The 288,358-nt window shown below is 36.1% G+C and overlaps 2 protein-coding genes and 2 non-coding genes across 25 annotated transcripts; 1 reads left to right on the forward strand and 3 right to left on the reverse strand.

Moving 5' to 3' along the window:
- Nucleotides 1-34,099: 34,099 nt before the first annotated feature.
- On the forward strand, nucleotides 34,100-242,190 carry MBNL1 (muscleblind like splicing regulator 1). 22 transcript variants are annotated; one of them, XM_004478814.4, is made up of 11 exons: nucleotides 34,100-34,202; nucleotides 96,267-97,263; nucleotides 200,634-200,804; nucleotides 211,365-211,565; nucleotides 222,011-222,268; nucleotides 223,422-223,475; nucleotides 224,356-224,509; nucleotides 232,496-232,531; nucleotides 233,218-233,312; nucleotides 236,302-236,376; nucleotides 238,773-242,190. In XM_004478814.4, exons 2-10 carry the CDS (start codon nucleotides 97,090-97,092, stop codon nucleotides 236,356-236,358), a joined length of 1,200 nt encoding a protein of 399 aa, XP_004478871.1. In that variant the 5' UTR covers nucleotides 34,100-34,202; nucleotides 96,267-97,089; the 3' UTR covers nucleotides 236,359-236,376; nucleotides 238,773-242,190. The 22 variants fall into 22 exon arrangements, with proteins under 22 accessions (XP_004478871.1, XP_058151149.1, XP_058151151.1 ...); XM_004478812.4 differs by lacking the exon at nucleotides 34,100-34,202 and adding an exon at nucleotides 65,952-66,496; XM_004478813.5 differs by lacking the exon at nucleotides 34,100-34,202 and adding an exon at nucleotides 95,639-96,113.
- LOC131278185 (uncharacterized) lies at nucleotides 65,995-67,116 on the reverse strand. Its single transcript, XM_058295175.2, has 2 exons — nucleotides 66,837-67,116; nucleotides 65,995-66,477 (listed from the first exon to the last, which is right to left on the reverse strand). Exons 1-2 carry the CDS (start codon nucleotides 66,996-66,998, stop codon nucleotides 65,995-65,997), a joined length of 645 nt encoding a protein of 214 aa, XP_058151158.1. The 5' UTR covers nucleotides 66,999-67,116.
- On the reverse strand, nucleotides 102,230-102,333 carry LOC111760619 (U6 spliceosomal RNA). The gene has a single exon (XR_002794257.1). It is a non-coding gene; the product is annotated as a U6 spliceosomal RNA (small nuclear RNA).
- Nucleotides 242,191-281,865: 39,675 nt separating the features above from the next.
- On the reverse strand, nucleotides 281,866-282,029 carry LOC111760617 (U1 spliceosomal RNA). Its single transcript, XR_002794255.2, has one exon. It is a non-coding gene; the product is annotated as a U1 spliceosomal RNA (small nuclear RNA).
- Between the last annotated feature and the right edge of the window lie 6,329 nt (nucleotides 282,030-288,358).

A 288,358-nucleotide genomic window follows, 5' to 3' on the forward strand; every position in this document is an offset into this window, starting at 1 on the left:
TATGGTTATGAACTCCAAAAATAGATATTGGATTATGTTTGTAATCTGGTCTGTACATGGGCATGATTAAGTTATGATTAGGGCTTTGATTGGGCCACATCATTAGGGCGTTGAGTCCCCACCCTTGGTGGGCAGGGACTCACAGATAAAAGGCATGGCAAGGACAGAGTCGGGGGTTTTTCGAGGTTGAAGTTTTGATGTTGGAGTTTGATGCTGAAGCCTTAAACTGGAGCCCCAGGGAGTATGCACACAGAGGAAAGAGATGCAAGACCCTGGAAGGGACGTATCCGGGAAGCCTGAACCCTCGCAGACATCAGCAGCCATCTTGCTCCAACAAGTAAAAATAGACTTTGGTGCGGGAAGTAACTCATGCTTCATGGCCTGGTATCTGTAAGCTCCTACCCCAAATAAATACCCTTTATAAAAACCAACCAATTTCTGGTATTTTGCATCAGCACCCTTTTGGCTGACTAATATACCTACCCATAAGAATCTTATACTCTCCTGGAGAGAAAGGGAGAATGAGTATTATGGAAGTAACCAGTGGCTCCTACCACAATGTCCCTTCTCCCCTTTATTCATAACGGAAGGAGTATAGTAATTTGATGAAGAACACTGAGTTTGAGTTTTGAATCCCAGGTTCATTAGCTGGGTGACTTTAGACAAGGTACCTGGGCCTCTGGGTTAGTTGGAACAGATGAAGAATGTTAAGGCTGTGCTCTAAAAAACTTGACTAGGTATTTGTATGGGAAGTAGTGGGGAAGAATCTTGGATCTTCTCATTGTTGTTCTCTTGTTTCAACTGCACATTTCTATTGAGTTTTTGTTTTTTAAGGTTCCCCCATTAAATGCCATTTGAAAACAGATCTACAGATTAAAATATCACACCAAAATCTTTAAGTTTCATTCTAATCTAACAAATAAGAGTTACAATTAAATAAATGCAACTCAAGATGTACTGTGATCTCCAAGATGGCCTGGTGGGACCCACTGGGACTGGTGGCTTAAGAAACTGATCTCCAAATAAGCTGGCTTCCTCAGAAGTATCCAAGTATCGAAATGAAATTGCCCTAAGTGGAGTTTAAAATATAAACTTGATTTATATTAATATATGTGTGTAGGGAACTGCAGCAGGAGTTTACAGACAGCGCTGGGTTGTGGTGTCATGGGTTAAAACTATTATTTAGTTTGGTTTGAGATTGCTCAAAGTAATTCTCTCTCCCTTCACCTGAAGTGGAAGATGCTCCTGATGTACCACCACTGCCTGATCAGATTGCCTCAGGAACAGAGGGGTTAATCTTAATAAATAAGTCTTTGTTATCAGGGATGAGTTTGGCTAAGACAGGTAAGGTCTGACACTAAGACCACATGATCTTTTTATTGCATGAGATCCTTTGCCCACTGAAGATGCTTAATAAAAAACCATTAAAAAAATAAATCCTCTGTAATACAGCAGTTCAAAAATTGAGCCCAAAGGTCAGCGCAGTACTGAATGTAAAAATATCAAATCCATGTTCTAAAGGAGATATTCTCCTAAGATATGGGTTTGTTAAAGTTCAAGAGGTTATTTCCCCCTGGAAGGAAATCCTTGTTTTTCCAGTTGTAAGAATAGTTCTGGAGAAAGACTTTAACAGGAGAATTTGTATACGGTGTTTTAGATCATCTTACCATACAATATTCTTTTTTTTAAATTGGGCTACATGAAAAGACCTCCACAAGGAGAAAAAGGCCATTTTTATCTTAATATGGTGAAATATAATACATGTAGAGTCTATTAATGGAACTGACTCTGTCATTGACCTAAATTAAGTCTCTGTTGAAATTTGACCATTCTGCTTTTTGCATATTACTCCATTTATTATATAATAGCTTTAAGGGAGATGGTTTTGCTCAAAAGGGTATCAAGATATGGTTTAAAATCAATTCATAATTTAAAAGCTGTAGCACCAGAGGGAATAAGAGCACAGCTTTTTTTTTTTTTCTTTCAGTTTGTAGGATATGATTTCAGGGCCTGAGTCAGAATACTTGCTAGTTGTGTGACCTTGGTTGTGTGACAAGTTATTTAATATCTGTAAGTCTCAATTCCCTGACCTGTAAAGCAGGGATAATAGTGCCTATTGCCTGAAAGGTACTTATGAGAAATTGCATGTAGAATGGTGGACCAAGTACCTGACATACAGTGAGAGTTCAATAAGTGTTATTTAGGTATTACAGTTTTTCTGTTTTGAAACAAAGTGATGGCTCATTTTAAATAGGTACAAATTGCCTCTCATTTTTCAAAAGTAAATGAAATCAGTAAGTCAATAGTGGTTACAATGATCTTGTATCTACATAGTTTCTTGTTTGTACATGAAATATATTACCTTGATATCGTAGTCTAAAAAGTCTCTGCTCCGTCTTCCGGGAAATGTTCTCACAAATGAAAAAAGTCATACGCCAGACCAATCAGTGAAATATCAGGAAAATCTGTATGAAGGACGAGAGGTGGGCACAAGACAGGCAGGGAGGCAGGGAGGAGGGGGAGAAGAGAACAGCAGGCAGAGTGAGCTACTACTTGGTTTTGTAAACAGTTTAGGACAAAAGGCTTCTGGGTAACTGGAACTGAAAGACCTGCACTGCGGCTGATAAACAGTTGTACCTCTGCTGCCTGATCCCCAGAGACCGCACACACCAGGCATTACTGCCATTTGGGCTTTTTTCTTCAGGGTAGTACCCTCGGGGTTCACATGAGGTGCTTTCAAACTACCTGGAGGTTAATAAATTGCAGCTACTGTTCTTTTACTACTTTTAATTTAGAAATTCAAACTCTATAGGATCACAATGATGGAAGAAATGTGGGGGAGAGGGGCAGTGAAAGTTAAGATAGTAAGCTTAGGAACCATCAAAGTGAAAATTTCACTCAATAACCTAAGGATAAATTTTGCATTACTAAGTACGGTGGGATGAGGCAACAGTTTTTAGCTAGAGTGAAAGAGCTCAAAGCCAGGACAGAAAGCAGGAAATTTGCCAACCAGAAGAAAGTAAAAGCAGGACTGGCATGTAGAATAGAGGGTATCTTGTTGTATTAGTGAAGAGACAATAATTTTCTTAAGGATACTCACATTTTTGTCTTTCACTTATGCTGAGAGGCAGGACAGGACATAAATTGGAAGTCTGAATCTATCATATATTTTAAGAGAATTTGGATCAATACCTCTAATTCATTCTACTATGACAGGAAGTTTGTCTCTGGTTAACTTACCTTGCTGTTGAATTAAGAATAACGTAGTTGCTCACAAATCTATTTTGAGCTAATATTTAACTATGTCTTTTGTTTTTTTCTCTTCATTCTGATTCTGTCAGAAGCAGCACAGGTTTTAAGTTCATGTCTATAATAAGGATATCACATTTCTGTATTTCTCTCTTTTTGTTTTTCCTTTGCTGTCACTTGTTTTGGTGGAAGCTCTTTATCTCAGCTAGAAAGGCATTTTTCAGTCCAAGTAGGTGTTTTTTCTTTAGAAACCCTCAAGCAACAGACACTAGAAAGTCTTGAGCAATGACATCCAGCGCTTCTTGCATGAAGAATTCCAGTGCATGCCATTCTTATTATTATTATTTTCTCTATTTCCATATTGAGTGATAATGTGATGAACTAGTAAGAATCTTAACTTTTAGACCACTCAGAGCCATATTCGAATCCTGACTCTCACACTTACTCTCATTGTAATCTTGAGCAAATAATATGACCCCTTGTAGTATCAATTTTTTATTCTATAAAAGTGAGATGATGCCCATTTTAGAAAACTGTTAGAGATGAAAAAATAGATGTAAAGATTTAGCATGCGATAGGCACTCAAATTATTGTTGTTTTCATTATCCGTGTTATCACTAAATTTATTTTCTCATATTGTCAAATCATTCCAAAATATTGAGGATTTTACATATGGCTTATGAAATTATCATTTATAGAATTTATATTGTGGTGGTAGTGGTTATTTCACTTGCAGAAAACTTGGTGTTCAATTCCATTCTTTAAAAGTTTAATTGTTTAATAAGTGCAAAGTAAGACACAGTCCCTGCCTTAATGGGTGCTGTCAAAATGATACAAAGTAAAGAGATGGTTGAGCAGGTGAATCAGCAAAGCCTCTGATGGTCCTAGAAAGATTTAACATGGGGACATGGGAATACGATGAAGAGAAGGGAATTTCTAGTAGAGAAACTAGCATAATAGTAGATACAGGCAAATGTGGGCATGTTTGTTAAAAAAGGATTTAGTTTTACCAAAAAATACCTCACATGGAGAGTGATTAAAGATAAAACTGCAGATATGGTATAGAACAAATTTTGTTAAACTCATTTAGTAATTTTTTTTTTCCAAGTAAAATTTTATTCAGGACCCTTATATGGAAAAGATTGCAAAGTAATAATTAGTTAGAATATATTTTTCATGTAAGTTCAAATTTAGAAAAGTTACTTCTTTAATGTTCTGATCTAATGGCATCTAAATATTTGAACCCAGGATAATATATGACAGTTACCTTCGCAGTATCCATTTCAATTGAGCCAAAATTTCCTGGAACTCCTGAAGCATCTCTTTGGATCATTAGGATTCTAGAGCATTCATTTGAGAAAGTCCTGGGGTAGAGGACTTTGAAGTGAAGCCTGATAGGTGTGTCCTTAACACAATTAAAAATAGGGGCCTTTGAAGGTTTCTTAGTGTGGCAATGGCATTGGATAAGACTGCTCTAGAAAGAATAATCTCATAAAATGAACAGGATGAACTGGAAGAAATAAAGGTTACAGATAAGAACTGTTTGCTAGAAGGCTGTTGAAATAGTGCAAAACGAGCTGAATCAGGGCCTAAAATTAGGGTGGAGTAGGAATGAGGTATTCATTAACTTTCTAGCTTAACTTGAAGCTTTATTTTCTAATAAGAGACCTCTGTTTTAACTTCTGAGTCTTAATAGTGCTAATGTTATTGCTTCTACATTTAACATATATAAATTTTGCTGTTGTTTTGTTTTTTTTAATTTAAGTTCTTTGAGAATTAACTTACATAATCTATGGAAACTTCTGTGATTATTTTGGAAGGTTAATATATGGGATTGTATTTGGTTGGAATTACTAATCTGAATAGGATTTTTTTTTTCTGTAGAGTTTTAGTTCTTTACCTGTTACTTCTGTAATGTTCTGATCTAATGGCATCTAAATATTTGAACCCAGGATAATATATGGCAGTTACCTCATTCAGGATAATATATGACAGTTATCTCATTCTTTCCAGTATGAGAAAAATTAGATATAAATCACAGGTTACTCTGTAAATGTAAAAAAAATTTAGCAATTTGATTTATTAGTCCAGACCCATTAATTTATATTTCTATTTTTCCTTACATGAACTTATAAGACAAAATCATATTCTTCACCAAATCTTTCCTAAAATGTAGGTTTTTCATTTGTTATTGAAATCAGAGTTTAGAGAGAAAAGCTTAGAATAGCTTTCGTTCAAGGGTCTAGAAATCAGAGGAAAATATTTTAAGCCATAAATAGTTACAGCTAAAGGTTTTGTAGCACTTCATTTATAAATCATCATCCAAAAAAAGTGGTATTCCATGTAAGTTGAAAATTTCAAATACTGGGTGCTTATCACTTTAGATGCCTTTTATTTTTTCCATTTCAGTCACTTTGAAGGAAGCCTTCTAAACTACATTCCATGTTGCCTTGTTTTTGGAACAACATTATTAACAAAATTTTCTTAATACTTTTTTTCCAAATTCTGATTCCTTCCTGGCTTAGATATGGTTACTTCTATTTTCAAAGTGTCTAGTTGCTTAAGATCTCTCATTTGCTACCATTACTCAATCTTTATGGCACCTTAAAAAAAAAAAAAACTAAAAAATTTTTAAAATGTTAAAATTTTGTCTAAAGGAAAAGTCAAAAGTGAATGATGATCTTAAAGACAATTTTGTGACTGCTGTGTAGCAATTCAGATATCTGTGTCCTTCATATTGAATACGAATAGCTAAAGATAGTAGATAATGATCTCTGATTAAGTGGCATATTACTGCAGTGCTCTGGGACAGTTGTAACTTAAATACTTAAATTTAATCCTTAGGAATTTATGTTAAAAACTACCGTAGGAAGGACATAGGAAAGATCCCAATAAATTAGCCCATTGTTTTAGGAGGCCTGGCTGGAAGGAAAGACATCTGCTCAAGGCAAGGAGTTTAGTAGCTGTCACAGGGGAAGTTTACTTCTCTGATCAGACATCCCTGATCCCACTGCACCCTGCTCTTCCCCATATCATGGTTCTTCTGTTTTCTTATAAATTTCTTGTTTAAAATCTTTCTGCCCCTCTAAACTAAAAAACATTTTAAAGGCAAGGAGAGGCCTGTTTTAGGGGCAAAAGAAAGTAGGTACCCAAAGTGCCTTCTTTCTGGTTGTAATTGAAAAGAATATATAAGGTCAGTATACAAGTAGGCAAGGAACTGAAGCACCATGAGGAAGAGCTCATTTTCTCTGGGTCAAACGCTTGAGGGGATCAGCAAGATCACACATAAACGCTTTTGCCAAGTCCTATATTCTAGCTCAATCCTAACATTTCAGTCTCCTTTTCCAACACTTCTCTATAATGGTTCTCTGCTCCATACAGCTCTCTTCCATACCTTTCAAATCTTCTGGAGTCTCACCTGTGTCTGACAGGCTTTCTCTAGTACTTGGGACAGAGAGGAGAGAGCATAGAATATGTCCATCATTTTGTTTCGAAACCAATTGTATAAGTCAGCCAAAGGGGTGCTGATGCAAAATACCAGAAATTGGTTGGCTGTCATAACAGATATTTATTTGGGGTAGGAGCTTACAGATACCAAGCCATAAACATGAGTTACTTCCCTCACCGAAGTCTATTTTCACATGTTGGAGCAAGATGGCTGCCAATGCCTGCAAGGATTCAGGCTTCCTGGGTTACTCTCTTCCAGGGTCTTGCTTCTCTCTGGGTTCAGGATTCCTCTCTTCCCAGGGCTGGCTTCTTCCTGGGCTCAGGTTTTCTCTCTTCCTGGGGCTTGCTTCCGTTTCCTCTGTGAGCTTACTTCCTGTGGCTCCAGGGTAAGGCTTCAGCATCAAACTCCAACATCAAAAACCCTCAACTCTGTCCTTTTTCATACCTTTTATCTGTGAGTCCCCACCCACCAAGGGATGGGGACTCAATGCCCTAATGACATGGCCCAATCAAAGCCCTAATCATAACTTAATCACACCTAGGTACAGACTAGATTACAAACATAATCCAATAACTATTTTGGAATTATTACCATATCAAACTGTTACACCAATGTTTATGAACCTTGCAACTGATAAAGAAGCAGCAAGAAATCTCAATAATAATACCCTTTTATCATTTCCCAATATGTGTTCAGTACAGAGCTGGGTCTTCTGTATACATTCTTTATTATCCTGATAATAAGTTACTTTTAGACCCATTTTATTTTATTTTATTAAGATTTATTTATTTATCTCCCTTTCCCCCCCACCCTGGTTGTCTGTTCTCTGTGTCTATTTGCTGCGTCTTTTTTGTGCACTTCTGTTGTTGTCAGCGGCACAGGAATTTGTGTTTCTTTTTGTTGTGTCATCTTGTGTCAGCTCTCCGTGTGTGCAGCACCATTCCTGGGCAGGCTGCACCTTCTTTCGCGCTGGGCGGCTCTCCTTACGGGGCACACTCTTTGCGCGTGGGGCTCCCCTATAATGGGACACCCCTGTGTGGCACGGCACTCCTTGCATGCATCAGCCCTGCACCTGGGCCAGCTCCACATGGGTCAAGGAGGCCCGGGGTTTGAACTGCGGACCTCCCATGTGGTAGACAGACGCACTAACCACTGGGCCAAGTCCCCCGCCACTTTTAGACCCATTTTAAAGACACAAAACTGAAATTCAGGGAAACAGACTTGGCCCAGTGGTTAGGGCGTCCGTCTACCACATGGGAGGTCCGCGGTTCAAATCCCGGGCCTCCTTGACCCGTGTGGAGCTGGACCAGGCGCAGTGCTGATGCGCACAAGGAGTGCCCTGCCACGCAGGGGTGCCCCCCACTAGGGGAGCCCCATGCACAAAGAGTGCGCCCCGTAAGGAGAGCCGCCCAGCGCGAAAGAAAGTGCAGCCTGCCCAGGAATGGCGCCGCCCACACTTCCCGTGCCGCTGACGACAACAGATGCGGACAAAGAAACAAGACGCAGCAGATAGACACAGAGAACAGACAACCGGGGAGGGGGGGAATTAAATAAATAAATAAATCTTTAAAAAAAAAAAAAAACTGAAATTCATAGAGGTTAAATAAAATGTCCAAGGGCATAAAAGAGAAAGTTGAAGATTTGTTCTGAGGGTTTCTGATGTTGGAGTTTCGATATTGGAATTTGATGCTGAAGACTTAAGCTGGAGCCCTGGCAAGTAAGCTCACAGAGGAAAGATAAGCCAGCCCCAGGAAGAAAGGAAACTTGAACCCAGTGAAAAGCAAGCCCCAGGAATGTAGGAACCCAGGAAGCCTGAAACCTAGCAGATGTTGGCAACCATCTTGCTCCAAATAGACTTTGGTGAGAAAAGCGACTTATGCTTTATGGCCTGGTATCTGTAAGCTCCTACCCCAAATAAATACCCTTTATAAAAACAAAAGCAAAAACAAAAAAGCCAGATTTATTCTATCCCATGGTGCTGTGTATTAGAGCAAACAGCATCCTCATATTTCCTGGTCTCACTTTTCATTGCAAGAACTATCCATTTTCAGAAGCAAGGTGGAAATTTCATGAAAGCTTCCCTGTCCTCCCTAGTTAACAAACTCTTCCTTTCAGCTCGGTAAGCCAACAAGTGTTTACCTGTTAAGTTGCTAACATCTACATATGGAAACTAGATTAATGCACAGCATCCAGGAATTTGCATAAATTTAGTAGTGGAGTTTGGAAAAACTAAAAATTCTCAGGAACATGTAGGAATTTCAAGCACTATAATCAGATTCTTTTTAGAAGGTATTTTGGGACAAGAATATTTACTGTAGACTGCCTCTGAAATTTGTATAATCCATTCTTTTCAAATCGCAGAATGACAATTTATAGCCAGTGTTAGTGGTAATGGAAGAGTTGCTTTATTTAGCAGAGAAGTGGGAGTTGGATGAAAATGGTTGATGTGTCTGTGTTTAACACGTAGACTGAACAGGAAAGTATGAAGTAAACTTCCCCTGTGACAGCTATTACTTCATACTTCATAAGCAGACAGAAGGACATGACAGTTGTAGGCTAGGTCTTCTTTTTACATAGTAACAGTTTCTTTATTGTGATGAGAGACAAAGGGACAAGGCAGTAATATCTCATGCCTAGAGATGACAAAGCAATTTTCTTCAATATATGGCATTTCTCCAGTGCAGTGCTGATCAATAGAATTTCTGTGAGGATGGAAAGTATTTTATCTGATCTGTCTAATACAGTACCCATTAGCACACATGGCTATGGAGCACTCGAAAGGTAGCAAGTACGACTGATGAACTGATTTTTTTTTAACTGTAAGTTATGAAAATTTAAATTTAAACAGCCTCATGTGGCTAGTGATTATCATACTGGACAGTGCAGCAAGCAAAATAGAACTTAAAACCCCATCTCTCCAGCTCTCACTCCTGTCAAATTTACTAAGATAAATTTTTGTTAAGGTGCTATTTTCTAAGTATTATGCAGGATTTAGGGTTATATTGCTAGTAATAGAACTTAATTTATACCTGTGAGCACTGAAGGACAAATATCACATGACCTTACTGATATGAATAAAGCAAATAGAGCAGACTTACAGAGCTAGGTTTACAGAAGACAGAAATGGAGTAGAGGGTGGTGAACCAAGGTCCATATGGGCAAAACCTATGATCAGGTAGAAGGGTGTTGCTAGGCAGTGGATGGGTGAGAGGTGTGCTGTGATGTGATTTCCTTCAGTGGTCTGTGAGGAGAAGTAGGGTGGAGGGTTGGTTTGGAATATCCATGGGACTCGGGGGAGAGTGGGGGAAGGAGCAGGTGAACTCTGGGGATGTGCAGGTCTGTGGTTAAAGTGACAGTGTTGGGAATGTTCTTTTGGCATATATGGCAGGGGAGGGTTACTGGCGTAGGGCATTGGGTGTCTGGATATATGGGATGGGGCGCACCTGCGGCATGCTTCTACAGAATACATTAAGTGTTCATCTTGTCACAGTGTGTGATATCAGTGGGTGGAGACCCACATAATAAACACAAAAAAGATTAAACTCCCATCCTGGGGAGTCCTGCCATGTTCTCAATTAGAGGGACAAGAATCCCTCTAGAACATAGGCAGTGCCCAATAAAAGAACGCAGGCCAATATGTCAAACCCTCGATACTATTGCAAGTAACTATATAAGAATAAGTATCTTATTCTTCAAAAACTGAAACTTAGTGGATACCATAGGTTCCAAGGGAAGAGGGAGGGAAGAACCGAGTGGATGGAACATAGGGCACTTTGGGGTCATTGGAGTGTTCTTCACGATCTTGCAGTGATGGATACTGGCCATTTTAAAGTTCATCAAAACCTATAAAAGTGTACAGTACAAAGTGTAAACCGCAATGTAAACCACTGACCATGGTTAGTAGCAATGCTTCTATTTTTGTACATCATCTGTAACAAATGTACCATCAGCATGTAAAATGTTATTAATAGGGGAGAGTGGTAGAGGGGAATGGTGTGGGGTATATGGGAGTTCCCTATATTTTCTATGTGACTTCTGTAACCTAAAGCTTCTTGGAAAATAAAATGGAAAAAAAAAAAACTGGAGGAATATATGGAAGAAATTGCCACTGTACATGAAAGACAACAGATCTTACAATGATAAAACGTACAATGTCAACATTTTTTATATTATTTTAATTTTTAAAATTTTTTTGTATTTTGTTTTTTTTAAACTATAATTATTTCATTTTCTTATTAATTTTATTTGGTTACTTTTTTGGCTTCGTTTTTGAAGAAGTTTTGGATCACAGAAGGGTCAGTAGGCAGGGGGATGTGTGGGGACGGGTGCGCCTGGCGCATGCCTCTAAGGCATATGAATATGTTCAAGTGTTGATGGGGCCGTTGTCTTGGTGAGTGGAGATCCACACAATAACCAAAAGAACGCTGAATCCCCATCCTGTAAAGAATGTTAGCCTTTGATCTATATTGTAGAAGTTTGATCTTTTTTGAGGCTAATTTACAAGCCATTTTAGGAAAAGTCTAGAATAAAATTTACTCTGGACTACTTTAGCCCACTTATAAGATGTAGGTCTTCTGTGAACTCTATTAAATACTTTGTGTATTTGACAAGGCATCTACGCTTGGTTTGTTGGGAGCTTGTGTAACTCTCAGCCCCATGTGAGCCCTGGGAATTATTCAGCTCCCACAGCCCAGCCTGAACTCAAGGGAATTCACAATACTCATGAGTATTTGGTATTCAGCTATAGAATCATAGGGAACCCTAGTCAGATTTTGAGGGCTATTTCTATACATCGTTCCCTTATCTCAAGTAGTCTGACTCACAAATTCTAACTACTGCAGCCACTTCAAACTGTGCATTCGTCTTCTAAACTCAGCAAGATTGGCAGGGTCATTTTGGTTTCCCCATTCCTGCTCTGCAGTGCAAAAATTACCTTCAGGCAGGAAGCTCTACTCATTTGTTTTCTTCTCAGAGATCATTGTCTGCACTGCCTGTGGTTCAGTTTCTGAAAATAGTTGCTTTCTATATTTTACCCAGTTTTCCAGTTGTTTATGGATAAAGGTTAATTCTAGATCTTGTTACTCCCTCATGGCAAGAAGCAGAAGTCTCCTGCTTTTGAAACATGACTTCTAATGTTTGTGATTTCCCTTTGTTCTCTTTTAACACAGAAGCTCCTCTTCGCCACTGTGCTTATGTGTGTATAAAATAAAATATTTTGAAAAAGTGATTGTTTTCTCTTAGGTTGTTGTTTTTCTTCCTTCTCAAGAGAATCTAAAATATTTTTCAATGTATAGTTTCACTGAATTTATGAAGCCACTTTTTGGTCAACAGGTATTTGTGCCATAGATGGAGAAGTCAGTGGAGATGTATAATAAAACAGAGTTAGAGCCTGTCCATTCTCAGGACAAACTATCACTGGTGGAACCTATAGTTACAAGCTGCCGTGTAAATGGATTTCAAACACTAGTGCAAATAAAAGTAGGCTATGATATAGATTCTTATCCAATTAACAGAGGAAATTTTCCCTTGGTGTGGACATTTGTTAACATGTTATATTAACTTCTAAGTTTTGAGTGAAACTCAAGGTGATATGACAGTTTTTGTATGAAAAATTCTTGAAACTTGGTCTTAAATGTAATGATGAACTTTGTCAATTACTATTCATTTCAATCAAGAAAAAGTCATAGCTGAAGATCTGGTTAGGCAGAAAATGCCATATTTTTACCCTAGGAAATGAGAAATATACAATTATTAGCAAAATTGAACTTAACTGTAATCATCAAAAAGTATTAACGAACAAATAATAATTTTGATCCATTTAAATAAAAATTCACACATTATATAGGATGTAAATGGTGCGAAGATTGTATGTCAGTATTTGTATACTGTTATTAATATCTCTCTACTAAAATTCAACTGAAAAACTGATTTTTAGGTGCAGAATTATGATATGCTATGGGCTCTAGAAGGAGAACACAAAAATGAGTTTTGATATTGACTAACTTTAATTCAAAGACATTCATAGCTTAATAACAATGCCATGCAAATCTTGTAAGTTCATAAAGCCACATGGTTTTTAAAAAAAATATGCTCCTCTATACATAAAGTCACCCTAATTATTATTGCTAATTTATTCAGGTAAATTGCAAAGACCATTTTGCCACATATTTCAGAGCCCAATAACCAGTAATGTTAACTTTAATCATTCAGCAGCGTAAACAGTGGTAAGTTTGCCTTCGACAATTTGGAAAATTGCCTAGAAAGAGTCAGGATGCTGCAAATTATTTTACTCAAGCATGAGATCTATGAATTAAAGAGCTGTAAAGCACTGTGCACATAAGTACCAACACTTTCCCAACATCATTAGTTATAGGACTTCCTCCTAACAATAAGAGCCTTTCAAAAATAACTATTGTAATGGATTTTAGTACATTGATTCAGTCATATTTCTGGCCTTTTGTACCACAGTTAAAGATTTTATTGTTTTCTTCATGAAACTAAAATAAAACAGATGCAAGTAAATCCGACAAAGATGTGAATTTGGCATATGTGTAGACAGAGGGTAGAATTAATATTTCTTATTGTTTAGTTAAGCAATATTAAACATAATCTGTTGTTGTGAACAAGGGGTATGCTTAGTAATAATAACTGCTAAGTTTTGCCAGTTCCAATATTTGTAATCAATTAAGAATGGAAAAAAGTAAGAAAGAATTGGGCAAAAACATGACACCAAAATCTGGGAAATCTACTGAACAATAGGAAGACCTACTGGCCAAAAAATGCACCGATATGACCAAGTGTTGCCGCCTTTCTCCACCCCTCCTCCCCTTCCAGCCCCCGCCACACTTCCCGCCAGTCCCGCCCATATTACCAACCTACAATCTGCCCTCTTCCCCAGTAACTGCTTACCAGAGGTCTGCCCCCCCAGTTTTAGCCAATCCGCAGCCACCCCTCCGCCCTGCTCTCCCCCTCATACTCCACCCCCTTCCCTGCCTATATAACCAAGTGTACTTCCGCAATAAAGCAGACCTGTTCTTGCGCTCAAGCGGTCTCCGTGGTTTTTCCCCAACCGAGCGTCCCCCACGCCTGGAGAACCGGTGCTCCCTCTTGGGGCACCCCCCGCCGGTGGTTCGGCAGGAGCAAGCCCCCCCGACTCTTGGGCCTGAGCGAGGATGAAACCCTCTCGCTCAGCTACAACCAAGGTTTACAAAATTGATGTACACATATGTTTGCATGTTTGCAAGGGGGACAAAATTGAACAAAAACAAAAAGATGCTCTGATTAGGTTCAAAAATCTACAAGAGTTTAAATGGGAGGAAAATATCATTTCCATTCTGAGAATAGCATTACTCTCTTCTTTAAAAAATAAGTTATGAATAAATCTTCAATAGTGATTTCAATGGTGATGCTCTATTCAAAACTTTACCAGGATATATCATATCTCATTTTGTTAATTTTGCTTTTATTCTTATCTAGACAATTTCTATGTAGTATAAGGAAGAGCAAAACATCTAAAGATAATTTTCTGCATTATATTCTTTTTTACATAATTTTAAACAGAAAATTATGAGGACTTTAGATATTGTTAATTTTTAGTAAAATATCCCAGTATAAATAAACCGATGAAGGAAAGACAGGATATTGAAATTACTTATCCATAAAGTAAGATTAATATATGAGGTAAGCAGGGAATCATTTAAGAAATATTTCCTGTTTTATTTTAAGTTTTCTATCAAATGAAGGAAATTTTTCATCCTTGCATTCTTTTTAAAATAATATTTCATGTCACCATGGCTAATGAAAAAGATTCTTCATACAATTCCATAAGTTTTATTAGGCTATGTAATGTTTTTTGGAATTTTTTACACTAATAGCTGAGATGCTTGCTTTTAAAGTATATAAAGTAGTCCTATCTCTCAATCTTGATACCTGAATTAGTCAGGATTCTCTTAAGAAACAGAACCAAAAGGAGATATCTGTAAATATTATGAGAATTTTCTAAGAATTTTCTCACATGGCTGTGGGGATGCACAAGTCCATCTTCCGTAAGGCAGCTGCAAACTGGGAACTCCAATGAAGGTTTCTGATGAATTCCCAAGGAGAAGATGGCTGTCTGAAATAGAGATAGAAAGTCTCTCTTCTGACTGCTGACATCATCACTTCTCCTTTCAAAGCCTTCAACTGATTGGATGAGACATCTCTCATTGTTGAAGGCAATCTCCTCAGTTGATTGTAGATGGAATCAGCCATAGTTGCAATCGACATACTGATGATTTAGATCCACGAAATGACCTCGATAACAGTCAGACCAGTGCTTTCTCCAATTAACTGTATACCAGTTAATCTGGCCAATTTGACACAGGAACTTAACCATGATACATTACCTAATAGCAAATGTAATTTTACAAGGTATCTTTATTTAATTAATGCTCTCCAAATGGAAATGTTAATTTCTCCTATTTCCTACATGGCAAATATCCAAGAGTTAAAGTCTGTTGAATAAAAATTTAAATTGCTTCTTAAATCGGAGAGTAGACAAAAATCTTTTTTGGTACTTGAATAATACATCACACATACAAATTCTTTGTAATTCCTGGAAATTGCCTACACTATTTTGAGAGGGGATACCTTTGATGAATTTTGACTTTTTTCCAAAAACATTCTATGGATATGAAGTAAATAGTTCCCTTTATATATGTCAACCATGTAACTATTATTGTCAAAATGGGAATAATCTGGGTTCCTAGTTATATTTAAGTAGTTTCTGAACATTTTATAGGAAATCCCAAAGTGTTTTGGTATCATTCAATCAACAAATGGTAAACCAAAACTAATATGCCTTGAGAGATACCCAGTCCCCATTTCCTTCATGACTCTGAAGGACTGAGGAATGCTTGGAACAAGAGATCAAGAGCAAAGGATGGACTGAAATACATTATAGCCTAATAGACCCAAGTTTAGGTCTCAGGATTAAGGCTGAGGGACAGGCTATTTTTTGGTGGACATTTTAAAACACAATAAAAGTGGGAAGAATAGTAAAAATTAACCCCTAAATGCCAACCATTCAGTTTCAACTCTATTCTGCCAATTTCATTGCATCTATTTCTCACCTTTGTTTGTTTGTTTGTTTGTTTGCTTTGCTGGAGCATTTCAATGCAAATCCCATACAGCAAGCCATTCGCTGATTTCCATGGATTGGGACCATGATGAGGGAACTCTGTCATGTTGTGCAGACATCCCATAGAAATTGCAAGATAATAAATTAGTGCTGCTTTCAGTTCTTTGCTAGATTTGTGCTAGTTTGTTATGTAGCAATCATATAAAGTAATGGGGGTTTTCAGGTTGGTTTTTTAAAAAAATATAACTACTATGCCATTTTCACACCAAACAAAATTAACAATAACTGCTTACTATGTATGATGCAGGAGTAACCTTAAAGGAGCTTGGTGACCTTGGTTAAATAGGCTTTAAGGAACCAGGTTAAATAGGCTTTAATGAACTAGTCTGGAAAGCTAACAAAGCTTTTGTATTTGCTCTCCCATAGTTAAAAGTTATATAAAGTTATACAAACAACCAACATACAGTAAACTTTTGGATCACATCCAATATAACTTGAAGTCTCTCTGTATTTATGAAATTAATTGGTTAAAGAATTGTAATCAAATGTCTGTGGAGACCAACTTATATTAAACATGTTAAATCTCCTCTTCAGTGAGTCTGCAATGTTAAATAGTTCTAATGAGTCATGTTTTCTAAATGTTTCTTAGGTGTTTGTCATATAACCTACTAATTATTTCTCCTAAAGGTCCTCTCCCCTTCCAGTTTCTTTTATGATATTCCCAGCACTTTTCTCAACCACTCAATGAGCTTCAAAGTTTTAAATTTTTTTAATGAACAATATAAAGATGAAAATACTTAATGAAGAGGTAGGTAAATGTTAATATTTGTTAATTATGATAATGGGTGTTGTCATATTACTTTCTGAATATACTTTTATTAGAAAACTTGTTTCCAAATTAAAAAGAACCTGTCATTTTCTAAATACTATGCTGCTGCTTCTGACATGAATTGTTTTTGTGAATTTTGGTCTCGTGACCATCCTCAGACAATACTCCATGGATCTTTCCTTTAGATTTTGACTATACATCTCACTGAAACCTACATTTGTCCTACTAACTTCTTTAGTATTATAGTTTCTTCTTTACAGACCTCCTCTGGAACTTATCTCTTTTAAGAAATCCTCCCAGGTTTTTCAGAAAGAAATTATTGATGCCTCTCACCTTTAACATTAAGAACCACTAACATTTAATTCCCAAAGTCACATAATTACTTACTCCAGGGTCTGCCTCTTGCAAGTTGTGGCAAACCATGGTTTGTAGCAAACATTCTGTGTGTTTGTTGGTAACAGCAGAAGCTATCGCAGTTAAAGTGCTTTTAACATAGAGAAATCAACACAGCTACACAAACTTGGCTTTCTGTTAAAAGATTTAAATCAGTGGTTCTAAAATGTGGGTAACAATATTTATGAAGCACTTTGAATCATACATCCTAGAGTAATGCAGTAGCCTGGATTATATAGGTTCTATTAGAATATGCCGTCCTATTGTTAAGTGTGTGTAGATGATATTATGAATGACAGTTTTTACGTATTGAGTTTATCATAGCTTTGTATTATGTATTTTCTCAGTCCGTGAATACTTTTGCTATATAGGATTCTGGTGTTTTTATATAACCAGATAGATAGATAGATAGATAGATAGATAGATAGATAGATAGATAGATAAAGTCTGGAAGAATATACATCAAAATTGAATAGTAATTATCCCCAGTTGATTGTAATAATGAGCAATCTTTATTATCATCCTCGTATAGTTTTTTTGTATTCCCCAAATTTTTATGATGAGAGCTTTTGCTTCAACACCTCCAACCCACCGCACACAAAAAAAAGATACCAAAAATTGTTTCCAGGAATCAAAAGGAATCATGTCCTAATATTCAAAAAACCATGTTAGCCATTGATTTAGTTGAGGACACAGAATAAGGCCTAATTTTCCTGGAGTGTGCTGAGGATTTGAGCTTTGACATGTTTGTGAATTTTCAATCACTGAAACAAAAATGACTTCATTCAAAGCCTTCTGAAAGCTGTGTAACTGCTAGTAATTGGCTTTTGGGAAGAACATAATGTATTAAGGTTCCATTACTAAATGTTTTATAACAAAGAGCTCATTGTAAAGCTATTCAGTGTGACCATCAAAGGCTCAGTTATCCTGACAAAATGGGTATGCAAACTTGCCCTCACTTTTCAGAATTGGTCTTCAAAGGTCAAAAATAGTTAACTATATTAATAAAGATATCTGCTTACCCAAAGCAGAGATTAAATACCGCCTAATAAATGCTACATCTTTTTTCAAAAAGTTTTTTTTCTATAATCCTGATAAAAATTCCAAAAGCATTTTTTACACAAATGGAAAACACAATTATCAAATTTATTTGGAAGGGTAAGAGGTCTTGAATAGCCAGAAACATCTTGAAAAGGAAAAGCAAGGTTGGAGGACTCTCAATTTTAGACTTTAAATCACATTTCCAGCTACAGTGGTAAAAACAGCTTGGCTCTGACATAAAGATAGATAAATAGACCAACGGAACCGAATTGATTGTTCGGAAACAGACCCTCACATCTATAGTCAAGTGATTTTTGACAAGCCTGTCAAACCCACCAGCTGGGCAGAACAGTCTATTCAACAAATGATGCTGGGAGAACTGGATATCCATATCGAAAAGAAAGAAAAAAAAACCCCTATCTCACACCATATACAAAAATTAACTCAAAATAGATCAAAGACCTAACTTATGAAAGCTAAAACCATAAAATTCCTAGAAGAAAATGTAGGAAAACATCTTCAAGACCTGGTCATAGGAGGTAGATTCTTAAACCTTACAATGAAAGAAAACGTGGATAAATGGGACCTCCTCAAACTTAAACACTTTTATGATTCAAAGGACTTCATCAAGAAAGTGAATAGGCAGCCCACTCAATGGGAAGAAATATTTAGAAACCACATATCTGATAAGGTTTGATTTCCACTCTATATAAAGAGATCATACAACTCTACAATAAAAGAGCAAGCAATCCAATTAAAAAATGGACAAAAGACTTAATTAAATAGACATTTCTCCTAAGAGAAAATTCAAATGGCCAAAAAGCACATGGGAAACTGTTCAATATCACTAGCTACTAGGGAAATGCAATCAAAACAACAGTGAGATATCATCTCACACCACACAGAATGGCCTTTAAAAAAACTGTAAGTGCTGGAGAGGATGTAGAGAAATAGGAACGATCCTTCACAGTTGGTGGGATTGTAAAATGGTGCAACCTCTGTGGAAGACAGTTTGGCAGTTCCTCAGGAAGCTAAATATAGAATTGCCATATGATCCAGGAATTCCTCTACTAGGAATATATCCAGAAGAACTGAAAATTGTGACACAAACATTTGCACACCCATGTTCATATTGATGTTATTCACAATTGCCAAAAGATGAAAACAACTCAAGTGTCCCTCAACCAATGAATAGATAAACAAAATGTGGTATATACAAACAATGGAATACTATGCTGCAGTAAGAAGAAATGACATTGGAACACATATGATAACATGGATGAACCTTGAAGACGTTATGCTTAGTGAAATAAGCCAGACACAAATGGGTAAATATTGCATGATCTCACTAATATGAATGAAGTGTGAAGAAAAGTGCATGAAGTTAAAACTTAGAGTATAGGTTATTAGGAGATAAGAGGAGGGTTGTGAAGGAGTACTAATGTTTAATGTATGTAGAAATTTTAATTAACTGTAAATTTTGTGGAAATGGGTAGAGTGGATAGTAATATAGTGAGTAGCAGCTGGCTTATAAATGCGATTGTGGCTGAAAAGGATGTAAATGTCATCTAGGATGTAAAGGATGTAAATTACATCTAGGGATGTAAATGTCAATTGAAAGAAAGCTAGAGAATAATCTAGGAACTCAATAACACAGTGAACCCAGAGGTGAATGAGAATTGTGGTTAATAGTACAAATGCAAGAACGTTTATCTGTGAACTAAAACGGATATACATCACTTTTGCAGGGTGGTGGTAATGTGGAGAAGCATGGGAAAAATACAATTAATGTGACCTATGCACTATAGTTAATAGCAATACTGTAACATTCTTGCATCAATGCCAAACATGTACTGTGTTAATAACAGAGAGATATGAAAAAAATGCCAAATTAACACTATGGACCATAGTTAGTGGTAATAGTCTGATGATATTCTCTCATAATTTGTAACAAATGTTCTACAATGGTGTGATGTGTTAGTGAATGGGTCTTGTATGGAAAATTCCACATAGGTGCATGATTCTTTTGTAAGTTCCCAACTTCTGTAATAAAAATATATTTTTTAAAAAGACACTCAACTTTTTAAAAAAAGTTTTATGTGGTAACATATATACAAATCAAAATTTCCCATTTTAACAATTTTCAAGTGTTTTTGATGCTTACTGTGCTACAAACTGTGAATTGCCACATTGTTCCCAAATATATATTTTGTCATTACCACAAACCAATGAAAAGCAAATAAATGAAGCTAGTATATCATCTCAGGAAATTTTCCATACTAATTCGCAGCATTGTTCTCTAGACCTCTTATTAAAGCAGCCCCACCCACCTCACAGGGGCCAGGGCTTGCCTGGGTGACCACCAACCACTGCTGCCTTGCTTACTTGAGGTTGAGGCGTGGTGAGCACCTTCCTGCAGGGACTTTTTACTGGCCTGATCCCTATTTTGAAACACGTTCCTCTATTGCAGCAGTTGTGTGCTTTTGAAGGAGAACATATCCTTTCTTTGTTTCACCACAGAAATAACAAAACATAGCCCTCGCCCAGTTGACAGAAGCAAAAAAGTGTTTCACTAACCATATAAAATGCCTCTGCTCAGGAATTTGAAATGTTCTTACAAAAAAGGGTGTTTCTTATTTAAAAAAATTTTTTTTTCTTATTAGCATAATTCATTTGCTAGAAATGAAGAATCTAAGAATTCATATAATCATTTTATGAAAATTGTAATGAATGCTCCAGGAATGGAATGTATTATATCTTTACAATTATGGAAAAAATAAATAAATGGAGTGTTGATCAGAAAATTTTAATCATGAAGTTATTCAAATATGTTAAGTATACAGAATATTTTCTTGATTCTAAGATCCTCAATGTTTTCTTATATGAATAGGTTTCAAGTTAGGATTGGCCTTTCGGTTAATGCATAAATTAGAACTTTTATTTAAATTGTTTGTGAATCTTTTATTTGACTCCATTATTCCATTTTACCTGATAGTGTAAGAATAGGGATAAGAATCCAAGGCCACTTAATTATGAGAAAATATTCCAAGTCTCATCAGTGGCAAAAGAATGCATGGGGGAAATGGATTTGGTGCAAGTGATTGAGCTACCACCTACCACATGGGAGGTCCGAGTTCAGTTTTTGGTGCCTCCTAAAGAAGATAGTGAGCTGGTGTGACGGGTAGGCATGGCAAGCTGACACAACAAGAGACACAAGAAAAAAACATAATGAGAGACGCAACAAAGTAGGGAGCGGAGGTTCCCAGTGCCTCTTAAAGAGGATGAGCAAGACAGCAAGCTGACACATTGGGCAGTCATGGCAAGCTGTTGCAACAAGAAACACAAGAAGAAAACAAGGGATGCAACAAGAAACACGAGAAGAAAAACACAACGAGAGACACAACAAGGCAGGGAACGGTGGTGGCTCAAGAGAAAAGGTGCCTCCCTCCCACATCAGAGGTCCCAGGTTCAGTTCCCCGTGCCTCTTAAAGACACAAGGAAGACAGACACAGCAATTGCAAACAACGAGGCGGTGGGGAGAAATAAAATAAGTCTTTAAAAAAAAATGTATGGGTAAGGTCTTGAGATAATCCTGCTCAAAACCAGATAATTTCTCTGGCTGCCTTGCTTTAAATGAATAAGCATTTCTGCCCCTAGACAACCTGACATGTGTCCTTATGGACCCAGGCAAGAGGATTTAGAGAAAGGCATTAAACTGACCAGGAAATCCGGAAAGGCTTCAAGGATGCTTATATCACTTCCCTGTTCAAAAATCTTAACTAACTCTCCATTCCAAGGCCCTAAATTTTGACTACAAGCTAAATTCCATCTGTACTTCTGTCTGCTCACCCTGTACTCTAGGATCTACAGTCTAGGGCTGTGCTGTCCAATACTACAGAGCCCTGAAATGTGGCGAGCACAACTGAGGACAGAATTGGTGATTCAATTTAATTTTAGCTAAATTTAAAGAGAAATTTAAATCAGAAGCAGTGTACAATTTTCTATAATGATTACATATTGAAATGGTAATATTTTTGACATATTGGGTTCAATATACTACTTTGTTAAAATTAAGATCACCTATTTCTCTTTAACGTGGCGATTAGAAAATTTTAAATGACATACATGACTCACATTATATTTTTATTGGAAAATGCTGGCCAAGGGACATTCAAACACCTTTTTTTTAAAAAAATTCACACTTGAAATAAAACATGCCCCCACCTCCATAGCTGCCTTCCTCATGTAAAGGACTTTTTTGATTGTAAGTGATAGATATCTAATTCTCATTAAATTTAACTAGGAAAATATAAGAATGTATTGGTTCAGTAAATTAAACAAACAAAAAAAACCTAACAGAGATAGGGGTTCAGATAGCTGGAATCAGAGACTTTAATGATGTCACCAGCAGTTTATCTCTTACTTTCTCTTGCTCTAGCTCTCCCTCTGATCTGTTTTCCTCTATGTTGGTTTCATTCTTTTGCTGTTGTTTCCAGTATGGTGGTTCCTAAGAGTTTCTGGTTTATATATGTCTTATAGCTAGTCAATCCCAGCAAAAACAGTTAAATACTTTCACACCTAAGTCTCATTGGCTGTCTTGAATCATAGGCCCAACTTTGAGCAATTGCTCTCACAAGAGAAAAGGGTTGAACTGGTTTTCCAGATATTGGTCACATGCTTACACCTAGAAGTGGTGTATGAAGGAAATCAACACAGGGGCTGATACCAAGGGAGGGGCTATTCCTCAGAGAATAGTCATTAAACTTGTTAGCGAAAGGAGAATCAGTAATTGTTGGAAAAAGGAAAAGATAACTCAAAGACCTAATTTCCCACACGGAAATTATTGTTTTGCTTCTTTAAGAGTCATATTTCAAGACACCAGTCTTTTTCATGTCCTTCACCATCTTCTGATACCTCCTACCTCACTGGTCTTCATCTGTTACGCTCTTTGCCACCTCTTTGGCAACCCTCACAGTTAGTACCTCCCAAATAACACAGCACATCACGCTCCATGAATATGGTACTCTGTCTCTGACTTCCATGACTCTTCTTTCTTATCTTCCTGTTCCCAAACACCCATGAAATCCTACTCATTCTTCAAGCCTCTGTTTGATTACCACTTTCTCTGAGCAGTGATCCTCGAGTCTCCCAGCCCAGGACATCTTTTAAAGTTTCCACCTTTGTGTTTCCTCTGAAACTATACACCATCTAATATATCACTTTCAAAGTATCATGAATACATGACAGGATTCACATAAGTCATGAGAGCAAGTTCTGCTTATGGTGGTGCCTTTATAAGGATCGAGTTCAGGAAAGTTAATGAAAGGAGGGGACTATTGAGAGTCACTGGCATAATTACAGGTATAAATAAGATATGGTAGGGAACTCAGAGATTAGCCACTGTGGGAAGCCTTATAGAGCAAGGAGGAGCCATGTTACAGGAACCTCGTGAGAACTATAGCTGAGAAAGAAGAAGAGCCACGTAAGTGCTGGTGCTATAGGCAGAGGAATGCGGCCATTCCCAAAAAGGGGGGCTGACAGGGTGGAGGTGATACAAGTAATTAACCCACACTTTCTCTTCTCCCATCTCGCCTTGGTGCCTCCATTGACCAAAGTCAACCAGAAGGAAGAAGGTAAGGGAACCAAGTTATGTCACGTGGAGAGGTGAGCCCCTAGGTGTAAAAGAGGGGTGGGAAAGGTGAGATGGATTAGGAGAGACAAAAACCTGTATTGTCCATTTATTGTATTTTTTTTATTACCAGCCCTTTACATATAATAGATACTTTAAAAATATGAATGGGTGAATGAATGAATAACTCTCATAAATCTTCCCCTACACTTCTGATTACATTGATCCATATTTCTTAATAAACACATTAAATATAATGCAGATGTAGTACTACATGTAATTTAATTTGTAAGTCTTTGTAATGTTTTCAAATAAATTCACAAATCTGAAGAAATTATTTATCTAACTGTGTTCTCAGATTAGGTTTGGAAATTTTCAGCATCATACTTACCAGAAAACTTATGCTGTGTGACCCTTTTTTACTTATGATACCAATTTATCCTCACAGTATCACATACAAGTTGGTACTCTCATAACCTTCTCATACCCAAACCAGAAAAATTATATGACTATTAAAATATTAAAGTTATTTCTTTAAGTCAAAAATCAGATCAGTCAACCAGAAGTACTTCACTCATCACTGAGTTATGCAGATAACAATTGAAATATTGCTTCTTCAGTAGTTTTAAGGTGGCATTGAAAATATATCTGGGGAAAGAAATGATAGCTAAAACCATGACTATATTTCTTTTATTTTAATTGAAATTTGTGTTTTGGGGACATAAATGCAGATGCTTCATACTTTTAAGTGATAAGTGCATAACAGCCAAAAGAAGGTAGCTAAAAGGTTGAGAATTATAATGGTATGTGGATGGAGACCATGTAATAATTTTCCAGCCTACATGCGTTTTTAAAAACAAATTGGAAGGGCATTTTAAATTTCCTAAATACAAGGTATGCCAATCACTGTTATTACTTTTTTTTTATCAAAATATCTTTTTGTAAGAAAATAGTGCCCCATTTTTATTTAAAACAAGATATTCTCTTGCATTGGATACACTATTCTTAAATTTTTTAAAATTCAAAATATGATGCCATAGTCATACCTGTAATAAAAGCCCTAACACATGTTTAAATATATTTTTTCCTGCAAGTATGTACTGCTTGGCACATCCAAGGAAATTGTTATTAGTCAGGGTTCTCTAGGGAAACAGAAGCAAATTGGAAGTATCTGTAAATTTTATGAGATTTTTATACGAATTGTCTCACATGGCTATGAGGATGCACAAGTCCAGATTCCATCCGGTGGACTGCAAGCTGGGAACAGATGAAGATTTTCGCTGAATTCCCCAGGAGAAGCTGGCTTTCTGAAGTAGAGATAGAAATTCTCTTTCCTGACTGCTGAAATCATTTCTCCTTCTAAAGCCTTCCACTGATTGAATGAGATGTCTCTCATTGTTGAAGGAAATCTCCTCAGTTGATTGGAGATGTAATCAGTTATAGGTGCAATCAACATACTGATGATTTAAGTCCACAAAATATCCTCAGAGTGACAATCAGGCCAGTTCTTTCTTAACCAAACAGCTCAATATCAAAACCTGGCCAAGTTGATACATGAACTTAATCATCACAGAATTAAAATATATTTTTTTATTTATTATTAAATATATATGAGTTTATTCCTAATGCTATAACAATCCAGTTTATGACAGGGCATAGCTCATCTTCAGCAGAATATATTATTATTTCATAAAATATTAATAGCTGGACAATATTTTGCTATAAGAACTTCCAATATCTATCCCTGGCCAAAGCAACCAGACTCTATTTTCCACCCTCTTTGAGCTTTTCCACTTTCTTAATCTCTTTCCTCCAGGCTATCCCACATGCTCTTTCTTCTGCCTCTGGACCATCCATTTCACTCATTTCATCTCAAACATTACTGACTCACACTAGCCTTTCTCAGTGAGACTCCTGATAATCCATAGACACTGACGTTGGGTCTGCTAACCCCCTGTCATGGCACTTTCCACACCGCATTCCCATGGCTCCTTTGCTGTCTGACTTCTCTTCTAGAATGGACATGCTCATAGGCAGCATCTGTGTCAAGATTCTGTGTCTGATTTGTCCCCACTGAGTCCTGTACCTAGGACAGAAGTTGATATGCTGAAGATGCCTGATTACTATTTGAATGTGTTGAAAGAAAAGATAAAGGGGGGGAAATGTGGAAAAATCAAGGGCTATTTACATTTTCAGATTTTTCAGGTTTAAAATATTTAATAAGAAAAAGTGTTAGGTAGGAAAGAGGGAGGGAAAGGAAGGAAGAAAGGAATGTTAAGGAGGAAGAAAAAGACAAACGCATAACTAGCAGTATGGTGGATGTGACGACCACTTTTTCTGGTAACATTGAAGTATAATGCATACACTGAAAAATGCGTAAATCAAAAGTGAATTTTCCATAGATTTTCCAAAAGTAAAAACTCTATAACCAGCAGCCAGATCATGAAACAGAACCCCAGATGCTCCCCTTCTGTGCCTTTCCGATCACTTACTCATCTAAGGCTAATCATTATCCTTACTTCCAATAAACCAGATCAAATTTACCTCTTTTTGTACTTTATATAAAAAGACTCATTCAGTATTTAATCTTGTGTCTGGCATCTTTCACTCCATATCATGTTTATGAGATTTATCCATGCTGTTATTTGCCATTGAATTTCACGGATTCTCAATCTTATATACTATTGCATTATGTGATTACACAGTTTTTACTATTTAAAAAGTTGGCTGCTTCTACTTCAAGACTATTAAGAATTAGGCCATTATTAACTTTCTTGTTCATGTATTTTGTGAACTTCTTTTAGGTGTAAATTTAGGATTCAAATTGCTGGACCATAGATTGATTATAGTTAAATGGTTCTCCAAAGCAACAGTTTCAATTTACATTCCTATCAGCGGTATATGAGCGTTCTAGTTTCTCTATGCCTAAGCCAGTACTTATGATGATCTTTTTCACGTCTAGTCATTTTGGTGGTACTACTCATCACTTTATAAATTAATAATTAAGGAATACTGGTCTTAGAAATTTGTATACAGCATGTATGCTTAAACACCACACAAACCAAAAATTGGTATGGGTGATGGATAGCATGAACCCAAGGTTTTCCTAAAGAGGCAGATGTATTGAAGTAAAACTTACAGACTTTGCCAACATAAGATTGTACCTGTGTAAAACTTAAATGGTTGTAACAGAAGGTGGTTAATTAATACACACACTCACACAATACTGTTTTCAGGCATAAAAAATCCATGAACCTAAGGATTGAAACATGACAGAAAACACTGAATTCATCATAATGAACTAAGAAAGGGAAACAAATGGGGAAAAGGTAAAAATAAATGAATTTATATGGCTAAGAGACTGCAAAATGAGTTGGGAGGTCATTCCAGAGGTAACACTTAGGCACATCTGAGCAGGATCTCATAGGCTGCCAAAGTGGATACTACCCCAAATATTGGAGCTCCTGAGGGCTTTGGAGACACCCACAGCCTATGGTCAGGGCAGATAGCTCTGGAGTTTGGCACCTTGCCAGTGGGCCCTACTTTGGACTTCATGCTCCTGAGAGTGACATAGTTGACCTGGTTATGGCTTCCCTACACACAGTTGATCTGCCCCTTCTATTTAAACCTGTACTTGGTGCTGGAGTTTGTAGGTGTATGTCCAAGAGACTGGAATCTTTGGGCTGTCCATGTGCCAGCTGGGCCCTGAGCCTCAGCAGAGTTGCAACACTTACTCTCCAGTTCATTGGACTCACCTAGGACAACCAACAAGGAAGTGAGGATTGACAACCACTATACCACGGAAACAAGAGTGCCTACAACTGCAAGCAAGAGAGTCCTGTCCATCTGCTGTATGGGAGCAAAACCCTCTCTCAATGAGAGGTGGAGTGGACATCACCATCCCAGAATCCTCAGGATTGGGGAATGAACTATGGACTAGAGTAGACTTATTGGTATTCTACTATAGTCTTGTTGTGAATCTAGCAATGGAAGAAATGACAACATTGATGTGGAGGCAGTAGCCACTGAAGGCTCTGGGGGCAAGGAAAGGGAAAAACAAGTGTAATACGAGGGCTTTTTTGGGATTTGAGAATCATCCTGAATGACATTGTAACAACAGATAGAAGCCATTTTATATCCTCCCATAACATGTAGAATTGTGTGGGAGAGAGTGTAAACTACAATGTGAGCGGTGGTCCATGCTCAGTGGCAATGCTCCAGGATGCATTTATCAATTGCAATGAATGTGCCACACTAACGAATGATGTTGTTTATGTGGAGGGGTATGGGAGGTAAGGGGAATGGGGCATATAGGAATCCCTATATTTTCTCTGTAACATTTATGTAATCTATGTATCTTTTAAAAAATAAAAAAATATTTATTATTTTTTTAAAAAAGAAAGAGAAACAAAAGGTTATCCTGTTAAGGATTACAGAACTGGGACATAAATAAAATATAGTAGTGAAAAGGGACTTCAACCTTCTTGATAATTTTTGCTGCAAGCAGGACCTTCAATTAGCTTTGACTTGCTTTATTAACATTTTTGTTTCTCAGGACTTAGCAAAAGAAACAAAGAGAACTGCTTTCTTTTTTATTTAAGTCCAAATATAAAAGGAAGGGGTTTGGATAACACAGATAAAATGGTTAACAAATTCCTAATAGAAAGTAATGGTATATACATGGACTAGATTTTATAAAGTAGTATTTCAAAGTGTTTCAGAGGGGGAAAATATCTAAGATTGCATAACTAAGATAATCATATAGTAACTGTATAGAAATATTTGCTACATATCTATAATAGTGTCAGCAATATTAAGTAAATTATTAGCCAAGGTTTATGGAAAATCATAGAGTCCACAGCATGCTTTTTAAAAAAAGGACTTGTATACAGTAACAAATTTTTATACAGATAATATATTGAGAATAATACAGGCTTAATGCTTAGGGACAATGCTTAATTATCAGAAGATTCCAAAGAAGAGAATATATATCTTGCTTTTTCTTTCTCTAGCAAGAAGAATATCCAAATTGAAAACCTGTAGTAAAATTATTATAGGAAAGAACTTAAGGGCCCTAACAGGTGAAGGGAGAGTCAGCACACCCCAGGATGGTTTAAATAATTTTTCCAAGTCCCAAAGGAACTACTCTTCCCGCCTCTGAAAGAATTTGCCAATCTGATTTTTTTTAGAATCACTGTCAGTACTCTTTGAAAATAATGGAAAATGGAATGAATGCCAAATGACTTTAGAGGGATAAATGTTCTTTATTAAAAATTTAAAAATTCAGTCCAGACATTGTAAATTGATGAAGTGTAAGTTGACAATAATTCCTGTCAACTCAAAAATGAATTATTCTTGGGAAGAGGATGTGGCTCAACCAGTTGGGCAGCCACCTACCACATGGGAGGTCCCAGGTTCAGGTCCTGTTGCCTCCTAAAAGAAGACAAGCAGATGCCAGCCCTGCCATATACAAACAGATGCCACAAGCCAGCAGATGCTGCAACCCACTGGGAGCGAATGTGGCTCAGGCCATTGGGCACTCACCTCTCATGTGGAAGGTCCTGGGTTCAGTTCCTTCCTGGTGCCTCCTGGAGGAGGCATATAGATAATGAGCAGACAGACAAGGGAATCATCTGGGCGAAGGGGAAATAAAGAAAGAAAAATAAAGTAAATAAGTCTTTTTAAAAAAATGAATTCTTCCCTGGAAATGAATAGAAATGGTTAAAGCATATCATGGTGTTTATAACTAGCAGTGCTATTGTATGGGATGACAGCAGTTGAAAGAGAAAGTCTAAGGTCATGTATATTACTGAAAGAAGCTAAAAACTGTAACATGGGACTGTATAAGATAGTAAAACACGAATTTGGGTGGTATTGCACATATAAGACTGTTTTTACAAAATATAAATACAAATATACTAAAGAGAGGGAAAAAAATAGGCAGCTATATGTAGGGTGGAGGGGCTGAGAGGTGATGAGTTTTGTTTGTTTATTTTCTGTTTATTCTTACTGGAATAATGAAAGTGTTCTAAGAATGACTGAAGTGATGAATACACAAATATGTGATTATACAAAATACCATTGATTGTACGCTTTGGCTGGATTTATGCTTTATTAATATGTATCAATAAATTGATTTGTTAAAAAAATGAATTATTAAGCAATTATCTGGAACTACTTAGGAAACAATATAATAACCAACAAGACTTCTCTAAGAAATAAGCATGCATGCTAAAAAATCTTGGTTTTTTGCTTTGTCTTTTTAATAGAATCCTTGGTAGATTTGAGGATGTTAACAAGATGTCATATATCCTTCATTGTTGTGGTGGTATAGAAAAGAAGAATTTCAGAAGCCTAGGTCTGAGTCTCAGCCCTGTTCATTAATATATATATGTGATTTGAAACAAGTAATCAGAGAGGACAATTTGAGAGTTGCATGAAGAAGAGAAATAAAATCTTTAAAGAGAGAAAAATGAAGATGACAAGCAATGAAATCCAAAGAAATGGAGTAATTTCTAGCTTCCCAGCAGAGATTATGAATACACCTGTAGGTTTAAAATTCCTCTGGATAATCTCCTATATACAGTAAAAAGAATTATTATATAAACTGTGTATGATAGCATCACCTTCTATATATAAGGTTATTGAAGAGGTAGCATCAAATCATTTGGGGGTGATGAGAAAGTTTCATATGACTACAAGTTCAAAAGGTACTCTTTTTAAAAAAAGAGTGACTACAAAAAGCTAGTGTTGTGTCAATTCCTTTCAAATGTTTTTTGAGCAACCTCACATATGAACTCATTTTTTGCTTTTTATGGCTAGCAAAAGAAAAAGAAAGGCCTAAAAGCAATGAAATGATAATCTAGTAGCAATAAGCACAACTAAGGTCTAAAAAACCTGTCCCATGAAAAGGAATCAGCATTCTTTACATAAAGGTATGATTTATGAATTTAGGTTTGGAGCAGCAAACAAGCAAAAATGAACCTGGGACATTTTGCTGTGCCTAAAATGAATGATGGGAAGACTGAAGCTTTAAAAAGAAGAATAACTGCAATGCATTGAAACAGAATGTATTTTTAAACTTGTAAATCAATAAGAAATTGACAACTATTCGATTAACAAAAGAAGTTAACTATCCAATAAGCAAACGTGTATTGAATGAGCTGGTAATTCTCAAAAGAGGAAATATAAATGGGTAATGTGAACATTAGAATTTATTCAGTCTCCACAGCAATCAGAGAAATCAAATATATGAAGACAGTTTTCTTGCCCATCAGATTGGCAAATCATTAAAAGTTTTATTATATCAAATGATAGCAAAAGCTTGGAAAAACAGGAAACAGAAGTTCCAACTGGTAATTTAAAATGTGTATACCTCTGCTCCAACATTTCCAGTATTCTATATTGTATCTACTTAACAGAAAAACTTGTGCTTGCATTTAAAGAGAATTTATATTGCTGTTGGCTGGCCACCTTGTTTTTCATTGTCAAGAAGTAACATTAGATAAATACAAATCAGTTCCAAGAATGGCTTGGGGGATATCTTCAAGTTATGTTGTTAAGTTATTATAAAAAAAAAAAAAAAAAAAAAAAAAAAACTTGCAGTGAAAACTAAACTGCGCTATTTACATTTTTAAAACTCCACAGGGAAGAGGATTTGGCTCAATGGATAGAGCATCCACTTACCACATGGGAGGTCCAGGGTTCAAACCCAGGGCCTCCTGACCCGTGTGATGAGCTGGCCCACGCTCAGTGCTGATGCGTGCAAGGAATGCCGTGCCACTCGGGTGTCCCCTGTGTAGGGGAGCCTCACGCATAAGGAGTGTGCCCCGTAAGGAGAGCCACCCAGTGCGATAAAAGTGCAGCCTGCCCAGGAGTGGTGCCGCACACATGGAGAGCTGGCGCAGCAAGATGACACAACAAAAAGAAACACAGATTCCCTGTGCTGGTGATAAGGATAGAAGCGGACACAGAAGAACACACAGCGAATGGACACAGAGAGAAGACAACTGGGGGGGGGGGCAGTAGGGGGGTAGGGGAGAGAAATAAATAAAAAATATTTTAAAAGATAATAAAACTCCACAATTTCATGTGTTAAGTGTGTATGTATATTTAATTACATAGGAAATAGGTCTGTAAAGTTACACACCAACTGATAGTACTGGGACAGAGGGGACTAGAGTAGACTTTTGCTTTATCTGTATTTTAATACTAGAAACACAATAAAGTATTTAAGTATTCATTATTTTATAATTTCTTTAAAAATTTTAAGAAAACGGTCTCCTAATAAGCCTCTGAGGTGGTCATTTTAAGGCCCCATTTTACATAAAGAGGTTGTAAATAATGACTGACTTACCCAAGATTAAACAAGAGTAGAGTTGAAAAATCAATTCAGGTAGATCTTAGGTCCTCTAGGCCACACTTCTCTAGACCCTCCCCAAAAAAAGTAAGCTTATATTTTCCACTGGTCCTTAGCTTCTCTCAAGAGATATTTCTGATCTGGAACAGGAATTTGGAAGCAATCAGTTGAATCCATGAAAATAAATTGAGAAGAGGTTGTCGTAAGATGAGGAGCCAGCTTGGAACAGAATACTGAGAAGAGGCAAAAATTAGTGGATGAACATGGTTCAAGAACTCTGGAAGAAAGCCAAAGGTGTTGCTGTATAAGCAGGAAAACTTGAAGTGGGTGAAGCCAAGAATTCAAGAACAGAAAGCACTTGCAAGAGAAGGAAGTAGCCAACAGAGACATATGTTGCATAGAGATCAATTAAGAGAATTTTAAGGTGTCATCTGGATTTGGTAATAAAGAAGATTATCTGGTGAGATCTCGGTGAGTGGGAGGAGACAGAAACCAGAATGCAGAGGAATAAACTGTGAAGAAGAGATGAGGATTTGAAGGATGTCACTGCTGACAATTGGCAACTTCCTTAAGAAATTCAGATATGCAGGAAAGGAAAGCAAAAGAGCAGGTCAATCAGATGGGAATTTTTTAAGATGGAGGATGCTTGAGCATATTTACCAGCATGGAAGAGATCATTAGAGAAACCGAGATATACAGCCATCATCCAGGTAAAAAGGACACCTATATTGGTCTAGCAAATTAAAATTATCCATAGATATTGAGGACCATGTACCCAGATGTAAGACTGGGTCTTGGGTCCAGAAGGACTTGTGAAGGTAAAAGATCCTCAAATACAATAACGTTTAAAATTTATCTAAACACACAGAATCTAAGTGATTCTTAATCACTTCAATAACTTTTATTCAAGGATTTTCCAGCAAGCATCTCATTGAAGAACTGATATTTTTGACACTCCAGTGAGGTTTTGTTTGGATGGGGGGGCACTTTCTTAATTTATTTATTTGTATAGTTTTACTTTCTTCAAATTTACATTAAGTATGTGTTTAGGAGAAATGGAAATTTTCTTCATTTTTAATCAGTTAAGTAAAAAGCAAAGAATATGATACCCTGAGAGTATGAGCATTTCTAAAGTCCCGGAAATGATTCTTGCAATGTGTGAGGTTTTCATAATTGCTAAGTTATTCTTGCAATTCATCCCTTTCCTCTTCCCCAACGAGCAAGGGAGTGTGGGAGGAACTGCCACATGCAAATTGAAGCTACACGTTTGCTTCTATACTCTGGTTGGGAGAAGCATAAATATTATTAGATGTGTGTGTACATATATCTGTATATACATATATATATTTCTTATTATTTAAAACTGGTAATAGTATTTGTTTTGATCAACCGTTATATCTTTTTTCTACCATTTTCCCTTCTGTCCTGTAAATAATTTCATATACAGGCTAAAACTGAGAAACTTTATCAGTGAAATGTTCATCATTGCAAGACATGAACCTGTTTTTCATTTTTGTTTTGGCTTGGTTTTTTGTTATTGTTCCTGAAGTTGTGAGAGACCAAAGCTTATGGATAAGTAACAGTTTCAGTTTTGCAATGCTTTATCTATATATAACAGGCAACCATTCATGAGAAAGGAAGTTCAAGACTTGTAGGTAAAAAACCGCTACCCAAATACCAGGAAAATGCCTGTTTACTGGGTGTTTTTTTTATAAGATGTCTGTAATTGGATTAGTATTTAGGACATACTCCAAAGACCCCCCACTAAATTAATTCAATTTATAGAAACAAGTTAATCCTCATGTCATGTATCAGTTCGACCGTCTTTTTCCTCATTGAGCAATATTTTCTGTTTTTCTGTGTCATTTAGTCACACAGATGATGTTTCCTTATGTAAATAAGCACTATGATTCAACTGTAAGCTTTATAAATAATTTTTTATTCTCCGTAGAATTTATAAGCATAATGACTCTGGTGTTTCACAACTTCCTCTTTTGGTAGACTATCCTTTTTACAGAGTAAAAAAAAAAAGTGATTAGAGACAAGCGCTGACAGACACCATAGCTTTTTGAGGTGCTGGTAGATTAACTCAACTATTTAAGCGGCTTAACAAGCAACTATACATAAGGCATAGAGGTAAGAAAAAAGTGTTATTTGCTATTTTTCATTTATTTGGATTGCTATTTATATAACAGTTTAAAAGCTGGCAAGATTACTAAGTAGATTTGAATAAATAGTTAATATTTTAAAGGACAAAACGATAATAAATTTACAAAATTTTCAATTCATATACAAGCTTTTTAAAACACTGGAATATTTTAAAGTTCCCCTTAATCTCCAAATTATCTTGCCTGAAAAGAAAACATTCTCTCTTTTTTGTTATTTTTCACACAATTTAATGCTGAAGAACTTTTGGATTAAAAATAAACTTTGAGAACCTTTCTTCTTGCTCCAGCCCCAGTTTATTCCTAACATATGTAAATTCTCCCAAATATATCTTTTTGTTTATTTTGCATATTAGTAGATGGACATTTTCCAGAAAAATACATCCTTGCATTTATTTTTATCCATTCTGAAAATATATTGTACTATTTAAAATGTGATATTTCAGTGTCACTTTTTATATCATCACATTATGATGATATTTAAAGATTTCAGAATATTAATTTGTAGGGTAAATAGTATGATTTAAAAAATATAAATAAGTTAAGTAAATCTAATTTTAGAAATTGTTCTTAATGAGATTAATTTGCATTTATACATGCTTACAAATACAGCAAGCACTAGAACAAAGACCATATCTTTAGATTCTTAATTAGAGAGTAAAACTAAACTGATCTCATTTAGTGAAATTCTAAAATAATCTAAGTCCAGCACTGGCATTTTTTCTTGTTTTTGCCAAACTACAGCAACACATATTAACTATATTCAATATAAGTTATTGACTATAGTAATTTTTAAATCCTTTTTAAAAGGAGTAAGTTTCTTTTTATACTTTGGCTGAAAACATCAGAGAGTATTTTATTTAACACATTTTTTTTAGTGCAGTGTGTAGAACTTCGGAGTTTAGATAATTTGCCTCTGAGTATTTTCATAAGTTAGCCATTCTTAAGAAGGTGACACACACACACATTTGCTGAGTGAAGTTTGGTAAGATAAATATCCCAAATAATGTATTTGAATTCTTATTTAATTTTTTAATTTGAGGTGCTTTTTAAATCAAAAAGAAAGGAAAAAAAGAAAGAAGGAAAGAAGGAAAGAAAGAAGGAAAGAAAAAGAAAGAAAAGGAAAGAAAGAAAGAAAATACTTTAAAAAATTGTTCTATCAATTAATCAGTTTAATTTTTGTCATTTTGGTAAGCAGAAACTGGTGTCATATTTGTTCTATTATATCACCTGGTTTCTAGATATTTCTGTTTAACTATATGCACCCATATTATAACAACAGATGCTGCTCTTTGATTTTAGAGAGGAAATCTGACTGTTAGTGTTATGTGTTCAGGAATTGATCTGTAAGGTCAAATTTGACATGCTTAACTAGACTGCAATTTTAAAATTAAGTGATAGCTTGAGTAATCCATTAAAATTGTGCATTTTCATCTTTATGTATTACATGCTAATTAAGCACAACTTTTTCAAGAGAACTTCGTTATATTATTTGCTGCAATACTACTTTTTTAATGCCCTCCCCTTTTAAAAAAAAAATGTTGGGCATATTTTTATATATCCAGAATTTTAAGTGTGATATATTTTGGTATCGTGAACTATTAAGTGTTATGGTTGTGATAAACCTGGTGTGGTATTACTCTGAATAGCTGATAACAAGGACTAGAGAAGATAGCCCAAGGAAATTACAAACTAAAATGATTACCACTGGTACTCAGAACAATGAATGGAAGGCCAAAGCAGTAGTGAAAATGCTATCTTGCTGCAAAATAGTTTTGTTGTTGAGAATTGTTATACTCTCTGAATGAGCAACCTAATTCTAGACTACGGATAATACGTTTAGAATTTTTTTCGCTGTTTGAGAAAATTGGATCTACAGAAAGAAAAACAAGTGTGCTTGTTCAGCCTGAGTTGCCATGAGAAATACAGATTCTTGAAGGGTATATTCTTGTCATTATTAGGAGAACAATGCAAAACATTGCAAAATGCATTTTATTTCACATAATTTCATTAGAGAAAGCATTTAGAGTCTGTCCCAATCCAAAATATTTCAGAGAAATTAAATATAATATTCTAAATAATTTATTGCTGTGAAATAATATATTTTGACTTTTGAGCAGTAGTCATGTTTTACTGTTTCATTTAGATTGGATTCATGTGACACAATTATCTGAGGTAGAAACTTTTCATTGAATCTAATAAGCGTTGAAACTCTGACTGTCGTACAGCCTCGTAAATTATCAGTGTCTTAATAAGCCATGGTTGATTTTGTTATATATGGGTGATCGGGGGCACCTGTCAGACTACTATAGACAGTGTTGGTCCAGTTAATCTTGCTAGTGAAGTGAATTCTCCTTCTTCCTTAACGGAATGACTCTCTCAAAACTGTCTGTGTGAAGAGGACAAATTGCTCTTAAAGGCATCTATCCCACCCTGACAAATATATTATTTTTCAAATAATATTTTCACTGGAAACAACAGTGCTATTTATTTTTACATAACTGAACTTCCAAAAGAACTTTTGACATGATTCTTTTACGTTCGCAGTGTTCGGCCATTTTCCTTCCTATTTGCAAGAATAAAGAGAAGAAAATTTGTTGCCTGAAAGAAAGCTAGTGGTTGGGGTGTAAACTAAGAAGCATAACGTGTTTTGATTCAAAATCTTCTAAATACAGATAATGTTGATCTTTAGCCTTTTAAACACAAATTTGTGACCCTCTACCTCTGTTCTTCTGTTTTTAGTGAAAGTGACTTTCAAATAAGTACCGCGTGTAGCGTAGTCATATTTAGTACCTTAATTTTTTAAAATGTGACAAATAAATGGGAAAATCTGTGTTCACAGAAATCAGTGTTGTAGCAAAACATGTGCCCTGTAAGATAGAAAATGTATCTAATTTTCATACAAGCATTAATTTTTGCAAATATTAAGAATAAGGGCAAGACCTTTTACATTTCTGAACATTTCTATTTGGAAAGATAAATGCAATGTAATTTAATTTACACATCGTACTATAGAAAATAAAAATAGTTTTTAAAAATTTTGCTAAATTTTTTAATCATTAAAATGTAAATTGTCTGAGAATTCATGTCATATTTTCAACTTTTCCCTGATATTGTTTCCTATTATTCAATAGTTTCAATATTTCCAAATTCCCTCTAACTTTATTGCTCCAGCATTCTATACATGTAAATCGTTTTAATTTTTCTTCTAATGTATTTGCTAATTTCAAAATCATTGAAGAAAATACTGGATTGGGTTTTTAAGTCCAAAATTTTAAACTGACATGAAAACCAGTAATTAATTTTAGAACCAAAGAAAGTGGATCATAAACTAGCCTATTGGTGTTGCTCCAAGAACTGGTATAAAATGTCATGATCATTATTATTCTGCTTTATAGATATTTCATCCAAATCGTTTAGATTTTTGTGTATGTAGTATTTATTATTATCTCAAAATTCTTCCGAGTTTGGAAACAAATATATATAATAATATGATCCTGAAAAATAACACCACCATGGATTGCTCTGATTCTGAAAAAAAAAAATTAGATTTTTTTCCTTTAGGTATGCATGTCTTAATTCAATTTATATTTACTTTCATAAGAAAAACATTTTAAGCAGACTGCTTTCAATCTTTTCCTGTGTTAGCAAAAGGATCTGAATTAGAAGAGGGGCAAAGACTCTGGGCAATTAGGCCACCTTCTGAGTAAATAAAATCATTGACTTTACGGCAATGTATTTTTAATGTCCACTAGGAACTCTTTTTATAATCCATTTACTTTAATTTTTTTTAAATTTTGAAATAATTTCAAGCTTACAAAAATTGTAAGAACAAAACAAGTGTAATGAACACCCAAATACCTTAAGCCAGACTTGAGTATTAATATTTTACCCCATTTGCTTTATCATTTGTCCTCATTCTCTCTTTTGCCCTTTCACTCCCCACAATTTTTTTTCCTGAACCATTTGAGGGTGAGTTACATACACTAGCTCCTTACTTCAGCGTGTGTTTCCTAAGAATAGAGATAGTCTCTTACGTAGCCAACATAGTTATCTACTTCATAAATATACATTGACACTGTACTTTTGTCAAATAGTTGTCTATATTCCAATTTTGCTGTTTATCTAATGATGTCCTTGATGACATTTTTCTTCTCCAGTACAAGATTCATTTAGGGTCAAGTATCCCATTTACTTGTAATGTCACTTTAGAATCCTTTAACCTGGAACATTTCCACACCATGTCTCTTGTCTTTTTTGAAATTGACTGTTTTAAAGAACGTAATGCATCCACTGACTCTCCTGTTTTTAATAGGTCGTTCCTCGTTGTTGTGTGTTTCTGATATTGTCTTATGCTTAGAGTGTGTCTATGCATTTCTCCTAGCATGCTGCAGAGGTGATGTTGTGTTCTTAGGCAGTCATACTAGAGGCACATGGCGTTCTCCTGGCCCACACTGGTGGTATTAATTTTAGTCACTCAATTAAGGTGTTAAAAATTTCCCTTTGGATTCAGCATTCACGGACATTATTGTCTGATGCCATCTTTCCTATAATGTTTACAAAATGATGACTTTCCAACTCCAGCACATGGTCTTCAGTATTCTACTGTAAGCAAAAGAATTCCCTTCCCCTCTATTAATTTAATTATTTATTTGTTATTGGTATGGACTCATGAATTCCTGTTTTTTCAGTGGTTTATAATTCATTACTGCCTTAATTATTTTGGTATTCCACTTGTCCCTATTTGGCCAGTGGAGGTCCTTCAGGCTGGTTTCTGTGTCCTTATGGCATGTTGCCATCATTTTTTTGTGAGCCCTTCCTCACTTTCTGGCATGATAAGATGATCTAAGCTATCTTTTACCTACCCTGCCTCACCCCTGGAATCATTCATTTCTCTGAGGTTCCCTGATTACTTTTAGTGCAGAATAGTATTTGAGATCAAGATCCGTGGACAAGGTATGTTTTTGCTTCTTGACTATTTTGGCAATAATATATGAATGCATACACGCATATACAGATACAGGCACGAACATGCAAATATATATACATAAATGCATACTCCTGCATACACACAAGCAATTATAAGCATATGTTTATAAACTTGCGTATACATACATATATATTTTGGAAATCATGAGTTTGCTCTGATATAGTCATACGTCCTTAACTTTCTGCCAATCTCTTACTCATACCTCCAACTAATTATTTAACATCTTCACTCAAATATTAGCAGGAATCTCAAACTCAGTATGCCCAAGATAAAAACCTTCACTTCTTAGTCTTCCTGTTCTAGCCCCAACCTTCTTCGGTCAATCAAGAGAACCATCTTACACCCAGTTAAACAGGCAAAAGGTATCATTGATTTCTTTCTTTCCCTCAGCTCCATCCCACCTATTAGCAAGTCTGTCAGCTCTATTTCCAAAATACATCTCAACACTTACCAGGCTCGGCCTTCCACTATTTTGAGCACAGTGTAAGACAATGTGTTACATCTCTCTTCTGGACTGTACCATCCTGGCTGTAGCCAACTAAAATACCTCGTCTTTACTCTTGTGTGCCTGCCAGCATGACCTTTTAAAACAGGGGTTCTTAACCCTTCTTGTTCCACGGACCCCTTACTAAGTCCACACTATACTGTGTATTATTTAATAAATACATCACAACCACACCAACACGTCCCCACAAGAATAATGTTTTTTTCTTTTGAATTTCAATTTAAGCTGGATCATGTGACTCCCTTGGTCAAAATTCTTTAATGGCTTCCCATTGTACTTTGGACAAAATACAGATTCCTCACTATGACATTTATGATTTTGCCTCTGCCTGTATCTCCTCCCCCCAACCCTACCTCTAATTCTTTCACTCACTCTGCTCAGTTCCACTCTTCATTTTGCCTCCAGTGCATCCTAATCTCATCCCTGTTGCTTCAGTGACTTTGTACACACTCTTCCCTCTCTCTGGTGACATGCTCCCTCTCCCCGATCTTCTGTGACATAATCTCTTACTTTATTCAGATCTCTGCTCAAACATCTGTCCGAATATGCGTCCTCCATAATCAGCTACATATGTAATTGTAATGTCCCCAACCTAGTCGCTTTCTATCCTTTTATCCAATTTTAACGTTTCTGATAGCACTAATCATATTTATTTATTTACTTATTTATTGTCCATCTCTTTCACTAGAATGTAAGCTCCATAAGGCCAGGAATTTGGACTGTTTTGTTCATTGCTATGTCCTTAGTGTGTAGAACAGTGCATGAAACACGGTAGGTGCTCAATAAATAAGTGATGATTAAATGAAAGCCCTCAATATCCTTAAGCCTCATATTCAAACAAAACAACTATAATAAAAATAACCCCCATTGGCCGAGGTTGTCTTGAGAAGGCCACGGTTATAGTGGTGCTCTAAACTGCCATGCAGTTGCCAGGTGGGGATACTACTGGCAACACTGAAACAATGGAACTGAAACCAAAAAAAAATGGCCCCTGGAGACAACAAACAGACCAGAAAGTTCTCTTTTTCTTTGCTCTTTTCCACTGAGATAAAAACAGACAAGTTCATGGTGATGGCTGTCATTAACCTCTTAGAATCCTGGGGCAATTCTCTCTGCATTGCTTGACCCACTGCCTTTGCCCTGCCCCGGCCACCGAGAAAAGCATGTGCCCACTCTTCTCTACCAGTTAGAGTCACTGATTTCCTCAAGCACAGGTGGAAAAGCAAACTTCTTCCAGAATCCTTTCCTAATCAATTTAACTCTGCCTGTGATGACCTCACGTCTATGCACATAGTCCACAAATTGCTTCTTTTATTAATATCTACTTACTTCTTGGTTCTGTTTGTTCTTAGTGTGGCTTATGATGCTACTTGAGGAAAGCTGCTTTTCCTGTACATCCAAAATAACGATTTAAATGTTGTAAACATATGACTTGTTTTTGGATCTTATTAGGCCCTAAATAGTAGTAGTAATAATAATAACAACAACAACAACAACTTTACAATTTTATCTAAAATTTATTTTTTAGACCATCACGTCGGTGTTTCCATCAGTAACTAATTTGATACCGTCACTGACTCTGTGAAATAAGTACTATTTTCCCATTTTATAGATTTAAGAAAATAAAACACCAAGGTTCAGAAAGGTAGTAACTTGATAAAGGTCATAGAACTGATCCTGGTGTGTCTGTTTCTAAGCTGATTCTTCATTATGTTATTATGTAGCTGAGCGAGAGGGTTTCGTCCTCGCTCAGGCCCAAGAGTCGGGGGGGCTTGCTCCTGCCGAACCACCGGCGGGGGGTGCCCCAAGAGGGAGCACTGGTTCTCCAGGCGTGGGGGACGCGCGGTTGGGGAAAAACCACGGAGACCGCTTGAGCACAAGAACAGGTCTGCTTTATTACGGAAGTACACTTAGTTATATAGGGTTGGGTAGAGGGAGGGGCGTGATGAAGGGAGGATTGGCTAAGGGGCGGCTGTGGACAGGCTGAAGCTGATGGATAGACCTGAGGTAAGCAGTTACTGGGGAAGAGGGCAGATTGTGGGTTGGCAATATAGGCGGGACTGGCGGGAAGGACGGCGGGAGCTGGAAGGGGAGGAGGGGTGGAGAAAGGCGGCAACATTATTATACTCCCTCTATTACTTATTTATTGAGAACCAAGGGAGGCAAAGCCATGTTTCAGGCAAAGCCATGTTTTAGACACAGTTGAAAATGTATAGATTTTATGGTGTAGTCCTTGTCTCAGAAGACTTTCATCTACAATATGAAAAATATAAGGTGTTACATGAGAAGTTAAAATAATTGAGAGTTGTAATTCTAGCTGCAGTACAAAAGCTTCCAGGAAGAGGCTGCTTTATTTACATCCTCAAAATGGTTTCATTAGATGGAGAAAGTTGGAATACTACATTTTCAAAAATTTCAGAAGATTTTCAAAGAAAGGAAAGCATGTTCAACGTTACATGAATTTATTATTGAGCCCCATTTTCCCCCATTCTTTTTAAAAATTTTTATTACCCCGCCTCAACCCCAAGATGGCTCCCTCAACTGTCTACTCATCTTATTTAGGATCAGGAACTGAAATCTCAGGACCTCCCGTGTGGGAGGCAAGTGGCCAGCTGCCTGAGCCACTTCCACTCCCTGCTGGTTATGGCGTCTGCTCATTGTGGCATCTGCTGGTTGTGGTGTCTGCTTGTCTTCTTTAGGAGGCACCAGGAATCGAACGCGGGGCCTCCCATGTGGAAGGTGGGTGCCCAATTGCTTGAGCCACATCCACACAAAGTTGTGTGTGTGTGTTTGTGTATGTTTTTAGGTATTGGGGCTGGGGATTGAACCCTGGACCTCATCAGTGGGAACCCAGTGCTCAACCACTGAGCTACATTGGCTCCCCTTTCTCTATTCTATAGTCCTACCCTAGAAGGTATTTGGAGACCCTGACTTTGTGGCTCTTCTTAGAATGTGGGTTATGTGAAGATAGAATTTTAACTTTTGTAAGAAGTCTCTGTTGTTTTGAAGTGAGTTTATTCCTGTATTCATATATCAAGCACTGTGTGTTAGGCACTGCTCTAGGTGCTAGGGGAAAATATGTCTGACAAGACCAAGTTTCTATCCCTAGGGGGCTTTCAGTCTTATGGGAGAATTATTTAATAATAAGTGAACAAATAACAATTTAAGAGGGAAATTGCTCATAGTGGTAAATGACATGGAGAAATTTCATCAGAGTAAATGGACATATGGACTGGTGTCAAGGCTTCTTTAGCTGGATAGTCTTTGGAGGTGGCCTTTTAGAAGAGAGGCTATGTAAGACAAGAACTGATTATGAGGAAGTTGAGAGCATAATGAAGAGGCCTCTGGGATAGGTGGCCCCAGAAGAGTGATCAGCAAGTGCCAAGCAGTATGAACTGGGCATATTTGAGAAGGAGAAAGGAAGAGTTTGGGTTTCAGAGTGTGATAGAAGTGAAGCTAAGGAGCTGGGGTTGAGAAAGAGCGAGATCATTTAGGTTGTAGGCCAGAAAAGGAAGTGTCCATAAGAACAAACATTTTCAAGGGCATGCATATGTGTGGGTTGGAAAGGGTACTGCTGTGAATGACCCATTATCTCTGTTTTACTCAAGGCACAAAAAACTTGCTTGAAAAGAAGTTGGAGGTGTTTTTTGTTTTGTTTTTTTTGTTTTGCCATAGGCCAAAAGCTCTCTTAGGAGATAAATAATTATATTTAGATGAATTTCAGATAAATCATATTTACTTTCAGAGGTTAACTACATTTCTTGCCTTTTCATTTCCATACTGGGTGCAGGTTTTAAAAAAATGAAGAAATTACTATGTGATAACTGACCCTACCTTGGCCATTTGAAGAGATTTACACTGATTTCAGGTAATAGGGTCAACATGCATCTTAGTTTTTGCCTATTTATAAAGCAGAAAAGGCTCAAGAAAGGACTTATTTTCTAGCATTTGGAGACCATAGATATTCCCTTGTTTATTTTTCCCAAATCCTAGCACTAATGGCTAGGTCCCTTTGCAGCATCAACCTGTACCTCCTATTCATAGCAGTAACTTCCTCTTCCATTTTCCTCTGTAATTACAAATTTCCTCTGATTTATTTTTGATATCCCAAGAGATCTAAATGACCCAAATTATTACCAGAGTTAGTTGGGCACAGTCATTGGGTTGGTTTTTTTTTGGGGGGGAGGGGGGTGGGGGGGGAGGAGAAGGGGACAGGGTGAAGAGAAAGTGTATTTGGGGAATGAATATAAAATAGCTAACTGAAAAGGACATGTTCTTTTATTATTGACTAAACAAAACTAATATATCTTAGTTAAGAACCATAAAACAAATAGCCTGCCCCATATACTTGAAGAAAATAACTATTACAGATTCTTCTACTATGGATTTGGGTTAAGAACTGATAATGAAAATACTAGTTGGCCACAGGCTGAGTATGTAGTAAAGGGTAGAGAGGAGGATGAAAATTGTTGGGGTAGGGAAGAATGCAATCAGGATTTCCACAAGGCAGGCAGAGGTGATGGTGAAGAAAACAGAAGCTTATTTTGAGGGCTCCTGACAACGCCCAAATAGAAAACGATTATGCTGCTGATATCGGGGAGTGTGAAGGGGTACAGATGACTTATGTATTACTTAAGTGGTATAGTCCATCCCATTATGTAAATATGGGGGCATGATAAGCCACCATATCACTGGATTGTTGCAGAGTGTGATTCGAAATGTGGTTTCCAGGTGCATGTGTTATGAAAAAATGAATACCTGAATAGCTGCAATGTGTGAGTATTAGAGAACATTCCTGAAACATTAAGCCACTCTTTACCTGGGCAGATTTACTGAGAAACAACCCTACTGAAAGTATGAAGGGATCGGGTTTTCTGTAATAAGAACAGAGCACATTTGTTGGCAGGAACTAGTTCAGGAAGGGAACACAGAACATACGTAAGCGTGGGGACCAACTCTTTGGTTAACTGGAGGATGGCACTTGCCCTTCAGAAGTGAAAGCTAAGGATGCTTTTTCCAGAGTTCAGTAGCCTTTCTTCCTGCCTTTTTTGGCTTTGCTCCTCTCGGTGGTGATCATAATGCTGGAAAAGAATCTCTTTCAAAAATGTAAATGTTCCTCTTTCTGTGGATGATGTCATCATTCCTGTGGCCCAAGCGTTTGTTACTAAATACTACTTGGCAACACATAATCGTTATTTTCTCCTCTTATTTAGAATTTTGAGAGTGTTTGTCTTATGAAATTAAGAGATACGATTTACAAAGAGGTAAGAGTAAAAACTGACTAAAAGGAAACTCTCCCTAGAACCATCTCAAGACTTGTGTTACTTAAAAAGAAGCAAGTAAAGAGTGAACTTTTCCTTCTTGTGACAACAGCTCTAACTGCTTTCAAAATGAATTTTCACATATGGATCCAAAGGAAGTGGTTACCATGCATCTCTGCATTATACACTCTTTTTTTAAAAAACAAACAAACAAACAAACAAAAAGACAAATCAATTGTATTGATACATATTAATAAAACAGATAATACATCCAAAGGGTACAATCAATGGTATTTGGTATAATCAGTTGTGCGTTCATTACTTCAATCGTTATTAGAGCATTTTCTTTATTTCAATAACAATAATAATAAACAAAAAACAGACAAACAAAGAAAAGTCCTCACCTCTCAATTTATGTTTCCTGCTGTACATAGCTGGTGTTTCTGGCTATTCTTGCACAAGTATTTATTTGTTTAATAAGCAGTTTTATTGAGATATATTCACATACCATATGATGTATCCAAAGTATATGATCAATAACTTTGTAGTATAATCACAATGTTCATAGTCTCTTTTTGAAAGTGGTAGATGCCTTTAGGTTGGCTGGATTGGCTTAGTTTGTATTGGGTTTCTCATGTGTTTCTTTATAAAGTTGGTGGGGAAAACTGGACCAAAGAAATCTGTGCACTGGCCAGTTAAGAGAAATGTTTCTAAATTGTCTGTTTAACATCCAGTGTGACATTTTGCATTCACTTTTAATTACTTCTCACCTGTCCATGCAGAAACTCTAAAAGGATCTGTCTCTTTAGCTACTATCTTGTAAAACAAAACAAAACAAAAAGCCATAAATTTCTTAAAGTCACAATTTTATAAATGATCTTTCTTTATTTTTAATTGTGGGAAAATATACATAACAAAAATCATTTTAAGCATTTTAACTGCAGAATTCTTTGACATTAACACCGACAATACCATGTAACTTTCACTATTATCTATTTCCAGACTATTTTCATCATCCCAAACCAAAACTCATACCCATTTAATAACAATACCATGTACTTCTTTCCCTCACTCTGGTAACCACTATTCTGCTTTCTTTCTCTAAGAATTTGCTTATTCTAAATATTCCATATAAGAGAAATCACATAATATTTGTCTTTTTTTGTCTGTACTGTAAGATCAGTAGCAAGACAAGAATGTCTTCTCTCACCACTTCTACTCAGCATTGTACTGGAAGTTCTAGCCATTGTAATCAGGAAGGAGAAAGAAATAAAATGCTCTCAAACTGGAAAGGAAGAAGTAAAATTATCCTTATTTACATATGACATGATCCTATATATAGAAAATCTTCAAAATAAAAAGCTACTAGAACTAATAAAAATTTCAGATAAGTTGCAGGATACAAGGTAAACACACAGAAGTCAGTTGGGTTTTTATACATGAGTAATGAACAATCTAAGAAGGAAATAAAGAAATCAATATAATTTACAATAGGATCTAAAAGAATAAATGCCTAGGAATAAATTTAAGGAAGGAGGCAAATGACTTGTATACTTAAAACTGTAAACCATTGTGGAAAGAAATTTAAAAAGACCTAAATAAGCAGAATTGCATCCCATATTCATGGATTGAAAGACTTAATACTGTTAAGATTCAACACAATCCCTATCAAAATTCCAGCAACCTTTATTGCAGAAATGGAAAAGGTGATGCTCAAATTCATATGAATTGCAAGGTGGCCCCAAATAGCCAAAAACATCTTGAAGAAGAACAACAAAGTTGGAGGACTCACACTTCTTGACTTCAAAACTTACTTTAAAGCTCCAATAATTAAAACATTGTTGTACTGGCATAAGGATAGACATATGGACCAATTGAATAAAATTAAGAGTCCAGAGATAAAGCTATACATCTATGACCAGTTGATTTTTGACAAGGGTGCCAGTTCCACTCAATGGGTAAATAATAGTCTTTTCAACAAATGGTCCTAGGACAACTAAAAATCCACATGCAAAAGAATGAATGTGAGCCCCTACTTTTCATCGTATACAAAAATTAATTCAAAATGGATAAATGACCTAATATAAAAACTAATACAATAAAACTCTTAAAAGAAAGAATAGTGAAATACCTTTAGGACCTTGAAGTAGACAATGAATTTTCAGATTTTACATTACACTGAAAACACAAGCAACAAAAGAAGAAAATAGATAAAATGGACTTCATCAAATTTTAAAATATTGTGCATCAAAGGACATTATCAAGTTTGTGGGAAGACAGCCTACAAAATGGGATAAAATATTTGGAAACCTTATATCTGATAAGGGTTTAATATCCAGAATATAGAAAAACTCCTACAACTCAACAGCCAAAAGATGAACAACCCATTTGAAGAGTAGGCCAAGGATTTGAATAGACATTTCTCCAGAGAAGATATTCAAATGGTCAATAAATATATAAAAAGATGCTCAATGTCATTAACCATCAAAGAAACACAAATTAAAACTACAATGAGTAGTTCTGGGAAGATGGCATTGGAGTAGATAGGCAGGGCTCAATTCTCTTACAAAAACAACAGAGAAAGGGCCAAAATCTGTCTGAAGTACATGCTTTGGGGATCAGCAGACCAGGACAATGCTATACAACCCCCAGGAGAGCAAGGGACAGAGAGAGGAATAACCTGAAACAACAAACATGAGTTACTAAACCCCTGTGGCAGCCAGGCAGGGCCCTATCCCCCACCTTCAAGACATTAGGCGTGGATAAAAGCCCTGGCACACTGCAGCCAGCTGGGAGGGGAACAGATATCTTCATCAGAGGGCAGAACATTGTTTCTTTTCAGGGAATTCAGCCAGCAGAGCCCACTTTGAATCTTGGCTCTGGCCAGAGGAGGTTGAAAAAAATTAAAAAAGAAAGAAAGGTTTGCCAACGAGCACCATCTGCTGGCTGGCCAGGAAATTTCAAGAAGAAAAACAACCTTTTAGATCTCTCTCTTTTTTTTTTTAAAGATTTATTTCTCTCCTCTCCCCCCACCCCCACCCCGGCTGTCTTTTCTCTGTGTCTATTCACTGCATCTTCTTTGTCCGCTTCTGTTGTTGTCAGTGGCATGGCAATCTGTGTTTTTTTGTTGTTGTTGCATCCACTAGTTGTGTCAGCTCTCCATGTGTGTGGTGTCATTCCTGGTCAGGTTGCACTTTCTTTCACGCTGGGCAGCTCTCCTTACATAGTGCACTCCTTGTGCGTGGGGCTCCCCTATGTGGGGGACACCCCTGTGTGGCACAGCATTCCTTGCACGCATCAGCACTACACCTGGGCCAGCTCCACACGGGTCAAGGAGGCCCGGGGTTTGAACCTGCAGACCTCCCATGTAATAGACGGACACCCTAACCACTAGGCCAAGTCTGCTGCCTAGGTCTCTCTTCAACCCATAATTCCTGGAAGAAAATCTGTGCCCAATTTGAGTCCTTGGTCCTATTTTGATGACTTAAGCAGGGCAATTTTAAAGATTCAGAATAAGTTGAACCAAAAATCAAAGGAGAGTTGTGAAACAAACAAACAAACAAACAAAAAACACTTGGAAAGAGAGAGAAACTGACTATCAGAGTAAATTCACTGGTATATTCAGATGCCTAAACATCAGCAACCAATTAAAGCAATACTAGGAAACAAGAATAGATGGCCCAGCCAAAGGAACAAAACAAATATCTTGATGAGATACAGAATTTAAGGCAACTAATAAGTAATTAATCACACCAATCTCCTAAATCAATTCAAAGAATTGAAGGAAAATATGACTAAAGAGTGAATGGATATTAAGAAGACACTAGGTTAACATAAAGAACAATTTGAAAGCCTGCAAAGAAAAGTAACAGAGTTTATGGGGGGGGTGGGGGGAAGACACAATAGATGAGATAAAAAATACTATAGAGCAGAGCAGGTGTAGCTCAGTTGTTGAGTGCCTGCTTTGCATATATGAGGTCCTGGGGTCAATCCTCTGTAATTCCTAGAAAATATATAATATTAAAGATACATACCAGTAGGTTTGAATTGTTAAAAGACAGAAATAGTGATTTTGAGAACAGAATATCTGAACTGGAATAGACTGGAGAACAGAAAGAGAAGAGAATGGTAAAAAAAAAAAATGGAACAGGGTCTCAAGGAATTGAATGACCACTCAAAATGTCCCAAATGTCATCAGTGTCCCAGAAGAAGAAGAGAATGGAAAAGGGACAGAAAGAATATTTGAGGAAGTAATGACTAAAAACTTCCCAACATTTATGAAAAACGTAAATATCAATGTCCAAGAAGGATAACACATGCCAAACAGAGTAAATGGAATAGACCTACTCTGAGACACCTACTATTCAGAATGACAAATATCAGAGATAGAGGATTCTGAAAGCAGCAAGAGAGAAGCAAAGCATCACGTACAAGAGAACCTCAATATGATTAAGTGCTGACCTCTCATCAGAAACTATGGAGGTAAGAAGAAAAACGTATCATGTATTTAAAGTATTGAAAGAGAAAAACCACCAGCCAGGAATTCTGTATCAGGTAAAACTCCTTCAAAACTGAGGATGAGGAGGAGAAATGGAGCTGCAGCAGGAAGAGCAGCATGGTTGGGGCAGTGAGCAGGGCCTAACAGGCAACAGGTGGGGAGTGTGGCCTCAGCCTATGTGACCTGACCACGCCAGCACCACCTTTGCCTGGGTAGGATTCAAGATGACCAACGCAGAACTTCTTCCCCCAAAAAAGGTTCAAATGAGTGAAATAGACTGCACAGTTATGGCATGAGATGAGTTAATTCTAAGATGGAAACTTTATGAAGCATGTGTACAAGCTTTGGAGGGCAAGTACACAGATCTTAACTGTAATAATGAAATAGGATTAAGGGAATCTAAAGAAAAATTAAAGCAACAATAGCAAGGGGGGAAAACATCCTTGTAATAAGGCTATTGACCAAGGAACAAGAGATGCAAGAATGTCCTCCTCAAATCCAGTATGTGAAGCATGTCCAGTAGCCCAGCATTGCCTAACTGAGATCAACAATGGTAAACCCAGTGATCAGCCTGTTTTTCCTAAAAAAATGAAGGGTGAACTGGAGCAGACTAAAGGCAAACTGGAACAAGCCCAAAATGAACTGAGTGCCTGGAATATTACTCCCGGTCGGTAAACAAATCACACTCCTCAGTCAAGACTTACCTTACAGTTCCCCTATGAGAAAACTGTGGCGGGACAGCCAAATACTCATTTCCACATCAAGACTCAGACTTACTGAGCCAAAAAAAGCTACATACTTATACAATCCAGCTTGTAATGGTTAATGTAAAAGTTACCAGATGAACCTTGTATTTCAACTTTTTCCTTTCCCCCTCCCTTGTTTTAGAGACCTGATGGTGTCAGACTGTTCTGAAGAAGTGGCCACCTCTGAAAATTCCCCTTCTAGAACATGTAGACACTTGAGAAATGTTTCTGCTTGAAGAAAATAGAAGGGAAAACAGAAGCCTTAAGTCTGTGGCATACTGTGTCTTCAGAAAGTTTGGAGGAATGAAATCCTAGAGATTTTAAGTCATGAGTTGAACATGTAAATTTCCTGTAAAATGCAAAATGCATTGCTTTTAACCCTGAGCATAGTAACTTAGAGACACTGTATATATATTTGCCAGTAAGATAGTGGACTTCATGTTTGTTATTTGAACTTCTGGGTCAAAATGAAGTGAATTTTATCTTTAAAGGGTTTTCTTTGCTAAGAACAAACTTTTAATAGTCGTGAGTGAATCAAATAATAGATGAAGCAGTTCATGCATTTAATCATTTAATTTGGGGTTCTATACTACTTGATTAGGCCTTAAATTGATGTGATTTTAAGCAGTGGCTTGTTCTTTGAATGGTTAATAATACTGCAGATAATCTTACTGAGGAGTATACAAACATGAAGTTGTGTATCAAACTTCAGGTTTAAACTGTTCAAAGTCTTAAACATTCATTTTGCCACTAGATTGTATAAGGATATTGTCTGTGAAGAGACTTACTGCATTAGTTTTCAGTAGTGAAATTTATTAAATTCCCATTCTTTCAACAGGCATGCATTGAAAGAACATTGTCATTGGTGTTAATGGGAGAATGTGTTTCTTCTTTGTATTTGGGTCTTTTGTATTCCACTCTTGATATTAAAGTAAATGTGCCGTAAAATAGTTTTTTTAAAAAATTGAACTTAAAGTCTTCATAGACAAACAAAAACTGAGAGTATGTTACCAAAAATACCAGAATTACAAGAGATACTAAAGGGAGTGCTGCAGCCTGAAAGGAAAAAACAAGGATGAGAGACTTGGAGAAGAGTGTAGAAATGAATATTATTAGGAAGGGTAAATTAAAGGATAAAAAGACAATAGTAAATATGACAATGGACAACCAAGGATTAAATGGAAGAAGTAAAACCTTTACAGTAGTAACATTAAATGTTAATGGCTTAAACACTCCCCCTCCCAATCAAAAGTCCTAGACTGATAGAAAGGGTAAAAAATATGAGAACCATCCATATGCAATCTACAAGAGACTCACCTCAGATATAAGGACATAACTGGGTTGAAAGTAAAAAGATTAGAAAAAGATATTCCAAACTAATATAACCAAAAAAGAGCTGGAACTGTGATACTAAATTCAGATAAAAATAGATTTTTAAATGCAACACTGTTATAATGAATGAAGAAGGTCATTATATATTAATAAAAGGGGTAATTCATCAAGAAGAAATAACTGAAAGAAATATTTATGTACCTAACCTGGGTGCTCCAAGATACATGAGACACACTGACAAAACTGAAGGGAGAAATTTATGTCTCTACAGTAATTATTGGAGACTTCAATACACCATTATCAACATGGGATAAATAAGGAAAGAGAGAAGTTGAATAATATGATAAATGAACTAGACCTAACAGATATTTATTGAGTGTTATACCACAAAACAACAGGTTATACGTTCTTTTCAAGAACTCATGGATCCTTTTCCAGGAAAATCATATGTTGGGTCACAAAAAAGTTCTTAATAAAATTTAAAAATATTGAAATTACACAAAACACTTTATATGATCATAATGGAATCAAACTGGAAAACAATAACAGATGAAAAGGGGAAAATTATTAATATATGGATACTAAACAACATACTCTTAAATAGTTGGCCAAAGAAGATATTGCAAAAGAATTCATTAAATATCTTGAGAAGAATGAAAATGATAACACAACATAGCAAAACCTGTGGGACATTGCAAAAGCTGTGCTGGGAGGAAAATTTATAGCCCTCAAGGATTACATTAAAAAGGAAGAGCTAAAATTGAAGATCTAACTGCACGCCCTGGAGGAACTAGAAAAAGGACAGCAATTTAGTCTCCAAAACAAGCTGAAGGAAAGAAATAGTAAAGATCTGAGAAGAAATAAATGAAATCAAGAACAAAAAACAATAGAATCAGCAAAACCAAAAGTTGGTTCTTGAAAAAGATCAACAAAATGGACAAACCCTTAGCTAGTCTAAAAGTTAAATAGAGAGAAAAGACGCAAATAAATAAAATCAGAAATGAGAGTTGGAACATTACCACTGACCACACAGAAATAAGAGAGATCATAAGAGGATACTATGAACAACTATATGTCAAAACACCAGACAAGGTAGAGGAGATGGACAAATACCTAGAAACATACAAACCACCTACACCTCAACAACCCAATCACAAGTGAAGAGCTTGAAACGGTCATGAAAAACCTCTCAAAGATGCAAAGTCCAGAACCAGATGGCTACACAGGTGCATTCTGCCACTCATTCAAAGACAATCTAATACCAATGTTGCTCAAGCTGTTCAAAAAAATTGAATAGGAAAGCACTTTACTGAACTCAGTCAATGAAGCCAATGTCATTCTAATACCAGAACCACATAAAGATACTACCAAAGAAGGAAATTACAGACCAATACCTCTAATAAATACAGATGCAAAAATTCTCAACAAAACACTTGCAAACCAAATCCAAAAGCACATTAGAAGAATTATACACCAAGATCAAGTGAGTTCTATTCCAGGTATACAAAAAATCAATTAACATAATAAACCACATTGGTACATTGAAGAAGAAAAATTACATGGTCTTCTCCATTAATGCAGAAAAGGCATTTAATAAAATACAGCAAACTTTCTTGATTAAAAACATTCCAAACATTAGGAATAGAAGAAAACTTTCTCAATATGGTAAAGTACATATATGAAAAACCAACAACTAGCATTATACTTATGATGAAAGACTGAAAGCTTTCCCACTGAGATCAGGAACAAGACAAGGATGCCCACTGTCACTACTGCTATTCAATATTATGCTAGAAGTTCTAGCCAGAGCAATTACACTAGATAAAGAAATAAAAGGCACCCAAATAGGAAAGGAAGAATTAAAACTTTTACTATTCACTGGTGATATGATTCTATACCTAGAAAATCCTAAAAAACCTACCACAAAGCTAATACAACTAATAGACAATGTCAACAGATTGGCAGGATACAAGACTAATACACAAAAATCAATAGCATTTCTATACATTACTGATGAGCAATCTGAGGAGGAAATCAGAAAAAAAATCCATTTATCATAGTAACTAAAAGAATCAAATATTTAGGAATAAACTTAACCAAGGATATAAAGGACCTGTATTCAAAAAGCTACAAAACATTGCTAAAAGATACCAAAGAAAAAGACTTAAAATAAATGGAAGAACATTCTGTGTTCATGGACTGGAAGACTAAATGTTGATAAGATGTCAGTTCTACTCAAACTGATTTACAGATTCAACACAATCCCAATAAAAAATTCCCACAGGGTTTTTGCAGAAATGGAAAAGTCAATACAAGGTAGGCGGCCCTGAATCACCAAAAATGTCTTTAAAAAAGAAGAATAAAAAAGAACTCTTACTCTCTGACTTTAAAGTATATTACTTAGCTACAGTGGTAAAAACAGCATGATACTGGCATAAAGACAGACCTATTGACTAATGGAACTGAATGGAAAGCTCAGAAATAGGCCCTCACATCTACAGTCAAGTGATTTTTGACAAGGCTGTCTTGCCCTACCAGCTGGGCCAGAACAGTCTATTCAACAAATGGTGCTAGGAGAACTGGATATCCATATCCAAAAGAAAGAAAGAGGACTCCTATCCCACACCTTATACAAATATTAACTCAAAATGTGTCAAGACCTAAATATAAAAGTGACAACTATAAATATCCTAGAAGAAAATGTGGAAAAATATGTTCAAGTTCTTGTGGTAGGTGGCATTTTCTTAAACATTAATATATAAGAAGCAAAAGAAAAAATAGATGAATGGGGCCTCCTTAAAATTGAATACTTTTGCACTTCAAAGGACTTTGTCAAAAAGGTGAAAAGGCAGCCAATTCTATGGGAGAATGTATTTGGAAATCACACATCTAAGGGTTTAATGTCCATGATACATAAAGAGGGGTTACAACTCAACAATAAAAAGAAAAACAACCCAATTAAAAACTGGGCAAAAGATTTGAATAGATATTTGTCTAATGAAGAAATACAAATGGCAAAAAACATGTGAAAAAAAAAGTTCAACATCACTGATGAATGTTAATAAAAACTACAATGAGATATCACTTCACTCCTATCAGAATGGCCACTATTGAAAAGACAAAGAACTACAAGTGTTGGAGAGGATGTGGAGAGATAGGAACACTTATTTGCTGTTGGTGGGAATGTAGAATGGTACAGCCACTGTGGAGAATTGTTTGGCAGTTCCTGAGGAAGTTGAATAAAAGCTTGCTATGTGACTCAACAATACTAATTACTAAGTATATGCCCAGAAGAACTGAGAACAGTGCGATAAACAGGCATCTGCACACAATTGCATCTTCAGTGGTGTGAAGTTTTTCTTTTAGGAGTAATGAAATAATTCTAAAATGTTTTGGGGTGATGAATACATAATATTGTGATTATACTAAAAGTCAGTGATTGCATACTTTGGATAGATCGTATGGTATGTGAATATATCTCAATTAAACAGCTTAATAGATAAATAAATAATTGTGCAAGAATAGCCAGAAATAGCAACTATGTACACTACATTGAATGATGCAAGCCAAAAACAAAAGGACAAATACTGTATGATTGCACTATTATGAATTAAATATATTGTGTAAACTCGTGGAGTTAATAATTAGAATATAAGTCACCAGAAAACAGAAGGAGGGTAGAGAATGGAAAGCTGAGGTTTAATCTGTGCAGAATTGGTTTAAAAAAATGTTGTTTGTAAATCATTGGAAGTGAATAGAAATGGTGAGAGCACATCAGAGGTTGGTAACTAACAGAGAATGGGTATGACAGTGGTTGACAGGAAAAGTCTGACAGTTTTATTACTAGAAAGAAAATGAAAAAAATGTAACATGGGACTGTATAACAGTGAAATCTCATGTGAAATACAAATATGGGTAATATTGCATATGTAAGACTGATTTTACAAAATACAAATAAACTCAAGAGTTGGAAACAGAATTGCAGCTATGTATGGCAGGGGAATCAGAGAGAGACTGACAGGTGATGAAGATTTTTTTTTGTTTTTGTTTTTGCTCTTTTGTCTTTTTTGTTTATTATTTTTTATTATTATTGGAATAATGAAAATGCTCTAATAATGATTGAAGTGGTGAATGCACAACTATGTGATTGTACACTTTGGATAGATTTATGCTTTATTAATATGTACCAATAAAATTGATTTGTCAAAAAAAAAATTGCATTGAGATACCATTTCATACCCAAAAGGATAGCTAGTATTTAAAAATCTGAAAATAATAAGTGTTGACAATGTGGAGAAATATTAACCCTCATACATCATTGATGAGAATATAAAATGGTGCAGCCATTGTGGAAAACAGTTTGGCAATTCCTCAGAAAGCTAAACATACGTTAAAATTACCATATGACCCAGCAATTCATAATATGTTTTTAATCCTTATATTTTGGAAAGACCTGAAATTTAACATGGGATTATTATTTTTCTTAAAGATTCAAGATCTTTTAATTTACTATTACTGTAATTTTAAGTAATAACAATAGGTATATTTTACCAAAGGCCTGACATGTTAGGTTTATTCTCGTGAAGTCTCTCATCAGCACAGCTCCCTGAAGTAGGTACCTTTAGCCTGCAGGCAGCCAAGGATTGGAGAGATTGCCTAAACTCATAAATAACAAATTCCAAAGCCCATCTTTATTTCACAGCAACTCACTGTAGCCAAACCCATCATGGGAACAGTGGCCTTTGAAAGCATCCTCTTTTATTGTGGCCCAATTCTTCCAAAAAGTGTGGAGCATAACCACGCCTTTACACCAAGTGGGAGGGGATTATGGCTTGCTGCCAAGAGCAGCCAACGACGAAGGCAGAAGAGTGCAAGTTTGCAGCAAGCGTGATTCCTGCCAACGGTAGCCGGGCCATGTGTCACATTTGGCATGTATATACCTGTTGCCAATAACCCCAAAGTAGGCAGTTCTTCCTCTTTAGTCACACAGTAATTTAGTCATAAAGGAAATAGATTCACTTCAGTAGGCTTCTTCTTCCATCACAGTAAGGAAAATATCCAAGTCATGCCCTGTGTCATCCATGTTCTCCTTCTTTCTAATAATTAATTTTGGCTGCCTTGCCTAAATTGTATACTGGTGCCAAATATGCCATTTTTTGTAATTCCAAGTCTTATCCAGCAAATTAATACCTTCTGATAGCCACATAGAGTTCTCAGTATTTTAGGACCCTGAAAAACTATTTAAAACTTCTTCCAAGACAGACGTACCAGAACTTTGCAAGATTAAACAAACTTCAAAGGCTTCATGAGGGGAAAAACTGAACTGGCCAAGCCTGTAATTTAGACTATCTTTAGAGAGGAATGATGTTATGAAAAGAGAGATCCAGAGTGGCCAGCCTCCTTTATACAGTTAAATTTTTCTTGACTTAATTGTAAAGATGAAATGACAAGTAGGAAAGTGCTTTTGTAGGAGTGTGGGAGTCTTGTAGCCTTAGAAGGAAGTTACATTGTGTATGAGTGCAAGCATGTGGGTGGGAGTTATAGGCTGCTGCTCTGTGGCAAGTACAGAATAATCACGCATAAACATCTTTTCGCTAAACATCTTTTCACTTTTACCTTGAACAGAATCAATACTCTTGTATTAACGGTACTTGATATGTTATTTAAAATAAGTACATGTTACCATCTTGTACCCAGGAACAGAAAAAGTCATTTTACATTCACGGAAAAACAGAGTTTTTTGAAAGAAGTCTTTAACATGGGCAAAACAAAAGAGAACACCATTGGATTTTCATTTTATTTTCATATATTAATTTAAAACCTGGCACACTAAGACTCCTTGAAAGTGTGAGAAAGAAGTTGGCTTTGTCTGGAGATGCAATACCCTTAAATGATTAAGCCCAGGAGATGAATCAAAGTAAATAACAAAGAGCGCAGCAAGGACATGGTAGTAATAACCAGTCACAGGGTTCTTTGAACCTTCCCGGGGTTGGGCACTGCTTTGTGAACACTCTGCCACTTAGTAGAAATACAATCACTATTGCATGTAGCCAGTAATGGAACTCTGTCCTTGGAAATAAAGAGGAATTCAGGTAGTGTAGACATGTAGAATAAGCACTGTCATGACTCTCACATGACTGTAATTTTAGAAATTTGAACTCGGTGAAGAAAGGGGGAAATCATAAAAACAAAGATAATTGTCCCAGTGTTGCATTTATATTCACCTATTACGTACACTCATTACTCCACTGCGCTTTATTTATATTAGTCACTTGATTATGACTATTTACTATTTCATAGCTATTGTCCTGTATATTTCAAGAGGCTCTGAATTTAGTTTTTCTGCACCATAGAGCCTCAGACTCTAGGAAAGGCCAGAATGATGCCAGGTGCTCAGGGACTATTTATGGACTGGTTAAGATGGTTGATGGTGAAAGACAGAGTGAAAATGCAGCAGTTCCCTCTTGAGCAGGTGAAGTCAGAAAAGGTTGAAAGAGGGAAAGAATGCTCCACGTTGTCTGAAAACGTATTCATTACTTGGAAGGCGAGATTGTATCAGACCTTGTCAGCAGCTACTCATTGCTAAGCCCACTGCAGAAATTTGGGCATTCAGATCCATCCAGGTGAGACCAGGAGTGTCATTTAGGGCTGACGGCACATCCACAAAAGACCATAAACGAAGGCTTCTGACATTACCTTCAAATGAGATCGATCCTGCTAATTTACTCGAGTTTAGTATTTAAATTACTTGCTGAATGGAGTTCTTTACATGTGAAAACGTACAGAAGATCGTTTTGGGCATTTCATAATCAGAATATTTATTTAGATATATCCAATATTCTGATACATACATAAATCAGAAGCCTTCTCCAAAGAAAGTGGTATAGGGCATCTGTGATATCTCAGAGGTTCAGAGAGCAATCTCCTGGGGTGCCCATTATTACAATTTAATAGCAAGAGGCAGGATTCTGAATTTCAAGCCATGATCACATTATAGAATGTGTAGGGTTATCCTCTGTGTGGCCTTGCCTGTTTGTCTAATTTGCTTGTAAGCCTGTAGATCATTAATGCATATCTGATAAAGGTGAAGCATATTTTGGTTGCCTGAGAAGCAGTTTCTAACTAAGTGCATGCCAAAATGTATTCTTCCACCACCATCTTAGCTCCCCACAAATAGTCCTGGCTTCCACCTTCCTAAATGCAGGTGAGACGAGTGTACCCAAACCTAACCCCTGCAGAGAATACTTTCTGTTGAGCCTTAAAAAAAAAGTTTACTTGTAAAACGGGAGAAATGGAGCAAGCCAATGGATTGCCACTAAAAAACTGATTCTGGGTAATTTCGCTTATTAAATTATTGCTCAGTGATATGCAGCCTTGGCTACATATTGGAGTTAAAAAAAATACTGGTGCCTAGGTGCTACTGCCAGAAATTCTCATTTACTTGGCGTGGATTGCAGTTAGGTGAGCTAAAATATAGCCAAAGAATAGCACCACTGCTCTAGTTTCAGGATCCTCATTTCTAAGATGGGTTCACAATTACCACATCACATATCTCTTGTGAGGGTTCAAAGAGATGTGTGTGGTCTGAGATGCTAACATTTCTGCATTCATCAAGCCGAATTCTATTTCTACAGGAGATGAAATAGGAAAGGAAGGAAGGGGGGCGTGGGGGATCTGGGGGAAGTGAGGAGGCGGGATCTTTCCATACACCTACCCTCCAAGCTCTGCCAGTTAGCAGTTCATTGGGGTTAACACACTACCCTTTGTCAAAGCAAACACTCCTGAAGCATTAAGCCTCATTCTCACCTTAGCGTGAAGGACTTTATTGGGATAATTTCCTATCACTTAGTTGAGGATTTGTGATTTAAGGTCTAGGGGAGGCAAGGAGTTGCAAGGTGGGGGGTAGGGGGGTGGGGGCAAGGAGGGCATCCTTGCATTCCCTGAGGGACTGGTTAGGAAACTTGTGGTCTGGAAGTCCAGGGTCTGAGAAGAGCACTTTGCAAGCTTTCCATCATGACAGCACGAAATTCCAAAACACGAGCAAAAAACCACCTCCTCCTCGCTTTGCTATGGCAGCTATTTCTTAACGAAGTGTTCATCTGTCACTCTTCAGTCTAATAGCCCTTCATAACTTCTGTGACCTTTTTTTAGGCCTTAAGCACTTAAGATGTGGCAGGTAATTTTACCATTTGCAAGTTGCTTGGGAATTCGTGAGGGGCAAGGCCTTGCCCATCTCCTCTCTCCTCCCTTGCCATCGGCTTGGCACGTGGTAAGCACTCAGGCGTTGTTGAATGTAGTTGTTTTATTTGCTCTACTCGTTTCCAGTTTTTCATATCCATCCCTCCTCTAGACTACACTGTGAGCACCTTGAGGAAAACCTATTGATTTCTATATCCCCACTGCCGATCACAGCTCTTAGCACCTAGTCAGTGCTCAATAAATTTTGTTAACTGAATTAAGGTGCAATAGCCAGAGCAATGATACCTGAGTTGAGATATTAGAATTGATTTATGGTACTGCCTAGCTCCCACCTTGTTAGACAAGGCAAAAAGAGAAGAGAAAAAGAAGTGTATATAAGCTCCTACCCTCAATTAATATAACAAAAGTTGTTTCTATTCTAAAGTCCCTTTAGGACATATCTTGAGGCATGTTCTGAGGTAATTTCAGAAGCCCAGAAAAGTAAGAAGGAATAAGAGGAGCCAACAAAAGATCCAGTGAGAGAGTCTACACAATGGAATAAAAGAGTGAGGGATGTGGAATATCACAGAAGCTATAAGATGGGAACCTTTAGGGGAAAAAAAAAATCAAACCTGCTCTTGGCATTTACAATTTTTTCTTTGTCTTTAGGAATAAATAAAGCAATGGACATGTTTTTCAGATGCTGTTTTTCTACCCGGAACAAAGTTAATATTAAAAATGTTTGAGTTATAGTGCATAAAACAGTTACACAATAATATTTATACTGTAAGACCTATTAGATACTATTTTTAAAAGATTACAAGGGAATTCTGGGGCTATTAAGCCACAATGCATAATTTATGAGATGGCAGAAAGCATTTCATAACTTTACATGAAATTACATATTATATGCATACATAGATAATATGTGCCCTTCGGCCTTTTGGCGACCTGTTTCATATTTGTTTCTGTATTGGTTTATTTATTAAAATGCTACTATTGCATTTCTTCATTGCTTTAAGTGACAGTCCACAGTTGAAGACATGTGTATAACCCAGGGAGAATGTTTAGAAATATATTATAGCTTAGACAGACTAATCCAGGATCTGGGATATAGGCATAGACTCTGAAAACGCTGCACTTGTGGGGCAGGCGGCTTGACCCTTTCTTAGCTGCAAGGCTTTGGCCAAGTGTCAACTCTCCAGCTTCCGTTACCTCATGGGTTAATGAAGATTATAATGAATGACATGGACAATGTCATTTGTTTTATAAGGCTATATTCTAAGATTAAGTGAAAAAAATCAGAATACAAAAGTGTATATCCAGTACAATATGAACTATATAAAATGAGTTGAGAAAAGCCTGGAGGGAAAGAAACTGTAATATTAATAGGGGACTATCTCTGGGAAATTCCTGCTGATTGTTATAAAAACTTTCATCTTCAGTAATTTTAAATTTGCTATATTGGGCTGACTTTCGGTTAGAAGTCTCACACACACACACACACACACACACACACACACACACACACACACACACACATCGCCCTTGCCTCAAGGCATGGAAATGGCCATCGCATGGAGTCTCTTCAGTTCTGAACTGTTAGGATTCCCCCAATCGGTTTCTGCTACTGGACCTCCAGCCATTTGCTTTCCCTTCCCTCCCGGCCAAGGCTCACCCTTTGGATTTGCTCCCATTCTCAGTTAGAAGGCAAGTTTGGAAAAGAGTGATGCACTTTCTGTATCCTGTTCTGAGCCCAACAGCCTCCCCGACAACCCTCAAGAGGAATTTAATTATCTTTGTGAAAGCAAATCGGATCAAATTCCCCTCCCCCCGCCCATAAAACTTATTACTTCAGTAGTTCCCATAGGCCAAAAGCCTCATGATTGCATTTCCAGTGTGATTATTTTATTAAGATGTGTTGTGGAGCTCCTTGAGGTTAGGCAACCTGTTACTTTTCATTCACCATTTCAACCCCAGACTCAGAATACCTCTGGCCACCTTGCTTTCAAAGTTCTTACCCCAGAGAGTCCTCACTTCACTGAGGACTCTTTTGACCATCTGTGTAAAACACAACCTTGCCTCCCCATACCCTTGACTTGCTTTATTTTAATTCACGGCACTTTTTTCTATCTGAAATTACCTCATATACTTATCTCTTTCTTTATTTTTTTCTTGCTTATTGCCTATCCCTATGTAAACTCCTTGTGGGAAATGGCTTGTCTATTTTGTTCATTTCTGTAACCACAGAACCGAGAACAGGACTTAGCCACAGCCGATGCTCAGTAAACACTTGAGAAATGAATAGGTCGGTGTGCAATAAGTGCTGTCTGAATGGAAAGCAGGAAGGAAAAATGGAAGGAAAGAAGGGAAAAAGGAAAGGAGGAAGAATGCAGGAAAGAGGAATTGTATTCCTAGAAATTTGAATACGTAAAACTTGGGGAACTCACCTCCATAGCAGAGCTTCTTGTAGTCCCTATTGTCATAAGAAAAATAGTACAAATAAATGGCCTGGGAAAGCCAGGAAATGTTGATGCCAATTCTTCTCTGCCACAGTGCCTAGTTGCGTATACAATGTTCTCCTCATGTCTAACAAGGAAACAGGACCAGTTGGTCTTTGACTTCCCATTCATTATTAAAATTCTCTGATTCCAAACTTTTAATTCTGAAATGTATTTGCTTTCTATTTTTCTATTGTCAGATCTCAAAATAATTACACTGAAGATTTAGAAACAAGTTTTAAGTAAAATGGCTTGATTGAGAGCTGCATAATTAATATTTTAGCTTGATTTTAATATTTATAAGAATTTAAAGACAAATATATTGCTTTTATATATTTGCCCACTTTTTGTGATTTATAATTAATAATAGAATACATATTAATTGTATTTAAATAGTGGGCACAATTTTTAAAAATGACAGTGTGTGAAAAATATAAAGGTCTTTGAAGAAAAATTAAATTCAGTTAATTCTATGAAGTACATTTATTCAGATAACTGAATGAGTTTTAATTTAGGCTACAAAGAGTCCCCCCCACCCCACCCCCATGAAGTTTAATGTAGAGGTATTTAATGCATTTACTGAAAAAAGGATTCTACATACAACTGGGCTTGCAACTCTTCTTTGCCTTCCAGAAGGCAGTTGTTTTTCTAAAATGGATTGGAAAGCAAGGGAACTGAGTTTGGGCCCAAGTTTTGACCTCTCTGGCAATGGATTATTTTCATCTTGTTATAATAATATAAACTTGAATGAAACAGTTTTAAAGAATCTGAACAGTATCAAGAGCCAAGATCAGTGATTCTAGTCTTTATACAGGTACCTTAAAGATTCCCGTTTTGCTGAAAAAGATAAATGCTACCATTTCTTTTATTTGTCTTATTGGTAAAAGGTAGTTGACATTTTCTCTAAAAACTATATTCCTTAACTGCATTTCATTATGTAATTAATACTTGAATGAACTGAAATATTTCAGAACCCACAGTAAAGATTTTTTTCCTCTATCTGAAAGTGTATTTTTATTTCATCTGAAATTGTTTTCTGTAATTTCTCTCTTATTTTTATACTTATGATCTACTCACTTATGAACCTATGGACCATAACTACTCTTCATGGAAGCAGGAGAGACTGCTCTCCTGGCATTGAGGGTGTATCAAGGGTATTCTAATTGGGGAACTTTTTTTTTATTACTATCATGATTTTTAAATAATATTACAATTTAAAATGTGATGAGAATGCTTCTGGTAGTTGAAATCCTGAAATAAGATTCAATGTTTTTAACATATGATCTGAAGTTTGTTACTGTGCTTTAAAATTTAAATGTCATTATTCATGTCATATTATCAATGATGATATGTTAGGCTAAACCACTAGCAATGGAGTTTTATACCCCACTTTATTTTGGTACCTTTTTGATTTCTAGACTGGCCATTGTTTTTGTATGACAGTTTCCTTAGCTCCTACTTTTTTCTTTATTTAATGTAAAATAACATTTTCCCCCTTTTTTTCTCTCATTTACTAGAATGTTTATTCTATTGTTTCTAGCATCCAAGGGTCTTTCTGGTATTTCTTTGTGTTCTGTTCTGTGGAGCAGAAAATTTGTCTGTTTCAATTTTCCTTTGGTTCCCAGAGGTTTTCCTTTGCTCCTGTACTGAAGTAGAAAGAATTTCCCTCTTGAGCCATACATACGTTCAAAGTTCTGTTTTTCATGATGTTGCTCCTAACAGCGTATTCTCTAACCCAACTGAAAAAAGAACACCAAAGCTCTAACTTGGAAGTCTATAAATGTCTGAGTACAATTGAAAATAAGTTATTTTCTTAAAAAAAATAAATTTTAATAATTAGAATCAGCCTTTAGCCTTTCATTGGTCCTTCTAAGGAGTGGGGCTGGAAATCAGCTAAGGTACCCAACTGCCAGGAGATACCAAGGTGGCCCGATTCAGAAGTTGGGCCTATGTTGTCAGAGAGCATGAAAGGCCAATTGAAGAAATTAAAAAGGCAAGTAGCTAACAATCCAGTAGGCTAAGCCAGGGACTTGGGAGTCTCCCAAGGCTCCTCCCTTCCTCATTCCCTGCATGAGTCATTTTTCCAGTCTGTCCACACCCATTCACCCTTCCATCAGCCCACACTCCCATTCACCCTCCACGCTGCTGCCACAGGATCTTTCTAAAATACAAATCCAGTCTCTACTTCTTGCCCTCGCTGTGTTAACGCTTCTTGCTCACCACTGTTTTTTTAAGTAGAGTTGAGACTCCTTGGATTAACACAGACCTACTTTTAGCTTCATCTCCTGCCACTCCCCCCAGACTTCTCCTCCCCACACTTCTCACAAAAGGACCGGCAAGTCCCTGGTCTAAGCCATGTTCTTTTCTACCTTTGACCTGGACTCAACTCCCTTTCCATTTTGCTAACTTCTACACACCTTTCAAGGCACCAGTTAAATGCAACTCCTCCAGCAAGTCTTTCCTGATTGTCCTCAGGGCCTGCTTGGGGCTTGCCTCCACCATTTGAGTACTTATTAATTAAAATTGATTGGTATGTCTCTTCTCTCTAGAAGAGGTATTATCCTCTAGTGCAGGGACTCCATCTTAATGCATTCTTGCATCTCCAGCATAGGAGGCACTTCATGTAGCTGAAATGAATGCTGAAAAAGAAGGAAGTCCTCATAGCTTGGGGCAGAGAGAAAGTGCCCATCTTTGTTCCATAAGAGAGTGGCTTGTCCTTTTACTTTGTTTCAGCTTTGTGGGCGCTTGAGTATTTTTAAATGATTACAAGCAGTATCATCTTTTTATTTTTCTTCTTAAATTTACTTGATTCTTTTCTTTTCTGGAGGAGGGCAGTACACAATATTAACTTACTGTTTTGTGCATCTAGTCAAGGGTCAGCAACTCAGGTTTGTTATTAGGGCCTCTGGAAGTATTTTTGTACTTTGCTGATGTTTTTCTTTCCCTCCTTAAGCTTACTTACCTCGATCTCTTTAAGACTACAAACCTGAAGGAAAACTGTTGCACCACATCCAGCATTTTGTCCTAAATTATGTCAAAACATCAAACAAATGTTTTTCAAACTAGAATCATCATTGAACAAGTTATCAAGATCTCGTAAATTCACAAGAAAGCATGCCCCTAATCTCCAAAACTTTATCACATCACAGAAGTCTCAGGATTCTTTCAATTCAAAGCGAAGCCCAATTACATCTTAACACATCCGTGAATTCTGGTTTTGAGGCTATGGTTTCTTTTGCTTCAGTATTGATATGACTTTTTTTTTATTATTATTCCAGTATTTTAGAAAATAATACGTTAATTTTGAAAGAACGGGCTTTGCTTTGTCTATAAATCCTATAATGTAGAGTCGGGAACACAAGGGATTTTAAGGTCCAAACACTATTTACAAACTAGATGGGACGCTGGTATGTGAGTGTTCGTGCTTGTGTGACAATCGGTTTCACTAAGGAATTCCAAAACTGTGGACAGCCTGTTACTTGAGAAAGATACACATTTGCAGCCTTGCAGATGTTTTTCGCGCCTGCTAGCTATCCAGGTTCAAAAATTGCGTGGTGCATTTTCGGGCGACAGCCCTATCAAACCCTCGGGTTTTATTCTACTCTGATTCTAACCTTCACCCTAACCTTGGCGGCCTCTCGACCAAGCCCCATCCAAGGGCCTCTTAGAAAATGAATCCATTTTTCTGCCCAGAGAGCGCGGGAGGCGCAGTCAGCGGCAGGAGCGCGTCCCCTCCGCACTAGAGCTCGAGGTTACACTGTGGAACGTGTAAAATGGAAGATACCAACGGGGGAGCGAGGGGATGAGCGTCGCCAGCGCCGGCCCCGGCTGCCTCCGGCTCCCGCCGCCGACGGGAGACTGGAAAGGACCACCCCTTGCAGACTGTGTCGGGTCGCGGGGCTGCGGGACGGCCGGCAGCGGCGCCGGAGGGCGGCCGCACGCTGCGGAGCGTTTTTTCGCCGCCGCGCGCATTCTCGAGCTCGGCAAGTCCGCGCAGGGCTTCCTGGAGGGGCCGGGCTGCGGGGGAGGGGCCGCGCAGCAGCAGCGGAAACCAGACCTCGGCGATAAGAGGCGGCACGGCGACAGGCAACAGTCTTTTCACTGCAGCTGAATGAGTTGTGGCGCTCACAATGCTCCAGTGACAAGGAACTGACAAGTTCAGTTTTCCGTCTCGGGCCTCTCGTCAGCACGACTCCCACAATGCCTTGGACACGCTGCCTCCAGTCGGGCTGCCTCTGAAAAACCATGTAAGGGGTAAGTTTCCCGGCGCTCGGCGTCCGTGCGCGGCTCGGCGGCTCCTCATTGTTCGCACCCTGTCGGGGCTGTACATGGCCGAAGGAGGAAGTGAGAGGTCGTCGCCGGCGGCCGCGTTGGCGGGGCAGGGCTGCCGGTTCCGCGGCGCGCGGCCTCCTGGGCTGAAGGGAGGCGGGAGGCTGCCGCCGCAGCTCGGCGCGGGGCACCGCTGGCCTGGGCTCTGCGGACACTGTCAGAGCTCGGGCAGCACGTTCTCTGGCAGCCGAGAAGGACAGAGAAAGAAGGAGGGGGGGGGGGGGAGGGTCAATAAAAGAAACAGGTGGGTTGGAAGTGTACTTACAACTTGGTGACCTCTGGGAGGGAAGAGGCGAGCCGGGGAGGGGGGGAGCCCCGCTTTCTCCGGAGAGACCCCGCATCCCTGTCCCCGGGGCTGCCGTCCAGCGCGGGCTTCGTACGGGCCAAATATGCGCACGGAAAGGTTAATTCTCTGCCTGCTCCCCATAAATTACGCGTGACATGTTTAGCTGGGCTTCCTTATATGGAGAGTGCCGTATTTCAGTCCAGTTTGCCCTTTGCCAAGTTTACAGGGCGGAAGACGCCCTGCATGAGAGGCTTTTTCCCCCCCTTCATCGTTTTATAGTGCGTCACTCAAAAACTGTACGAAAAGTAAATATGGGAGCTCTGGGTGGAGGCGCAATTGGTCGATTTCGTTTCTTTCACCCAAGATCGAACGGGACTTAGTATTTGAGTTCTGGTTTTTAGACAAAAGCGGGGAAAATATGCGGCCCCCCCTCCCACTTTTTTTTTTTAAACGGAGCCGGAATCTGTTATTGGTAGTAATGTGTCATGTGAGAATACTTTGATTCTGGAGCCTGTAACTCGAGCAGGTATATGGTGGCGCTTATGCGTTCCCCTCTCCCAGCACTTTACCACCACAGGGTGTTGCTGGAAGAGGGGTTGCGTTCTTAAGGCTCTCTGGGGCTGAGAGAATGCGGGGCTGCTGGGATTCTGTGATGTGTTTCCGCGGAGTGGCCTTCCCTAGGATTAAAATTGAGTCAGGAGCTGCCCGAAAGGCTATTTGTCACCGCCTTTACTTTGTGGGCCCGCCAACGCAGCACACGAGATCACGCGTGAATGGTAAACTCTGCCATACTCTGAGGAATTTCTTAAGCAAATTAATGCACAGGAAAAGGTCATAATTAATGCCTTTGAATTTTCAGGCCCTCTGCAGCGTGCTTTGAAATACTACACCACTGCACACGCTCTTCCTCCTGGGTTTGAGCTCACTGTCCGGTTATCCGTCGAGCGTTTTTAGTGCATAACTCTTCATTATCAGCATAAGGGACCCCACTCCATGTTATCTGGTCCTGTGGATTACTGAGAGCGTTGGTGTTTCTCCTTGCCTTGCGGTTGAGATAAAATGTTATCTGTAACGCAAGTTAAAATGAAAGTTCAGCTAAAATGAAAGTTCAGCGACTAATGAAAATCCACCCTGAGACTAGTTCATTAATGCTTATAATGCCTTAGATGTAGAGGTACAGCCAGAGACCCTGAGGAAGTTATTTTGTAGCCTGAGAAAGCACACTATGGTCACTTGTATCTTTGCTTTCTTAAATTTGGTCACAACTACAGATGAGCAGTTTTTTTAGAAACCCTACAGTGTTCCAGTTTTCACGTTTTCCGTATTTGCATGGGGGTTAAATTTCGTTGGCTTCCTATATCGGTAGGCCTTCTTTCTAAATGTAGTCAGGGTTTTTAGTTTTGTTTAATAGGGGGTTTCCTCACTGAAGACTACAAAAGATGGCCTTTGTGTGTTAGGGAACAGGTTGGGTCAGCACCAGAAAACCTGTTTATCCATCTATAATTACAGTGTCACTTAAGACATAATAATCAGGTTTTATTATTACTAAGAGACTCAGAAAAGTCTCACATGTGCCTAGTTTTTTTTCTCATGTAACGAAGAACAAAAATTGTGTGTCGATATACTTCAAGTGTGATACTCTGTGCAGCCAATAGAGAAACCAAGTGTAATATGGCTCGGGAAATTATTGCTTGTGTTTACATTTCCACATTTGAAGCAAACTTCAACTCCGAGTTGAATTCATTGCATTTTGATTCCAACATTCTGTTCTTCCTCTGGGCACAAAATTCTTATGAAATGAAACATTAGATTTTGTTCCAGAAGAAAAACAAAATATTCCAAGATTTCTCCAGGGGGTAAAAAAAGTAAAATCACTTTTCTCATTGAGGGAGACTATATTACTTTATGATGTAAAATTTCCTGTCTTCATGGTATGCAAAAAATTGCCCTTGAATTTCTTCCGGTGGCCATACATTATTAAGCCTGTATTTGATGTATCTGTTTATGGACATACAGAGAATAGCCTTCTTGTAACTTCTAGCTTTGTGCTTGCAAATAGAAGTTGTGCAGATTAGGGAAGACTTCAGGTAAAAGAAGAACTTGAAAGAAATAGGGGATGGGGGTTTCTTATACTCTAAGAAGAAGGCATATGGTGGGTGGTCGATATGAGGATCAGGGAATGGAGGAAGAAAGCAAAATACCACCACTCAGGTGATGGGCTCAATATAAAATCTCAACAGAAATACTAATTCTAGAGGATTTACTGGGAAGACTTTGAAAGCATGTGGCCTTTTAGGCCAAAAAACTTCATAATTTTGGAAATCTAAAATGGGCAGTCCCATACAGTAGCTATAGCCATTAGCCACATGTGGCTGGTGAGTACTTGAAATGTGGCTAGTTCAGGTTGGGAGTTGCTGTAATTGGAAAAGGTGCAAATTTGAAAAGTTGGTAGAGAGTTTTTATGTTAATTATATGTAAACAGCTGGTTTATAGTTTTTATGTTGATTAGATGTTGCACTGAAAATGTTCTGGATTTCTTGGGTTAAGTGGAATATATCGTTAAGATTAATTTTACCTGTTTATTTTTGCTTTTTTTTGTTGCTTCTAGAAACCTTAAGATAACAAATGGGACTTGTGTTATAGATCTACTGCACATGATCTAGAATAAAGCAGAAAAACAATATTCTGGGAGAAAGTATAAATAAATCTTAGGTTTCTGGCCTAAAGAGTTCACTGGTTAAACACAATAAAAAAGTTAGCTAATTTTTTTATAAGCTAAAGAAGTTTATTTTACATAGAAATAACCTTTTTTTCCATTGTAACTAAAATTCTAGAAAACTCACCACCTAACATCTATTTTTATTTCTTCAAAATTACTATTCAGTTTAGAGATTTAATGGTGAGGTAGTAATAACAGAGGAAAGGCTTATAATTAGGGGATGAGTCTTAACACCTCTCAAAGGCCAGAATAGAGTATGATTGCTACTTAGGAACAGTTTAGAGACACTGTGGTTATCATTGTCCTGAAGTTAGCAAACATAAACGAGTCACTAAAATTTATTTTAAAATGGAGTTTTCAGTAAATAGCAATTATCTTCAAATGCTTAATATGTATTTTCCTTTGCTGTGCCTCTCCATCATTAGAAAATAAAATCACCAACTTCAAACAAATTCCCAACCAAATATTAAAAAAAGATTAATGAATCCATGGGAATGAGAGATTTTTTTTTTTCCTGCTGCGAATAGGCCATCATCCGTCTTGAACGTTGGGGAGGATAAAAATATATTTCTGCGGTAATGTTATTGGCTTTAAAGAACTTCTATAAGCAGAGACACTCTTTATAATTTGAATGCATTCTTGAGAAATCATCTGACGGGTAAACAAAGCACAATGGCATAAGTCCTGGAAACATTCCTTTGAGATATCTTCATAACTGAGGTCCATTTTACCATGCATAGTGAGTGTTAAACTAAAAATATGCAGTTCTTTTCTCTCCATATAAAGTATGCTTACTTTTATTTCCTTCAAGGATGCCAAAGGTGTAAGAACAGGATGGATGTATTGTGTCCGTTGGGGGAGGACAGATTCTATATTCAGCCTCAGAAGATGTGGCTCCCCACTTTGTACTACCTTGAATCTCTTTCCCACTGTATGAGGCATAACTCCCAGTAGTCGCAACGTGTGTGTTGAAGGTGAGAGCAATAATGATCCCCATTAACTCGGTATATTGCTCCTGATGAGTCATTGAGCACATTCACTAATGGTTGGAGAATTATTGATTGCAAAGCAGATGCAAGAAGGGCTATTGACAAATGTCTCTAGACATATATATATAATTTGAGCTAGGGGAGTTGTTTTTTACCTGGTGTTTTTCATACTACAACAATGTACATTTATATAGACAGCTATATCCAGGAAAAATGGTAAGTTTTCTGCTGTTATTAATCTACTAAATTTTAAAAGATTCTGGTGTGTCTCTCACATAAGTATGTTTTCAGAGAGGCCACCTCATCACGTGTGCTTGTGACATCCATTAAAACGATGAATCATAGAAAGATGTATGTTTAGAATATTAGACATTATGCCTTTGGCATTTGCACCATTATTCTTTGAGGTCTTACTCTAGGTCCCTCTGATTATCCTTTGTTAGAACAGTTCAGGGTATATTCATCTCAAGATGAAAGCTAGGGAAGCAGATTTGGCTCAATTGATAGAGCATCCACCTACCACATGGGAAGTTCAGTGTTCAAATCCAGAGCCTCCTGACCCAGGTGATGAATTGGCCCATGAGCAGTGCTGATGTGCACAAGGAGTGCTGTGCCATGCAGGGGTGTCCCCCATGTAGGGGAGCCCCATGCACAAGGAGTGCGCCCTGTAAGGAGAGCCGCCCAGTGCGAAAGAAAGTGCAGCCTGCCTAGGAGTGGCGCCAAACACATGCAGAGGTGATGCAGCAAGATGGCACAACAAAAAAACCCACAGATTCTGGGTGACGCCAAAAGAATACAGGTGGACACAGAAGAACACACAGCAAATGGACACAGAGGGCAGACAACTGGAGGGGGGTGGTGGGGAAGGGGAGAAAAATAAATATTTAAAAAAAGAAAAAGATTCAATTCTAGCCATGTTGGATAGAGAATTGCTTGTCCACTGAGATCAATTATGTAAAAAATATGAAGGCATTGTTTCCGAAATACTACTTATGTTTCAAGTGGTATTGTGCTCTGAAAGAAGAACCATCATTTCTTTGGATTTTTTTAAAAAAGAAATTGAGATATTTCTTTTATATACCCAAAGAGGTCACTTATTGTTGATATGGTACACAAAAAGACACAATTTGTGTGTGAGTGTATATATTAATATATAATATTCCCCAAGTCAGTGTCAATGTATTCAAATAACTTGTTATTAAGAAGTTTTAAATAACTTGTTATTAAGAAGATTAATGGTAGGTACAATATACGCCAAAGACCACTGCTAATTGCCATGCATATATCAACTTTATTCCAGCTAAATTAAAAAATGAAGAGATTTCTTCCAAAGAAGGATTTTTTAGATTGACATTTGGCAGTTTTTTTTTTCTCTACATTTTCATTTTTAAAACAGAATAACAATGACTAAGAATGAACTTGTTTTAAAGAGCTAGAAAGTTCCTGGGTTATGGGAATAATTTTAGTTAAATAAACATTACATTGCTAATTGGAGATATTATTTTATCATGTAAAGTAGATTTATAGGTGAATGCTTACTCTGACAAAATACCATGCTAAACTCAGCGAGATCTTCCAAATTTAATCAATATCTACCTTATTCCCAAAGAAATGGCAGTCTGGGAGGAGAAATAAGAGTTTTGGAAATAACAGTAAAGTATAAGGTGATGTTTCATAAGCAATGGCTAGGTAATAAGTTATGGAAGCTTAGGTATGGGAAAAGTAGCCTTACTGTAGTCCTGACACATGAATGTAATAAAAGGAGCAGCCCCCAAATCCACTAATAATAATAATATAATAATAATAATAAAAGGAATTCTTTATTTTTCAAACTTCCTAAAATATTATTCTCCAAAGTCAGCAATAATTATGTCTATCAGTGATGTTTCCATATTTTCCATATATTTATATGTAATGTCTAGACATAGGATTTTTGTGTATGTTCTGAAACAGACATTCCTAAAATTTTTTATTTATAATAGTTTAATATTTATTGTATTTATGTCTATTTCCTAAAAGGAGTAGCAGACTTTTTTTGGGGGATGGGGTGGGGCACAAGGTATAGATTTTATATTTTACCATACCATATCCGACTAGATATATGGCCTGGAATACACCATTTACTCTTTCTGTGTCTTAGTTTCTACTTCTGTGAAATTATAAATAAATAAATAATTATTATTATAATAGAAGTTGCTATTTGCTGTATACTTCTTTACAAAATATTTAATCTTTCCTACAGCCGTGAAATAGACATTATGACCTTTAACTTTGAGATTAAATGGCATGTACTGGAGAATTCATTTTGTAATTTGCAGAGCTGTGAGGCTTGTTTCTTTTTTTTCCCCTTTATTCCAGTGTCCGTGTCTTTTACTATTTTTTGGTCTTGCCTCCAATATATATGTGTGTGTGTGTGTGTGTGTATAGCAATGAGTGTAATAACTATAATAATGATTAGTAATATTTTTGAGCATCTTCTATGTGCTAGGGTAAGGTTTATGAATTAATTCACTTGTTGCTCAGTACAGTCCCGTTAGATGGGTGCTGTTAATATCCCCATTTCACAAATGGGAAAACTGAGGCACAGAGAGTTTAAGTCAATTATTAGTAGCACAATAAGGAGTTGAGCCAAGTAGTCCATTTCCAAAATCCATGCTTTTCCATAGGAGAATAAAACTAAAAGAACAAGGATTTAACAAAAAATCTCACCCTGGGTACTGATTGGAGATTGATCTCATAACATTTGGAATACGTTAGAAGAGTCACAATTTCTAAATCATTTGAGGAGACTAGAAAAATGGAGAGAATTTAAGAAGATAGAAAAAAAAAGATATGGTATGGGGGGGACCAGTGAGTTATAGGGAAGGAAGAAATAAATGAGGTGGGAGGAGGAGATTGGGGCTACACTTTGGAGGACATTGAATGGCTAGGCCGAAAAACAGGTAGCACATTTGATACACAGTGGGGAATATAAGAAAGCATTTGGTTAGGAAAGTGACCTCAGAGGAGTTGTGCTTTAGTGACATTTTATAGGGGAAGAATAGGACACAGATTGGATGAAGTAGAGACTGGTGGTGAGAAGAAGTATCAAGAAGGCTTGTGGTTGTGCAAGGATAAGAGACTAAATGAAGTAATGGTAGGAGAATGAGGAGAACATGTAGGCTGGAGGAACTACGGCAGATATAATAAGCTCCATAATCTGTAATAACGGCTTAGATGTGGAGATTAAAGGTGATGGAGGTGTTAAAATTATTTTTAAACTATAGTAAGATTTTTTAAGTATTTCATCAAAACTTCCTTATTTCAAACTTTAACGTTTATTCCTGCTCATATTACTTGTAAGACATGTTAGTAAAAGGAACTATATATTTAAATATCAGTAAGAGGAAAAAAAAGCACTTAGAAAATTATATTTTGTTAGGGATTATAACAATTAAATAGGAGATACATGTTAAATTCTTAATCATTTCATTTTTGTGCCAAGCTTTTTTTAAAGCACAGGATGTGATGAATTATAGAAGGTCAACAAACTACCCAAAACGATAATTCTAAAGTAAACATAATTTCAGGTTAGGGGTATATTGTTATTTGCTAGGGAATGTTTTGGTGTTGGTGGGAGGTTCTCTGTCCTTATTAAATTCCACACAGAACGCTGGTGAAACCTGTCCTCAGTGATAAACAAGGTGGCAGATAGATACATGATAAAACGAGTTTGCAATGTGCTCAATGCGTCTGACATTTATACTTCTCAGACCTTGCTATTTTAGGCAAGGTATCAGTATAACCGTGATACTCTTTTTCCTGGAAATAAAAATCCTTAACAATCAGTCACTTTCATAAACAGAATGATTTACATATGAGAATAAATAAGCAGTTGCATGTGATTAACGGTTATCCTAGCTCAGGATAGTCAGAAATGAAAGCTTTATTGGCATACTGATAAGCCTTTTTCCTTATGGTCTTTAAGTGTTTTTGACAAACAAATGACTTAACATAGTTTAAGAAGAAAGCATCAGAGCTTTCGATTATATTGCATTTAGTAAAGAAATTCCCAAGGAACCAAGATGATTTTCACGACAAAGATTTTGTTTCTAAATATTTACCACTTTAGTTTATTTAGATTGTCTACATCCACAAAAAATAATATGAAAATTGCACTGCTTATGTAAGTTTTAAAATATAGCTTATTTATAGAGAGATAGGGAGAATGTTAAAAATGCTTTGTTACCTTTTGTTTATGTGCAAAATCTATATGTAGTACATGCCTTTTCCTATTATTAGACCTTTTTCTTTTCTGTTTTGTGACTTTTGCTATATATATTGAACATTTGTTTTCCTTTATCCTTAAGACAATGCTTAGAAAATGTTCACATTAAGTTAGATTACACAGTATTAAAATTAGAAAGTCCTTTGCCTTCTCCATTATTCTATCATTGGACTTATTTCAAATGGACAGATTTTCTCCAAATTATTTTGAGCCATTATCTGAATTTCACTGCTATAGCATTTCAGGGATTGCTACATTGCCATTTCAGTGGCATTCAGATCAGGTATTTGGTCTTAAATAACCCACCCAAAAGTCTTTTAAGAGATTTGATGAACATAGCAGAAGTGAACAAAGGGAATACAAGAAAATCTTTGACCTAAGTATATAATCTCTCAGAGGCACTGCATGACCTTTCCAAAATATTATTTGAAATATTCCGAACAATAATTGAGACTATTGAAAGGTATGTACCTTAAATAATATTCTTCATAATGCTTTCTGGGGGACTCCAGGTGCTGAAAAATGCTTGTGGGAAATGACTATCTCAGAGATACATAGTTTTGAGGGCTGGGATTCTAAAAGTAAATATTGTATTGGAAGCAATTAATTTAGGAAGAAGAATACTGTGCCTGTTCCTAAGTAGTGGATTAGTTTGCTACGTGCTGAGGTCTTTTCACCTAAAAAGTTACCTTACCATGTTAACAATAAGGCTATAGGGAACTCAATTCATCCTTTGTGTCCTGCTAAATAATCAATAAACATATTTCGAGCACCTATTAGAGTCAAAGGGTTACAGTAAGTCATGAGAGGAGGGTCCAAAGAAGAATTACTTTCTAAGTCTTGGTGGAACTGAATGGCCAGGGCCTGCTGTGTGCCTGACATAGGCCTAAAGATGAAGCACTCTTTTCAGAACAGGGCAACAGAGTATGACAAGGTGGAAGTAATGAGACTAGCTGCCATATTTGAGCATCTTCTCAAGGAGAGGCATTGCCCACTCACACATTCTTCTTCAAAAACGGCTGGGTTGACACACAGAACCTGGTTATGGTACTAAGCAGTTCGTGAATCAGGAACTATTTTCCTCTTGATATAGAGATAAGGAAACTGAGACTTCAAGAAGTTAACCTACTTGCCTAAATTCACACAGCTGGTGAGCAGCTGAGCGGAAGCCAGATCTTTTCTCACTGCAAAACCGGCATTTCTCCCACCTCCCTCCCCACCTTTGTGATTCTTCTGGGAATCACTGTGGTATTTTTTAATTTTTTAAAAATTTCTCTCCCTCCTCCCCCCCTCTACTGCCCCAGTTGTCTGTTCTCTGTGTCCATTCGCTGTGTGTTCTTCTGTGTCTGCTTCCATTATTGTCAGCAGCCGGGGAATCTGTATCTCTTTTTGTTGCATCATCTTGTTGTGTTAGCTCTCCGTGTGTGCGGCACCACTCCTGGGCAGGCTGGATTTCCTTTTGTGCTGGGCGGCTCTCCTTACAGGGCATACTCCTTGCGCGTGGGTCTTCCCTACGCAGGGGACACCCCGTGTGACAGGGCATTCCTTGTGCGCATCAGCACTGCATGTGGGCCAGCTCCACACGGGTCAAGGAGGTCCCGGGTTTGAACCGCGGACCTCCCATGTGGTAGGTGATGCTCTATCAGTTGAGCCAAGTCCGCTTCCCACTATGGTATACCTTTGATATAGGAACTTTAAAACTTCACCTATACAAAAGCTGACATAAGTCAGGAAGGTATAAATGTAATTAAAAAACCCGTCAAACAAATTTTTATCTTTTTACTTTGATGTTTGAGTAAAATGGCATATACTTTGATCAGTCTTACAATCTTTGTTTCTTTTTTTCCCATTAAATTTTTTTATTACCTCTTTTTTTAAAGATACATAAATCACACAAAATGTTATATTAAAAAATATAAAAGGTTCCTATTTACCCCACTCCTCACAACCCCCTAGGATTAAAAAAATCAACAACAAAAGATGAGGCCTCCTATCTTCAGCAGATATCCTGAGGGTTTGATGGCATTGCATTAGGCAGTTAGACAGACCCGTTTGGGATCTCAAAAGAAATGTAGCTTAGAGAAGTCAGCGTGCTCCCGTGTACTTTTTCACCCATAATATTATGCCGTAAAATTTCACTAAGGAATGATAGGGGTAACTCCAAAGTGTGTCCTAAATTCGTAGCTCTTCTTGTGTGGTTATATTTATCCCTTCATCTTACATCATTTTCATGCACCAATCTATACTCTTTGTGATTATCTCCGTGGTTTATGGCATTAAAAGATAAGCCATTATCATTAATTATTTAAGTTAATTATCATTAATTGAAGACATGTTCTTTTGCATACATGTACCTTTGCTAATAATTCCTTTGCATAGAGCAACTTGAACACATACCAAATAAAATTATACATAGTTTAAAGAAGGAAAATGGAAAAATCATATGCCCTTGCTTTTGGCCTCAATGGAAAGACTTATTTAGCAAATATTTATTGTATACAGTGCCCATGTGCCAGCAAATGTGCTATGTCTGTTGGAAGAAAAGGTGAATAAGATGCGTCCTGCTCTCAAAGTAATTTCTGGTTTAGTGATAGATATATTCACAAATAGTGTATGGGAAAAAACAAAGTGGGCACACAGGAGCCAAGAATAGGCTGCTTGTGGGCAGGGTGTAGAATTTGCTTAAAACCATTCACTAGACACCTTAACTCTTTAGATACTTCATTAGGAAAAGGATAAAATCAATACATAATTTAAAGAAATATTTATGCGGTGCATTATTTAAACCACTTATTTTCTCAGATAATTATTTGGTAAATAAGTATGAGCTGATGGTCTTATCCTCTACTAGGCAAGGAGGTTCACTGACCTCGGATGTTGGTACATAATGATTCATTTGAATCTTCATGCGAACTCTGATTTGGAACCGATTAAAACACTTGGTGTTGACAGTCAAGTTTGAGAGCCTGAACTTTTTAAAGGAAAAGGAAAAGCTGTACGGGAGAGGTGAGCTGTATTCAACTTTAATGACATAGGGTTTTAGATATGCACATGATGCTCTTTTTTCCTCCAGCTTTTTTCTTTGTGTACAGGAAATAAAGCTGTATTTTGTAGGCTAGCTTCCAGACTTTCAAATGGCAAAAGTGCAACTGTGCATATTTTCTAACACCCCATTCAGCTGTGATGTGTTTGTTTCTTGTTTACAGGATTTATTCTGCGTTCTAGGTTTAGAAAATTTAGAATTTTATTTTATTGCTTACTATTATTCATTTTTAACCATACACATTTGTTTAGAACCCTCTGTACAAAAGACATCACTCCTAAGATTTTGATTGAAATTTTCAAAAAAAATTAAGGCTATGGTTTCTGCTTTTCTGAATTTTATGATCCAGAGAAAAAGGCTAGGCATACATGAAATAATGAAATAATGAAAGCAAAAACACATCATTACCAATAGAAGACCAGACCAGTAGCAATCATGTTATAAAAATAGCTGCTCACTTGGTAGGCACTTACTCTTTATGTATGTGGGCCCACAGAGTTCCTACACAGCGCTGATAGATTTATGCATTGTCATCTTTGTAGTTCACAGGTGAGGAAGTGGAGGCTCAGGAAGGTTAAGTTTAGGTAATTTGCTCAAGGGTCACAGAGCAGGGTACGGTGAGGGCTGAGTGCTCAGTCCGGCAGTTTTTGCTGTTAGATTGTTTGCTTGTCTGTTTCTATCAGTATGGTACTAATTATCCTAGTGATAAAGATTTGAGACCTAACCCAGGTTCTATCTGGAAAGACTTAATAAGGAGGGTAAGGTGCAAAAGAGGTTTTGTGAAAGCATTGTGGTCATAAAACAGCAGACACAGTGGAGTGGACTTCAAAGTTTCACTGGCTTTGAAAGGAGGGCTATATCAAATGGCCGAATCTGCCTGTGTGGTTTTGTGCAGTATTAGTTCTACTCACACCTAATACCCTCTGCCTCAGCACTCGCCACGATCAGCAAAATCTACTTTTAGACTTAAAACCATTCCCACCTGTGAAGTTTCTGATGTCGCCTCTGAATGTCAGGCACTCTGCCAGTGGCTATGTTGGCTGGCTTGTGACATGGCACATTTTAAGAAGCATCTTAAGCCCAAGAGAGTGTTATAAATGCTCTTATAATCTATTCACCTCCATTGTTGAAGATGTTAAGGCAATTCAATTCATTAAAAATTTTAAATCTGTTGATAGTATTCAAATATGTCATCAAAAATGGAATAGTTCTACATTCACTTGGAGATTGCTGATTAAGTTTTCTTTCCTCCCACCCTGCTCTCCATATTCCTAGTATAGTAATTAGAGCATCTCCAAATGTGCATGAGATGGTGTGAATATTTATGTATTTTATCTGTATGTACATGTTTGGTCCATAAATGATTATGAAGTAGTACCTAAATTATAGCTAAAAATGAAAGGGACTAAATGCGTGAAGCTAAAAGATCCATTTACCAACTATTAAGTTAGCTTATAATTTTGTTCTGAATTATTGTATTTAATATAGTTTTATGGTCCTCTGCATTGATTACAGATATGGACTTGAGAAAGTCTAGTATGGCACAGGCCCTAAGCAGAAAAGAAACAAAAGATAGTCTAAGATACATGTGAATATTTTAATATGTTATTACCCACTAAAGGTTGTTAAAGCTGAAGATCTAACAGTATTAGGTTCTGTTATTCTTCGTGAAATGGTTTCCATTGCTCTTTTTTCCATTGGTGTTAAATTTTAACGTACTCACATGGCAAAAGCTATTTCTGTTTGTTAGTGACCTGTTATTAATGGATTTGGAAAATGTTTTCCTTTCATGTACCAAGAATTCTCAGGGGAAAAAAATACTATTTTATTTTACTTTTTAAGAGGAAGATTCCATTCTCTGTCAGTGTACTAATTTGTTAGAAAAACTAAACACCTATAATTCAGGTCAATTACTCTGATAAATAAAGGATAATATAAATAAAGTATAATATTAAATGTGCAGGTTATGCAACATTCACTTAAATATTTATTTGGGTTCTTTTATATTCTAGGCATTGTGCTAGGCATTGAATATATAATGGTAAACAGAAATAGAAACTAAATGTAGTTATAAAATTTAGACATCTTTCAAAGTTCAAATTAGCCTTTGCAGAAATAATGACATTTTATTATATTCCTTTTTGTCAAAAAATTTAAGTAATCTTTTTGGTAATTAAGAATATTATTTATAGATGTCAGTAAATATTTTATTTATTTATTATTTTGTCTTTAATTTTTTAATGTTATATTAAAAAAATATGAGGTCACCAAATACCCCCACCCCCCTAGTAAATATTTATTTTAAACCCCTACCAAGGTTAGGTTTCATGTCAAGGTAAATGTCATTTTATGCTTAGAATTACTGCTTTACAATTAGGCAGGAGGGAATTAGCATCACAAAATAATGCAGAAAGAGAAAATTCAACTATGAGTGGCAGCAAAATATTGTGAGTTTAAAAGGTCAAACTAGTACAGGAGGCTCCAGTTTGCCATTCAATATCATGCAGAATGCTGTGACAGCCAGGGCTGATACAGCTGAAAATATCTGCAGCCTTGGAAGCCTTCTAAATTTCAGAAGGTCATTTTGGCATCATAGTAGGAACACTGATTCACAAGGAAGGTCAAACTGGACAGCCGGGCAAGAAGATAGGTTGCTGAACCCAACCGTTGTAGATTTTAGAGCAGTTATCTGCTGCAGTAACTGGAGATCTATGTGGACATCTTATATTGAAATATTTTTAGAGAATTGTGCTTTACTTGATGGGGGAAATTTAAATTATTTTGTCTCTTCTGAAACTTTAGCTTGTTTCATCTATAGCCTTACCTGGTGTCAGGAAACATTAATTTTATTTGTTTATGATGTATACACCATCAAAAAAAGAAAAGTATTTGAGTTGGCTTACAGCACTGAAGTGCACATAAAATAGGACTGTCAAAAAGAGATACAATAAATCAATTAGAAGAAGAGGTGAAAGAGTACTTGAGATAAAATTGAGGACTAAATTTATCTCTCAGCTTCTGGCAATTGAAGGAAAAACTTTAGGAAGTACAAAAACCCTGTTTACTTCATGTGATCCCTCCATATCCCATCGGCAGACTTATTCTTAGCCCTTAGGGTGTTTCAGTTAAATGTTCTGACTCTGCCCTTGGGTGAAACATTAGATTGGATGAATTCCACTGAATTGAGAAATGAAGGTTGAATTCTTTATCCTGGCCTTCAAGGCTCTTACTGATCAGGTTCCAGCCCAAAGTTCAGACTTCATCTTCTGCACTCACGTGGGTGCTTGTTACAGGCCATTTCTCCCGGGTGTGCATATTCAGTGCTTTCCCGTATTCCCGCCTTTTCTCTTCTGTAGGACTACAGTCTTCCTGGCTATTCCTTTTTGTCTCCGCCTAACCAAATACAACTCATCCTCCCAGGCCCATCTGAGATATCTTATCCTTCATGAAACCACCCCTATTATCTCAGTTTTTTAACTCACCAAGCTTTGTTGGAATCTCTGCTGAGTACTTCTCACTTTCTATTTTGCGTGTTAGTTTTATATCCTCCCTTAAGCAGTCAGTTCCTCAAAGGTGGGATCTGTGTCTTTCCTCTGTGTCTAAGGTACAATAGTGGGTGATCAATAAACAGTTAATATAATCAGTGTACATATTGTTTTATCTGTATATGGTTTATTGATAATGAATAAGATGATTCATTTAATAAGGTCACTGTATACATTAAATGTACATAAGTTTCTTTAAGAAAAACATTTTTCCCCCTAGAAGAATACACAAGAAAGACAAAGAAGTGAAAGTACAATTACAGGAATATGACCTAGGATTTTTGTCAAAGGAAATATTTTAGGGCAGTAGAACCAGGATTGTAATATTTCATTGTTTTCACTTTGGATTTCCATATTATAAAGCAACTTAATATTTAACATTTCTCTGTTCCGTCAGGTAACTAATATAATAGAGAACATGTTTAATACTTATAAAAGAAAAAATCATTTATATCATTTCAAATTCTCAGTACTTTCTCTCTAATATACTTTTCTATGGTTTTAATAGCTGTCAGAAAATCTGTCTGACTCTACATGGTGTAGAAGTGCTTCAAACAGTAATTACATCTTTACTGCTTTCCAAACGCCGCTTTAGTGGTTGTTATAGATCCTCCTTGCTCTATGCATACTTGCTTAGCATATATTCAATTTTATACTTTCAGAGCAGCATTCCATTTCTGCTGATGCATTTTAAGCTCCTCTAACGAAAAGCACTAAAGAAATTGTTGGCCCTTGTTGGTCAGCAGGCAGATAAAACAAAATCATTCCCAAAGACCTCTCTTCAACAATTAGTCTTTCAGTCAGCTACTGAGTATTTAGAATCCTGCAATATTCTAATTACTAGGTTAAAAACTGATTAATAATTTAATTGAGAAGAAAAGAATAGAAGTGGTATAGGATTTTCACATCTCTAAGTGTATATTGCTGTCCTGTGGACTTTAAAGGCCAAGAACAGCCAGCCCTCAGCTCTATAAAGAGGACCAACTTGTCCCCTTCAGAATCTCAGTGCTGGTCTTTCCTTTACCTACTTGCATCTCACTTAGAGCAAACTATAAACGATGCAGCAGTGGCCTCTCCACCATATCCCACTCTACCCCCAATCTCTGTCTGTTTTTGGCTTCTATTATATTTATAGTAATTGTCATTTCTGCAAAGTTAGATGTTCAATTGCCAGAATGTATTGTGAATGAAGTTTTAAATTTGGATTAAGAAGACCTGATTTTGGCTCTTGATTCTTGCACTTAATTAGTTCTGGAGACTTTGGTGAGTCAGTCACTTAACCATGCATGCCTCCAGTTATTTGTCCATAAGTGGGCAAAATAATAAAACCATCTCTTAGAGTTTTGTGGTGCAAATGACCAAATTCAGATGAAAGTAAATTGTATAGCAATATATAAAATGTTATTTCTATTGTTAGAAAATGGTAAGACTAGACGAGTTGGGGAAAATTAAATTTTCTCTACTTGGCTCTTCCAGTAGAAACTTTTTTTTAATTTTATTAAGAACCAGAACGACACCTTGAATTTTACATAAATATAAACAGAAAGCCCAGTACAAGTACAGAATGCAGTACTCCATCTTTTTTCAAAAGTAAATCTCTTTAAGTGTTATTATTTAATGAAGGAGCATAGTAGTTTGATCCCAAACAAAATAGTTCTTATTGTAAGTAGAGTAAAGCATTATTTAAGTTTTGTCCCCCCATTACTGTTTAGGCAAAGTTTTTGCTTGGATTTAAATAAAAGGCTAGGTTTTTATTTTATGTGAAGGAAATGATTTGACTAATTCTTCTGTAAAAGTTTTTCCTTATTCTTTGAATATGTATATACTCACATATATACATACAAATATCAATATTTCACATTTTACTATATTAACAGTTTTGTCATATTTTAGTGATTGAATAGATAGATGTCTTAATTATTCTTTCATCTTGCAAAATAATTTTATTATAAATTATTCTTGCTATATACAAGAAAGAAGGTGTCTAAATATCACTGTCTCTAAAGTATTTCTTTTCTATATGTGTGTGTGTTTTTGTATGTCTGTGCAGTGTGTGTTTATTAATGACTGTGCATTTGACATTTAAATGAAAGTTAGGAAAATATAAGAAGTTTTAAGATTGCTACATGATTGCTCTTTTTAGCCAACATATTCTTTCAGTTATACTGGGAGATTTTTAAAAAATTAAGTAGCTTTTGCATGCTAATTTGGAGTGAACTCTTGGTTAGGACTAAAAGGTAGATGGTTGTAGACAAGATATGTAGTATGAGATGGTGATTAATATCTTCGCATTATGTGGAAAGGCATGCAGGTGCCTGATTTAAAATTATGTTATTAGTAATGAATAATTAGAGAACTTTTCCATAACATTTTGCAGACACATCAGTTTTCTAAAGTAGTTGATAGAACACAAACAAAGAACATGCCACCAGATCTTCAAGCAAGGCATCTTTTTGGGAAAGACATTCTGGAGTTGTAGGAAATTCTTGGGTAAAATCATAGTAAACTCCCTTGATTATGATTTTCAGAATTTAATGGGGTTAAGAATAAACTGGGTGTTTAATAAAACTAGATTCCTGGTCTCTGTCCTCAGTAAGTCTGGGTGGGTCCCAAGAATATTTCTTTTTAACAGTCACTCCCAGGAGATTGATGTAGATAGTGCAGAGATTTGTACCTGGAGCATTGATATGCCAGAACAAAAAGTGTTACTGTTAGTAAACTGTTGGTGGTTATTCAGCTTTCATAACTAGCTACATTGCATTGTGATTTGCCATGGAAAATCTTGATACTGCTTTTTAAGTGCATGTAGAGCTGTTGTAAACATGTAGAACTTTAATCACTGTCTCATTACAATGGCATAGTCTGCTCTTTGTATTTCCTTATATTCAGTTTTTCCAGAAACTTTAATGGCAATTAAAAAATAAAGGGATATTCTTTTCTATTTAGCAAAGAAACCAAACCTCAAGCTGCCATGTTAGTTTGTTAAATATCTGTATTCTTTTGAAAAGTGTGAAATCCTAAGAGTAAAATCCTTGATGTCATCTCCTGAGAAGTGTGACTTTATTTATACTTTGATAACATGGTAGAATCACATTGTCAAAATGAGAATGAAAGCATTGGAAATGTCTACTTTCTCCCAACCAACCATTTTAAGTCTTGTGGAAATCTAACTTCAGGTACTTTTTAATATTTAGTAACTGAGACAGAGAGTATTAGGTGCGGAAAGGGAGGGGAGAATGGTTTTATTTTCTGACAGGACCCATATCCGTGGCAATATTGTACACATATCTGTACCTTGCTTGGCTATTTTAATTGGAAGTGCTTGCCACTTCAAGAGGACACTCCACTCTAGGATGAGAAATGGCTGTAAGAGGAACACCAGTCTCAGGGTAAATTACCACATGGGAAAATATGTTTGGGGTCTGCATGAACTCACTAGAGCTGTATTGTGCCTCAGCTAGTTTGATAATGGCATGCATTATTTATAGCAGTTATCAGAAACCATTTCCTTTAGTCAATTGTGTCTAAAAAAAGAGGGTGGGAGTATAAAAGGAAATTTTCTGACATTTATAGAAATAATGTATAAAAAGAAAAAGCATTCCCTTAATCATATGACATGGTGCTGTCAGAAATATTCCAAATATCTCATGCCCTGCAGACACTGTCAACTACATGTTTTGTTTTTATTAATAAGAATGTGAAGCTGTGTTTTGTCCATTTTAACACCCTATCAACTGAAACATTTATTCTGAGTCCCAGCTCTTGTTCTTTGGGAAATAATTACAAAATATAAATTTTGCCATAATGGTTACATCAGTGAAATGCTTTAGTTTTAAATAATAGGAGTTGAAACAATGATTTTACAGATGTTTCCACTGATTTCCTGCCATATTAAAAAAAGATTTAAAGTTCTATTAATAGGGAAATAAAGCCATTATATGATACTTTCACCCATTTCTACAAGAGAAATTTAAAATCCAGATTAGGGATAGTATCTTTTCAAGGTATAGCCTATATTTAACATATATAGAAAAGCATGTTACTCATTTTTGATGGAAGTACGTATTGGTAAAAGTTTTCTTAGGTTTGTTTTAGTTCAGAATTAATATATACATACACTTTATCCTCTAGGAATTTATATTAAAAGAACTTAAAGTAAGCATGGTCTTGTGCATATGATTGTGGCATTGCTTAAAATAGTGAAAAATTGGCAATAGCCTAGGGGACCATTGGTAAAGAAATGAACATATAGTGGAATAATATGTAGTTGTTAAAATAATTATTTTGGTCTCTTTCTATTGACACAGAGATCACTTACATTTTATATTATAGATAGCACACTTAAGAACACTATGCTTGGTATGATTCTATCATTTCTGAAAGAAAGACAAACTGTGTGTATATATGTGCTTGACGTGTGCATGTGTGAAGGACTAGGCACCCCATACTAAGAATAGTGGTTACCTCTTGGATGGGGGAGGGTATAATTGGTCAGTTATAAGAATGGGAATTCAGTAGAACTTCGAATGAAACCCTTCTGAATTGTTTAAATTTATTACAGTGAGAATGTATGCATTTAGCAATTTCTTAAAAAAAGGAAGAAAGAAAAAGGTGTTCCCATCATGGAGTTAATTAATGTACATAGTACATATATATTAGTTCTAGAAATTTCTCTTTATAATTTCTACTTTTACTGTCTCCCCTATTATACTTAACAGCATCTGTCTCTGTGTAGATCACAGCCCTGTAATTTATATCCACACTTCTCAGTACACTCACACAAAGCAGAACTGTGGTTTAGTGTACATACTGTTAATTCTCTGAGTTGGATATAATTTAGATTCTCATAGCAGTTGGAGACGTAGAACTCTAGGCTTAGAGGAAGAAGAAAGGTTCAAAATGTAAACAAACAATATTTGGTTCAAATGTTAATTTTGCCTTAGAGTCTTAACATTTCTAACATGGGAATCCTTCATAGTCACAGTCCGTACCACACCATATGGCAGGCTTTTATTTGATTTTATTTTTCACATTTCTTTCTGAATGTGACTCCGTGAGGATGTGTCTTGTTTATGTGGGTCTGCCCAGGGTCCCCAGGAATGAATGACTAAGACAGTCAGTCTAGACCTGCATTCTCATTGGATGCAAAATATTGTGAGGTTTCAGTTCCTATGCATGTTAGAAATTCAGGGAAATAGTTGTGAAAAGAAACTGTGGTAAATGATTTACAAATAGTTACTAAATAGGAGAATTTAGATATGGAGGCAAACTATTTTGTTATCCAATTTATCTTCTAAGTTATAAAAACTTTCTGAGGCTCTTTTTTCTTCTTATGAGTATGTTTTTCTTAAAAGTTATAAGAAATATTATTTCATTTAAGAAATATCGTCAGGATCAAACGATATATTTCTTTCTGTTAACTGCTCTGTTTGAAAAAACCATGCCTTTTGAAATTCTGACTTTTGCAAAATAAAGTTTGATGCCTTGGGTTATTATATAGCAATTGTAATAACATTAACATAATTTGGAGTTGTACACTATCTCGAGCCTAGTTAAGTATGTAAATTATGTAGTGAGTTATGTAAAACCTTTTCCAAAAGATACGTAAGGTGCATTGATGTGAAAATATGATTTGTCAACACATGTTTTTGTTTGGTAACATATCTTACTCCTTTTAGCTAGGGAAAAACAATTATGTTTTGATTCACTGTTTTTTATTGAATTGACTCACATAATTTTTATTTGTATATGGACATTTATGTGAATTTTTGATGAAAAGCTCAAGTTAAACTGAGACTCTAATATTTTATTGTTATTAGAAATAAATTCAGTTGGCATTGGTATTTTATTAAAAGTGTGAGATTATTTGTATAAAAAGTAATATTTAAGGTGAAATATATAAATAATTATAAATATCCCTAGGATTGTAATATATAGCACCTATGTGGCTTGAATATTTTTAAAGTTTGGACTAAGATATGCATTATGAAAGAACAGGGACTCTTCTTGATTATGGGGAAAGGACATTTTAGTGTATTGTGTTATGTCATGAGAATCCCACTAATTCATTTAATAAGTGTGCATTCAAATAATATTTTACTTAGCCATAATTTGTTTCATTCATTATATTCTGAAAAATAATTATTTGGGCTTTTTCATTTAATAATAAACATAGATTTCCCCCAGGTTTTCTCATAATGTCTAATAATTAAGCAACATATTTTGGAAAATTGTCAATAGAAATAAGCCAGTAAAATTGCTCTTATGGAGATTAATATTTGAGGTTTTAAATAAGACATTTGGAAATTCAAGAGCTTTTAAGATCAAGCTTTTGAACTTAGAGGTAGTTGATAGTACTAAGTGCAAATGCCACATTAAAGTTTTAGAAATTCTTAAAAGTATGTTGACTGTTAAGTCAGCCCTTAATGGAGATATGCTTTATATTTTGACTGTTTATTACTGAATTTGTCATCTTTTTACTTGTTGATTTTAGAATTTATCTCAATTAATTGTGTCTTCTAAAATGGAAAACAGATATAGGTTAACAATGGAGAGGATCTTAGGACCACAATGTTGTGAAAATGATTTCTGCCTTGGAAGAAGAGTTGGAATAGTAGGGCAAGCACATTTCACAGATATATAGCGTGTAATGGGAATGTTTTCTCATTTCTTGTTTTTCATACTTATTTTTGAGTTGTGCAATAATATTAGGAAAGCATAGGTAAATGTTTGTCATTCCTCAAGTAAAGATCATGTTTTTAAAATGTTCTAGGCAGAGAGGTACCACCAACTCCCTTAAGAAGCTAGGTGATAATGTTCAGAAGATAGAGTGGTTGAAAATTGAAACTAAGATCATGGCCCCTAATTACTATGCCAAATAAAATATACTGAATTTGAGAGAGTTTTAGAATTCTCGTCCATGATCAGGACATTGAATTAGGAATAATAATACTGCGGTGTATTGCATTTCATTTAGCATTCACAATTTTCTCATGCTAATTGCATGTTGATCGATTCCTAACGGGTCAATGTAATATTCTTCCTGAAAACTGCCCAGAAGGTAACATTAGATTTTCCTACCATTTAGCTCTTCAGCACATAACAGCATTGTTACTTTGTTGTAGTCATGCTCTGATTTCCTTACTATATGTTGTTTGGAAATATTAAAAGATATTAAATAAAAATGAGATATTAAATATTAAATATTAAATAACCTTAGGCTAACAAAATAACTTCTTTGCATAATATTTAAGGTAAAATTCTAAGTGACATTAATTTTTTCTCCTGAAGAATGATAAAGTAGCATTCACGGTTTTATCTCATGATACTTCTTTTTTTTTTTTTAAAGATGTATTATTTTATTTATTTATTTATTTCTCTCCCCTTCCCCCCTCACCCTACCCCCATCCCCCACCCCGGTTATCTGTTTGCTTCGTCGTCTTCTTTGTCTGCTTCTGTTGTTGTCAGCGGCACTGGAATCTGTGTTTCTTTTTGCTGCGTCATCTTGTTGTGTCAAGCTCTCCGTGTGTGCGGTGCCATTTCTGGGCAGGCTGCACTTTCTTTCGTGCTGGGCAGCTCTCATTACGGGGCGCACTCCTTGCGCGTGGGGCTCCCCTATGTGGGGGACACCCCTGCGTGGCAGGGCACTCCTTGCACGCATCAGCGCTGCGCATGGGCCAGCTGCACACGGGTCAGGGAGGCCCGGGATTTGAACTGCTGACCTTCCATGTGGTAGACCGATGCCCTAATCACTGGGCCAAGTCTACCTCATGATACTTCTTGTAGATTAGTGGGAAATGTTAAAACACTGCCTGTTTGAATATCATCAGAAAAAATGCAAATGTTCCCTACTTTTGCCAGAATTGAAGACTAGTTCTGTCAGAAATTCACAGATAACTATTTAAATGTTTTAAATTTGCAAAACCACACACACCTGTTTAAAATTATTCTGTGGATTAAAAAAAGTTCTCCATCAACGTCATAATCAAAGAGGTTTTAAAGTATGGTTTTATTTTAACTTCATTGCCTCATAGTCTCTTTCCAGTAAATAGAGTTGTTACTGGCTTTATTCTCTTGTAAAGGTGATATCGCCAGTGTGTTAAACTGTGCCTCTAAAGCCCATCCATTGTAATTTATAGAACAGGTTTATATAAACTAATGTTCAGCTATACTAAGAAAACTATTCAGTCATTCAACAAATAATGTTTCTTTGAGTGCTCTGGCCAGGTACTGGTTAGATACTGGGCATTTTGTAGAGAACTAGCTTACCATCTCCTTTCTCTTGTGGAGCTTATGTTGTTATGGCAAAGGCAGATGATGCAGATAGTGAGATAGGTACATAATATTATGCTAAATACCAGCTAGTACTGTGAAGAAAAATAAAATAGGGTAAGAGTTTGGCAAGTCTGGGCTACGTTGAGAGGAAGGGGAGGTTAGAGAATTTTGATAGTGAGCTGGAAAACCACTCTAAGTAGATGCTTTTTCAGTAGGACCTGTGTGAATGCCTATTTAGGTGCAAAGCTAGTGATCCAGTGTACAAAGTGAAGTTGTCGATTGTGATGTTTATCTTCTAATAATCTTAAAAAATTTCATTATTTATTTTGCCTGATATAGTAATTAATTCAAAGCTCGCTATTTATTTATTCATTCATTCATTTATTTATTTCTCTCCCCTTCGCCCCCCCCCCACCACAGTCGTCTCTTCTCTGTGTCTTCTTTGTCCGCTTCTGTTGTTGTCAGCAGCACGGGAATCTGTGTTTCTTTTTGTTGCATCATCTTGTTGTATCAGCTCTCCGTGTGTGTGGTGCCATTCCTGGGCAGGCTGTACTTTCTTTCGTGCTGGGTGGCTCTCCTTATGGGGCGCACTCCTTGTGCGTGGGGCTCCCCTACACGGGGGACACCCCTGCATGGCACGGCACTCCTTGCGCGCATTAGCACTGCACCTGGGCCAGCTCCCACGGGTCAAGGAGGCCCGGGGTTTGAACTGCGGACCTCCCATGTGGTAGATGGACGCCCTAACCACTGGGCCAAGTCCGCTGCCAAACCTCACTTTTTAATCATTGCCTGTGTAGAGGCTTCATGTTTTATTTCATCTTAAAAAAAGGAAAATGAATATTTTGAATTTGAGTCCAGTTTAGCTAGTTGTTTCTGATATTCTAATCTTTAGCAGTAGTGTATCACACAGCCAGTGCTCCTTCCTTGTACATCCAATAACAGACCAACTGATAATTTGGGAACCAAATCATGCAAGCATCAGAATTTAACAAGAATGCCTTGACAGACCTTAGGTTAGTTAGTAAGCACATCCTTCCTTTACTTGGCAGGAGCTTGCAACCTGAAACACCAAATAGTGAATTGTGTCAAACCAGTAGTTTCTACAACATGCCAGGGAACATGTAATTGAAAGTTGTCTTTTTATCAGCAGTATTTCCAGAACTTCAGTTTTGCATATTTCCTTCATGATTTTTGCACTATCTTTACTTAGTGTTATTCTTCAAATTCTTTATGAAACTTTAGCCTTTTCCTAAACTGTGATATCCGGGTAATCACAGGCTTGATGAGCTTGTTTTATAGCATTCTAAAACATTTATTGAATGTTTGTGCTCACCTAAAAATTCCTATGGGTACTATCGTAGTGTGTTTGCCCCTTGCTGAGAAACACTGATCTCAGCTTTTTGCTATATGGGGTTGAATACCTCTGAAAGCTGCATTAACCCATTCAGACCAGGGATTTTCCTAGATAATAAATAACACCTTTAGTACTCAATCTGGTACCTTAGTGAGTAGAGGAATGGCTAACTGACCTTCAGAAGTACTTAGTTATTTGTGTACTGAAATCTTTGTTAATATTTGGGCCATGTTCTGTGAGCAAACTTAACTTGCTAAGTAATGGGTTGCTACATATGGATTTGTTGACACCAGTGGGGGGCGGGGGGGAAGAAGTTAGAGTTTTTGGGTAAGAGGCCTCCTCTTGGCAACTCTAAACATAACACCATGAAGTTGGCCATCTCTTCCAGTTAGATTACAACTGTTCTAGGAAATAAAAAAATCATAAGAAAGGATGCCAAAATATTTAATCTGTTTCAGAATCATAAGCCTATCAAAAAATTCCCCCAAATTCCCAGTTAACTGCTTTGGGACGTAACCAGACTAAATTGCCTATATTTGATTCAGAAGAATTGAAAGATTAGTAAACATCTGTGAAAAATTAGTAAAATTGCGAAATTTAACCTTGCTCATAGAGGTTCTCCGTTCTCCAAAGTAGAGTTTCATTCTCTTACCTTGTAGGTGCGTATTCATCTTCTATTGCCATAGGTATGCAACCCATAAATGTATATGAAGGCGCTAAGTGTCAATTCAGTACCATTCAATTGATATGTGTCAATATAAGAATAATAATACAATTATAATTGCTGGTATTTCCCATGCTTTTTTTTTTGGTGGTGGTGGGGAAATCTTTGATCCTTTTCTAGGTTTCCTTTCCCTTATCTTTTTACATTTTTTTTTCCCTTTCTATTTCCTCCCTCACATCTAAAATTAGAAAATATATGTGATTTCTGAAGTCACTCAAAGAGAAATTGGTTCTTGATCCTTGTTGAAAAATATGCTTGGTTGTAGAAGATGTCATATAATAGAAGAATGCTACAGTGCTATAGTGTAGTGTTTGAAATATGAACATTGGATTAAAGAGGGCTTCTTGTTGTTACCCCAAACTTATTTTTTTCTCTTGTTGTTCAATGAAGCATTGTGATATATTATTATTATATGTTGAAGTATAGCTAAGAGATTTATCTTAAGCAATTTACCTACTAGTATATATCTTTAAAGTAGAAATATTTCCTTCTGTAATTGTTAATAAACAACATGCATTTTTAGGGCAAATATATTCAGAAGAATTCTCTTTCTCACAATCTGGACATTACCCACATACTATTAAACATTGTCTCTATCTATAGAACAAAACCCATTATTATTTGAAGTAATGCCTTGAGAATTCAGTATTGATCCAATCCTATGAAATCTTAATTGACCAAAACACTCAGGTATAAGGATTTCCAATCTTCCCTGAGATTCCGCCTTTTGATTAAAGGGAAAGAATGTAAGACAGTCTTCTGATATCAGCAATTAACTCAAAATGAAGTTATAGGGTATAATCTGAGTTCAGTACCCCCAGTGCCTTTTAGCAAGAGCTGGCGCACACACACAGCCAGGTCCATGCATAGAGGTTGCTCTTCATTCTGATTGCTCGGCGTCCATGCCTGTAACTATAAATATTTCAATTATCATCCCTGCCTGTATCTTTTACAATTAAATATTATGTTCATTTTCAAATATATGTCTGTAATTCTTTCAGTAGCACTTTGTGAGCTGAGTTTCTCTGCTGCAGAAAATAACCATAACATCCCATTTTCATTTTAATTAAAATATCTATTGTACTTGCTGAGATTAAGCTTATAGCATGGCAGAAGGGAAAATAATGAACTCCAGAAGTTGAATCTGTAGTTGTGTTTAGATATAACCACCAAGCAATGCAGTTATTTCTAATGCTGTAGTTCTAATTCTCTTTGGTCCTCATATTGTTTGAACCCCATAGGCCATGATTAAATATTTCCATAAGGGTGGGAACACAGCCTAATATGTCTATTTATTCCTATTAGTATGAATAAGATTTATTCATTTATCGAACGAACTGGAAGATAATAAAACGTTAGTGATACTCCCTTTTTTCAGAGAGATCATAACCCTGGGAGCAAATAGGTAATATAAAGAGATACTTAGTACAGACACTCCTCTGAGGATGGAATAATATCTAGCAGAATTATTAGCCCAGCCATACAGGGATGGTGACATTTGAGTAGGGAGGTTTTGCCACGTTGAAGGGGTACAGAAGTAGATGCCAAACTAAACAACAGATTAGCATGTAACAAGTTCCACGAGCACACAACAGCAAAAGTACATGCCAAGAACTGTGGGTAACTCTCTCTGCTAGAGTTGGAGCTTTGGGAGAATCCAAAAGCACAAAAAGTGTCAGTTCAGGCCAAGGGGAATGTGTTGAGCAAGAGGGAGTTGCATATGGTATTAGAGGTCCTATAAACACAAGGAGTTTACATTTTCTTTGAATTTGGCTTTTGTGACATTGATGACCTTTGCAGAGCAGTTAAATAATGGATGAGGAAATGAGACTATGATGTGGATTCAAAAGTGAATGGGAGGAACAGCTGTAGCTCAGTGGTTGAGAACCTGTTTGGCATGTATGAGGTCCTGGGTTCAACCCCCGGTACTTCCTAAAAAGAAAAATGCCACCAAATGGCACATGCACAAAAATAGTGAATGGGAGAGGGAGAAAGAGAAATAGCAAGAGTAGATGTCTCCTGAGATATTTGAGAATGATGGATCAGGAGCAGTAGGGAGAGGAGAACATATGTCCAGGGGAAGTTCCTTTCCCGTCCTCGGTTGTGCCACCCCTCCATTTTGAGGGCTTAGCAAGCAAAATGCTGTAAAGGCACACTGTGCACAGATAGAAGAGAGAGGGTAGAAACCAAAAGACAGAGAGAGGTCTTGAGAAGATGAGGATTCCAAGTAGAGGCATATGTGTAGGAAGGAGAAGGGCCACCTAAGGAAGAGGAGAAAGTACAGAGAGATCTTGTAAAGAGAGATGGCAGGAAGGTGAGAAGGAGTTGATGCCTAAGGGCCCCTATTTTGGTGAGGAAAGAATTGTGACAGGTAAAATTATCCACTCTTGGTAGTGTGAGGAGGAGAGTGGACAAGGAGGGACTTGGGAGGGGTGAAGTTTTGGAATAATAGAGGGAGCTGTCCAAGGGGAGGATTCCTGGGCAGTGGAGAGGATCTGTTAGCACTGGAACAGAACCATTTGTAGAGGTGCATGTGTGTGTGTATTTAAGTGTGTGTTTTTAAGTATTGTGTGTTCATGTATTGTGTTCGTGTGCTTATGTGTGTGCTTTCTGTGTGTGTGTGTGTTTATGCTTAAAGATAATAACAGTCTGAAGTGATCATTTAACGATACTTAAGGAACTCTCTTTTTCCAGGAATATAGTAGTTGTTGGCATTACTGATGAGTCTGATTGGTTTTGTTTTTGGGAACATGTAGTCTACAGGGTCAGTCATTTAGGAAAATAAATCACTGTACAGGACATGAGATGCAAAGGTAATCAGAGGAGGCAGTGTTCTTGGAGGAAGAGCCATCTTAGCTGGTTTGAAGTCAGTGAATTTTTGCAGATGAGTCACTTGAAGATTCTGGAGAGGAAGAAAAATTGTCAAACTTGCATGTGGTCCATACTCAAGGCAAGAGATAGTTGAGAAAGGTAGGCATAGCTTAGAGTTTGTGACTGATCTGATTTCATGTTTGTAGAACCCAGAGTTAGGATCTGAAAACTTTTCTGAAAAAAAAAAAATTTCCTGAACATTAGGATGAGTTGGTTCTTCAACTCTCTTAGAAGTTGGACTTTTACTGCAATATTTCCAGATCTGGTAGTTTTTAAAAATCAGTGTTAAGAATGACAATATAAATCCTAAAATTAAAAAAAAGAATTCCATCAGATGTCATATATATATATATATATATTTCAAGTTTCCAAAGTATAAATGTATCATTTTTGGCCCTTGAAGAACTAATCAAACACTGTTTATTACACTGTGCCTTTGCCTGTTTGTAATAGGAAGCGATTTTAGATTTTTAAAGCCTTGTTTTATTTATTGGCAACATTCAAAAGGGAAAAAAAATGTATTCCTTTGTTTCTGAAAGTTCTTGCATGCAATTGAAAGAGAAAGTAAGTTAAAATCTGCTCCTCTGCTACTTAGAGGAGCAGGCCATAGTGTTGTGTGCCGAGTTAATAGATCATTAGGTGATAGGGGATGCCTCCCCTGCCCATGTATCCTGCTGCCCAAATCCAAATTGCTCACTTAATATTTAATGTTTCTGCGATGGAATCACTTTCTCCCTTGAGGTTGACTTCGGATTTGCCAGACACACTGACAACACTGCACTTCTTATTTTCCTCACATGACCTCAGCTTCTGCTTAAAAAATGTTCGAATAAAGGATGCTTTTGTTCATATCTCGCCTGCCTGTGATATATTGACAAAGTGTCTGCCGGCTGAATGGAATAGTTTTCCGGTATGAGTGCTGCTTTCAGCGGAGGGGCAGGACTTGAGCTTTAGAAGGAAGTGAATTGGATAGGTCAGGAGAATGTACCATTTGTAAACACCCCTTTCCTTTTTTATTCACGTGTCAGGACAGCAGGAGCAGGCTGTTCAGTGCCGGTCCCTGCGCAGAGCCAGAGGGAAAGCAGCTTGGAAGTCAGCTGCAATTTTTAAACCTTGCTTTTATTGCTTCGGTAATGATCTTCAAGTGCTTGGACTTGTCTTGGAAGCTGTTTTGAAACTAACATGGTTTAGTCCACTAACTGCATGTTGGGTAAATTCAAAACCCACATGCTCGTCCTCTTGCAGTGGAATAAGTCACATCTGATGGACATTTTCTGTGCTTATGGCATAGTAATGAACGTCTGACAGGCGCGACCTTTCATAAGACAACCCACACTATTGGCTTTCTGCCCAGAATATTGCTGCAACACTATCTGTGATTGGTTATCTCTCTATCATGCATTGCTTCACAAGGGGAAACGGCCCCCTTTTTTAATAAATCTACGATGGCTGGCTGCAATATGCCTCACTGTAAGTATTTTGTGCAGGGGCGGGGAGGGGAGAGAAGAGAGAGAAGCTGACTTGAATATTACTTAGTCTGGTATCACATAGCAAGGCTGTGATACTGTAGGACATCAGTGAAGTGCTACTTAGTAAATCTTAACCTATCTCTTTTTTCTACAGGTTGGTACTAAGAAGTGCCTTTCCTGACGTCTCTGCTGCTTGGAACCGCTTCTAGAGCAGTCTCTGCTTTTGCCTTGCTTGCTGCCAGCTAGACTGTGACGACAGCACGTCCACCCTCCACCTCTAGCCCAGACACCCCCATTTCTACTTATAATCAAGAGAAAAGCTCTAAGTATCTGGCATTGCCCTAGGCTGCTTTAGTTTTAAAAGAAAAGTTTGCTGAAAAAGTAAGATATCTTCTGCCAGGAAATCAAGGAGAAAAAAAAAATCATTTTCTCGATTTTGCTCTAAACTGCTGCATCTGTCTATGCCAAACTAATCAATTCCGATTGCACCACCAAACTCCATTGCAAATTCAGCTGTGAGGAGATTCCCTTTCAGACAACTTTGCTGAAAGCAGCTTGGAAATTCGGTGTCAAAGGGTCTGCCACGTTTTCATGCTTGCATTTTGGCTCCAAATTGGCATGGGAAGGGGTTACTGAGAGCACAAGGCTGATCCGAGGCCCTACCTTTAAACATTCATCCACTTATGATCCTAGCATTTCTCTAAAAACCAAACCTCTTTCAATTAACAGTTTCATGCTGTGAATTTCTAGTGGGAGATCTTTTCCTTCATATTGACAACACAATTTTCCATGTACTTTTAAAGCAGGGAGTGAGGGAAAAGTATTTTGGAGGGGATATTTTCATCATCATTTTCCAGTTTTATCAGTTCAGCTCTTTTTGGTTGTTGTTGTGGCTGTTTTTTTTGTTTTTTTTTTTAAGGGGGGGTTTTGGGTTTGTTGGTTTCACTGAGAAATTTAACTACCTGTAAAATCTAAACATGGCTGTTAGTGTCACACCAATTCGGGATACAAAATGGCTAACACTGGAAGTATGTAGAGAGTTCCAAAGGGGGACTTGCTCACGGCCAGACACGGAATGTAAATTTGCACATCCATCGAAAAGCTGCCAAGTTGAAAATGGACGAGTAATCGCCTGCTTTGATTCATTGAAAGTGAGTAAATATTATATTCTTTTAAGGATATGCAATAATCAAATGAAAGGAGTATGGACATTGAGTCCACTGTATTTGGGATTATGGATTGCTTTGTTAAAAGTTTAGTTACATGATATATTTTTATTGATGGTGTTGGGGTGGAGTGTTTATCGAGAAGCAATAGCATGATGTCTAACTAGACTTTGTTGTGAATAACTTTATCAGCTCTTTCACGCCATCGTTTTTTCTAGAGCAGAAAGTGTAGATGAACTTTCTACTTGATAATAGCAAAGCCAGTGTCCGTCCATAGGAATAGCAAGTGTGAATATGTGTGTATTTAGCATATGCATATTTTATATACACTGACATGGTAATAGGTGAATGAAGGTAGTATAGTTTGTTTATTTGTAAAGGTGCTGTACTGTTGAAAAAAATAGCAGATTGTGTATCAGCTTAACTTGGAAAGACTTTTTATTCTTCTGTTATTTTGACCTTTTGGATTTCCTTTATATTTCGTGGGCATATTATTTTAAGGCCAGAGCAATGCATTTTGTGGAAAATATAACTAGAAGGTCCTGAACTGCCTTATTTGAGGCATGAACTTTGTTGAATTTGAGTTTTATAAATAAGTATAAATAAGTATATATAGGTACTGTGGTTAGTTGAGTTGTCTTAGCTTTGAAAATTATAATGTGAACTAAGCAGTTTTTAAAAAATCTTTATTTTTAATTTTAATAGTCTTACCTAGAAGTGTTAAAAGTTAGCGTATTTTGAAAGCAAATGATTCACTTTAGTGTTTCTTTATGTTAAAAAATGTCATTGAATTCCTATTTCAGTACTGAATTTGAAAATGGGTCTTTCAGAAGGTAGCATGCATATCTTTATTTTTCCATGTAAGATCAAGACTAGAAGTGTGACCTGTGTTGGTGCTCTCCACTTACTTGGTTTAATTGAATTATGGTTAAGTAGCAATGCCCCAGCTTTATTAATTGTTTGAATCTTTGAGGGGATCACTTAAAACCTATATAGAGAAGTAAAATTCTCATAGATCCATCTTGTCATTTTCAAATAATAATGATATTGCTCTAATAATAATGCTTTTTTTAAAACAACGTCAGGGTGAGTTATTTATGAGTAAACTGTTTCAGTTAACTGCTTCTTGGTCTAGTTTGGGCTGTTTACTTTGCTAAAGTTTTTGCCAAGAACCCCAAATTAGGATAAAAGGAAGTATTAAAAAAATAGCTTAAAATGTTATTTTATTCTTAATGTTGTAGTCTTAAAGATTAATAAGCAAAAGTTATAAATGAGCATTGGGCCTTTTTCCCCCCTTTCTTTTGAAAGGCACTGATGAAGGGCATAGTGGTTTTGCTTTTGTGAATGTGTATTACTAAATGCAAGCCTACGGAATTCAGGTATAATTACAGACTGGGACCCATAAAATGAGGGGCAAAGGGCTAATTACACTTGTCTGTAACCAGCTGTGTCCATAAGTAACCCTGTTTTGACCCAATTACTAGTAAATCCAATTTTTAATCCTACAGACAGTTGATGGTGTACTCAGAGCTGGAAAATGAAGGACATTAAATTTGGCTGTGACATTGAGTGTGGTTTCACAGAAGACCTGCCTCCACAGCATTTGAAAACATTGTGAAACATTAATATTCAGTTGCTATTTTTCCATCTCAAAACATTTTTTTTAGTTGCTGCTCACTTGTGGGCACAGAACAGTCCCCCTTTGAGTTAAGAAGCAGCATTGCTTAATGGCATGCTATGTGGTTAACAAGATTCAACTGCCACACCAAGGGCTTTAAAAAAAAGGTTTAATCCAAGATTTAAATTTATTCATGAAATGAACTAATTTTAGCAGCTGATCAATGCAAACATTGGTCCCAGTTCTTTGTCTTTCTAAGAGAAGCTGAAGTTTAATTTATGGTGTCTAAAACTTGGAAACATATTTTGTATTTAAATAAGATGAAAACAATAAATGCAATTTTATTTACGGTGGAGCTTCATACCAGACAGTAGCTCCTTAAATGTTACTGACATAACTATATTAAGAATTAATTAAAAACAACTTTCGAATATACAAGTATTCATATTTCAGAAACCATGTTTCTTAGATATTTGTAACTAGCGTTTGACTTGGTGTGGTATTTGGAATCCTACCTTTTAGATAGTAGTCTTCCTACTTCAATTTTGTAGCTTAAATAGATCATAAAAACATTTTAAAACAGTTAAAATAACTATGACTCATGCTTAAAGTTCTGAAATTTGGGAACCTTTTGAGGTTTCCTTGCCAGCAACGACTAGATCATTTGTATTGTCTCAGAGAGTAAACGGAAGGAATGTTGAAAACTCGTAATATCCTGACTTCTTTAATAAAATTTATCTGTGTACTACTTAAATCTGTAGCCCAGCCTTTACTGAGTTCTTGAGCTATGAGATGGAGGTAGCCTGTGTAATCTACTATTTTTAGAAAGTTAGGAAAGCAAACCAAATACTCTCTGAGAGGACCCTGTGAAATGGCTGTACCCTTCAGCTGTGCTGTTTCAGACTTTGGCCAGGCTCCCAGGTGACTTAACGTTTAGAGCGGACTTCTGGTTAAAAGAGAAGACATTACATGAAAAACACAAATCTGACGGTTCAAGAAAGTTATTTATATAAAATATATCAATTGGTATATTAATAAAGCTAATTGAAAGAAAAGTAGCTCATGGTATTTTTGTTGTATATTGGTGATTTTAAGGTTTAGATGATTAACTTAGATTAAATCTGGTACGAAAAGTAGAATTCTGTATCACAGTAAATGTGTTGCTAAATAAAATGAGGATCATGATAATGAGGAATATATGTACGTAGTAAATATATCAGAATTAGTATAACAGTAAGAATGAAAACTAGTAATGTGCCTTAGTTCATAAATAAGCAGTATTTTAAGCACTTATTTTTTCTCACTCAATTTTGCTTTTACTCTTGCAGTCTTAATTTACTATGGTCTAAGAGTGTATTCAGTTTGACAATTAAATTGCTTACAAACTATAGATTTGGGTATATTAGCCACTTCAGACTTTCAGAACATTGGAAAAGTACATAATTTTATGCTGAAGAGGATTTTTTTTTTTCCTGGCTTGTAAAGAGCATACCAAAAGAGAAAAAATTAAAACAAAAAAGTTAACACTATAAACCACTATTAAATTGATATTATATTTTAGAAATGATTCAAATAATAAATGATGATACTTTACATGTTTTCTTTTGTAGCATTCTCTCAACTAAGATTTAGATAGTCAATGTAAAGAAAACCTCCAGTATTCATTTTAATTTAATGCCAAGTTATTTATATTCTTGAAAAATAAGCTTTTACAATATAGTCAGTTATACCTATTGAATTCTTCTATTTCAAATACCTATTTTTCAGATGTTAGGGGGTGGGACATAACATTGCTATCTATTTGCGAAACATGTAGCAAATCTCTTTTACCTTTGAAAGCTTTATAAAGTCATTTATTTATTCTAAATAAAATAGGCAATTTTATTTAAGATAATTAAACTTTTTATTTCACTATTATAAAAATTTGTGCATATAGAGAGCATAGCTGATCAAATTTATCATCAACACACCAGGGAAGAGATGCTAAAGTATCTCCCATTTGATATTAAAGCTCTGAGAGAGTATTTTATCCTATATGTATGTGACCCTATAGGCACATATTCAATGAGTATTTCAGTGACAGGTTGATACACAATTCCCTTGTTTTCCCCTAATGATTTAGAAGATGAACTAACTATAAGGAATAACTCGTGTAGCAAGGTGTTTTGTGTAAAAGTTTAAATCCCATTTCCTAATCAGAAACTACAACTTTATAAAGAAACCTGGGAATATGCTTTGTAAGTCAACTTCTCTGACATAAGCTTTTCTGTAATAAAATTCTCAGTGGTTGCAGCTGTGTTGGTAATACTAATAGCTATATTCATTTACCTGTTTATATTATTATGGTTAGAAAATCTTTTGAAAATTATTTTTAAATAAGTAAAAATTTTTATTGGACATGTTTTGAATCATGTTTCAAAGCATGTTTTGAATCAAACTATGAGGGCACTAATACTAGAACTATTTTTTTTTTCCGTAAGATCTTGGTGCCCTGCTTCTATTTTTCTTTTTCTCATTAACTCTTGAATCTATTAGTGAGTGTTAGAAACTAAGAACATTTTATATCTAAAGCAACATGGCACTTGGAATTGAGTTTAATTGTAGCTTGGATGTTTAAAATGATGGAAAATTCTGATTACTTTGAATAGCTGCAAAACAAGTTCATGTACACAAGACTGTTATTGAGTTAAAAGAGTTATGTACTTTGAGATCCATCTTCTATTCAGGAAATGTGTGGCATGTGTCTAGTTCATGCGAGAGGTGAGAGATGTAATGTTTCTCAGACACAGCACGGGTGCCTAGGGACCCAGTTTGAGAAGCTTATCCTGTCATTTTCCTTGCCAAGGATAAGTAGAGGATTTCAGCTATCAACATTGCTAATCCATCACCTTTCATGCTGAGCAGTGTCTCTGCCTTCCCACAGACTTACACAAAGCTTTTTATTTTCTTACAAAGAGATCCTATTGAGGAAATTTTGAGACTTTTTTTTAAAAGCTTTAGCAGAAACACATTCTGTGCTTTTTAGATAGGGGAGCAATTTTCCATGTTAATGATTAGGCCACAATTCATGACAGTCAGTGGAAATGGGTAGCTAAATAAATGGCCTTTTATTTAGCATTAATGATAGTTATTAATATGCAGAAATGTAAGTAAAAGCAACTGCTAAGGCTTGACGGCAATACTTAGTTGTTTGAAGTATAATAGATTATTGGATTAGTCATTTCTTTTTATGAATTTCATGATAAACAGGAGTAATTATAGTGAGAACTTATTCTAATATTCACTTATAATAAACAGAGCAAAGTTTTTTTTAAACTAATACTATTTTTTTAAAAAAATATAGAATGCTTCACGAATTTGTGTGTCGTCCTTGTGCAGGGGCTATGCTAATCTTCTCTGTATCGTTCAATTTTTTTTTTTAGTTGTGTGCTGCCGAAGCGAGCAAATAATACCGTATTTCTTATACAAATATAGTCAAATATACATCTGCCTACAGCATTATGCCTAATCTTCAGACATGTTTTTGAAATATTTTCACTTGGAGATGAAGTTTGATTTCTTATAAGAGATAAAACTTTCTGTACTTTGAGTATTTGTGCTTTTTGAAATATTGGTAGTTACTGAGCTATGTAATCCCTGTGCATTATAATTTGATTGGCATGCTGTCCCCTTGATACCTTTGGGCCTTGGCCATCTCTCAACTTCATTGTTCTGTTATCTCTGAATTCTTTCACCTTTCTAACTGTCCAGCCTTCAAAACTGTTGGTTCTGATCTCTTCTTATATTTCTCTCCAGAGTTACAAAAAGTGACTTAGACATTTTGCAAGATGGCCACTGCAGTGCTGGCCGTTGCATCAGCATTCTAGAAAGCAGGAAGAGGCAAGGGCAAAATGAATTGCTGCATCCTACCTAGCCCAGTCAGGCAACGGAGGTCTTCTGAGCAGAGTGACAACCAGTGACTTATCCTGGCCTCTCATTGGCTGATTTTGGCATCAGGATAGCTGGTAACTAGAGTTTAAATGTCTCCTGGATTAAAATCAAGGTAGAAGAGGAGAATGGATTTTGGAGAGGGAACTGGCAGTCACTGAAATTGGAGATTTAGCCTCATCCTGCATCCTAAAACTTCCAAGATCAATTAAATCCCACCTGAAGAGTTATGAGGAGAATGGGCGAACCCCTCCTCACTTCCCTGTCTAGGTCAGCACTTTGCCTACACACTGTTTCTCCTCTGTACCTTCTGCCCTCCTCATCCCTCTGCCACCCTAGTTTGCCTTTCTTTTGTTCTGTCAAATCGTGGTATGTTTAGTCAGTAAAACGTGGCATATCACAAATGAATTGATTTTTTTCTATATAGAAAAAGAATACCAATTCATTAAAGAAATTTTTCAGTGCTGGTGCATATTGGCACACAGTGATATATTTATAATTAAATATAACAGGCAATATGCGTGCCATAGAATGGGTCCCAAATGATTTTATATGACAAAAGAGCCTGGAGTTATTCTGATTTTTATTTCTGCTTCTTCCCCAACTGTTCTTTAGTTCTTATTTCTTCTGTATGAAGTAAAATAATAAAATTAGTTACTATTTATTGAAAATTATTACTTGCTCAGTGATGTTTTCACTACTTCTTATTTTCTTTCATTATATTTAGTCCTTATAAAAACTTTTAAAGATAACTACTAATATTACTACCATTTCACAGATGGGTACACAGAGGTACAGAGATTAGCCAGTATGCACAAGGTCACTCAACCAGTGAAGGGGGACTTGAGCCTCATCAACTGATTTCACAGCTTGTGCTCTTAAACATATGTAAAACATTAATTCTGAATTTACATACCCAAACCGTAAGGAGTCAGCAAAGAAATCATCTGACAGTAGTGCTTAAGAATAAAAATGAATATCTGAATTAAAAACAGGGCTTGAAACATTAAGTATATAGAAATTATTATTATTATTTTTAAGGAGGTACCAGGGCTTGAACCCAGGACCTCAGATATGGGAATGGGTATTCTAATACTGAGCTACATTTGTTCACCTAATTATTGTATTTTAAATCAACATGTGAATCAACAAGTGAGGTTATGTATCTGCTCTAACTATATATATAAGGCCATATAATAAAAAGGTATTTTAAATTATCACCTTTGATAAGTAGAAGTCAATGTATAACATATATACCACCATCACCACCCCATGTGTAAACAGCTGTGTTCCAAAATTTTAATTGTTCAGAAGTCATTTACCCAAAAAAACCCAAATGTGATAAGTCATTGGGCCAACCCTCAGAAGCCAAAGTATTCCATAGGATGCTTGAGTTACAGTGTAATATGGGTAATACCCTGGACTCGTTATTAATTAAACCTAGGAGGCGCCACAGAAGCATCAAAAAGAGTACCAAGCTGATAAATCTTAAGTGCTATTAGTGCCATGGTAGGCACTGTGACCCCAGCTGCTTTTGTCAAGCTCTTTTCTATGGAAAAGTTGTATTTCAGGTTTAGTTTAGGGTTCCAGGAAGTCATTCTGTCCTTGGACACTTCCTGAGGGCCAGTGCAGGAGTGTTTCCCAGCTCCAAGTTTGGGCTACTCCCTTTCCCTGGAGTTGGCTTTCAGCAGGGCCAGGACTCAGAATCTAGAGCAACTGAAAACGGAATATGGGAGCAGGGTGGGGGTGGCGTTTGCAGTTCAAGCTTCCTGTAGTTGCAGTCCTCAAGATGGGAAGAATTTTTGTCAATACGTCTTCTAGTTGACCTCTTTTCTTTACGCCTGGGCTTGGTCCAAAGGGTACTTAGTATTACTAACAACTTCTCCCTATCTTTCCTTTCTGAAATTTTCTAAAGTGTACCTTTTGTTTTGACATGTTGCTTTCTAATTACTAGTAGCAGTGGGGAAATAGGTGGGTGCTAAAAAGATCAGATTCATACTTTTTTGGGGGGCTTTGATTTGTGGCCATTTGATTGTAGGCTATAGTTACGGGATCAGGAATAAAGACCCAGTTATGAGGAAGAAGGACATTTAGGATAGGGATTTCACAAGTAAAGGAATATATCTTACATACTTCCTATGTCAAACTTCAGGGAGGAACATATTTTAAAAAGTCAGTCTTCAGGGGCTAGCAGCTTCCAGGGAGACTAGTAAGTTAGGCGGTACTGAAGTGGGGGAACATTTCTCCATAGCATTTGGAAGGTGGGAGGAAGCGGAACTTGAGGAAGGGATGGAAAATTGCTGTGGTGGTTTATTTTTCCTTTTTTGTCCTCTCTTCCCTCTTTGTAACTACCAATTCTGAGACCACATGTGGGAAGGGAAGAACTGGGGGAATCCCCAATAAGAGAGTTCCCATCGCCACTGGGACATCCGTGGGCAGCTGGGGCAACTGTCCTTGGATTGTCATTGACCAGTTGGGCACAGTCTATATTTTAACTGGGAATTCTAGTTTCAGGTCCATCAGCATTCTTCTAATGTTGTCTAAGTTTATTCAGAGATTATTTTATTTTAATTTCTGTTCATGATAATTGAGGCATAATGTTTTTTGAGATCTGAGACTCTACCATTTCAAGACCACACGTGACTCAGGTATCTTAAGTTAGAATTTATCTCTCTGCATAAAATTCAGACTTAGTGTGTAGGCTTTTGGATTTTCATGATCACTTATACATAAGCCCAGACGGTAAGCAAATAAGGCAAGAAGCATCTGCCGTTAATAGTTGACAGTAAATTACACGAAGTAAAACATGGAAATTTAAAGTTAGAAAAGCTGGGGAGCTCTTCTATCATTTTCAATTTTCTGCACAAGCATGGACATAATCAGTGTTTAGGATCTGCTTGTGATGGATAAATTACATCTGTAATTCATTCTTTTACATGTACTGCATTCAAACGATAATTTGCTTTCAGATATCTTTGCTCATCTAATATTCTGAAATCATTCATAGACTGAAAATAAGTCTAGTAATGTCCCCAGGAAGCTTTTATAACCAAACAGTTTTAGCTCACCAAATGGGCCAAATTAGAAAAAAATGGTTTTAGAGAAAAAAAGAGCCAGATTTGTCACAACAAAATAAAATTCTTCTTTGGTAGATGACAGTGCTTTTCATAAAAAAATTCTCCTTTAAGTGAGGCAACTGAGAAATGAACCACGAAAAGAGAAATAACTGAAGAATTCGTTATTTATATAAAGAACCCAGTTTAAAAAGATCTGTGCACTAAATGAGCTTTCTTCACATTATCTCATATCTCTTCATTGCTAAGTGGAGGCTAATGAAATCTAAATCTAGCCATGAGAAAAGATCATCATTATGATTTTATTTATTGAGCTTTTTTTTTTCTTATTATGAACTTTTACTGCCCAGACATTGTCTTCCATGAATCAGAGTGGAGTAATAAATTGAAAACAAATGCCCACATAAGAAAATTCAATATATTAAAAAACAAGCCCATCAACTTAAACTTGGATCAAGAGTTAATTTAAACCCACATGAAAGAAGTATTATCTAACAGTGCCAGTGTTCTCATGGCAGTATCTATTGAAATAGCTCCCCCAAAGCATTTGAAAAATTATTAATATGTAGTAGTTTAACATGTAACATAACATGATAGTGGGTTAAGTATACATAGTGAGAAATGTTAATTGATTTTTTTTTCTTTCAGAATCTTTATTAGCTTCTCTGCTTCTGTATTTCCCACTGAGAGTGAGAAATGCTAGAGGAGAGATTTTCACCAAAAAACACACAGTTTTATACTACAGGTTTAATTAAGAATTTAAAGAAATTGTAGACCAAAGGATATGCCATCAGTGCACCTTAATGAAAGGAAAATAATCTAATCTCCCTCCTCCTTTCACCACATTTTTACCTTCTGTGTAGCAGCCATACTTATAGGAAAAACTGATACAAGGGTGAATAACATAGAATCCCTGTCTTTTGGATGTTCATAGAGACTATTAGCGTCCAAGCTTTTCTGACGAGTATAATGAAGATTAACATGATCATAGAATAATAAAATATTGTTTTAACTCTTCAGGTTTTTTTTGTACAAGAACACAAATTTATCCCTGTGAAATTTAAGTAGGCATTGCGTGTCCTCATGTGTCTGAGGTTTATTATGAGAAACACTGGAAACAGCTACCTAATCAATTTAAGAACGGATGTATTTCAGCTATGGTTATGTGCACTACAAAAGAAACCGCTTGTGTATTAGTCAGAATGGGCTTTATATAGTTAGAGATTTATACCAGATCCATCATCATGTTTCATAAATCAGCTAGATAAACCCAAGTCAGATTGAATTTTTTTGATAACAGAAATGGTTAATTTTACTTCCCTGTTTTGATTATCATCTATTAATTATATAAAATGGTGAGGCTCAGAATGATCACAGTCAGGAAATAACTGAACTGGGATTCAAAAATAGTCGGTCTGTCTTCAAAGCCCGTGCTTTTAATCTAAGTTTAACCTGTTTAAGCTAGCAACCTTATGAAACACTACATAGTAATGGGTATTTTATGCATGCAAAAATATAATGATATATTTTTAGTATATTGCATACATAGGCAGTATTTGTTGAGTCATTATAATTTCCTGAATTTAAGACATAGATACTTTTAAAAAACATGCTCTCTAATTCAGACTTTTCTCAATTCAGGAAACTGTTCATGTAATAATTGCTAATAAAATTTTAACGTTTAGATGGCTTTATCCTAAAGTATTAACTGAGGAGTCTGACAGTGTACACAGTCTATACTATGGTCAAGAAGAATTTTTAAAAATCGTACCACTTAAAGGGAAAGATACAGCAAATCAGAATATTCAGGCTGATTTAGGAAAAAACAAACAGGAATTTCATGTTTTCAAGACAAAGCATGGAAGTGAAGTAGAGGGCACCGGATTAAGAGGTTTTTCATTTTATAATTATCCTTATGATTTTTTTTTTCGCTTATAATAGAATATCCTTTCTTATTCGAGGAAGTAGTATAGTTGATATTTTCTTTTGCATAGAACCCTGAGACATTTTATAAGAGAGAGGCTGAGATTTCTTTTTTTTGTGAGTTTTCTTGGGCATTTATAATAATATTGGAGACAAAATAAAATGTGCTTTAAAATCTTTGTAAGTAAAGTTAAAATCTTACTGAAACCATTCACCTCCTTGACAGTGATTCATAAGCCTCCCTATTAAATAATATGTTACACTTCTCTATTTATGAAGTCATTTAGCATTACATTTCAGAAATCAGCTAGGAATAAAATTTCAGTAGTTAATTTTTAATATTTGCTTGGTTTATTGTTAATGCTGAAATATATAGGTTCAGTAAGTTAAAAATTTTCACATTAATAACTTAATTTTAATGATATATTTTTACAGTAGTTCATTTATTCTTAATTTTAAGACTTGCATTAAATATGTAATTGAAATTAAAATACTGTAAACATAAGAATCGATGTATTTTGTTGGTGATATGGCAAAAAGTGCATGTTTGTTCTCAGACATGGCTTTCAAAATGTGAAATTTTTGGGTTTACTTGGTGTTAAGTAAAGATTAGTTTGAATTATAATCCTGGACTCTTAAGAAATGTATCTCAAATACTAGTATTCAGTATATGATTTAAAATGCTTTGTCTAGCAATATATAATTATTTTCATAGAATAATTAATTTGGATGAATGTTAGCTCAAATGAAAGAGAAAAAATCCTGAAGATCAGTTGCTAATGACTAGTAAGGTGTTTACAATTATCCTTTCGTTTTGGCCATATTCTTCCTCCCACCCTCCCTCCCTCTCTTCCTTCCAGAACTTGTAGGTTTATAGAAAAATCATGCATAAAATAGAGTTCCCATATACCACCCTGTTATTAACACTTTGAACTAGTGTGGTGCACTTGTTACAATTCATGAAATAACATTTAAAAAATTGTACTATTAACTACAGCCCATCAAAAAAACCCATGCAATAGGGTTCACTGTTTATGTTGTATAGTCCTATGGCTTTATTTTCAATTTTTATTTTAGTAACATATATACAACCCAAAAGTTAACCTTTTAACCGCATTCAACATATGATTCACTGCTGTTAATTGCATTCACAGTGTTCTTGCTACCATCACCATCCTTTAGCAAAACTTTATAGTCAACCCAAACAGGAACTCTACAATTTAAGCATTAACTCCTTATTCACTATCCCTGCTCAGGCATATACTTGACTGTATCAATTTAGTGAAACAGCCAGTTAGAAATATTTCTTTAAAAATGGGATGTCTTTGATATATAAGTTCAAACTTGATAGGTAAGTCAAACTATTTTGTGTCTAGAACCAAGCTGATTATAGTGAAAAGTGAGCAGTGCTCTTTTTCCTTAGGTTCAATTTCTCTGAACATGGTTATTAGTTTGTTTTAGCTTTAACTTTACTTTTTATTTTATTGCTTATTTCATGCTTTCTGTCTAGATCGACTTCTGTGCTTTTTCCTTGGGATGAAACTTTCAGTGAAAATTAGTTTATAACAAATTAACATTGGTGCCAGGAATAAATTAGGGTGTTGTCATGGTGGTTCTTACTTAGTTTCCAGTGTCATCTTCTGCATTTCAGTCAAAGTCATATCTTCAGAATAATTACAAAAGGTCATATGCAAGTGTATATATAAGTGAAAAAGAAACCTTTATGGAAAAAAAAATCAAGATCTGGTTAAGAGCGCAAACCATATATTTAGCTGGATTTGTGTTTAATCTACCAGTCACTCCCTAGTGACTTTGTGCCAGTCACTTTACCTACCCCCCACACCTCTGTTTCCTCCTTTGTAAAATGAGTCTAATAATACCTGTTTTGAATGTTTGCAGGTTTAGTGAATTAAGTTACTTAATAGAAATTGCTTCATGTAGTGTCTGTTTCATAAATACCCCATAAATGGTAGCTCTTAGTGGTGGCCTTCTTGTTTGTATGCCAGAAGTAGGTCTAAGTTATTTTTCTCCTGTGGTAAGTACTTTGTTTTAGGTCAGAATAAATGTCACTTGTTATTTTGCATATTGTTCCGTAGGTATTCATGTATTATTTGTTAAAAATATTAAAAGCATTTTTTAACCAAAAAAAAATTAAAAATGTTTTTTAGCTATAATGTTTCACAATTGCATTATCACTATTTTATTTACTTGCCTATTATCAAGAGGAAATTCCTCTTAGTGTGTATATCACTTGAGATTAAGCTAATTGGGGTATTAATAGAATAATTTTGTACTTATATCACTGTACTTCAAAATCCATTTCATAAATGCTGTTTTCCATGAATGGGAAAGTGGTTGTAACCATCTGTTTCAAATGTAATTTCATTTAAAACTAATGCATCCTTAGCTTAATGCTGGTATACAATAAATAATTCACATTTGCTGTTTCAATTGCTGTATTATTTAAGTAAATATCCTCTTAAAAGACTCACCTAAGACTTTTTTTCAAAATTAACATTGATGTTTATTCAGTAAAGTACCTGCACAGGGTAGAAGGTCAAATATGAGAGTTGATTTTTTTTCATGATTTGTACTATACCATCTTTGTTCCCTTTAAACCCATATAGACTTAGTAAAGTATCTTTACTAGGTAAAGATTTATTTAGTAAAATATTTATCACTTATATCTTCAGTACTGTAAAGAAGCATCCAAGTTCTTACTTTTTTGTTTGTTTGCTTACTTTATCGCTGTTCAGAATTGGCAAGGATCCTATTCTAGCCCACTGAATTGTTTCCTTTTGCCCCAGGACACCTAACTAATTCACAAATTTGAGACTTTTGTCTTTGGTTAGAAATGGGAGAGTGTATACTTTTTCCAGCAAGTGGAGAAAAAACGAGTCCTATAATTTTATTGGTTCTTCAGAGATAATAGAGCCAAGTTATTTCCTGTGGCCAATTCTGGGTTGGCTTTTGCAGAGTATATAAGTTTTGTTATTTTCTGAATATTAGATGTGCATTTGTTGTTTGATTTACTGAGCTATGCCACTGCCTTCTTGTTAAGGCCTTTGATTAGTTCCCGTTCTGTTATGATGTGTATAGATAGGATGAGGCAATAAGTTAAAAGTATTAATTGATGTTGAAGGAGGACCAAATATGTATTCAAAGGAGAATGCTTCTTGCCTATTTAATTGAGTTGGCTATTTTAGGCTTTTAACATGTGGAACAATTAGGAGAAAGCATAGGAGGATCTTTGAGAACAGGGAGCATAGAATTTGTTTTCGTCTTTTTGTCAGATGCAAAAAAATGGTGCAGTTAGATTTCCTGGAATTTAGCAGATAGGAAAGACCTGATTTTTTTTTTTCATATATCTTTTAAAAATCAAACGAGGTAGCACCTTCAGAGGCTCATTATATTAAGAAAATTCATTTTAAACTGTTTTCATGGTAAAACCACCTATTATTGGATATAAGTAGATATATCAAGAAGGGTGTGTGTCTGGGGATGCTCCCATTTTTGGAGAGTTGCTGAGATAGAAAATAAAGCTAAATGAGTAAGCTGGGAACTGAATGAGGTCTTTTCACCTACTACGGCTTTGTTTCATGTTTCTTATATTTTCTTTTTAAATTTTCTATGTACATAATAACTTTTAAAGTAAGCCTGTTATTTACTTATTTTCTTTGATATTAATAGTTTGAATTTTCCAAACTTAAGACAATTCACACTTAAAGAAATTGCTGTCAGCATGAGATCATGGTGCCATGGTCTTCTAATGAATGTTACTTTTTTTGTTGTACTCACTCAGTTGGCTTTAATCCATGGAAAAGTTTTTATTTCCCATCAGCTCCAAGGTAGGAGCCAAACCAAAGTTAAAGAAACATTTCCAGCAGACAAGTTTCTGCAGATAATACCAACTGAGTCAACACACTTTCTTGCTTACCTTCTCTCTCTTTCTCTCTCTCTCTCTCACACATACATATTCTCTTCTTGTGGGAATAATAGATAAGGAGAAAGTATTGAAATACTTAAAGTGAAAATGAACCCTCATATTTATGAAGGCACTACTTATTACATAATATTTACCAAAATTAAATAAAAATTCATCATCTCTGTGGCCTCAAGGTTTGCTTGAGTTTTCAAACTTTGTTTGCTTCATGAAGAAATGGAGGATCACTTTCTCTCCCTATAGTAAAATCTTCCAGGGCTTTTAAATCCATAACTCTGCCACCTTTGGTTTATTTGGCTAGCATAGGAACATTGAAGAATGACACAAAGCTGGAGTAAACTAAACAATTCTTACTGGCCTTTTTGAAATGTTATTAAAACCCTGGCCTCAAAAGACGCAAATATTTAGCTGTAGAAGTGTGAAAACTTAGCACTGAAAGAAGAGTGTGTAAGAGATGCTGCCAATTCAACGACTTTGCTACAAATTCCTATTAGACTCAAATGTGTCCCTTGCCAGTGATGAGCCATATTACAGCAGGATCCCCTGGAATGCCATTTTGGCCAGCAGCTTACACGGCACACCTACTAGATGCCAAACAGTATGTCAGGTACTTTTCCCAGGCTTCCTGAACAAAGCAGAAGAGGCTTGGGAAAGTATATTTATCCGCCCAGCCCTACCATTTGCTCTACTACCTACACCTACTCGTTTGGAATACTCCTGGTAAACAGCCACTTTTTAAATATTGCCAATAGGAACTGGGAACATAGTATTTTTGCCATGACTTCTCAAACTATGTAGGTATATTTTTCTCATAGGGATAAAGCCATCTGGAAATTTTCACATACTTCAGACTCTCGTATAGAGCTGGCTTTGCTTTCTTATTAGCAGTGAGGATAAATTTAAAAACATTAAACAAAGTAACCTCACCAAGTTAGTAATTTCTTATTCATAGTTAGAATGTGGTGTAATGTTCCCATTAGGTTTCCATATTCAAAAATATTTTTCTCTCTAGAATACCATTTGCTATGGCTTCTGTTCTTGGTGTGTATTTGATTGTATTTTAGCAGGTTTCCATGTATTGCAAATCTTCTGTTTTGCTGTATCTCCTCTATTAAAGATAATAAAATTAGTGATTTGGTGAAAGAATAAGTGTTACTTTTAAAAGATTATTATAATATGTAGCTATGGAAATAAAGTTCTAGAGACTACCTGGTATGACTTCATAATTACTTAATTTTTGTAGAGAATTTCAGACTTTTTGCATGTTTTATTTAGTTTTATCTCCAAATAACTCTTCAAATTTATAATTGGTCCTTATTTGTAGCACTAAAGTAAAGGAAAAAAGATAGTCTGTCATAACTTAAGGTTATTCTTTTGTTCATTTGATTCTCTACTTTTTAATTGTAGTAATTTTAAACTTAGGAAACTTCTTGCATAAGGAGTGTTAGTGCTCAGATATAGCAACTGAGTTAGACTAGCTTGTGTGGATATAGTTTTAATATAAACTATCAATGTGAAGAAATTGATCCCCAGACTCCAAATAGAACTTTAGAACTTCTACATTATTTTGTGTGTGTTGTTCTAGGAAACAGGGAAATTTGATGGTCAGCCTTAGCCTGTCGTGTGTTTTGACAGCATGAATGAGTCAAACAAGCAATTTTCCAGACTGTTTAATAGTACAAAGGAAAGGGCTTCTAAGGAAGTCATTCTTATGACTAACTGAAAAATATTTTTTTAGTAACTGTTCTAGAGAAAAACAGGTCACAGTTGGAAAAGAAATCTCAAGAAATCTCGTGTTACAAGCATTCTGAAAGTGATTTGATCATTAAAATGTGTTTCTCTTTTGACAGAACTTAAAAGGATACCTAAAAGAGTTTAGTGTATTTCCAGTTATTTAACGAATGTAGTCTTGAAATTCATCAAGAAATTATTGAACACGATTACAAGTTTTAATTTAACCACCAAGACAGAACTTTGGAGATTCTGTTTCTTGAAGAAAATTTTTTTATTCCAGCAGACAAAACAAAACTGCATCATCATAAACATAAGAATTAAAATGCCTTACGTTTCTAAAATGACTGCAGATTTTTTCACTCGGTGTTTCTAAACTGCATTTGAATGAAAATAGGACTAGATAGATGGAAAATAACCTGTTTGTGGCCTTACAGATTCTATTCAAATATTTTGAAGGGTGCATCGTCCAGCAGCAACTATTCACCCAGTGCCATATTACTTAGTGTGGGTTTGATGGATTCAAACCACTGGGTTTATCATTACTGCATAGATCTTTGAAAGGACACGCTGTAAATCTCATTTCTAAGTTGTGACTAGCTATTACGTCAATTTGAAGAATAGAAGTAAAATCAATGCAATTCAAAAACAGATACTCCACAGTCATTCACATACTGTGGCCAGCTTTTAAGTTTTAAGTTAAGTCTTGGTTAGTTGTGTATCTGGACTATTAGATGTTTCAATACCAGATTAATATCTAAAATTTGGAATATAACCTACTAATCTTATTTTTATATGCATTTCTTGGAAGTGGCCTCTAGTATTTTTGAAGTAACTTGAAAGAAAATAGAGATTAAATTGTGTTTCCAAGTTAAATTAAGTTTTTACCAGAGTAACTCTTACTGAGGTAAATCATTTGAGTATTTAAGCCTCTACTACAATTAAACTTTTATAAAATTTTTAGGATTAAAAGTTTAGTTCCATGAAAAACCTGATTTTTTAAATCTGTATTTAAGATTTTTTGCAGTTTTAAAAGATTGCTCATACAATGGACAAAGGGTTCTATTGGGTATTTAGATATTGATTTTTTCCCTTTATCACTCAATATTGAACTTTAGTGATCCACAAGGGTTTGGGATTGCACACTTGGGAAGATCTTTTGAAATAATGCCATGCTGTCCATTCGTTTTACAAATTAGGAAACTGAGGAAACTTAGAGCGCAATCATATTCACAAATATCTGGAGGGTACCAGTATCTTTTAAATACGGCAAGTTGGCACATTACAACACAAACTGGAATATGCTGTCTTCATTTTATGAGAATGACATTACTGATACGGCTGAGAGATGAGAACTGCTCTTATGGTTGAGTTCAGATAAATAACTCTTGAACACTCTGATGCCTAGGTTACTGTGCTAAAGGCTTACAGAGTGGTTTGCTGTTGAACATCAGGATCTACCCCCAAAAATGTATGCATGGATATTCATACAGAAGTTCATTATGAAATTCACTGATGTAAAGGATGTACAGTATGTAATTTAAAATAACAAAATATGCGCTACTCGGTATTTTAAATTCCATACAGCTAAGTGTTTCTCACAGAATGCTTTCAGTGATTTTTGCCAAACTCCTTGTGCCTATAGCCAACCAGTTGACAAATGAGGGTAGTTTTGTCTCCATGCTCTTTAAGATGCTCTCATTGTACAATGATCATGGGATGACACATTTTTCGTTAAATGAATGACTTCTCTACGTTTCCTTACCATTTTATGTATTATAGCATAAATCACATTATACCTGGTTTTACAGTTAATTTGTGCATGTTTCTTTTCCCCACTAGAATGTATTTTTAGCTGCACTCTGTATTGTGCGTGTTCACTCATGTTCTTTAGGATGATGTTTTGAATGGCCTTGGTGCTCACTAAATGGTCAGTGAATTGAAAGCAATATTTCTTCCTGACCATGACCAGTAATTGAACAGATTCGATGTGCTTTTAAATTCGTGTTTAGAAATTTTTTTTTCATGCTGTGGGGCATTTTTTGGATAATACAAAACTATTCATGAACTCTTTCTCTAAGGAACCCAGCACCCTTCTTGTGTAGTGGGGCACATCCAGGTTTTTGCTCTGGCACAGTAAGGGACTATTTATGATCTGTTGATGTAAATTTCTGGAACAGGACTTTGTTTGGACCTGTGCCATGTTTTGTATGTTATCTTGTGCAGGCAGCACATAGGAACTTGATCAGGCTTCCTGATATGATGGCTGTATATACACTCCATGTCTCAGATGGGAATGAAAAACTCGATGGTGCAGTGACACCATACAGTTATTTTGGTAACAATATTAACTCACCGTTCATAATAGTTTTAGTTCAAAATGTCAGACTGTCACACAAAATAATATTTACCCTTCAAAGGCTGCAGAGGGAGAAATGACACTGTGAAGATGGCAACAGTGACTATTTATTGAATCTGCTCGAAAATTGAGAAAACGTTGATGAATGTTGATTTTTACTGTGAAAAGAACATTCTGGGAAAGAGTGTAGGTATAATTATTATTGTTTTTATTATGAAACTAATAACAGTAACAGAAATACTTGGTATTTGTAGAGAGTTCCCTGTATTCCTGTTATATTTCTCCATACTCTATTTCAGAAAAAAAAATTTATTTTCCAAGTGTCACACCTATACGATGTTACAAACCTTCCACCTGATGTAGGAAAGAGGGCCCAAGCTTCCTAAAAGTATAAATGCCTATGCCCTGCCACTTGTTAATTTGCTCATTGTATTTTTCTCCTCTGATAATTATTTTTAGGAACTGTAGGATATGAGCTATTTTACAAAGATCTGAAAAGTTCTAGAAATAAAAAGCAATCTAAATTATGAATTGGTGCTAGTAATACTAGCAATTAAGCATTTTGATTGAGGAAAAACCTACATTTCTCCACTTTGAAGAGGATCATCAGGAGGGATTAAAATTTTAGTACTTCCGACCCCTTAAAGGTTAGAGTGGAGTAATTACAGAGCTGGTAATAAATGCTATAGTCACCACTTAAGTGTTATGATGTGTTCCTCGTTGAGACTTACTGGCCCTCTTCAAGTAGCTTCACAATTTGTAAAAGTCATCTCCTTGCAGATAAAGTTCTGTTCATCCATTATTTTAGATTTGTCATGCTTTTCTGCAAACAGAATACATTTTCAAAGAAGGTAAAGCCTTGGTAATAATCTTTAAAAGAGTCCTAGTCATTGGATGCTATAGAGTATCTACCCTAGGCATGAAGCAATAGTTATCATTGTCTTGGACAAAGAGCCTCTTGTTCACACAGTGCTCAAAAGGGATGAGTGTGGAGAAGACCTTGGCATTACATTCATTTGGTTTGTTGATTATTGTGAGGCTAGTTTTCTAATCTTGCAAATTGGGAAATTATTAAAGTGTTCAAGCAAGACCAAATTGGGCCTGGTGTGCTATTCTTCATTACAAGTTTAAAGGATATTTTAAAAAGACCTTAACTCTGTATTTCTATATTTCAGGGATGACTTCCTATTTGTATAGCACACTGTGGCATGTTAATTAAAAAAAAAAAAAAGGATCTACTTTAAAACGAATCTATTTTATGTGTTTTTTTTAATGTAAGCGTATCAGTTACCTCCTAAGAGACTACCTTAATCCCTAGCCCTGAGCTAATTTATTCTTGTTTTAGACATGATTTTAATAAGCTAGGTAATAATACTATAGTGTAGAAATGAGAAAACATAATAAAAATACATTCATTATGTATGAGATGATTTTGTTGTATAAAAATGCAGTGATGGAGAAACATTAGAATTCTGCTATACCCCTAGTTTTCATTAGAAGAGTTAGGTTATCTCCATGTTCTCTACCTGGAACTTTTTAAAAGCAGAAACTGAACCTTAGTCATCTGTGAATCTCTTTTTGCTATCTAAAGGCCTAGCCGATAATAGGCCTTTAAAAAATATTCCTTTACTTGTTTTTAACTAAAAAAAATGAACTGGAATATGGAACATCAGCAGAAATAGTAGTTCCTGATCCATACCATAACCTTGCCCACATCCCCATGATTTTAAGAAATAATTAAACAGATTGTAGTCATTACAGTTGTAAACTAGGCCTTGCAACTCATTAAAAATTGATGCAGTCCCTCTCTGAAAGACATTGTCAAGGAAATGAAATTGTATATCCAATTCATGTATACATATATACAGTTGTATATTCAACACTAAGATATTTTCATTTCTCAACTGGTTGTGCTAATTCCAAAGATAAAATATAATATATCTGTGTTCTTGTCTCAGTCTGATAAATGTTGGGGTTGGAAAAAAATGTCAATTTAGTTAAGTAACAAAATTGGTTGGTTGAGTTATTTTATGTATCAACCAAACAGTCTTGTTTATTGATTTTTTTTTTTCATTTTTAATCTCTTATTCTGTGAAATTTTCTCCCTTGAGGCAGTGGACTGAAATAAGTGACATTTTTCTGCCATATATAAGCATCAGTGTGGAAATCAATAGCTAAATTGACCCAAAAAAAGATGCCTGGGTCATACTATTGAGAGGGTAACATGAGAAAGCAAATATATATATATACAGAGAGAGAGACTCTAAGAAAACTCATTTACATTTGTTTTGCATAAGAATTTTATAAGCATGAGACAGTGCTCATGCACAGGTTGTCGAGAGCCAGGCTATATTCAGTAACAGGTCAGCGATAGACTTGACACATGCTGGTTTCAGTGTGCTGAACATCTAATCGAACTTGTATTGCTGTGTCCCCAGTTGCTTCTCCTTAAGATTATATTTGCATCCATGTGAAAAATAGTCTGTATTTCAGTTAAAATTTATCTAAACATATTTATTCATTGAACACTCCTGTTAAATGATAAAGGAACTTTATAAAGGGCTAGGATAAATATGCTAATAATTATAATTTGAACTCCATTATGTATATGTATGTTTGTATCTGTATACATTAAGTAATAATATATACACAGTGAAACAATCTAGGTTTTTTTTTTAAAGAGGCACCTGGGATCTCGAACATGGGAAGCAGGCACTCAACCCCTGAGCTACATCTCCCTTTGTGTTAGGTTTTATGCCCTCCTTACTTCTAGTCAATATTCATTCAGTGCCTCTTACATGCAGGTACTTTGTAAAGCACAGGGAAAGTAAAGGTAACTCTCCATCCCACTCCATTGCCATACCACTTATTGTTTGTTGTTGCCGTGTGTTACTGGCTCAAATCAAATAGTTTCCTTGCACTGTGCTTTCGTTTTAAACTTCTCTAGTTAGAAATAAATCCTCTTGTGTGCTCCCTGAGGGATACATAGTTTAGCTGGAAATCACTTACTAATCAGGGTTCATTAATCATATATTAAGAATAGTTCTTTAATGTCAACTCTGTCATTCATAGAAAATGTATGTTTCCTTGAGGAATCTATGAATTACTTTCTCATCCTCATTGCCTTTCATGTACTTAATTATATTCCTTAAATGTTCATGAATTTCAAATATAAATTGACTTTTAAAGGTATTCAGAAACCTGTAGGCCACGGAACTACACTTGTGCATTCCTTTGATTTATTTGTTACTTTCCTGATCCTACAAGTAGCCTGTTAATTGCAGGTGGTGGTGTGCAGGAGCTCATTCACTTAAGGCCTCTTCCCAACTCCATGTTCTGTAACATCAGATTGGCAGCTTGAAATTGGCCATGGTGGGAGTATTTTATACCATGGAAATTGGCAAATGCTATAACCCAGAGTCCCTCTTCTCTCCCAAAAGGTCACTAACAAAGCACTTAAACCACTACCTACTGTACTTATAAGGTTGTCTCTCCTTTTTTAAGCCTCCTACTGTGTGGAATAGCTATGTGGAACTTTATTTCTGAAAATTCTTGCTATGCTATTTGAAACACTAAAAACATTACTTGTTATACTACTTGCCAGCCGAGAAACTTAGTCCCCATGTGCCCTAGTCTCCTTATATGTAAGATAGGAATAATAGCTTACCTCCCTTGGGATGGATGTGCAGTTGAATCCTTTCTCAGTGTCCTTGCACAATGCCTGGTACACAATGAATGGCCAGCTACTACTACCTTTAATCATTCTGTACTTCAATTCCTAGATATTTCTTGATTCCTTACTAAGTGCTTAGCATATTACCAAACCCTAAGTAAGGGTCATTCTGGAGGCACAGTGCCTCTAACATTTAGTATCAGCTTCATTGACCTGCCTTGTAATGTCCTGTTCTGTTGTTTCAATGGAATGTCTTTTGTTCTCTCTGTTTTTCTCTCTGAAACTTTTTACCTCTTGGAGTTTTGCAAACTTTCTTCACATTAAATTTACTTTAGACATTACCTGATCTAGGAAGCTTCTCCATTGTTATCCTATTCTTTGCTTCTGTAGTGTATCTGATCCATAGTTTTATAAAGGCATTTGGCATATGAACCCTAAGTATCCATCTCCCTCCCTTTCTGGATTTGAGGGCAAGGCCTGTCTGTGACTGACTGCTCTGTGTTCTTACGACTTAGTGAAATACTCTATACATAGTAAACCCACTAGGATTGTGTGTTGAATGTTTGTGGGTTGAAGGAATAAGACACAGACTTTACAGAGAGACCTTATTTGTTTGAAGAGACAAGACATATATGCGTGACATAAAGGTGAACAAGGAAGTGTATTAATGATGGCATCTCTATTTGTAGGTTTTTTTTTAGTTTATAGATCATTTTCACCTTTGTAATTTTTGTAGTAAGTCTGTTATTTTATGTTCAGAGAATATAAATGAATTGAATTAGGTCAGCCAGATAGTAAGTAGCAAAACCTAATGTGAAAGCTAGGTCTTGCAACTCCAGATCAGGAATGTAAAAGAAGACATTAACTTACTCTTTTTTCCAAAAAAATTTTTTTTTCTATTATGGCAATTTTAAACATACACAAAAGTAGAGAAAATATGAAAACCTCCATATATGTATCAATCAACATTTGGTTGGTGTGTGTGTGTGTGTGTGTGTGTATTTTGAATGCATATATCCCCATATGCCTCAATCAACATTTTGCCTATGTTATTTCATTTTTTCCCTCCACATACCTTTTTTTCTCCCTGAGTGTATTTTAAAACCAGTCTCAGACATAGAATTTTACCTGCAAGTTCTTCGGTATGTGTTACTAACGGATAACTTGTTATTGTTTTTTCAATATAACAACTCAGTTTCCACATCTTTCAAAAGTGGACAATTATTTCATTATATAACTCAATATCTACTTTATGTTCCACTTTTTCTGATTGTCACATTTCTTTTTAAAGGTGGCTTGTTCAAAATGACATCTAAAACACATTCACACATTCTGTTTGAATGTTATGTCTCTTAAGATTCTTTTGACAATCCCTGCTTCTTTTCCCCTTCATGCTTTATTTGCTGACAGTTCGGGTCCCTGTCCTGTAGAATGCCTCAGAGTCACTGAATTTAACTGATTACTTCCATATGGTGTTATTTAACTTGTTACTCTGTCACTTTTAATTTCTGTAACCTGGAAATTAGAGCTAGAGTTGATTTCAATTTTAATATTGTTATACTTATGTGGCAAGAATATTTCCTAGATTATGCTCTGTACTTCCTATTGCATCATGTCCAGAGGGCATAATTTCACTTGTCCCCAGTTTTAATGATGTTGAAATTAATCAACGAGTTTACGTATAGTCAGTCAAAGCCAACCCTTATAAAGTTCTCCATCAGATTTTGACTCAATAGTTGGACGTCATTGTAAATTATTTCATAGATCCATGATTTTTTTAAAGGGATTTCAAATGGTGACATTTAATTTTATAATTTATGCTGCATTTATTACCTGAAATTCTTCTATAAAAAAATTCTTCTTAATACCTAATTGACAAATCCAAAATACAGTTTATATCAGAAGGATAAGTGACATACATAATTTTGTGTTTATTAATTTAAAAAATCTACGGACCGAAAGGAAAATGAGATGACTTGTTGAGGACACTGCATGTGACAACAAGAAAGTTATCTATTTATTTATTTTAGAGAAGTCAAAGAAGAAAGAATAATGGGGATCCCCCCAGACTAAAAGTAAATAAGAAGATCCTGTGCTATTTTAACCTAAGTAAACATGTGAACTCAATTTGACTTCTGTTTTTAGGAAGTGAGGGTGAAACTTTAGAGATGCCTTTTTTCCTGTAATTTGTGGTTTGTCAGGATTTTTATGGTGTTTTTGGTTTTTTGAAAATGTCCTTCACCTAAAGCCCTGTGAACATCTTCATGTATGGAGAGAGCAGTATAAAGGGAACTAATTGGGCACACATTTCTCCAAGAGGTACTATGAATGTGAGATAATGAAAATGATAAGATTTTGAATTCAGCAGAACATGTATCATGTATATCTGAATTATACTTTATATGTTTCGTTAGGCATGTGTTATTATATTGTAAATTTTATAGTATGTTATTTAAAAAATCATTATAATACTAAAATTCCTGGATATTTTCTCTGGAATAGACTCAACACTTTTTACTCATGTTCAAATACTATGATATAGCTGTTGTGATTATTTGAGATTAGGGTAAAAGGAAAAAATCTTGGCATGTAAGTAAACACATTTTTTACTTTGGAAATGAGAAAAGCGAAGGAACTTTACATTCTGGTTATAAAACTGTGCAAACATTTGTCTGATATTATGGAAAAGTACTGAGAAGAGAGGAGTCTTTAAAAGGAGAGGTATTGTATTTGCTTTGCTGGAGCACCTTATCAAGAAATTTGAAGGGGAAAATGCGAGGCCATTTAATTGTGGTATCTGGTGATTCTAAGGATTAGACTGGACTTAACTTTGAAGATCGGATATTTATATTTTATCAGTTCAAAGAATAGTGGCATTTTTGACTTGAGGAAATGGCTTAATCTGAATAGCACAAGAGTTGACAAAAAGTTTGCTGATGCATAAATATTGACTATTTCAATCAGTTGAAAATGGAAGGGTGGTACCATGAGACAGTAATAAAATTCCTAAAGAAGTTGGTGAAATGTTATGCAGCATAAAAAGAACACCAGGGGAAAAACTGACAGAGTATAATAACAGGAAGATTAGTCATTTCTGGAAGGAAAAAAAAGGTGGGGGGTGGGGTGGGAAGGGAGAAGAAAGTATTCTGAACAGGAATGTAGAACTGGAAGTGCCAGTACTAAAGAGAGATATGAGCTAATTGGGGAGCTAAATTGTGCATTTAAAAAGGAATACTATTGGTAGCATTTAGTATAAATATAAAGGTTGTATTAACAAGAAACTAAATTGTAGAATCTTTTCTGTTAGGGGTAAGGAAAAATCTTGTAAGAATAAAAGAATGATGTTTACTCCCTGGCTGAGCTGACTTGGCTTAGGTCAGACAGCAGTGTCGACATGTGGAAAAAGAAATGCATTTCTTTCAAAGCAAGCTAAAATTCTACTGTTCACAAGTATTAGGGAAAGAAATAAAAGTGTTTTGGATAGCTTGGACATCATATGTATACTCTTTGGCTTGAAATAATTTTCACTTCTTACACATTCACTGACTTGACAACTGAAGGAGTAGCAATATCCAATTAAGAATATTTGTATAACTTCTCAAAAATATAATTTGTAACTCTCTATATCCCATAGCAAAAATAGATAGCTCTTATTATAACAGAAAACAAGAAAAGTAAATGTCACAACTTTGTGTATGTGCGTGTGTGTCCACACATGCATCTGTTTGTTGATGATGCCCTACTAGTCTCTAGTTTCTATTCAAGTTATTAGGGACATTCATGGAACAGAAATGCTGGATACATTTCCCAACCTTTCTGTGTCTTTCCAAATGTCAAATGGGCAAAATAATATGCCTGTCTTGAAGCTGTATAGTGATCATCTGAGCTAATAGACACAGGCATATGCCTGACATGGAAGTGGTATTTTGCCCTCTTAATTTATAATCCTGTTCCCAAATAAGGAATACAGACTTGTGTAATTCATGTTCATCTAACACATGGGAAGATACAGGAAAGACTGGCAATTGAAGGAGAAGCTCTTACAGATGTCTTGTTTGTGTGGGATACATATATATCCAAACTTGACAACTATAAAACTATTACTCCTTTTTGCCATTCCTTAATAATGCTAGTATATAATGCTATATAAAATATATTTTGAATAAAATAGATACCTTTAGGTTTATATAAACAAGGCATCAGGACAAAAATCTGCTCATCCTTTTCTATTAGGAAAAAAATATGCTGTAGCATTTAGATGGAAAAAAAAAGGCTAATGTCATTGGAATAAAGACAGCAAATAAATTTAATATGGAGAGCCAAGATTTTTTATTACTTTAGGTTAAGTATATGGAATAGGTTATTCTTTATCAATGAATTCATAGAAATGAAGTCAGTTAAGGGTTTCCTGTTGATTTTAGGATAGATTGCAATACTTTCATGGGCTTGCATGCACATAATTTGCTGAGGTGAATTCTAACTCCAGCACAAAAATATATATTTAAAAAAATAAGTTTATATGAAAACCAACTACAAAAATAAAAAATATAACCAGTTATTGTGAAAACCATATACTGTCCTCCTTCCTTCCTTCCTTCTCTCTCTCTTTCACACTCACACATAACTGCATAGGAAATATTTATTTTCCAAACTACAGAAAACACATGTTATCTCAAACACTGAAAGTTCTTCTTTTTCCTGGTTTGGAAACACTGAGTCACTAGTAGATTTTCTTTAGCCAGCGTTTAGGTTTATTTAAAGCATAAAGTTGTGAGAACAAATGACTCAGGAACGTGTAATACAAGATTGAAGCTTTTCACTTTTAGGTCACCAGTTCGTATCTACCTGGCTGAGTAGCGAAAGGAATGGTTATAGTTAGTGTGTTTAGATTTCAGAAGGAGCTGGGGTTCTGATTGTCACCCAGCTTGTTCTGACCTAAATATGATCTGTAGTTGATGCTTAGTAATATATTTCTTTCCAGATAGAGACAAATGTCAAAGAATTTAAATGGAAGGAAATATATGAGGTAAGAGTTGGAGTAAGAAGGAGTTACCTTATTCATTTATAAATATGACTTCTATTGATTTAATCAAAAGTCAAGTCTGTTAAAATAAGAAACTTAGTTTCATATGCTTTTAATTGTACTGTCATTAGCATCAGCAAGAAATAAGAATTGTAACAAGTGGATAAGTAAAATTATAAATATATATGGCTGCATAAATGAGTCATGATTCTTCCTAGTCTATCACATAGTCAAGCCAAGGACATAAAAATCATTTCTTATGACCTGTCTTTGGTAAAAACTATTGTGGTTTCTTTGCTTTTCTGACCCAGAAGATGTCAGAACATGTATTTTGGAATTTCCCAATAATTTTTTAGTCGATTCAGTGTTATGCTGGAGACTGAAACACATTTAAATCTTGGCTGTCAGCCAATGAGTAAATTGAGCTCATGTAGATGCAGTGTACACCACAACTTCCCAAGGTATTTTTCAAAGAGGGAAGTTAGTTGTCTAGAATTAGGGTAAAGAATTTGCCATCTTTATTCTGTAGAAACTTTTGATTATAAAACTAATCCAGAGAACTCTAAATGACACACCACCTTAAGCTGTGACACATGGGCATCTAAATAAATTGTTCTTGTTAAATGCTACCAAATGGCAGCATTTCTTATAGCTTGGGGCTAAACTCTGACAGATTTGTAGGGTGTTTCTCCCTATAACGATATTTTCTTTCTGAAGTTTTCATGGTTTCTTATGTTCGTGTATATTAGGTTAGATTCAAAAAAGCTGGAGATAGCCAAAATTAGTCCAGGGAGTTAGGCTTGCTGCCAATTTGAGGCAGTAGATTGGTTCCAGCATTTTTCATAGGCTTTACAGTCTTATATCTGGTGTCCTAGCTGCTTGGTCAAGATGTCTGAGATTACCCAGATGGCCTTGTATTTTTAAGAGCTAATCCAAGGAGAGTCACGTACAGCCACTGAATATTCAAGCAAGTACCTTGATCCAAGGTTGAGTTCAGGTCTTATTTCCAGGGGTGATCCTTGGATTGCTGAAGCTTCCTCTGAGCCCACAGATGTTGTCTGGGCCTGGCACAAAATTAACTGTATTTGTCAATCAACCATGGGAATGAAATAAAGCATGACTGGAAGCAAATGGTAATCCTCAAACATGGAATGACAGACATTGTAATGGTAGTAATATTAATGCTTTCTTGGTGCTTCTGAAGCTATGATACACTTGAAAATAATGTGAAAACTGAATTTGTCCTTGACTTTTTAAATCTGAGAATCACATAAAATATTTGTTCATTCCTTAGTTAGTAAACATTATAAAGAGAAATGGATGTGGATTTGCAGATTATATAAACTCTAGTACTTTATACATATTTTGAAAAGTGGAGAGGGGTATCACATTCTCCTCCCACCAGGGTTCTGACCAGACCTGGCCTTTCTTATGCATTCTGTTTATCCTCCAAAGTCCTTGGCCCTGGGAGGTGCATAGGAGAGAATGGCTCTAATATTCTGTAACTTTGAAGAGGCATTGGAGAATAAGTTTAAAACCACAACTTTAGAAAAAGCTACATTTCCTGGATACAGATTTTATCTTGCTACTTATTACATGTGAGGTTGGGCACCTTAACACTCTATGCCTCAGATTCCTCAGATATACCCCACTAGAATGGGAACATATCTCCCTTATCAGGCTGTGGATCTTAAATACATTAATACACGTTAAATACACATGGAATTTCATGGCACACCGTAAGTACCACATACATATTACCTATATTAAGTCTTAAATTTATGCAAACATTTTCTAATGTTAAAAGTAAACTCGCGATATGCAAATAAATGAAAATCAAAATGTTGCGGTTTTAACGTAACCGTCAAAAGCTACAGCTTTGGAACTGTACAACTTGGATTCAGATCACTTGCTAGCTATGTGTCCTTGAACAAGGTTCATAATCAAAATGAGCTTCAGTTTCCTCTTCAAAATGGGGGCAATAAAATACCTAATACATAGCGCTGTTGTGAAGAGTAAATGGGATAACCCTTGTAAAGCCCTGAGAGCACTTACTATATGGTAAGTACATATAGCACTGGCACTTACTATATATTTAATATGTATTAGCTATTGTTATTATTATCCTTTGATGCAGTGAACACTGTGAGGTATTTGTACACTAGAAGCATTAGAATCAGTATGTATAGGATTTTCATTTATGCCATTGAGAAACTTATTCTCTGTTGTATGGAGAACACAAGCCTTGGTGTTTATAATTCTCTAATAATTACATGATTAGGAAAATAGTGTTTTTCACTTTTAAAAAATTCTCTCGATGCTTTTTATATGTATAGGATTTTAATTCAAAATGAATCAGTTAAATAAATGCTTTATTAATGATTTTACAGGTTTAACTCTTGTCCAGTCAAATTTTAGCTAACTGTTAAATTGAACACCACTGGAAAAAAAGCAATTATTCAGTGATAACATGGAAGTGAAATATAGACGCAAAGAAGCCATTGCCCTTTCTGCAAAATAAAGACCTGCTATTTCCCCATCTGTTGGGAGTTTTGTAAAGATGATGAGAACATTAGCATTTCAAAAAGTGATTCTATGCCAGGAAGGCAGATCGAATATTCTGAAGGAAATGACCAAAATTGCATGAAGGTATTGATTTAATTCAGTAATGTGCTTTCTTTCATTAACAGGAAATCTTAGGGCAATCCACCCATTTACTGGGAGTGGGGAGAGGAAAAGAGCATTTTTATAAAAGGATTTATCAGGGTTTCTTTCTAGTAATGTACACCTTTAATAACATGTCTTGCATAGAATTGGAAACTTAGGATTTCATAGTAACAGTATATTCATCACCTTGTTTAGGAGCAGATTTTAAGTATGATCACAGGAAAACACCTGTTTTGACACTCTATGGAAAAGGTGTAAACATATGGGCAAAACTCTGTGTAGGTGTGGAGTAAACAAGTATGCTTTGGCTAGCATCCTGCAAGGAGGTGGGTCTAAATGGTCTGCTCCAGCTTCTGCTGCTGCCGCTGCTGCTAATACTGCTGGGAAGGAAAACTGGCTGACCTGGCATGTTCTTTACTCTTGGTGCTGCAGCAGTCACTCAGGAAATGTTGTTTAAGGGGAACCTTCTGGATCCTTTTCATGACACCATGGCAAGAAGAAGCTGTATCTTATTTATTGAAGATAAATCATGGAGTTGGCTAATGGATACTGGTGAGTGAATAAGGCAAATGGGGAGCCAGTTTATTAAGATATTCCTTGGGTGGGTCTGCTCTCTCAGGGGCTGAAAAGGATATGGCATCCTTGGAGAAAACGGCCTTTCAGATTCTGAACATCAGACTTTTAGAGAGGATTCATGTAGTTTTAATGTTAGTGACATAATCTGAGAAACTGTATATGTTTCGTAAATAAAGTGCGTATCTACTCCCAGCTTCAGAATTTGAAGATACTGAACCTAAAATTTGTTAGCTGTTTCAGGATTTGGAGCATGGTTTCCATGTAATTTCTTAGGCATTATTTAATCTCTACTCTTTTTTTCCACTTGATCCACAATGAATAAAAAAAATTACTTTCAAGTGTATGAAAGCATTTACTCCTTCTTTTTTATGTTATAAATAAGCATCTCCTTTTTTCATAATAATATATTATAAATTTTAAATTAATGAATCTGTTAGCTGATATGATAATTTTTGCCTGGAGAGCAGGAATTTTTTTTTTTTTCATTTCAAGATAATTATGGAGGGAATTACTAAGATATTGGTTATATTAGTCTAATAGTTGCATGAGCTGGGTCTTCAACATTACCAATAAAGAAACTTGATTGCTAATGTATTTATGTCCCAATAAAGGATAGTTTCTTTGAGCATATTCCTTTATTGGTAAAATTAAGAATTTCAGTGAGCTTTTTCAGAGGTCTTTTCTCTCTCTAAATTTTTCTCTCCTGAAAGCTGAGACTAATTTTCATAAGCTCTAATATGTAAGAAGCATGTTGATTTGAAATTTGCCTATATATATCTTCCATCTTATAATTTATATCAGGCATAAATGTGTGCCAGTTAGTAGTGTACCTGTGTCATTCATTCAAAATTTGGAAGAAATAAAATGTAAGTTTTCTGTAACTTTAGTTTTCCAGTTTTTCCTATTCTATGATAAACAGGTATTACATGAAAAAGGTAAAAACAATAAAGTTTGGAAATTTACAATGGCATAATAAAGGCCTCTGACAAGTCATGCAGGAAGGAACCTGTTTAACTGTTACAAATGTAGTTGGCCATAGTCTCCCCCCCATTGCTGCACCCACACACACACACACACACATTTTTTGATAGTTACCTTTTTACATTTAAAAAGTATTTATTGAGCACCTATTCTGTTGTTAGGCATGGTGGGTGCTGAGAATAAGTTTATGAACAAATGTATGAAAAAATCTCTCCCTTTGTGAAGTTTAACACTAGTCAGGGAAACATTGGTTTAGATGATCTGGTCTTATTACTATTGTAAGATACTTCAGTAATAATATAATGTTTATTAAAATGAAAGCTACTACGAATTTTCTATTTCTACTGAAAAATGATTCTGCAATACCGTGTAATCTGAGCAGTTTTATAAATGGATGGTCTGTCTGCCAGTTCTGAATTGACAACATTTACTCATTTCTTTGTCTTTTTTTCCATTATTTTTTTTTTGGTTTTAGTTATTGTGTTTGTTTACACTGTTAAAACTGGTTTTATTCAATGGGACTGATAACAGGTGCAGAATATGAACTGCAATTCACTTATTATTTAAAATCATTTTATGTTAAAATTAGCTTTCATTTGGTTTCTGATATATGGGTGTAACCAGTCTTCCTTAATCCAGACCTCTACCACATCTATGTAATTATTTTCAAAACATTAAATTTTCTTTCAAAGCAACATCTTAATTTAGGCTTAGTTTATGCAATAAACGAGTATTTTTAGAGGTGAATTTGTATTCCCCATTTTTTTCCCTTATAAAATCCCAGTTCCCTCAAATTTAAAATACTAACTACCTATGTTGCAGTAAAGGGATTACTTCATTTTTAAATAATGTCTGGCCTTTATTGACTTGTTGGACATTAGTGAGCATTGTCTAAGCAAGAGCTGATTTTTTTGCATGTCTCTCTAAAAATAGATATTTGGAGGTGAGGCGTGAAACATAAGATTATCTGAGCTCTTTGCCATCAAGTAAAATAGATTATTATAACTTTTTTAGTTAGTTTGGATTTAAATATATATGTGGGTATAAATACCTGATGTCAACAGTTACACACACATGAACATAATTGCTATCAGTTTTTTCTAATCTAGTTCTTAAAAATTTATAAACTACGATGCCTGGTTAATTTTTCTTCTGGCATTGAAAAAATTAGAGTTTCTAAATGAGTATGCTCATTTTCACTTTGGTACACATTACTAGTTATTGACGTCCTGTCAGAGTTCATACTTAGTCTCTGGCTTAATTTCATAAAGGCCAAATTATCTTAGGATCTTTTCTTGTATCTGTTCAATATTTAATACTTAGTATTCCTCAAGATGAGTTATTTAAGGCTTGTGAGCAGTTGAAGAGTAGTTAACAAGCTGTTAGCATTTCTGTGACAGGTAGAACATTACGAAGCCCTGATCCAGGAGAATTTAGGCTTAGTGAGTAGTTTATCTGACGGTACAATAAAACCAAGTTAATCTCCTTTGCCTTTCTTCCTCTGTATTTCCCTTTCATTCTCCCTCACTTCCTCTTCTCATGTCTGAGCACACCTCTTACCTCTTTTCTTTATGTTCTCCTCCTTTTATCTCACTGAATTCCTGCAGTAGGTCTCATCTGATCATAATAGAAAGAATATCTAATAAAACGTGTTGTATTTATTAATGACAATTTTAATTATTTCTCAGGTCGAAATAATCAGCCGAGTCACAAACTGACAACTTTACCTTTTAATCTCTGTTGCCTGTAGACCAGTACTGTCTGATTTCTTAAATTTGTAAATTTCTTGATCTTAATATAAATGTTATAATGAAGGGATTTGCAATTTGTCACTTGTTAGATCTCGAATGCAGTAGGCATGCCGTAATACGTGTCCCTTACTTTTCTTTCTAGAACTAGATCTCCATCTCGTCCTCATCCATGTTTTTTGCTTTCTTACGGGATGCTAGAATGGCCTCTCTCCATGTATTTTGTTGCATTTCTCCATTGCTTGTGTTCTGGTGGGGGGTTTTTGGTGATTCTTTTCCAGCGCTACCTGTGCTCTGTGCTAGTTGTCCCCCTTTCCCAGGGTCCTGTGCTGTGTGGTCCCAGTCCACTTCCTCAGCCCTGCCCACTGACAGAACTAGGGGTCCATGATGGCTGCCTCTAAACCCCTGTGAGGGTGGGAAACATTCCTCCCCTGCTGCTACAATTGAGCCCTGTGCTGGTACCACATTGCCTTCTATACCTGCTTTTGATTGTTAAGGCTTCCCAAGCTTTGGCTCTGGCTCAGTAATCCTGCTGTCAAAACCCTGAAGCTTTCTTAGCCTCCACACTCAGTGGTAGCAGCAGGTGTTGGAATTTCTCCAAGTCCCTAAGACCCTGGGAGGAAGAGATTTGCTGTTTGACGTAGACCTCAGGCATTTTCAAAGCACCAAGAAACCTCCTCAGAAGATGTCTAAAGGTAAGATTCTGATTTCTCTAGGAAGCTATTCTAGAAGCTGAAAAAAATTTTTTATATATATATGGCCATGGATATAATGTAAACTAATAGTTAAAGAAGATCCTTTACCTCTGTTTTTTGAATATGGAGTCAAAATATGATTCTTAGATTGGGAAACTACTGTTAAAAACATTTTTTAAAAATTTGTGTGATGTTCACATTCCTAATCTATTTACGTAAAACTTGGCATTGAACAGGTTTTCTGAAAACCCTTTATTTCATTCTTTGAAGTACATTATTTTTTCACATAATCTGATTTGTATATATAGTAAGAGAAATCTTGTTGAGAAATAAGTTTAAAAATAAAATGCAAATACTTTATTAAATGTATGTTTTTTTATTTACCTTTCATTAATATTTAAAGTCAAAACATAATTGAGTATTTCCTCAAATTTTGAAAACTGAAATTCCTAATAATCAACTCAAAAGGAATTAGAGAGGCAGCTTCAGACCTTGGTAGTGCTAGGATATTTTAGCCTTTATCCAGAATTACTGCTTACCGTTGTAAATGTAGTAGCATCTTTGCTTTTAGGGCCCCATTTTCAGATTTTTAAAAGGATATTATTCTTCCTGCTCCTGCTTTTTGGCAAAAATCACTCCATATGGGTGTAAATAACCTGAAAAAGAACACTTTTAAAGTATTTTGAGCATGTGTGTGTATGTTCGTTGGTGGGAGAGAGAGGAAAAGGAGAAGAGAAGGAGAGAGAGGAAATCTGCAGCATCTTAGAGTGAACAACACAAATCATCTCTTCAGAGTTATAGCTTTTGTAGCAACTGCTATTTATTTATAACCTTTTCTTCTTTATTCTGCCTCTATTTAGAGACAGAAATCTATGAAGTGATATTAAAACACCTTGTCTAATATTGCGATCATTGGGGGTGTTAACCATCAATTCATGTCTTGTCTTCTCCCCACCCCCTGCTTTCTTCTTAATGTTAACTTGATTCCTTAATTGATTCCTCAAGTAGAAGTCAAGGCTATTTAGCATAATGTCACACTGACACTTTTTGATTTCAATAATAAAAAAGTAACTGAGTTTTAAAAACGAGAAAAAAAAAAACCGTTTTCTTATAGCTGTACAAAATGTAAGCTAAAGTCTGTCTTTGGTCGAGTTTATTTAGAATGCTTATTTATTTATTTTTAGAACTGAAAGATGTTCAACAAAGTATTTTATTTGTACTTGAAAATATCCAGGTTTTTTAGTCCCTCTACATCAGAAGTATAATTAAGTGGAAAGTTTTGAAATCTTTTTTTAGTACATTTGAGTAATTGGTTTCAATATGTAACAACAGAAATGGGAAATTTAAATTATTTGATTCTAAACATTTTTAATGAGTTTACAGTTTTAGGAAATGTGTGCAACAGTCTCAAGCTAAGATTTTGCATTATTCTCAAGTTGACCTATAGAGTTCATTTTCCCTTTTGTATTTCTCTGGAACTCTAATTTATATTTTTAGATGATGTAATTAAGTACTAGAGCAAGGTGATAAATTGAGCTTATAGACATTTATAAAATTAATTTAAAACTTAAAGTATTTTAGTGGAACATAATGATTAATTCAATGGTCATTATATTATGGACAATGTAACTTCATATAAACAGGACACAATATGGTAATATTAATATAGTGGTTACTTTTTATAGGGCTTACAAAAAAGGCACATGATATTATCAAATAATAGGTGTCCTAAAGATCTTAGCAACTAGCTGAATAGAAAAACTGTTGACTAAATAAAGGAATGATCCTTTTACAGAAAAGAAAACAGAGCCCCTTCAATTCATAATTTTTAAATTCCAGAAACAAGATCAGAATCCAAGTCTCTGAGTTCTAATCCAGTGCTCTTGTGCGATTTATTGAAGTTGTGATGCATCTGAGGGACCATATTGCCAGTGTCTGCAGAGCAGTTAACGGGGTCTAGGAATTGAAGGGATTTTCTTCAGTATTGTGGCTGAACATGGCTGATAAACATGGACTCACTTCTGCAGTGTAGTACCATTGAGGCCCTTATTGTGTCTTTCTTATTCCTGCCTTTTTAAGTAAGTCTTCCATTACCTTAGCATTTTGGGAAATATAGTAGAAGAACCAGAAATGTTTCTGTTTTGTCTTTTTGGTTTCCAATTTAAAAAAATTATTTTTTAATAAGAAATTTTTATTGAGCACCCCCCACGAGCCAGACCTCTGACTACCTCTAGGGTCACTGGGAGCTCTTGGCCTGGCTGGAAGGCAATGCCTGACAGCATCCCCAGAGTGAACAAAGTGTGTGTGGCAGAGAGCACAGGCAGAAGAACAAGCCATTTGGACTTGGGGTGCTGGGGAAGCAGTCACAGAAGAGGTGATGGTTGAACCCGGCTTCAGGAGCAAAGGCACAGATGAGGAGCCATGAGGTTTGTCTGAGGGCACAGAGCTCAAGCATGTGGGAGTGACAGTGCTGAGAAGGCCAGTGAGGCAGGTTGGAGCAGGTTGACAGCCCGGTTTTGGAGCTCCCTTTGTTTGCCCGAGGGTTTCCAGGGTTCACAGCAGCTCGGGGGAGAACAGGGCCTATAACCCCACCAATCAGAGGAGTCTGGGGCCTCAGTCAGGCAGAAGCAAGAACCCCAGAATGGCAGGGCTGGTCCCCAGTTTTTAAAAGCCCATAGGCCTTAGGGTTCTAAGACATCAAGCATGCCTTTTACTTCAGTTTGTGATCCCATAAATTTGGCCCTTTTCTGAAAATTTAAATTCTTAAAATTGAAGAAATCAGGCCTATGTGCAAATATAGGCAGTTCCTTTTCTGTTCACAAGTGGAAAATTAGAGTTCTACTGACTTTTGGGTCCTTCCCCAAATTAGAAAACACCTCAGCTTTCATCTTTAAAGATAACTGTTTATTTGTGATACCGTAAAAGTAGAATGAAATCACATTCTCTTTCCTATAATAATTATATTTGCTTGAAATCATTTGATAATATTTATTAATTAAATAATGGTTGCATGACTTAGAATTATTACTTCAGAATCTAAGTTTTCCATGATTTTACTGGAGGCCTACCATTGTTTATTAGGACCAAACTCAGGCTCCTTTAATGTGATAGTTTGGGAGTATAAAATATAAAAATATACAATATACTTTTGGATAGTAATGTATACTATTACTACAGGAAGAATTTGAAGACCTTATCTACTTAAAGTCCTAGAGGTAACCATTAATCTCAAAATAAGGCCCTAATCCCAGTCATAATCATCCCTAAAAATATTTCTTTCTGTCATCACAGGACCCAGGCCTCTCAGTCCCCCTCTTGTCCTCTTTCCCATCTTTTCCTCTTCCTTGCTGGCCATTAATTCCTAGGTGGGCTTAGGTGAGCTGCTTTGAAATGTGCTCAGTGGGTAGTAGGAGAGCTGTCCATCGTGAGATGAGCAGAGTATTTGCTGTATTGAGAAATGTCATACGGTAGCCTTTTGCAATCTATTTCCTTTGCTGTTATAACTAGAATAAATCAAAGTTGCCCAGCCTCATTAGACACATTAGACACATCCAAGTAGTAAAGAAATAAAAGGATACATCTGCCTTGGGTCAGAGCAAGTAAAAGAACGGATTTAGAGATGAGTCCAGATACTTTCAATTTTGTTACTTTAGGAGAATTTTACACTCCAAAAAGAAAATATTCCTCTTCATTATGTACTTTGCTATGTATGAATAACAGCTTGCTGAATCAGAATTATTCAACTTTAAAATGATCTCTTTAATTAATTATAATGATTTATTGATGGCCTACTACTTGCAGTCTCAATGCAGTCCTTGTCCCCTTTAATCTTCACAAAAACACTTTAAGGTCGTTAGTATTGTTATTTCAGCTTTACAGATGGGAAAACTGAGGCTGAGACAAGTTGAAAACCGTGCTTATGGTCTCACAGCTGGAAATGAGGATTAGACCAGGAAGTGTGGCTCCAGAGTCCATCTTCTGGGATCCTTGTTCCTTGTAATTCTTGACAGGGAGTACTCATTCTCACATTCAGTCCTCTCCCCTTTCATAGCCCAGTGCCACCGAGATGCTTCTGAATCCCGGCTCACTCCTCCCGACTCGTTCCATTGCTAGTCCACAAGGGCTCTTTGACCTTGCAAAGTTTACTTAATAATCTCGCTCAGCCTTAGTCCATCCCTCTCTACAGCATGAATAATATCTTCTCAGGGTTTTTATGAAGATTTCATTTAATTTAATGAGAGAGTATATGCCAAGCACTGAACACATTGGCTAATATATAGAAAACAGCCTGTAAATTGTTAATGTTATTACATAATTTTCTCAAGGTCACACAACTAGACAATGATCCACTCAGGATTCAGACTGGAGTCAGTCTGACTGGACAATGAAATGAAACAAGAACACACACACTTTCCACAAACAACAAGACCAGGAACCACAAAGCAAAAACATGTTATTTCTGTGATAATGCTGCTTCTCAGCCCTAACCATACCTTTTTTGATGATTACATCATGATGCTGTGAATGCTGAAGGGAGAAGTAGCATAGTTTAGTGGCTTAGGGAAAGTTCTTGAAGTGCGGCTTCCAGGGTTGAAATTCTAACTCCATGACTTAAAATTAGGCCAATTTCCTAACTCTTTGGGTTCTTAATCTACATATGAAGCTAATAATAGTACCTATTATATTATTTTGACTATTAAATGATGTAAGTGCAATTGAAGAGCTCCAATAAATGTTGACTGTTACTAAGAGTTGATAGCAATGTAAATGTTTCTTTAAAAATGCAGTATGTTCACCGAATTGTGCATGGTTAGTGCATGTTATAACCCTGTAGAGTTTTAGAGATACACAGGACCTTTGTGCGTAGATGGTCTGCCATCACTGTGATTTGCTGTTAACATCGTTTAACCACAGTGGCCAGCCAGTGGAGAAAGGGGCAAAAGTATCAGAGGACAGCGCTTACCCAAATGTCAGGTAGTTGTACCGTTGGGGAGGTGAGTGAACCTCTCTCACTCCGGGCTGATGACAGTGACTGACATCAGGGTCACCAGTTGGTGGGAATAGTCCTGGTTGAGTACATGGAAGATTGCCATCCCTATGTTCTTTCCAGCAGCTGAACTCAAGTCCAGGGGAGAAAGTTGGCCTGGACTGGGTTAAGTGTCTTTAGCTTTGGACAATCATCAGAGTTGAGACTTCTTGAAGTTTTGCTGCTTTAGCACCTGGCCTCCCTTGCTAGATTCTGACCTCCCTGATGCCAAGGATGTTTATTTCAGCCCTATTTTCAGTGCCTAGCACAGTGTCTGGCGAATAGTGTGCATGTTTGAGAATTATAAAAGGAGTATAAATTCTAGAAATGGGACAGAAGAACATGCTTAAATATGCTGTGGCTCCCAGAGTGATGGGAAAGCAAGGCTGCAATGCAGGAAGCACAGGGTGCCCTGGGGGCTCCTCAGGAGTAGAAAGGGGGGAAATAAATGGTTAGAGCTGATGATAATAGAGGTGGGCCCTCCAGCTGCATGTACCCCTGAGGTTTGTAATAATTGTCTGAGGAATTGACAGAACTGAAAATGCCAGTGTGGACTGTTTAATGAATGTAGGAACATTTAGGAAAATTGTTTCTAAAATTTTCTAAGCAGATGCTGTATTTTAATAATTTACCTTGGTTTCTCACAGGGTTAAAAAGAATAATACTTCTGACTTGAAAACTCAGTTTTGGTGCCAGAGACTTGAGGAAAAATGTCATTGATAAGATAGCCTTATATAGTCAGTGAATATGGTTTATGTAAGATATGAACACATAATGAAGAGTTTACATGAAATGATGTGGGAATTCAGAGTAAAATTCCAAGAGCTGAACTATTCATGGAGGATGATGGGTCAAATTTTGAGTTTTTTTTTTTCCTTTTTTCCCCCCTTTATTATAAAGAATACTAATATTTTTTTTTTTTTAGATTTTTATTTATTTCTATCCCCTTCCCCCCGCTCCCCCCGTTGTCTCCTCTCTGTGTCCATTCGCTGTGTGTTCTTCTCTGACGACTTCTATCCTTATCAGCGGCACTGGGAATCTGTATTATAAAGAATACTACTCTTTAGATGTGTAAAATTTCTAGAAATAAGATGGAAGCATCTTTCAATCAAAGTTCCATATTAAAAACATGAGCCATAGCTAGAAAAGAATGAAAATAGATTTGTTTAGTCATAAACCGAATAACAAGTTGTTTTTTTTTTTTTTAAGTTGACAAAAAGGCAAGTTTCAGGTGGTCTTAACAGGTATTCCAGTTATTTAGTGTGGCATATTTAGACCAGACGCATTAGTGCCTTTTATTTAGAACCCAGGATATTGTGTGCTGGTACCTGAAGAAAGGTTGTTTAGAAAATTTCACCTAAGCGTATAATCACACCAGATGTTTCTGTGGACATGCGTCTCCTTAATTTTGAAAAGACCATGAGTTGCAGTAGTGCTTCTGTAAGATTAAGATAGTGTGGAATTTTCCAGAGTAACTCAAGAACAAACTCCTAAATCAAGTGCTACGTTATTACACATTTAAAAAATATTGCTTTAGAAACACACATTGATGGAAAGGTAAATGTAAGATTGAGTCTGAAAAAAAGGAAAATTTATCACTTACACATGTACTTTATTTTGTGGAAAGTAGGGTTCATCTGTGCTTTTATTATTTTCAAATGTATCTGTAATTCCATCTCCTGCTTTTGTTCTTCTCTGCCCTCTCTCTGCACACAAAATAGACACATGCAGGCAGATACATGCACAAGCTCTTTCTTTTTGGTAAAAGTTGTACGTTAGAACAGGAATTCCATGTTAATTCTCTTCAATCATTTCTGTTCACGTCTATGGATGTGTATGTTATCAAGGAAACACTGTTTTACTCCACTTGCCCTGAGAGTGTTTTTCCCCCCGTTTCCTGTTTCCTAATGTCTGCTTTTAGTTTATTTTGGCAATTTAGCATGTAAGTTTTAAAAAGGTAGCAAATGTAGTATATTATGGAAGCAGTAAAATTCTTTATATGTGAAACAACTTAGATATCTGAATACCAGCTTTTCTCTTATAACCCCTCACTCAGGATTTGTTCTTGGGACTGTAAACTGTTTAGTTTTAGCCTTTTGAAAGTGCTACAAATAAAATCAGTGGGTCTATCCCTGAGGAGAATTTTGTCGTCAGAAATAAAAGTGTCAGTTCTTAGAAAATGTTGTAAATAAAGTTAGTGGTTGTTGGTATCATCACTGTCTTGATTACCTGGGGCCAGTTGGTCTTTGATGTATGAATTTTTAAAAGAGTCTTCCAAATAGAAAAATCACCAAATGGAAAAGGCCAAACAAATGTTAAAAGTTACTGTTTTTTAAAAAAATTAGAGGAATATCTGTATAATTACAGATGTTATATATAATTAAACTAAATTTACATATTTAGTTCTACACAAATAATTTATATACATTATATATAGTATATGGTTTAATTATATATTATCTAAAACACATTATATGTTATGCGTTATATGATTTAATTACATCTATATAATTATATAATATATATGCACACACACACACCTGGAATCATATATAATTTGCAGAAATTCCCAAATCTAGTGCCATTTCTGAGTAGAATTACATATATATTCTACAGTGTAACTTTGGGCTTTGGGGTTAAGAACAGGGCCCTGGAATCAGATTACATATTCCAAAACCCCAGCTCCAGCATTTACTGGTTGAGTTACCTTGTAAGTTATTTGACCTCTCTGAGCTTCAGAATTCTAATCTTTATAATGGGACCAGTAATAGAACCATAGAATTATTTTGAGGATTAATAAATAAATTTAAACCACTTAGAACACTGTCTGGCATATACTAAGTATTCGATATGCTAGCATTATTTTTGTTTTTTTGCTCTTGGCTTTGTTTCATGCCTTATTTCCAACAGAAGCTGTTACTATGTAGCGTCCTGTCTTAGGCAGTAGGGCTGATGGGAACTCAGGATCGCAGAAGGCAAAACCGGAAGTTAGTGGGAGTGTTTCCTAGTCAAGAGGTCAACTGCTGGAGGCCAAATTCATGTGCAGGATGGGCGCCAAAACTGACTAAAATTCGATGAAGGAGGGCAGAAACAATCTTCAGTTGTGCTCTTGGACAATGTGCATTTATAGTAAGTAGGGCCCCTTTGGAAGACTTAGAAATCATTTTCATGGGCACAGTTGTATCCATCCATGATCAGTTCTGCATTTCAGTGTCTTATAGTTGAACATGTCTACCAATATCTACTTAAACCATTGTTTCTTTATCTTCCTTAAATAGTCACACTTTTCATATAAATTCATTATTTTAAGAACTGTTGTTTTCCTTCTGTTTTTCCCTTGCTTTTCTTGATATTGTCCCATTGTTTTTTCCTGAGAAAAGTTTATTTTACAGGGATTAATGCAGTTATTTTCTTATGGAATAGTCCTGATGACCATCAGACTGACTATATACAGGATAACCACAATTTTTTCCCTGAATACTTCCATTTTCATTTTTTCTAGCAGATGCATTAGTATTTTCAGGTTAGAAAAATGTGGTCCTGCAGTTATGTTTTAGAAGTTAGCCCAGGCTGTTTTGAAGTCGCCTTTATTGTCTACATCAGAAAGTGAAGGTTGGCCAGAGGAAAGTACAGAGCATCTCCAATTATAAACTCTAAAACAGGAAGGGTTTCACAGGCTCTTTTAATGAGTCCTAACCTTGGATAATCTATATTGCATGTTTAAGTTCTGGGATGGAGGATTTAGCCCATACTTTTTAAAATGTAGTTTTACTTTAGGAACCATGCTGACATATTTTCCAACAAATATTTAATAAACTCATTGGACAAGGGCATACCTCACTGTAGTATTTTAAAACTGTCTCATGGAAATAGATCCCTTCATAAAAGGTATCTCAGTTCAGAAAAGAGTTTGATATAAGGTTCTTTATAGAACCAAAATTATTTTTAAATATCTTCACTGACTTAAAAACTAACAAATAGGGAAAAGCTTAATATTTCAAAAGTAAAAATTGAATTAACATTTTTTAAAGGAAATATTTTTACCAAACTCCAAATTGAACTAAATAACTAAATTTATTCTTTATTCTAAGTTATTTTCCATTGCAAAATTACTTTTAAGTTTCTTGATCTTAAGCATCAAATAGGTCTTTTTCTGCTCAAAGCGCAAATATACCAATGCTATGGAGGCAGGTTGGTTTCTCTGTAGGGTTTTTAATGTGTTTGGCATTTTCGATGGAAATTGAGAGGTTTACAACAAGAAGACTAAAAATCATGTTTGAAGACAGTAGGCAGAGCAGTGAGCATTGACTCAGGTCGTGAGGTTTCTCTCACAGCTCTCTACTTACCTGCTACTTTACCTTGTCATCTGTTCTCTGGAACCACCCACCATCCTGCCTCCCTGGGCCAAATAAAATCTAATACAGATATTGTACATCACAGCACTGTTTGTAAAGTCTTCGTCATCATTTATTGAAAAAGTAATATAAATGAAAGTTTAAAGAGTATAGTGTGGAAAGTAGATCTTTTCTAAATTCTGCCCATTAATCCCCCAGGTGTATGTTGATCTTTTGAACATTATAATTGAAAGTGTAATTATTGTTCTTATAAGTATAATAGGTACTATACATTTTAATCAATTTAGACGAATAATGGGAGAAAGGGGAATTGGACTTTTTTTTTTCTCTTCAAGATAAGCCATAGATGTAAAACCTCAATATCACATTTAAAATTTAGTCTGCAATTTTGAGACTAATTGCTGTTACCCAAAAGAGTTTCACACATACTTTAGCAAAGAGAAAATGGGAATAGTGGAGAGGAGGAAAGATAGGGACAGAAAATAAGGAAGCATCTACCCCTGTAGGAGGAAATGCATTTTTAATAAATCCTGGAGAATATGGAACTTGATATATCCACATCTTTATTTCCTCAAAGATTTGAATAAGCTAATGTGTATTCAATAAATGAGTGTATGAGTTAGTGAAAATCAACGAATGAGTAAAGGAATGAATTAAGAAACTTAGTAGGTAATACATTCTTCTTTCTGTTTATTGTTTTTTGAAAAAATCCTTATTTTGAAGTCCTAAAAGTATTCATTGAAAAAACTTAGGCAGGAATTCCTCATTTCCTTTTGTAGCAGGCAGTTGTTATAGTGGGATCAGAACTTTTTAGGTTATGAGATATTGTTTATGTAGGTTGACTTATACTACATATATAGATTTTTGAGGAATCAGTAGGTGAGAAAACACAAATCATAAGCAAAAGGGCAGTGGATACTATTTTAAAAATAAACAGTTGTGCATGTCGTCACATCTTAAATAAGATTAAGAAAATTACAGTAGTTTAAAAGAATTTGGTGTATTTTCTATCCCTATTTTTATTTGGTTTTGATAGTAATTGTTATCAAAGGAACACTGAGTGCTAAGTTTGTGTCAACATTTAGCCAGCAGTAGCAGCAGCAGCAGTGCGCACATGTACTGAGTGTCTTTACTGTAAAAAAGGTACTGAATTTGGTACTATCCCTGCAGGTTTTTCACTGCTTGAGAAAAAGATTGAGGAAACGGGGTACATTCACTATGAAATTAGGGATGGTTGGAAGTCTTAGGACACTTTGAAAGGTATAATATAGGCCTTGCTGTAGTCTGGGAACAGAAAGATAGTTACAGGAAAACCTGGGGCATTTTTCTGTAGGGAGGGGTTGCATTTTCTGTGGGGGATGTTGACGAGAGTGCAAGAGCCTTTCCTGACAGAGGCAAGATCACATTAGCAAATTTACTGGCCACCATGACCTTTCATGGGGCTCATTTCCCAGGGATGTATCCCTTGTGCTAAATAATAGTATATGTAAATATATTCTGCACACATTTGAAAATACTTGAATAATATTTCTTTAGGGGTTAATGTACTTTCTAGCTGTTGCATTTGTTTACCTAGGTCCCGGTTAGTGGATCTAGTTTTTTACTTGTGTTATATGCAGTGTCTTGTTTCATTGTTTGAAAAAGTACATAAATAACATTTAACAAAAATGTAAACATCAATGGCTTTGGTGAATAGAACAACTGAAAACATTTCTTTTTAATTTGTAAATGGATAGTTGAATGTAACAGTATAGTGTACTCAAGAAATGAAACAAAAGAAAAGAACAGCAAACTTGGACTTCTGCATGAACAGCTTATCAAAACACTTAGCTTTTGATTTTATCTGAGCTTCACAGTAAAAGTATTTCTACAAAGACTAGAGGAAATCACTGAACTAGAAAAGCTGAATATCATTTCTGACTAATCTATTAGTCATCGTAATAATAGGAAATTATTTAGTTCCTATTTTTCATAGAAGCCCATCGTGAACAATGAAATCACATAGCCCATACAGAGATATTTCAGGAAAATTAAGGTGATGCTTTAAAAAATTTTCATTACTTAAAAAGTGGGGTCAATAAAAGTATTGCCTTTTGCTACATTTTTATCACTTATTTTTTTCAACGTGTAGCTAGAAAAGTTAGCTGAATATGACCTTGAGGTTTATAGTTTGAGTGATTGGGGATGGTGCATCACCATTTGATAAGATAAGAAGTATAGGTGTTAGAATTGATGTGTTCTCTTTCCTTTTAGAGAGAATAAAAAGGGAGCAGATGACTCTGTGCTTGGGATAGCCCTGAATTTACACAAAAACATCTGAAAGTCATTCACATGGAACTGATAGCACTGTTACTGGATGAAAGGGCCCAGAGAGGGGGAAAGTACAGTGAGAAGAGATCTGAGAACAATCTTTGTATTTCTCCATAACCAGCAGTTATAAATAAATAAAGTGACAGAGAAAGAGCAGGATAGTAAGTAGTAGGAAAACCAGGGTGGTGCTTTATCAAGAAAGGGAGGACACTTTCAGGAAGGAAGGAGTTAATGGTTCCAGATGCCAGAGAAGACAAGAAATGAGAAAAGGACAGTGACTCTTGACAGTTGAAAGGATACCCACTACCCTTTGAGAAAGCAGTGTGAGTAGATTGGAGAAAGGAAGTGGAATCCAGGCTGTTAACCAGATTCCAGGAAGATGAGTCACCAGTAAGGTGTGCATGAGGACTGAACAAGTTTAGACAGTTCTTTAAAGAAATTCAGTAATGAAAAGGGAGAGAAAACATGGATGGGGCTGGAGCATTCAGCAGACAAGGGAAGATTTTTGTAGAATAGTGGCGCCAGTTTCCTCCCCTCCACTAAGGGAAGGTACTGGAGTCAGTGTAGAGGGAAAGGATGAAGAGCCATTAGAGTTGGGATAATGGTTGGAGCTATATCTCAGAAAAGTTGTGAAAGATTGAAAAAGTCAGTGGAGAGGTTGGCCTTGGGAAGGAAGATGTACCAAACCCTTCTGAGGAACAGACATGAAGGAGAAGGTACAGCCAGTAGATGACTCTTGAATGTTACCTCTGTAACTTCCATTCCTTCCTTGTTGTTGTTTGAGCAGTTCACTGCTCTGTGTCCACACTTTTTTTTTTAATGTATATATTACTTTTTAAATACTTTTGTTTAACTTCTTACCTTGTTTTAAAGTCCCAGTTTGACTGTAAATTTGTGAGGGCAGGGAACATGTTTTCTCTGTGTGTACCTTGCTTAGGTGCTTCCTTTTTATGTTCCTCTAATGTATTTCATTTACCCCAAAAGCAAGTGCTAATAGGGTTTTGCAGCTCTTCTTGCTCATCTTAGCACAAGGGTGAATGTTAATTCGCTGCTGAGGTGAACTTCAAAAGGTGTTTCTAAAACAAATCGTTTTCAAATAAATGGGACAGGTTATTATGGAACACTTTTTTCCCCCTTGGTTAGAAAGTTACATCATAACAAAATGTTACTTAGGACTGAAAAGTGGATACTTCCCAAGCCAGATAAAACTTCTCACTGTGATTCCTTGTAGAAAGTGAAAACATTTAACTTAAAAAGGAAATAGTTATGAAAAGAGAGGAATTTACAAAGCAAATCGTTGTGAATTGCTGTAGTTTATGCCAAGTAAGATTACATTGTGTCCTTAACATTTATCTGATCCACAATCTAGGCACAGATCTCTTGATTACAATGGCTGAATTATAGGTATATATATTTTTCCCCTATGAACTTATCTTTTTAAAATATTAGATTTTACATTTTCAGTGGCTATATTTAATTCCTGATTAATATTTTTGGATGATGACTTCTTCACTCTTTTTTTTTTTTCTCCCCTGCCCCTGCCCTGCAGTTTTTGCTGTCTGTGTCCATTCGCTGTGTGATCTTCTGTATCTATTTCTCTTTTTGTCTTCTCTTCTCCTCTTTCTTCTCTAGGATTCTTTGGGATTTGATCCTGGGGACCTCTGATGTGGAGAGAGGTTCCCTGTCAATTGCACCACCTCAGTTCCTGGTCTCTGTTGTGCTTCACCTTGACTCTCCCCATGTCTCTCTTTTGTTGCATCATCATCTTGCTGTGTGACTCATTTACTTGGGCACTGGCTCATTGTTGTGGGCACTTGGCTTGCTGTGCAGGCACTCGGCTCTCCATGTGGGCACTGGCTCACCGCGCAGGCACACTTTCTCTTCTTTTTCACCAGGAGGCCCCAGGGTTCGAACCTGGGTCCTATCATATGGTAGGCAGAGGCCTTATCACTTGAACCACATCTCCTAACCATTCTTCTTCACTTTCTTAATGATTACTATCTAAAAGAAATTTTGTTCATGTTGATATATGATTTAAAAATGAAAACAATTTTTTACAACCATTCAAGTATTTGTAACAGTTGAAGTTGAAGAACTAGCAGTTCCTTCTTTTTTTCCCCTTGGAGATGAAACCATAGGCATTACTTTTAATGTTAATGCTCCTTAAACTTTTAGTGTTAATGTTAATGCTCCTTAAACTTTTTTTTGCGCGTGTGCCTGGTTTTTTTTTTTGTTTGTTTGTTGTTGTTGTTGTGTTTTTAATTCTATAATAGCAGAAATAATTCAAAGGAAAAGTTAAAAACAAAAGGTTTTCTTTGCTTCCCATGTAGAACACATATAGTGAATATGTTACTGTTTGCTTTTTGTTTTTCTTGTAACTTAAGTATGTTCAAGTTTTACTAAAAAGCATAATTTCACAGCTGGGCATATTTCTCAAATCTTAATTTTCATTTACCTGCACATACCTGGCATAACAATTTTAAAAGCACATTTTTATGTATAAGCACATACATTGGGAGAAGAGTTAAGATAGTGGACTCAAAAGTGAGACTGCTGGTGTTTAATTCTGGCTTCTGCAATCACAAGCTGTGTGATCAGGTACAAGTTACTATAAACTGCATTTGTTTCATCTGTAAAACTGGGTTACTTATAACACCTCCCTGAAATGTTTTTTGAGAGATTTAAATGAGATGAAGCATATACAGCATGCAAAAAGAGTCTAGCATATGGTAAATGTTAGTTATTATTATTATATTTTCAGAATCACATTTCGGAGATATAGAGATACTAAATGTCTAGCACTGCTTCAAACAGTTTTTTTTAAAAATAGCTTTACTCTTCATTCCTTTTTAAATTTTTATTTTTGAAATATAATTCACACGTTATAAAATTTACCCTTTTACTTTTTAAAAAAGATTCATTTATTTATCCCCTCCCCCATTGTTTTGTGCTCATTGTCAGCTTTCTGTGTCCATTTGCTGTGTGTTCTTCTGTGTCTGCTTGTCTTCTCTTTTAGTCAGTGCTAGGAACCGATCCTGGGACCTTCCAGAGTGGGAGAGAGGTACTCAATCTCTTACGCCATCTCAGCTCCCTAGTCTGATGCATCTCTTATTGTCTCTCCTCTGTGTCTCTTTTTTTTCCCATCATCTTGCTGCACCAGCTCTCTCTGTGGGCCAGCACTCCACATGGGCCAACTTTCTGCTTTGACCAGCTTGCTGTGCTTGCCTTGACCTGGAGGTCCTGGGAATTGAACCCTGCACCTCCTGTATGGTAGGTGGGAGCCCAGTCTTTTGAGCCACATCCTCTTCCCTCAAATACATTCTTGGTCTCTGTTAAATTCACTTTATTTTCTATAGAAATGATCAATGATCCATTTCTTACGAAGTACCACAGAAACAAAGATTTTGAACTCTTATTTTCATGTTTTTAGACTTAGTAGTATACTTGAAGTTTAAAATTTTAGCTATTTCACTACTAAACTACATAAAACTAAGAAACCTTGTAATGCTACCTGATGGATTTTATTTCTCCTCAAAATATTTAATTTTATTTAACCTCAAAATAAGTGGAAAATAAAAATAAAAACCAAAATGGAGATGGAAAATAGAAGGGTGAGACAGTACATCTAGTATGAGTGAAATTGGTCAATGACAACTTTTATATATTCCTTTCTATTTTTAATATCCTTATTACCTCAAAATCATTTAAAACACTGGTTGATCATGACTATTGTACATTTGCACAACCATATTATTTTCTTCTGGAAGCTTTCAGAGAGGTATGTGAAGATCCTTTAACTATATTAGAATTGTAAATTAAAGCCCAATTTCACCCTGACCCATCTCTTCAGGGCCACCTGGAATCATTCTTTAGTGTAGACTCTTCTCCAGCCTCCCTGGAGTTTTTTAAGCATCTTGCTTTCTCATTCTTGCCATCACATAGTTTCTTCTTCTCATAGAAACCTTTCCATCCTTGTTTTCTAAATTAATGACTCCCAATCCTTCTAGCTCAACCTCAAAGACAGCTAGCTCCTCTGGGGAGCCTTTCTTGGCCCTTCCCCTGCCCAGGCTGTGGGAGCCGTCTCTATAGCAGCCCACACTCGGCTGTCTTGTAATTGCTTACTCGTTTGACTCCCCAAGGATGCAGAAGGGTTCTAGAACCCTTGTTCTTCATCTATAGGGGCTGGTACCATTGTCTAAATACACTCTAATATTGCTTGAATGACCACATGCATAAATACCTGGGTTTTGTTTTGCTTTATCCTTTAGTTTAGTTTAGTTTTGTTAGGCAGCTACATGGGATATAAACTTTTTGGATTGTGTCATAGGCTATTAAATAAACTTACTGAAGTCTAGTTTGTAATGAATCATTTACGAGAATATTGAAATAGCGCTCATAGTAAACATCCTGTTTTCCTAAAGCAGAGACATTTAAATTATGTCTTTGTGATAAATTTATCTTTAATATTAGGGTATCAGTATAGGCTGTGATCAAATAACAAACACCCCAATCTCAGTGGCTTGATCAACAGAGGCATATTTCTTGCTCACATAAAGTTTATGATGCACACCTCATTCGGTGACTCAGGGATCTAAGCTTGCCCCATCTTCCTTCAGCACGTGACTTTCAGGGTTGCTGAAGCTGGGCCAGAGAGATGGAGAAAGAGTATGGTATCTTAATCCTCTTTTCCTGGAAGTTAAACCTGCCTTTTCTGCTCAGGTTCCCTGGCTAGAATTAGTCATATGACATCAGCTTAACTGAAACAGAGGTTTTAAAGGTAGTCTTTCCGGGTACTCAGACACAGGAAACAATGCATAGAAATTAATGCTGCCACTATGTATTTTGTTTTCTCTTTATGGGCCTGTTTTTTGCAAGATGAGGACAGAGTGTGGGCCTGAGGCCACTTGGTGAATTCAAGTGTAAACCATGTAAACCATGAGTTTATTCCACAACTGTTTATTGAGTCCTTACCATAGCTCAGGCATATTGATTACTGAGATGACGCTGTCTCAGTAGCTCCTAATCTTTTTTGGCTTATGGCCCATTTTGAGAATCTGATAGAAGCTATGCAACTCTCTAGAAAATGCTTATCAATACATAACTGCAGAATCTGGCAGGCAAATTCAAGGGTTCCTGGATACTCTGAAGCCCACCTGTGGAAGCCCTCCCAGGCTTAGGAGCACTTGTTCTGTGCTGGAAAGATTGGTGAAGTATTAGGGAAAAGGAGAGAAACCAATATAGACATAAATTTTGCCTGCCTTAGGGTAAACAGTAGGAGCCTCTTAAAGAAAACGAAAACTTAGTTCTTTACTTTGAATGGAATAGATAATTTGATAGCTATCTAGATCAAGATTCATTCAAAGGTAAAGTTGTGGATAATAGACAAAATCATTAATACAGGTATAATTAAGAGTCAGGCAGCTGACTGAGGACCAAACAATAGCTTTTATTCATGGTTTCTAGCAAATCTATTCAGTATGAGGCTTTAATGATAAATGGATTGAATTCTTCATGCTGTGTTACAACTGAGTTACACAAAAGCCAGTGCTTTGCTATTAAAATATTATGTGCTTGAGTTTGAGGATCGTACAGATTATAATGAATGGACTACAGATTATTTCCACAGCTTAGTTCTATACTCAAGCCCTCTTTATTCTTTAAAACTATAAAGCAAATCTCTTAAATTGGAATTTTATAGTCCCATTTTTTTTCATTCCAATTTTTGCCATATGAAAAAAATTTCTGCCCCAAAGTCCTCCATTTATACTGAGTATAAATGTATGTGTGCTGTGTAAGAGTAACAAGTTGACATGTTTGATCATGGCTTTGGAATTATTTCTTTTCAGAAATACATTCTTGACATTTGTGTCCATCTTATAGAAGAGGAAATGGGGAGTCACAGAGTTTAAATGATTCTTTCCAGTTTTTGTTCCTGTAGGAATTTTATCTATCATTTTTCAGCATTTTCTTAGTCAATTTTAATTAGTTCTTCTAAACTCAACTCTCCTCACCAGACTTTGCAGTTCCTGAAGGGCAGAAGTTCAGTATTATGCACAATTATACCTCCCTAGCCTAGTATTTACTTGAGTGCATAAAAATGGTTGTTTTTTTCCCCTAAAGATTTATTTATTTCCTACCCTTCCCCTCCTCCAGCCCTACTGTTTTTGCTGTCTTTGTAGTCTTCTTTTCTCATTTTCTCTTCTCTAGGATTCACCAGGATTTGATCCTGGAGACCGCCAGTGTGGGGAGAAGTTCCCTGTCCACTGTGCCACCTTAGTTCCTGGTTTCTGTTGTGCTCCACCTTGACTCTCCTTTGTCTCTCTTTTGATGTGTCATCATCTTGCTGTGTGACTCACTTGTGTGTGCACTGGCTCACCACGTGGGCACGCTTTCTCTTTTTTTTCACCAGGAGGCTCCAGGGATCAAATCCAGGTCCTCCCATATGGTAGGTGGGAGCCTTATCACTTGAGCCACATGCGCTTCCCCCAAAAATGCCTTTATAAGCAAAGGAATGAGCAGAAAATTAAATGAAAAGAAGAAAATAGTTGAAAAAATGAGTAAGATCTGTCCCTGCCCAAGTGTCTGCAAAGCAAAATAGAATCATGGCTTGGTGCTGGGACTCCAGAGCCTAACTTCCCGGGTCAAATAACAGCTGGACATTATACTACTTGGGTGAACTTGGCAATAGCAGTACCTTCATTATTAAATTGTTGTGAGAATTAAGTGAGTTAGCATATACAAATGCCATGGAGCAGTGTCTGTGTCTGATTTAATTTTGCTTTACAAAGTTAAGGCTCAAGGATTATGTAATTGAGGACGTAAATCTTTAAATTTTGGGCAAGAAATAAGAACTGGAGAGTGAATATAAATGGACAAAAATAAGAACTAGAGAGTAAATCAAATATAAAACTTCGGGCTATTATAATACATTTGGTACTCCTTGAAATTCAATAAAAAATTTTAAAAAATTAGTGATTCAAAAAATAGACTACATTCACAATTTAGTTTTAGCATAAAATATGTAAGTTGCACATTATTTACACGATCATTAAGTTTCTAATCAAGTTTTGTTAGATGATACAATTAACTATTTTTTCCAGATTTTATTTTCTTGAAAAGGGCATGGTCAAATGAGCATTTAATTAGAAAAGTTCAATCTTTAACATACAAAGGATGTAATGCTGCTAGGCTAAACTATATTATCCAATATAGTCCAAAATGTAGACTGACATACTAAAAAATCAATGTTCACCTTATTGTGCTATTGATGAAAAACATTTTCAAAATCAGTTTATTATGAAACATATACACTACATGTGCTTTCCTCTGCAGGAATTATTTCATCTGCTTCCAGTAAATTTCATTATTCACACAAAAGTTTATCAAAATAACTGAGTGGGGAAATAGCACAAGATATCATGTATTTGTGCCGTTTGTTGCTTTGAGTCATCTTAGAATCCAAGTGAGTCACTGGAGCTTGTTCCTTCAGTGCAGCACCTTTTACGCCAATGAATTGATAAGCAGCAATAATAGACATGGCCGGTATGGCTCTAAGAACCTACCAGAGCACAAAGAAGAGTGCCCCCCCTGCCCCCACCAGAAGATAGATAAAATTGCCTTTAGCCTCATTTTCATGACACTTTGTTTCTCATGGGAAGAATCAAGAACCCCAGAATGATGTGAACTGGAAAGACTCTTTGGCTTTCATTTGGAATTACGTCCCTTGTAATCTAGCACAGCAGAACACCATGGTTTGATGATAATCATGAGGCAAGCATCAATTTTCATGGTTTTATTAAACCATTTTTTTGATTCATTAAACTGTGTGATAGGAAAAACCACAGTCTTCCTGGCTTATGTTTTATGTCCAGATACAATTTTTTATAGTCTAAAACTAAAACGAACTAATATCCTGGCACACTTTTTGCAGTATAAAGATTGCACAAAGAATTTATTACTTTGTCCTTTTCAGAGATTGATTAGATTTAATGTCCTTCACAGTTTTTATGTGCTACCAACAGTACTAAACTATTGTGAGTCGAGATTATTGGACTTTATGAAATATTGTGGCAAGGATCTGCTCCATAGGAAAAAACTGAATCCAAGAGTATGCATAGAGGCAAGGAAACTCTTCAGCAATCCAGGTTTGCCAGACAAGATACAGCCTTAAAAAGTGCCCTGGTTTAGATATTATACAACTCTCCCCCTTTCTCTGTGATTCTTAAGGATAAGAAGTTCAACTATTCTTGATATCTTGTTTAGGTGAAGTGGAACCCTCTGACAAGGCATGTCTTCAAGTGTATGTCACCTGCCAAATTGAAATTAATTATATGCAATAAAACCCTTCAGAACTTGATTGTAAAAAGTGATTTTCTTTTTATTTCTTAATATTATGAAAATGAAATTACTCTTGTTCTTTATCCCAAAGATGTATGTATGTACATCTGTTATGTGTGTATTGTGCATTTATGTATGTATGTGCTTACAGTTTCCCAAATATATATGAAAGTAAATTTGTACATTTGGCCTGTGATAATAACGTGTTAATCATAGATGTAGTGGAACCTGTGGTAGGGAGGCAGATTACTATTCCCTATGCTCACCCCCCGTCCCCAGTATCTCTTTCATGTCCATTTGAAACCAAGGCAGCTCTTGTGGTCTAACACTCATACCAGCCATAACAAAAGCCCCAAACTCTGGTTGTTAAGAATATTGATATTGACTGAAAATCTTACATTCAACCTGTAATTATATCTGGTAATACAAAATTTTAACATTTCAAAAAAAAATTGAAATGATCTAATAAGAACAAATACCTGTCTGCCTGTCCTTTAGGTCATTCTCTCCTCCTGAATCCCTCTTCCCTTCTCCCATTCCCTACCCTTGTCTCTCTGTCAGAACTCATCTTAGCAATCATTCTTTCTCTGGAGTCTTTTTTAGTTCTCCTCTATGCTCCCCAGACATAACTAGGGTTTCTCTTCTGTACTTCTCCTTTGGAGTCCCATGTCACTCAGTTTACCCTTTTGTAGGTGGCAGCTCTGCCCCACCATTTTTATTTTGAAAAATTTCAAACCCAGCAATAATTAAAATACTAGTAAATACCCATATACCATTCAAGTAGATTTGCCAATTAACTTTTGCTATATTTTTGCCAGAACATTTGCATATGTGTATATTTTCATATGTATTGATGCACATTTTTTTTCCTTAAAGCATTGAAAGAAATAAGTTGCAGATACTACTTTTTGTTTGTTCACTTTCACCAGATCCTACTGTCCTTGGAGTAATTACACCCAGTAATTTTTGAAGATTTATTTCTTGATGATTCATTCATCAAATATTTATTAAATACCTATTACATACCAGACACTGAAATTGAGACTGATTAGAGGAGGTGTGTATAATCTATGATGATGGGACTGTAAGAAGAGGTGTAAAATATAACCACAGTAAATGGAGAAGGGAATGCAGTTACGCCGATCTGTGAACGTATAGTCATTTATTTATTTATTGATTCACTTATTTACTCACCAGCGTTTATGGTCTGCTCTATGCCAACTACTTCTCGAGGCTCTGGGTAGACACAGTTGAGACCTCTTACCAAGAAGTCAGTCTTACATAGGAGACAGAGGCTTATTAAAGATTGCAGTGGAATATAGAGATCCATAGGGTACTGTGGAAATAGAGGAGGGGGGAGCAGAGGAAGCCTCTTGAGGAGTTTCTGATAATGCTTGAGTGGCGCTTTGGAGGACAAGTAGGAATTAACTAGGAGATAAAGAGTAAAAACACATTTGAAACCAATGCACTAGCTTATTTCAAGTTGAAGAAGCATGAAAAAGTATGGTAAGTTCCAGGAACTGCCTATGGTTTGATACGACTAGACTTGCAGGGGTCCTTGACCTTTTTTGTTCTGTGGACCTCTTTGACAGTCAGGTGAAAACCACGGACCCCTTACTAAGACACCATACTGTATATTATTTAATAAATATATCACACCTGCACCAACAAGTCCCCACAAGAATAATGTTTTTTTGATTCAAGCTCACGGACCCCTTGTTAAGAACCCCTGGACTAGAGTGAAAATTGCTAAGGGACAGTTGTGAGAAAAAGGAAGGCACAGTGCAGGAGGCCAAGGCCCAGGTTTTGAGAGACATTGTGAGTTCAGCTGAAGAATGTAAACTTTACTGGGTTTAACTTTTCCTACTGGAAACCATTGGATGATTCAGGCAAAATAGTGATAGATACCAGATTTGTATTTTAATACACTTACCTTAAAACATTGGTGAAAAGGATAGAACTTTTTATTTTTAACTTAGGGGACCTAAGTATTACTTTAGTGGGAACTAACTCAAATATTAGAAATGACTCAAAGGCAGGTTTAGGTAATTATTGTGTGTTTAAATAAATTTATCAAATTATTGATGCCGCAACCAATTTCTCTTCCTCCATAAACAATATTCTTTAAGCATTTTCTTCTAAGATAATTACATATAAAATAAAATAAACTGTATTGCTCATAGCAAGGAATTGGTAGTCTCTGCAGCTAATAGTGCTGTCTACAAAAAAAAAGAGTTGCTATAATTAGACACCTGGCTTTATAGGGTACTGGATATCATTTAAAGCATTTTATTTCTTGCTGCAAAACTCTTTCTGTTGAGTAAATGAGTAGGAATTAATCAATGAAAACATGACAGTGATTCTGGAGATTTTATAATTGATGCAATGTTTTTGTTTATTGGACCAATTAAGCCTGATTGACTTGCAGATTGCAGCAGCTCTGACAAAGCACCATTGGTCCTGCATTTATTTCAGTTCTCTGTGTGCTCTGCAGTGAGGATCTGCCGCAGGATCAGCAGCCTTTGGGGATCATGTCAGAGATGGCGTTAGTAGGGTCGCTTGTACAGATGTTTAAATTATATGATAAAGACTCAAAAATAGTTATCTTTGTTCTATTAGTTTAAAATATCACTTTATGTTTGTTTCAAATTCCTACAGTCAGCATAGCTCTTTAAGGATAATGCCCAAAGAATTATTAATTTGATTTTTGAAGGCTATAAGTTATCAAATTGACTTCCATGTAGACCCTTGGTTCTCAGTCTCAACATTATTAACATTTTTTAAACAATAAAATATTTGTTACAAGGAACAGTCCTGTGCAGTGTAGGATGCTTAGCAGCATCCCTCTCCTTATGCACTAGGTGCCAGCAGAAATTCCCTACCCCCTGCCAAGTTGTGACAAACATGTTTCCAGACATGGCCAAATGTCCCGTGGCAGGCAAAATTGTCCCTGCTTGAGAAACACAGATGTAGACTTTTAAGGGTTAAAGTAAAAATTAAAAAGTAGTTCAGCTAACCTTCCCATGGGCTTATTGAATATAGTCTTTCCTCAAATATTTATATTATTATTTGTTCTATGGATATATTGTATTTTGGTACCTTGCTAAGTGCACAACTTTAGGGAATGTTTCATAAACTGAACAAATAGAAAATATCTGTAGAATTGTCTAAATTAATGTATCTGGGAAGTTTCCAGATATTAAAAATTATGAAAGAGAAAGATGAAACTGAACCACAGAAATGTGCGTCAAATAAAATAGATATTTTAGAATTTTATTTGTAATCATTAAATTTAATAATTTTTTCAGTATTGTTCACTTTTGAAACATGTTATTACTAGCACCTGAAAATAGCAGTAAGACCTATAAATATAAGTTGTTATGGAATTCATACAGGTCTTGCACACCCAGATCCTAATTTTTATTCTGAAATAATGTTAATTCAACATTAAGTTTGTACATTGAGCCACAAGGCACCAAGGTATTGTGTGCTGTGGTAATAATTTAGCAGGGATTGTATGCTCAGATCATTAAGTTGAATAGAAGTATTAAATTTCTTATAGCTAAATTCATGCTTCCCTGTGTTCCAATAAGTTTCAAAGAAGAGGAGGATGAAAGTGGTAGATAAAGGAATATGCCCAATGAAGCTAATTTTTGTCTTAGCCCAGTATTAAACTACTTATAGAATGCATCTCTTTTCTTTTTTTTCAATAAGCATTTGTTGAGCAGTGGTTATATATTAATACTAGGCATTGTGGTGCTAAACCAGATGATTTCACAAGCATGATTTCATTCATTCTGTAAAACGTCCCAGTTTTTAGCAGTGGTAGCCCCATTTTAGAGATAAGAAAACTAAGAATTAAATACCTAAATACAGGTCATGGAGTTAGTTAATATCAAAACAGGCATTGAAACTAAATGTCCCAACCCTTTTCTTTTCTTTTCTTTTTTTTTTGTTACTGGGGCTTAAAACCTTGGACCTCATATGTAGGAAGCCAGTTTTCAACTACTGAGCCCCTAGCTGCTCTCAGAAGTTGTTTTTTTTTTGTTTGTTTGTTTGTACTGTTTGCTTGTTTTGTTAGTTTTTAGGAGACAAGGGGGCCTAAACCCAGGATCTCCAGGGCGCTCATCTGCCTGAGCCATTTCCACTCCCCTGTCCCAACCCTTTCTTTACTTGATTTATTCAGCAAGCACTTACAATTTAATAGGTACTTTACGTCAGTTCTTGCCTTTTTATAGCTTAGTCTTCATCACATCACCCTCACAGTTCATACTTCCTTATACTTTTTAAAAAAACCACAATTGAGAATGAGATTAGTCCATTATATAGCTGATGGCCCCAGGAAATAAAAATGTATTGATACTTTAGCTGTGTTACATCAAAATATTTTCCATAAAGGTAATATCTGTCAGGTGAATATTTCATTTCAATATTCAAAATTTGTTTAATATATTTTAAATTCAAGATGTCCTTATTCTCATAAGAACTCCTGGAATAAGGTTCCTTTCTCTGATCACTTAAGCTATGCAGTATCATTCTTGTTTACCAGTTTTACATTAATATTTAAAATTCTTTAAAATGAGACATCTGTACACAATGTAGCTATAGTGTGACTTACAATAACTTTGTGTTTTTGTTATCCCAGCAAGAGATCACAATGCACTCTTTGAAATCTAGTAAAACACTGCATACTTTCAGATGTCTAGTATATGTACAGCATGGTGCTGTCAAGAAGGATAAATCTGTTACATGCCTGCCATCACACTAGAAATCACCTCCAGTCGGAGTTGGTCTGGAAATTGAGACCTATCTACAATTCCAGATTATATTAATCAGATAGATATGTCCTCTGAATTATAAAACAAATCCAAACTGCACTACATATTTATGTCTCAAACTAATCTTTAGTGAACAGTTTTGATTTGGAAGTATCTAAATATCTTTGGAAGAATTTATGAATTCAGATTATTTTTCAAATCCAGTATCATTTACATGATTTACCTGCCTATAAAATATTTTAAACTAATATCAAGTTTTGACAAGAGCGTCTAACCTGCTGGGGAAAAAATTCATTCTGATGTGATGAGAGAGATTGCAAAAGATTAGAGAGTAAATCGGTTATTACAACAGTGAAAAGGAATCCAGTTTGTTATTTTGTGACTTACCTTTTTCTTGCAGTAACTGCTTTTGAAGTTTTGACTAAGATCCAGGGCAGTCCATTTTGGGATTTGGTTACAAATACGCTAGAAGCCCCGTGGAAAAGGAGTGTTTTGCTTGAGTGCTGAGCTGTGAGCCATTAGATTGAATTCAGTATTTGACAACTGACCTCTTCTTTGGGAAAACCTTTAGATGATAGCAGTCACTAAAACTCCCAAAACTTAGGATGGCTTTGGGTGGGTTATTTAGAAAGAATTTAACTATGCTGGAAATTTGAAATAGATTTGTGTCTTATCTTCAGTGAACTTACCACTTCTAAAATGTATATTGAGGAAAATGTTCTAAGAATAATCCACGTCTGTGTTTTTTACAGTTTGTAAATTTTGAATGAAAGTGGATATGTGACTCCCAAAATATTTTGTAGTCCCTTTTATCCCTAATTAATTGAGTTAAATTTATCACATGGCAGTTTTTCTCTTCAGGTCCCAGCAAACAAAACTGTTTGCTATTTTCACATAGCTTCACTGCAAGGCAAAACAACTCACATATTAATACTGTCATTATGCCTTTAGAAGTCTTAAGTCCTTTTCTAACTATGGATACCTCAAATTGGATGACTATAATTGAGACTTTAAGCTCAGTTTATCTTCCCTAACTAGCATAGAGGTTGCAAAAGAAATGTACTTGAGGTTAAGTTGGAGATGTTAAACAGTTAATTAACCCCCCCCCCCCAAAAAAAAACAAGTTGCTGAAAATGGATTTCAGAAGCACTTGTTTAATTTTACTGTGTCTCAAGAGCAGTTGTAAACAGTTGATATAGCCAAGAATTTGTTTTAAACAGAACTATATTATTTTAATCATAAAGTTCTGTTCACCATCTTTTAAAATGCTAAACATTTACACAATATTTTCTTCAGGAATTTTAAAATTTCAAGGGACTTTTTCTCTTCTGAAATGCTTTATTAGCTCAAAGGGGGAAGATCTCTCTCACATCTATGGTATATGGTAGAAATTAGAAATATGGGGACTCAGACATAGTAAAGGAAATTTTCAAACATAAATAAGGCAGTCTGTGTAAAATTTGAGTGGTAAATTTGCTACAACATTGGAGGAGGCAGAACCTGACATTCTGAATCTTCCTTTCTTCATACACAAAATGAGATTGGTTGATTTACACTATTCCTAAATTCTTTCTAACTTTAAGAGCCCATGATTTATTAACTGCAAAATTGAAATAAAGTAAAATTATCTCAGTGATCATAGTGGAGCTGAAAAGCTGTTAACTAGGCTTGTAATCATAGCCAAAGGGTTTGTTGCTATTTGAATATTGAGTAACAGCTTTCTAACCCAGAATTTAATTACCATTGGAAGTGGCTTATTCTGTCTTAAAGACCAATATATCTCTGATTTCAAGACATAATTTTTTAGAGAAAGTACACATCTTTCAGGTGTAATTTTTACCAGTTGATTTTTATAGCACTTAATTTTATTCCATTTCAATCCATTTTTCTTCTTAGTTTGCTGTGAGTCATCTTGCTGAGTTTTGCAGAGTACAATGTCATATTCTCAGCACCCAATAAAGTGGCAGATGTATTTCCATTTGAATGTAGACATTATGAAAAACTTAACTGAATTAGACTATAACACTTATTTTTTTCTAAGTGGTCCATGTTGGAAGATTAATGAAGTAATCTTTCAGTTTATTGTTATATTTTGGAGATGGATCAATCTGGTACTTTGAAAGGATAGATTGTAACAGGTGCAGGACTGGAATTTAAATACATAGGTATAAAAAAAACAAACATATTGTAGCCAATTTGGAAGGTGAGCAAGCTTTTGAATGCCCTAGTCATCCTTCCTTGTTATATTATTGGTTATGAAAATGAGGGATATCAAATTAATAGCTTACCAATGTCACTTATTTTGGATGATGAATTGTTAAGATACCTTTTCTCTAGATACTATCTCATTTATTTGCCCTTAATTAACAGTGAAGTAACAAGACTTCAGAATATTAGACATTGATAGATATGGCAAAGATAGAATAAAATAATACAGTGTTCATAATTCCATAGTGTAATTGGGGATGTATTGTATATTTATACCAAGTAGTGAAAGCTTTAATTCTAAAGGAAAATATATTAGACATGGTTTATATTTGACTCTTATATTAAGTGATTAGTTGATTTAGGAAAAGTGATTATTTTATGTCCATATTTTTAAAATAAGCTTTCTAAATGAAGATTTTCAATCATACACAGAAGTGGAGAGAAGAGTGTAATATCCCCATAATCTCAGTGTCAACAATTTTTCAGTTTATTTTTTGGGCGGATTGAAATATTTTAAAGCAAATCCTACATGCCTTATCATTTCTTGCATAAGTACTTTAGTGTGTATCTCTTACATATAAAGACTTATTTTTAAAAATAAAATTCCCCTTTTCTTCTTCAGAAATATTTAAGCTTGAATAAATAAGCTTGAATATTTAAGCTATAAATTTGAAGGAGGAAATTACCTAACTATAGAGATTTACCATGGGCACTGATTTACTATTTGCCTATTATCCAATTTTTAAAATTCCAAAGAGAGACATGCCTTTTTTTTTTTTTTTTTTTTTTGGGCCAGGGTTGGCGGTGGTGGGGCAGGAATGGAGAAAGGCCATCTTCAAATTTTGGGACGTTGACTCGTGCAATGACCCAATGAAAACAAAATGCTCTGGGACATCTTTGGCTGGAAAACATTTGTACCACTTTCTGTAACAGCAGTGTCAGTCACAGTGTCTCCGAGCAGCACTGCAAGTTCTTATTCCTCAGCTCTGCTATAAATCACTAAATAGCAACACCGCAGTCACTTACACCGTAGAGGTGACAGATGTGCCCTGGTATTTTCCTCATATGACAATTGGAAAAGTAGATGAAAGCTTCAGGGATGTTTTAACTGTTAACAAGGCAGATATAAATTGCCAATTCTGTCACCCCTTGCTGACTGCCCACAGATCCTTTGTATTCTTAGGGGTCACAGAAGGGTTTAAGTGCAAGTAAGTATTTTTCTCAAGCACAGAAAAGAGTTGATTTCTTCGAAGGTGTATGTTTTTTATTTTTATTTATTTATTTTAAAGATTTATTTTTTTATTCCCCCCCCCCGGTTGTCTGTTCTCTGTGTCTATTTGCTGTGTCGTCTTTGTCCGCTTCTGTTGTCAGCTGCACGGGAATCTGTGCTTCTTTTTGTTGCGTCATCTTGTTGATGTCAGCTCTCCATGTGTGCGGCGCCATTCTTGGGCAGGCTGCACTTTCTTTAGCGCTGGGCTGCTCTCCTTACAGGGCGTAATCCTTGCACGTGGGGCTCCCCTGCACGGGGGACACCCCTGTGTGGCACGGCACTCCTTGTGCGCATCAGCACTGCGCATGGGCCAGCTCCACACAGGTGCGGGGTTTGAACCCCGTGTGGTAGACAGATGCCATAACCACTGGGCCAAGTCCGCCGCCCTGTGTATGTTTTTAAAAATATTTTCTTTATATGGTAAAGAAGATGTCTTAGAAGACATGTATGTGGTAAAGAGTTGAGATGAGGAGCTTCTTTTGAAAATAGTTGTATTCTGCAGAGGTTGAGAGTGGGTTTGCCTAAAGGGTTTTTTCTTCCTCAAATATATTAGCATTGATGCCAAAGGCTTCTCTTGACGCTCACTTTTAGCTATTCTCATAATGAATTGTAGTGAACTGAAGATTAATTCCATTGAAATCATAACATTGCAATATGTAGATTATCAGTTAGTTAAGATAAACATCACTGATTGCCATTGAATTATGGATACACATATTTACATCTTCCTGGATTATGAATTCATAAAGATAAATAATATTTATAATATAGTCCTCTTACTTAAATTTCCATATGTTTACCCAAGATTCTGAAAGGTGTATTTTCCCACTAGTTAATATTATTATATAATTTAACAAGGATAAGAAATATTTGTGATGCAGTATTGGTCACATTTGTTTTCCTTTGGTATTCAGAAAATCCATACCCTTTATTTCCTGGTGAATTTTCTATATGTTTTTATATCATGACATATCTCTGTTCAAAACTCAAACTGTCAAGGCTGCTCTTCCAGCTATAGGACAAATCAATATTTCATAAATTAATAGTTACAAAAGAAGTTTTATTTCAATTTCAGAGATTATTTTTAAAATAATAATGCCTGAAACATTTAAAAGTTAAAATTTAGCTTTTTGAAAGAAAGGATTTATTTTCTTAAATTTTTCAAATATTGACAAATGTTTGATTCATATGTCTTGGCAAAATATGCTCACATTTTGTCTTGAAGAAATATGAGTTGATCTGCACTTTAACTATGTATCTTATTTTAATCTTTTGACTAATACGATGATACAGTTCTGAACACATTTTGGGATCTCTTAAATTAGAGATTCTTGAAAGCGCTGTTATTTTTTTGTGCTTCATACCTGAAATATGAAGCTGTTTTAGAAGCAGAGTGAGATGTTTATGGTGGATAAGACTTGCTGACTAATAGTTGTTGGAAACTTTCCATTTGTCAGATTGTCATGTAGACGATCGTATATTAGATTTAGCTGAGTGAGAGCCCAAGCCCAAGAAATCTAAAATAACACTTTGTTGGCTAATAGTGTTTAGAAATAAGAGCCAGTTATAGAGAATGCAGAAGGATCATGTCATTTGTTCCAACTCCCATCTCCTAGCAGGTGATCTGAGGCAGGGGAGGGCACTGTGGATCTTCTTGAGGAACTAGAATTCTGCTGTTCCACTTTGAGGTCCACGTACAGTACCCCATCTTTCCCTAGTTATTTTTCCCTTCTCTTCCTCACTTCCTCTTTTCCTTTATCTTCCTTTTTCTTTTCTATTCCCAAAATGTGAAATGGAGTGGGGGTTGTGGTTGGTGATTCACATGCCAACTTCCTGTTACTTTAATAAAATCCAAAACAAAACAAAACTCAACTCCATGGTAGTGAGGAAAGCACAGTAATAACAGTGGAGCTGTTATTGAAAGATTTTCATTGTGGGTAAGTTATTAATGATGGTTTTAGTCATTCAGCTAGGTACATCTTCATTTTTGATAAGATGACATTTTACTTTATTTAATAGGCTCATGCGCAGATATGATGCTTTTTCCATTCATCTGACCTGATTATTTTTCTTTGGGGGGGGTTTCATATAAATCTTAGTTAATTTGAAACAACCCATTGCTGTCCTTCAGTTTTGCCTGCAGGCACCTGAACCTGTAGAATAGTATTCTGTTAGTGTCATTACAGGACAGTAGAGTGTTTTTAGAGCCCAAGTTATGGAGTTCAAACCCTGGCACCTCCGTTTATCAACAGTGTAACCACTGGCAAATTACTTAACCTCTCTGTGTTTTTCACCATCTGTTATTTGTGGATAATAATAGTGCCTAATGCATGTGATTATAAGGTCCTAAAGGAGGTCTTAAATGAGCACTACATGTGAAACACTTAGAACACTGTCTAGCATACATTATATGTACAATTTATGTTAGTTGTCATTATATGTCCCAAGACAAATTAGTGGGATTGAAACTTGTATTGTGGCACACATCAGTATTTTCAGAGGTGACGTTTGTGAATCAAAATATTTGGCGGTTAGAACTCTTTAACATCGAATAAATCAGTTTTCTTATACAGTGCCCTTAATTTCTTCTAGGATCAGAACAATCACATCACTTAGTCTATTGTTTGACAAGATGTATAACTGCCAAATTATGAACACAAAGACAGAATATTAAGAATATTTCAGTTATGTTCTAGCTATCCACATAGGCTGTGGTGCCTTTGTCCCCATATTATTATCAATTTTAATTGGTTTCTTTATGATAGCTAAACTTAAATTCACTACTATGAAATAGGTAAAATATCAATGCAAACATTTTTAAATGCTGTTACTTATCTGAGTTTATTTGGATGTTTAATAATTTATTCCTACCTCTTATTTTTGTACTACCTAGACAGCACCTTTTTGCGAAAGTATGTTAAACATACTTATATCATTGTGTTTTCGCCAGAAAGATACGCTCTTTAAAGCCTTTCAAGCTTTTTATAGTTGTAATAATGTCATGAGACCGTAGCTAATCTGCTATATTGTAACACTATTGGAACAGGAGTTTTAAAAGTGTATATTTGTAGTAGACTCATTATGAACATCTTTTGGTTTATACTATGGTTATTTTGCATGTTTATCATGTACTGAATAACTTAAAACTAGGTTGAAAACTTAAATATAAAGACTTGTTCTAGTAGATGTTACTACAGATAGTTCTGATAACATTAACCTTTAGTTTTTCTTTTGAGGGTTACAGCAAATTGACGGAATCTACACTTAAGCAGAAATCCCTGTACATTTAGCTCTCTGCTAAATGTGAATGTGGTTATTTCTGAAAAATTTCATCAAAATATGTAATTTTCCAGCAGCCAGTGATTATTAAATAGGATAAGCTTTAGAGCATTTGTCCTTTTGAGCCATCTGTGGGTACATAGCTGTATTTCTTGCAGGTTCAAATATTAAAATCATTTCAGCTTTTCTTTCAAACTATTGATTGTACTTTATATTTTTGGCAAGCTGTAATTTCCTTTTCCTGGGACATCTCCAAATTGTTCAGAATTATCATCATTAAATTTATTGGAATACAGATTTTATAAATAACACTTAGTAATTGCTACAAATAAAGGCTAAAGAATCATGAGATTGTAGTAGGGTTTTTTGTTTTTTTTGAGGTACAGGGACTGGGTATTGAACCTGGGACCTTGTACGTGGGAAACTGGTGCTCAACCACTGAGCTACATCGGCTTCCCTGAGGTGGTTTTTTTGTTTGTTCTTGCTTGTTGTTTGTTTTTTGTTTTATTCAGGAGGCACTGGAACCGAACCTAGAACCTTTCATGTGGGAAGCAGGTGCTCAACTGCTTGAGCCACATCTGCTCCCTGTAGTAGTGTTTTTATGTTTCATGGTTTTTTTGTTTGTGGATTCTTGTTTTGTTTTATTCAGGGCAGTAAAACAGCCTACAAGCACAAGGATGCTACTCTTAGCGTAGATGAGTTAATATAAATTCTAAATCGTGAAGATCCCTTCTTAAAGATTTATAGATAGGAAGATTTCATGCTATTGTTCAGAGGGACATTTCAGGTTGTATACTCTTGTGATCAAGAAATCTTTCTTCACTATTCATCACTTACTATATTCTCTGTTTGGGAAGTCTCCTTTTCTTAAAGACATGAAGTTTAAAGGACACATGATAAAGCATAAAACATAGGAAATGCCCACAAACTCCAAACTCCAAAATGAATGGTTGGTACCTGAAATTATGAAGGGAAGAAAGAAATTAGGATATTTTCTTGAGAATTTGACATTCTACTTCTAGATTGTACAAACCTGAATATTTCCTTGCAATCAGACTCAAAGTTTATCACCATTGAGCACTGAACTAGAGAATATGGGGAGGAAAGAGATGATAAAGTTGGAAAACATTCAGATTATTAATTGATTACTGGTATAAGCCTCTAAACAGGTTTCATAGTTTTGCCTCATCATTCTTGTCACCAAAACCTTGGCTCAATGTATAGAGTAGTGTGAGCTAAAATAGTAAAATTTCAGATACCTTAAAACATTTTTAAGCCCTGCACATGGGAGTTACCACATTTTTTACAGGATATGGAATGTATATATATTCACATTCTATTGATAAAATATATTAATAAAATATAAATCCATCTAAAGTGTATGATCAGTGGTATTTGGTGTAATCACATATTTGTGCATTCATCACTTTGGTCATTCTTGGAGCACTTTCATTATTCCGATAATAATAATAATAATAAACAAAAAACAACCAAAGTTCATCACCTCTTAGTCTGTTTCCCCTGCCATACATAGCTGCTATTCTTTACCTTCTCTCTAGTATATTTGTGTTTATATTTTGTAAATACAGTCTTATATATGTAATATCACCCATATTTGTGCTTTATGTGAGGTTTTACTATCTTATAGAGTCCCATGTTACAGTTTTTAGCTTTCCTTCTAGTAATATGCATGACCATAGACTTTCCCTTTCAACCACTGTCATATCCATATAACAGCATTGCTAGTTATAAGCACCATGATATGCTTTAGCCATTTCTGTTCATTTCCAAAGATTTACAAACCATCTTTTTAAAAAAATTTTATAAATTTTTTATTGAAATATATCATTCATACATGAACATGCATAAACAATAAGTGTATAGTAAAGATTGTGAACTTATAAAATAAACACATAATATCACACAGGGGTCTCATACATCATCCCTCCACCAATACTTTGCATTGTTGTGAAACATTTGTTACATATTATGCAAGAGTATTGTCAAAATATTACTATCAATTGTAGTTCTTATTGTACATTTGGTGTATTTTTTCCCCAACCCACACTTTTTTTTTTTAAAGACTTTTTATTTATTTCTCTCCCTTCCCCTCCCCCCCAGGTTGTCTGCTCTCTGTGTCCATTTGCTGTGTGTTCTTCTGTGACCGCTTCTGTCCTTATCAGCAGCACCAGAATCTGTGTTTCTTTTTGTTGCGTCATCCTGTTGTATCAGCTCTCTGTGTGTGCGGCACCATTCTTGGGCAGGCTGCAGTTTCTTTTGTGCTGGGCAGCTCTCCTTATGGGGCGCACTCCTTGCACGTGGGGCTCCCCTACGCGGGGGAAACCCCTGTGTGGCATGGCAGTCCTTGCTCACAACAACACTGCACATGGGCCAGCTGCACACAGGTCAAGGAGGCCCGGGGTTTGAACCGCGGACCTCCCATGTGGTAGGTGGATGCCCTATCCATTGGACCAATTCTGCTTCCCTATTTTTTTTTTTAATATATTTTTGTTCCAGATGTTGTGAACTTGTAAAACAGTCATACAGATGTGTAGATTTCCCATACACCACCACACCATGGTGGAACATTTGTTACAGATTATGAGATAATACCATCAGGCATTATCACCAATCATAGTCCATAGCAAACATTTGGCACACTTTTTCCATACACCTCCATTATCAATACAGTACAGCTTTGGCATTGATGCAAGAATATTATAGTATTGCTGTTAACCACAGTCTATAGGTCACACCAATTGTAGTTTTTCCATGCTTCGCCATATTCCCATCACCCTGCAATAGTGATATACATCTGCTCTAGCTCACGGAAGGACTCTCTTGCATTTTTATCCTTAACCACTATCCACATCCACCTCTGGGTTCACTGTGTTATTCAGTCCCTGGATTATTCTTTAGCTTTATTTCTATTGACATTTACTTCCCCAGACTACCATTTTCAGCCACAGTCCCATTTATAAACCAGTTGTTACTCACTATAATATGTTACCATCAACTCTATCCATTTCCATACTTATACAGTCAAGTTAATTAAAACTTCTACATACATTAAGCATCAGTAATTCTTCTCAACTCTCCTTTTACCTCCTTATAACTTATACTCTAGGTTTAATTCCATGTGTTTATTATTTGTATTTAGTTCATATTAATGAGACCATGCAGTATTTATCTTTTTGTGTCTGGCTTACTTCACTTAGTATAATGTCTTCAAGACTCATCCATGTTATCATGTGTCCCAATTTCATTTCTTCTAACTGCAGCATTGTATTTCATCGTATGTATATACCACATTTTGTTTATCCATTCATTGGTTGATGGACACTTGGGTTGTTTCCATCTTTTGGCAACTGTGAATAACGCTACTGTGAACATCGGTGTACAGATGTTTGTTTGTGTCATATGTTTTAGCTCTTCTGGGTATATTCCAATAGAGGAATTGCTGGATCATATAGCAGTTATATATTTAGCCTCCTGAGGAACCACCAAACTGTCTTCCACAGAGGCTGCACCAACAGTGCACCAACAGTGAAGGAGTTTTCCTATTTCTCCGCATCTTCTCCAGTACTTATTGTTGTCTGTTATTTTAATAATAGCCATTCTATGTGGTGTTAGATGATACTGCATTGTTGTTTTATACAAACCACCTTTTTAGCAATTTTGCACAGATTAACCTTTAGCTTTCCATTCTCTACCCTCCTATTTTCTGGTGACCTATATTCTAATTATTAATTTCATGAGTTTACACAATATATTTGGTTCATAAGAGTGCAGTCATACAGTATTTGTCCTTTGGTTCTGGCTTGCTTGCTTCACTCAGAATAATGTCCTCCAGATTCATCTTTGTTGTTGTATGCTTCATGATTTCATTTCTTCTTACTCCTGCATAATATTCCATTGTGTGTATACACACAATTTGTTTATCCATTCATCGGTTGATGGACATATGGGTTACTTCCAACTTTTCGCAATTGTGAATAATGCCTCTATGAACATTGGTGTGCCAATGTCTGTTGGTGTCTCTGCTTTCAGTTCTCCTGGGAATATACCCAGTAGTGGTATTGCTGGGTCACATGGCAAGTCCATATCTAGCTTCCTTAGGAACTGCGAAACAGTCCGCAACAGTGGCTGTACCATTCTGCATTCCCATCAATAGTGAATAAGCATCCCTGTCTCTCCACATCCTCTCCAACATTTACAGTTTTCCAACTTCTTAATAACCACCAGTCTAATAAGTGTGAAATGATATCTTGTAGTTTTGATTTACATTTCCTTAATTGCTAGTGATGATGAACATTTTTTATGTGTTTCTTTGCCACTTGTATTTCTTCTTTGGACAATTGTCTTTTCAAGTCTTTTGCCCATTTTTTAAATGGGTGGTTTGTCTTTTTATTGTTGAGTTGTATCATCTCTTTTTTTAAAAAAGATGTATTTTACTTATTTAATTCTCCCCACCCTCTTGTTTACATTTGCTGTGTCTGTTTGTTGTATGCTGGTCTTCTTTGCAGGAGGCACTGGGAATCAAATCCGGGACCTCCAGTATAGGAGGGAGGCACTTAATCTCCTGAGCCACCTTTGCTCCTTTCTTTTTTGTGTCTCTCATTATGTTTTCCTTGTGTCTCTTGTTGAGTCATCTGGCCATACCTGCCATCACTTCAACTGGCTATCTTGCTCATCATCTTTAAGGCCCTGGGCACTGAACCTGGGACCTCCTATATGGTAGGTGGAGCTCAAATGCTTGAGCCACATCTCCTTCCCTTTATGATCTCTTTGTATATCATGGATATTAAACCTTTATCGAATATGTGATTGCCAAATAGTTTTTCCCATTGAGTTGCCTGCCTTTTCATTCTTTTGACAAAGTCCTATGCAAAAGTGTTTAATTTGAGGAGGTCCCATTTATTTATTTTTTCTTTTATTGCTCATGCTTTGAATGTAAGGTTTTTAGAAACTACTGCCTACCACAAGATCTTAAAGATGTTTTTCTACATTTTCTTCTAGGAGTTTTAAGGTTGTCGCTTTTTATATTTAGTCCTTCATCCATTTTGAGTTGCGTTAATTTTTGTATATTGTGTGAAATACAGGTCTTCTTTCTCTTTTTTTCGATATGGATATCCTGTTTTCCCAGCACCATTTGTAGAATAGACTGTTCTGGCCCAGCAGGTAAGGCTTCACCACCTTATCAAAAATCATTTGACTGTAGATGTGGGCATCTATTTCTGAGTTCTCATTTTAGTTCCATTGGTCAATGTGTCTGTCTTTATGGCAGTGCCGTGCTGTTTTTACCTCTGTAGCAATGTAATATGCTATAAAGTCTGGAAGTGAGAATCCTCCAACTTTGTTCTTTTCAAAGATCTTTTTGGCTGTTTGGGGCCCCTTACACATAAGATATATTTTAATATAGCTTTAATGCGTTTTCATGTATTGGTCTTCTTTTGTACTCATTTGTGTTTCTGTGCTTCAAATATGAGAGTGTATATTTCTCTAAAGTATTGAGTTAATATTTTTTTCCCTCTGAATAATTTTTATTATTATTATTATATAGGCAGACTCTTTGAATAATCAAACTGTTCACAAGCCAATTCCAGATTTTTTAAAGATACTTGTTTTGGTTAATAGCAAGTTTTTATGCCATAGTATTTGAGAATGAAACAGTAAATAAAACTGGGCCATGAGGGACTCAAGTAAATTGACTCTACTTTTCAGTAAATCCTAATTTTTAGATAAGCCTGAATATTCTCTCTTCCCAAGTAAAAAAATTTTTATGGATGCTTTCATTCTAACAAGTCTTTCTTTACATAAAAACCAGCTCTAAACCCTGCCCACATTCAAAATTATTTGCAGCAAAATCTAAAAGAAAGATGAGTACATCTGGATTTGGAGAAATATATGTGAATAGGGTATATTTGTGACGGCAGCAGAAGTTTTTTGGTTTCCTTGCTAGAAATATGTCTGTATACTTTAAGCAAGTGGTAGAAAAGGGCTAGGACATATTGTACTGTAATGTGTCCTTACTTGCTAGAAAATAAAAATAAAAACCCATAAATGCACATTTTTAAGAGAAAAATCCTGTTTACAGTTTGAATATTAAAAATTATAGAACAGCATAAAAAGATGAATGTATTTTTATTGGTCACTTATTGAAATATTATAGTAGATTAGGGAAATGTATTCCATCTTTTTTACTGGAAAATCATTTATCTGGAAAATTCATTCTCCTAATGACTTAGTATATTCCCTCATTAGCAAAATTTTTTATTTTCCTTTTCTATACTCATGTTTCCATGAAAATTGGTCTTAATTAAATATGCAAATAATTGTTCTTTTCATTCATATATATTAATTTCCATATTTGTTTCTACGAAAAGTTTCTCTCTGATACACAGTTTTAGTTTTATAAATAAGTTGGTGGGAAATGACTCAAATTTTTGTTTCTCTGAATTGCTTAACTTAGTTCAGTTTCAAAGTGATCAACTCATTCAGAGAGTTTGAAGGATTGAGTTAGTTGATATCACGTCACTGTTTGACTGACTTATTGCTTTATTTTTCAACTTCTCTGACATCCTAACCTGCTGGTTCAGGGATCATATTTTTTGAGGGAAGAGATGTATTAGGTGTTCACTGTATTACTCAATTGATTTGGAAACAATCTTAGTGTAACTAAGTAGTCATAACACACTCCTTAGTTACCCCAAGAAAGATATATTTAGACTTGTTTAGTAAGCAGAGGTGGTAATGTTTAACTAAGTAAGCAAATATAAGTATGAAATACTTTGCCTTTAAACCCACTTGGCCGTAGAGAGAGCCAAATGGAAAACTAGCTGACCCCTCTTACCCTGTTTGCCTTATGTAGTAATTACGCTTGATGCCACTCAGTGATTTTTTTTTAGGGCAGAGGAAACATGTTTCTTGTCTAAAGTCATCATGTAAAATCATATAAATATAGGAGTGCATTATGAATCTGTGATAGAATCCTGGTTCCTTGTTCTGCTACAATTGGCCATATGAACTATTTAAAAAGGGACAAAAACTGGAGAAATCATAGGGCATGTTAGCAAGGAGAACTAGAGAAATAATGGAAGTAAGATTTTTCTGCTCCTTCCCTAAATCCTCAAGTAATTTCAAGTGTGAAAGAGAAAATAAAACCTTGGAAATCCAAAATAAATGAGAATGTGCTGTTCTAGAGGGTTGTTTTCATTTATCTGGTACTTCTCATGTCCATAAAGTCTGCTAGGTATGAATCCTGGACATTTATGTAAATTGTATTACATGCTTAAGTACTTTTCTAGGTTGGAGGTATTTCTCTCCATGCTGGAGTGTCAGTAGGACTTGGGCAGGTTCCCTTCTGCTCTGTTATCTCCTTATTGCATCACTTGCCCTAGCAGGGGCTATTGCCTTCTTATAATTTTTGCTCTTTAAAAATTCAGTTTTGGTTATTACCATTTTCTCCAACTTCAGTTTATTCTTTGCTTTGGCAATTCTAGTTCTCTATTGCTATTTTGTTTGCCCTGCTTATGAGGGTGTTCTCACATGCTACTGAGTATCTCAGTAATGTCTCTTGAGGAGTGGTTTTCAGCTAAGAGATGGGGGTCATCCCTCCAGCCTCACCTCCAGGAGAAGGTGTTTCCATCTCTAGGCTCCAGGAGCCTGTGAGACAAGGGCTCTGATGTAAGGTAGTACCAGGGTTTTGTTTTGACAGAGTTTCCACCAAGCTTTCTCTGAAATCTCCTAGCAGGAATGATTTTGTGCAGACTGCTTTGCTCTTAGATGTTCAGAAGCAAACGGGCTTGGGAAGCCTGCTCTCTGCACTCGGGAATAACTACTGCAGTGGGTTTAGCTTAGAATTCCACCTTAACTTGAGGATTCGTACAGAGTCCAGAGAACCCCTAAAGGGTGGATTTCAGGGGGGCTTTAAAGACCCTGAAACTTGATGTAATTCTGCATCTTCCACAGCATACAGACCTCTCAGTGCCATGACCCTCCATTACTGAAGAATGTTTTATAATCACTCGGTATAGCCAGAGGGTGTTCTTGAAAATGGCAAAGATCAGAAAAGTTTGGTGATAAGAAATTACTGTTTCATGAGTAGGGAATCCATTATAATGGTTATTTTAGATGAACTGGTCTAAAGGATCCATTTTAACAAGATCGACAAAGAATGGTTATCCCTTTGGAATAGCTGCTGTAGCGCTAATTCCCAAGGGATCAGTCTTGTTTCTGGAGGAATCTTCTGGACAGTTCTGCATTGTATTGATGCTCAGGCTGCCAGACGAATGCTTTTTTAGAATGTAGGTTCCATGATGCATTTCAAGGGCATTTTACCTTAGAAACTATGTTGCTGCCATGTTGGAAAAATAATACCTAACAAAAACGATGAATTTGGAGGGTACACCTTTAATCTGTGACTTAAGAGAATTAGTGATTTTGTCTTCATTCACCTCAAATTCTCTTTTTATGTCATGGACATTGAACAGATCTACTTTGTGCTCATAGTCCCTAAAAAATCCATACCATAAAGGGAAATTTGACTGATATATCTTATTTAGATTAAATGAGAATTTGACTTTACAACCTGTGCTAATTATTTGGGAAACTAGGTAACAAACATTTCTGTATGTAACTTTTCAAAACTAAAAATTTAAATAGTTTATACTTGATTATTACAGACTCCATTAGATTAGTGTATAACAGAAACTTGTAATGTTATATTTTTCAGAAAAGGTACAATTTGTCCAGGGTAGGGGATAGTTTTGGGGGGGGGGGCGGGGGCATGTAGGATGTAACAAACTTTGCCTATGTGAAATGCTTCTCAGTGGAGGAACTACAAATAATTATACTTTTAAATCCACATATCAGGGTCTTACTTTTTTAAAGCCTTGTTCATACTTAATATATATATAAAATAACCCTTTATCCCAATAAGTGTTGCTCCTAGATTTTTGCCTGGCTAGAGTTACAGGAAAATAATTGAGCATGAAATGTGTATAGTTTGAAAATAATTCAGACTAAATTTAAATTGATTTTTAGGTTGCATTTTTTAAAAACCACACTTCATTGTCTGTTTAAAAACCATTAAAAGCCAGGTGTAGGTGTAATGACAATACAATATGAGCAAGCATATTTTAGAAAAAGAAACTAAACAACAAATAGGTTATTATCATAGTGTTTAACATCTTTTATAGGCAGCCTGACTTAGTGCTAACTCGTGAACCAAACCAGAGGGGCATTGAAGCAAATTATTTCCAATGTCTACTAGCAGGATCAGATTATATATGATTGTTTTCTAACCTCTGATTTTAAAACTTTGAGGTCTTAATTGACAGACAGTCTTGCTTGCTAAAACAGACATTCTTTTTGTGTTGCTTTGGAAATGTCTAATTTTGTAGACTTATGTTGTCAGGGGTTTATAATTCCAAAATTTTGTTACATTAGATGGACTGGTTATGAGTTGGTTAGTTGTTTAAGTTTTGCTTGCAAATTTGATTCCTTAATGGGCAGTATTATGGAGCTTATTTAGATGCTCATAATTTACTCTCTAGGTCTGAAAAGAATATCACCTATCTATGGCATCATTTTCAGAATGACTTATACATTTTTTATGTTTTATAAGACAGATTGTACCTCTCTATTGAAAATCTCAGGAAAGGACCTCTATATGGTAATACTTAGTTTCAGATATAATTTGCATCTTTGTTGCATTTTGAAGGACATGTGTCTTAAGGTATTTTTTTTAATGAATTTGTGTGATATTTTAAAAAGTATTTTGTTTGTTTTTGTAAGAACAGTTTTCCTCTAGCACTTAGGCATGTCTTAGGTTAAATCTTTCAAGAGCCCTTGTTAAATAAGTGAATAAGATGCTCCCTTAATCCTTTTTATGGGCAGGGCAAAAGAGAGAGGCATTTACAGAGCAGATATTCTCAAATTCTTTGTAATGTTTAAGTTCATGTCATCTTCTATGCTTAAGAACATCCTCTTTCCTAGCATTGACTTCCTTTTGCTTAAAATATACTCTGTTAAAATCTTTATGGATTTCAATTATATCAAATCATACTGTTTCTGAATAATGAAGGATATACCTAATGAATATTCTACTCAGCACCTTTTGCACAAGATGGATAATTTTACCCTCACCTGCTGATGGAATAAATGATTCTTAGTGTTTATCAGTCATAGAATGACTTTATTTTATCTATAATAAGACAGGTCATATTATAATAGATTAACCCTTTCAACAAACAGATTTTAAGTATGTCACTTGTTCTTTACAGTGATATTGAAATGAGTATAATCTGGGAACTGTCTGATAGAATTTTTCATAAAACATTAATATTTACCTTCTGGCTTACCACTTGAAGACTAATAGCACTATGTCTAGAATTCTTGTCATGGGCTATGTTAGTAAAACAGTAATAAAAGTGATAAAGTAATTTACTATATTATAGCCTGTAGCTGGCAGTGGTCATCTGGCTAGTGTCTAAACCATATTAATCCTTGAGTCAGGAGCTTTCATTGATGTGCTTGAAATGTTTTTCACCCTGTGGTATTTAGGATATTTAGAATGTTAAAGGATCCTTTGTAATGATCTCCTAGAGTAGTTCAAAAGATATTTTTAAAGTTATTTTTCAAAGAGTACAGTGTTTGAAGACTTACAGAAAATATAAATCTAGTAAAATACTTTGGACACGAAAAGCTCAGTTCTAGAAAAAAAATCACAACATTACAGTGAAGTGATATATTAGTCAAATAATCTAGGAAAATTTCAAAATAAAAACTGTATGTCCTCATTTTCCACTGGGTAAAGGAACTTTTGTCTTTTATGAACAAGAGAATGTATTTTTTTCCTCCCTGAGGAGCTACGCCCTTCTTTCTAATTGTGTTTTTCAGATTTTATGTTCAAATGTAAATGACTGAAGAGAAAGCATAACCTGTTCATATTTTTCATAGAACATATTAAAGCTTGTTTCTATGGCAACAGCTTTTAATTGGCAAGTCTCATTCTGTCAGAGTACTCTCAAGTCTCTTTTTCTTGGATGCACTGAATTGTTAGTTATTTTCACAAAGTAAAAGTTAGACTTGACATTGTTCTTTGGCATGAAAGATTTTCATGGTCAAGGATTTATTTTATGAAATAATTTAGCTAGAGGATATTTGTGTAGTAGGTTACTGTAGACATAATGATAGATCTATCCAACACCTTATTGTATATGAAGAAACTGCCTAGGATTGGTGTAGACACTTCAGGCTTTCCTACTGAGAAGAGCACCTTGTGTTATTGCACATAGGTGAAGTAGGTAACCAGAGTTTGAAAAAAAAGGGTAAAATCTTTTTTGGGCTGCATTTCAGATTTTGAATGTGGTAAACCTGTGGTTTTAAGTTCCCTGTGGCCTTGGCTTTAATAGTATAGAGTAGATTGATTTATTAGAAACGAACATATTTTGCAGGTTCTCATAAATTTTATCTCATGAATCAATATGGTGCAGAATGTTGGAGCAGGTATTTGGTAACTTGGATTCAGCTACTGCAGTGTTATAAAAATAGATTAAGTAAACAGACACAGCAGGCCAATGCAGCTTGGATTTTGAAGCCTTCTGAGACCCAGTGCAACTTTAATAGTCTTTAGTTCTAAGGGAGAAGAAATATGAATCCCTAAGGTAATTTTAATATTATGTAACGAAGGAAGAACTATTTTACAGGAAGAATCAGGTGTTGTATCTTTCATAATTATTTCAGAGCACTTTATCCAAAAGCTTCAATTTTTAAGCTATTCTTGTCTGCTGTGTATTTTTTTTTTGCCTTTGCTATTTTTGTATCACTGCGGTAGCATAACCCTGCACCAAGCACAAGACAGCATTGCAGTTGGTGTTGAATGTAAAACTGTTATTAAACGAAAGCTAACAGAGCAAATCCTTGGAAATCAGAAAAAATTTCTACATTGAAGACTTGTAGTATTAAAATTAAATTAGTTTTCTAAAAATTAAAGTGTGAAAGGAGTGAATGAAGCTGAATATTTCCTCCTTCAAAATCCATGACTTCATATAGTCAAGATTTAAAATACATTTATTCATTTTACTTTCTCTACTGTTACACATTTTCTTTTAAAAATTTCCCTTTCTTGTATGTCACCTTTGTCCCGTAAACTGTTCCCATTGCAGTTTTGGTTATCAAATACCTCTGTTCCTTTCATCAGAAGGCATGCTTATGGCTGGATAGTTCAACCTTTACCAAGATGAATTGCCATTGTACCCATCTAATTAATCCTTACATGTGTTCTGAGAAATCACAATTCCCATTTTATAAATACACACATGTACATATATACATATATACACACATGTATTAGAAAACAAATTATATGTATCCACACACATATATCCACCCTCATACTTTATGGGCAGATTTGACTATGTCTCATTTATCTGCAGTAGCCAAAAAAGTGATGAGAAGAGTATTTTTAGCTTAAAGAGCAGTAAATCAGCTTACCATAAATGAACAGGGAAGGTAAGAATTAAAAAAATAGAGTTTAGGTGGCCTACTGCTCCCTGTGTAGTGCTCCATTCTGTGAGCCTCAGGCCCCAAACATTGTTTTATGAGCCAATAGGATTTCACCAGGACCCTTACATTCTTGCAATTTATATGACTTGTTTTGAGTATGCAAGAATAAACCCAGAGTTTCATGCCATGCAGTTGACTATATTATTTGGGGGGGGGAATTGAAATCACAAAATTTGAGTAGTGAGTGTAGGGAGCTCGCTGACTCGGGTGAGTAGGCACCCAGCTGGCCACCCATCTCCATATTTGTTGACTGTTCACATAATCAGTAACTGATAAAATGGAGTATTTGTATATTTGGGAATTTACAAAGGTCTGCAGGACATAGTGCATTAAAATATCAAGGATCTGCTCAAAACACTCCCGTACAAACAGGATTTAAAAAATGAGGACATACTATTAAAAAAAAAAAAAAAAAAATGAGAACAGAAAGTCCAACCATGAATAGTCATAGTTTTCAGGTCTTTTTCAACTTTCAGTCCCATAGTTTAGTGGAACAGTAGACTCCTTTCACCTCCTCATTCCAATGCCAAGAGCCTCGGTGGAGGTCATGAGAGCTTCAGAAGTCATGAGGTCCCAAGTTCTTACCTCTACCTGCCTATCTAGTCTGGGGCTTCTGTTTGTGAGGATGCACAACTAGATGGACTATGGGAAAAGGATAGCACATCAGGGGGGTCACAGAGTTTCTGGGAAATGGGCAGTGTTTCTTGTTCAGAAATACAGCTGTTGCAAACTAGGGCTGGGAGTCTGGAAATGTCATTAATAGTATTCAGCAGGCATCCATGTAGCACATCTGGTCTCCCTCATGTATACTATTTACACAGGTATACAGGTAAATTAAATGACTAATTGAATCAAAGAAGTAACTTGAATCTCATGCACTGAGTCAAAAATCTAAAATAAGGCAAGGAAGGAAGGTGCGGCCATGGTGGGATAGCTTCTAAGTTACTTAAAAATATGAATGTGAGTATTATTCATAAGGATTAATAGTAAACTTTTTTGGATTTAGAACCAATTCACTCTTTCATCTGTGCCCAAGTTCACGCAACATATTTCATTGACCTTGAATGGGGATCCATCTCTGTACCTGCTGTTTTATATCCGTATGCATATTGATCTCTCTTCCTCTCTGTACGGTAGGTGTATTCTTATGTACATACATATCTTGCTCTTCATGTGTGTATAAATGGAGCTCTGTGTGCCCGTGCACATGCACCCACACAAATGGGGGGTAGTGTTCTCTGATAACTTAGGATGAAGGCAGACTTTTGGAAAGGAGATGCTGTACCTTCTCTCTTGTTACCCAGTTGGGGTACTTGATGGAAGGGGAGAAGGTCACAGGGTACAGGCATGCTCTGCAGTCTGTGCCATGGCAGAACAGGAGCCTACACTTTATGGAAGGGCCCAGTTTACCAGAACAAAGCATTGAGGCCTTCAGAATGCATTGATGAGAGGGAGAGAATGGAATCCTTTCATCTAACAAATCATGATAAACTTGAGATAAGTATAACAGCTACAGTCTACAAGTTTTTATAGGTACTAGATAGTAGTTAAGGGCTTTACAGAAATTTTCACTTAAATCTCATAAATCACCCTACAGGTAGGGAGCACAATTAGTCCCATTTTCCTGGTGAGGAAACTGAGGTCCAGAAAATTAAATGATATGCACAAGGTCACAGGGCCTATAAGCGGCAGAGTTGGGATTCCAACTTGAATGCATCGTTTTGCCTTTTGAGCCTCCACTGTTAAGGACTGTCTCTATCATCCATTTTAAAGGAACTTTGCAGAATAGTATTACACATAAAAGTGACTGTTCTTGGAGAAATTAAAACCTGTCCTAGGATGAATAATGATGGTCCCAAGTTTGAATATGAAGGCCTCTTAGCAGGGAGCAGATGTGTTTCATAACTGTGTGAGCCTCTGTTCACAGATTCCTGGCACTACACTTCAAATTCCTAACCTTCCTATGTTTCTACTTCTTCCAGCTCTTCCTACCTATAAACCTTTCTCCTTTTAACCTTGCCATTTGCATTCGAAAACCTGGATTATACAGCTTTCCTGAAAATCACTTGGAAAACAGTAATGTGTCCTAAATCTCCAGAAGACTTTGGGGAAGAAGGCAACAGTGTTTGGGGATATAATTCTACAGGCTTCCTCATTCTCCATGCATTTAACTCCTGCCTGACCTGGCTTTGTTCGTGTCCAGCATACTGCTAACCTTGCGCCAGGCATTATTGCAGTGATTTTTCCTTTACAGAACACCATGGCATAATTCAAGATGAAAATTAGAGTATACATGAGTGATGAAAAAGCGTATTTGATCAGAAAAGCACTGACCAGTGAGCAGTAGTATACAATTGCCTGGTGCTTAGTGAATCTGCTTATCTCTTTCCCTCTCCCCATCTCACAGGGCACCCAGGGAAGCACATTTCAAAAATTCTGGTGAATGCCTTCCAATTCTATTTTGGTGGGAAAGGCTGAGTTTGCAGGAAATTGGTAATAAAGTATTGGTGCTCTCTTAGCCTCTATCATCTCAATGAATTACAAACTGTTTTAAAGAGTTTCTTTTACCGAGCAGAGGTTACAAATACAGGGATCATCAATACATCCTGTCATTTTGTTTAAAAAAAAAAAAAATGTGCTTACATTATGGCGAGACATTTGAAATTTATATCTAGCAAGTAGTGGCATAAAGATTCCTTTTCTCTTCGCATAGTGTCATCAACAGAAAGCTCAGCAAGAGGTATTTTTAAAATATATATACCCCTGCTTAGATAATATTATATTCATATTAACATTTATTTTACTTCCTTGCTACTTAATGCTTCTATTAAATATTTCAGAAGCACTTTCAGAGACGAAAATTACCTTATTGGAGTGTTGTTAATAGAGGACAGAAGTTCAACAAATTGAGTCTCTTGTACATATTTACATTTCCTGTGCTATTTCAAAACTCAAGAATGAATGGAATGCTTTTGAAAAATCAGCATATTTATCTTTCTTCTTCATCTTTTAGTAAACAATTACCCTAGAATTTCTGCCTTCATTAAGCAGCAACAAAATGTACAAATCAAAGATTTATCTTTAATTTTTGATTAACGTATGTGTCCTTTAATAGTTTTTCATAATAACTCCTTTCTACTTCTGATATCCTTGGAAAATTACGTAATAGCCTTAACTGGGTGAGGCTTAACCTCAGGGTGGGAAAGATACACATGAAGAAGGAACATACGTTACAAAAGCATCCTTTCATAGTGTTTCAGTGTTTCACATTCTCCTGAAAGGTAGCTACTCCCACTTTTTTGCAGTAATGTCAGGGAAACTTCATAAAAGATGCAAAAATATTTCTGAGAATTCATCTGAATAGAAAATTCCAAAGCCCCCTTTTCTGCTTTTATCAGGAAACCTGCCTATGCAGATGGCCTGTTAAATTTTCCAGCATTTGAGTGCAGTGTACCTTATATCTTTAGCTTCTATAGCAGTGCTATCTTAACTCTTCAAGGTACGTCCTAAAAGGAATCCAGAATCTCTTGCCTAGCAAACAAAAAATATAAAAATAAATAGTAAACATGATAAAAAACGAATCTCTTGCCTAGCTGCCATAAGAGCTTTTCTTTCCTATCCAATCTTCACTGTCTGTCTGTCTTCTGTCTTTCCTGTCTCAAATCCTTTGGCCTCTAATCAGCCACCTGTGCCCATTTTCTCCACAGCACTGAGCCCCTTGAAAGTTGAGCCATTGTTTCCCCATTAAAGTGTGTATAGAAGGGGCTCAGTACCCCTTTAAATCTGTAATATAGGTTAGAGCCACAAATTATCTCACAGCTACAATCTACCTAGAGGATTTTATGATGACCAAGATTGATTCCAAGTTCCAGAATACTTTCATTAGGTATGATGGTTACAGTCCTTCCACTTTCTGAGATTTGAACCTGCCGCAAAATGGCAGCAAAGTGCTAGAAGTCCTGGGACCATACTGAGCCACTAGGTGAGAAAGCCACTGACTTACTTTCTCGAAAGGTGAGTGGGAAGGTGGAACATGAATCCTCTCACTTCTCAGGGAGTAACCTTTGACCATTGTGGCCCAGATGTACATACCTCCTAGGAATTCAGCATCCACTGATGTGTCCTCTCTAACTCTCTTTTTACCGTTCGGAATTTCATTTTGTATTTCTTCTTCTGCTCTATACCGACCAACATAATAATCAGCTAATAGACACCCAATATATATTTATTCATAAGTGGGAGTAAAAAAGAAGTTGTTAGCAAAAATTCTGAAATATGTTCCTTTTTTATGTATGCACAGTAGTTGGGACAGTGAATTGGAATATCATGTAGTTCACCAATGCTGTGTAGAATTATTTTCTCAAAAGAATCATTTCTCTCTCACAGTCCTCATAGACATTATCATTTTTAGTGGAAAGTATGAAATTATTTTAAATAATTTTTTTCCTAAGAACCCTACAAGAAAATAGTGTCTAATTTGTAGGGCTTTTTGGGTAGTTACTGAGAATAGCCAATTTAGTATGAATCTGTTTTTATTCCTGACATTCACTTCACTCCTCCATGGTTTTCCAAGATCAACTTACAGTTTGTAAAACCAACATTATCTGATATTTTCGTCACAATGTCATCCAGTGTGTGAACCACTGAGACTTGCTACTAGTTTTGTGGTGGCAGTACTAATACTTTGAGGCCAAACTGAGTTTTTCACAAAGGGCAGCGTAGACTCCTTCATTTATGACTTGTGAAAACTCTCTAGTCAATGTGAAATCCTTAGTAACTAAATGTACACTGTGTTGATAGCCATAAGAAGTCTGCCTGACTTTACAGATTGTTTTCTTACTTGCCGCATTGTTAAACACCACTGACTCTTTGAATTTCAATTTGATATTGCCTTAGTTCTAAATACAGTCTGCCAAATTTGTTTATACAGTATGTATGAACTGGGCAGATGAGACTTTTTTACTTGAACTGTTTTCTGATCTTGTACAAATTACTTAATTTTCCTGTCTGATTCCCCTACCAGCAAAGCTGAGGTAATAGCCCTCATGTCATAGAATTGTTGGGAGGTTTCTGTGAGCTGTACATTCACTTTACTCAACAGTCTGTGGCACCCACAGACTAAGTGCCCTCATGGGTCTTATGTCCCTTGTGGAGAAGTTGGTTAATAAAACAATAAATCGCATAAATAAGCAACATTATTATAGGTTATGACAAGTGCTATGAAGAAATTAAGCAGGGACAATGGTATGGAGATGGCCCCTGGGATGATTTAAGATGAGTAGATTATGTCCAAAGTTATATCTGGAAGAGACTAGACCATAAATGGTTGTTTTCCCTCTCATCATCTAGAGTTTATTGTCTTGCCTTGTATTTTAATATTATGTTTATTATTTTTAAAACAAAAATATGGATTAAATTTTTAAAAATTTTATAAGGTTTATTTTTGTTTTTTTATAAATTTAAGATTTCAAAGCAGACATTTTATTGCTTAGGGTTAATAGTATGCCTCTGTATGTTTTCATTTCTTCATAGGCTAATACAAATCATTTTAAATGTTTTGCTCCAATACAGGTCAATTTTTGCAAGGTTTATCAAAGGACAATCCTAATTATCCGTTAAATCTATTTTTTTCTGCCATTTTGGAATATAGTAAACTTTACAGAGAATATTTGTGTGCTAACTTCCCTTGCTACCTGCTTAAACACTCTAGGCAGCTATTTTGTCTTGAATTATTAGGTACCATCTAACCCAGAGGAAGAGTTATTACTCTTGAATTCACTTAGTGTCTGCATAGTCTTTCTATATCCTTATGTCTTCAGTCATTTTCACTGTAGAGGCCTTAGAAAAGCCCTTTAATGAATTGATTATCTTTGCTTATTCTTCAGCTATCTTAACCTGGTATTTAAGTTATTTCCATTTACCTCCCTCCTTTACACTCTGAACTTAGCTCCCCTGGACAAAGCTTTCACCCTCAACCAGATTGGCTTAGTCACTGTCTGCTGAGTAATCTAAATGTTCCCACTTGTATGGTTTTACTTACTGCCATTTTGCCTCTCAGGCCTCTTGGCCTTTTGGAGTCCTGGGAAGCCAGCTCTGTTTTAGAGGGCCTAATCCTCAGACTTGGTCTCAAACTGGATTTGGGACCTAATCTTCAATTACTACTTCTGTGACCTTGGACAAGCCATTTAACCTCTCTGTGCCTTAATTTCCTCATTGGCATATTGCAGTTAATACTTGTTACACATATAGCCATTGTGAGGCTACTTGAAAATAGTTGTGAAATTGCTTCATGCTCAGTCTGCTTTCCTCTGCACTTTTTCATAGGACTTGTATGGCATCATAGGACTTGTCATGTATTATCAGTTGTCCATTTTTGGAATATACCCTATTTTATGCTTTATGGTCTGTCTCCCCCACCTGGTCAAACCTTTTGTTCTATGTTTTAGTACATCTGTCAGATAAGAGAGAGAGGTAGATGAAAATTCTCAGGGTGACAGTTTGGGGATTACCTGTTCATTTTAATGAACCAGCTGTTCATTTGTATGAGCAAAGTGTTTTATTTATGAAAAGTAGGGTATATAAAATGGTCTAATCTAATTAACTAAATGCTTGTACATAGAGAACTCATAGAAATAAAGGAAAACGCATGGGGAATAACATTTTAAAATATATCATTGGAAAGAAAAAAAGGAAAAGTGACAGAAAGTATTAGTGAGCTGGCAAGGCCATGCAAAGAGAAAATATAGTAAATAAGCCAGTGCTGTTAAGCCCACATAGTAGTATTTGATGTATTGTTAAAATGGATGGTATAATCTGAAAGTTTCCCCAACGTTAGAAAATCTGGGAGATAAAAACATTGGCATTTAGGAGCTGGTTGGGCTCAAATGATTGATAATATGTTGTAGGCATAAATTATAAGGCTATGGAAAATTTGTAAACTTTTCTCTAAATCTATTTAGAATACTTCTTGGTCCTTTCATGGTATTCTGGCTTAATCTTTCCCTAAAATAACCCTATTGCCCAACACATTATAAATCTTCTCTTGGTGTGGGTTACTTGGCTTCCAAGACTTTCCCCAATTCACATGGAACCAGCCCCTCACACCCCCTGGAATAAGCCAGTGTACTTAAGCAAAACCCTGGCGGTTTATAATACAGAATATTGGTTTTTTAAGGAATTTTTATTGTTTGCACAATCAGTCCATTTGATCATTAGTCAATTTTCTTCTCTTCCAGAGATTACAATTAAAAACAAACTGCCTTTTAGACCACAATTTAAAAAAAAGGTTATCAAAGCAAACCCTAAACAGTTGCCCCAAAACTATACAAAAGAAATTTATTGTAAATTGGGAGCCACAACTTTTTAAATGGAATTTGAAATCATTTTGACTTGATGGCAAGTGCTAACAACAAAACAAACAAATCATAATTTCAAAAGAGCTAAAAATAGTGGCATGTAGAGGCTTAAAATTATTTCAGGTAACTTGAAACTTAATCACATAATTAGGATTCGCTGAAACTATTTTAGAAGTTGTTTAAAAGGTAGGCATATCTACTGATTTTCTTTTTGTTAATGCATTTAATTCAATACTCTAGCACAGTTTATTTTAGCTTAATATAAAGGCCTTTCATATTTGATTTCATAATGTGATAGGATTTTTTTAAGGTGGATAGTAAAATTGTTATTTTTAGATATAGCAGAACATGTCATATTCAGAAAACATACATTAAAACTATCAATGTCAGCTACTATTAGAATAAAATAAAGCCAACATGAACTTTATTTTTTACTGCTTCTGTTTTTTGTGGAATCAGGAAAACTCTAATCAGAATTATTAAAACGGGAGGAAAGAGCCATTTTCCATTTCATATTACGGTGTATCCCTTGAGCAATACTTTAGAACTTTTGCTAAGCCACCCATCATATTGACACTTCTAAGTAATATTTTCCTATCTGAATAATCTAGATTACAGTTACTGTTTATTCTTTGCTGATGTCATAGTAGGATAGAGTCCAGTTTTTAAAAAATCTTGTTATGATGGAAACAATGAAGCATATAGTAACAGATTGATGAACGAACCAGATATTAGCTATTAAGTTATAAGAAATTGGAAAATAATAATCAATAAGCATATTTTCAAAACTTTACTGTTTTGGAAAAGCACTCTTCTGGGTGTGTTTGGAAGTCAGATATGTAGTTACTCTATGTTATGTTTTATATATGTGTATTGCATGTGTAGTATATGAATATTTTACAGTACACATCTACTTTGTAAGACTCCCTTATTTACTCACCCATTTGGTGGATTAACATCTGTGAACCTGACACTATTCTAGCTGTTCTCTGTGTTGGGAAATATAGCTGGTAAATAAACAGTCTTGGTTCTTACCCTCACTGAGCATGATCTTATGAAGGAAACAGCTGACAAAGTAATGATGACAAAGTACAATGAATACTTTGGAACTAGCTGGAAGAATATTTAACTAACACTTGGAATTTTAAAGAAAACTGACATTAAAGAAAAGTGGCATTAACTAGGGAACCTAGATCTGACTGTAGGTTACCCAGACTGAAAAAAAAAAAGCACGAGCAAGCATGCGGAGTATTTAACACCAAGATCTACATGAGCAAAGTGATATCTTGTACAGGGACAAACGTGGTCAGTATATAAAATGTGTGTGTGTGTGCGCGTAATTAGTATGCATTGGAATAAGAATGGGGTGGAAAGTTGTGAAGTGAGGGGGTGCAATTATTTTCTGGACTACGTCATGCCTCTGTTACCTCTTGCCTAGATTATTATAATAATTACTAGTATTCTGCCCCCAGACTCTTGCCACTTCAGCTCTTATCCACTCCCACCAAATGAATTTTTTATGAAGTACAGCTTTGCTAATGTCATCCTCCACCTCATTCAGTGGCTTGCTTTCTTTTGTCTGTAGTAGGAAATAGGCAATCTCTAAACTAGTGTTTAAAACCTTACCCAAAGTAAAGTTTATTTTTTTTCTTTTCTTTATTAGAAAAGTTGTGGTTTCACAAAACTATCATATGTGAAATACAGGATTTCCATATACTATCCTATTATAAACACCTTGCATTGGTGTGGAACATTAGTTACAATTGATGATAACCCGTGTTTATAATTGTACTATTAACTTTAATCCATGATTTAACTTAGGGTTCAATCTTTGTGTAGTGTAATTCCATGGATTTTAAAAAATTTTTATTCTTTAATCATATACACAATCTGACATTTCCCCTTTTATTCATTGCTGTTAATTATGTTCACAGTGTTGTGCTACCATCACCACCATCCATTACCAAAATATTTCTATCATTCTGAAGAGGAAGCCTGTACTTTTTAAGCCTTAACTTGCCATTGCCTATCTCTGCCCCATCCCCTGGTAACCTTTATTCTAAATTCTGACTCTGAATATGCTTGCGCTACTACTTTTGAAATTTATTTCTTACTACTCTTATTACAACGTTATTACTTGTCACTGATGCCTTACTTCATGCTATTTCTCCCTGGAATATCTTTTCTAAATCTTCATGTATAAATTCATCCTGTTCCTTGAAGCTATTTCTGATTCTTCTAAATGGAAACATTCCCTTTTTCTTCCAAATTACAGTAACTCTTTATGTGACTGTTTCTTGTGATAACTGTTTGCCTTTTATCCTTACGTGTTATTTATGTGCATGCTTTGTTTCCCTTCCTAGGACACATGCTGATTATTTTGTATATCCACTGCCCCACAGCACTGAGCACACTAGAGGTCTTGCCAAATATTTGGTGAAGAAATAGTTAAATGAGTTCTTCTAGAAGAAATTGAGCTGGTGTAAAATATTTTCAAGGCAAATCTACATCTACACTCCCCGCCCCCCCCCATCCATTTATTTACTTTCTTCTGGCTTATTTTTTTAGACTGAAATAGGAGACAGTGAATTAGACTGAAATAGGAGACAATGAATTACTTTTTTCTGCTTTCTCTTTTGTGTGTGCTTGTGTGTATGCTTGTGTATGTGAGTATGTGTTATATCTAGATATAATCTAGCTCTCCTGGAATAATTTCATAGTCTGTATACTATGGAATTACTGCTGGAAACACAAAAGAAACCTCCCATTTAATTTTTGATTATGTCAATGGGGCCATACTATTTTCATTTTCTATCCCTGGATAGCAGTGGCATCATTTGTTATATCTGAAAACAAACGACAGCAACAAAATAAAGTTACTCTTACTCCCTGGATTACTTAGGGTGCCCTTATCCCGGCTACATTCCTAGTACTTTCCTGCTTCAGCACGTAACATTGGTGTGGCCTTACATGAGATATTTGACCTCTGGAATCCTCAGTTTCCTCATTTGTAATCCTAGGCTAATAAGAATCATGGAATTGTGAGGGGATAGATGATAGAAATTGTTATGAGAGTTAATGATAGCCTTTGTAATTACCTCTGACCAGCAGACCAAAGAGGTCACTGTTATTGACAGGATTCTCCCCATTGTAATCGTCTTTCAAACAAATGAAAATAATCCTATTGAAATCTCTTACCTCCTTACTTGGAAATTTAGAGTATGCCAGTTTACTTTTATAAACATTTATGGCAACTATGAAAATTTAACTGGAGCATAGACAACTTATAACAGGTTTAAAATCAATATTGTCAAGTTAACATTGGGGGAAGCGGACTTGGCCCAGTGGTTAGGGCGTCCATCTACCACATGGGAGGTCCGCGGTTCAAACCCCAGGCCTCCTTGACCCGTGTGGAGCTGGCCCATGCGCAGTGCTGATGCGCGCGAGGAGTGCCCTGCCACGCAGGGGTGGCCCCCTCGTAGGGGAGCCCCACGCGCAAGGAGTGCGCCCCGTAAGGAGAGCCGCCCATTGTGAAAGAAAGTGCAGCCTTCCCAAGAATGGTGCCGCACACACACAGAGCTGACACAACGAGATGATGCAACAACAACAAAAAAGAAACATAGTTCCCAGTGCCGCTGATAAGGATATAAGCGGTCACAGAAGAACACACAGCTAATAGACACAGAGAGCAGACAACTGGTGGGGGCGGGGAAGGGGAGAGAAATAAATTAAAAAAAAAAAAAAAGTTTATATTGGAACTGCCTAAAACCTCTAGCCATCAGTGGGTGAGAATGGAAGTATATTGTATAAAATCCATTATTACTCATTTCAAATGCTAAGTGTCATCAATACATACTTTCCTTAGTATATCATCTGTATTGAATTGAAAAAAAATACTTAAGAGCTTCCATAGGTTCATTTTGTGATCTGGATCCCTTGACCCTCTTTTTCCCCTAATATCTTTTGCTTGCTACGAACAAGATGTATAGAAACAACCCTTTGGTTATGGAGGTATTGCTAGTCCTAAGACTTTGTCTTAGGACAAGGTGCCCAAGGGAACAAAGGAGAGTAGCTCTTTTTTTTTTTTCTCCAATTCCTTGCCCTTGAGAACCCCATTCTCCTGCATTCTAAGAAATGATCTCCTAGAGGATCTGTGATACCAGAAATAGAAGTATCAATTTTGCTGGCAGATACCATAAACAGTTATCTTGAAGTAAATGGCCAAAGCTGGGTTTAGAAAGAGCTATGGGAAAGGTTGTGACTGATGTGTGAAGAAGGACTCTGTGCTTCGGTATATATACACCAGCCTGTGCTCTCAGAGTAGCAGTCATTAGAATCATCTGGGGAACTTTAAAAATATACCTATGCCTGGGATGTGGCCAAGACCATATAAATCAGAATATCTGAGGATAGAGTCCAGGTATTGGAATTTTTAATTTATAATTATAGCCACGATTGAGGACCAATGACTTAGGCCCTACAGTGTTGTCAATTTGGATATAACTGGGACACCAGGAAATGCCTCTTGTCTCCTATCATCTCTTGTTCATTCTACAAACATTTACGAAAAATGCTTACGTTGTAATGATAGGTTTCATCTTGTCTTCAGTAAGTTCTTAGCCTAGAGGGGTATATAGACTTGTAGAAATTACCTGTAATATAATTTGACAGGTGGTTTAATCAATGTCTGAATTCACTACTGTGAGTTTATTATACCTGGCAATTTGAAAGGGAAGAAGTGGAAGGGAGAGAAAGTGAAAAAGCAAATTTCCACAGAAAGTGTCATTTGAAAAGGGTCAATTCTCGTAATCAAATTTCACCTGTGAAAATTGACTTCTTATTGTCACTCTCTTAAAATACCCAGTTTCTTAATGGTTAGAGAAATGAACATTAGTTGATTCTTACTTTGGACAGTGGGCAAGCTTTCTCACGGCAACCCCTTTGCTTACTGTTTTTGGATATAATTTCATGAATGAAGGCACCATTTGGATGGGAGAATACCTGCTTGAAGCCACCTAGCTAGTGGGCGAGAGAGCTAGACTGAATCTCCTTGTCTCCTGGATATGTGTCCTTCTCACTGGACTGTGGTTTTGCAATCTTGTGCCACTGGAGACTTAGTGTGGGTTAGTTCATCCAGAACATTCTGACTTGATGGTGGGCTGGAGAAGGATGCTGACACAGGGGAGGTTGAAGGAAGAAAAGAGAAGGTTGCTTTCAAGCATGTTGGAGACTTGGGCCTGAGTGATGGGAAGCAGGGCTCCCAGGGTTCCAGGTGTGTGAAGAATGTGCTGAGAGAGGGGGAGAGATACTACAATTTCCATTTGCTGAGCACCAGATCATAATTGAGGCCCTTGTGCACATTCCCTCATTTAATCTTCACACCATCCCTAGGGAGATATTCGTATCTTTTCATAGACTAGGACATTGCAGTTCAGTGAGGTTGAATAATTAACTTCGAATAAATATCAAAGCTGGGATTTGAGCAAACACCTTCTGATTCCAAATCATGTGATCATAACCATTTATTTTGCTGGAGCTGGAGCTATACTGCTTTTTCATGTCAAGCCCTGGGATTGTTCCTATGTGTGTATTTCTAAGTCTTATGTATTTGAGAAGCCCTTAAGCCAAGAACACAGATGATTCCAGCAAGTGATGATTCTTATTTGGATGGAAGCAGAACTATCAAGTTGTGGTTAGATAACAATAGTAAGAAGTTACCTTAAAAAGAAGCAAAAGGGGAGGAGAATAGGGGAGAATATAATTGAATGAAGAGAAAATAGGGCTACGATGTGTGAGTTGATAGAGGTCCTGGAGAAGAGGAATGTTTGAGAACTACTTTCTTGAACAAACTATCTTATATTCTGAAATACAGCTGGGACTCATTCCCTTAGCAGAAATTTACTGGGCTCACTTGACCTGGCCTAGCTTGTGGGTCCAAGAAACTGGAATCATGGCCCCTCTCTGAAAACAGCCACAACCTACCAGGTCCAGGGACATGCGAAGAATGCACAGTGCAGCCTCAGAACCAGTATTAAGAGAGCGGCTTGTACAAAGTGCTAAGGAAGGCAAAACAACTGTTTTTCGTAACAGCACCAGCTTTAGCCAGAACTAGAAAGAGCAAATAAAAAAATCACAGATCTGATGCTTTACTCACTTAATGCACCAAGCTGGATATTTAGCAGAACCAGACTTTCAGCCTAAATGTTGTTGATATGATAGCAGGAATAAAAACATCATGTGACTGCCGTCTGTGCTTTTTCCTCTCATGCTCACATTGTGGCTTATTAAAAATCAGAATTGCCACGGCTGACTTGTCTCTGAGGCCCAACATCTCCATGCTTTTCTTCTTAAATCAGCACTTAAGAAGATGCCATGTAGCTTTGGATTGCTGTTTAGGATATAGCACTTGTGATGACTAAGCTTCATCAAGTTTAAGTGATGGCTGAATACTCTTCTGCCTTACAGACTCATCTTACAGTTGTTTTGTAATAATCCCAGTTTGTAGTTATCCATTTTATTTATTTGCTTGTTTCTCACTAATATGGATCTTTTCCCCAAAAGCTCTTCAAGGGTATTGGAAACATAGATGAATTCTTTCTACTTCTGAGGCTTTCCTCTTGTACTCCCAATAATAATTTTTAGGCAACATTTCTTGAGGGGTACTTCTTTAGACATTTGGGGAACTGCCCTAGAAAGTGAGCAGAAGTCCCTCAGGGTGAAAGTGGCATGCGGAAGGGGGAGACAGACTCAGATACCTTATGCTGAGATACTTACTGCCTTTTTGCTTCAAGAGATTTTTTTCCCCCACCCTTACTGCTTTACTGCAGCAGTCAGCATATGATAGAGACGTGTTCTGGGCTCATGAGCCAATTGTCTTTCTCCTCTCAGCAGCCTGAAGTCTGGGAGAGAGCTGATGGCCATGCACAATTTTAGCAAATTGTCATGGGGTTGCGGGGGAGGGGAGTGTTTTCCCCACAGGGACGGAGCCAGTGTCATTGAGCACATTTTGTTCAAGTACAGAGTTGATCTGTCTGAAGGAGACTGTGGCCGCACTGTCACCTGTGGTGAGGACTTTTATCACCTCACCTTTTCTTCAAGCTCTGTTGTTATTTTATGTGCAGCAGTAGCATTTAATAGCTGGATTTGAATTGAGGCAGAATTTGTGAGGTCAGAAAGTGGTAACATTTGTTTTCAGTTAGGGAATCCCACATGTTTACCAAGGAGTATGAATGAAAAATTGGGGAGAAGGAAGAATCTTTGATGTCTGACATAGATGATTTCATCTGTAAAAGATTGGAGAGCAGTGAAATGTTGTAATTTTGCATGTAACTGTCAGACAACGTTTTGGACATCTGTTATAGATTAGAAAATTATTTAAACTTTAATTATAAGCATAATATATGCTATATCATCTAGTGGAGTTTGATGAAAGATTTCCAAAGGAAATATTGACATGGGACTTGTGAAACATTAAATAATACTATACTTTAAAGTTTATCTTGAGTACATAACAAATATTATCATTTTAGATAATGTAAAGACAGGGTTTACTTTCCCATATTTATAGGCTTATGTAGCGTTTAGCAGATATAATTATAGCAAGTGCTGCATATAAATACAAGGTCATGGTATGACTTCATCAAAGTGTTGTTGCTCTCTGATTTCCTTTGTTTTTGTATTGCTGATTTAGAAGACCTGCCCCTTAAAATTTAACATTCTTACTGTAATGCTGACTTATATATTTTTCATTTTATATATATATTTATGAAGTAACCATTTGACGATTTGTGATCTATCTAAATGGCAGGTTGGGCTAGTGAAACCATAGGTAACCCAAGAATCTTGTGCCTCATAATGATGTCTCTTTTTGAGATAGATAACATAAAGCAAATATTTAACTTGTTAGGTGTTCAATTGTTATTTTCTACTTTTGATCCTATAATGCAGGTCCTGTAGAGGAAAAAAAATTTCCAGAAAAACTGAAATTTACAATATTGTCTAATTTCTTCTGTTATGTTAATTTTGGACATACTAGGTGGATCATTCTCCTTAAAAATTCATTGCTTGTATTGTCTAGCCCCCTTTGCATAACTCTAAGGGGGTTGGAGCATCCGTTTGAATCTGGCTTACTCTGCTTAGAATCATCTATGTTTCTAGCATGAGCAGTCATTGATTAGGGGTCAGTCACATTTAAAGATGCATGAGGGAGGTATACTTGATGCAAATGCATACTTCTGCAGTTAGGCTGCCAGGGTTCAGTTATGTATCATTGGGTACATTGCTTATCATGTCTGTATGTACTCCAGTTCCCTTTCAGTGTAAAATATTACAGAAACATTCACAGTGATGTTGAGAGGATTAAATCAATATCTGTAAAGTCCCTAAAACAGTACCTGAAATATAGGAAGCATGACGTAAGTTTTTACCATTCCTTTAATGTAATAAAAATGTATCTTTTGATTTTTAATCAAAATGTCACAGGGAAGTATTTAAAGCACGTGGTGCTTTGGCTATATGACTGCAGTAGAAGCTGACATAGGTTTGTAAAAAAAATTGTTTCAGTCTTCCAAGAGACTAAGGAAATAATTATATACATCTGACCTAGAAAGTTTACCTCCTTATTTTACCCTTAGGAAAAACCCTGGAAATATAATAGAGACAGTTGTGCTGTAATTTACCTAATAATGGTACAGTGATGAATTGGGTACTATTTATAAAACATTTTGTATTTCTAAATTGAAAGGCATGCACTACAAATAGAGCACTAAATTTTATTGTGTAACTGTTCGGGCTTTTAATTATTAGCCAAGATAGAAGAGTGTCTGATTTAGATGCCATTAAACTTCAGAACTGTTTCGGCTACCGTTTAGAAAGCCTGACAGTCGCTGTACTGAAAAAACAATGAAGCAATTAAAAAAATAATAGAAACATGGTGATCTGGCATTTCCAGTTTTATGATGCTATAAAAAAGCAGCCAGCAAATGTTGGCCTCTTTAACGGTGCTGGCATCTACCAAATGTCACTGGGCTTTCACAAGGTCATGTAGACTCTGATTTGGCTCATGGATACCAGCCAGATCCATCTTTGGAGCCCAGGAAGAAAGTGCAGTAGGGGCAGACAATAGGTATCCTCTTAAAGCCTTTTGGTCACATTGGTGTCCGTGATGGTTATGTACTTTTTTTCCTGGGATTTTGTGGGATCGAGGAAGCGATAGGTGTAAGGAAAAAGTGACACTTTCTTCTTACAGTATCTTATCATGAGCTTCTCTAAATAGAAGATCCTTGTGGGTCCTCTCTGTGGAGGGTAAGGTTTATTCAGATGGCCTATCGGCTAAAATTGTGTGCTGATGTAACTGTTGCTGTCATAGTTGTTATGTATAGCTGATCTCACACAGACAAAAGCTGCTTGAGAAAGAAGTGATGTTTTTGTAACAGGAACGCATGTGTGAGCTTTTTTGCCTTTCTTTACCACCTGAACCGCAGCTAACTAGGTTCTCATGGATTACATAATACTTATCTAGATGTGTAGAGTTTCAGTTATGCCGTTTTCAAAATGATAAATGGGAATTGTGCAATTAAAGTCTCCTAAGTTGTCAGGGGAAAAAAGTCATAGTATCCTGATGGTTGAGCTAGAGTGCGTTAATACTACGTCAGCATTGAGGATATTTTGGGATTTGTAAATGTCACTTTAATGTCCAAGGTTCTTCATCATCAGTTTTAGGAATGTTCTACAAAGTAGTGACTAGAACAGCCATTGAATACTGAGAGGGTTCTTTAAGTAGCTTGAGAAGTCAAACCTAAAATCTCGTTTGAGATCAGATTAGACTTTGATAGGAAAATTGTTTAATGTCCATAAAACTGGATCCGTTATATTCTTTCACATTCTTTCCAACCATGGTAAAATTACAAATTTAAACTCAGTGGGTATTCTCTGTGTGTGTGTATTTTTCTTTCTTTCTTTTGCTGCCAGTCGCAATAATTACTAAGCTAAGGTGTGTGTATGAATTTGAACTTTTTATGGGATCAGGAAAGGGAAACGTCAAAATTTGCCTTACATTGCATTTCATTTGAAAACTTATTTTTTATCTGTGGTCAAAATAATTGGAAGAATTTGGGTCTATTTAAATGAAAATGCTGTCACAAATGTTTGCTTCTTGTTCTCATTGGTATTATAGAATTCTCCCAGCTCTGCTGGTTGAATTGTGCTCCAAGCATTTGGTGTTACGTTGATTGGATGAAGAAATAGCAGTGCACGTCTAGAAAGTTAAGCTTTAAGTATTGATTAGTGTTGCTATATTTACTTTATGTTAAGTTTAGAAGATTAGAGAATAGCAAAATAAGAGGAGAACTGACTTCTTCCTTAAAGCTCAATGAATATGCTGAGCATTTCTTCCTGGTGTCACCCGAAAGACCAATGAAGAAATTAAAATAGAAGCTGTGCTTGATTTAAAGAACATTTTCTTGCCTTTCCAGCTGGTAAACTGTGAAATAAGTACAAACATGCCATGATATTAGAGATAGGAAATTATATAAGAAAAAAAATTCTATTTACTAATCTGGGTTAAAATGTCATGACTATTTTAAAATAAAAAATGAATAAAAAATTACTGTTAATAAGTAAATACTATCTATTCACTATGGAGTATGTCGTAGTATTTAAATATAGTAAATATAAATACATCAACAGTTTATATACTATATATTTACTATATAGTTAGTATTCTGTAGTATTTCTAAAATAATAAAAACTAATATCAAAACAGTGAAATCTTTACAGAGTAAGGAAACAAACAAAAAAGAAGATAAATCATCATTTTTTTCCTACTTTAAGAATTTCTTCCAAATAATAATCCAGTATCCCTTTAGGTTTTATTCTGTGGTTCTCTAAAAGTCATTAGATATTTTTCTGAGTAAAACAATGACATAAATTTTAAGTCATATATCCTACATTTCTTGAATTTGCAGCAGAAGCAAAATCAAAATTTGTTATCCTCATGCTGCTTCTAGAAATAGGAGCATGATTGGGGCATGTATACGTGTATGTATTTTTACTTAGTTTGAAAATATTTACATATAATTAAAACCATGACATGGTGTAGTGGGCCTGCCTCAGTTCCAGATTAGCTGTAACAGATCTTTGATTATTTTTCTGGGTTCTCTAGCTACTTAGTTTGTCTTTCTCAGTAGCTTCTTCCTGAAAGTACATGTCTAACTTTGTTATCCTGAAAAGATTTTCTGTAGAGAGCTGCAAGCCAAGGAAATGTTGTTTTATTTGTTTAAAAGCAAAAACAAAAACAAATAGAGTCAGCATCCCTAGTATTGTAGTTAACAAGTGAATGAGCTATTGATATGATTTTGGAATTCATTTACTCTTTGATATGCCACTGTCTTTATATGCTTTTATTTGGAATGCAAGAAAAAAATAGCACACATTGAAACTCACTTCTTATACCTGGAAAGTTTTGAGTGGCTCAGCTGTCAACATTTGGCAAAATTAGAAGGAATGACTGGTCAGCCTCCCACTCCTTTTGAGTCAGACATTGTAGTATAAATCTATTATCTTATGTTTAAGGAAATTCTTGGAATTAAAAAAAAATCCTACTATTTAAAAATAAGTGAAAATGTGTAAAGCTGATTTATATCAAACTATTTTGGATTATCAATTGTTCTTAATTACATGTGACCCCATTAAATTCCATTAGGTGGAAAGCAGTGGTTGGTGCTTAACCAGGGGTGATTTTTACCCCCACTCTTCCTCCTCTCTCTGCCTAAAGACATTTGGTTATGTCTGGAGACATTTTTAGTTGTGACAACCGGGAACAGGGTGCTGCAGGACTCTGATAAAGGCCAAGGAAGCTGATAAATAGCCTACAGCGCACAAGATATTCCCCCACAATTAAGAATTATCAGACTAAAATGTTAATGATGCTATAGTTGATATGCCTTGAACATTTTTTAAAATTTTATTTTTAAAGAAGCTTTAGATTACATAAATGTTACATTGAAAATATTGGGGATTCCCTTATACCCCACCTTCTCCCCCTCCCACACTTTTCCTCTTTAGCAATATCTTTCATTAGTGTGGTACATTTGTTACAATTGATGAACGCATATTGAATCTTTGCTGCTAACCATGATCTATAGTTTACATTATGATTTATACTTTACATTGCACAATTTTATAAGTTTTGACAAAATGTATCCATCACTGCAATATAATGCAGGACGTTTTAGGATGTATGTGTTCTTGTAAGCTGACCCAAGTCCTTATGGAAACAAGTGGGTCATAAGGATATACTACAATATACTCTGTGTTAGATACAGTAATTTACTTTGAATATTTGAAGAAGTCAGTAGATTGTAATTCAGAGATAAACTCATATCCACTAAATGAAAATGAAAACAAAACACTGAGTATATGTGTGTACGCATATATGTTTGTGTGTATAAAGTATGTTTTCTTCTTAATCATTTTATAAATTGCCATTTTATCTCCTACCACTAGATACTGTAATTTTTAAATAAAGATATACATATACACACACATATATGTACATGTATTCATCCATACATTAGAACTGAAATGATACATTTTGCCATTGTTTTTTTTTTTGTTGTTGGGGGGGTGGGCAGTTTTTTTCTGAGCTATTTTTAATCATCATAGTTGAAAAAAAAATCTTTAACTGTTTTCAATGCGAAGATTGTCAGAGTTTCTGGCCAATATCTGAATTACAAATATCTCCAGAAAGTGCTTCCAAAACATTTACATAACTCAGCAGTCCAAAAGGAAATATTGATTTTGTGTAACAACCGAAATAAATGGCTCTAGTTTGAACAGTCTTATCAGAAAATCAGTATTTAATTGAAAGCTGGAAAAGACATGAGTATATATACTCCTATAATATTTTTCATTGCCCTTTTATTTCCAGAACCTACCCAATTATGACTCGGTTATTTTTAATTCTACCACATAGTTACCATTTGGCAGCTTAATAACATATCTCTTTAGAATCTGACTTCATAAATCACAATATTCCTTTTATTTTAGGTGGCAGAATTATAATTTAAAACGGGAAATTAGTTTGCCCAGTTTTCCAATAGAACTTTTATTATTTTTTTATTAAGCAAATTTGGTCAACGTCCAAGTAAGATAACATTTTATTTTCAATTTTAAAATGCTAAGAAATTGCTTTCTCATTTTTCTGATTTCCATATCTGGTTTCATTCAGTTTTATCCCTATTCTGGTTTGCTGTTAATTACATAACTTCTGTTATATCCTACAGTATATATCGTATTATATACATCATTATTCTCATGATTTTTATGTACATGTACTATGTGTGCCCCTATTATAACACAGTTAGTAAAAAGTCCGCTTACGTGATGCTGCTTAAAAATGTAACCAGACATTTTTTTGAGAATCAAACAATTTATCTAAATGTATGCTTCCCTTTTTATAATTACAAATTGTAACAATTTCAAGGACTTATTAGAAAAAAATTCCTGAATTCATGGTTGAACAACTTGTATCTTCGGAAATTGAGAATTGATTAATTGATCCCTCAAATGATTGTTATTGGGCTCATACAGGCTCTTGAGACTAAAAGGGAGAAAATTGTTCTTATTTGGACAGGCTACTTATAATTTAAAGGCATAAAAATTAAGAGGAAGAAAATGGGCATCTGGGCTAATGTTTTACTGAACTTCCTGCTTTCCCTTAAAAAAAAAAAGTCCATATATACATAACAATATCCTTAGACTCTGGGTTGAGTAAATCCCATAAAAAACCTTGAATGGAGTTTAAGGTATCCATGGTATAGGCTCTATGTAAAGTGTCCAATTATTCAGATGGACAGCTCTTGGAAAGTGAGATTTTATTGCAGTCAACAAAAGCAAAGCAAAGAGATGTAACATTGTTAGAAATATATTGGATTGACATTTTTATTTTTACTTAACTGAATGTGGCAAATGCACAATGATGATTAAGGGCCAGCCTTATATAACTGATGATTGCCATGCATTGTTATATTGGTTTTCCTAACTGTATTATTTACTTACTTACTTATTTCCCCCCTTGTGGCTTGTTCCTTTTCTTTTTTGCTATCTCTTCTCTGTGTCCATTCACTGCCTGTTTTTTCTGCATCTGCTTGTCTCCCTTTTGTTGCGTCATCTTGCTGTGGCAGCTCTTCACGGTGCATGGGCTGTCGGCTGTCTGCGGCGCATGGGCCAGTTTTTGCCTTCACAAGGAGGCCCTGGGACGCGAACCCAGAGCCTCCCATATGGTAGATGGGAGCACAACAGATTGAGTCACAGCCACTTCCCATAACTGTATTATTTTTAGTACATTTTAACAGATATGGTGCTACATTAAACAACTTCTGCTTGCAAGTAGCTTGAGAACTTAAGTAAAGGAAGGACAGGGAAATAATTAACATTTATTGACAGAGTGCTATACCAGGCACCATGTGTGAGATTGGCCGTCGTTGTGCTCAATCCTTATACATCACCAATGAGATAGCTGCTTCTATTATTATTATACAGAAAAGACGTAGCCACTCAGAGAATTTAACTAACTTCTAGAGTCACACAGCAACTAGGTAACAAAGCTGCAGTGTATGTTTGATAAAATTTTACATTTGCGGCAATAGGTAAAACTGCGTGTAGCTATCAAAACTGAATAAAAACTTCTTTTATTCTTACTTTGTATTGATCCTACCAGCTCAATTTAAGGTATCTCGAAGTGAAATCTCTAGATGATTTAGAATAGTAGCTCCTATACATAAATCTATATATGTTAGCTTTATTGAACTCCTGGTTTTAGAGATTAGAACTTAATGTCATTGTACAGATTTTAGGATGACAAATGCGTTGAATGTCCACACATGTCTCCTTTCCTGCCTGGTGAAACTTATAAACCTCCTTGCTATTACTTTTTCTTTTTCTTTTATTGTGATAAGCTTTATCATGCATTTAAGTTACTAGCCTCTGAATAAAAGCATCATTAGTCCAGTACCACTCAGAACTCAGGTATGGCATTAGAGTCAGTTTTTATTCTATCTCTTCATTGTCTCCAAAATAGAGTAAGAGCAGAATTCATCGTTAAATTAAGCATTTAGTAAGAAGCGGCCATCCAGTCATTCATTCTGCAAATGTTATTGATGGCCTGTGTTGGGCCAGCAACCAGGCATAGAGGTGGATGAAGCTGGTGATGAACCCATGTTGAATTTACCTTAACTCTGCAAAGGAAGACATGCTGCTGGTGATTCTCTTGGGTTTTAGGCAACCTTCTAGCAGAGTGTTTATTCTGAATTATTTTTTACCTTTTTATTTGTCGTACCACAATTATTCAGCAGCACAGTGAGTGTAAAACAAATTTTGTACTTCTAAGAAGCTAACTTTATCTGATATCACTTTCAGAGGTTGCTTCATTATTTTTATATTTTTTGCCTGTGTCAATGAGAAATTCATGTGGCTTTGCAGAATTGTATTCTGTATTGCTTTCCACCATATCAGAATCATCAGGAATACTTGTTAAAAGTAGGTCCTTGGGCTTCCACACCTATTGCCATAGACTCTCTTGGGGAGAGACTCCATTTACATACTTTTAAAGATTCCCAGCTGATTCTTAGAAACACAGATTTTTGGAAGTGAGAGTCTAGTGCAATCAAATCAAAGTGAGCAATAGATATGTAATATATGTAAGAAATGTGGTAGAATAGCATTTTTCCTGAGTGAATACAGTAAATGCACAATAAAAAAAAGTTCTGAGATTCTGTTAAACACTTTGTGATATGCTGACATAATATATAGGGAACACTTGTGATTCTTCCTTTCCATTATTTCAATCTCGGCTGTGTTCAGAGGTATGAGGAGCTGGGTGGTTTATGTTCAATGAAGGGCTAAGAAGACCATTGTAAGTGTTGGCAAGGCCTGGTTTGAGGCTCAGAGCTGTCTCTCGGCTCTTTATGGAACTATAGAAGCTGACTTGAGTGAATTGACAGTAACTGAATCCTCAAGATGAATATAACCCCTCTGATTTGTACTTTAAAATATAGAGTCTTGGTAAGAAATATAAAATGAGGATATTGAAAGCCAGAATTTCTCTCAGAACCCATTTGTTCTCTAGGAGAGCTCAATTGGATAATCCTGAAATCAGGCCATGTATCATCTGTGGGCTTCTTTGTTTTGGCCAGTTGTGCTCTATGGTTTGTCTTAAGTATTGTTTTTGTTATTGTTTTGGTAGCTGCTTTGCATTGAGATGCTTTTAAGCTAATAATATGTCATGACCAAGCATGGTATTTTATATGGAATAGGACATATATATGTAAATGTTACTTTAAATTTGAACATATCAGTAGCCATGACTAATAGATGTTGTGAAGATTATTGTCATGCCAATGCTTTGTTTTTCTTTTGTTTGATATACAATTTAAAATCAGGGGTAGTGATGGCAGTAGCCTGACTCAGGATGCCAGAGTACATGGCATCCAGAGTCTTACCTTACTTAGAGAGTGCCACATAGTGCCCAGAGAATGGCATTGGCATTATCTCCTTTAATTTTCGTAATCTATGGTTTTGGTTATGTAGAAATTTTGTAATAAAGAGCCTGAGGTTTAAAGATCATACTTAAGTAGCTCATACAGCTGATGAGTGAGAGTGATCTGTAAACCCTTTGCTGTCACTACTGTCTCCTTCTTTCTCTTGATTGAAAGTGGTATTATTAATGCTTCATTGCATAAAGTTTGTTGAAATAACAGGCAATATCCTATGGTCTTATTAGTCCAGAAAGGTATAGAAACTTACTCCAAAAAATTTTAATTAGAAAAAGCAGAAATAGATGATTCAAATTAGAATTCTGACTGATTACAACATAAATATAAGCATCAATTTTCTGAGTCAATTTACAGTATAAGATCAAATTATGCTAAATTGATTTTTCTGAGAAAAATGAAAGAAAATTCAAGAAGGTAGTTGATGGCTTCAATTAAGTCATTCTTTACCTTTGAAAACATTCTGTTTAAATTTATTGTTAAGGTAGTAATTGACAAGATCTGTTACTGTCAATATGATTTGACATATTTTGAAATAATATGGATGCAGTCCCTCATCCAATATTGTGTATTCTAGACTTTAATATTTTTTATCAAGAGGTCATCCCGAAAGGAAGATACATTCATATATTTAATTTTATAATAACTCATTTTGTTTCTCCATTTTATAGTATACATTTTTGTAAGATAGATAAGTCTCTTTCTTATGGTTTTATAGTTCTTGGGAGACAGAGATCAGATTTGTCTTTGAATGGTTCAAAGTTAAAGGTTACATTTTTACCTACATTCTTTACATTTAGTAATCTTTCTCTAAAAAGGAGCTTGTGGAAGTTTTTTTCTTTTCTAAATATATCTTTCCTAATATATGGGCTTATAAATAGGAATTTTAACTTTGTTTTTAGACACTTGTAGAAGTGTTTTATTGAATGTACAACATGCTTTGAGTCTTCTAAGTTCATTTCTTAAGAACTCATTACAAGTAAAAATAAAGGGTAAAACCTCGTGATTCTTTTGGGTTCATTAAAGTTAACCATGAAATATATGATACCAGGGAACCTAACATTCTTTATTTCCTAATCTGTGATTTAGTATTCTCAGGCAGTTGGTAGATTTTTAAACTTTAATCCAGAAATATTAGTACTAAAATTGTTAAAATGAATGAACTTCTATATGCTTTTATCCTTTTTCAAATGTCTTACCTCTTTTTGACAATGCATTTGAGTGAATTCACTACTTATTCTAAATTGATGATACACTGATTGGACAATATATTGTATGAAAAATCCATGATAGAGTCAAGAGGTAGATTTACACAATTAAAAAAAAAAGATTTGCTGATATTCTTTTTTAAGATGGTATTTGCTACTTTTGTTTTTCAGGGTCGTTGCTCCAGGGAGAACTGCAAATATCTTCATCCACCCCCACATTTAAAAACGCAATTGGAGATAAATGGGCGCAATAACTTGATTCAGCAGAAGAACATGGCCATGCTGGCCCAGCAAATGCAACTAGCCAATGCCATGATGCCCGGTGCCCCATTACAACCTGTGGTGAGCATATTTCAGTCCTCATTAATTACGTTAGTAATTTCCTGTGCTCATGTTAAGGCAATGATTGCACTAGATCATGTGAACAGAGGTTAACGGTACCGGTTGCCTAGCATTTTCCAGCAGAGCTAATTGTTGAACGGTGGAACAATTTTCACACTGCAGATATTCATCTTCTGGAAAAATCATGTGGAAATTTAAGTGATAGCATTTCTTTTTCAAAAATTTTCTTCAAAATCAATTCTATAACTTGTAGGTGTTAAAATGTTTTTTTGCTAAAATGGGCACCAACTCATCAGAACAGTCAATGTGCATTTTCAGGCCACCTTTAACAGTGATGACTTTTAAATTGGTACAAGTGGTCTTTAAGTTTGAGAAAATTTCTCCCTGTGCTCCTTCCTTGAAGAGAATCCTGTTTGTATGTGTACTTCTCTTCCTTGAAAAAGAAGCCTTTGTTACTCTTTTAATACTTGAGTTGAAATTCTTTCTAAGTTAAAATGCTTGGAAAATTCTGACAGTGGTGAATCACTCTCATGGGCTTGGAAGTCTTATTGCCCTAATCAGAAGGGGCAGAAACTCCAACAACTTTTAAAAAGGGAACTAAATTTGATAAATTGTGGATAGTCATAGTATTTAATATTTGCTGAGTATTGTATGTGGATAACTGATTTTTAAGCATACAGATGTATTTAAATATTTTTAGATATTTTTCGTGTGTGGTAAATGACTTTAATAATCTTCAGCCACATTTATCCATAACTACATGAGAGATTAATATCATAATTAGATTTAGGTTACAAGTGGTCTTTTGATGTTAATTGTGGCATAATAATTCTATGTTTAAATGCATGCTGAAATTTATAATGATCAGAATGGATGTGTCAGTACTTTATATCAGTATTTTATATGCAATAATATGGGGTCATAGGGATGTGAGAACCCCACTTTCTCTGGGTTCATATACTAATTTTTTTCTAATACATTTTAACACCTAAACTCAATGTTAATTGTTAATCTCTCTTAGAACTTAATCTAACAATCATTCCAAAAATGACAAGGGGTGGGGGGTGAAGATTGCATTTTGAGGTGGGAGGGATCTTCAGATTACATCAGCAGTGATAGCAATTTTCAGTACTATGCAAGTGAGCTGAGAGAACATTGTCATTGATTCTGCGTTTCTTTTAACCTGTATTTTTTTTCCATCATTGGAAATTCATTTAATAATATGCTATCTGCAATTTAATATATATTTGACAGCAACTAATTTCACATTTCTGTATAGTAATAGCCTGATGATTTCCATTTTGGTTAAAAAAGTTTAGTTAAAATAATTTTTTTCTTTAAAAAAAAAAATGTGGAACCAGAGGTTGCCTTTAGCATGTAGCCCTCGCATACAATTTCAAAGTTCTGATAAATCCTTTAGCCGGCTACTACAATAGCTGATAGAAGATCTCTCCTTGATGTGAAATACTTTGTTGTACTTAAACATTGAAAACTGCTCACTGCCAGACTCTAGCCTCTGTGGCCTAGAGCAGCACTGAGATGAGCAAGTTTGGTTCCCAGGTTGAAGAGGACGTATGGGTCATGGCAGTGAGTTCCTCCTTGCTGTGAAGTCTTGGCCCATCTCCTGAGCTGATCCTTGAACCTTACTTCCAAGGTCATTCTTGGGTCATTATATGCTCAGTTCGGGGATAGAATATAAACCTTTATGTTCATGTCTTTAAAATACTAGAAGCAACTATTTGTTATTTATGAAATCACAAAATCACAGATTTATGAAACCATCAGAAAAATAACCACATATTTTGATGTGTTTGTTGGAAAATTCTCTGCTTAGAGAAAGCATTTGTTTTTTACTAGTTGTGAGCACATTCAAGTTTTAGATTCATTTTCCCTCTTATGACTATGTTTGGATGTGGAATTGCCCTTCTGTTAAAGGAATCCTGAGATCATTGTCTAAAAATATACTCTTTTCAGAGTGACATTTTTGTAATAAGTGTAGAAATGACTTTAATTATTCAATTTTAAAGCATTTGCAATATACGTGACCGTAGAGAAGGCTTTAATACAGGAAATTTGCCTTCAAAATCTCACCTGAGTCTTTTTGATCTGTTTTGTAGTTGGCCTTATTTTGATTAAGATAATGGCATGGAGATTTCAGAAATAAATGGTATAGTCATGACCAGCCGTTTACTGGGCTTTTAATGCTGGGCCTACAAATAGGGATCATAACAGAGGTGGAAGCAGCCCAGTAACAAACATGAAAAAGGGTTGCCACTCAGAGAGGATGGCTGCTAGCACAAATAGTGTCTGAGGGCATGGCATGAACTTGGATCCAAGCCAGGTAGTGGTGATATGGAAGGAGATAATCCTCTGGTGGATCTATAACCCCAGAAGGGTCTGAGCAGTGACATGGCTTGTAGTCAAGTAGGTGATACCATCTTGGATCTAGTAGGTCCATATGATTTGAAAAAAGGATCCCAAACTGTAGCTGTTGTAACAGGGAGCGGGGAGAGGGACCTAGCAAGGTCTGAGCCAACTTGGAAGTACTGAGTATTGTGCTGGGCATATCCTGGGCAGAGCTTGATAAATGTTTGATGAGTGAAAGTGAATTAAAGAAGAGTTTCCCTAATTCCAGAAACTCAGACAGAGGTTCATGGAAGTTTACCTATCCCAGAATCCAAAGGAAGAACCAGAACCAGAGCAAAAGTCCATGTGTAGAGTCTGGAACATAGAAGGGGGCATAAAGGTGAAGAAGTTTTAACATGCTATTGGCAAAGACAGCCAGGGTCTTGACTGTTGAGATCAGGACAGGAAACAGTTATTGTGTCATCCAGTTTGAGTTCTCATTTTTCATAAATTGTGAGATAGTGGCCCTCTAGATTAAAGATCTTCAGACACTGGTCTGGCTTTGGGAATGCAGGAATTTATAAGATAGTTTTTTGTTTTTAGGGACTTTATTAGATTGTAATGAATGTCAAGAATCAGAAAGAGGGGGAAACGGACTTTGGCCCAGTGGTTAGGGCGTCCGTCTACCACATGGGAGGTCCCCGGTTCAAGCCCCGGGCCTCCTTGACCCATGCGGAGCTGGCCTGTGCGCAGTGCTGATGCGCGCAAGGAGTGCCCTGCTACACAGGGGTGTCCCCCGCGTAGGGGAGCCCCACACGCAAGGAGTGCACCTTTAAGGAGAGCCGCCCAGCGCGAAGGAGAATGCAGCCTGCCGAGGAATGGTGCCGCCCACACTTCCCGTGCCGCTGACGACAACAGAAGCGGACAAAGAAACAAGACGCAGCAAAAAGACACAGAAAACAGACAACCGGGGGAGGGGAGGGGAATTAAATAAATAAAAATAAATCTTAAAAAAAAAAAAAAAGAATCAGAAAGAAGACAACACTTTGAAACAAAAACAGTGCTATAGGGATATTTACTGCACTTGGCACTTTTTGTATCTTAAATCCTTATAGCCACTCTTTGAAGAAGGTAATGCTATTCCAACTTTATAGATGAAGATGCAGAGATGCACAGAGGTTAAATAACTTGCCCAAGTCACTCAGCTAGTGTTAACTTTCCTAGTACATGAGCTTCCTTTCAAGGCCATTCAGATTTCAGCCTCTATGCTAGGAAACACATCAATTAGAGACATACCTGCCACCAGCCAACTGTGGATCTTTGGTTGATTGATACAAATAATTTGCCTGCCTTCAAAATAGAGTGAGGAATTAGAGTATTACCTGCAAAATCCTAACAATCTTATAGCATAAACATAATTACTCCTATTTTATAAGAGGAAAAAATAAGTAATTGAATATATGTGTCCAGTTTCTAAAAATTAACACAATAACTTATGAAATAATTAGCATTCATTTTATTATATATAAACCACTAATAAAATGTAAAAAGATCATTTTTTTTCTCTTAACCTTTGGTCTTTGAAGACAAATGGGAGAACTATAGTGTTCAGTTATCTAAATCAAAAAGGTTAAACTTCTGGATCTTTTTTTCTAAGTATTAATTTTAAAAATTATTTTGCCGTGTTCTGTCTGGTGTAAAGGTAATCTGACCAGAAATGACAAAATCATTCAGCATACCACCCGCCCATTTAACCAAAAATAGACGGCATCTTGTGGTTCACAATCTGGAGGTACTTGGTGTATTTTTTTATCCATCCCAGAAAGGTGTCTCCCAGACACTCTCTTGGTTCCAGGCTGCCTTGAGCTATATGACTTGGGTGGAATTCCCTATGCATTTCATGAACTTGATAGCCTAGGGATAGATAAATTAAAAAGTTCTTGGTTTTAGCTACGGTCTGGGGAGCTTCTTGCTGCTCTCGTCACCTCAGCTTTGGTGCTGCCTGTGTCCCAACCTTTGTTGGCGGTCATCTACAGAATGCTTTGAAGTCATCATTTGTCACACTTCCAAGAACACCTACAATTCTTAAATTGTTTTTCAGTGCTTTCCTGTCCAGTTTATCCAGCTAGTGGTTGAGGCGAGGCCATTCCATCCCAGAGTATTTCTGGTGAAATGTTTCCACATCAGTCATCCTGAGTCGTATTTCATCCATCCTGCCATTCTCACTGCCTGTTTCAATCAAGGAGCCTTCACTTCCTCACACAGCCTGAGAACAGGCCCTGAATTTTAGGAACTGTGCCATGCTTGGTTGACACCTTTTTACTAGGAGGCCTAGAAATGAGTCTTCTTTATGTACATGTTCATTATTGCAGTAAATCTTGATTGAAGGATAAAGTGAAAGTAAGAATAAAGCAAGTTGTCATTTGAAGCAGGGGTTTTTAACAGTATTTTTTATACTCCAATCATATGTTACCTTTGAAAAAAATAAAGACTGTCATATTCATTGGTTCATGACTCCCATTAGATTTTGGTTCTGTGTTTATATTCAAAATATTTGTTTACTGAGACTAGTTATAACTCTTGGTAAAGCTCATACCTACCCAGAAACAAGGCTATTTTTGAAATGTTTATTGTCAGAGTGGGCGTAGCTCAGTGTTTAAACACCTTCTTCGCATTTACAAGGTCCTGGGTTCAGTCCCCAGTTCCTCCTATAAAAAAGCAAAACAAAACAAAAATGTTTATTGTTTATTTTTCCCTGCTTGCAATTTTAACCTTTACATCCCACACTCCCTCCCCCCCTCCCCCTCCCCCCTCCCCCACACACATACAGAGGTACAATCTAGGAAAATTTGACTTTAAAACTTTATGTTCCATGAATTCCAGTAGAAACTGACTTTATAATATTTGTTATATATACTTTCTCCATTTGATTTAAAAAATGCAACCTGTTTCACATAGGTATTTTAACTAAATAACTGTCCCCTATAATATTTGCCACATTGCAACATTATCGAACCTTAGGAAATTCAGTATAAAAAAATTGCAAAGCAAAAATAAAGTAAAAGCAACTGAACTTTTCAAACAAGCATATTAGAGAAAGTAAATATTGAATTTTGAGTTAAAGGGCAGAAATAGCAGTAAATCTTTTTTTTCTTACTATTCAAATATCTGTTCTAGAAAATACTTAATGCCTTTGCAGTGAGTTTTTGTAGCAGAGAAAATTGTTAAGCAAATGTTTTTAAGGGTACCTGTACAGATGTCAATTGCAAGTTATATTTAAGTGAACAAAGGGAAAGGGCAAGGCAAAAGCTTGCTCTCTGGGAGCCTGTAGCTTGGCTAGATATAGGAGAGAAAGCCAAGTAAGCACACATGGTGATAAAAGCTGAAGGGGTTCTGGGAGAAAGAGGAAAGGCCCGACTCTTCATAGTTGGGTGTGAGCAGGTCAGGGGAAACTCAAGAGGAAGAGTTGTGGTTCTTGAAGCATGGTTAGGAATTGAACAGGTGGAGTGGACATTCACTGTGGGGGAGAGACCATGTACCCAAGAAGAGCGCCTTAAGGGACCATGTCTCCTTTGGGAGACCTCATGTGGAATCAGAAATCTGAACGTATTTCTGTTTTTCAGAACAAGGAAGCTTACAGTGTATGGCATTGGAATCAGCCAGGACCTTTATTTTTTAATTTTTTATTTTTTTAAATGATTTATTTATTTCTCTCTCCTTCCCCCACCCCAGTTAGGACCTTTAAAATATAGATACTGCTCCTGGGTGTCCTTCCTCAGAGATTCTGATGAGTGGTCTGGGCATTCAATGTTTCAGTTTTCTGGGTGATTCTAATGGAAAGCCATCCTTAAGAACCACTGGCTTCAGAACCGCATGGAATCGGGACATACCTGTATTCAATTCTAGGTATTTCCAAAGCTCTCATTTTGTAACAGTGAGCACATACTCTCTCTGAGCCTGTTTCCTTCTCTGAAAAATGGGGCTAATAATACCCACCTTACAAGGCTGTAACTCAGTATAGTCTCTTCAAGCATTCATTCAACAAATGTTTACTGTGTGTCTCCTCTGTGTTAAGCATGGGCTGGGGATTCAGCAGTGAACTATACAGATCTTCCCCCAAAACAAAATAAAAAACCAGAACACTCCCATTTGGAGTTTATACTCTAGTGTTACGAAGATTAAATAAAACACAGGTAAAGCAGTTGGGACAATGCCTGGCACACAATAAATAGGGAATTACTAGCACTATTCATATTTGTACATGGTTAACATTGAATAACATTGACATTTATAATGAATCCTGATTACCTTAGTGGAAGCAGAATGCCTCACTTAAACAAGTGATTAGCCCATAAACTGCACCAGAATGAGTAAGTTTGCAGTTTGTTTTTTTTTCTATGGAGGGTGTTCACTGGCAAAAGTAAACCAGCTTTCCTTGTGCCTTAAAGGAACAGAGATACCAGTAAATCATTATTACAAGGATGTAGTTAGTATTAAGTACAGGAATTACAGAGTTATACGTTATCTTGTGGATACTTCAGAGAAAATAGGATGCCACTTGGTGATATCATTGCTTTAATATCCACCTTTAAGATTCTGCAGAACCCTCTGCAGGATGTCTTTTGAAATGGAGAACTGGCAGTGGAGCAGTTCAGCTGATTTAGTCATCTGATTAGGTGACTGATGGGGCCAACATTGACTCACATCCATCAAGGTGCTCTTTAAAAAGAGGATGGAACAAATTTACAAAAAGTCAAAAGAAATGCAAGAATGTTTCATTTATTTATTTATTTATTTATTTATTTATTTATTTATTTATTTATTTATTTATGCAGCCTTTGGAATCAAGTTTCTTTCAAAGTATAGAGCTATTATTATAGATTGCTGGCTCAGAAAATAGCTCCTCTAATCCTGAGAAGGAGCAATTTGCGATAATGCTTTGGTGAATAGTTGATGTTTCAGATTTTTAAAAGCCACTACAGATCTAACTTGGGGACAGTCTCTAAAAGTCTTCGGATTTGAGTTTGCTTTGCTGAATTGTCAGAAAATCAATTCAGGTGACAACTCTATAGAAACAATCCAGAGGGAAGATTGTTGCCCATTAATAAGATCTTTATTTTTGTGAAATAAAATTATTCTTTTTATCTTTCAAGTGCAAATGCTACATTGTATGCATTTGTAGCTCATGAATGCATTTTGTAGAGTGTGAATGCATTTTATTGGCTACTGATGTTATTTTATTCAAGTAAGAATGCTTTTTTTCCCCCCTCTCAATCAGTTTGAAATTCGACCTCTGCTTCTTAGTAATTATAGTGGGCTTTGTACAGTGACACATAAACATCTCAATAACTCCCTGAAGTATATATTAAAAATGCACTCTCTAAATACGTGTTAATTCCAAGCTATATCATGCAAAAAGGAATGATATTTACTGACTTCTGTTCTCTGTATTCTAAACTAGTCTTTTAGTCCTCTATGCTAAATTTCTTATAATTGTTGTTTCTAATATAAAGGCGAGAGTGCTGATCTGACTGGAATATCATATACTGTATGATATCCATCTTATCTCACAGTGTTTAATGAAAGAGTGTAAATTCAACCCGAGTATTCCTGAGTAGAAATTCAAGTTCAGCATGCTCACTCTATAGCTTGCCTTCTTGCTGCTGCTCTGGCAGCCAGTGGGCAGTGGAGCGGCATTAACTCAGCTGCAGCTCAAGTAACTGTTGGTGGACAGTGTCCTGAGCCCCAGTTCCCGACAGATTATTGACTGTTGCTATCTGAAACACACAGCCAGTTTCCTGTTGCCCTTGGCCAGCTGCTTTGGGCAGAACTGGGGCTGGGGATTAGGCGTTGCTTTAGGCCACTTTAACAGGCAAGAACATTCAGTCTGGCAGAGTAGCTCATCATGGCATGTTTGGAGTCATAATTATTTTACTTTTAAACTGTCAGTGTAATCTATAGTATATTATGCCTTCTCTCCAGTGAATCAAATTGTGGGTTAAATATTCTATTTATCACTTTCTTCATGGTAAAAATATGTATGTTAACTACAAAGATTTTATCCTAAACATATCCCTGAGGTCAAATGAGCTGTGCATCCTAAGGAAAAAGTTTCTGAACCTCGGCACTGTTGATATCTTGGGCCAGATTTGTGGGGCTGTCCTGTGTATTGGATGCTTAGCAGTACCCTTTTGTTTTAGTTTGTCAAAGGTTGCCAATGCAGTATACCAGAAATGGGTTGGCTTTTACAGTGGAAATTCATTAGGTTAAAAAGCTTACAGTTCTGAGGCTGTGAAAATGTCCAAATTGGAGCATCATCAGAGATGCTGTCTTACCAAGGTTGGCTGCTGGCAATGCTGGACGCCTGCCACATGGCAGTGCACAGTGGTGGCTCTGCCAGTCCCAGCCTTTTTCTCCCTGAGCTCAACCGTGGGTGATCACAGGCACATGGCTGGGTCTCCTTGCTTCAGCTTTCTGCTCTTTCAGCCTCTCAGGGGGCCCCTCTCCATTCCTCCCTGCTCCACTGGTTCCAGCCTCCAGCCTTGGGGACTCTCTCAGACTCTTGGGATTTCTCTCTTTTTCTGTGGCTTTTTTTATGTCTGTGGCTTGTTCCTCCCTTTATAAAGGACTCTGATAAGAGGATTAAGGTCCATCCTGGGCTATATCCTGCTGAGCAATCTAATCAAATGAACATTTACTCATCTAATCTAATCGAAGGTTCACAATAGGTTCAATTTAAGAGTATAATTTCCTGGGGTCCATATAAAAGACTCAAACCAACACACTCTGACATCTACCCGCTAGATGCCAATATCACCCCCTCATTGTGACAAGCAAAAATGTTCCTAGACATTGTCAGATTTCTGCTGGGAGGCTAAATTGTCCCAGGTGAGAACCACTGCCCTAGGATAAGCAAATACTTGAATTGCATTTTACTCTTTTAAATATAAGATGATTTTAAAAAATACTTCTTTTGTGCTATGGAATTACTGTTGTACTGTACACTTTATATTGCATAAGACTACTCCAAAGCTCTCTCAAACAATAGAAACAGACACTAGGGTCGCCTAACTCCTAATTCCTATCAGAGGGAAGGATTAGCTGTATTTTAATATCGCTTCTATTTTTTTAAAAAAATTATGATTCTATTCTTCCTTTTCTCTGGGTAAAAAAATAAATAAAATTTTACCTTAAAGGACAAGATCCCTTTTGCTTAAAAGCTTATGTGTTTCAGAGGTGGAAATTATTACACAAAGCATTAAAAGTCTATGTTAGACTTTAAAAACTGGAAGCAAATTGTGAAAGTATGTTTCAGAGAAATTATTTAATTCTACTCAACAGCAAATATATTTTAGAAATTTCTGGGAGCAAAATTGCATATTAACAAATAGAACCAACCCACAAGTACCCATTAAAGCATTTCTGGCAGGGATTCTGTCATGTAACAAATGGCAGCACCTAATAAAACTGTATTTTCTTGTACAATTGTGTAAATTTCTTAAGAAGTGTTCTGCATTTCCATTTCAGGCAGGCTTCTCCCTGGTAAGGTGAATTTGTTGTTGAATGTCTCACAGCATGGTAGGTCAGTGGAACATTTATAATTTCCCCAGGAAAATCTGCCAAACACTTTGTCTTATGTGCTCAGAAGGAATGGTGTCATCATCACATATCATATATCCCATGAGATATATTCACAGTTTACATTAACTGTGAAACTCTGTTATCCACTGGGAGTTCTGCTTTATTTATTCCAGATAATAGGACACTTGCAACCTATTAACAGTTGTAAACAGGTCTTTCCAGTGCCCTTGACATAGCAATTATGAAATGTGTTTCTTAGACAAGTTTCTAGATGAAATCAGGACAAGCCTGGAGATTCAGTGACCATCAGAAGTTTCTGCATTGAATAACATATCTATTAGTCAAACAAATTATGAATATTACAGACCCTAAGCTTCAAAATTCCAGTAGAGTATTAATGGATATATATCCTGATCTGGTTTAGAAAAATGTTTATTTGATGAGTGCTTATTTAATGGAACATACTTATCTTAAATGAGAGTAAATAAACTCAGAATTAAAGGGAGGAAGGGAGAAAAGAAGAGAGGAATACATTGTGGATAGGTGATGGATTAATGGATAGATAGATTATATAGGATAAAACTTTGATGTGAAGTCTGCATATTAACTTTTGCTATTTCTTTTATTTTTTAGCCAATGTTTTCAGTTGCACCAAGCTTAGCCACCAATGCATCAGCAGCCTTTAATCCCTACCTGGGACCTGTTTCCCCGAGCCTGGTTCCAGCGGAGATCTTGCCGACAGCTCCCATGTTGGTAACAGGGAATCCTGGGGTTCCTGTACCTGCAGCTGCTGCAGCTGCTGCACAGAAATTAATGCGCACGGACAGACTTGAGGTAGGAAGTGGTTAGCTGGTTTCCGTATGTACTCCATTCAGATCTGCAAAGTGCATGTGTGTTTTTACCATTGTCTAATAGGTTAAAAAGAACCCCACGCAGAGATTTTGGTTTCATATGTGGACATTTTGTTTATATTTGACTAACAATGCTTGTAAAAGCCACAACACCGCTTTTTTTAGGATAGTGGGTATGAGCTTGGACTCTGGATTCAGACTGCCTGTTTCTTCATTGTGCCTCAGTTGCCTCATCCTTGATATGGAGATAATAATGGCATCTACCTCAAAATGTTGGCATGTAGCAACTGCTTCATAAGTGTTTCTTGGTGTTGCTATCAAGAACAACATGTTCTATCAGTACCCTAACTTATTCTCATACTAGCATTTTGAAGATTATCTAGTCATTATCTATAAACAATTTTATGTTCTCCCATAAGCATTACAACTTTTTGATTGAAATATCAAGTCCATTTTGTTTGTGAAATAATGCTCTTAAGAAACTTTTTAAATAGGAAATTATATGATGCTCTGTGTCCTAGTGGCAAGGATAATCAGATGCATGTGCTTTACTGTTGGTACATGAAAAAAGAAATTAAAGGTGTATTTTTATTTTGAAGTGCTTATTCAGAGTTCTAGCATGACTGAAAATTAATGGGTTTGGTAAACTGTTTATGTAGGGAAAAAATTGGCAACATTTCATGTATATTGAAGCCATAAAACCTGGCACCGATATTCAGCTAAAGAATAAAATGATGTTTTAGTCTTCTCCCTGGTTAGGATGAGGCAGTATTTAATGCTGAGTTTTGCATGCATTAATTACTAAGAAAGTAGCAAAATAAGGCTGTTTTATGAACATTATTAACTCCAATAATTTATCAATTTAGCAGGAATTTAGTTAATAAGCACCAATTTCTTATTTATTAATTTCTGTTCTTTACAAAGGATCTTACCACCACCTTTTCATAGTAATAACAGCAGCTAATATTCATTGATTGCTTACTCTATACCAGAACAGTGTCAACCCTTAACATGCGCCGCTCCTTTAATCCTCAAACAGTCTTGTGAGGAAAATACTGTTACTAACTCCATTTTGCAGAGAAATAAGTTTAGATGAAGAGCTGTGGATTACTTGTTCAAGATCACATGGGTAGGATGTTCCAGTGAGGTATGAACTCAGAACTCAAATTTTAAACACTATATTCCTCTGCCCATCCCTTGCAGGTGACAGTACAAAGAGGAGGCAGAAAATTTTGGTTCCTGTACTTATTTTTTTTTGAGGTTTTTGTGTTTCGTATTTATTTCTTACCTTTCACTGAATGTTTGGAGAAAGGGGCCACTGGCTAAGAAAGTACCATAAATAGAAGTCAGAAAGGACATTGAGACCTGTTTCCAAATGCAGCCACCGTAATGATTCAGGGTAACTCGGTGAAGTTCACCATTCATTGCATACCCTCTGTAGACCAAAAAAATCTACTATCTTCTAGAGCTACACCTGGACTTTGGTGTGCTTTGTTATTGCACAGTTGCTCTTGTTCATTAATGAGCTAATGCTATTTACAGATAAATTAGAAGGAAATTTAAGAAACTTTAAGTGTTTTTAAATTATTGCATGCTGAACACATGAGTAAATCTTGGTTTCCTAATGCATAATGGTTGATTGATTCCTGGGAGCCACATAGGCGATCTGAGATGAACTTTAATGAATTAATTATTAATAGGAGGTGATACTCAGAAAGCTAAAAGAATGGAGGCTTTAAAAGGCTGAGCTGTATAGTTAGAACCTTCTAAACTAATCTTCCTACAGTACTAGGTAGTCTTTGATTGTTATATCTTGTACTGTGTGAAATTGAAATGAGAACTCTAGTCTTTTGGCTTTGGGTTTTTTTTGTGTTTTTTTTTTATTTGTGAGGCGCTACTTAGTGTATTTTGTTTCTCTGTTTTCTTTCTTTTACTATAGTCAGACCAAATGGCTACTATTGCATTGACAGTTACTTCCACTTAGCCTCACTTCCACTTATCTTACTCTTGTTAACAGGATCCATTATCATAGTGCAATTTGTTAGAATATTTAGCATATTTAGGATTTGCTAAAAGGGCATCTTGATACTCTGTGCTTGAGATTTTTAAACTCCTATCTTCAGGTTATTTCCCTTCATGATAATTTCACTACATTGAAATCTAAAAGACAAAGCAAAAATGTACACATTTATTTACTAATTGGCCACATTTGGTTTTCTGAAGTTTCAAATCTATAATCTGATTATTCTCTCATGGAACCCTGCAGTACATTTTGAATTCTGAGTTCCTTCTAATGTAAAACTTTTCTAAATAAGTTAAAGTACTGGCCAATTATTCTTGCTACTTCTTTCCTTCATTTCATTAAAATTTGCTAAGCAATAAATATATTTAAAATACTATAGATTATCAGTCTTTTGGTTCTTTTATAATTGCTTAGAATTGACACTTATTTATAGCAACCATTGTGGCATTACAAAAAATACTAAATTAGAATACAGGAATCCAAAGATTAGTGCTCATAATGTTGCTATTCTTGTTCTCTGGGCCTCATAATTTTCACTTATAGGATTAGGACATTGTACCTGACAATCCCTAAAATCACCTCCAGTAAGAACATTATGTGAACTGTCAGATATTTTCTCACTTTTAATACTATACACAAGTTATTGAAAAATTTAGTAACACACACTAATAAGCTTTATATCAATATTTATGTTATCCATTCTTTGTTGGGTATCATTTACAAGATTTTGTTCCCACATGCTTTCTATACTCTACAATCTATTCAAATTTTCTCTAAAGAGGAACAAATTTCTTAAACATCAGTCACTGAAATGTGGCTTTTAAAATGCCTTTTGTGACTTTGGGAATGTATTTCCATAATTTCCAAACAGCAACTTATTTCCAATTATTATTTTAAGAAATTATTAAAATCTATAGATCCTAGAAAACACTGAGAATATTAGTCATATCCTTCATTATGAATAGTTGATAGAGAAATCATTGTTTGAGTTATTTTGAGGACATATGGTAATCTTTGATAATACAAAAAGGATCTATTATTCTCAGATATATTCTACAATATCCAGTGGAGAACTATTGAACACCTTTCAAGTCAGATTTTATGAGGAATATGTTTGAAACTTTTTTTAACAAATCAATTTTATTGATACATATTAATCAATCATAAATCCATCCATAGTGTACAATCAATGGTATTTGGTATAATCACATAATTGTGAATCTTTTTTATTACTGTCTCATCATCAAGTAAGAGATCCAAGCCAGAACAGTACCAAGCTCATAATTGCTGCCCAATAACTTGTTAAATAAATGAGTCAACCAACCAACCAGTCAATTAATTAAACAGAGAAAGATACATGCCCTTATTCAGGGTTTAGAATAATCCAATGAATAGATAAAACATGAGTAATTAACTTGTGGAAAATTTTCAATATTGTTAACATTCTCCTTGGGTACATGTTTACGTTTTGAGCATTCCTACTACAATATATTACATCTTGTTCATATTTCTAGACCTTGACTAGTTTTCAAACTTGCACAAGATTAGAATCACTTGGGGTGATTGTTAAAATTGCAGAGTCTCATCCCACAAAGACTGATTCAATAGGCATGTTGTGTGGGGCCCAAGAGTTTTTTTCAGGTCTACCTGGCAATTCTAAATGCAAATAATCTACAAACAGCCGTTTCAGAGGATGCCTACTATTTAAGCTTCAACCTTTCTTTACCTCATGTAGAATTATTTTAACTCTGAATAAAGAATCTGACTCTAACAGTACACTTCACATTCTACATATAGTTAAGTTGTGTAGGAGACTGTACATAATATCATGAAACATTTTAGGTAAACAGTGGTGCTTTTGAAGGTAACCCATATCATGTAGTACCCAAAAGACAAATCAGTTGCTACCCCTTTCAGATGCTGACAAAGATATTGACTTTCCATTTGGTTAACTATGTAATTTTTATATAAATACTCTATAGGAGAAAAACAAAGTATTCCAAGAAAGATAGGCAAACCACTTGAATTCTGATAGTTTCAGGTGGAGTTTGCATGTTTTAAAATTAAGTTTTCTTGTTCTGAAAGTTTTATTCTATGAGGTAATTCAAGCCACTGGATACTGTATACTTCCATTACTTATTGATTTTGAAGAGTCCAGTGAGTGTTTTCACATGGGCAGAAAATATATACGCCTTACTGACTACACAAAAAAAGAATATTTAAAGCTAAGTGAGGATACAATGATAGCAAAAAGCCTGCCTAGTTAGGGAATTAATTCTAAAATCAATTAACTAAGGTCATTTTCACTAATTAGCAGAATTTTAAAATGTGAAGATTTCATCCTTTTTGAATTGAAAGTACAGATATGTAATGTCTCTTTGTATTAGATTATAAACTCATGACCAGCAATGCTATGGACACTTTGATAAAATTGTTGATTATCTACTGTTTTTTATATTAGTTCAAGCTTAATAGAAAACGAAGTCCATGGGGCTTATGGTTGAGCAACTTGTAATTATATGTCTTTCAATAAATTCCTTAATATTGGTCATTAGGTTTTAAATTGACTTCCAAGAATATTAAAATAGAAACAGTTTCCTGTTCCTTGTAATAATTTGCTCTCTGTTCCTGCTTTTGGATGTTATTCTCCAAAGGTGGCTTAGTTATATATAAGAGTATGGTGAGTATAAAACATACTACTTTAAGGAGATCTCTCCTTACAGAACTTGCAAAGGACTCTCCATTTTTGAGAAAGTTCAAACATGGGCATTCATTTCCCTGAATTCCAATGTCATAACTTACAGCATGTTGTTGAATTTAATACTGTTTATAAAACCTATTATTGTTTTGGTCATTTTGAAATATCTTTGTCATGGTTGTAAAAAATAGACGCACAGTTGTTCATTTTAAATAGATTTATAAGGTGTGTTGTAAGCTATCTATGCATTATTTTAGTTAGTATTCTTGACCCTGTTAAGGAGGTATTCCTGCTGTCTTCATTTTAGAGAAGATGTAACTGCATTTCAAAGATATTAAGAAACTTGGCCAGTATTCCATAGCTTCTTAGTGGCAGAAACTAGAACCCACAATTTCTGACTCCAAACTCCTTTTTCTACTATACCACTGCTATTTAATTAAAAAAAAAAAATAGGTTTAAATAGAATTAATTTATATTTTTTCAGGAACTTTTTTAGATTTTTTTTTGAATGACTAAAGTTTATAATTACTCCATAGATATTTTTAATGAAAGTTGAATTTAGTGCTTAAATGTCCTTAGAGCAGGTCTTCATTGAAATAATGACTTTGATTGTAAAGACATATTATTCTGCTTCTTTTTCTTTTTAAATTTATCTCTCTCCTTCCCTCCTGTTGTCTGTTCTCTGTGTCCATTCGCTGTGTGTTCTGTGCCACCTGTATTCTTGTCAGTGGCACTAGGAATCTGTGTCTCTTTTTGTTGTGTCATCTTGCTGTGTCAGCTCTCCCTGTATGCATCGACACCCCTGGACAGGCTGTACTTTTTTCACGCCAGGTGACTCTCCTTACTGGGTGCACTCCTTGCGCCTGGGGCTCCCCTCTGTGGGGGACACCCCTGCGTGGCAGGGCACTCGTTGCGCTGCATGTGGGCCAGTTCACCACATGGGTCAGAAGGCCCTGGGTTTGAACCCTGGACATCCCATGTGGTAGACGGATGCTCTATCAGCTGAGCCACATCCACTTCCCCATATTCTTCTTATTGAAACATATTATATGTTTACCTAAGTAGAGAGAGTTATTTTAATCTGGACTTGAAAACCATGTATATCAAAAGCTATAAAAAGTATTTATGTTTGTTGACCCATTAATGCCATTTCTCAGAAAATAATAAAAGAAGTCTATAGGCATGATTATATTCTTTGGATTATTTTTTGTAATGTGGGGAAACTGAAACACCTTCTGAAAGAGTTACCTATATTATACATCTATTTGATGAAATTTGATGCATTCATCAAAAGTGATCAGTCTGATACTATTTGGCAAAATGAGAAATCTTTTATGCTGTAGTATTGAGCAGAAAAGGTCACCAATTAGTAGCTATACCATAATTATTATAACTATTTTAAAAATATGTGCATGCAGAAGACTAGATGAGCATAGAAAACAGAACCATAATATTGTTAGGATTTTCAGATTAAGGCAATTTAGCTTTACCTTCTGCATTCCAAATTCTCTAGATAGTAAAACTGTCCCCCCCCCCCACGTTTTTTTTTTTTTACAATTTCTCATCCCAATCTGAATTGTTAGGTGAAATTTATTGAAATGATGTTTTTCACTTATAATTTTCTACCATAATACTGTATATCAGAGATTTATTTTGATAATATGCATAGTCTAAAATTTTCTTGAGTTTATCAAGCCAAACCCATATTCAAGGCCTCGATCCAGTTTTATCAGTGGTGATTATTAAGGAAAATGTATTTCAAGCCCTTTGAGAAGTTTGTTCTGTTCAGATAGGTACCCAACAATCCAGATACATATTTATACATGGCAAACTTTTGAAGCCTCTCTGAACTGTAGCTCTAACAAGTACAAGTTTTCATGAAAGCATTTTTATTTCATCTTTATTTTTTCAAAGGCAGTAATATGTTGAGAACAGCTATTTCAGTTTCTTCTGGCCCCATTTCTTATACAAGAGCAGTCTTAAGGTGGTAAGAAAAAACTAAAAATAAAAATATGAAACAGGTAAAAACAAACATGCAAAAGAAATTGACTGAAGTCTTTGAGACCTCAGAAAAGTTGGTTTTAGGATAAGTTCTAAGTTAATTCTTAGTTATCAACTCTTATTTAAGAAGTCTTAGAATTTTTGCTATATTCTTCAAGAGAGTAAAGAGCATACAGTTGTATAAACTGAATATCCTTAACCTTTACAAGCCACACCCCTGTGAGCACACACAGATGAAGCCACGTGGAGAGGGATGAGGAGGAGAAGTGTCTTAGAATGATCATATTTTATGCAACCTGAATTTGAGTTCATATCACTGAAAAAAAAATTGAGATAGGGGGAGAAATGGAAAGTCAAAATCAACCCCAGCATTCAGACTGTATTTTGGGAGAATGAGGCTCAAATTTCTGGAACCATTACTAGAATAATAAGTATACTTTGGTCCATATTTGCACTGCCCCGTTTTTTCATTCCTCTTTCTTGATGATTTTGAGACAGTGATGCCCGCTCTGCTTCTGATTGAGAGGGTGCTTAGATCCCATGGGGCAGATGGATAGATCAGTCTTGCTTGCAGTTGTAGATACTCTGTTTTGGGGAATGGTTATTGCCCATCATCATCCTTTTGTTGGTTGTCCTGCATGAGTCTGATGAACTAGAGGGTAGGTGTTGACAGCAACTCTGCTGAGATTTAAGGCTCACCCAACATATAAGCAGCCATAAACTTTAAGTCTCTGAGACATGTATTTAATGGATATAGTGCTAATTATAGGTTCAAATAAATGGGGCAGAAGAACCATGTGTAGGAAAATTATAAATGAGTCTAACTCTGATACAATGGGGCAGATGGATTATCATATATTCCAAGATAAGCCCCCCAGCAGGGTGTTGATGACTTTATGGGGTTGTCCATGTTGCCTGTAGTGTGGAGATGTCTCAAGAGCCCTCAGGAGCCCCTCTACTTGAGGCACTGTTTACTGTGACAGTTAGTGAGAGCCTCCTAAGAAGTGTGTAAGCATAACATTTGGAATGACCTCCCAAGTCACTTTGAAATCTTTGAGCCATAAATACTCATTTGTATTTAACATTTTCCTCTTTTAGTCTAGGTTTTTTCCCAAATGCATTGTTAGTTGGTGCTTGGTATTAATTCCTTGGTGCCTGGGAGGCTCATTCCTGGGAGTCATGTCTCATGTCGAGGGGGAAGTTATTGAATTTATATGCTGAGTTTCGTTTAGAGAGAGGCTACATTTAAGCATCAGGGAGACTTTTAGGAGGTAACTCTAAGGCAATGTATATTACTAGGCTAAGTTGATTTTACAGGAACAAGATTCGTAAGTTCAAGCACCATTATCAAGGACCTGGTGTATTGATCTGTCTTCCTTTGCTAGGCACTGCCATTATAGTCTAGAGATTCTTACCATTATAGTCTAGAGACAATACCCCATGGCCACATGAACACATATGTATTATATAAAGGCATGCCCCAGTTACACCCCTCTCCACACATCCCCCAGAAATAGCATAATTGTTGTTAGAAAAGAGATCTGTCATTTTAATAGTTTTTGAAGAAACTATACATAGACTAACTGTAGATCTTTTCTTGTCCATATGACAGGGCAAGATTAATAGAAAAATATGGTGTTAGTTTACCTGCTGCAAATTCCTTTGCTAGCGAATTCGAGAAGGAATGACCATTACTCTGAAGACTTAATAGCAGTTTTGACAGATCACTTGTGGAACTTGTGCAGTTTCCGACTGGTTGAGGTTGCATTGACATAGATTAGTTTAACAGAGAAGTAGTCTTTTGATAAATGCCATAGTATAAATGTAGCATAAATTTCATGTATATACATAAATAGCTTATATTCTCATTTAATTTGCCTGTGTCTTCTTTCTGTGTTGGTGAGTAAGTTAGAGGTAGGGACTAGGAATCTGTTTTGGAATGTTCCACAACTGATTCTGTTGTCCAGCCAGAGTGTATTAGTAATGTGGTCACATTTGCATTTCAATATATTTATAATAAACTCCTGTGTATCCTTGTTTTCTTTTGTTTGCAAAATATTGTAATGAAAAAAACACTTAGAGTGTCGTATAACTGTCTAAGTTGTTTTTGTATTCTTAGCATAGTATCTCTCAGAGTGGCACATAATAGTTATTAATGTTTTTATTTAAATAAATTGAATGAGGTGATGAATGGAGATGGACCATTGCCATATATGTTGACTCTGAAGCCAAATGAGTGTTTTAGCTAGCTTGAAGTCTCCAAACAGTGCAAGGTATCATTTGTAATATTTCTTTTTAAGTTGTAGCATGATACAAATTGTGGGGTCCTTCTTGGGAAGTTCTTTCCTCTTTGTGGGATATGAATATAATAGGACTAAACCACTGGGTTTCAGTGTAATCATTTTAGTTACACAAATCCAAGAAAACCTTTGCTTTTCAAATCATAACAGGTTTACAGTTTCTCTTTCTTAATTCTCCAGAATGAAAGTGCTCAGTGTCTGCATTTGCCTAGTTTGGGAAAGCTACTTGAAAGCTAAAAACTTGTATCCTTGAGGCAAGAAGTAGGAAAACCAAAATGTTAAAAGGACATTCTGTGTTTTAGATGGCCCTCTTGTGGTAAACAGGCCAAACTACCCAAGAATAGATAAGAGCAGGCACAGTGACAAACTTTAATAGTGTCAAATGGAGCAGATGAATGGGAAATAATCCATTTTTACCTTATGCCGAGTGTCCCCACAACAAAATTGACACATATAAGATGGACAGGCAATAGCAAAACTAGTCTTTTAAAAATTATCTACTTTATATAGCTACCAAGTGACTCTCTAATGGCTAAAATAAAATAGTTCCTAGAGGCATGTTAGTAAAAAAAAAACCATAAAATTTTATTTTTTTAAGCCTTTCATTTGGAAATAATTTTAGTTTTATAAAAAATATATGTAAACAAGAATTACTGCCTGCCCTCCACCCAGTTTTCCTGAATAGTAGCATCTTACTTAACCGTGATGTCATTTATAAAACCAAACATTAGCATTGATATATTGCCGTAAACTAACCTTCATACCTTAGTCAAGTTTACTGGTTCTCCTACCGATATACTTTCCCTGGCTCCAGGATCCATAATACTTTTAGTCATCATGGCTCCTTAGCCTCCTCCAGTCTGTGATAAGTTTTCCTTTTTCTTTGTCTTTTATGAGCTTGGCACTTGGAAAGAGTAAAATGTCCTTTGATGTGGGCTTGTCTGATGTTTCCTCATGATTCAATTTAGGTTTTGTGTTTTTTGCTTGTATGCCACTGAAGAGATGCTGTGTCTCTTTCAGTGCATCATATCAAGATGTGCATGATGTCATTATGTCTCATTACTGGTAATGTTAACTGTGATCACTTGGTTAAAGTGGCATGTGCCAGCTGTCTTCAGTATTTTCCCTTTGGTAATTAATGAGTATATCAACAAAATTCTAGATTAGGTGCTTCACCATAATATCATAAATATGTTTTTTTTTTCTTGGGCATTTTACTGAAATGGGGTTATGATTTGTACGCTAAACTAGGAATTGCTCAAGTTATTTTGTGCCCTGTTTACGCATTATCTTTTGCCCCATCATCCATAGCCCTCCATTTCTGGTCTTACACTGTAAGTTATGGTCTTCAAAAAAGTTCTGTTTGTCCTTGTTGACTGAACCCTGTGCACTTAATGACCTTGTAGGTATGTCGAGAGTACCAGCGTGGCAATTGCAACAGAGGAGAAAACGATTGTCGGTTTGCTCATCCTGCAGACAGCACAATGATTGACACCAATGACAATACAGTCACCGTTTGTATGGATTACATCAAAGGGAGATGCTCTCGGGAAAAGTGCAAATACTTTCATCCTCCCGCCCATCTGCAAGCCAAGATCAAGGCTGCCCAATACCAGGTCAACCAGGCTGCAGCAGCACAGGCTGCAGCCACCGCAGCTGCCATGGTGAGTAGGGACATTAGCTCTTTCCTTGTTAAAATTCAAAAAAAGCAAAGGGAACAACTATAACTGAATACAAGCTGTTTGTTTATTAACTTTCTTTTTAAATTTTGCTGAAGATATGTTTGTTCAGGTAACCCAAACAATAAAGAAGTTACCATGCACAGAAGTGAGGGTAACTCCTCAAATGGTTTAGATTGCTCCTATCCTTGGCCTAATACTCTTAATACTCTGTCTTATTCCGGATGTAGGGTTTTCTGAAACTTCTGCTTTGTAAAGAACCACATGTCTTCTTTTCAAATTAACGATATTGCCGTTTCAGTCCTCTTATTTCTGTGTGCCATCTAATCAGTCATTGTTACCCTTCGGTGTGTTCTTTTGCACATCAAGGCTCTTTATGTATATCTTGCTTTTAACAACATAATCTGGAACTGTTTAGGAGAATTGCTTTAACGAAATTGTTTTTTAGCATTAGCTACAAGATTTTGAGCAGTGTGCTATCTAGATTGTCTTGAATAATACGGTGGCATAAGCATATTTGTAAAATTACAGAAGCTTGACTATGCCATTAGGTACAGAGTAGAAAAAAAGTAGTACTCAAGGAGTTAGAAACTGGATCATTTAGAATAGATGCTGAACTATATTCTTAAGATTAATGTTAATGTCATCTAATAGCTGATTTTAATGAGTCCATTCTTCTTTGCTTAGCTGTTTTAATGTTGTCCTTTTTTATGTAAATACATATCTTAATCACTAAAATATTCATTAAAAATATCACTGTGTGATATTTCATAGCATAGTAAAACAACCATGAGAGAGGTCTTTTCTGTGTTTATGGATACTTGAGCAAAAATACAGAACGCGGACTCTCTCCTCTCTTCCTTTCACTCTTTTTTTTCTGTTAGAGTATCTTGTTTGTAATTAACTACAAAGAGGAGTTATCCTCCCAATAACAACTCAGTAGTGCCTTTATTGTGCATGCTTAGTCTTGTTATTCGTTGTATATGGCATTCCGATGATTTGTTTTTTTATTTGTTTTTTCTCACCTACCCAAAAATGCACTGCTGCCCCCATGATGCACCTCTGCTTGCTGTTTATGTTAATGCGCTTGAACCCCACTGGCCCATTGCCATCATGTGCTCGCTGCCTGCTAATTAAGACTCAGTCGGCTGTCAAATCACTGAAGCGACCCCTCGAGGCAACCTTTGACCTGGTACTATGACCTTTCACCTTTTAGCTTGGCATGTAGCTTTATTGTAGATACAAGTTTTTTTTTTTTAATTTATCAATTTAAAAAAATATATATATATATTCCTTTTTTTCTGTTATAAAGTTGTAAAGTACAATGAAAAACTGAGTGTGGTTTCCTGACAAAATACGGAAAGACTATAATATTAGTACATGGACGGATATCATACATGAAAGATTCCGAAAGCCCAGCAGCCCACATTCAGTTTAACTACATTGTAGAATGTTCTAATGAAATACCTGGAGGACATTAAAAGTGTATTTTTGACTGTATATTTATGTGCCTGTTTGGTTAGCATGGCTTTAGTGGTAGAATTATATACTATTTAGTTTTTATAAGTCAGTGTTTAAGGAAAAAAAAAACTTGCATGTTCTGGGACACTTGCATGTCTAGATAGATAGATCTGGGGGGAGGGGCAGAGTGGGAGTAGTTTTTATTTTATCCGTTTCAGTCACTCTGTACAATTAACTATTAACATTGCTTATACTTGTCGATCCTCATGGAGCTCGCAGCGCAGCTTTTCTTTTTTTCCCAAATCAGTGGCTCTCACAGAAAGCCTGAAGCATTATGGGACTTAAAACACTTTAACACATTATAACATGTGCTCTTATTACTTACTCATGGGATGTTGGTTTGGACAAAAATAATGCTTCCGTGAACAGCTTTTATCTTGCTCTTTTTTTCTTCATTTTTTTTTTTTAATTGGATTTTTCCCACTTTGGGTAGTTAAGTGCTCTGCTGCTTGCTTGCTCATGCTTCCTAACGATTTTTGCCTTCAACTGATTTTTCTTTTTTCTTTTTCTCTTTTTACTGGTATTTGTTTTTATACTCATTCACTAAACAGGGAATTCCTCAAGCTGTACTTCCCCCATTACCAAAGAGGCCTGCTCTTGAAAAAACCAACGGTGCCACCGCAGTCTTTAACACTGGTATTTTCCAATACCAACAGGCTCTAGCCAACATGCAGTTACAACAGCATACAGCATTTCTCCCACCAGGTAAGGAGCTCGGGTTTTGTTAACAAATAAATTTGACAATTCACATAGAGTTCTCTGGGTAGGAGGGCAGATGACCCATGCCCCCAAATTTGTTTTTAGTCCATAGGTGAGATTTTGTACGGTAAGGTGGTCAACAGTGGAAGCTTTTCCTGAGGTCTCTCAAAGGGGATTTTCCTTAAAAGCTAAGAATTTTAGCATAAGGACGTATGGACTAAGAGAGTAAAGCTGTTTTATGTATTTATTTCTGTTTGCATAATGTGGAATTGAAATAGAGTTCTCTTTTTTTCCCTCTTTCCTCAACACTGTTATATGTCTGTCAAGCTATTTTATGATACTTTCCTGCTGTAAGACCCCTTTGCCTTCATGATTCCAGAGTTAATTAGAATGAAATGAAATGACACTTTCAGTTTTGATTTTTATTTTTCAACCTTTTTAATTTTTAAGGTGGAAAATAAAAACTGACTGGAATATTAAATTCTTAAAAAGTACTCTCCTTGGTACCAATCAGTATGTTGCTTAAAACAATTATTGCTCCCAAGGTAAAATTCATTATGGAGTTATACATTTGTGATTTCAGCATAGTCACATAAACATACTCCAGGACCATTCACAAAGATTTAAAATTTTAAAAACCAGAACAACTAGTTATTTAATTACCTGAAAATTCCCTATTTTTTTTACCCACTCTCATTATACCTCAGAAGGTACATATTAATTCCTTTCAATTCTGGAATTCAAATAACCAGAATTCTAGAAAACTAATCCTGTTTTCTCTTTTATGTCTTAACCTTCATTTTAAAAAATACCATATAGGCTCAGTGATTTATTTTAAAAATTAATTCTGTATTAATTAAATTAATGAATTATTGAATAGGTGTGTATATCAAAGATCATCCAGCTACTATTATTCTATTGTACAATAACATACTGCACAATATAAAATATTGAGAGGGACTGCAATAATTTCTTATTTTTGAGTCAAGAACAAAAGAATAAAGTATGTTTACAGTTTTTACTGCTAAGTACAACTTTTTATACAGTGCATCTTTGAGAACTTGTCATCTATATGTAGAACATTATGCTAGCTGGAACAGTCTTTACCCAAGGCACCCTGGATAAAATGATACTTGTATTCATGAAATAGTATCAAGTTGCAGTTTGTCTGTATTAAAATAAAAAATAATTTTGATCTATAGTAGATTCATTGTATTCTGAAGAAAAAAATCAGCTTTCTCTTATATTTTAAAATATTATATTAAAACTTTTTTTCTGAACCTACATGTTTTTTCCAAGATTTCCAGAATCAATCTCTTTGTTTTTATATAAATTTCCATGGCCCTGAAGTTATGCTGTTTCTAAAAAACAATCCATCGGTTTTTGTATAGTCACTACTAGACATTTTCAAGGCACTGCAGGAACTTATTACCATAGTCCCTTTAAAGGGAAATTAAAATTTGCTTTTTGGGAAGTGGATGTGGCTCAACTGATAGAGCATCTGCCTACCATGTAGGAGGTCCATGGTTCAAACCCAGGACCTCCTGACCCATGTGGTGAGCTGGCCGACGCACAGCACACAAGGAGTGCCATACCACGCAGGGGTGTCCCCTGCATAGGGGTGTCCCATGTGCAAGGAGTGTGTCCCACAAGGAGGGCTGCCCTGGGTGAAAAAAGCGTAGCCTGCCCAGGAGTGGCACTGCACACACAGAGAGCTGATGCAGCAAGATGATGCAACAAAAATGAGACACAGATTCCCATTGTTGCCAAGAATGCAAGCAGACACATCAGAACACAGAGCAAATAAACACAAGAGAGCAGACAATGGGGGCAGGAGGGGGGAGGGAGGAGAGAGAAATAAATCTTAAAAAAAAAAGGGGGGGGGGATTTTTATTTTGATCAATTTATTCCATTGAATAAAACCCTATTGTTAGAAACTATAGTATCCTTGTTTAAGAGTTTAAAAAAACAAATCTATCTTATCTTCTTCCATATATTAGTTAAAGAAACCAAAAATAATCTGTATTGTCAAGCAGATTTTGCATTAGTTTCTCCAACAATATTCAAATAAATAGTCTTTTCTAAATAAGCGTAACCCTTATTGCATGATATTTATGATCTTTATTTGTAACACTGGACTCTCCCTGGAATGGCTGTTTATCTGTGGATATGACAAGGCAAACATTCTAGGTAAGGGTCAAATTGGAGGAAAACAATAAACACTTTCATAAATCACTTTCCCTCTGTTGTAGACATTAAGCTTTGCTAATTTAAGTAAATTGGACCCCCATACATGGAAATATACTGAAAATTTCACGATATCTTTGTATTTCCTCTTATGATGTATTTTGCTATATTTTGATAGTCGTTTTAAAAATTTGTTATTAATCTGATATAAAATTAGCATAGCAGTAACACTTATTTGTAACCCAGTTTTAAGGGGTTTAAGTTTCAGGTTAACCTTTACCAATCACATAAGCAGAAGTAGATACAACTTCCATGTTTCCTTCAAAATATTTTCATTAATAAGTGGTGTGTGCACATGTGTACAAAAATTGATCCTGTAACATTAAAAGATTAAAATGGATAGCCTGTTTTTACTTCTGCTAAACCATTCTTTCTGACAGCCAGAAAGGAAAGAAGTCTCACACAGGGAATGTAAGCTCAAAAGCCTCAAGGGCCAGGTAGGAAACATAAACAAGTGAAGCAAGAAATAAATTGGAGTTTGTGGGGTCTAGGAGGCACTGGGGAGCACAGGCCCAGTCTAATGGGGAAGGTGAGTGTTCAGCCTTAGCTTTCTTTTGCCTCGGAGGAATATTGCCTGACAGTTTGTACCTATTGGGCACTCTGCATACCGTTTGTGCCTCCATTTACATCATAGTCCATGTGAGTGATGCCTCCTAACAGTGGCCCTGATGTCCAGAGGTGCCAGACTTGCTGACATCTGGCTATTTATATTCACATATCCCAATTTTTAAATGTTGGCAAGTAATTCAATTTTTATTAAGGAAAGAAAAAAAGCCTTTTATAGAATTAAGGAAATCCATGCTGTCACAGATTCACATATAATCTCATAATATGTGGGAGTAAAGGAAGTTTATTTTCTAAAGCCTATATTATTCTTCAGACAAGTAATACAAAAGAATTTTAAGATCAGAATATCCCATTTGACTACGTTATAATAATTTCGAAGGCATATTCTGAAAGCTAGGGACTCAAGATTGAAGTCATATGATTTTTACAGTTTGGAGTTTAGGACTCTAGTCTGTTGCTTCAGTAATAACTGCAGGGATATACAGGCCTATTTAATTTACAGTAAAGCATGGTTGGCTAAATCCTTAAGAGCAGGTGACTATGTATACACACTAAGTTGCTGGCAGAAAACCAGTGTCCTGTGATGAGTTAGCCAGCTAAGATAAATTACTATGTACTATAACTTTTAAAAACAGAATTGGACTTATGTGCCATCTTCTGTCCATCTATCCAACTATCCTTCCATCCATCTTTCCATCTATTCTGCCAACTATATAGGTATCTTTCCCTTTCTTTCTCCTTTTATCCACCCATTTGTCCATCCATCCATCCATCCATTTTTCTATTCATTTAACCCATATAAATTTTATTTTAAATGTCTCATACATTTTATTCAAAAGAGCTACCTTTTACTAATTGTTTGCTGCGTGCCATGCTGTACTGGGTGCTTCACATACATTATCTCATTTCTTTCTCACAACAACCTCAAAGGATTGGCATTTAATATTCTCACTTTGCCAGTGAGTTGGTTGGGACTCAGATATAGTGACATACCCCAAATGCATGGCTAGTAAGGATCAGGTAGAGCTGGAACTCAAGTCAGAATTGGGTAAATCTCTCAGTATCTACAAGCTCTTTATGCAAACTCCTAAAAAAGAATTTGGTAGAATGAAAATATCACTTACTGTAGACCTCATTCCATGCTTCTTTTTTTTACACCTACTGTCTCAATTAAAGATAAATACCAGTTTTAGTTAAGTTCACGTTGAAAACTTTCTTTAAAAAAAAAGATATATATATATGTATGTATATATATGCCTTCACTCTTCAAGACTAAATTGATTATTGATACAAGTTATGCACAGTCTAGGGTCCACTTATGTTGTAAGTATGAATTTCTCCCTCCAAACTAGTGTGTGCTTACACCCTCTAAAATATTTCTTAAACATTCACTTTTATTTACATCAATTTAGTTTCTTTAATTAGATTTAAATTGAGTCCAATTCTAAATCCCAGTCTTACTGGATTGGATAGAAATGGCAGGCATTCCTGTTATTCTAGAGCTCCATCCTCACCTTCTTCTACTTCCTGCTTGCCACAAAGAGAGGTCTATAAAGTCCAGTATTCTCAGACAAGCTACCATTGTCCATTCTTCACTCCCCACTGGTCACTGCTGATGTGATTGTTACCTATGCCTACAAGATCTCCTGAAGGCAGGAACTACAGGTACCTTCCCTAAGGCTGAATACCCCCAGGCTCACCTGTAGCTGTGCCCATGAGGGCCTGCTGCCTGCAGGGCTATAATTAAAGAACAGGCTTCATGCTCCCACTACTCATGGAATCTGCAGACTGCTCACCATGTCAGAGTCTTGAGGAATTTTTCTCTCTGCTCTCCATAGCTATCTTTGCTTACTTGCCCTCCTCAGAAGCTTACCTCTCTTCTCTCCTCTAAGCATATTGCCCTCAATCAGCAATCCTTAGTTGTAGGCTTAGGATTTAAAAGGAAACAAAAGGGTAGGAAGTTTTCTTGTAAGGGTATTGTTAGAAAGAACAAAACAAATAAATAAAACAAAGATTTCAAGCAATTATCTTACCACATTTATAATTAATAGAATTGCAGATGGTTCACTTGAATCCTAGCACAGAGATTATAAATCACGCTTGGAAGTTCAAAAGGTTGATTTTCAAATCTAACTCTACCACAAATTATGTCCTCCTTATATCTTCATTTTTTTCCCACCTATAAAATGGAGATAATAATGATAACTATTAATATTTCATGGGGTTATGTTTAAATGCATTTGACTCACAACATGGATAGCACGTTCTCTTAAAGCACTTTCACAAGTCTTAAGACTAAGTATGGGGAAACGGACTTGGCCCAGTGGTTAGGGTGTCCGTCTACCACATGGGAGGTCCGTGGTTCAAACCCTGGGCCTCCTTGACCCGTGTGGAGCTGGCCCATGCGCAGTGCTGATGTGCACAAGGAGTACCGCGCCACCCAGGGGTGTCCCCCACGTAGGGGAGCCCCTTGCGCCCGTAAGGAGAGCCGCCCAGCGCGAAAGAAAGTGCAGCCTGCCCAGGAATGGCGCCGCCCACACTTCCCGTGCTGCTGACGACAACGGAAGCGGACAGAGAAACAAGACACAGCAAATAGACACCTAGAACAGACAACCGGGGGAGGGGGGGAATTAAATAAATAAAATAAATCTTAAAAAAAAAAAAAAGACTAAGTATGTAGAACAATGCCCTGGAACATAGTAAGCACTCAATAAGTTTATTTATTGGTATTTCTCAAATTCAGTAGTACAGTAGAATAGAATACAATATATTAAATAGAAACAGGATAGATGATATAAGCTACTACTTTTTGAAAATCGATTTTAGGAATTATTCAGTTTAATTAATCATGAACTTTTACTCCTAAAATGATAAAAATGTTTTTAAATGACCCTAAATCAGCTTTTTAAGTCTTATCACAGTAAACCTAAATAGGTCTGAATTATAACTTGTAAATTCCAAACTCCCACCAACTCGCCATTGTAATTCTTTCTCTCTTCTTTTCCACCTTCTCCTGGACTAATTTTTAATTAGGTGTTTATATCACTCAAATAGTACTATCTTAGTTGCTTTTCCTGCATCTTCATGCAGAAGATCACTTAAATAATGTAATTTTAAAAGCCATGTAAGTAAAGTAACACACTCTTCAGAAATGCACCATTCTGTCATGCAAATATCTTCATAGGGGAAATTTGAAATTGACAAATACATATACTTAAATTTTGCCTTGCACTGAAATTGAGGAAAAATTTAAATTGGCTATTTGAACATCATTATTAGTAAATCAGCCTGTTTGAAGTAAAGATGGATATGACGGTCATTTCAAAAGTGATTTTTGTTTTTGGTAAGTGGGTCCTACAGCATTATGTCTTCATATTTGTGAGTTATTGCACCCTGGCTAGTATTTTCATTGCTGCCTTATGTTTATTTGCTGCAAATCCCTCTCAAAACTGTGTGCATTGGTTATAATGTTAATTAAGGAGATAACTCAAACTAAAATTGGAATCTTAAAAGCTTTAGGGTTTTAGAAAGATAGTCTCAGGTTAACTCATTTTCATCATGTGCAGGCTTAATTATGCATGGGATAAAATACAGTAGGCAAATTGTAGCATAATAAGAAATAAATAAAAAAACATACACTCTGTACAATATTTAGACTAGCTTTAATACTTTTCATTCATCTTTTCATCCTCACTTTTCCAGTCTACCCACCATTAGGAAGATAATCATTTCATAAGTTCAGACCCAGTATTAAATTTTGCTTGCTCTACTGTCTTAAACTTCTTTGTTGTTACTAGTTTGTTTCTGTTGTCTTTCACAAGGTCTTTGGCTCAGTAGTAGCAAAGGACATAGCTCTTCAAGTGTCTTAAATAATGCCTGTTGATGTAATATTACTCCACCTGAGAGGATGCTTCCCTAGCTCCATTACCAAGTTTAATCACTGATCATTGTGCCTACAGTCTAATTGTGATAACAGACTAATTGCAGCTGTTACAAGGATGCCAATTAAGTAATCTGTGTTTCTCAGTGGCAGCTTTGTTTTTCAGAGCCATCTCTGTACGATTCACTTGGCAGATATTTTTCTAAGATACGTTCCTCCCAGATGCTGCTAGCATTTAAATAGGATGTGCCAAGACTTAGTTAGAAATATAAAAGCATTTTGTAATTTGACCCTAGACATATAAAATAATCTTATAGAAAAAATAATAGTTCTGTGTAGGGGAAAATGCCCTATACTTGGTAAGATAAATTAGATTTTTCAGTGTTTATGTTTTAAAAGGAACAGGGACTATTAGACATGTAGTATTTATTTTTCCTTGTCTTGGTCAAAGAATTGTGAACATTGTGAATATTGGTGCTAATCCCCTATATGTGACCTATATAAATTCACAGTCTCTCATTCAGGGTTTTTATTAAAGTCTAATTAGAAAACTTTTTGTGAATTTCCAAGGAACATTTGCTACTCCGATAAATCCTGAGGGTCTAAACCAGCAATGAAAACCAGTCTGCATTTGCAGACTCAGTAAACCAAGTTAAGCCTTATAAGAAATTATACCCCTCTAAATATTCTCCCGAAATTCAAATTCCAAACTAAGAAAAGGCAGAGGTTTCACTTCCTTTTTTGCGTAATTTATGGCAAATAAAATTCCTGTATGGATAATTAATCACTATCCCTTTTATAACATATAGTTCCCAGTACAATGAACAGGGAAATAAAACCAAGGGAATGAAAATGAATGTTTGCGTTTCATTATATTGTCAAGTCAGTTTGCTTAATGTAAACAAAAAGTTAGTACATTCCTATGTTAAAGAAAGAAATAGCAAAGCAGCCAGATGATAAGTAACCAGATTAAAACAAAAAACAAATCACAATTTTATTTTAAAAAGAAGGGTTTAAAATTTTTTCCCAAAATACTTTTATTTATAGGCAGTAATTAAGAGAAACAAAGTGTACCAGCACACAGTTAAACTGGCTTTTATTCTTCACTTGAGACTAGTTCTAATTGATCACTGTGCTATTGTATGATTTGATTGTGCTGACAGTTACATTGCCACTGTTCCCATAATAACAATTTTTCTTCTTTGTTCAAATGAATTTCCTAATTACACGTGTGATGGGATGTTTTAATTCTTTTCCCTTTTCAAATCCACCTTCCTGTTGCAATGCATGATGGGCAGGCTCAATATTGTGCATGACACCCGCTACAAGTGTTGGTAGGTGCCAGCTTTGTTTCTTGATTATCTTAAACCTTTGGTGCACCTCACAGCCCCTCAAAATCCACTGCTAAGTTTAACTTATATCTATTGGGCAAGTCCATTTTCCTTTTACTAACACCTGTCAATTAAATGCCATTTTCTATTTAATTGACAAGGACTCACATAAATGTTTTCTTTACACACAACAGTTTCCTTTTGTCACCTTTGGTGGATTTTGATTGGACTATGAGTTCTGGTGTGTAAAAAAAAAATCTATCTCATAAAAGTAATATACTGTATATTTTTATAATAGTAAATAAGAAAACACTTTCAAACTGATAACTGTATATATGAAGTTAAATAACTGTACTTTGACTTAGCTTTTGATTGTCTGTGAACCCTATATGAAATTCTTGTTTTTGACTTAGCAAATTAAGCCTGTTTGTGTCAATTTTCTTGATTCGATGGTAACAAGCTTTTCCCCCCCCCCTTTTTTTTCTCTTTCATCCCCCCCTTTCTCTTCTCTCCTTGGAATGTTGTCCTGCTTTGCGCTGTGATTGCATGTCACTCGCTGGTGATGATGTTCCGTCACATGGCTTATTGCTGTGATAAATACCATGCCCAATTATCTACTCCATGTTGCCATGGTTTCCATATTGCTACACTCTTCTGTATGTTTGCTTATATGATTTTCCCTCCGAAAGTTCCCATGGTGCACGGTGCTACGCCAGCCACTGTGTCCGCAGCAACAACATCTGCCACAAGTGTTCCCTTCGCTGCAACAGCCACAGCCAACCAGGTTTGCTAATTTACAGCTTTGTTTCTTAAAAACCAAATCTAATAGGGCTCAATCCAACAACCCTTACGCACATGTATTTCCTATTCAAGTCAGTGGAAATCCTTTGTACGTGAGGGCTGTGGAGGGTGCTGTAATAAGCATGGGGTTTCAAAGATACCTCTTGTTGGCCTACACATTCTTTCTTTGATGAGCAGCAGAATGCTTTTATGCCATTTATAAGTGCTCCCAAGTTGTCGCAGCTCCATTTCTGAAGCTACTAAAATGACATTTACACAAGCAATTCTCATTTGGTCTCAATCAATAAGGCAGGTATTTTGACCTATCAGAAATGTGGTCAGTTTTAAAGTTTTTATTATACATAAATATTTGGTATAAAAAATGTCTCAATTCTTACCTAAATTCTAAATAAAAAAGCAAAATATTTAAATTTATTACAAATGCCACAAATGACCACTCTTGTAAATAGAGCTCATTGTAAATGATCGTAAGAGTTTGACTTGTTTGATAAGCATATTACATATTCAAAATGAGTAATGTCCAGCATCTCTGAGCTTTGATTTGAAATACATTAAGGGGCAAACAAACAAATCCTAAGTGCCCTTACTTCTATAATTATCCCACATAAATGTTAGAGGTATATAAAGAAAAAAAGTATGATAAATTGAATGTCATTCTGTGTTCCATACATGTTTATAAAGTATCAATTATGCAAAACACTTTCAATTTTAACAGATATGCTTCAGAAATTTAAATTTCATGATGTGAACAAGTAACTATTTAAGATAAAATGGCTACCTAAAATATTTAAAGTTTAAAAATGGACTTTGATTCAAGCAATATTTTTGGATTCTATTTAAAATATGTTCTAGAAAACACTGGTTGAATCAAAGTCAAATTTATGTGCAAGTAGGTTTTGACTTGAATATATAGATATGCTTATTATGAAGATATAGTAGCTCCATAAAGTTAATAAGTTTGGGCAAAATTTAGAGCCAAAATTCATTTCACATAATCTATAGGGTAAGGTTAAATGTAGCCAGATGCATCTAAAAAAAGCCAGTATTAGAAGGGAATCAGCATTTTACCCCTTGGGAAGGGAAAACCAATTAAGGTGCATCTGAAGTTGTAGCTATTGTTATGGGGAATAGTCATCACTCTTCTTTCTGTAACACACCATGTACTGTAGACAAAGAATTTTAAGCTAGTAGTATAGCCATTAAAAACTTTCAAAAGCAGCATTCAAAATAGATTTCTTTTAAAGTTTCAGACAAGCTTTAAATATTTCTTGGCAAAGAATCATTAGCTTTTCAGAAGCCTGTCAAAATAGCCTTGGATTTACGCTAAAACATCAAACTCATTTACAAGAATGCTAGATTGTGCATATGTGGCATGTTAGTAAGTTATCTATGGCAGAGATTTCTTAATGGAGTCAACTCAATCCATTTATGGTACAGATCAGTGATTCTGAGCTCTCTTGTGTGTACCATGTATGACTGTTGAATTGCTGGTGTAAGCAGAACTGCAGCAAAGCAAATTTCAACATGCCTTTGGCCATCTGGGTTGTAGTGGACACTTTACTTTTTGCATTGTGCTGTGACCATTTCATGCATAATCTTGGGTCTTCATACTGTTTTACAACCAAAAGAAAGAGAAGGGAATGGATATATATATACACACATATATTATATCTACATATACATACATATGTATATGCCTACAGTACATTAGCAATGCTGGAAATAGCTGATGCCACAAAATGCAGCCTGCATGCATGCAGAAGTTTATAGCTGGCCCTTCATCTGCATCGATTGGTGTTGAAGGTCCTTGGTATGTTTCGACAGCCCCCTCCTTGATGCTTCTACACTGTTGGGTGCAACATCCTGTCCTGCAGCAGCAGGAAAAATGGTATGAGAAGCTTCATTATGCTTGGAGCACATTTTCGTGCCATTTGCCAATGCTATAAAACTGTGTAAAGATGTCAGTGGAGAAATGGGAATAAAATAGGGACATAATAACTTGCACTCCAGATTATAAACTGTAATACGTTGAATTTGTCTAGGACTTTAAATTGAAACAAAAAATATCCTTTGATGTATGCGATTTCATTATTCTCCTGCCAGCCTCCCTGAAATGCTATTAGTGCCACTTTATAAATGAAGAAACTTAAGCATAGAGTATTTAAGTGTTTTTCCTCAAGGTCACACAGCCAGGAAATGGGTCACTAGTGTTAGAACCCCACGTTTTCAGTGTTCTGACTGCATTAATCTATTGTGCTGCCTTTTCCAGATTGAGCAGCCATCATTTAGGGTTTGGGGAAAATCAGGTTACAAATTTGAAGTTCTTGGCTTTTTGAACTATTGAAATATTGAAATATGAACCGTGATATTTGGTTTCTCACTGTATTTTTCTCAGGATCTCTAATTCTCTTGACCCTTTTAAAGTACAGTAAAATGTGCAATCAGGATTCAGAAATACTTTCTAATAGTGAATTTATGCTTGTATCTGGTTCTTTTAAATTCCCTCTTTATAATTATTACTCGATATTTTGAATTTGGAAAAAATGTTAGACACAATAATATGAACAAATATGTTAGAAATTAGTTGCACAAAAATAGGTAAGACATGCCCTATGTAGATTTCTGGATTACTAAATAACTGAAACCACAGGTGTGTGTGTGTGTGTGTGTGTGTGTGTGTGTGTGTAGGCCAACAAAAAGGGCTTCTTTCAATTACTGCTCTGCATGAATTGTTGGTGATTTAACTTCTCTTCCTAAAAACCGGTAACATTTATAGATTAGTGTTTAACATAAAGATTTTTAAATATTAGTGGCTACTTTGGCATTTAAGTTTACGTTAACTTACTGTTATGTTGACCAGATATGGACTATCACCTTATAGCTGAAAAAAAAATTAGTATTAAAATGTTTTCATCTCTTCATTGTTCGCTTGCTTGCATGGATCATTCATTAAATAATTTTTTATTTGCTAGATACCCATAATATCTGCCGAACATCTGACTAGCCACAAGTATGTAACCCAGATGTAGAATTTTCATCACTAAACAGTAAGTTCATTATGTAATATATAGTTGTATATTCATGCTGGGATTTTTAAGATAACAAGAGAAATTTGTAAAATTTCAGAAAAAGTAGCGCTCACATGTTTATGGGTTAGAAGAATTTTATCAGACAAATTTATAATAAATATGTTAATATCACTTAAATATGCAAAATACCAAGGAAAAATAAATTTCGTTCATTTTAGAAATACACACAAGCATGAATAAAAATATAAATTAAAGCTAAATAAATAGTGTAGCTCAGTCGTTGGCAACTTTTTTCTTAAAGGGCTAACTACTGAATATTTTTGGCTGTGTGGGCTCTGTGTGTCTGGCACAACTGTTCTCTGTTGGGACTACTCAACTCTGGTTGGAGCCTGGAAACAGCCAGAGGCAATATGTAAATAACTGGGTGTGGCTTTGTTCCAGGAATTAAAACTTTATTTACAAAGGTAGGCAGCAGGCCTGATTTGGCCTGTGGACAGTAGTTTGCTGACCCCTGCTGTAGAGTATCATTTATTTTGTTTTTTAATTATTTTTTTTTCTTAATCTTAAATGAGAATATATACACACTTCACCCCATGCCTTACCCTACATAGGGTTATTTGAATGTAATGAGTCTAACTTTAAATACATGCACACATTCACCTGTACACATACACACACATATCTCCATATCCATACGAACATTAGGTACTCCGAAGTAGTTATTTAAGAGGACCATATAATACTAAAAATGTTGCTGTTACTCAAAAATGGTTTGAAGGTCTTCATGTTTTGCTTCCAGAAACATGAAACATTCCCTTAGATATTTACAAAGGTATATTTTAGAGGATATGTTTTATTCAGTATGCCTGTGTTCAAGTTATAATAAATGCTCGGAAGCATGTTAGGTACTTACATTTACATTTAGAAAGAGCCAAGGCTTTTAAAACTGAATCTGGGAAATAAGATGGGTGATCACTCTTTGTTGCTTCCTTTCATTCATTCATTTGTTCATTAACACAATTGCAAATATTGGTTTGGCACTACTTTGTGTTAGTTACCATGTCAATGAGATAAAGATGAATTGACAGACATGTATGAATAATTTCAGGATACTATATTAAGAGAACTTTAAACAAATTTCTCTTGGAGCAAAGACGAAGGAACAACTCTCCACAAATGTGTCAGAAAAGAAGTGCATTTGAACAGTGAAGAAAGTGTCGTCACCTAGGAAAGGGAGGAGTAAGGGCCTTACAGGAGAAGCGATGTTGTGTCAAGCCAGGAGACTTATAGTGGCAGAAAGCAGTTTAGAAGTCCTTATATTAGTACTCCATAGCCAGAGCCTGACCAAGACAGAACCCACATAGTAGAAGAGGAGAGTTGAAGTTTGAGAGCCATTTGAGGAAGAAATGATAGGCTCCATCAGAATATTATCAAAAACATGCAAACATGAATTAAATTATCAAAATGGGCTTTTGTCTATTTCCTAAGTTCTCTCAATGCATTTCTTATTAAAAATTCCTTATATTGGCCACATTTTTAGAATAAGCATGTTATTTCATAACATATAGTTTTGGAAGAAAAATTCTCTCTTTAGCATATTAAAAAATATATTTCAAGCATTTGTAGTTGATTGAGTATGCTTGGTATGTATGTATTTAACTAGGTTCTATTTCTTGGTAGTAACCCAAGTTGGAAATGTTACAAAACAGCCATGTGACCCTTAATAATTAATTAGCAGACAAGTAGATTTGTCTGCATTGAAGCTTAGACCCTTGATTTTCTGTCTCTTTAACAAGTGAGTGAGTGTTTTCTTGTTTAGTTGCAATATTTAAACTGACTTTTGAGTTGAAAAAAAAAAACAACCAGTGATTTCTTCAATATCATTATTCACAAACTTTGAATTATACAAATAGTCACTTTAAAAGTATTACTCCTTTATTCCTGAATATACATTGTTTTAACCAAGCACCCAAATAGAGTTGATCCTATTTAATAGTTTTTTTGTTGTTGTTGCATGGGTTTTAATTTAACAGGCCAAATCATTACTCTTGAAAGCCTACTAAAATTTAGAAAGTTTTAAATTCTGCTCTACTGTAATAGTGCTAAAAAAAATACTTTATGACATTATCCGCCTTGATTCTGCATATTTATTTTACTCTTTTAGGTAAGTTTTAGCTCTAAGTCTATAATTTTATTATGTCATTTCATTCACATAGGGGTGATAAACAAATGCGGCGCTCATATTTACCTGCAACGTTTTTTCTGTTTTGTTTTGTTTTTACATGAGTATAGAATAACGTGTAAGTGAGCACAGTTTAAATTGAGAAAGAGCAAATTTCACATTAAATAATATATTGGAAAATGCTTTTAGATATTGTCTGTGTTAACAGAGATTATTTCTTTTTCCCTTTTAGATCATACTAAAGAGGAAAGGACAGTGTGCTTGGTTAGAGTAAAGGACAAGGTCATTAGCCATATTGTATATACCGTCAAGCAAAATACACAAAAATCCCTCAGCCACAAGACATCCACATATTGCATGTTAACCAGAAGAAAAGACAACATGGAAATCCACTGCACACTGTTGCCTATCCACTTTGTACATTTAATTGATATTTGTGCTGAGGTGATATTTCTGTCTAAAAGAACAAGATCGTCTTTCTTTTCTAGCACAGAGTTATGCATTAAAATATGCATATCTAATTAATTTCCTATATATTCATGCCATCTTGAAAAGACAGACTGGTGTAACCATGATTCTATTATGTATTGGTACGTCTGTAGACCAAGATATAATTTTTTAAAAATAAGTTTATTTCTTTCAAGGTTTACAAATAACAAAGGTGCACCTTGTATTTAAAATTGCCATTATAGGTGAGAGCGTGCATGCAAAGTCATTTTTGTTTAAGAGTAATATTTTTAATGTAATAGATTGTAAGACGTGGTGAGGGAGGGATCTGACAGAGATGAATGTGCCAAGCAAAACCACAACTGTGTATCTTTTAAAGCACATCATGGCTTTAAGTACCATGTTGTTAAGGATTCTCATGAAGTGCCATAGACTGTACATCAAATTAGAGTATTATTTCTTCAGTGTTAATGTTTTTCAGAGCCACATTTTGTTGCTTATTTGCTAGTACTAATCAGTCAAAGGGCACCATTCTTTTTTTTTTCTTTTTTTTTTTCCTTTTTCTTTTTGGAAACCAAAGCTGTCTCAGAAATGGCCAATTTAGCATTACAGTAACAATAGACAGCACAACTCAAACTCTCAATACAGATAAAACTCACATACTGGAGATATATATAATAGATATATATAATTATTTTAATTCATTGTAGTGTAATATTTATGCATATTATACTGTATAACATAATTCAAAAGGGATATGCCATTTCTGAGACACGACAAAAATGTTTGAGGAAATTATTTTGCTTCTATTTATAGCCTCTGTCAAAAGTCAAAAGACTATAAATGCTTTGCAGAAATGGTTTCACATTTGCTTAAATGCTTCATCACAGTCACATTCAAAATAGTGACTCTAAACAAAGAAGAAAGCAGCACTGTCATCAGATGCATGATAAACCAAAATATGAAAATGGGAAATGTTTAATTAACCTAGTAATTGGGTGGGTTAAGTACATGGGTGAATTTTATATGTGATTTTTCTTTTGTTTTGTTTTGTTCGATTAACTGCTTATAGCCTTAGAAAGCCTTTTACAAAATTAAAAAAAAAATAGATGTGCATTCAGTTTTTAAGAATAGATTCATCCAAAGGAATTCCTTTTTTGTGTGGTTTGGATGTTGCAGCTAGTAAAGGATATTTTTGCTCTTTTCAGCAATTCTGAAAATTGCTGAAGTAGGGGCCAGGTCACTGGTAGTTATAGTATGGAATGGGAGAAGTGAAAGTTCAGTTATAGAACTTTCCATACTTCCAAGTTTACTGCAAGTTTTTATGCTTGAGAGAGATGCTTTCTAATATAAGACTGATGTGTTGATTTTACTGATTGTACTGTACATCTATTAAAGCCTTAGATTATTACATTACGGGTTGGAACCCATACCAATGTAATTTCAATCGTGTTAAGAGAGTAATGGTGACTTCACGTTATTGTAGTTAGCTACATTATAGAATATTACTTATTTTTCTTGTTAAAATGTAGTTTTTCATTTCTTACATTTATTAGATTTTCATTTTCTATTAACAATTGAATACCATTTCAGTTTATAGAATATTGTTTTATTAGATTTTACCGATGAATTTTTCAAAATACAAAAAAAAAAATTAAAGTAGTTTTTCCTTCATAACATACTCAGTTTTGAATTACATGTAGTGTCATATGAATATTCGTATTATTGTTAACTAAATGATTTATATTTTACTGGTTTAATATTACCGTGTAAGAATGTCAGTCATTGTTAGTTCTTGTCTAGTTTTCATTAAAAGAACAAAGATCTTTTATATGGATATCTTATAAATATATAATCATTGCTAAGTAAGAAGTTAAGTTGTTGCTATCGCAACAATCCTGGCAGACAATTGAGTAATATTTTGATGATTTATTTTGTTTGTAATTAGTTATTATAAGAAGATCTAGATCCTAGATATTAGAATAAAATTTATTTTCTACTGTATCCATTTCAAATGTTAAAGTATTGTTTAATATTTTTGAAATCCCTGAATATCAGGCCTTGTTATAAATAAGCTGCATAATCAGTAAATAGAACAAGGGACTTTTTGTTGATAATCCAAATACTCAAAGTTTACGTAACGAGAATTATAGCATGTGTGCAAACTCTTGAGGGTTGATTATGCTGCAATTTAGCATGTTGGAACGTCTAGAAAGAAGGTTGACTTTTTGCACTTCTGTATATAGTCAAAAGAGAGAAACCTGTATAATAGTAAGATCTTATTTTGAATAAAAACGTCTATAATTACAAGGAGTTTTGTTAAGGCTAATAAAATGAGACTGAGCAAAATTGCTTGCAAAAGTGGCACAGAGTTAGCACTCCATACCCCTTCAAACATGTTGCTTTGCTTTTTGTGGACAGCTTGTAGTTTGCCAGGATTTTTTCAGCTGGAAAGATATGCCATTCTTCCAAGATCTCATGACTGACAAAAACTCCATTGGGCCAAATCTGCCTGAAGATCATTACCAAAAATAGCAGGTACTTCAACCATTAAGGTGAAATCATGGATCAAATATTCCTTACATTTTTCAAAACTACTGCATGTTTAAAACTTCAGAAAAAAAATGAGAGAAAGAACTATACTAAGGACATATATTATTCAAATCAGTTTCTGACAATTTCAGTGGTTTATTGTTCACAAAAAAAAAAAATCTTCAAAACAAGTATTGACTTTCACAAAATTTAAACCATAAACAGGCAAACCAAACAGCACACCGTAGCTATAGTTGTTATGTGATTGTTTTTAATTGCTATAGGATCCTGTTCTTTCAGCAGGTGAAAAAATAAAACACAGTTCAAATTTCACGGTTTTAATTTTCAACACAGAAGCACTTGAAAAAAGCAAACTGCAATTGTGGGCACTTGTTTAATGAATTAGTATATCCAGCCTTCACTCCAGCTGGTTAATAATGTTGCACTTATCAGCAACCCTTCCACTTTCATCTGCTGAAAGGACAGATGTGCTTGGTTTTACTATTATGTAATCACAACTTACTTTCTGCTTGTAGTTGCTTAAAATTATGTATTTTGTCTTGGGCTGCAATTTGTTTTATGCTTATTTTATTATTACTGCAGTAGTTGACTTTGCTGTATGGAAAAATAAAGTGAAATTGCCCTAATAAAACTTCTCTTTCTTAATTATATTTGTGTATCTGAGATTGAAGAGTAAATTATTTTTGCGCGTTTCATGTATTCCTGCATTGTGTATCTTTAAGAAAATTTTGATGTGAAAATCGATTGGTTTTAAATATAATTGCAAGGAAGGCACTTAACTATCTTTCTCACAAAATATCCTTCGAGGACTAGGATGAGAATCTAAAGTGTGGTGTATTACCATCCTATGGTCGGTATTTTCTGAAAAAATCATTCTCTCCCCTCCTCTGAAGCATTTTAGTGCTGATTGCTATAATTGTAGGTATAAAGAGAAGAAGAAGAGCTTCTCTTATCAATTCTTCATCACTGTCTTTCTACTAAAGATATTTTATTTGCCTGAGTACCCCAGGAGAATAGCACTGGAAATTAGGCATTCCAAGAGAATAATTCAATAATAAAATAGATGATGCTACTTAATTCAGTGGGTTGAAGGCATTTATGCACACATATATCTGAGCTAGGCCATGGCATAACTCTTGAGTGAGAGTGTGTGTGTATGTGAGTGTGTGAGTGAATTTTTAAAACAGTGGATTAAAATTTTCATTTAGAGAGTCTTGGTATTGAATAAAGCTTTGCATTTTGTCGTTTGTACAGATAGGCAGTGAAGCTCAGTTCCTTGTGAAGAGATTTGATCATTCAGTGCTTCCTTATGTTGGCTGTGCCACATGATATATGACCATAGGCTGAAAATTCTTCTTTCTGGTCAAAGACTTATTCCCCCTCTGCAACTTATTGCGTTAAAAATCAGTGCAATGTTTATAATTAATACAATTCTGTTACTGGTTGATTTCCATAGAGCATTTCTGCTAATCTCAGTAGGTCCACCTATTCTACCTACCAGTGATCAAAGAGAAAATGGCTGCCCTGGGGATGATACTCTACAGCAGGATTCCTAACCTTTTAAAGTTACATCAACTATCTGGCTAACAAATTTGAGTGACATAAAAAGAAGGGTAATATTTGGGATATCTTTGAATTGAAAAAATACAATAACAAACTGTAATTTTTAAAATACTTGTATTTTATTAATCAAAACAACATACTCGTGTATCTGAGAAATGGTTGTGAGAAATTCATTCTACAGACCATGCTTTTTGTTCAAATGACCTTTTTACTGCAGGGCCCATTATGGATCCTCAGATTACAATAGGGACCATCTTAGAAGCCATTAGTTTCTTCTTTCTCTTTGTTGGAACATCATCCTTTTCTAGAGCTATTGCCTCATTATAGACTTTTGGTACTTACGGAGCTTAAACTGAAATAACCCTGAAGGTCAGTGACATGTAACAATCCACAATTTTTCAGAGATACACTTTTGAATAGTACTTTCCTTTGCATAGAAACTAGTCACTTATAACTAAAGCTGGGGAACCCTCAGCAACAAGGTTTATTATTTTTTTTGTTATATGAAACTCTGTGATGAGAATCTGAAGGAGTTGCTTTAATATTTGAGGTCCTTCACTATATTTCCTGGGGGGAAATACGTTATAATATTCCTTAAGAATTTGGGGGCTTTTGAAAATCCCCAAATTTAAAACATTTATAATGTTCTAAATCTGCTGTAGTGACATCATGAAGAACTCTAAAACTGAGTTTTTGGGATTCAAATGTCAAGGGATTTGCTTTGAACTCTCTTGAGCTGTCAAAAACACACTAGGTCTGGTTGAAATTCTTGTAAAGCTGCCCTTTGTCATTGCCAGCTCTCGGCCCAACCCTTGTGATGACTGGCCCCAACCATCCCTAGAAGGGGCCCTGGGCACCAGCAGCCCATGGGATGGGATGGTGCATCTGAAGCTATGCTCTGACAGTGGCTGTGCCAAGGGCCCTGAATGCTGGGCCAGACTCTGCCCTTCCAAACTTCTCACGAGTTGGATGCTCTGTCCTCTCTAAGCACCAGATGAGCAATATCCAGGCATGTGCTGAGGCCTGACTGGGTCTGGGGGCTGCGGAACTCTCCTTCCACCCAGTCCTACTGCAGTCTTCCTCAGCCTTGTCTGTGCTTGCCCTGGATCCCTTTCATCCTCAGTGGACCTGTCCCGGGCCTGCCCCTCAGGGGATGAGGCAGCCAAGCTTGCAGAGCTTTACTCCTTTGTGTCTAATGAGGAATTAGCCCCTTCTCACAATCCCAGCTCCCTAGTCCTCTCCCCTTCTGATATATAAGGTTTTCTTGTTGGTGTTGGTCATATAATGTTTTTCTTTTGCTAATTAAATGTTGGAATAATGGAGTGGAGCAGGAATTCCCTTTTTTTTTTCATCAAGAATCTCTTAATATCTTTTTATAAGATACATAGATCACACAAAATGTTACATTAAAAAATATGAGGTTCCCATATACCCCCTACTCCCCACCCCCACTCCTCCCACATCAACAACCTTGTTCATCAGTGTGTCACATTCATTGCATTTTGATGAATACATTTTGGAGCAGTGCTATACACACTCTCAGTCCATTTAGTGGGTTATGGCAGGATGTATAATGTCCTGCATCTGTCCCTGCCATATCATTGAGGACAACTCCAAGTCCCGAAAATGCCCCCATATCACACCTCTTCTTCCCTCTCCCTGCCCTCAGCAACTCTTGCGGCACTGTCTCCACATCGATGATACAGTCTCTTCCATTGCTAGAGTCACAATAGTTACTATAGTAGAATACCAGTAAGTCCACTCTAATCCATATTTTATTTCTCCATCCTGAGGACCTTGGGGTGGTAATGTCCACTCCACCTCTAAATCGAGAGGAGGCTTAGATCCCACCTGGCTGATGGATGCGATTCTCCTGCTTGCAGTTGTAGACACCCTCAGTTCCCTCTTGTGGTCGTTGTCCATCCTCACCTCCCTGTTAGCTGACCTGGGTAAGTCCAATGAACTGGAGAGTAGGTGTTGCAACTCTGCTGAGGCTCAGGGCCAAGCTGGCAAATGGACAGTCCAGAGATTCAAGTCTCCTGAGTATACACCAACCCCAGTGCCAACCACAGGTTCAGCAAAAGTGACAAAAGAGGCATGTGTAGAAGGATCACATCTGAGTCCAACTCCATCACACTCAGGAGCACAAATTCCTGAGTGGGGCCCACTGGCAAGGCACTGAACTCCAGAGCCATCTGCTATGACCATAGAACCTGTGGGTCTCTGTAGCCCTCAGGAGCACCACTACCTGGGGTTGTATCTACTTTGGCTGACTCTGAGATCCTGCTGAGATGTGTGTAAGCGTGACTCCTCTGATGACCTCCCAACTCATTATGAAGTCTCTTAGCCATATAAACGCTTTGTCTTTACCATTTACCCCTTCTATTCAAGATCTTTTTCTAGTTGCATCACCATCTGGTGCTTGGTAGTAATCCCTTGGTGCCTGGGAAAAGAAATAGCCTACTTTTGAATTTACCATTTTAGGAAAAAGTAATGGCAGGTTAGAACCTAGAAAGATGAAATATGTTATTGTTAGTGACCTAATTTGGTCTTTCAAAAACAGCTTACTCAAGGGTGTTCAGTTACTTCCTTTCTCTAGAACTGGGTTTCATAACGACAAAACGTAGGATTTCCTTTTGAGTAGATAAGGAGTGAACCTGATGGCTTAGTCATGATCATTGGGAACCACCGGTTATTATGTAAATTTTAACTGCCACTCTCAGTGGCATTCACCTCTTGGTGGAGCCTGGAATGTTGAATATCTGAACTTGGAATTTAGAAGAGCACGTGGCAGGGTTAAACAGCAGCTTTGGGTTTGGAGGGGCCAGCAGTGATACCACTGCAATGGGCACAATTTCACTTGAGGGAAGTTCTTACAGCCGCTGTCATGAGTGCATTTCCTGGGGAATAACCAAGCAGCCGCAGAAGAAAGCCTGTCCTCCACTGGAGGGTCCACATCTGTGGAAGATGCCTCACATCCAAGGGCCTGTCTCTTCTACCACTGGATATACAGTTGCCTTGGGGTGATTAAGAGCTAACTGGAAGGCAAATTGCTTGGCCAGGAAAGCTGGCCACCCAGACAGTATATGTGGACAGGAGACGGCCACAGCAAGAACGGACTTGGAAGCCATTGGTGATGGTAGCTTTGAAAAAAGGGGAACTTTCTGTGGTAGAAGTACCTCCTTTACATTAGAGCAATGATGTAACTCAGATCCAAAATTGTAGCCAAGCTTATCTCCAACGTCCATTTAGAATGGCACACAATACATTAGTCTGAAAGAGATTTTAAGCAGTTTGCCAAAAGTCGTGTAGTGAAACTGTGACATAGCTACGCAGAAAACCTAGACCCCAGAAGTCCTGAGGCAGGGGAAATATTCTTTAATATAGCGTGACTGTAGGTTTAGGATGAAAGTGGAAAGAGCTATGAGGAACCAAAGACCTGTAGCAAAGGACCTCCACGTTTGTTCAGCTTTGCTTTAACTTGGGGCCCCTTCCTTTCAGAAGCACAGCCTAATCCCAGACATGGGCTTGTGTGCGCTCAGAAGATAAATGTAGGCAGTAACATCTGGAGGGGCTTTGCAATTAGGGTACAGAGAATGCTGGTAGGAAACTGAAACCACATGGGAATTATTTTTTAAATGTACATTAATTTTTTTCTTGAAATTGTAAATATCAAACCTGTTCATCAGAAATGGCATTGAAACTCTGGGGAAACACTGCAGTGGTTAAGATCAAGGGCTCTGGAATCAGACCACCCGGATTCAGTTCTCAGCTTGCCAGCTCTTTGACAATTACTTCACCTCTCTGTGACTCAGTTTCCACTTAAATGGGAATGGTAACAAGAATATCTATCATGCAGAGTTGTTGAGGCAATTAAATGGGCTAGTACAGTGGTTCCCAGTCTTTGCTGTGCACTGGGATCATCTGGATGTCTTTAAAAAGTACTGATGCCTGGTTCCTGCCCTTGACATTCTGATTTGATTGTTACGAGTGTTGTTGAGAACCATTGAGTTAAGCCTCTAAAAGGCTTAGAACAGTGGCCAACAATTGATACATTAACTATAGTTACTATTTTATTATTGACTTTGTAAAGTACTCCACTTTAGTATTTCACGCTAGTCCTTAGGTCTTGCATCCCTTTCAAAAGCAGGCATGTACATATTATCTCTCATCAATTTCTGTTAACTATAATTCTCTTTCCTATTTAATAGTGAAATTTTATCTTCCACAACAGATTCTGCTTAGTGCTTCTCACCAAGTGACCTTTTCAAAAATAGAATGATGTACTTCTTGACTCACTTTGAAAGACTTTACTTCTTAGTGTAGGTCATGTTCCAGCTTCATTTGGTTATAGACAACACCTGATCCACGTCAAATTGAAAGGGACAGTTTACAAATATCTAAGCTTAACTATTTGAATCCCCCTTTATTTAAACTGCTCAAGATCAAATAATAGAGGAAATGTATAATCATCTTGGAAATCGTGCCCTGTGGCAGAGGCAGAGATTGAATTACAGATCGCTGAGGGGGCACAAGAACGCTGTAGACTTCGGGGAAGGCACAGCCTGCCGACACCTTGATTTCTGGTCTCCGAAACTGTGAGACAAGACATGCCTGCTGTTTTAGGCAAGTAGTCTGTGGTTATGTATCAATATTATAGTGGCCCTGGTAAACGAAGACACAGAGTATTATATTATCCGGGTAGAAGAAGGCAAGGCAATTTCCAAGGAGGTGACATTTGAGCAGAGACCTGAAATGAAGAAGAGAAGGTGTTTTAGTTTGCCAAAGGGCTGCCAATACAAAGTAACAGCAATGGGTTGACTTTTATAAAGGGGGTTTAGTTGGGGTGAAAGCTTATAGTTCCAAGGCCATGAAAAGTCCAACTCAAGGCACCACAAGAGGAGCTCTGTCACCAAAGTCATGTGGTGAAGCAAGATGACTGCGGATGTCTGCCCCGGTCTCCGTCTCTGCAGCTGTGGGCAAACCTGGCCTAGAGCTCAGCTCTACTTGGCCTTGTCTCCCTCTCAGCAGCTCCGCTGCCAGGCATAAGGCTCATTTGTCTCTGTGTGCCTCAGCTCTCGAGCCTCTCAGGGGCTTCTCTCCTTATAACTCAGGTGGGGGTGAAACAGGAGGGCCTTTTTCTTACATGGCAGGATCAAATAGGGCAGAGCCCTTTCCCTGTGTCCCTTTTATATCAGACCCAGCAAGAGGGTGGTGACTCAAACTGAGTCCAATTGAAAGGGTTTAAAAGCATAATCTTTTCAGGATACATAAAATAATTTCAAACTGCCACAGGAGGCTTCACACTACCTTGAGGGCCTACCTTTTCAGCCATCTTTCCTGTTGAATGCTGGCCATCGTTTCGGTCAGATTAAACCCCACTGCATCCAGAGGCATTCTTCTCTTCCTGCCCAACTTCTCTAGAAGGGAAATCAATTATTTCATTCTCTATTTTCTCCCGGCATATTGCGTTTACCTCTCTTTCAGTATTTACTTTATTCTGCCTAGTATTAGAGTTTTGTTGTTTACAAATCTGAATCTCCCCAGTGACAGGAACTTTCTTGCTGGGAGGAACCAGTCTTCTTCATCTTGTGTGACACCAGTGCCTTGTACCAGGTTTTGTTTTTAGTTGGCACTGGTTGAATGTTTGTGCACTTGAGTTTTAATTAAATCTATCTTCTAGCCCCGATTGAAAATGCAGATTAGGACATTCTATCGATCTCTGCTTTTCAGGCTGTGGAAACAATGCAATTACTGAGTGTCTAGGAGGAATGATAGACTCTCAATGCCTTCCATTCTTTAAAAAATAATCTGAAGAAATGAACTGGTATTTCCCAGACCACACCCCACTGCCAACTAATTTGGAATTTGTTTAAAATTAAAATTACCCTCATTTCTTGAAGACAAAAATGTAATGAGCTAACTCATAGGAGATGTAGCAAGGAATATTCTGGTATGTGTGCTATAACTTAGGATCATTTGATTACAAAGAATCTGTGACAAAAGAGAAAATAGACCTTTATGATCTTTCTGCCTTTTTTATGGTATTTGTAAGTGTGAACTCGAGAAACTGTTACCCTGCATGCTAGTTCCATTTCCTACCATAAACTGAACTGTTTTTATTTATGTATTTGTTTCTTTTCCCCGTCCCCTCAAACCTGTGTTAATTAGCATCCACAGCAGAGCACAAGAAGAGTATAAGTCATTTACTTGTGAACAATTATAAGAATTAGAGAGGAGAGCATTTGTACAGAATATACACCCATAATGCTTTTAACAGATTTATCCTGTTTTAATTAGTTGATTTTTTCCCTTCTTCTCTGAGTCCTGTATACTACCTCCCAGAGTTCTGAGCTCCCAAGCTCTTTTAGGCTCTCTTGGCTTCTGGCAGAACCTTTTTTTAATGCAAAGGTGTATTGAATAATTACTTTGCTTGATGTGACTTAAAGGGGTCTAGAAAGCCACTCAGTTCCCCTACAAACAATTTCCCCAACTGTTCACTGATAGTTTACAACCCTTTAATAAGAACTGAAAATTTTCATTCTATATATAACAAGATTTAAACTCTCTGAGAAACTGTAGGAAAATGACTTAAATTCCTATTATTTTACTTCCTCTGTGCCTTTCTCTCTCCTACCCTTTCTTCATCCCTTTTCTCTGTTCTTTCTTCCATAAGAATTTTTGGAATGCTCTGTCAGGCACATTGAGGGTAATACGATTAATCTCAATCAGTGTCTATGCACACAGAGCCCAAAGAAAGTTGGCGAGATGTATGTTTCAACAAATAATTACAATACAGATTGATAATTGACATAAGGAATGTGCAGAGTACTTTCATGGGAAAAGAGAGAGAAAGACTGTTGATATCTAAGGCGGAAAGGAGGAGAAAACACAGAAGGAGGATCTATAGTTGCTGGAACCCAAACTTGCCCATCCTCACAGTTTTTCCCCTGGTTTTCAGTGTCATGCAAATTTCTAGAAGCATTATCACATTGATAAAGATAAAAGAGAGTATTACTGAATACCTTGTAGAATTGTACAATAGCCAAACCTGAAGTTGCCTAAGTAAAAAAAAATGTGATAATCCCCTGCACTTTAGTCATAGAATCTGATAATACTGTTTCTTGAACTTGAATTGGTTGGATGTGTTGGGATAATGTGGGCATCTCTTTAAATTCTCTTATTTGCTAATGTCATGTGCATACCTATCAAGAGTATGTGTAGATGATAGGTAAAAATAATGGGTTTCAAATAATAAAATAAATTATTAAAATGCTTAGCTCATTGCAGGTTTTCAAAACACCACAATGCAAAACTTATTAGCATATTTATTAGTTTTTCAAATATGAATAAATAAGGGTGGATGAATGAACTAGATCTCTACAAAATTTAAACTTCAATCCAGCCATGAATATTAACATTTTCTTAATTTTTCTCCAGAGTTGTTAAATCAACAGAATTGTTATCAACAGAAAATGGACTAATTCTAATTCGATATCGTTCCCCTTCCCTCGAGGACTCAGCCTCTGGGGGGTTGGCGCACATAACACTGAAATGCCTAAAGCTCTGGGTAATCACTGATTTACTGTGTCATCCTCCAAATATAAATAATTTTTATATTTTTCCTCTAATAATTGCAAAACACTAATCAACAAATTTCTATCTGTAAAGTTGGTAAAGGTAGTATATTAATAAGTGTATCAAGGGCATACCACATTCGGTTTAAAAACGTATATGGGGAGAGAGAAAGTAACGTTCCTGCCTGGATGGAGATCAAGTCAAGTAGGGGAGACAGGAGCTACAGCGGTACCCGGAGGCACTGTGGGGTCTGGTGGTCGGTGGTGGAAGCCACTAAAGCTGGCTTGCGGTGATGGGAGACGTGCTCCTGGTAGCGGTGACAACGCGATGAGCAGTTTTAGCCAGGCAAAGAGGAGGGAAGTGCGCCTCAAACAGAGGACGATACCTTGGCTAAGGCACAGGGAAATAGTTTCAAGACCTGGGTAAAAGGCTTCAGCAAATTTGAAGTCGCTATCATATAAAATAAGAGGCAGAGAGGGGTAAATGGGGAAGCCGAGGGATAGGCTGGAATGGAGTCACAGAGGCCGAATGGGCCTCAATAAAGAGCTTTCAGAATGTAGCTATGGACACATAGAACACTCATTCCCACTGGCAGAGGATGTGTGCAGGCTAGACTGGAGGTAGAAAAACCACCTGTTGCTATGAGATATGGTGATAGTCAGCATTAGGATAAAAAATATGGACTGTATTGCTTAGAGTCTTCTGGAAAGCAGATGGCAAGTTGGATTAAAGATGTGAGAGACTTACTGGGTAGGGAGCCAGAGAAAGTCCGATTGTCCTCTAGATCTGACGCCTCTGAAGCAAAGGGGGAAAGATGGAAAATAGGGTAGAAAGTGTTTCTGATGGCAGCATAGTTCCAGGAAAGCTTCGGCCAGGCCAACAGGAAGTCTCCAAGCTAAAGTGAGATAATGGGCCTTCATTAATGCCCTCGTGTGCCTAGCCCTTGCCTGGGAGGAGCCCATGGGAGGCATGGCCTTGGCTTGAATGCAGTGGTGAAGCCGGAAGGGCGGCAGCCCGGACTGACAGTCAATCATGCTCCTGGCAACAGGACACCTGAGAGGTGCATATTCATGGCTGTCACAAGGATGGGAAAATATATCAAAAGTACAAAAATATTGAGAAGCGCGCACTGTAGTTGATTGGATATGGAGGGAGAAGAGAAAGAGGAGGGACACAATGGTGGCTCTGAAGTTTCCGTGTGACCAGGTGGAAAGCAATATTGCTGATGGAGAGAGAATGGGGAATTTAATAGGGATGTGGACAAACTCCTCTTTATCAGATTGAATATTAAGGGTAGTTGGAATGTCTGTGCTACTGGGAAAGCATCGTTGAACATACATGGGCTCTAATGGGCCTTATCTTTATCCTTGTCTTCAAGGGAGATGCCCTAAGACTTTGCCTGCCAGAACTTCAGATTTAAGAAGCATTCGCTCTGGCTAAAGTTATCTATGTGATACATTTTGATAAATTAAACTGTGTTAAAGTAAATAATTCTTTTCAGCAAAAGATATTAAGAGTTTGAAAAGGCAAGCCACAGAGTAGTAGAGGGTATTTGCAATGCAAATAACCAATAAAGGGCATGTAAACAGAGTTTATAAAGATATTCTAGAAATTTGTAAGAAAAAGACTGACAAGCCACTGGGAAAATGGGCAAGCAACTTGTACAGCTACATCGTAAAAGATAACATCCAACTGACCATTAACTATTTGAAGAAGTGTGCAGCCATATTAGTTATCAAGGAGATGTAAGTTAAAAAGCAAAATGAGATACTACTGCACACACACTTCAATAACTAAAATGAAAACATCTGGCCGCATCAGGTTTTGCAAGAAAGTGAGCAAACGAAACACTCGTGTATTGCTAGGTCGGGTTCAAATTGGTGCATCTGCTTCAAAAGCTGGTTTGGTGTTCTTTATTGAAGCTAAAGACCGACAGAAGCTATGACCCAGCAAATCCCTTATTAGGTGTATGTCCAACAGAATGCCTACATAGGCACTTAAAGACACGCACCGGAATGTTCATGGAAACATTAGAATTAGAAGCAGCCCCAAACCAGAAACAAACCAAATGTCCATCAATAATAAATTAGATAAACAAATGGTGATGTACTCATAAAATGAATAATGTTGAAGAATGAAAATGAACAAATGACATATACATGGCACAACATGGATGACTTCACAGACTGCCTGTTGAATAAAGGAAAATGTGCATGATTCCATTTATATAAAATGAAAATAGCAACAAAACTAAACTGTAGTGTTTAGAAATGTCTACTTAGGGATTAAAATGTAAAGAAAAACAAGGTTAGGGATTGCAATTGAGAAGGTATAAGTAGGGCTTTTTAAAAAAGGAGTATTGGCAATGTGCCATTTCTTGATCTAACTAGTGGTTCCTTGAATACTCACTTTATTTTAATTCCCTAAGCTGCACATTTTGTTTTTATGTCCTTTTTTTGCATACTTGCCATATTTTATAATATAAAAATTAAAAGCAAATAAAACAGAAAGTGAGTAGAAGAAATATAAGGAAAATTTAGAAGAAAATATGAGTATGCCATAATATGGAAGACTCAAGCTAGAAAGCCAGGAGTTAAATTTTGCCGATAACACTTTTAAAAATACAATTTCTCTAGAAAAACTAAACAAGACAATTTCCTTAAGTCTCAGACTTCTTTCTCTTACTTAAAAGTTTCAGAATACAGGAAAAATATGTGTAGAAAGAAATATTTGTGTCTGCTTATAATTAAAATTTATAAATAACCGAATGGAAGAAAGTGTACTCTTTTGTTCTACTATTCCTCAAATACCTAACCAGTATCACAAGTGGGATAACTGAAAGGAAACTTAAGATAATATGCAGAATAATACAAACTAAAGCAATAAACCATTTGCCAAATGTGTTCTCTATAGCCATGGAAATTGACGAGTTAAATGATTTAATCTTATCTATGAATCAGAGATAATTAACTATGCTATTTATGAAATATGAGGTGGAAATTAACTGAATCCCTCTTACGGAGAAATATATGTCTCATGGTACTTTTAAAAATATATAGAATGCATTGGTATGGACCATGCTAAGGGTTACTAAGAATTAGTAATTCAGAATCATAAACCTGTGGCAATATTTATTTTCAAATATTTGTTGGCAAGACTATATTTCCAATAAAACAACTGCCGGATATTGTTCAAATTCACATTTTCTGCGGATACTAGTCCTCTGAGTTTTGAGGTAATTTTTAAGTAGTTTTCATTTTCTTTCTGTGCACTCTTTTTCGTTTTCCTAAACCAACTACAGTGACTGTGGGCAGTGCACATCTCCAGCAGATGTCAGTGTTGGCGTTTGATGAGATCTAGAAAGTCCTCCAAACCAGGGGCCTGCGCTGAAGATGAGCAGAGTCCTGTCAAAAGCAGGGACTCTCACTGACCAGCTTGCCCTGGAATTATTCCAAGAAAACTGCGTCATCCATCAATCCCAGGCAAAGTACTTCTGAGCACATCTGCTGCTACAGTGCCCCATTTCTTGGCTGAAGAAACCAACCCCAGGCTTAGGATAATCTTTTCCTTTCTCATTTAATTTCTGTGCATTTTTCTCTTGATCATGGACAACTCTTGGCTGCTCTCGCACACCGCTCTGGGGTACCCAGAAGCCAAAGTCTGTTTCTAACATCCCTTACAGACCTCCTGATTCTAACTTTCACATCTTTTGGTGGGAGGGCTTCCACAAGGCTGCCAATCAACAGTTCAGAAGAGAGTAGGGATTCATAGGCCTTCTCATCTCAGCTCTTAAATCATCCTTTAACGGCTCTGGCAAGTCCCATTGCTGCTCCAAATACAGACACAGGTACAGCTTGGATTAGCGGTAGCAAGCAAGGCACTCTCCAAACATTCTCAGTTCTCCTCTTTCCTTTATGGGGGCCTCTTTCACTGTGGGTGGATGGAAACAGGAAAAGCAGTTCTGACTGACACTCGTTACTTATTTTTTTCTTAAATATTGATAGTAAAACAAACCTAAGTCTAAATCTCTATTTTTGATTTCTCCCTTTCTGATTCCTCTTTCCTAGGGAAAGACCTTATCACTTAATGCAAAGTGGTTTAGTCATGGTTGAGAATAAAAGATGAGCTCAAATTGTTATCCCCGCACATTATTTTGGCACAATTGGCCCCAAATTTGGTTTAGTTCTAAGAATAATCTCATTACATTAGCAAATTAAACATTCCCAGAGGCTTTTGTAAGAGGAAAACTTTCTCAGACTCCAATGTATTAAATATGTTATTTAGGATAAAAGCTTCAAAGTTTAGTTATCACGTAAAATTTCTATAAAGTAGTCCATTTCTGTGATTATAATATTCTTAGAAGAGGAAAAAGCAATATTATTTTTTTCTTTTTTTGTGACTGTTTTTGTATCATGTGCATCTGAGTATAAAATGAAAATAACTGAGAATCCTGTAAGTAAAAAGGATACAGTTGAGAACACATACTAAGCAAACAGACTTAAAAGTCGTCTTGCTACAACCATGACATAGTTCAGAAGAACATGTATTTTTAGAAGTGGAGAAAAGATACCCTGTAGTTTTAATATTATACCAGTTGATAAATGTAATTAGACCATAACGATAGCAATATTATATACTAGGTGCCACTGTGACCTGGGCACTATGCTCTGCTTTTTTCTAGAATCATATTATTTAAAATCATTCTCACAATTAACCTTTTGAGATAGGTACTTTGATCTCCATCTCAGCGATAAGGAAAAGGAGGCAGAGAGAGGTTGTGTGCCTTGACAAATAGGCGATTAAATATTAATCAAGAATTCACATGTGGTCTTTCTGACTCAAGAGAGGGCTTGAGAAAGCCTTGCATTCTCAAGACAAATGTCATTGGCTTCAGTCAATTTCAAATTCTTGTTACCTTGACTTACCACTGTTTTATTTTATTTTTTTAGGAATTTGACTAAAATTCTTTCAAGCCAACCAAACTTTTACAGAAATTTGGCGGATGGTTGACTCGGTCAGCATTAATTTGGATTAAAAGATATATCACAATATATCAACTGTTTTGAATTTGATTTGTCTTTAAAGAGAGAGTAAGTGAAGGCTTAATTATAAAGACACTTTGATTCATTTGGCTCTCTGAGCACATTTTTCAAGAAACCACTTCTAGTTATTTGAATTGTATCAAATGAAAACTTTTCTTATAAAAGTAATTAATGAAAAAGAAAAAAGATCATTTAACATATATAATATTTTATGCTCAAGGTACTATTTTTGACTTTTATCTTTAATGTATCTAAGTAAAATCACCTCCTAATATTTTCGTAAGTTTGGGTAGAGAAGTTCACCTTACTCTTGACTTATGTTCTAGTATGGGGAAGCCCTATGGAGCTCTTACTTTTTGGTTTCTATAAAGCCTGAAAGGTCAGTTTCAGTCCTGGGTTCTGGGAGAAAAATAAACCTGGAAATCTGTATTTAATTTATCCAAATTATTTATGATCTAACTGGGGCAAAACTCAAGCAAAGCATTTATCAGATTGTTCCCCTCTATAGGAAGGACGTGGCAGAGTTCTTAGCTCCCAAAGCTGCCCTGTCACTCTTCGTAAATGCTCGGCATTTGCACAGTTACAGGTAGAGTTCTGAGGCTTAAAGTTTACAAATAAATTCAACGTATATTGCCAAGTGGTCTCTAGAGTTAAAGTAATTTACCTCTCATTCCCACATCAGCGAAATTGAGACATGAATATATATGTTAGAAAAAACCAAATAGCTCTGGTTTCATTCCAAGATATCTTTTGAGTGGGAAAATAAGGTAGGAAGAAATAGAATAATTTCAATAATTTCTGTAAGAACTCCACTTTATGAATTTAACATAAATGATAAAATTTGAAAGATCTTCTTTTGTTCTTTATGTAAAACTTTATGAGTTTTACATAAATGATTAAATTAGAGAGATCTTTTTCTGTTCTTAAGTTTCATTTCCCAGGACTATCAGCACTTCTGAGCTTCCTGAATTTAAGAGAAATTTGTGTGAAATTTCCTCATTTAGCAGCATGTGTATCCATGTGCTTATGTATATGTGTATATGTATATATGTACATGTCTGTGTGTTATACCAGCTTATTTATATTTATAATCTCATTTAATGATGGGAAACAATTGCTTTTGTTTATGTCATAGAGGAAAAAAAAAAACTTTTTCTTTAAAACCTAAATTTATGTAGGTACTTCTGGCTTCTAAGAAGTGTGACAAATTGCTGTCAATGGGCAAAATAATCTCTTTACTGCTGTTTTCTCCTGAGTTATAGTTGTAGTCTACCACAGCTGCAAATGTCTTATGTAATTGGAACATTTTTGTTGTTGTTGTCTCAGTTATTAAGAAAGATTGAATTTTACATCTGGGTCCACCCATGTGAACACAAAAAACTTGGGACATGAGATTCAAGTGAGAACCTCAAAGGAGTGGGGTGGCTGAGCTGGGGTGATTTTGGGAACCTAATGCTCAGAAATCTTGTGGGCAGACTTGGGATAGGCGGTAGTGTACATTGGTGCATATATTCAAGTGTGCAGTGCTATAATAAAAAATTTGACTTTTTAAACATTTTTGGATGATTGTCAGTTTTTATGCCACATACTTCTTTCTTCCCCTTCTGGCTAATACCTGGGCAAGCTGATAAGAAAACCCGTCCTCGATGCCTGCTGGAAGTTCCAACCACACACAAGCATCCTCATCCCAGCTCCATCTGTATCACCATGAAAACCTCAAAGGAGTCTCCTTGGATCCCTCATGCCACTTTTCTACCTGCTTGGAAGTGCCCTGCTCTCCCCAGGGAGCCTCATTGTGTGTGTAATAAAACTTTTCATACTTTCCTGGGGTTTGTGTGACATTGGCACTTGACATTAGATTCATATTTTGTGTGTGGGTCCACCCTGTTTCTGCAGAGTGGTCAGAACAAATATGGATGTGCATTTGGGTAGACACATAGTGTCTTAGATTCCTGGCTGCTAAGACAAACACCATTCAGTGGGGTGACTTCTCAACAGGAATTTATTGGCTCATGGTTTTGAGGATAATAGAAGTTCAAAAGGTGTCAGTACTTTGGCTCAAAGGATAGGGCATCCACCTACAACATGGGAGGTCAGCGGTTCAAACCCCGGGCCTCCTTGACCCATGTGGAGCTGGCCCAAGTGCAGTGCTGATGCGCGCAACGAGTGCCCTGCCACGCAGGGGTGTCCCCCACATAGGGGAGCCCCATGCGCAATGAGTGCGCCCGGTAAGGAGAGCCACTCATGCGAAAAAAGTGCAGCCTGCCCAAGAACGGTGGTGCACACATGGAGAGGTGACTCAGCAAGATGATGCAACAAAAAGAGACACGGATTCTGGGTGCTGCTGACAAGAATACAAGCGGACACAGAAGAACATGCAGCGAATGGACACACAGAGTTGACAACTGGGGCGGGGGGTGGGGGAAGGGGAGAGAAATTTAAAAAAAAAAGGTGTCAGCAAAGCAAAGCTTTCTTCCTGCAGACTGTACGATTCTGGGGCTGGCTGCCAGCAGTCCTTGGTTCTTGGCTTTCCTGTCACCTGGCAATGCACATGGTGATGTCCTCTCCTTTTTCTTCTGGGTTTGTTGACTTCCAGCCTTCTCTCTTCTGAAAACCTCCATAATACGAAGGAGGCATGTATTAGTCAGGCGAAGGGTGCTGATGCAAAATACCAGAAATTGGTTGGTTTTTATAAAGGGTATTTATTTGGGGTAGGAGCTTACAGATACCAGGCCATGGAGCAAGATGGCTGCTGACGTCTGCAAGGGTTCAGGCTTCCTGGGTTCCTCTCTTCCTGGGGCTTTCTTCTCTTTCCTCTGTGAGCTTATTTCCTGGGGCTCCAGCTTAAAGCTTCAGCATCAAACTCCAACATCAAAAACCCTGTAACTCTCTCCTTTGCTGTGTCTTTTATCTGTGAGCCCCCACCCACCGAGGGGTAGGGACTCAACACCCTACTGGCACAAGAGGTTTACTTGATTAAGCAATTAAGTAAACCTCTAAATCCAATATAATCTAATATTCCCAGAGGAAAATACCAGTTTACAAACATAATCCAATATTTCTTTTTGGAATTCATAACTATATCAAAATGCTACAAGGTCCAACTTTATTCAGTTGGCCCATGCCTTAAATAAACAAATGTTTTTAAAAGGTCCTGTTTAGGATGGGTTTACATACACAGGAAAGAATTAAGACTAAGAACATGGTTTTTTTTTTCTTTCTGGGGCACATTATCATGTAGCTTTTAGATTTGGATTGAATTTATATAGAGATCAATTACTTGTAACCAATCTATCTGAAAGATATCCTAAAGCACATATGAAGAGATCTGAGTACTGTAAATGCTTGCCCCAAGCCCATTTGTAAAATGTAAAATGTACTATATATATTTTCAAGTAGCTAAAAAGTCATTTTTGAAATTAAGGAGTGTCTTTAAAAAGAGATTGTCTCTTTTCAAGTAGCACCTAGCACATAAATTGCTCTCTTTTGTCTTCTAAAAGTCAGTCAGATTTTAAATTCTACCCATAGTTACATAGTAGAGCTGGGGCAGGCATAGAGATTAACAGAAGTACCTTCACTGACTTGCCTCTAGTCAGAAGCAAATCAAGAACAGAAATAAACAGATGAAAGAATACCTAGTTTTGATGAAGTCTACATGCAAAGGTTGAATTTGACACCTTTACAGATGTCAATCCCAAGGATTATCTCTATTAACTCTGGTGCAAGGTAACTAAATTGTTTTAGGCAAAGGATTTTGATCAGATACCCTGGAAGATATGTAATCACATTTTGACCCAGAAAAAAATGCACGAGGGTTTTGTGAGGTTATAAATAAGGAAATTTAGAGAAGTTACATTTTCAAAGTCAAGGAAGGAACATTCCAATCACTTTTTTAGTCATTAGCATCAGTGCAGTTTATTTAAAAGCCTACCCTTGCCACAGTAAATATTGCCTCAAATAGCAGGGCTCATAAGGACTCTGGAGACATCCAGACACTATAGGAAGAGCTGACAGCTCAGAAATTTCATGCTTTGCAGTGGGCCCTACATTGGAATCTATGCTCCCTAGTGAGACAGAGTTGGACTCAGTTATGGATTCCTACACATGACTCTTCTGCCCCATCTATTTGGACCTATAGTTAGTACTATAGTTGATAGGTATATGTCTAAGACTTGAATCTTTGGGCTGTCCATGTCCTACCTGGGCCCTGAATCTTAATAGAGTTGCAACACTCTCCAGTTCATTGATCTCACCCAGGACAACTAACAGGAGATGATGATGGACAACGACCATCCCAAGGAACAGAGAGAGTCTGCAACTATAAGCAAAATAGTCCCATTCATCTGCCCCATGGGATCTAAGCCCCTCTCAATTAGAGGTGGAATAGGCATCACCCATCTCAGAATCCTCAGCACTGGGGAATGAAAGGTGGACTAGAGTAGCTTACTAGTATTCTACTGTAGACTTGTGATTCTAGCAATGGAAGAACTTTTATCACTGATATGGAGGCAATGGCCACCAGAGGTTCTGAGGGGATGGAGACAGAAAAATAGGTGTAACATAGGGGCATTTATGGGTCATTGGAATTGTCCTGAATGATGTGGTAATGACAGATACAGGCCGTTATATATCTTGTCATAACTTACAATATTGTGTGTAAGAGTTTATAATATAAACTATAATCATAATCCACCTTTCGTGGCAATGCTCCAATACATGTTAATCAATTGTAACAAATGTACCACACTAAAGAAGGATGTAGTTAATGTGGGAAAGTATGGGAGAGGTAGGGAGTGGGACACATGAGAATCCTCTGTATTTTTTAAGACTTATTTTATTTTATTTATTTATTTATTCCACCCCCCTTGCCACTTACTTGCTGTGTGTTCTTTGTGTCCATTTGCTGTGCGTTCTTCTGTTTCTGCTTGTTTCCCTTTGTTTCATCATCTTGCTGCGGCAGCTCTCCGCAGGCGCGGGTCTTCATCTCCCCACTGGCGTGGGTCAGCTTGCCTTCACAAGGAGGCCCTGGGTTTGCATCCCAGGGCCTCCTATATGTAGATGGGAGCCCAACTGATTGAGCCACAGCTGCTTTCCCCTCTATATTTTTTATGTAGCATTTATGTAATCTAAGTATCTTAAAAATTATTTAAAGTATATATTAAAAAAAAAAAAAAAAAGCCTACCCAAAGTGGTCTTTCTGGATCATTCTACTTCTAGGATCCAGAAAAGTCTCTGAGGTCCTTGGGTAGACTATCCAATTTAAATAATGGTCTCTAAGAGAAATAATGGTTCCTCTTAAAAAAAAATAATGAAATCCAGCCAAACCCCTAAGGAGTGATTAACATTTCATTGCTATATAAATATTCAGCATAAGCAGAAGGAAGAACCATATTCAGGGAATAATTTTGACAGATTACAGTCTGAGGTCTTGTTAAAGGTTATTAAGGGCTATATCTTCCAAATGATTTATCCATCACAATGGGAATGGATGCACCAAGCCGCCTGGGTAAGAGAAAGCACTGCCACTTTAATTCAGTGAGCACTAGGTTGTTAAAGCTCAAACAGACAGCTTTATAATCAATGCTCTTATGGAAGTACTGCAGAGGATTTTTACATAATACAATCTTTGTGTCTTTCAAAAATATCCACCCTTAAAAACATCTACTTAATACATTTCTTCTCTATATCCCCCAAATTTTGTTTCAGCCACATCTAAGGGATGAAAGAAAGGTGATAGTTAGCTAATGCCTAAATCTGGTATATTTTGGAAATTATACTGTTCTTGAAAGTAACAAATATAGAAATTTTAGCTGTACCAAGGAAAAGATTAGCCAAGAAATAGTATGTGGGTTACAGATCACTTCCAGAAGGTATTAGACTATGAGTAAACATAGGGAAGATATAGTCTATAAACGTGTTCCATTGGGCTTCTCCTTAAATAAATCTGTGACGTAAGGAACAATTCAGAATATGAAGGACTCTCTAAAACAAATTGCTTCCCAAGAAGAAATTTCACTGTCATATCATTGTGTCTATGACAGTGTTGAATTAAAAAATAATGATCTATTATGCATAAGTTCTTTGGAGACAGATCCTATAGATAAAGAGCAGAAACAGAAAACAAGGCTGTAGCTAATTGTTTTTAAAAACGAGAGTCAGAGTATAGAAGAGCATTTTGCAGGGAGGTAATTAAGCTTGTTGGAGCCAGAATCCAATCTTGTTAACAGTATGAGGTTCTTTATTCTTTCCCTAAATCAATTGCTTAAGACCTATTTCAGGAATTTACACAATGAATACAGTCAAGGGACAGAGATTTTGGAGGACATGAAATTGTCCAGAGATACACTACAGGTAGTTTAGTCTACAATGGAAAGTTTCCAATGTGTGAGTACTTGCTAGAGGTTCTAAAATAGATTAAATTTTTCCAATTAAAGTCTTTGTCAGAATTAAATAGTTCAGTGATGCTCAAGAGAAATAGAGCTTGAGCAAATCATCCAGAAGGGTGTTATACACTAGGTTTCAAACATAAAAATAGCAATCATCTTTTAAGGACTAATTATGTGTCTAACACACCACTAGGTCCTTCACTTACATAATTTCATTTAATCCAGGGAAAGCTTTCTTAACCTGAGAGGTTAAATAAATTGCCTGAGGTCACTCAGTGGATTAATGGAATCATTGAGTCTCTTACTCCATCACATTCCCAGTAAAGAAAGTAACTGTGTACATTATTGATAAATGGCAACCTTTGAGGATAGTAATTAAACACTATTTTTCAAAAAATATAAAAATAATGTTAATTTTCTAAGCATTAATTAGGCTACTTCTGAGAATTTCCTCTAGGAAAAAATTTAAAAAATGAGAAATCACCGTAGAGCAGGGGTTCTTAACAAAACAGTCCATGAGTTTGAATTTAAATGAAAAAAAACAACATTATTCTTGTGGGGATATGTTAGTGCACGTGTGATATATTTATTAAATAATAATACTGTAGACTTGGTAAGAGGTCTGTGGTTTTCACCTGACTGGTGAAGGGGTCTGTGTAACAAAAAGGGTTAAGAACCCCTGCCATAGGTAGAGACTTTTATTATAGTGTTATTAAATTGAGTGAAAACTGGGATAGCCTAACTTCCAACAAAAGAGAATTGTTGGCAATGACTCTGGTGCAATCTCTTCTTGGCATATTAGGTACCAATTAAAATTAAGGTTGTGAGGATAATTTGACATAATGGTAAAGCTTGAAATAAAAAGAGAATAATGTAATATAAATTGTACATAGATTGATTAAAGATAAATGAGAAACAAATGCCCAGGAAAAAAGGATTGCTAGAAAATTCAAACTATTGCCAATATTATGGATAGAATTTAGCTTCTTTATAAAAAATACTTATAATTTTAATATAAATGATACAATTTTAGAAAAATGTTTTCAGTAAAAGAGTGTGAATGATTGTGGTAAGATGGTGACTCTTTATAGTTCTTTTTAATCTTGGGAGCTTTTAGGACACTTTCAATTTTCTGACTTTAGAACATGACTTTAACTTGTGGTTTTCTATATGAATTAAAGACAATAGAAAAAAGAAACAAAGAATAAAATTCATTCTTTCATACATTTTTGCTGATTATTTGTTAGAAGTATATCCCATCAAATAAAACTTTCTCAAAATGAGTCATATATATGATATGGGATTGATTATACATTGGTGTTTTAATTTGTTAAAAGCTGCCAAGGCAGTATACCAGAAATGGGTTGGCTTTTACAATTGGGATTTATTAACTTCTGAGCTTACAGTTCCAAGGCTGTGAAAATGTCCAAATCAAGGCTTTATCAGGTGATGCTTTTCTCCCTTAGTACTGGCTGCTGTGGACCCGGATTCCTCTCTCATATGGCGATGCACATGATAAGCTACATGGTGGCATTTGCTCGTCTCTCTGTTCTCCTTTGAGCCTCATTGCTTTCAATTTCTGGCTTCAGTGGCTTCCTCTCAGCTTCTGTGTGTTTCCTTCATTGATTTCATCTTCTGGTTCCCTAGGCCTTCTCTCTTAGCTTCTGTGTGCGTCTCTCTGTTTCTATGTCCTTTTCTCTGTATATTCATCCTTTTTATAAAGGACTTCAGTAAGATGATTAAGACCCACCCTGGACTATACCTTACTGAAGTTATCTAATCAAATGACCCTTAATTAGTCAATGTCCCCCCTACAATAGGTTCACACCCACAGGAATGGACCACTAAGAATGTAATTTTCTGGGGTCTATAATAGACTCAAGCTACAACTGATATGTGGTATCATTCTTCAATATGTTAAAATTTACCCCAAATGAGCAATATCTTTAAAGATAATTTTATATATCTATAGACATGGATAATTTATTTTCTCAAAGCCTGGAAGTAATCTCTTCTTTTGGGGAAGGTTCTTGGCAAGAGCACATAATATTATGACTACTATTCTCTTTATCCCTCTACCCCCCCCCCAAAAAAAAGTGCATTTGACATCTCATTACCAAAATCAATTTTTTCTCTTTTAAGCTTACGTTATTTCTAAATACTTAAAATGTTTTGTTTAAAGTTATTTCTCTCTATCTAATTCCCCATATTGAATTTTGAATTCAATAGTGAATAGTGGGTTGGAAGAGTACAGGAGAAAGATCATAGCCAACTATTATAGCAGGTAGACAAGAGAGCTCGGCTTCATAAGCAGTGCCCCTTTCTAGCAACAGAGAAGCCCTGAGACTATGATAATGACAGATAAAACAATTTAGTTCCATGAAATTTAACATCTACTGTGGATTACATGCAGTGGTAACCATGGTGGACAGAGGTAAAGATAAGACCGGTTTGGGCAAGAAGCATATATTTAAAAAGAAAGAGAATATACACAAAGCAGCAGCAACCACAAAATCATACTTACACTAGTGACTGGTTTCCATTTTCTTTCGATTATGTTTGATTATAATTCTATAAAAATATTTTAAGCAATTTCAGAAAATTTAAAGCAGAAGCTATTTTTATTGTTTTATATTCATTTCTAAATATATAAGTAATGCTCATGGTCTGTATAGAAACTTTGGAAAAACCACCCATAGGCTTCTGGTGGTAACCAAACTGGGGTTAGCCTTCTACAGCTGATCTTTCCCTCTAATTACAAGCAAATCTCTGGCAAAAGCAAAAACACCAACAAAATAACAAAACACCAACACACAACTACCTAAAAACTCTGAAAAGTACCAATATTATGTAAACTGTGGAGGGAAAGCCAAACTCAAAGAATGGCACAGGTGTGAGTTTCCCAATTGTCCCCCTTTATAATCTTCTGCCTCGGTATGGAACAATGCAGTTGGTTTAGATAACAAAATTTCAGAGAAACTCTGCCTTCCTAGCCAGTAAAACAGAAAAATGGACCCCACATAGCCCCAGTTATGCAAAACTGTGCAGCACTGCAGTGATGAAAATGCAAGAACAACCAGCCTTTCAAGCCGGAGGACCAAGGAAAGGGAACCCTGGGAGTCGCGGCATCCAGGGAAAATTGCAGAGAGGAGAGAGCTGAAGAAGGGAATTCCCTAGTTCTGTGTGTAAACTGACACTAAGCAGGAACTCACCCCTAAGCTATACATATATGTATGTAGATCAAAAGCAATATACCAAAGACTTTGAGAACTCAGCTGCCATTGGAACACCAAAGGCAAGACAGAACTTCCGGTTTCAGCCTAACTAGATTAATTGCCTGCTGAAACAACAACAATAACAATAACAAGTTATCATTCTAGAGTTTCATTGCAGAACTCAGTTGCATAATATAATAATAAAAATATACAAAATATTGTATTCAGAATACAATCCAAGAATACAAAGTTTCAGGAAACTGAGAATTCTTAAAGGGAAAAAAAGTGAACAAAGCAACAAATGGCAATTCTGAGATAAACCAGGTGCTGGACTTACTTACATTTACTATTATAGCCATCTGCCATGAGATAAAGGTAAACTCTCTTCAAATGAATGGAGAAGTAGAAATAGAAAACAAGACCTGTGGAAGAAAGACTCTAAGATGGCCATCATGATCTCTGCCTGAGTGTAATCTCCTCCCATTGAGTGTGAACTGGACCTATAAATTGTTTCTAATCAACTGTATATGACAAAGCTGATTGGCCGTCACTTCCTGATTGTATTACCTTACATAAGACTCCATTTTGCCAGCTGACTTGCTCTGGAGGTACCCCTTGCTTGATGAAGTAAGCAATCATATTGGAAATGTTCACGTGGCAAGGAACCAGGGGGTGTCCTCTAGGAATTGTGAATGCCTCTGAGAGCTGACAATGGCCTCCAGCCAAAATCTGGCAAAAATCTGTGGCTATAGCTGCAAGGAGATTAATCCTTCCAACGACCTGAGTGAGCATGGAACTAGATTACTCCTGTCTCGTCTCCAGCCTGGCTGACACCTTGAGTGCAGACTTATAAGGCCCTAAGCAGAGGAGCCAGCCAGGCAGTGCCCAGACCCCTGACCCACAGACACTGTGAGAGTAAATGTGGACTGTTCTGAGGACCTAGGATGGTAGTAATTTGATACAAAGAAATAGAAATCTAATATAAGAAATTAATACAAATTTTAGAATAGAAAAATAAATTTTTAAAATTTAGAATAGAAAATTTTTTTAAAAAACTTCTAGATTGCATCAACATCAGATGGAGAAAACAGAAAAAAATCAGTGAACTTGTACATGGATCATGAGAAATTATCGAATTTGACAAACAGAGAGAAAAAGATTGGGAAAAACTGAACAGAGGCTTAGCAATTTGTGAAACATTATCAAAAGGTCTAACACTCATTTCACGGGAATCCCAGATCAAAGGAGAAAACATTAGTGAAGAAAAGTTATTTAAAGAAATAACGGTTAAAATAATGCTGTAAAAAAAGTGCTAAAGGAAGTTCTTTAGGCTCAAGGAAAAGGATATCAGAGGAAAACCTGAACCTGGGAATAAAGGAAGTACAACAGAAATCAGAAATGGTAAATACCTGGATAAATAATACACATTTTTTTCTCTATTAAGTGTGTTTTTTGTTGCTGTTGTTGCTTTTTTGAGGTACCGGGGACAGGTATTGAACCTGGCACCCTTTTTTGTGTGAGTGGGAAGCCGGCACGCAACCACTGAGCCACATCGGCTTTTGTGTTTGTTTTGTTTGTTTTCTATTTTTGTTTTTTCAGGAGTTACTGGGAACCAAATCTGGGACCTCCTATGTGAGAGGCAGGCACTCAAATGCTTGAGCCACATCCATTCCCTCCATTAAGTTTTAAAAATATGTATGAATGTTGAAAGCAAAAATCCTAACATTTGCTGTTGGGATTTTTGATAAATCTAGATGTAATGCATATGACAATGATATCAGAAAATGGGGAGACTAAAGAAACTTACATGGTCATAAGTATTCTGCATTTTACTTGAAAATATAAAATATTACCTCAACATAAACTACAAAAAGTTCAGTATGTGTATCTAGGTCAGTTATCAGCAAATGTTTTCTGTAAGGGCCAGAAAGTAAATATTTTAGATTTTGTGTACCAGAAGGCAGTATGAAGGATAGTATGTAGGTACTTACATAACAAAAAGGAACAAATATCCACAAATTTAAATTATTTAAAAAATAAAATAATAATGATTGTGCTCATTTAAAAAAATACAGGACAATTAATGAGAAAAATGAGATTCTCTTTTTGGAGGGATGGAATTTTGCTTAGTAAGTTGACTTGCAAAGTTAATTTTCCTTATCATTCATTACATCAATTGCAAATCAATTTGTAAATAATCTTCATAGTTTGCAAATGGTACAAAAACAGGTGGTGTGACAAATTTGGCCCAGCCACCATAGTTTATCAACCCTTGCCCTACACTAACCAATTATGTTTTTTTTCTCCAGTTGGGGTATGTGAAAGGACTCATCAGCAGAGAGTATGTTTACATGAGGCTTTAATTTAAAGTCAAAGGACATGGTACAATATGACAAAGACAATGCAACCAAGTATCAGGAGTTGAAGAGATATTCTGCACCCCTCACTCCTCAAGATCCTGTCTTTATACTTGGACCACCACGCTGAGTCTCGGGCTTGAACTATCAAGACCTGTATGAAGGATCTTGGCTCAGTTCAAAGACGCGTTCAGGCGGGACACTTATAATTCCCTTTGGTCACATAATGAAGCCAGGCTTGTTAAACGAATTAGACCATTTGCAAAGCATCAGTAAAGAAGATAATCCTGGAGACTACTAGGAGAGGTATTGTCAATGAACTTATTTTAATTGTGGTAAGATACATATAACATAAAAATTATTTAAATTATTTTAAGTGGAAACTTCTTTGACATAAGTTAATTGACAATACTGTGTAACTTTCACCACTACCCATATCCATCTCAGGCCATCGATCTGTACTTTCCTCATGGGTGAGTTTCATAGCTGCCTTTGCCTTTCTCTAGTATAATACTGTTCAAAGTCTAAATAATCCTTTTTAAAAAAATTTTTTTTAACAGATTCAACAGTCAAGTAATTCTTGGAAAGCCATTGCAAAAGAAGTTATCACATCTAAGTTCCAGTTTCAGCAACCAAAGGCAAATTGCTTGATTGCTCTGTATCAGTCCTGTCTCCTCTAAAGCTTAAAGAATTGGATGAGATACACAATATACAATCACTTCTGCCAACAAATCTCTATTTTTGTTCCCTACGGTCAAGTCAGTGAACAAGACCTTTCCTAATTTATGGGCAGAGTGATTGTCTCAACTAAGTTTTTCTCCTGTCTCCATTTTCCCCAAAGAGAAGTCATTTGTCAGCAGATATTCTTAGGAGTTCACTGGAACATTTTATCTATTGTCTTAGTAGGTTTCCACATTGTGTTTTCAATTTTAATGCTAACATGGTCAATAGGAACATTACTCTCAAGGTGAATTTTGCAGTGTTCTCTAATTTCCTGAACAGAGTGTCATTTTTCTTTTCTCAATTTGCTGCCAATTTTCTCCCTTTCTTAGTATCTGTTCTGTCATTCAACTATAACTTGCAATTCTTCCACAGGATTTTCTTTTTCAGGTTGCACTTTCCTAATAAAAGAAGAACTACCATTGTTGGTCTTGGCGTAGAGTATTTTTACTCTTTGAACAATTTTAAAACCAGATGCTGAGCTGTCTTTTCTCTGCTGAATGACAAACGCAACAAAATAAGAAAGTAAAAAAAAATTAGGTGTTAGCAAGAGATAGAAAATAACAAGATGAGAAACAGAAAATGTAGAAAGAATGTTGCAAAAAATGAGCTTCTTACAAGCTGAGAATAATGGTTTTTGTGATCCTAATTTTATGTACGTAGATGGGAAAAGTAATACATTCCTTTTATTAAGCATAGAGTGCTTATAATTATACACCTATTATTTTTTCATTCAATCATTTGTTTATCAAATATGTTTACGTCAGAGAACAGTGAATAAAACAAAGTTTCCCCACCTCATTGTTGTCACCAAAAGTCACAGGATGTGACAGTGATCACTGGATTCAGAGTTTAGGTAAGGCTACAGGACAGGAGAGCAGGAGTAAAAAATTCAAGGATAAACATGTGTCAAAGGTAACCATGAGGGGCTGAAATAGGAAAGAAAAGGTAAAAGAATGTCAAATAATTTGTTTTACTACTTTACCACTGACTTAACCAAATTCTATCTAATTAAGTTTATTAAAATTCTTCTACATCGCAAAAGAAACACCTGCTCATTGTGACAGTTCAAAGAAGACAAGTTTGAAAATTGCCTTTCGGTTACATTAAGAAACCAACTGCTTTGATGTTGTTATCAAGAAGTCAACACAATAATATATTTCCTTTTATTTATTAAATTGACAACTGGAAGATATTAATTTTATTAATATAAAATTGACATACTAAACCTTTTAAAACTTTCTCACTTGAATTTACCTTGAGATTAAATGTGTGAATTATATATATATACACACACAATTATATTGCATGTGAATGTTATAATCAGTTTATGAAAGGATTAAGAATACTTAGAAATGTTATTATATGTTTCATAAAGTAAATAATGTCTTCCAAAATAACCTATCAGAAAATTTTATAAAAATTGATTTTATCTTAGTACATATTCTACTCTACAAGTACAAAGTTCTGTGATACTTTGACTTGAGGGACACTGAATTTCTTATACCAGATTTAAAAATTATAAAAAAATACATTGTACCTAATATAAAATTTTATAAATATGACTTAGAACACGGAATATTATAAGTGAGTATGGTAGTTCGATTTAGTTTGAAACATGTTAATACTAGAAATGTTAAAAGGATAGATTGTCTATTTTATAGTTTATGAGTATTAGACTGGAGATAAGCAGAATCTGGTGATATGGATAAGGAGAGATGAGAATTTCTAAATAGAAGAGTAAAGCAAGATATTAAGAAAATAGCTAACTTTTTTGAGTGAGAAAGTATACGTCATTGACATACAGTCTCTATTTCCATAATGTGCATATTTAGGTCAAAAAACCATTTACATTTTAAAATTTTCTATAATGTTACCAATGCTATGGGATATGATAGGCTAATCATGAAAGACAACTGTGGAATTTTAAGAAACAGTATCAGTGCTGGGTTCTCAGAAGTCCTGGGATCAGCTGAGGTCACAGCACACTAAGTCCATTTGACAGCTGTGGTGGACGGGAGCTTCAGGTTTAGCATCACACATCGTCAGAACAACTTTGGTTAAGTGCTACAACTTGAAATGGCTCACTTAATTGCTCTGTAGCCATACAAAATAAGAAATACTTCCGTAATTTAAATGGAATAAAAAGAAAGTACCCCCCTAAAAGAAGGCAAAAGATGAAAAAATCATATTGAAAAAATAATACAGTAAAGCTCAAAATACAGCACTGAAGTAAAAGATAAGCAACTAGGGCTCCCAAAGACAGAAAATTAAGGGGTTCTTAGTAACTAGTTCCCTAGAATCAAAAGGCAACCTCTTCAGGATGATGCTGTTAGAAGAATCAGTGCCAAAAGTTGTTCATCCTTTTGTCATTGAAGGCTTAAGTTTAGGCATAGAGAATCCACTTGATCTAGGTCAACTCATGTACCAAACTTTTGCAAGGAGAACAGGGCATGTTGGTCGACAATGCCACAAAGAGAAACATCAGTGACTGAAGGATGTCCTTACCGAACTGAAGAAATGTTATGGGAGAGAGGATGCTGGACAAGAAATTATGACAAATAACAGCTATACTCAAGGCATATTTTCCTCTGTGGTGTTCCAGAGAGTAATTCCATTTGGCTTAATATAACACCGTGTATCAGAGTATTATAATATTTAGTTTGGCTATGTGTAATTCAAAACTCAACACAACAGTGGCTTAGGTAAACTGAAATTATTTCCCTCTCACGCCAAAGGGATAGGTGCCCAGGGCTGACTGACAGCTGGACTTCCTCTTCAAGGTTACCCTGAAGGAGGTTTCTGGAGCTCCATCCAGCATTTCTGATTTTCAGCAGAAAAGAGGAAGGAAAAAAGCAAAAGAGCACATCTTATAGCTGTGTCAGATCCTCATAAACAGCCTTCCCAGAAATTCCCCAGGATACTTCGATTTTATCCTATTGGTCAGAAATTTGTCTTAGGCACTTAGTTGCAAGGGCAGCTGGCTGGGAATGTAATCATTTATCTGAGCACATTCTAGCCTCGGATACAATCAGGGTTCTATTACTGAGGAAGACGGAGAGAGTGAATACTGTCTCTACCACTCCTAGGAATTACTTCTCTAATCTTTATAATGCAAGATTAATTCAGGGCTGCCAAAACAACCTGAGGGATTTGAACAACTCAGTTTTTAGCAATCAATGGAGTTATCTTAGAGATATAAAGGTTTTTTTCTTCTTGTTGTCAATCATTTGTACTTTTTTTCTTAATTGGCTCTATTTTCAATCAAGTACAATTGCCGGAAGGTAAAGTTGAGTCGCATTCCACTGATTAGAGTTTGTCTTCTAATGATTAATGAGCCAGTCTGAAATTCACACTATGCTTATTTGGAACATGATAGCAACATTCAGTAACAAATTTTCAAGAGATTATTTATTTCCCATTGCCATATTTCTAGTCAATTGCCATATGCATAATGAAGACTTTAAGAGAAATCTGTTTTTTACCTTGTTTATAAGGAGAGTCATCTTAATAGCAACCCAGAAGCATGCTGAGGTAGATTGTCTAGTCAAATCTGAACATGAATTAAAATATCTCAGTGGGTGGCAGACTTGGCTCAGTGGTTAGGGTGTCCATCTACCACATGGGAGGTCCGCAGTTCAAACCCCGGGCCTCCTTGACCCGTGTGGAGCTGGCCCATGTGCAGTGCCAATGCGCACAAGGAGTGCCCTGCCACGCAGGGGTGTCCCCCGCATAGTGGAGCCCCATGCGCAAGGATTGCGCCCCGTAAGGAGAGCCACCCAGCGCGAAAGAAAGTGCAGCCTGCCCAGGAATGGCGCCACCCACATGGAGAGCTGACGTAGCAAGATGACACAACAAAAAGAAACACAGTTTCCTGTGCCGCTCACAACAACAGAAACAGACAAAGAAGACGCAGCAAATAGGCACAGAGAACAGACAACGGGGGGGGGGGGGGGGGTGGAAGGGGAGAGAAATAAATAAATAAATAAATCTTGAAAAAATATATCTCAGTGGTTCATAAAGCAGTAAAACACAGCCATCTTTAAAATTTTAATAAAATCACATGAACTCAGCTGTGTAAGAATCCATTGAGTTCAACCCCCAACCCAATGCCATGAATATAACCACCAGCAAATGGTTCTCTAGCAGCTTGTGGACTGATGGCCTCAGGAAAGAAGAAACTTATCACCTCTTCTATCAGTCCTTTCCAGATTATACCAGTTTTCAGGAAATACTTTTATAGAGCAAAGCCACAAAATTTGCTTCCCCCACTATCCTCTTTAACTTTTTTTTCCTTTTATCATGCTCAGTGTGTATGTGCTAGGTACTTATTTTAGACAAAGTGAGTTTCTGTCAATATTTGCAACCATATTAGAACAGAATCTAATTTCAGAACAGGATAGCAAAAGTAGATGAAAAGGGGAGCAGATGTGGCTCAAGCAGTTGAGTGCCTGCTTCCCACCTGGGAGATCCTGGGTTCAGTTCCCAGTACCTCCCGAAAAGGGGGGAAAAAAAAGTAGGTGAAAATATCACCAAAAAAGCTAAATAAGGCAGGAAAATGGATGAAGATTGATGGATTGGGGAGAGGCCAGGGAAGCCTAATCTGATAGTCAAAATTTGAGTAGATACCTGAGAGAAGTAAGGGAGCTGGTAAAAATCCATGCAGATATCCAACTTTCTGCAAAGAGTTCCAGACAGAGAAACTAAAGTGCAAAGCTACTGTAGTGAGAGGCTGACCTTGGCAGGTATGTTCAGGGAATAGCAAGAAGACTAGTGCACTCAGAGCCAGCGGAATTGGTAGCTAATTAAGATACAGAGCTAGAGAGTGTGGCTGTGAGGGACAGATGAAGTCTTTAGAAGGTTTTGAGCAAAGATATGATATATCTTAGTTACCAAAGGATCACTGTGGCAGCTGTGTGGAATATAGACTATCAGGCAAAGAGGAAGTAGTCAAAACACTTAGCAGGCTACTACTATAGTTGAGGGGAGCGATTACAGTGCCTTATGCCTGGGTAATAAGAAGTCTGATTCTAGTTCTATTCTGAAGGAAGAGCCTACATGATGTATTAATGGATTGGAGATGCAGAAAGGAACAGAATAATGAATCAGATGATTTTAACTTGGACACCTGGATGAATGACTGTAACGCTTACTGAAGTGAGGAATTTTGAGGGGAGGAGCATTTTTTTCCAGGGGAAAATCAAATGCTTGGTTTTTAGTTTTTAAAATAAAAGGTTATTAAAGTACATCATTTATACATAAACATACATAAACAATTATTGTACAGGAAAATTGTGAACTTACATGTATGATGAACTGCATGTCATCAAACAGGGCTCCCATATATCACCCCACCACCAACACCTTGTATTGTTGCAAAACATTTGTTACAAACTAAGAGCATCGTCAAAACACTGCTACTAACTATAGCCCATATCTTACATTTAGTGTATTTTTCCCTCAATCCACTTGATTATTTATACTCTGTAAAAAATTATACATTTGTATTATATTTGGTATTATACATTTGTTATAGTTCATGAAGGAATGTTCTCATACTTGTCCTGTTAATAGCAGTCCATCTTCCTCTACTGGTTTCCCTGTGTTATACTGCCCCATGTTTTGTACAATCCATTCAAGTGTACACTCAGTGGCTGTCGTTTTCATCACAGAATTGTGCTGTCATCACCTCAGTCAATTTTAGAATGTTTTCATAACTCCAAAAGGGAAAATTCCATATCCCTTTATACCTTAGAATTGAGATATCTTCCTTGCCAGTGCTGCAAAAATTGTACATTACTGCTATTGTCCATAAGTTACATTAGTTGTAATTTTCCTATGTACCACCATACTCTTAACACTTTGTAAAAGAATAGTCTTATATTTATATTATTAACCACAATCTTCATCCACTACCCAAATCACCGTTATACATACCCTAGATTATGCTCTAGTTTTCTTTCAACTGATATTTATATCCACAGACTACTCCTTTCAGCCATAATTTCAGTTATAAATCAGCAGTGTTAGTTATATTCACTATCATGTGTTACCATCAACCCTATTCATTTCCACACTTTTATAATAAACCTTATTAAAAATTCTGCATACATTGAGCATCAGCTCCTATTCTCAACCCACATTCTATATTTAGCTCATATTAGTGAGACCATACCATATTTGTTTTTTTAAGATTTATCTACTTTTTATTTATTTCTCTCCCCTTCCCTGCCTCCCTCCTCCCCTCCCCCCCAAGCTGTCTGCTCTCTGTGTCCATTTGCTGTGTGTTCTTCTGTGTCTGCTTGTATTCTTGTCAGCCGCACCCAGAATCTTTTGTCTCTTTTTGTTGCGTCAGCTCTCCATGTGTGCAGCGCCATTCCTAGGCAGGCTACGTTTTTTTTTTTTGTGCTGGGCAGTTCTCCTTACAGGGCAACTGTGTCAACTCTCTGCATGGGCCAGCACTCCTGCATGGGCAGCACTCCATGTGGGCCACCTCGCCAAATGGGCCAGCTTGTCTTCACCATGAGTATCTGGGTATCGAACCCTGGACCTCATGTATGGTAGACAGGAGCCCAATTGCTTAAGCCACATTTGCCTCCCTTACTCTTCATTTTTAGAATGATGTTTTGGCTATTTGGATGCACTTTCCCTTCCAAATGAATTTGGTAATTGCCTTTTCTAAGTCTGTAAAGTAAGCTGTTGGCATTTTGATTGGTATTGCATTGAATCTATAAATCAGTTTGGTAAGATTGACATCTTCACTATATTTATTCTTCCAATTCATGAACATGGAATGTCTTTCCATTTGTTTAGGTCTTTTAAATTTTCTTTTAACATTGTTTTGTAGATTTCTGCATGTAGGTCCTGTACTTCTTTGGTTAAATTAATTCTTAGGTATTTGAGACTTTTTGTTGCTATTTCCCCCTGATTTCCTCCTCAGATTGTTCAGTACTAGTGTACAAAAACATTACTGATTTTTGTGTTTTGATCTTTATCCTACCACTTGCTGAATTCATGTATTAGCTCAAGGAGCTTTGTCATGGATACTTCAGAGTTTTCTAAGTACAGGATCTGTCATCTGCAAACAGTGAGAGTTTTAGTTCCTCTTTTCCTGTTTGGATGTCTTTCATTTTTTCTAATTGCCTTAGCTAGAACTTTTAGCACAATATTGAATAACAATAGTGACAGTGGCATCCTTGCCTTGTTTCCAATCTTAGAGGGAAAGCTTCCAACCTTTCCCCATTGCATATGATGTTGGCTGTGGGTTTTTCATAAAGGCCTATTATCATTTTGAGGAAGCTTCCTTCTATTCTTATCTTTGGAAATGCTTTATCAAAAAAGGATGCTGGATTTTGTCAAATGCCTTTTCTGAGTCAACTGAGATAATCATGTGGTTTTATACCTTCGATTTGTTAAAGTGTTGTATTATATTGATTAATTTTCTTATGTTGAACCAGCCTTGCATTCCAAGAATAAAGCCACTTGGTCATGATGTATAAGTCTTTTGATATGTTGTTGGTTTTGATTTGCAACTATTTTGTTGAGAATTTTTGCATCCATGTTCATTAAAGAAATAGGTCTGCAATTTTCTTTTCTTGTAGAATCTTTATCTGGCTTTGGTATTAGCATAATGTTGCTTCATAAAATGTGTTGGGTAATCTTCCCTCCTCTTCAATTTTTTGGAAGAGGTTAAACAGGATTTGTGTTAATTCTTCTCAAAATGCTTGGTAGAACTCACCTGTGAAGCCATCTGGTTCTGTTAGTTTTCTTTGCAGGCTTTCACAATGTTCTTTATGCCCATCCAGTATCTTCTTAATATCTCTTTAGTCATGTTTTCCTTCACTCCTTGAATTGATTTAGGAGATTTGTGTGATAATCATTGATTACTTGTCTTAAATCCTATGTCTCATCAGGATTTTGGGTTAGTTCCTTTGGCTGGTCCATATCTTCCTGTTTCTTTTTGGCTTGTAATTTTTTACTGATGTGTAGGCATCTGAATATGTTGTTAAATTTACTGTGATGGTCAATTTCTATTTCTTGCCTAGTTTTTTTTTTTCATGGCTCTTTGATTTTTGTTTCAACTTAATCTAAGTCTTTAAAATTTCCCAGATTAAGTTATCGAAATAGGGCCAGGGACTCACTACTGGGGCACAGATCTGCTCCCAGGAGTTTGGGACAGAAGAATCTAAAAGTGTTTTTTCTCCTCACTTTTTTCTAGCTGGACAGGAGGTGGTGTTCATTGACAAATCTTTCCAAGAAGGTGACTCTTTCAACCTCCACTTGCCCATAATTCTGTTCTGGTTAGAGCTGAGATTAAAATTGGGCTCTGCTGGTCAAATACACTGAAGAGAAATACTCTATGTCCTCAGTCATACCCTTAATCATCCCAAGAAGGAAGTTGGCTGCAGTAAGTGATGGATTTTATCCAGGCTGTTTACCTTGAGGGTGGGGGATGGGTGCCATTCCCAACTGTGGGAGTTAGTAACTCACAGTTTTGATTTGAACTTCTTTATCCCTCTGTCCCTTGCCCACCAGTGGGGTGTATAACACTCTCCTGGTCTGAAAATTTCCAATGCAGATCTCTTGGATAGCTTTTTGCCCTTCCTCCATTGTTTTTGTAAGAGAGTTGAGCCCTGCCTACCTACTCTGCTGCCATCTTCCCCCAAATCCTAGTTTTTATTTTCATATGTTATTTATGAATCAGTGATGGCTTGGAACTGTATGTATCCCAGAAAATCATGTTCTCAAAGTTAATCCATTCTTGTGGGTGTAAACCTATCGTAAGTAGGACCTTTTGAATAGGTTATGTCAGTTAAGGTGTGGCCCATGGTAGATCTTTTTTTCTCTTACTCTCTGAATTTATTTATTTATAAAAATAATTGTTTATTTTTAAGAAGCATTAGATAACATGTTACATAAAAAATATAGGGGATCCCATATACCCCACTCCCTCATCCTCCCACAGTTTCTCCCATTAACATCTTTAATAGTGTGGTAAAATTATTACAATTGATGGACACATATTGAGCACTACTACTAAGTAACTGTTGTCTATAGCTTACATTATGGTTTGCACTTTGCACTACACAATTTTATAGGTTTTGACAAAAAGTATAATAGCCAGCATCAGTCATTGAAATATCACAAAGAACAATTCCAACGTCCCCAGAATGTCCCATATTACTCCTATTCTTACCTCTCCCTCCCCTCAGAACCTCTGGTGATCATTGTCTTCATATCCTTGTTACAACTTCTCCATTATTAGAATAATAATAAGTCTTCTTTAGTCCATAGAACACCCCACTCTGGGGTGGATCTTAATCATCTTACTGGAGTCCTTTATAAATGGAATGAATAAGCAAAAGGCTGAAAGCAAAAGCAATAAAACCAGAAGAAACAGGAGAGACCAGCAGATGCTGCCATGTGCCTTATTATGTGTCAGAGGAGTCCAGTGTCATCAGCAGCCAATCTCTGAGAAGAAAATATCACCTTGATGATGACTTGATTTGGACATTTTTTTCAGTTTCAAAACTGTAAGCTTATAACCTAATAAATTCCCATTGTTAAAAGTCAACCCAACCCATTGGAATGGCTGTAGCTCAGTAGTTTGAGTCCCTCCTTCCTTGTACAAGGTCCTGGGTTCAATCCCTGGTACCTCCCCCCAAAAAAGTCAACCCATTTTATGGTATCTGCTTTGAGAAGCTTAGCAAACTAAAATAGCACCTAAATGGGAATATTGAGTAGACAAGTAATTATGTGTGTTTGAATTCAATTGATCAGCATGAATCCAATGTTTTTTTAAACTTTGTTTGATTTTTAGTGTATCAAATGTATGTTTTCTCCTTAGTGCTAAGAAGTTTGGACTGGATGATGGCAAATGTTCTTTTCAGGTCTAAATTTCAGTATTAATGATTTCATAGGCTTAATGTCAGTAGTAATACTGGAAGAATTTTTTTTTGAGGTTGAAAACTGTAGTAGATACTGTTGTACCCACTGTCTTCAGGACAAAAGCACTCAGTTTTCCAGCTTCTGGGAGTGTTGCGTGCTTACACCTACCTATTACATCACTCTCCAGGAATTGATCTCCATGCAAGGAGGCTGTCTGGCCCAAGGATACATCACTTTCTCTGGGTGTAGGCCATATCCAATAACTGACCAATGTGGAAGAGGGGAAGAAAACAAAGCCTGGAACTTCTGCCTCAATTGGAGAACACTCATTCAATTGCATTACAGTCCAGCTTTTCCCTCTTCTCTCACTCCATATAGGTGTTACTGATATAGTTATTCACTAATAATCCTCTGAAGTTCAAATTTCCATCTCAGAATCTGTTTCTCAAAGAACACAAGTAAAGTCAAAAATTTTCACAAAAATGAATATTAAAAAGTATGTTGTAAGTAAAAAAAGAAAAGTAATAGGCATACTTGTGGAACAATTGAATTGGTGTTACTTACATTATTAATGATAAGTATCCAAGAATCCCATTTAAAAGAAGAACTTTCAATTAAGCCCTATCCTGTTTAAAATTATTTAAGTCAATGTAGATTAGCCCAGGCAGAATTAGTCATGGCAAATACAGATTTTATTTGCTTTGTATTCTATTTTAAAGTTCAAATGATTTTCAATTTTAGATTAAGCCATATACCATCATACTTAAAGGATATTTTAATAGCAATTATGTTAACAACAACAGGAAAAAAAGTTGAACCAAATAACTCTTCAATTACAAAAATATCTCAGAACAGCGTGGTCTGTTCATTATTTTTATAATTGAAAAACTTCACAAAAGACACAGGGACCACACTCTTAAAGCTTTTGTGCAGATTTTCATGTCAATCAAATGCTTCCTTTCTGAACACGTCGCTTTCCATCATTTCAAAAAGTTGATGTTTCTATGATCAAGTTCATTCTCTCATTTAAAAATCTCTCTCCCCAGTTTTCTGTGTTTTCAGTGCTGTATTTTAAGAAACACTAATATAAATGGTCTTTTGACAGATACATTTTGTTTACTTGACTGTTTCTAAACCAGCCAACTAAGAATAAGAGAGAATATTTCCTCCTTTTGAAAATTTCTAAAAACATTTAAACTATGCTTGAAAGAATTTTCCTAGGTTTGATTATATTTTTTCTAATACTGATATAAACATTTTTGGAAATGTGGGGAAAAAAGGCATGGCCAAAAATGAGACATATTCTAGAAAACCCATTTCTTAGTTGATTTCAAGCCCATACCTCTGAATACAGAAGCGTAGACCCTCATCTATTCTGTGAAGAATTTCAGTCTTCAATTTCTTTCTTTTTGTTGATAGAGTATTTTAGAAGAGACCATGGTTCTCTGGTTTCCTATTATTTAAATAATTTTAAAGTTAAGTACTGTAATTTCAAATTGTATTTTATGAAAAGAAAAAGATTTTTTAAAAAATCTTAGTTTTAATGACTGAGTTGGCTTTTTGTGTTTTAGAAGTAAATTTCTAGCTTAAAATGTCTGGTTGAGAGTCCGTTGTGGAAGGAAATTAGTTTAGATCTATGAAATCACACAGCTATTCTTTTGAGTGGTTCCTTATTTCATAAGCTAGATTTTCCTATGTTTATTTGACTTAAATTGTAAAATAGGAAAGCACTGCGAATTTCTATAATATATTCAGTGACCTAGAATGTGTCAATATATCCCTCAAAAAACAGTTGACAAGCAGGAGATGATTTACATTTTTGTTTGTGTGTTTATATCCTTTGGATATAAAGGAGAACTGAGAGCCATATGTGAACATAACTGATGGCATATCACTGGCCAGAAATACTGGAGAGGCGAATGTATCCTTGGGCAGAAAAGTGGATGTCTCCATTCCAGTTGTGGGATTCTCTGATTTAATTTGAAGTCTTTGATGAGATGTTTGAATATACCTGCCCAAATCATGTTTTAAATTTATATTGGAAATTTTCCTATTAAAGTAGCCAAGCCAGCTTGCTCAATTTTTATTCCTCCTAGTACTACAAAATTTGTTCACATCTGGAGTTTGTTGGCAGACTAGATTTGCTCCTGAACTTGCTGTCCCATATTGCTGTGGGAGAGTTGACCTACGGGACACCATGGGGATGGGCTCCTGCCGGTTCTCTCTAGGGTCCTTTCCTGATTGCCCTATGGAGGATGACCTTTGCAATGCTAGTCCAAAATACTCCCAGGTAGGCCATCTCTGGAAGGCAGAATAATGGTCCCCCAAAGATGTTCAAGTCCTAATTCATGGAATCTGAATGTTACCTTTTAAAAAGAAACTTTTGCAGATATGATTAATGTTAAGTACTTTTAGATGGGGTGATTATCTGAGTGGGCCTATTCTAAAAACGAGTCCTTAAAAGGGGAGAACCTTTCCTGGTTGTGGCCAGGGGGAGATGGAATGATGGAAGAAGGGTCAGGGAGATGCAATGTTGCTGGATTTGAAGATGGTGGAAAGCGAGCCAAAGAAAATGTGGGCTGCCTCTGGAGGGTGGGAAAGGCAAGGAGGTAGAATTTCCTCTAGAGCAGGCGTTGTTAACCTTCTTTTGTTTCACAGACCCCTTTGCCAGTCAGGTGAAAACCATGGACCCCTTCTCAGAATTTAGCAGCACATAGTTTTATGACACTCAACATCAGCAGGTCTTTCAATTAGATTTTAGGATTATTCAAAAGTTTTAGGTTCAACATCTGTACAAACGGTCATTTTCAGCAAACATTTAGAAATTTGAGTTTTCCCATGGCGTCATAAAACCATCTCCCCCATCCTTACCAACCTTTTTGCAGTCAGGTATCTGCTCTTCTCAAAACATGCTACATCAAAATAAAAATCATACTTAGTCCACACTATACTGTGTATTATTTAATAAATACATGACATCCCTACTAATACATCCCCACAAGAATTATGTTTTAGATGCATTAAAAAAATCACAAAGGAAATCAGTTACATATATTGAAATATAGCTATTAAAGTAAAAAATATATGACATAATACTATACATATGTGCTTCTTTCTTAACACATTAAATAATAATCCAATACATTAAAAATATAGGAAAGTTAAAGTTAAATTTTAGTGTATAAAGCCATGCCACTGTGCAGACTTGTTTATCTTGAATAAGAACATTAAACTGTGGTGTAGTATTTGAAAAGGCAATATGCATATCATGTTAGACATCTAATTGAGTTGATATTTTTTAATTCCAACTCATGGACCCCCTGAAATCTTTCCGCAGATTCCTTAGGTTAAGAACCCCTGCTCTAGAGCTTCCAGAAAGGAATGCAGCGCTGTTGACACCCTGGTTTTAGCCCAATGAGACCTTGGCAGACTACTGCCCTATAGAACTCTTTCTGCTGCAGAAAACATGCAGTTGGGTTGTTTGTATCACTGTCCTTATGGTCTGTAGATCTTGAGATCTCCAAACAACTGAAAGGCTTAGGCAACCAGAACAGTATTAGTGGATTTTGTTTTCCCCTGGGGAGAGTGTGACTGCAGTTCCTCACTACCATAAATTATGCAGTCAGGTTTCCCACATTTGGGGAAACTGCAGGGATCAGTACATCTGGAGTGCAGTGGACAAGCCTCGCCCTGGGAAAACCACCTTTGTGGTCACGGTATCTTCCCTGCGGGGTAAGTATACTGGTAGTGGATTTTATAATGGTAACTCTGAGGTACAGCAAGATCCTAAAAGGTGCTTAGGAGATTCAATTTAAAAATATGATCTTCAACATGTTAGTATATATATATGTATGTGTGTTACATTTTAATTATTTAAAAATTATCAATCTATCAAGGACCATATTACATATTAGTATTCTATTGCTGAGAAGTCATGTGGATCTGTCGCAGCCAAAATGGTCTTTGGCACACTTACAAAGTAATATAAATATTACTTTATATTTATATAAATATATAAATATTTATAGTGAGCTGTCTCTCACTTTCTTTTCAACATCTCTCATTGTCTTTGGGCTATCTCACAATTCAACAAAGGGATGCAATTGCATAAAGAGGTCATTGCTTTAAACTTAATCCATTCTTTACTTGCTTTCTTCCCTTCCCTAAGATCAAAACTGCTAGTTCCTCAAAGTACTCATCTTTACCTGGTAGGAAGCCATCTGATTAAAGAAATTCACTTTAAGGGGTAAAGATCTTATTCATTTAGTGTGAGGTTTGATGAACTAAGTAATCAATGGATGAAATGGGGATGCATTTTTTTAGGCGCGTATTTTGAAGGGGAAGTGTTTGTTGCAGGCCATTAGCTCCACTATACAGTCAACAAGAATGCATTGAATATCTACCAATTTTGACAATATAGCACTGAGGTTAAAGTTCAAAGACCTTGGAGTCAGGCAAAGCTGTTTGAGTTTAGGTTCTGTCATTTAGTGGCTGTGATTGCAGTGACTGAACATCTATTTCTTCATCTGTGAAATAAGCAAAATGACAAGGACTACCTCTTAGGCTTATTGTGAGGTGTAAGTGAAATCACACATGTCAAATGCTTAGCATAGTTCCTGGCACAGAGTAAGAACCTGATGAACTTTACTTGTCAGTTTTTCTCTGTCTCAAGCTCTGGGTAAGGCATAGAAAAACAAAGCAGACATAGCCCTAGAACCAAAGCTTTCTCCCATCCTCAGCCTTTCCCTGCTTGCTAACAGGTATTAGAAAAGCATGTTCCACTTTTTAAAAAGTTAACTCTTTCCTCAAAGAGTTAAACATAGAATTACCATATGACCTGGCAATCCCACTTCTATGTACTTAATGGATTGACAACAGGCACTCAAACTAATGCTTACCCACCAATGTTCATAGCAGCATTATACACAAGAGTCAAAGATAGAAGCAACCTAAGTGTCATTCATCCTATGAATGGATAAACATAATGTGGTAAATACTTGAAATGATATATTGTTCAGCCATGAAGAGGATGAAGTTCTGAAACATGCTGCTATGTGGATGAACACTGAGATAGCATGTTGAGTAAAGTAAGCCACACATAAAGGGAGAAATATTGTATGATTTCACTTCTATGAAATAATGAGAATAAGTAAATTCATTGAGACAGAAAGTAGATTACAAGTTACCAGGGACTAGGGGTGCATGTAGTAGACTGAATTTTGTACCCTAATTTAGATACATTATTAATCTTAATCTCTCAAACCTGTGGGTGTGAGCCCATTGTAGATAAGAGCTCTTAAAGGTGTTATTTTTAATTGAGGCATAGCCCAACTGAATGGGAATAGTCTTAATCCAAATTACTGGAGGCCTTATTAAATGAAAGCTACAGGAATGAACCAGAACCCGGGAGTGAGTGAAAAACTAGAAGAGAAAGGAGAGCCATTGCCATATGATGTGAGGCAGAGATGCAAGCCTGGGAGAACCAAGGATGCAGCAAGCCAGCACCAGAATGCTAGTCTTTGGGGAGAAAGCAAGTCTTGCTGATATTAGAATTCTGACTTCTTTTAGCTTCAAAACTTTGAGACAATAAATTCCCATTGTTTAAGCCAGCCCAGTGTGTTGTATTTGTCATAGCAGCCTTGTAAACTAAGACAGGCTGAAAATCAGGAATTATTGCATAATGCATACAGAGTTTCTGTTTGGGGTGATGAAAAGTTTTGGTAATGTGTAGTAGCACATCATTGTGAATGTAATTAATATCACTGAATTGGATGCATGAATGTGGTTAAAATGGAAAATTTTGTGTAGTATATATGTTATATAATTTAAAAAATTAAAAGTATTTAACATAAAACCAAAATTTTCAAACAATTTTTGATCAAGAACAACAAAACCCATTATCTAAATCCTTGTATAAAAATAATTCATAGACTGTTTCTCCTCTTTAATTACAAACACTGAAGAAACAACCTTGTTCTTGTGAAATTGAAATTGAAATTTCTCTAGACTTTTTTACTTTTTCTCTCGACTAAATACTAGATTTAGTCCAGTAATATCAACATAGACTAAATTTATCAGACTAAAAGCCTAGTATTATATATTGCCTAGGAGTTACATCCTGAAAGTCTGCCTGTTGCTCAAATGTGGCCTTTCTCTAGGCCAAACTCAGCATATAAATGCACTTCCTCCCCTGCGGCATGGGACGTGGCTCCCATCCTCCAGCCTTTCCCTGCCTGGCTCCAAGGCATTATTGCTAAGCACCTACTATCGATGCAGTTGGAAAAAGACCTTGCCAAAAAGGGGGAAATATAAAATACAAATGAGTTTTTATGGCTAAGAGATTTCAAAGTGAGTTGGAAGTTCATTCTAGAAGTTATGTTTATGCACATCTCAGGAGGCTCTCACTGACTGCCATAGTAAACAATGCCTCAAGGAGGGGGGCTCCTGAGGGCGCTAGGGACATCTAGACATTCTAGCCAGGGCAGACAATATCAGGAATTCTGCACCCTGTCAATGGACCTTAGCTTGGAATATATGGATTGGAATCATAATTTTCCTACTCATGGTTCTTATGCCCCTTTTATTTGAACCTATAATTAGCACTATACCCATTAAATATGTGTCCCAGAGACTTAACTCTTTCACCTATTCGTATGAATAGCGCTGAATCCAGCAGAGTTGCAGCCAACATCTCCCTTCCAAGTCACTGGACTCACCCAGGACAACTAACAAAAGGATGATGATGGAAAAGGCCATCCCACAAAACAGAGAATATCTGCAACTGCAAGCAAGACAGTTCCACCTATCTGCCCCATGGGATCTCAGCCCTGTCTCAATCAGAAGTAGTGTGGCATCACCATTCCCAAATCCTCAAGATTGAATAATGAACAAACATAAGGGGGGTGGGGTGGGGTGTAACTATGGACAACATTATACTTATTATTATTCTGCAATGGAAGAACTTGTAACATTGATGTAAAGGCGGTAGCCACCAGAGGTTCTGAGGGGATGGAGAGGGAAGACAAGGTGTAACATGGGGCATTTGGGGGACATTGGAATTGTCCTGCATGACTTTGCAATGATGAATACAGGTCATTATACATTTTGCCAAAACCTATAAAATTGTGCGGTGCAAAGTGTAAACAATAATGTAAACTATATGCCATGGTTAGCAGCAATACTTTCATATGTGTTCATCAATTTTAACAAATGTACCACACTAATGAAAGCTGTTGTTAACAGCGAAATGCATTGGGGGCGGGGTTTGAAATATATGGGAACCCCCTATGTTTTCTATGTAACAGTTATGTAATCTAAAGCTTCTTTAAAAAATAATAAAACCTTTTTTTAAATGGAAGAAGTAAATTAGGAAAGATTATCTTTAAAAATACATTTCATGGTAGAATCATAAACGAGTATTAACCTGGAAATCTGTCTCTAATAATGCCTCCAGAATTCTCACTTTATTCAGGATACATTTTGTCACTCCTCTAAAATAGGGTGATAGCCTTGAGTGAAGGTGAGAACATTGAGACTGGTTTGTTGAAGGTTGTTAAGGCAAATAACAATTAATGGCTCTCTTCTGAAGACTTAAAAAGCAAAACAAAACTAAAGAAACACCCTCAATTTAATTTTAGATTTAAAGAAAAAAAGATAAATTATAGCCTTAAATGTAGGATAAGGTAAAATAATCCCCCAAAGGACCTCTGAGAATTTCAGAAAAGAAAGATGAAGACATTTTTCGAAAGTCAAAATTAGAGAAAAACCTGATTATAATAAAAGTTGGTTTTTCTCCTTAAGATATATTATTCAGGATTGATTACCTTCCTTCAAGTCATGCAACAATAGATATGATTGACAAGTATGAAGTATGCCAAAGGCTTCTTTCTTCTGGCTGATTATCAGCTGTTCCTCCTGGGAGCCTATTTCAATTAGTTGTAATGTTTTGAGGCACTGTCACAGACTGATTGGAAGGAACTGGAAAGGTTAGTTCTTTGTATCTGCAATTCCGGCTGGGATTCTGTGTCTGAATATTGTAAGTCTAACTTGATAATATAACTTTTAGAAATTTTAAAACCTGTATTTAGAAATGGAATAGAGCCATTTCAATTAAATCTTTATAAGTAGGTTATAGAACACTAGAACATGTTTTCTATATTCAATATTCTTAACTTCTTGTAATTGTGAGTTAATGTTTTACTCTTGCAAACTGGGAACCCCCTTTATTTTCAATGTAACATTTATGTAATCTAAAGCTCCTTTAAAAACAAAGAAAAAATTTAAAAAAATAATGAATTGAGCACTTGGTTAAAATGAAAAGTTAACTATAATACCACCATTGACATTGTTAATAGTTATTTGAGCTGATATTAAGTACACCTTGTGGCATGAAAATAAATCTAACTCTTAGCCATCAATTTTTTTGTAGGGATGATGTTAACATTTATAAATTTAAAGCTAATCAATCCTTCGTAGGGCAAATGAGTGTTTAAGAATCACAAACTAGGGATGTCTAATCTGCATAGAATGGAGTTATCTTTCTAGTGTTAACCCTTATAAATTTATTAACGTGGTATCTGGCACATGGACGAAAATCAATAAATATTAACTATATTATCTCTTAGAAGTGTGTCACTGGTGTGTGTTGCCCAGATCTAAAAATAAGTGACTGAAAAATATTTTAGTTTTTCTCTCATGTATAATATAGTCCAGAGGAAGGCTGCCTTTGGCTGGTGTATATCATATCATGTCATATCATTATATCATATCATATGATATCATATGATATATTATCAATATCTTAGAATAATTTTATTTTCTGCTTTGCCATTCTTAGCAGAAGTTTCCATCCTCAGAAACACCTCATGCTATAATTGTGGCTGTCATGATTCTACCTATCACACACATATTCCAGGCAGAAAGGAGGAAAAGGATGGTTGTACAAAAGGGTGTGTGGTGTCTTGGAGCTATGTACCCTCAGAAAACATGTTATTAAACTAGCTCCTGTGGGTATGAACCATTGTAAATAGATGTCTTCAACATGTAACTTCAGGGAGGACTTCTGGGAAGATGGAGGACTAAAAAGATATGGGACTTTCTTCTCCTTCATTAAAATAACTAGAAGACAGGCTGAAACAGCCTAGAAAAATATCTTGTAGGGTTTAGGGCACCAGGCAAAAGTTGGACACTGCCCAGAGGAGAGAGGGACAAAGGAGGGAAATCACAAAGACAAACTGTGAGTTGATACCAGTGGGTACTGCTGCTGGCACCATTCCCCACACTAAAGACTTCAGAATTCTCGGGCCTCTGGACCTGCTGCTATAGACAAAGGGGCTCCAGGGATCTACTATCCCAGGAAAGGGGAGAGAGATGGACACAGCCTAAGGCTGACTCAGCTTATGACACACAAATTTGGTCTGTTAACCAAAGGAGCCCTTCCAGGCTGGCTGGGACCTCACGGTGGTTTGCCCTGGGAGCCAGCAAAGGACTGGAGAAACCCAATGCTCACAACCTCCCTCTTTTCTAGCTGGGACTGTTAGTTGAGGATGCCCCAGGAAAGGGGAGAGAGTGGGACACAGCCTAAGGCTGACTCAGCTTCTGACTCACAAATTTGGTCTGCAGTGTCCAAGAGTCCTTCCAGGCTGGGCGAGGTTGCCCCATTGTTTGTCTTGGAGCCAGTAAGGGGCTAAAGATATAGACCCTCCCAATCTCTTTCTTTACTAACTGGGACTAATTGTTGAGGACTCTGAAGGAAGTGGAAATATTTCCTAGCCATGAAAAGGGAGGGGACTGCCAGAGAAGGCTGGAGAAGTATCTCAGAAAAAGTTTGAATTACAAGGCCCCTAGCCTCCAGACAGGAAGCTCTATCACAGTGATCCAGTCTGTGTTGCAACAAATATACTCTGACTAGGCATTGAACTGAGAGCTTTCCAAGAGGGCCATCTGCTGGCAGACCAAGGAAGGGCATATGGAAAATAAAAAATAAGTAGAAGAGCCTTTTTTCTGGCCTCTATAACCCCCTCCCCAAGGCCCTAGGAAGTGAGTACACAACCAGTTACTGGGTCCAGTG

Source organism: Dasypus novemcinctus, chromosome 4, assembly GCF_030445035.2.
Source record: "Dasypus novemcinctus isolate mDasNov1 chromosome 4, mDasNov1.1.hap2, whole genome shotgun sequence".
Taxonomy (NCBI): Eukaryota; Metazoa; Chordata; class Mammalia; order Cingulata; family Dasypodidae; genus Dasypus; species Dasypus novemcinctus.

Excerpts from the sequence above, each read along its gene's own strand:
- LOC131278185 (XM_058295175.2), bottom strand. The coding sequence starts at position 66,998 with ATGGGGAGCAGGCAGAGAATTAACCTTTCCGTGCGCATATTTGGCCCG. Across the intron at positions 66,478-66,836 it reads CTCCCAGAGGTCACCAAGTT|AGGCAGCCCGACTGGAGGCA; the intron begins GTAAGTACACTT and ends ATGGTTTTTCAG.
- MBNL1 (XM_004478814.4), top strand. The coding sequence starts at position 97,090 with ATGGCTGTTAGTGTCACACCAATTCGGGATACAAAATGGCTAACACTG. Across the intron at positions 200,805-211,364 it reads GTGCCCCATTACAACCTGTG|CCAATGTTTTCAGTTGCACC; the intron begins GTGAGCATATTT and ends TTTATTTTTTAG. Across the intron at positions 233,313-236,301 it reads CAACAGCCACAGCCAACCAG|ATACCCATAATATCTGCCGA; the intron begins GTTTGCTAATTT and ends TTTATTTGCTAG.